General features: G+C 42.9%; 1 protein-coding gene across 2 annotated transcripts; it reads left to right on the plus strand.

Moving 5' to 3' along the window:
* Positions 1–31,983: 31,983 nt before the first annotated feature.
* On the plus strand, positions 31,984–216,966 carry MMRN1 (multimerin 1). Of its 2 annotated transcripts, XM_077476554.1 has the most exons (9): positions 31,984–32,577; positions 150,488–150,607; positions 154,769–154,875; positions 180,021–180,104; positions 187,493–187,594; positions 188,669–188,845; positions 189,643–191,607; positions 196,640–196,786; positions 213,745–216,966. In XM_077476554.1, exons 1-9 carry the CDS (start codon positions 32,102–32,104, stop codon positions 214,164–214,166), a joined length of 3,600 nt encoding a protein of 1,199 aa, XP_077332680.1. In that variant the 5' UTR covers positions 31,984–32,101; the 3' UTR covers positions 214,167–216,966. The 2 variants fall into 2 exon arrangements, with proteins under 2 accessions (XP_077332680.1, XP_077332681.1); XM_077476555.1 differs by lacking the exon at positions 180,021–180,104.
* The last annotated feature ends 71,392 nt before the right edge of the window (positions 216,967–288,358 follow it).

The raw sequence follows: 288,358 nt of genomic DNA on the forward strand, positions 1-288,358 counted from the left end.
GAAATAAATCTAAAATATATATATATATATATATATATATATATATATATATATATATATATATATATATATATATATATATATATATATATTTTTTATTCAATTTTATATAGTTATACAATGTAAAGATTTTTAATTATTTTCTGAAATTAATGAGGGTTGTGCGTCCAACTCACGTCTGCATCCGCGCATCAATAGAGAGGCATTGAGGATCACCAAAATACCTCAAGCAATGCCACCGGTCACCACAACGGCCAGCAGGGGCGATGACAACCGTCGCAGGTGCATCCAAAGTGGGTAAGTGCAAGCACAAAAAATAAATTAACTTATGTTGCTTAACCACTTCAGCCCCAGAAGATTTGGATGCTCAATGACCAGGCCATTTTTTTCAATATGGCACTGTGTCGCTTTAACTGACATTTGCGCTTTCGTGCAACTCTTTACCCAAACAAGCACATTTTCCCCACAAATAGAGCTTTCTTTTGATGATATTTGATCATCTCTGCGGTTTTTATTTTTTGAGCTATAAACAAAAGAAGAGCGACAATTTTGAAAAAAAAAACATGATGGGGTCGATTTACTAAAACTGGAGAGTGCAAAATCTGGTGCATTTGTATATGCTAGCCAATCAGCTTCTAGCGTCAGCTTGTTCAATTAACCTATGACAAAACGGAAGCTGATTGGTTTCTATGTAGAGCTGCACCAGATTTTGTACTCGCCAGGTTTAGTAAATCTACCCCGATATATTTTACTTTTTGCTGTAATAAATATCTCACATTTTTTTCTCCAAAAATAATTTTTTCATCAGTTTAGGCCAATATGTATTCTTCTACATATTTTTGGTAAAAAAAATTGAAATAAGCGTATATTGATTGGTTTGCACAAAAGTTATAGCGTCTACAAAGTAGGGGATAGATTTATGGCATTTTTATTATTTTTTTTCTTTACTAGTAATGGCGGCGATTTGTGATTTTTATCGGGACTGTGATATAGCAGTGGACAAATTGGACACTTTTGACACACTTTTGGGACCATTGAAATGCATGATTACTGTATAAATGTAACTGGCAGGGAAGGGGTTAACACTAGGGGGCAATCAAGAGGTTAATTGTTTTCTCTAGTGTGTGTTCTAACTGTAGGGGATGGGACTGACTAGGAGGAGACAGAGATCGGTGTTCATACGTAGTATGAACACACAATCTGTCTCCCCTCCCCTGAAAGAACTGGGATCTGTGTTTACTCACACAGATCCCTGTTCTCACTCTGTCACGAGTGATCGCAGGTGCCAGGCGGTCATCGCGCCCACCGGGCACTCGCATCGGCTATGGGCGCGTGCCCCTAGTGGCCAAAAGGCGAAGCAATGTAAGCTAACGTTGATTTGCCCAGCCGAGCCAACCTGCCGCAGTAAGACTGCGGTGGCTGGTCCGGAAGTGGTTAAAGATTAAAGCAGTTGTAAACCGCTGGATTTTTTATTTTTTGTTTTTTATCCTGCAAGGTAAAGCCATAATGTGCTGTGCTATGCCCTTAATGATCTGCTGAACCTGCAGCAAAAACCCCAAAAACTAAATTGTTAATTAAAGTGATGTGCCTATAAGTCAAATCCCAGAATATAATAATAACTTATAAGCGACTAAAGTCGTCATTCAGCTTACAGCATCATATAGCATGAATATACACACATTTCATGAAATATAAATATTCATAAAAAAGTGATCCATAAAGTACTCAAGTACATATGAGTCTGTGATACTCTGACCTTCCAGGATCAGTTTTCAGTGTTCTTCATACAGCAATAATAAACGTGACTTGATAAGTGACTGTGAATATAGCGATCTGCAGCAGGATCCCCCTTGATGAAGATAAGATATTTCCCTTGTATCGACATGCGTAGTGGAGTAGACTGGACGGCACAGGAGACAGCTGGTCTACCTTATGGAGTAGGAGCACACAATCTCACCCATGGCTTGGCGCTATTAAGGCATGCTATAGAGCGGTGCACTAACGCACCAGACCCATGTGAGTACCCTGTAATATAGGGCTTTGTTTGCAGTAGATAAAATCTTTTAAAATGGTATCACACTATGGAGTTTATTTTTGATATTTATATGTGAGGAGGCTACATCTTTCAGCGGTGTGTGGACCTTGCAACCTGACCTGGAATCTGTTTTGATGATTCAAAAGTGTGTATTGACCAAACTTAATTGTGAGGTCACACGCTCTGAGGTGAGCGGCCATTACCTTGGGGTGGAGAGCACCTGAGTGTAATCACTGCTGCAGATCACTATATTCACAGTCACCTATCAAGTCAAATTTATTATTGCTGTATTAAGGACACTGAAAACTGATCCTGTGTGGTAGTATCACGGACTTATATGCACTCGACCACTTTATGGATCACTTTTGTATCAATATTTCCTGGCCCGGCCTCATGTCAGCACACAATGGGTTAACCCCTCTCTCCAGACTCTCAGGACCATCTTCTCCTAGCTGATAAAAAGGAGCCCTTCCTCCCCCGCCCTTGTTCTCTTTTTTTCTGGTTGGACTCCAGGCCACCATGCTTGTGGAATAGACTACACCCCCCTACCAAACCAATAGAATAGGAGCTTTTTTCTTATTTTAAAACCCTATCTTTTTATTGGGCAGTATGAGCTCACCACAGTCTCAAAGTGCACGAAGATCATCAGAAAGGTAATACGGGTCTACGGGGGCCACAAACAAAAGAGTGCAATACACCAGGCTAATAAGGTGTTTTGTCTTTATAGGAGCAGAAGCCCTAAAAAAGACATTTGCGTGGGGGAAAAGTCCCGCCACCGCTCAAAATCTCCGCAGGCATCTGGGTCACGCTCAAAAACAAACTAAAACTCACGCTTAGTGGAAATATGCTATATGTTAGTACTTTATTCCACTAGCGCTGATATTATCTATATATAGACCCCAAGCAATGACCAGCCCAGGCCCCAAGACTGTTTAGACCTCTATAGTGGCAGAACAAAGTGGCTATCCCGCTGAAGGCCTCTGCTGGGCTTATTCAGCACCATCCGCCCCTGAAAAGCTCTTGTGCGCAGAATGCATAATAGATGTAGCCACAGATAGAGAAACAGAGGCGCTAAGGATAAAGGGATATAATTATGAGGCGGTGACTGGGAGTATGCAGTTGGTCTCAGTCGCAAGTACTTCCGAGACTAAGCCTAGAGTCAAGAGCGCATTTAAGCAGAAGCGAGACTCACCATCGATGCTGGAAATATCTTCAGGAGATTCGTCAGACTCTGATGAACCATCAGAATTTTTATTCGACTTCCAGCTCATGGAGCCTTACATTGTAGCAGTGAAGGAGGCCATAGACTGGGAACAAGACATTCAACCACCAGAAAAGGATAAGAGATATTTCCCTGACCTGAAGAAGCAGGGGTAACCTTCCCGTTCATAACGGAGATTCGCTAATTATTTGAGGAGGAATGGGAAAAAACAAAAAGGAAGGCAAAAGTACAAAATTGCTTTTATTAGATTATACCCATTTAAGACCCCTGAGGCTGCCTTTTGGGAATCAGCTCCAAGGGTAGATTTAGCTTTTCAGCACCTAGAAAAAGGAGGTGTCCCTGCCTTTTGTAGGATTATACAAACTTCTGAGACCCAATGGACAGGCGCACAGACACAGATCTAAAGAAGATCTAAAGAAGATCTATTCAACGGCTGGAGCAGCCTGCCACCCGGCCATGGTCCTAACCTCGATCTCCAGGGCTCTAAAGGTCTGGATCACAAATGTGGAGATTAATTCCCCCTAAGTAGGTGGGATTTTAAATGACCATCAACACCAGACAAAATTCACCGAAATATACAAAATTTTATTAATAGTTACAAAAATTACATAGTACAACCAGAGGGGCATCTAAACTAAAACATGTCCCCATGGTGTGTTAACAAGTGGACAATTACATAAGCAAAACAGAAATGTAATTAATGAATAATTAAAACACGTTTCCTATATCACCCACACCGGACGCGTTTTCAGTTGCTGGTATCTCAGAACCTTCATCAGGGGTGAAAATACTTGATGATATATTGATACAATAATCTACAATTTAAAGAACCAATTTTAAAAAAACACATAAAATTCAATTCATGTACCAGGCAGAGAAAAAACAAAACAAAAAAAAACACAACTGGCTAAGCAGACAGCCCATCTGAAATCATTACCTAATGAAATGTATGCTCGAAGATCAGGGTACATATCACTTTCGAATATGGATATGTCTGCAGGCTGGTTTAAATAGGAGTAAAATGTCATGCAAATGCATAGTATCCTGCATATTCCTTCCAGATGCGTTTTACCTAAAATGGTGGACAGAACGATATATAGGGTTCTAGATTACTTTTTATACCCAATTCTAAACCTTTCTATAGACATGTACTCCTATATAAGATAGGAAATGTACAGACAGGTGCTCGGATGTGAAAAGGTATCACCGTAGTCCAAAAGGGTGGAAATAAAAAGTGTATGAAAGGGTACAATAACTACCGTGAATACAGTATCACCTCCACGCATCAGAGGAAAAAGCCAAAGACATGGAAAAACCACCAGTAACCTTTTTATTGAGAACCATAGCCAAAATATAACATGGCCTATATGATGACACTGTAGGTGTCTATCAACCTACAGTGCCATTAATATCAAGTGTGTGTGAAAGATAAGAGCATATGGTCCCATACTTACTAACCACCCAACGGGGAGGGGAGTTTTTGTTTGGTCCTTAAACGGGAAACATGATAGCTGCCCGGGTGTCTCAAGTCTGCTTGTATATGTATATAAGGCTAAATTAGCACATGTGTGACTTGCACCTAGAGTTGCCTTATCCCATACCGGGATTTTTTTTTTCAGATCCTGGTACATGAATTGAATTTTATGTGTTTTTTAAAATTGGTTCTTTATTTTGTAGATTATTGTATCAATATATCATCAAGTATTTTCACCCCTGATGAAGGTTCTGAGATACCAGCAACTGGAAACGCGTTGGGTGTGGGTGATATAGGAAACGTGTTTTAATTATTCATTAATTACATTTCTGTTTTGCTTATGTAATTGTCCACTTTTTAACACACCATGGGGACATGTTTTAGTTTAGATGCCCCTCTGGTGGTACTATGTAATTTTTGTAACTATTAATAAAAGTTTGTATATTTCTGTGAATTTTTGTCTGGTGTTGATGGTCATTTAAAATCCCACCTACTTAGGGGGAATTTTTCTTTGTAAAGTTCAATAGGGATGGGACCACTTCACCGGAATTTGACCCATTGGTAGTTCCCTTCTCTGTTTATACAAATGTGGAGATGGCCCTGAAGTCTGACGCAGAGAGGGCCAGAATCATTTTGGCGATGGAGGAACTTCATCTCTCAGCCGCAGAAGCAAAAGCCTCTATAGACCTAGTAAAACCAATCGCAAGGCTTATGACTTTTTCAGTGACAGCGAAAAGGGCCCTATGGTTGTGCCATTGGATGGCGGACAGTACCTCGAAACAGGCACTTTATAACATTCCATAGAATGGCTGGATGCTATTCGGGGACACTCTGGAGGTCCCACTGGTACCTCTGATAATGAAAGCCCTATTAAAAATTGTGAGGGAGAACGTCCATGCAATTGCAATCCTACACTTCTGGCTACGAAGGCCATGGTTCCCACTGCTCCTGCAGCTGGCGGCAGTTCCCCCAATATGGCTGCCGCTGAAGAGGGACCTTCTACAGCAGGACCTATGATATCACCCCAACCCGGGCAGATTGCACCTGAAAGCATGGCTGTTGAATCAGCCAGACTGCAGTCTCAGGACATCTAATAAAAAGTAATCTCGACACTATTGAAGTCAAGAAGGGCCACAACTAATGCCACATACACCAGAATTTGGAGGAAGTTTACAACATTCACTTTACAACAGAATTTCTCCCCATTGTCCGCAAATATTGCACAGGTGCTAGAATTTTTTCATTCTTTTACATTAAGTATGGGCTTAGCATGCAACACCATAAAGGTGCTTTAAGTGGGCAGACGAGCCGCTAATAAAGCAATTTCTTAGAGCGGCCATAAGAATAAGACAATCAAGGAAGTCCCTGTTCCCAGCCTGGGACTTGGACACAGTTCTAAAAGCTTTGCTCCAACATCCATTTGTGCCTGCGGAGACATGCCCACTATGGTTCCTGACAATCAAGCTGATTTTCCTCACAGCCATAAGATCAGCAAGGAGAGTTTCAGAGCTGGCAGCTCTATCTTGCAAAGATTCTTTTTGCATAATTTTCCCAGACAAAGTGATCCTTAGGCCCTCGCCTGCCTTAACCACTAAGGTGGTTTCCAAGTTCCATGTAAATTGGGAGGCGGTCCTACCCAGCTTCACGCAACTGCCGAGACAAGAGGAGGAACTAGATCTCAGACCATTGGACCTGGTCAAATTATTTTCAACTTACTTACACCGCTCTCTGCAGTTGCGCAAAACTGATACCTTGTTCATCCTGCCATCAGGACCTAGAAGAGGAGAAGTGGCATCAGCTAGAATCACACTATATGAGCTAAATTAAATCCCACTGTGTACTGACGTGAGGCTGGCCAGGAAAACGGAAAATTGTTACCAATACTTACTGTAATTTACTGTAATTTTCCTTTCCTGGCCTGTCCTCACGTCAGCACAAACTTTTTTCCCTCCCTACAAGCCTGTCCTCTGCTAGTTAGTGGAACAAGGGTGGGGGAGAAGGTGGTCCTGAGAGACTGGAGAGAGGGGTTAACCCATTGTGTGCTGATGTGAGGACAAGCAAGGAAAGGAAAATTACAGTAAGTAATTGGTATTGGTAACAAATTTCTGTTTTTTATATTTTATGAAATGTGCGTATATTCAAGCTATATGATGTTGTAAGCTGAATGAATACTTTAGTCACTTATATATTATATATTATTATTATATTCTTGGATTTGATTTATAGGCACATCACTTTAATTAACAATTTTGTTTTTTAGGTTTTTGCTGCAGGTTCAGCAGATCATTAAAGGGACAGCGCAGCACATGGTTTATTTATTTATCTGTGATTCTCACACATTAGTATGGGATGTGATTGGTGCTAGCAGCTGCCATTATACTATTATAAGATAGGGGAACTTTGATGTGGTAGCTCGCAAGACCTTCACTATATTTTAAAGCCATAATGTGCTAGTACGCATTGCATACTAACACATTATGTTAAACTTACCTTAAAATAAGGCTCTTCCGCACTGAGATACAGAGGCGGCTCTAGGTTTTGTGAGGCATAACTTAGACATGAGGACCCACTCATGTTCATAAGGGATAAAATGATTTAAGCAATAAAAATTAATTGTATAAATTGCATATATTAAGAATACTGGTATTAGTGTCATCATTGTTGCTCTCAGTAACCTCTCTCTATCAGTGCTGGTGTCAGTATACTGTCTCTCTAAGGTCGCGTACACACGGGCGGACTGTCTGTCCAACTTAGTCCGCTGAAACGTGTTTCAGCGGACAATCCGCTCGTGTGTGGGCTTCAGCGGACATTTTATTAGCGGACAGTCTGGCGGACTAAGTCTTTCGGAATTTCCGTAATTTTGTCCGTCCAAACTTGGTTTCAGCGGACAGTCCGCTCGTGTGTAGGCAAGTTGGACGGACTAAGTATGGCGCATGCTCAGAAAGGATTTACACGCCGAAGGTTGCAATGCAGTGTATTGGACGTCGTATTTCTAGTCCCGTCGTACGTGCTGTACACGTCATCGCGCAAGCTTTCAGCGGACTGTCTGTTCATCGTGTGTGGTCAAGTCCGTTCATTCAAAAGTTGGACGGACTGTCTGTCGGATTGTCTGACGAACTTAGTTGGGCAGACAATCCGCCCGTGTGTACGTGGCCTTAGTGCTGGCATCAGTGCTCTGTCTTTCTTAGTGCTGGTGTCAGTACTCTGACTCTTTCACTGCTGGTGTCAGTGCTCTGTCTCTCTCAGTGCTGGCATCAGTGCTCTGTCTCTCTTAGTGCTGGTGTCAGTACTCTGACTCTTTAACTGCTGGTGTCAGTGCTCTGTCTCTCTCAGTGCTGGTGTCAGTATTCTGTCTATCTCAGTGCTGGCGTCAGTGCTCTGTCTATCTCAGTGCTGGCGTCAGTGCTCTGTCTATCTCAGTGCTGGCGTCAGTGCTCTGTCTTTCTTGGTGCCTCAGTGCTGGTATCAGTGTTCTGTATCTCTTGGCGCTGGCGTCAGTGCTCTGTCTATCTCAGTGCTGGCATCAGTGCTCTGTCTATCTCAGTGCTGGCATCAGTGCTCTATCTATCTCAGTGCTGGCGTCAGTGCTCTGTCTATCTCAGTGCTGGCGTCAGTGCTCTGTCTTTCTTGGTGCCTACGTCAGTGATGTGTCTCTCTCGGTGCTGGCGTCAGTGCTCTGTCTCTCTCGGTGCCGGTGTCAGTATTCTGTCTCTCTCAAAGTTGGCGTCAGTGATCTTTCTCTCTCAGTGCTGGCATCACTGCTCTGTCTCTCTCGGTGCTGGGGTCAGTGCTCTGTCTCTCTTGGTGCTGGGGTCAGTGCTCTGTCTCTCTCAGTGCTGGTGTCAGTGCTCTGTCTCTCTCAGTTCTGGTGTCAGTGCTCTGTCTCTCTCAGTGCTGGTGTCAGTGCTCTGTCTCTCACAGTGCTAGTGTCAGTGCACACACCCCCAGTCACATGTACCACCCAGTCACATGTAAACTCCCCCCAGTCACATGCGCACCCCCCAGTCACATGTGCACCCCCCCAGTCACATGCACACCCCCCAGTCACATGTACCTCCCTCAGCCACATGCACACACCCCCAGTCACATTTACCCCCTTCAGTCACATGCACACACCCCGTCTCATGTACACCCCAGTCACATGCACACATCCCCAGTCGCATGCACAGCCCCCGTCACATGTGTACCCCCCAATCACATGCGTAGCTCCCCAGTCACATGCACACCCCCCAGTCACATGTATCCCCGAGTAACATGCAGCCCCAGTCACATACGTACCCCCCAGTCACATGCACACCCGCCAGTCACATGTACTGCACCCATGCCCATGTACCGCACACACAGCAAGACTTTGTGTCTTCACAGCTCAGTCAGTGCATCCTCAGCTTAGCAGTCACATGGCTGCACACAGACAGCGAACTTGAATTGGCTCTGCCCCCAACACAGAAGCTCCTCCCTGGAAGAAGGGTGTATTTGGCGATCCTGCTGGGGTGCTAGCTGTGTCTTTGCACAAGCTTTTGGCTCAAACGTTGGACAGGATTTGCCGGTGGGACAGGGCAGTCTTTGGTCTCTATGTGTGTCTCTGCCAGCTGTTCCAGTGGAGTTTAATGACAGGAGTGAAGACTGGGCAGTGCCCTGGGGGGACGTAGTGTTGCAGACCAGAGAGAAGAAGGACTGACTGTACACAGAACGAGGTGGCACAAACCTCTGCTGACTGTACTGGGACTGATGAAGAGCTCTGGTGGCTCATTTGGCAAACTAGGCAGCCGCAAGGCCCTTGTGAGTGCGAGGCCTCAGGCAACCGCCTAATTTGGCTAATTATAGAGCTCCCTCTGCCGAAATGTCAGAGCTGGAGGCCGCTTCCATCTTCACCCATCTTGCTTCCAGGTTTGCGGACTTCAGATCTGTGCCTGGCCGAAGCCGCCATCACGTCACTCCAGCACATGCATGCAGGAGCTGCTGTTTATGGCACAGGGCTCCGAAGGAACAGTGTGGCCATTCCTTCAGAGCGCATGAGCCAGTGATGTCACCGGCTGCATGTAAAGTAAATATCTCCTAAACGGTACACGTTCAGGAGATATTTACACTACCTATAGGTAAAAGTCAGTGATGGAAGTTAACTTCCACTTTAAATCAAGTAAAACATTTGACACTCATGATAACATAACATCACCTCAATGTAGCCGCACACTGGAAAAAGACTTGAAATCCCATCTTTAATTGAACCAATGTGGGTCACATCAAACAAAATAAAAAAATCCACAGCAAAAGAATAACAGGGTACAGAAAACTGATGTGTTTCGCACCGTAATCAGTGCTTACTCATAGATGGGATAGGAGACAGAGCTTCAGTCCTCGAGGATTACTTTGGAGCGGTGGTTTATCCTTTCTATCACCTCAATGTAGTTTCTGTGTAGAAAAGAAATGTATGGTGTTATTCATTTTCAAACATGCTTAAACATGTATAAACCTTTAAATATTATAGACTACTTTTGGTCACTTTTATATCTCAGCTTACAATAACTCAGCAAGGAGTAGGCAATCGATGTAGAATGGCGTCCAATTAGAAGTATAAATGAGCCAATGTAGGCAAATACACCTTGCTGAATATTTGAGGAAATGCGCTTGAAATTAAGAGTAAATGCATGCACAAGTAATCAAGTTGTATATTTATAGCTTTGTTCTAATTAATAATTATATACTGTAAGTATGTATTTCACTATATAGAAGCACAGGGCTTATACAGATATAAGGGAGGTCCACTTTAAAATATTCTTCTATAAAATCGACAGGCTTACATTTAACTAAGTAAAAAATGAAACGTGTGTTTGCCTTTAGTCAGTAGTGATGGACGAACTTCCGACGGGACGTTTCGCGAAAGCGAAATGCGAACGGACCCAAACGTTCGCGAAACCGAACGTTCGCCGCGGGCCCCATTGACTTCAATGGGAGGCGAACTTTGCAAACCTTCATGTCGAATTTGCGGCCACGTGGTAATTATTAGGGGGTAAAACGTAGTCCCACCATCTGGACAATGACATAATACATGTATGAGGTGAATTTGGGATCGATAACTACAAGCATTTTTATTTTATTTGGGAAATTGTTCTAACAATTCAGGACTATGGAGCTAATGAAGGCAATGGAGGAGAGGGAAGGTCAGGGACCAGGGTAGGCAAAGAAGAGGGTGCAGGAGATGATCACCAGCAGCGTGACATACCGGAATGACACATGCACCGTGATAGAGGCATCTGACAGCAGCACCGTAATACAGAGCACTGACAGCAGCACCGTGACATACAGCGCTGACAGCAGCACCGTGACATACAGCGCTGACAGCAGCACCGTGACATACAGCGCTGACAGCAGCACCGTGACATACAGCGCTGACAGCAGCACCGTGACATACAGCGCTGACAGCAGCACCGTGACATACAGCGCTGACAGCAGCACCGTGACATACAGCACTGACAGCAGCACCGTAAGCAGCCCCAGGAGGAAGTCAGCACAGCACAGGGATGGTGTGATCCCCTCATAATAAGAACCCCCAGGAGGAAGTCAGCACAGCACAGGGATAGTGTGATCCCTTCATAATAAGAACCCCCAGGAGGAAGTCAGCACAGCACAGGGATATCATAAGCAGCCCCAGTAGAAATATGACACCGCTCAACCTCTTCAAAGAGGAGGGTAGGGGCATATAGTACGGTGTGCTTTTTTGGGTCAAGGAAGTGAGCAGACTGTACGTCAGTCCCTATACCGCTGAAGGACTGCTGCAGTATAGGGCAGCGGTCAGCAGTGGTGCACGTCAACCCTATCTATTGTGGACCGATAGCGGTCCTTACAGAACAGCAGACTGTACCGCACTCAAGCCTATGTACCGTAGCACCCTATACCAAGTTACCAGTCCTTATAAGAACTTTTGTGGAACAAGTGAGTTGTGAATGTTTAGCAGACTGCAGCAGAAGGGCAGCAGTCAAGTATAATATCCTTTCTATATTTGGAAGAAAGAATATTATACATGTACAAGCCTATTACTGTACCACTGATACCAGTCCTGAAAAGAACCTTTGTGGAACTAATAATAACAGCAAGTCTTTAAAATTACCCTCACTGCCTGACAACACTGCTTCCTTCCTGTCCCTATACAAATTGGCAAAAAAAGAGAACGATTAGTGGTTACTGGAACAGCTCTTTTGTGGACCTTGATAGTAACAGCTAATGATGATGATGATGATGATGATGATGAAAGACTAATCTGGCTGTCCCTGTAGCATACACCGTCCTTTCCCTTTCTCTAAACTAACAAAAGACACTCAGGCTGCTGCAAGAATCAGCAGCACAGCAAACCTATCAACACCTAACACCTATACCAGTCCTGAAAAGAACTTTTGTGTACCAAATAGCTAGTGGTTTATCTCTCCCTACTCCACACAGGAACCTGTCCCTATCGTAACAGAAGAAAGAATGTAAAATGGCCACCGGATCGGGTGTATTTATAGGTTAGGGGGAATGTCCAAGTGTCCATGTGCTGTCATGTCTCAATTGGCTGTCCTGTATCACATGATAAACGTGTCACCAAAGGTTAAAGTTCTTGTATACATTAAACACGTAAGTCCGCCGCGGCGAACGACGGAAAAAGGCTTTCGAACGTGCGGACCGCGAATGTCGGAAATTCGCCGCGAAACGACCGCCGGGCGAAACGTTCGTCCATCACTATTAGTCAGAACTGTTAAATTTCTATTACTAAAGACTAACTGGTGTCTTCAAACAATAACATTTGGCAAAGTACAGAATTTTTGCTGCATATACCTCAAGCATCAATATGATTGAGCAAATATTGATTTTGCTGCTGACTGTAGGCCCTGCAACTTCAAACACAGAAACATCTGAGGATCACTGGGTTGTATGTAGGAATATTTTATAAAAACAGATGAGCACATTCTTATTTTTTTCTAGCACATGTTTTTCTTATTATTATTCCATATCAAATACACATATATTCAGAAAACATAGAGTTATTGCATTTTGGGAGAGATAATGCCAGTATAGAAAAGGGAAGCACGTCAATAGCTCAAAATCTTTTGTTTTTCACATATTGTACAAAGTTTTGGACCTCACCCTTTATCAGGTGTTATTTATTGTGGTTTTGCACATTTTCTAAAAATAAAGCAAAGCATTTAAAGCTCTCTGTGAAAAAAAAAAAAATATCTCTATATACAAAAACAGTTTGAATCTCCAGGCTATCTGGGACTGGTAAATACAGAACACTCAAACTCATGTAAACTTTTGCAGACTTTTTGGGGATTCTGGCTGGAAATGTAGTGCAAGAGGTTGCTAAGAATAACAAAAGGAAGAGGCCTCGGAACACCACAGAACACAGAACACCATGTAGAGATTTATGGTCCCAAAACACCATCCACCAGGAGTACGTAAACTTTTATTTTGACATGGAGTGTACCTTTAGTCTTGTCTCAAACTTGTCCATCTGCACATTTCATACATTTTTGTGGCATATTTTTGATGTTTTTTTGATATTTATGATGTTCCTATGTTTTTGTTTTGGCAAATGACAAGCAATATCTCCTGTCTGTTTAGGGAAGAACACTGTCAAGAGTCAAAAGCGCATCTAAAACATATGTACAATATCTCACAAAAGTGAGTACACCCCTCACATTTTTGTAAATATTTTATTATATCTTTTCATGTGACAACACTGAAGAATTGACACGTTGCTACAATGTAAAGTAGTGAGTGTACAGTTTGTATAACTGTCTAAATTTGCTGTCCCCTCAAAATAACTCAACACACAGCCATTATTGTCTAAACCACTGGCAACAAAAGTGAGAACACACCTAAGTGAAAATGTCCAAACTGGGCCCAATTAGCCATTTTCCCTCCCAGGTGTCATGTGACTTGTTATTGTTACTCAGGTGTGAATGGGGAACAGGTGTGTTCAATTTGGTGTTATTGCTCTCACTCTCTCATACTGGTCACTGGAAGTTCAACATGGCACCTCATGGCAAAGAACTATCTGAGGATCTGAAAAAAAGAATTGATGCTTTACATAAAGATGGCCTTGCTGTGGACGACCAAAGAAGCTGAGTGCACGTGCTCAGCGTCATGTCCAGAGGTTGTCTTAAGGAAATAGATGTATGAGTGCTGCCAGCGTTGCTGCATAGGTTGAAGGGGTGGGGGGTCAGCCTGTCAGTTCTCAGACCATACACCGCACGCTGAATCAAATTGGTCTGCATGGCTGTCGTCCTAGAAGCCTCTTCTAAAGATGATGCACAAGAAAGCCTGCAAACAGTTTTCTGAAGACAAGCAAACTAAGGACATGGTTTACTGGAACCATGTCCTGTGGTCTGACGAGACCAAGATAAACTTCTTTGGTTCAGATGTGTCAAGCATGTGTGGCGGCAACCAGGTAAGGAGTACAAAGATAAGTGTGTCTTGCCTACAGTCAAGCATGGTGGTGGGAGGTAGTGACTGGGCCACAGGGCAGTATTCCAACTTGACCAACTTGGCAGTATTCCAACGACCCCAAATACACCTCCAAGACGACCACTGCCTTGATAAGAAGTTGATGGTAAAGGTGATGGACTGGTCAAGCATGTCTCCAGACCTAAACCTTATTGAGCATCTGTGGGGTATCCTCAAATGGAAAGTGGAGGAGTGCAAGGTCTCTAACATCCACCAGCTCCGTGATGTCCTCAGAGGAGTGGAAGAGGACTCCAGTGGCAACCTGTGAAGCTCTGGTGAACTCCATGCCCAAGAGGGTTAAGGCAGTGCTGGAAAATATTGGTGGCCACACAAAATATTGACACTTTGTGCCCAATTTGGACATTTTTACTTAGGGGTGTACTTACTTTTGTTGCCAGCGGTTTAGACATTAATGGCTGTGTGCTGAATTATTTTGACGGGACAGCAAATTTACACGGTTATACAAGCTGTACTACTTTACATTGTAGAAAAGTGTAACCTTTTCAGTGTTGTCACATGAAAAGATATAATAAAAAATGTACAAAAATGTGAGGGGCGTACTCACTTTTGTGAGATATTGTTTATGTGTTTTTAATACAATTCCACTAAAGTCCATTGGTACCAAAGTAACACCAAATGAGGACATGCAGCATTTTCAAAAACAGACAAAGTCAAAATTGCAGAAGTCTGTCAAGCAAAATAGGTGAGTTGGAAGCTTTGGTGCACAAGTAGAACTATGATCTAATTGATATTGCTGAATCTTTGCTTCATTCTTCTCATGACTGGGCTAAAAATATTCCTGGCTATGCTCTCTTTTGGAAAGAGTGGTTAAAACAGAGGAGTGGTTGTGTCTGTCTATATGTGAGAAGTGATCTCAAAGCGAGTGTGAAAGAGGACCTAGTTCATGGAGAGTGTGATGAGTCTGAAGCATTATGGGTGGAACTGTACATGGCTGCTCCCACCCTGTCCTCCCCTTCACCTGGCTACATCCACCCTTTCTTCCCCTCCACCTGGCTGCATCCACACTTTCTTCTCCTCCACCTGCATACTGCACACCTGGCTGCTCCCACTCTGTCCTCCCCTCCACCTGGCTGCATCCACCCTGTCCTCCCCTCCACCTGGCTGCTCTCACCCTGTCCTCCCCTTCACCTGGCTACATCCACCTTTTCCTCCCCTCCACCTGGATGCATCCACGCTTTCCTCCCCTGCACCTAGCTACATCTACCCCTTCCTCCCCTCCACCTGGCTGCTCCCACCCTGCCCTCCCCTCCACCTGGCTGCTCCCACCCTGCCTGTCCTCCCCTCCACCTGGCTGCAGCCACCCTGTCCTCCCCTCCACCTGGCTGCATTCACCCTGTCCACCCCTCCACCTGGCTGCATCCACCCTCCCCCCCCCCACCTGGCTGCTCCACCCTTTCCTCCCCTCCACCTGGCTGCATCCACCCTTTCCTCCCCTCCACCTGGCTGCTACTACCCTACCCCCTTCCACCTGGCTGCTCCCACCCTGTCCTTCACTCCACCTGGCTGCATCCACCCTTTCCTTCCCTCCACCTGGCTGCTCCCAGCCTATCCTCTCCATCTGGCTACACCCACCCTATCCTCCCCTCCACCTGGCTGCATCCACCCTTTCCTCCCCTCCACCTGGCTGCTCCCATCCTGTCATCCCCTCCACCTGGCTACATCCACTCTGTCCTCCCATCCACCTGGCTGCATCCACCCTTTGCTCCCCACCCCCTGGCTGCTCCCACCCTGTCCTCTTCCCCACCTGGCTGAATCCAGCCTTTCCTTCCCTCCACCTGGCTGCATCTACCCTGTTCTCCCCTGTATCTGGCTGCTCCCACTCTGTCCTCCCCTCCACCTGGCTGCTCTGACCCTGTCCTCTCCAGCTGGCTACACCAACCCTGTCCTCCCCTCCACCTAGCTGCTCCCAACCTGTCGTCGTCCCCCCCCCCCCACCTGGCTACATCCACCCTGTCCTCCCCTCCACCTGGCTGCTCCCACTCTGTCCTCCCCTCCACCTGCCTGCAACCACCAATACTTTTTCAAGACACTTTGTATTTATATGTGTGTGTGTTTGTTTGTGTGTGTGTGTCTGTGTATATAATTGCATTTTATAGTTGCCCCCCTACTTTTGTCCCTGTCCCCCCATGTGCCTTCCCTAAATATGAAAGTTGGAGATCGCCACATTTCAGCATCTAAAAGACTGCCATTACTGTTCAGGCCTCACTCTGAGACAACAGGGACACTGTCACTGGCCACTGGCAGTGACAATCTGCTTCTGATAACAGGCGATTTAGCAAGTGACAAGCCCTATCTGAAGGCAGGTGACGGTGGCAAGTGACAAACTCAGGGCTCCCACTGATTCTGCATTATGGTGAGTTGCACTATTTCATTTTCTATTACAATGGAATAAGAGAAATAATGTGCTTCAATCATCCTGACACCATATTAACCATGGTGCCATGATGATTGAACCGCCAACACCAGCCCTTTCCCCTACAAATTGGCGGCAAAAATTTTGACAGTGCCCCTCCCGAGATTAGACTTTGGATCTGCCCCTGCTGGGTACTAACATTTATAGGTAAAGTTGATCCAGGGAAAATCCGATTGCCTCTCGGGGGATAACAAAGGAATGTTTTCCCCTGCTGTAGCAAATTGGAGCATGCTTTTCTGGGGTTTTTAACCTTCCACTGGATCTACTGCGGATGAAGGATTGTATGATTTTTGATTTTTTTTTTTGGTTGAACTAGATGGACTTGTGTCTTTTTTCAACCTGACTAACTATGTAACTATCATTTGAACAGGCACCATATGTGATGGTGGATGACAGACAAACAAAAATCTAGAATAAATAAAATCAATGTTGAAACAAGGGAATTAAGTGTACTGAAGTGGTAATGTTATAAGGTGACATGGAGGGTTAAGTGAACCTTAGGGAAGTGACCCCCCTCTGTACCTAGAGAACCAACAATGGTGAACCCCATTCCCCAAAAGCTAATGTACTAAATACTCCTAGAGGCTATTAGGAGCACTTTTGAAGAATGGAAGTGCTCTTTATCACTCACAGCGATATTCCAACTCTCTGAGAATGTTGGACAGGAAGACATCTGCTTGTCATTTGTACAAGTGAGTGAAGTCAGAAGCATGAATGAATTAAAGAACAAACATTTTAAATTAAAAACAATTATAATATATATATATATATATATATATATATATATATAGGGCCGTCTTTAATACTGATTGGACCCCGGGCAAAAAATGTCTTGGGGCCCCACCCCCCATGCAGTTTTGCTCTCCACCTGCTTTGAGACACACAATAAATAGCAGCTAGACTCAAAATCAGTTACTGTATCAGATCAGGCAGCAATTGCGATTGGTTACCAGCAGTTATTCTGCAGCATATCATTACTGCTTAACCACCTTCAGACCGGACCATTTTGCTGGTAAATGACCAGAGGTCTTTTTACAATTTGGCACTGCGCTGCTTTAACTGGTAATTGCGCGGTCATGCAATGTTGTACCCAAACAAAATTTGCGTCCTTTTCTTCCCACAAATAGAGCTTTCTTTTGATGGTATTTGATTGCCTCTGCGATTTTTATTTTTTGCGATATAAACGTAAAAAGACCGCAAATTTTGAAAAAAAATGATATTTTCTACTTTTTGTTATTAGAAAAATCCAATAAACTCAATTTTAGTCATACATTTAGGCCAAAATGTATTCAGCCACATGTCTTTGGTAAAAAAAAAGTCAAAAATTGTATATTTATTGGTTTGCGCAAAAGTTGTCACATCTACAAACTAAGGTACGTTTTCTGGAATTTACGCAGCTTTTAGTTTACGACTGCCTATCTCATTTCTTGAGGTGCTAAAATGGCAGGGCAGTACAAAACCCCCCCAAATGACCCCATTTTGGAAAGTAGACACCCTAAGGAAATTGATAAGTGGCATGTTGAGCCCATTGAATATTTTATTTTTTTGCCTCAAGCGATTGAATAATGACAAAAAATATATTTTTTTTTTTTTACACAAAGTTGTCACTAAATGATATATTGCTCACACATGCTATGGGCATATGTGAAATGACACCCCAAAATAAATTCTGCTGCTTCTCCTGAGTACGGGGATACCACATATGTGGGACTTTTTGGGAGCCTAGCCGCGTACGGGGCCCCGAAAACCAAGCACCGCCTTCAGGCTTTCTAAGGGCGTAAATTTTTGATTTCACTTCTCACTACCTATTACAGTTTTGAAGGCCATAAAATGCCAAGATGGCACAAAACCCCCACATATATAGTAGAAAGTGCTAATGCGCTTCACCTCACTCAAAAAAATGTCAAATAAAAGGGTGTGTGATAACAAATCTAAATAAACTAAAAGACCTTTTTTTTGTATATGTGTAAAAAAATTACCAAATATACTAGAAAAGTGGAAGCAGCCAAGCAATAAATAGTAATCTCAGTACTACATAGAAAATAAGTGTTAATAATGAATGCAGCGCTGCCAGCAACCTATACTATAATAATAAAGACACTAAATAAATAACCAGTGAAAAAAGTGAATCCACCTCACAAAGTGTTTCAATGTGCAATAAGAGCAATAAACTAGAAAACACTAAAAATAGTGCGTGTATAAAACAATCATGACAAAATAAATAAATAAAAAAATAATCAAAAAAATTAGAACGTGACTAAAAATAAAAAGTGCACATAAATGCAATGAACAATGTAACGTGCCGACTTAATTATAAGTCCATAAAATTGCTTCGTGAGTATACAATCAAGTCCATGCAAGAAACGTGATTTCCAAATCAGTGATATTCCAGCAAACAACTTCAGTGCCAAACAGGTGCACCAAACCGTTTCCCCCAGCCTCTCACCTCAAAAGCTTAGTAAGCAGACTCTGAATAAAGCCCAAAGGCTATTCCTTTCTCTTCCATCCAGCAGATAGTAAATAGTTGCACATTCCTTTCCCAGACTCTTCCGTTATCTCCCAGTACAATGTACGGTACGTAGAGTATGAAATAAAGGACAGGGGGGGCTCTCATGTGTAGTAATTCACAAAAAAGATTTAATGAAATAACTGATCACTTACATGAAGGCTAAGAATAGCAGATAGCGTCGAATCATTCGAACTTCCGGTCTCGGCCGCGACCGGAAGTGACACGTGTAACACCACAGCTCCTTCCCTGACGCGTTGCGTCACTCCCTCGTGACTTTCTCAAAGGGTTATGGGAGTTGTGGTGTTAGATGGAGCTTATATGTGGTCAGCGCCGTCGCCATGGTAACCACGACGGCGCCGCCACAAATACACAATAAATGCGGACTGTAACATTCAATAGCGGTAGTCATGGTATACATATACCATACCAGGCATGTAGAAAGTCATACAAATATAGCCTATAACTTTTACACACAGATGTTAGTGTATATAAATAAATATAGAACATCTAATACATATATATACATATAGAGCGACATCTAGTGGTAAATTACCAAATGACTTCCTCTAATGCAATTCAACCTTCAAAGTAATAGGTAAATAAAAAATATCTAAACATCATTAAAAAAGTGTAAAATAAATACAAACAGGTATCCTTTTAATATGAAATGCAAAAAAAAATATTAAAATACATGAAAAACCTTAAAAATAAAAATGGAAGAAATAGTTGAAGCTAGATCTGAAAAGGATCTAAAAAAAGGGAACGAGATATTTTCTAATGTCTTCCCCCATTTACACTACCATCTACACTAAAACTCATGTAGACCTATACAGTACCAAATATAAAAAAATATAAAATATCTAAACATCATTAAAAAAGATCTGAAATCTAAAATAATATAGTATGGATGCGGTGCCAATAAAAAATGTGAATACATATCTACCGCAAAATTTAAAACTCACATAAATATAAAATTTAAAAAAAATTATTTTAAAATTTTAAAAATTAAAAATTCGAGATGAAACAATTAAGATCAAATTCGACATTGTGGCCTAAAGGTGTCAAAGTGCGAAGTTCGTGTATCCAGCGAGATTCAGCCTGGCTAATTTTGATCACCTTATTGTCACCCCTCCAGTGTGGCTTGTACTTCTGAATGCCACAAATAATTAATGATGAAGGATCTTTTTGATGAAATTTGGCATAATGTCTGGACAAGCTATGTTTGTCGAAACCCTTTTTGATATTCTGAACGTGTTCCCTAAGTCTTTTCCATAGCTGTCTTTTTGTCCTTCCCACATACTGAATATGGCATGGACATTCTAAAACATAAATCACCCCTTCACTGTAACAGGTGATAAGATCATCAATTAAATATTCTTTTTTAGTTACTGTAGATATGAAAGACTTCTTTTTATTTTTTTCTTTTATATGTCTACATGCATAGCACCTCTTGCATGGAAAGAAACCTTTTCCTTCAAAAAACGAAACCGGTTTTTTAGGAGGATCTAGGACATTTTTGGCCAAGCTGTCCCTCAAAGTGGGGGATCTCCTATAAACAAACTTCGGTATCTCTGGTAAAATGTCTCGAAGATGACGATCCATTTTAATAATACCCCAATGTTTTTTTATAATCTTTTCTATCTGTTTATATTGTATGTTATAGTCCATAATGATGGATATCCTATCCTGTTTTTCTACAATAGTGGTATTATCCTGTATTAATTTCTCCCTATCTAGTAGTGCCACGTTTTTTATTTGTTCTTCAATAAAGTCAGTGTGATACCCTTTCTGGACAAATCTCTCACCAATTCGTTTGGCTTGTTCAAGAAACATTGACTCATTAGAGCAATTGCGTCTTAATCTAATCATCTGTCCCCTGGGTATATTATCAAGCCATCTATGATGAGGGCAACTATCTAGAGGCAGGTAACTATTTCTGTCCACTGTTTTAAAATGGGTAAAAGTATTCAATATTTTCCCTTCTTTTTCAATCACAAGATCTAAAAAGTTAATTTTTTCTTCATTGATATCCCATACTAGCTTAATATTTTTCTCATTCATATTAAGATTAAAACAGAAGTCGTTAAGACTATCTCTATCGCCTGACCAGATAAGGATAATATCATCAATGTATCTTTTATACAATGTAACTTGTTTGGGTAAGTTTTTGTATAGCACTTCCTCTTCCCACTGTGCCATATACAGGTTCGCTACGCTGGGTGCATATTTCGCTCCCATAGCGATACCACATATTTGTTTAAAGTAGTAATTATCAAACCAAAAATAGTTCGATTCTAAACCAAAACGTAAACAGTCAGTGATAAACTTTCTTTGTTTACATTTAAGGCTACTTAGATTTCTTAGGCCCCATTTAGTAGCTTCTATTGCCTCCTCATGATTAATAATAGTGTATAACGAGGTCACATCGGCAGTGACTAAGTAGATGGGGCCATTATCCAATCTGATATCCCTTAATAGTTGAAGGAAATGTTTAGTATCTCTTAGGAACGATTTAGTCTCTTTTACAATGGGTTGCAGAAAGAAATCTATATATTCCCCTAATCTAGAGCACACAGAGTTAATACCATTCACTATAGGCCGACCAGGTGGTTTTGTCTCATTTTTGTGTATTTTAGGGATGGTATATATAACCGGCACCCTGCAAGTATTTGGCACTAAATATTTCGCTTCTTTTTTATTTAATAATCCTTTATCAAGGCCTTTCTGTATCAATTTGGATAATTCTTTCTTATATCGTAGGGTGGGGTTATTGAGTAACTTTAGATATGTGGTATCGTCTCTTAGCTGTCTATTTAACTCCTCATTATAGTCATCTTTGGACTGTATCACAATGGCACCTCCTTTATCAGCCTGCCTTATAACGATGTCTTTTCTAGTTTCAAGTTGTCTTATACCCTTTCGAATATCCACCGGATCATATATCTTCTTCATTTTCAATTCTTGTATATCATTTAAAACCATTCTTTTAAATACTTCAATGTGACCGTCATTTGTCACTGATGGATTAAAGAGGGATTTATTTCGTAGATTTGTATATTGTATACCGTTCTGTTCTGGGAGTTTTGTTCCTCTTCCGATTCCTGAATCGGTTAGCATGTATTTCTTAATATTCATGCTCCTTATGAATTTATTGATATCCACATATGTATTAAACTTATTCCAATTTCTTTTCGGGGCAAATTTAAGCCCTTTATCTAATACTTTTATTTCCTCCTTTGTCAGAACGGCTCCACTTAAATTTATAATCCCCTCTCCTATCTTTCTCTTTTTCTTTTGTTTTTTGACTAAAGTCAAAAAACAAAAGAAAAAGAGAAAGATAGGAGAGGGGATTATAAATTTAAGTGGAGCCGTTCTGACAAAGGAGGAAATAAAAGTATTAGATAAAGGGCTTAAATTTGCCCCGAAAAGAAATTGGAATAAGTTTAATACATATGTGGATATCAATAAATTCATAAGGAGCATGAATATTAAGAAATACATGCTAACCGATTCAGGAATCGGAAGAGGAACAAAACTCCCAGAACAGAACGGTATACAATATACAAATCTACGAAATAAATCCCTCTTTAATCCATCAGTGACAAATGACGGTCACATTGAAGTATTTAAAAGAATGGTTTTAAATTATATACAAGAATTGAAAATGAAGAAGATATATGATCCGGTGGATATTCTAAAGGGTATAAGACAACTTGAAACTAGAAAAGACATCGTTATAAGGCAGGCTGATAAAGGAGGTGCCATTGTGATACAGTCCAAAGATGACTATAATGAGGAGTTAAATAGACAGCTAAGAGACGATACCACATATCTAAAGTTACTCAATAACCCCACCCTACGATATAAGAAAGAATTATCCAAATTGATACAGAAAGGCCTTGATAAAGGATTATTAAATAAAAAAGAAGCAAAATATTTAGTGCCAAATACTTGCAGGGTGCCGGTTATATATACCATCCCTAAAATACACAAAAATGAGACAAAACCACCTGGTCGGCATATAGTGAATGGTATTAACTCTGTGTGCTCTAGATTATGGGAATATATAGATTTCTTTCTGCAACCCATTGTAAAAGAGACTAAATCGTTCCTAAGAGATACTAAACATTTCCTTCAACTATTAAGGGATATCAGATTGGATAATGGCCCCATCTACTTAGTCACTGCCGATGTGACCTCGTTATACACTATTATTAATCATGAGGAGGCAATAGAAGCTACTAAATGGGGCCTAAGAAATCTAAGTAGCCTTAAATGTAAACAAAGAAAGTTTATCACTGACTGTTTACGTTTTGGTTTAGAATCGAACTATTTTTGGTTTGATAATTGCTACTTTAAACAAATATGTGGTATCGCTATGGGAGCGAAATATGCACCCAGCGTAGCGAACCTGTATATGGCACAGTGGGAAGAGGAAGTGCTATACAAAAACTTACCCAAACAAGTTACATTGTATAAAAGATACATTGATGATATTATCCTTATCTGGTCAGGCGATAGAGATAGTCTTAACGACTTCTGTTTTAATCTTAATATGAATGAGAAAAATATTAAGCTAGTATGGGATATCAATGAAGAAAAAATTAACTTTTTAGATCTTGTGATTGAAAAAGAAGGGAAAATATTGAATACTTTTACCCATTTTAAAACAGTGGACAGAAATAGTTACCTGCCTCTAGATAGTTGCCCTCATCATAGATGGCTTGATAATATACCCAGGGGACAGATGATTAGATTAAGACGCAATTGCTCTAATGAGTCAATGTTTCTTGAACAAGCCAAACGAATTGGTGAGAGATTTGTCCAGAAAGGGTATCACACTGACTTTATTGAAGAACAAATAAAAAACGTGGCACTACTAGATAGGGAGAAATTAATACAGGATAATACCACTATTGTAGAAAAACAGGATAGGATATCCATCATTATGGACTATAACATACAATATAAACAGATAGAAAAGATTATAAAAAAACATTGGGGTATTATTAAAATGGATCGTCATCTTCGAGACATTTTACCAGAGATACCGAAGTTTGTTTATAGGAGATCCCCCACTTTGAGGGACAGCTTGGCCAAAAATGTCCTAGATCCTCCTAAAAAAACGGTTTCGTTTTTTGAAGGAAAAGGTTTCTTTCCATGCAAGAGGTGCTATGCATGTAGACATATAAAATAAAAAAATAAAAAGAAGTCTTTCATATCTACAGTAACTAAAAAAGAATATTTAATTGATGATCTTATCACCTGTTACAGTGAAGGGGTGATTTATGTTTTAGAATGTCCATGCCATATTCAGTATGTGGGAAGGACAAAAAGACAGCTATGGAAAAGACTTAGGGAACACGTTCAGAATATCAAAAAGGGTTTCGACAAACATAGCTTGTCCAGACATTATGCCAAATTTCATCAAAAAGATCCTTCATCATTAATTATTTGTGGCATTCAGAAGTACAAGCCACACTGGAGGGGTGACAATAAGGTGATCAAAATTAGCCAGGCTGAATCTCGCTGGATACACGAACTTCGCACTTTGACACCTTTAGGCCACAATGTCGAATTTGATCTTAATTGTTTCATCTCGAATTTTTAATTTTTAAAATTTTAAAATAATTTTTTTTAAATTTTATATTTATGTGAGTTTTAAATTTTGCGGTAGATATGTATTCACATTTTTTATTGGCACCGCATCCATACTATATTATTTTAGATTTCAGATCTTTTTTAATGATGTTTAGATATTTTATATTTTTTTATATTTGGTACTGTATAGGTCTACATGAGTTTTAGTGTAGATGGTAGTGTAAATGGGGGAAGACATTAGAAAATATCTCGTTCCCTTTTTTTAGATCCTTTTCAGATCTAGCTTCAACTATTTCTTCCATTTTTATTTTTAAGGTTTTTCATGTATTTTAATATTTTTTTTGCATTTCATATTAAAAGGATACCTGTTTGTATTTATTTTACACTTTTTTAATGATGTTTAGATATTTTTTATTTACCTATTACTTTGAAGGTTGAATTGCATTAGAGGAAGTCATTTGGTAATTTACCACTAGATGTCGCTCTATATGTATATATATGTATTAGATGTTCTATATTTATTTATATACACTAACATCTGTGTGTAAAAGTTATAGGCTATATTTGTATGACTTTCTACATGCCTGGTATGGTATATGTATACCATGACTACCGCTATTGAATGTTACAGTCCGCATTTATTGTGTATTTGTGGCGGCGCCGTCGTGGTTACCATGGCGACGGCGCTGACCACATATAAGCTCCATCTAACACCACAACTCCCATAACCCTTTGAGAAAGTCACGAGGGAGTGACGCAACGCGTCAGGGAAGGAGCTGTGGTGTTACACGTGTCACTTCCGGTCGTGGCCGAGACCGGAAGTTCGAATGATTCGACGCTATCTGCTATTCTTAGCCTTCATGTAAGTGATCAGTTATTTCATTAAATCTTTTTTGTGAATTACTACACATGAGAGCCCCCCCTGTCCTTTATTTCATACTCTACGTACCGTACATTGTACTGGGAGATAACGGAAGAGTCTGGGAAAGGAATGTGCAACTATTTACTATCTGCTGGATGGAAGAGAAAGGAATAGCCTTTGGGCTTTATTCAGAGTCTGCTTACTAAGCTTTTGAGGTGAGAGGCTGGGGGAAACGGTTTGGTGCACCTGTTGGCACTGAAGTTGTTTGCTGGAATATCACTGATTTGGAAATCACGTTTCTTGCATGGACTTGATTGTATACTCACGAAGCAATTTTATGGACTTATAATTAAGTCGGCACGTTACATTGTTCATTGCATTTATGTGCACTTTTTATTTTTAGTCACGTTCTAATTTTTTTGATTATTTATTTATTTATTTATTTTGTCATGATTGTTTTATACACGCACTATTTTTAGTGTTTTCTAGTTTATTGCTCTTATTGCACATTGAAACACTTTGTGAGGTGGATTCACTTTTTTCACTGGTTATTTATTTAGTGTCTTTATTATTATAGTATAGGTTGCTGGCAGCGCCGCATTCATTATTAACACAAAACCCCCACAAATGACCCCATTTTAGAAAGTAGACACCCCAAGCTATTTGCTGAGAGGCATTTTGAGTCCATGGAATATTTTATATTTTGCCACAAGTTGCGGGAAAATTACAAACTTTAATTTTTTTTTATTTTTTTTTCACAAAGTTGTCACTAAATGATATATTGCTCACACATGCTATGGGCATATGTGAAATGACACCCCAAAATAAATTCTGCTGCTTCTCCTGAGTACGGGGATACCACATATGTGGGACTTTTTGGGAGCCTAGCCGCGTACGGGGCCCCGAAAACCAAGAACCGCCTTCAGGTTTTCTAAGGGCGTAAATATTTGACTTCACTCCTCACTACCTATTACAGTTTTGAAGGCCATAAAATGCTAAGATGGCACAAAACCCCCACAAATGACCCCATTTTAGAAAGTAGACACCCCAAGCTATTTGCTGAGAGGCATGTTGAGTCCATGGAATATTTTATATTTTGCCACAAGTTGCGGGAAAATTACAAACTTTTTTTTTTTTTTTTTTTTTCACAAAGTTGTCACTAAATGATATATTGCTCACGCATGCCATGGGCATATGTGAAATGACACCCCAAAATAAATTCTGCTGCTTCTCCTGAGTACGGGGATACCACATATGTGGGACTTTTTGGGAGCCTAGCCGCGTACGGGGCCCCGAAAACCAAGCACCGCCTTCAGGCTTTCTAAGGGCGTTACAGTTTTGAAGGCCATAAAATGCCAAGATGGCACAAACCCCCCCAAATGACCCCATTTTGGAAAGTAGACACCCCTAAATTTAGGGGTACACTAGTGAGACTAGGTAATAAATGGCGGGTGCCCTGAAACTATAAAAAAAATAACTAACCAACCAGCGTCACCTGTAACAGTTATATGGTGATCACTGGTGAAAGGGTTAACTAGGGGGCAATCAGGGGGCTTTATGCGGTAGTATATGGGGGTCCCTGGCGCTATAAAAAGCTGCGGTGAACCTAAATACCTACCTGCCTAACTAGCGTCACCTGTGACACTAATACAGTGATCAGAAAAACGATCGCTTATTAGGCTGGGTTCACACTGGAGCGATGTGGGAACGCCACGAATGCGCGGCGGGTTCCCGCATCACATGCCTCCCGGCGGCAGTTCACACTGCCCTATGCGAACTGCTGGGAGTGTCAGTGAAATGTTAATGACACCCCCAGATCAGTTCGCATATCGCAGTGCGATCTGCAAACTCGGATCGCATGGTGTGAACACCCATGCGATCTGATTCTGCTGCGGACCAAAAAAAGGGTCCCGTGCGAGTTTGCGGCGGGTGCGACACAAATTCAGCCATACTATCTGTATGGCTGAACTCGAATCGCACAGAGATCGGATGTGATTTGCACTGCAGTGCGGTGCGAATCACATCCGTTCTCATAAACCGCTGCAATGTGAACCCAGCCTTAGTGACACTGGCGACGGGGGGTGATCACGTGGTTAAACCTTTATTGGGGGGGTTAGGGGGGGTACCTTAGAACTAAAGGGGGCTAACCCTAACTGCCCTAACAGTTATTACAGTAACAAATGACACCCGCCGGGTGATCAGGGGGTTAAACCTTTATTAGGTAATAAATGGCGGGTGCCCTGAAACTATAAAAAAATAACTAACCAACCAGCGTCACCTGTAACAGTTATATGGTGATCACTGGTGAAAGGGTTAACTAGGGGGAAATCAGGGGGCTTTATGCGGTAGTATATGGGGGTCCCTGGCGCTATAAAAAGCTGCGGCGAACCTAAATACCTACCTGCCTAACTAGCGTCACCTGTGACACTAATACAGCGATCAGAAAAATGATCGCTTATTAGGCTGGGTTCACACTGGAGCGATGCGGGAACGCCATGAATCCGCGGCGGGTTCCCGCATTGCATGCCTCCCGGCGGCAGTTCACACTGCCCTATGCGAACTGCTGGGAGTGTCAGTGAAATGTTAATGACACCCCCAGATCAGTTCGCATATCGCAGTGCGATCTGCAAACTCGGATCGCATGGTGTGAACACCCATGCGATCCGATTCTGCTGCGGGCCAAAAAAAGGGTCCCGTGCGAATTTGCGGCGGGTGCGGCGGGTGCGACACGAATTCAGCCATACTATCTGTATGGCTGAACTCGAATCGCACAGAGATCAGATGTGATTTGCACTGCAGTGCGGTGCGAATCACATTCGTTCTCATAAACCGCTGCAATGTGAACCCAGCCTTAGTGACACTGGCGAGGGGGGGTGATTACGGGGTTAAACCTTTATTGGGGGGGTTAGGGGGGCACATTAGAACTAAAGGGGGCTAACCCTAACTGCCCTAACAGTTATTACAGTCACAAATGACACCAATGCAAAAAAAAAAAAGCAATTGGTGTCACTGTGACAGGGGGGGGGGGGGGCAGGGGTAATTGGGGGGTGATCGGGGGGTAAAGGGGGGGTGTGAGTGTGCCTGGCATGTTCTACTGTGTAGTGTAGTGCTTGTGCAACTCACCGATGCTCTCTCCTCGGTGCCGGAATGAAAAATACCGACACGGAGGAGAGAATACATCACTTCCTCTCCTGTGTTTACATTACAGGAGAGGAAGTGATGTCACGGGACATTTTCATTCGTCGGGAGCGATCGCGAGGGGGTGGCCATGAATGAATGGCCGTCCCCTCGTCCGGGATCGCTCCCGAACGAATACCGACCGCCGCAGGCACCGGGCGGGGGGCCGATCGGGCCCCCGACCCGCGGGCAGGCAAGGACGTACATGTAAGCCCTTATGCCTGCCCGTGCCATTCTGTCGACGTACATCGTCGTGCGGCGGTCGGCAAGTGGTTAATGACTGGTTGCTAGAGGTTACAGCACACATTATGGCTCACTGATTAGTTGCTTGAGGTTACAGCAAATGATTTCTGCTTGTTAATTGGTTACTAGAGATTACTGTAAAGTAATACTGCTCAATGATTGGTTGCTGGAGGTTACAACACATCATCTCCTCACTGCAGGGGAGCATGATATACATATGAATGCCACCTTTATTTACATATCAATGCTGCCGGCCGCATCTATTTACTTAGTAATGCCACCACTATTTACATATCAATGCCGGTTATTTACATGTAAACACAGGTCTGCAGGTAAGTCATCTGTACACAACAATAGGGCAGAGCTGGGCAGCATTAGTATCATCACTTCACACTGAGATTAAACTGGGACTAAAACTTCAAGGGACAAGGGAATTTACACTGGGATAGTTGGCAAGTATGAGGCAGCTGCTTTGGGCCCCACAACAATGACAGGGCCCAGGGCAGCTGCCCCTTTTGCCCTGCCTTAAAGACGGCCCTGTATATATATTTATATATATATACATATATATATATATATATATATATATATATATATATATATATATATATATATATATATATATATATATATATACATATATACACATATATACACAGTATCTCACAAAAGTGAGTACACCCGTCACATTTTTTAAAATATTTTGTTATATCTTTTCATGTGACAACACTGAACAAATGACGCTTTGCTACAATGTAAAGTAGTGAGTGTACAGCTTGTATAACAGTGTAAATTTGCTGTCTCCTCAAAATAACTCCACACAACCATTAATGTCTAAACCACTGGCAACAAAAATGAGTACACCCATAAGTGAAATGTCCAAATTAGCCCAATTAGCCATTTTCTTCCCCAGTGCCATGTGACTTGTTAGTGTTACAAGGTCTCAGGTGTGAATGGGGAGCAGGTGTGTTAAATTTGGTGTTATCGCCCTCAATCTCTCATACTGGTCACTGGAAGTTCAACATGGCACCTCAAGGCAAAGAACTCTCTGAGGATCTGAAAAAAAGAATTAATGCTCTACATAAAGATGGCCTAGGCTATAAGAAGATTGCCAAGACCCTGAAACTGAGCTGCAGCATGGTCACCAAGACCATACAGCAGTTTAACAGGACAGGTTCCACTCAGAACAGGCCTCACCATGGTTGACCAAAGAATTTGAGTGCACGTGTTCAGCATCATATGCAGAGGTTGTCTTAAGGAAATAGATGTATGAGTGCTGCCATCATTGCTGCAGAGGTTGAAAGGGTGGGGGGTCAGCCTGTCAATTCTCAGACCATACGCCGCACATTGCATCAAATTGGTCTGCATGGCTATCGTCCCCGAAGGAAGCCTCTTCTAAAGATGATGCACAACAAAGCCCGCAAACAGTTTGCTGAAGACAAGCAGCTAAGGAAGGGCATGTATTACTGGAACCATGTCCTGTGGTCTGATGAGACCAAGATAAACTTATTTGGTTTGGATGGTGTCAAGCGTGTGTGGCGGTAAACAGGGGAGGCATACAAAGACAACTGTGTCTTGCCGACAGTCAAGCATGGTGGTGGGAGTGTCATGGTCTGGGGCTGCATAAGTGCTGCTGTCACTAGGGAGCTACAGTTCATTGAGGGAAACATCAATGCCAACAAGTACTGTGACATACTTAAGCAGAGCATGATCCCCTATCTTCAGAGACTGGGCCACAGGGCAGTATTCCAACATGATAACGATCCCCAAACACACCTCCAAGATGACCACTGCCTTGCTAAAGAAGCTGAGGGTAAAGGTGATGGACTGACCAAGCATGTCTCCAGACATAAACCCTATTGAGCATCTGTGTGACATCCTCAAACGAAAGGTAGAGGAGCGCAAGGTCTCTAACATCCACCAGCTCTGTTATGTCGTCATGGAGGAGTGGAAGAGGACTCCAGTGGCAACCTGTGAAGCACTGGGGAGCTCCTTGCCCAAGGGGGTTGAGGCAGTGCTGGAAAATAATGGTGGCCACACAAAATATCAACACTTTGGGCCCAATTTGGACATTTTCACTTAGGGGTGTACTCACCTTTGTCGCCAGCGGTTTAGACATTAATGGCTGTGTTGAGTTATTTTGAGGGAACAGCAAATTTACACTGTTATACAAGCTGTACACTCACTACTTTACATTGTTACAAAGTGTCATTTCTTCAGTGTTGTCACATGAAAAGATATAATAAAATATTTACAGAAATGTGAGGGGTGTACTCACTTTTGTGAAATACTGTATATATATACATATATGGGGCAGACTTGATGATGGACCACTTAGTCTTTTTATGCCATCACTCTTATATGTGTATACATGAATGCTAGAAAATACTAAGTGGCTTAAAAGGGATTCCAATGATATGGACCTCTGTATACCACTGTGTCAGCTGAGTAAATGCATTGAGCTGTAATAGAGGCTCATCCTTGATACTCCAGAAATGTGTCTAGATTATTGATGATAATCGCAAATTTGGTACACCAATTTCTAGTAGCAATTGGACATTCCAGAGAAATGTCACAAAGTTAGGAGTCAAAAACTGATATCTTTTCCTTACAGGGTAATATTATGTAAATAAAAATGAAGCTTGCATTATGCACTGGATTTGCAGTGCTTACCCTCTGTATCTTCAGCTATTTTTTATCTTATAGCTTAGATTTTTCTAGTAGTAAATTCTGTTTGCAGGTGGTGGTTGTTGTGACAGCTTTTCATACAAAGGCCAATAATGTTCCACTTTCTCTTCTGTCATTATTTCCTTTTCCAGTCATCTTTCATGCCTTCCATGTAGCTATAATCACAGGGGCGAAGGGTCCAGGGGATTTCACAGTAACAGGAAGTTAAACTTCCTCAATCCCGTAAATGACAAGTTACAACCTGTTTCCTTTTTATCCTGAACGTTAACTGGCATGCAAATTTCAAGCAGGGTGAGAAAGCGAACTAGAGCAATGAGAACAAACATACAAGCAGAACCAGAGGCAAAGTAGGAACTCTAACTGTCTAATCCACAAGATGAAATTATTATTGCTCTTGGGTATTTTTCTGCATATTGATGAATGCAAAACAAGAGAATTCATGGATTCCATAGATGTTACTGAGGACCCATGGACAGAACCAGAGGACACCAATGTAAGGAGGTTACTTTCTGAGCTTAATCCAGAAATATCCATCCCTAAAAGCCATGACATACAATTTCAAGAAGGGATCACGACTCTACAAACTTCAACTACTACACCTGCTAGTTTACCAAAAGTCAAGAGAAAAGAATATAAAATTTTTGAAAAGACTATAAGAATGCCACTAAGAGCACCACCACCCACAGAGGCTACAAGAGAAGAAGCCACTAAGGCTATTGATGAACAGCTAGATACCACAAAGAAGACACCACCACAATCAGAGAATGTCCAATCAGGAACCAACCGCTCACCAAGGCAGAATTACAACAACAATAACAGACAGAAATCCAGCTTTGAAACAGCAAGAGGAAAGTAAGAGCAGATGTTTTTTTTTTTAATACCTAGTAAAAGATCTTCTGGTCATACAGTGGTATTTGCATTTGACATATGAGACAGGAACGTATGACTAAGTAATTCACACTGCAGCATTTCATAGTCTAAGAAATTGCTTTGCTTTATTCAAGAGCCAGCTTTATGAAATTGAAACTGCTTAAATGAAATTCCTTTGCAAAGTTTTAGATCCTTTACCATATAAACAGGGGTTGTCTATGTGATGAAAGGCTTTACTGTATATTTATATCGGACAGGAGATGTGAAAAGGAGAGAATGGCTCGCACCATTTATTTTTATTGATGCAATATGTAAAAAGCAACAGAAAAGGGCTAGTATATGTTTATGCAGCATTGATTTATTTGTATAAAGTGACTGCACTCTGGTTATTGTTGTATGATCTTATATAGCATTGACAATTTATGCAGCACTTTAATTATTGTACATTGTACATTCAAATGAATCCCTGCCACTAAGGAGTTTGCAATCTAAGAAGCCTACATCACATGCAATATAGACAAGATCCAACAAACCTGCCAACAAATCTTTTGGAATTTCAGAGTACCTGGGGGAAACCCACGCAAGCACAGGGTTAACATGCAAACCCCATAACGGTATTGTCTAGGTGGGGATATAATCCAAGGACCCCAATGTTGCCAGGCAAAAGTACTTACCACTAAGCCGGCCATAGGCAGAGCAATTTTCTTTCCTGCAAGCACAGGTTGCAGGAAAAAAAAATGCTTGATTCAACCATCAACACAGTAAGTATTTATGGGGGAATCCCTCCTGCTGAGCCATTGTGTTCTCCTGGTGGGGGGCAGGGAATCTGTCCCTGCCAGGAGAACACGGTGAGTAATCACATGTAAAATCTGACAGGCTCGATCGATCAACTTGAGTACACTCAGCCTGCCCATACATGGTTCGAATCTTATTTGGTTCCTGCTGAACTGGCCAAGATTTGAACCATCTATGGCTGGCTTAAAGAGGAAGTAAAGGCAGTTTTTAAAAAAAAAATCCAACCTGCAAGGCAAAGGCATAATGAGCTAGTATGCATAGCATACTAGCTCATTATGAATAACTTACCTGAGAACGAAGCCCCCGAAGTGGTCCTCCGTCTTTATGTTCGCCGCTGCCATGTATCTCGGAGTGACTTCCGGGTCTCGCTGCTCCGGCACTGTGATTCGCTGGAGCCACGATGACGTCACTCCCGCACATGTGCATGGGAGCCGACAGGAGCGCATATCGCCGCGATCTGCGGCCTGCCCAGTGCGCCTGCGTGCCGTAGACAGCGGTGGCTGTCTTTTTGTAAATATCTCCTAAACCGTATAGGTTTAGGAGATATTTCTTGGACCTACAGGTAAGCCTTAATCTAGGCTTACCTGTAGGTCAAAGTGGTTTGTAAGGGTTTACAACCACTTTAAGCCACTGCACTGTTCAATCATCACAACTAGAACTAATATACTGGGGGTGTTTATAACCAGAATGTGTATACGTCTTGCTATCCCTGTTTAAAATAAGAGTATGCAGGGGTTCCCAATTGCAGTCATTGTGAGATTAAAGCCCAACTGTAAGTATCCTCATTATGAACATTTACCCTCACTTCCTGTCCCAATGACACCAGGACAAGAAATTAAAGGGAGCAGGTTTTTCTTAAGCCTAGCACATACTATTATTTTTTTTCTGTTGAACTAAAAGTAAAAACTGACAGCTCTGGTTGGAGCCGATGTACTAACAATCCAATGTTAGTACAGAGATCTCCCATGCTGTTCTATTGTGTTCTGACAGGGGGACACCCATCTGCCAGAGCACTCCAGCCATTGGCTGAGAGCACTGATCGGGAGCCAGTCGGCTGCATGTTTTCCAGCATGCTCATCCGACAGAAGATGGCCGAATGGCCAGCTTCTCTCAGATCAACTTCCATACACACTGGCTGAATGTCAGTCGTTTTTTACTGGACTGGCCAACATACGGCCCGTGTGTACTAGACTTAAGACAGGAAGACTAAAGTCCCATACACACTATCAGTTTTTCTGATGAGTTTTTCCTTCAGATTTACCAAAACCATGTAGTAGAAGGGCCTGCCTGGTTGCATGCAAATTGAAACTCCTAAGGTTTGACCTCATATTATATGGTTTTGGTAAATCTGAAGGAAAAACTCAGCAGAAAAATTGATAGTGTGTATGGGGCAAAACAGTAATAAAAATCCTGTAAAAAATTTTAATAATTTCCCACTGTGCTAAATAAATGTGCTTTGCTGCTGTCCCTATCAGAAAAATACTTGATTAACTCTTGCTCCAGTATAGAAAATGACCCCCAAAATGGACAAAGACAGCAATAACCACCCGAGAGAAGTTTTAAGCCTTCCCTACTAAGTACAACAATTTTTGTGTGGAGTTCAGTTTTAATACTGACCATTTTTTTTATTTTTTTTTACAATAACATTATAATATTACCATATTAGGGCATACATTAAATATTTCATCATGATAAAAGCAGACCTGTAATCAGATTTAATGTGGTAAAGCTTTGCTGTTATGGAACATAGCTGTCCTGTCCAGGTGTCCACATGTCACTTTAACTTAGTGGGAGGTAGAAGGTAGCTATCCTTCATAGGAAGTGGTCAGAATTTGTATGCTAGAAGATTAAAACCACAGATGATTTAAACATACAGCATTTTCTTCCACTGCAGAAAAGTTTGGCACCATAACAGTAATGGTCTTATTTTCCATAATAGGTATTATTTTCTAAGTTGTTTTCATCTGCTTAAAATACTTGGGAACCACATTCATAAGAAATCTGTCTTAAAGTGGTTGTAAACCTCAGACACGAATGATGAACAAAGCATATCCCTCTATAATGTGTACTTGTCTCAATTAAAGCACTAAAGCCAGCCATAGATAGAGCTACTTTCTTTCATGATTGAAGGAAAGAAGATGTCTCAATTCCCTCCTGTGAAACTATTATGTTCTCCCAGCAGGAGTGGTGGCGGGGGGGGGGGGGGGGGGGGCTGATCTGACCAGAGAACACACAGTGATTATTGCCAAGGACTATATGAAGAATCCGGCAGGATGGTTGTCCCCAAGTTGGTTGGGTCCAAGTCCCTGCTGAACTGAACAGGACTCAAACTGCTTTGGCCGGTTCAGGTGTAATTTCGGCATGCTGTTTTGTTCCTCTGCTATCAGCTATCAAACTTTCCTGACACCAAGAGAAAAGAGGTGACAGAGGGGAGGAACCTCCAGCTGATTGACAGCCTCAGCTCTGTTCCTAAGTGCTGTTTGAAGGGGGGTGTGCCTTTTTCCTCCAATCAGCCCTCAGAGCTCCCCTCACTGAGCTCCGCAGAGTATCATTTCAACAATCCGCCCCCTTTTCCCGACAGCTCAGACAAGATTTAACAGCAGTAGAAGAGAGATTACTGCAAATAAACTTGTGAAGGAGGATTTGTTTCATCTCTGTGTATCACCTGAGGTTAGTCACTTCACTGGGCATATGGAAGTGTTTACAACTACTTTAACCACATCCTGCCTGGCCTATAGCAACATGATGGCCAGGCGGTGGTTTCATTATTCTGACTGGGCATCATATGACGTCCAGCAGGATAAACCGCTCGTGCATGCCTCAGAGAGTGTGCAGCACGACGTTCGGTAGTGTAGCATGTCTCTCTGACACATCCAGGGCCGTTTTTAAGGCAGGGCAAAAGGGGCAGCTGCCCTGGGCCCTGTCATTGTTGTGGGACCCAAAGCAGCTGCCTCATACTTGCCAACTATCCTGGTTTAAATTCCCTCGTCCCTTGAGGTTTTAGTCCTGTGCTGTGTCCCGATATTTCAGTGTGAAGTGCTGCTACTAATGCTGCCCATCTCTGCCCTATTGTTATGTACAGATGACTCACCACCAGACTCTGTGTTTACATGTAATTTACCGGCATTTATATGTAAATAGCGGCGGCCAACAGCATTCATATGTATATCATGTCCCCCTGAGGTCATATCCACAGTAATCTCTAGCAACCAATCAGCAAGCAAAAATCATGTGCTGTAACCTCTAGCAACTAACCAGTGAACCGTAATGTGTGCCGTAACCTCTAGCAACCAGTCAGTAAGCGGTCATAATACACTGTAACCTCTGGTAAACAATCGTCATAGCTGTATGTCTCGGCAGGTGGAGAGCAAAACTGCATGGGGGGGGGGCCCCAAGAAAAGTTTTGCCCAGGGTCCAATCAATATTAAAGACGGCCCTGGACACATCACATCTAAAATCTTGGTAATGAGCCTACGACATAGGCTATTAAGTAGGCTCTTTACCATGTGATGAGCTGTGTCCAATCACAATCGATTACATCATAACCTTTTTCATGGCTTTAGGCATTCATTTATTAGCATTAAATAATAGAAACATAGAACTTACCTATTTTATGTGAAACTTGTGCTGTTTTCTTTCTGCACAGGTGCTCAATTCTGGGTTTAACTTGAGATAAGTGGTATACAGAGGATAGTAGGGCAGAGCAGAGGAGGCCAGGACACAATACGTGGTCGGAGGGGGGGGGGGGGGGCAGCAGGGCACATGATAAGGGGCACATCAGTGTACATCATTGCACAGGCATATCAGGGTAGGGACACATCAGGGCACAGGGTACTGGACACAACAGGGCAAAGGGTATGGGCACATCAGGGTACAGGGTATGGGGCACATCAGGGTACAGGGCACAGAAGTGTATGGGCACATCAGGGTACAGGCACATCAGGACACAGGGTATGGGGCACCACGCCTCCAAAATACAAAAAGTGGTGATTCTGCCACACCTATCTCCTCCATCCCCTCCTCTTCTTCTTCCTCTATGGCGTCTTCCTGTGCAGATTTGGCACCAACCTACTCTCCACCCTCCGACAGGGACACTTCACCCATGTGCCGTGTTTGGCTCACATCCTTAATTTGGTGGTGCAGCAGTTTTTGTGCAGGTACCCAGGCTTACAGGATATCCTGAGGCAGGCCAGGAAAGTCTGTGGGCATTTCCCCCGGTCATATAATGCCAGTGCTCGGCTGGCTGACCTTCAAAAAGAATGCAAACTGCCCAAGAACCACCTCATCTGTGACATGCCCATCGGGTGGAACTCAACATTGGCAATGCCGCAGAGGCTGCACATGCAGCAGAGGACCATCAATGAGTACCTGTGTGAGTATGGCACTAGGACAGGGTCAGGGGAGCTTGTCTTTTTTTCGCCACGCCAGTGGCTCATGATCAAGGATGTATGCAATGTCCTGTCACCATTCGAGGAGGCCACGAGGATGGTGAGCAGTGACAGTGCATGCATCAGTAATACTGTCCCTCTTGTCTACCTGTTGGAGCACACGCTGTGTAGAATAATGGACAGGGCACTAGAGGCAGAACAGAGGGAGGAAGAGGAGGACTTCCTTACCTCTCAAAGCCCCCTTTATCCAGGCATTATTCCTGCGGGCCCGCTGATCTCACAGGAAGAGGAGGAGGAGGATGAGGATTGTGTCAGCATGGAGGTGGATCCTAGCACTCAGCATCAGCAGCAGTCTTCAAGGGATCGTTTACAGTCCCCAGAAACCCATGGACTTGAACGTGGCTGGGAGGAGGTTGCTGTGGATCAGGTCGTCCTTAGTGACCCAGAGGACTCTTGATCGAATGCCTCCGGAAACCAACACTGCATGGCCTCCCTGATCCTGCAAAGCCTGCAAAAGGACCCTCGGATTCATGTGATCAAGGAGAGGGATCACTACTGGCTGGCAACCCTTCTTGATCCACGTTACAAGGGTAATGTTGCGGAACTTATCCAGCCGTTGCAGAGGGAGCAGGATGAAACATCTTCGGGAGATCTTGCAGAAAGGTTAGTGGAATGCGTTTCCAGAGCCTGGGAGGTTACAAATTCCTGGTCCTGGATAACGTATTGCTGAGGCTTCGGTCAGTCACAGAAGGAGCAAGGGAGAAGGTGGCCATCTGACTGATGTGTTCAGACAATTTTTTAGTCTGCAGCCACAAGTTGTGATCGGTTCCAGCAACCATCGCCAGTGTCTGTTGTACATGGTGCAGGAATACCTAGGGGAAAGATTAGACTTGGAGACCTTTCCAACCGAAAATCCACTGAGTTACTGGGTCTCGAGGATGGATCACTGGCCAGAGCTTGCACAGTTTGCAATTGAGCTGCTGGCTTGTCCTGCATCCATCGTTCTTTTAGAATGCACATTCAGTGCCCCTGGAGGCCTTGTAACCGATCACAGAGTGAGCCTGTACATCGACTCGGTTGATCGGCTCACCTTCATAAAAATGAATCAGTCTTGGATCACCAGCTACCAAGCACCTTATGCTGATGTAACAAAATATTTTTTTTTTATGAATGTGAGATCCCTTGAGGACTGCCTATGCTGATGCTGACTGACTATCCTGTTATGCCGAGTAACTATCCTATTCCTCCTCAATGTTCATGTTGATAGCTTCTAAGAACATTTTTGGTTCTGGGCACAAGCACCAGTGCCTAAAGCCCAATTTTTCTGCTCCTGCTTAACAGGGGCGTGTAATTACAATTTTTTTTCTGTAGTATTTCGCAGCAGGGCTCATTCCTGAACTCAACTAGAGTATCTGTGAGGAGTTGCAGTGTTGTGGCACCATCACCAATGCCTAAAGCCCAATTTTTCTGCTCCTGTTTAACAGGGGCGTGTAATTACAATTTGTGCTGCAATATTTTGCAGCAGGGCTTGTTCCTGCACTCAACTAGAGTATCTGTGAGGGTTTGCAGTGTTGTGGCACCAGCACCAGTGCCTAAAGCCCAATTTTTCTGACCCTGTTCAACAGGGGCATGTAATTATAATTCTTGATATAATATTTCACAGCAGGGCCCATTCCAGTGCCCACCAAGAGTAACTGTGAGGGCTTACAGTGTTGTAGCAACACCATCACACCACCACCTATGGCCCAATTTTTCTGACCCAATCAACAGGGGCATGTAATTACAATTTTAAATATAATATTTCACAGCAGGGCCCGTTCCAGCACCCAGCAAGAGTAACTGTGAGGGCTTACAGTGTTCTGGTACCACCAACACCTAAGGCCCAATTTTCTGCAGAGTATATAGGGCAGGCCCCTACTTACAAACGACTCCTTCTTACAAAGGAGGGAGACAACAGGAAGTGAGAGGAAACCTACCCCTAGAAAGGGTAATTCTCTCCTGTAAGATTTAATATGGGAACAAGGTGTCTCCTCCACTGATTTATCACCAATCCTTGTTTCCCTTAACAACCCCACATTTTCAAAATCCAATTGTCATTGGCACAGAAAGTGAGGTGAAATCTTCTGAACAGGGACACAGACAGCAAAACAAATGTTACAGGGGTGATAACCCTTCCCTATGTTTTCCAAAAAGCTTTAAAATAGATTTTTTGGCTGGTGCTACACTTACAAAATGTACCTGTTCCAAATTACAAACAGATTCTACATAAGAACAAACCTACAGTCCCTGTCTTGTTTATTGTTTGCACCGCCTGTATACTGCTGTTCAGAGTATATAGGGCGTTGGGGTCCAGCACCTTTTTTTTTTATTTGGGTGCGGGGTTCCTCTTAATATCCATACAAGACCTAAAGGGCCTTGTAATGGACTGTGGGGGGGGGGGGGGTATCCATGCCATTTGTCTCACTGATTTTCATCCATATTGCCGGGACCCAACATTACATTAAAGCCACTAGCAGTTTTAAATTACTTATATTCCTTTAAAAATTTCATTTTGTGCAGGGACTGTTCTAAGCACGGGAAACACGTGCCACTTTACAGGCATACTATAGACACCCCCCCAGGTATGATATTTAAAGGAATATTTCACTTTTATTTTTTCACTTTAAGCATCATTAAAATCACTGCTCCTGGAAAAACTGCTGGGGCAGGACCCGGGTCCCCAAGCCCTTTTTAGGACAATAACTTACATATTAGCCTTTAAAATTTGTACTTTTGATTTCTCACGTTCGAGTCCCATAGACTTTAATGGTGTTTGAATTTGCGCAAACTTTCATTTCATTGTTCTGGATCCGAACCGAACAGGGGGGGTGTTCGGCCGATCCCTAGTCACCAGTATGGTATTTGTATATTGAAATCATATCCCCTCTCAAGAGTCTCTTCTGCAGAGAGAATAAGTTCAGTGTTCACAGCCTTTTTTCATAACTAATATCCTCCAGACCCTTTATTAGCTTTGTTGCCCTTCTTTGTACTCGCTCTGTTTCCAGTAAATCCTTCCTGAGGACTTCTTGAATATTAAACTGCATTAACTTGTGTTTCAAAATGAGTCAGTAAACCACAGGCAGAAGATAGCAAGGCAATATTAGCCGCAACAATTGAAAAAAAGCAGATACACCCTGAAAAGATTGTGGGTGGGTTTTTCAACTCTAATGCAATTGAGGATGATCTTACAGGAACCTCGGTAAAAGGGGAAGGGATTAAAAAATCTAGTTTCTTTTTATTCATTTTTTTCACCACTAAAACTGCTTTCATAAACATAAATAAAATGATTACAGTGAAAAAATATGCTTGTTCAACAAAATAAAAATAGTTCAAGTATTACCAAGAAATGGTAGCCTGTACCAATACCCAATTTCAGCTGGTAACTCAAAAAGGTTATATAGCCAGAGCTTGGAAGTCCCCTCATTATTACCCTCTGCAGAAGTCAAGCACTCAGTTTCTCAGGTCATGTTTAATTTTTTTTTTAAAAGGCTATACAGAATGACACTATGAAAATATTCCAAATGATCTGGGAACTTTGGGTCACATCCTACCTTCCTTCTACCTTGCATGATAATTCTCTGACACTCTGAAACTAGAATACCTAGGCATTGCATTGAGATTGAAATTTTGCATAACTCTACTAACTCTGCCCAACACTGCCCCCCCCCCCCCCCCATTCTACCTTACCCATCCTCCCTCCTGAATGTCCTCTTACTCCCCTTCCCTTTGTTGAGTACAGAATTTTTTGGTAATTTATAGCTCTATATCAGTGATCTCCAAACTGCAGCCTGGGGGCTGGATGTGGCCCTTTGCTCACTTTTAGCTGGCCCTTGGGGCACTATTTAATTTACTTACACCAACAATGGGACACAATTCCTTGCAATGACAGCAACAATGGGGCCAAAGATGATAATGACTGGGCACAATTCCTCCCAGTGACACCAATGATAAGCATCATTTGTCCCAATAACACCAAGGATGGAGCACAATTCCTGCCAATGACACCAACTACAGGGCCCAATGATAGGACACAATTCTTACCAATGACATCAAAGATGGGGCATTGTTAACTCCAACTAATGCTGGGACATTTTTTTTTCCCAATGGTCACAGTTTGGCCCCCAAAGTCAGAAGGACAGTAATCTGGCCCTTATTTTAAAAGTCTAATGATACTCGCACAACCTCTACCCACCCTGGGTTGGGACAAGATTTTTTGTTCTGCTGACTAGGCATTTTTCTGTTTCATATTTATCTAAATGTTGTACCTAACCTTGGCTAAGCTGTCTTCAACTTCACTCAAATTAATCTTACATGGTCTTGTACTAGATTGTTTAATTTTTTTGGGGAAAAAAATAAAAATGTATTAAAAAAATCAGAAATCATAAGATGCATTAATCTGACTTTAGAAAACTACATACAATAAGATGCTTATGGGCTGTGATACATTAGCATTGGAATTTTATAAAACCTTACTAACAGTCAAAAGGAATTTGTAGTGGGCTTTATTTTCCTTTGTTTGAACATCTCATTACTACATTTAGAAATACTTTAGAGTGGTGCCCTCTAGCTCACCTTAGATGAAACTATTTTTATGGAAAGGTACTCTCTTTTATCTTTATATCTCAGCTGCAATTGTTCAAGGCTGTGTGCTTAGACCTGTCCAGAAATAGGCACTTGGAAAAAAAATGATAAAAAACAAACAAACAGCACTCATGCCAGGAAAGTGGGGGGACACAATGGGACATCTGGGAATGAGGCAGATACAAGGCAGCTTTTGTCTATGTTGATGTGTGATCTCACATTGGAAAGGTTTTCAGTTACTATAAGCATATATATAAATCATTCAAAACTGTGAATTAGCCAGTACATTATAGAAAAACCAGTCAAGCTGTTTAGTGTACGTACAATAGAATGCAGATTTTTTTTTTTTTTTTGTTATATTGGCGATTATAGTGGTGAGCCAGTGTGAGTGAATTGATTTGCTGAATCAGAGAATTATGGGATGTCAGACTGATTTATTACTGGTAGATATACATGAATGATAATGACAGCACCAATGTATGCAGGCAGTTATGTACATCTTTATCACTTTCAGACCTTTGCAGAGAGACCACTGTTTGCACACAAAGGAGTAACAGGCTTAATGAAAGCTGCTTTTTAACTCTCCTGGACTCTTTGTTCTAGGCAGTACACAAATAATAAGCACATACACTAATAAACAGAACACTAGATAAAATAAGCTAAACTACCCTAAATGGCCCTGTAAAAAAATTGAAATAAAGCAAAAAAAAAAAAAGCTAGTTTTGTCCACATATTGACATTTGTATGGAAATGTGATCACATATATAATGCTTTCAGATCCGCACTCCACTAGAGGTGTATTGTACCATGGAATCCTGGCTGTAGCGAAGGTGATTTAAACGAAATCAACTGTACTTAGTGCCCAAATCATTAAAGCCTTTGTTACCCCAACACTTCCTATTCCTGATATGTGCCTGCTATACCATGTACTTGTATGAGAAAGTATCCTGTTCTTTTTGTATTGCTTCCTTCGTGTGAAATCCCTGGTGCTCCTGGCAGTCCCTCTGCTTTCTTATTAAAAACTGACCACACTAAGCAGAAGAACACACTGTGGTAAGTTCTTTAGCTGTACTGAGAACTCAGCCTTGTCTCCTCCAATGATCAGACTTACAAGCCCACTATAAAGGTCAACCAATATAAGAGGTGCATCTAAAAAGTTTGGTGAATATATATATATATATATATAATATATAAATTGTTAATTTTTTTAAAAAAGCGCCCCGTCCCCCCATGTTCACATACAAAAACGACCACGCATGTTGCATCCGCACGTGAGAAAACAGCTATTATCCCACACATATAAGATATGTGAGATCATGGGCAGTAGCCCTCCTGTGTAAATCGAAAGTGGTAACCTGTAAAGGCTTTTAAAGTGGTTGTATGCTCAATTTTTTAACTTTTACCTACAGGAAAGCCTATAATAAGGCTTACCTGTAGGTAAAAAAAATATCTCCTAAACCTGTACGGTTTAGGAGATATTCCCCTCGGTATGCGCCGCTGACTGCAGCGGCGCATGCGCACAAGGGGGTTCTCGCCGTGAAAATCTGGCAGCGGCCGGACTGAAATCTCCCGTTCGCATGCGCGGGAGTGACGATATCGCGGCTCTGGCCACTCACAGCGTCGGAGCAGCGATACCCGGAAGAAACGCAGAGGGAGCATGTCAGCTCCCTCGGCGTGGATCGGGCCAGATGTCGGGGCCTCGTTCTAAGGTAAGTATTTCATAATGAGCTAGTATGCGGTGCATACTAGCTCATTATGCCTTTTGCTTTGCAGGTTTAAAAAAAAAATAATAATTTGCGGGTTTACTACCGCTTTAAAGCATCCTCTATAGATAGTAAAATGTATACAGTTTGTTGCCAAACGGTGTGCGCAATTTTAGAGCATGACATGTTTGGAATCTATTTACTCGGTGTAACATCATCTTTTAAAGTTTACAAAAATAATGGGCTATGTATTCTATTTTTTTTTTTTTTTGCATAAAAATAAAAAAAAAATGTGAATTATTTTCTGAAAATCTGCATTTGAAAACCCCTTTGCGCGAATGTGCCCTTGTGACATAAAACATTGCAGAACTTACCAATGTATTCTCTAGTGCCTCTGCTTTAAAAAAACATATATAATGTTTGGGGGTTCTAAGACGTTTTCTAGCAAAAAAATATTGATTGTTACATGTAAACAAAAAGGGCCAGAAATGGCCTGGAACTAACGTGGTTAATAAAAGTGATGAAATTATTGGAGAAAGGGACTGCTTGGATGTAATACAACAGTTGGTAGTAAGATTGGTCTCTCAGAAGGTGTTTTGCTTCTTGTATATAATCATCCTTTCCATATTTGTTATGAAAATATTAGAGCAGTTTATTTTCTTTTTTTGATCTCAAGTCTTGAAACAAGTCATAAGTAGGGTCTGAACCAGGGTTAGAAGTTGCCTTTGTATTGGGCGGGATTAACCTCACTTAGGCCAGCCATTAGGGATAGACCGAACACCCCGACAACCCAGCAGAATAGACCGACAACCCAGCAGAACTCCCAAACAGGTGAAAAGTTCTAACCTGAACAGCGAACCCCATTGATGTCTATGGGAGGCGATCAGGAAAAATAAAAAGTGCCCATTTTGAAGGCTTACAGTATATGCAAGTAATTGGCCATAAAAGGGGTATGGGGGTCTGGGTACTACCCTGGGGAACATGTATCAATATAAATATATATTTTTTTAAAACAATTGTTTTTTTCAGGAGCAGTGATTTTAATGATGCTTAAAGTGCAACAATGAAAATAAAAAGTTCCATTAAACATCGTGCCTGGGGGGCACCTCTTTATGTGCTTGTAAAGTGGCGCATTTGTAGCATATACAGAACATGCTACAGCAAAACTGACATTTCTAAAAAGAAAAAATCCCATTTAAAATGACTTGTGGTTACAATTGCTGGCACCCAGCTATTAAAAAATAGAAAAAAAAGGGCATGGGTCCACCCCCAGTCCATACCAGGCCTTTTCAGTCTGGTATGGATTTTAAGGGGAATCCCACACCAAAATTAAAAAAAAATAGGCATGGATTCCCCCAGAAAAAAACACACCAGACCTGAGCACGTAACCTGGCAGGACAGGAAAAGATGCCCCCCTTCTGAACCATACTTGGCCACATGTCCTCAATATAGGGGGGGTGCTTTGGGGCAGAGGAGGGGCTCTGAGCCCCCCACCCCAAAGCACCTTGGCTCCATGTTGATGGGGACAAGGACCTCTTCCTGACAACCCTGGCCTGTGGTTGTCGAGGTCTGCAGGTGGGGGCTTATCGGAATCTGGAAGCTCAGATCCCGCCCCCCCCCCCCCCCATGTGAATGGGTATCGGGTACATCTTACCCTACCCATTTATCAAAATAGTGTCAGAAAGTAAAAAAAACAGGAGATTGGAGACTTTTTTATAATACAAAGGATTTGTCAAAAACTAAGTGTATTGCATTAATCATGATGCCCGACAGACCCAAAAAATAGAGAAGAAATAAAATGCTTCCTCCTTCTGGGAGGCCTCCCGTTGACTGCTCGCCCTGCACTTTGACAGCTCTTATATAGAGCACTGCACAATTCTGATGACACGTATATAAGAGCTGTCAAAGTGCAGGGTGAGCAGTCGGTGGGAGGCCTCCCAGAAGACGGAAGCATTTTGTTCTCTCTCTACTTTTCGGGGTCAATTGGGCATCATGATTGATGGTGGATTTACACTTTTTTTCTATTTTAATAAAGGATTTAAGGTCGCTTCCAGATTCTGATAAGCCCCCCACCCACATACCCTGACAACCACAGGCCAGAGTTTTGGCGTGGGATTTCCCTTTAAAATCCATAGCAGACCCGAAGGGCCTGGTATGGACTGGGGGAGGGGGGAATCCAAAGCCATTTTTTCTTTACGTTTTAATAGCCAGGTGCTGGCAATTGTAACCACAAGTCATTTTAAATGGGATTTTTTTTTTTTTTAGAAATGTCAGTTTTGCTGTAGCATGTTCTGTAAATTTGTTTGATTTCCCCATCAACACAGACAGTGTTGATGTGGAAATCCTTCCTGCTGGGCCATAGGGGGCAGGGACTGAGGAATCCACCCCCACCGGGAGAATACAGTGATTATTGCTAGCTGCCATAGGAGCTGCTAACGATAATTGCAAGAGAATCCGGCAGGCTGGTTGTACCCAAGTTGATCAATCAACTTGGTAAATTCAGTCTGCCTAATAATGGTCCGAATCTCGGCCTGCTGAACTGGCCGAGATTCAAATTGTGTATGGCCGGCCTTAGTAAAAATACAATTATTTTACAATCAATTATCCCCTTTCAACCCATTTAATTTCATTCTGATTTCTTTTATCACTATATATCCTTTTATCACTTTTGGCATGTCATATCTACGTCTTCTAACTCAGTGTTTCTCAACTCCAGTCCTCAAGGTGCCCCAACAGGTCATGTTTTCAGGATTTCCCTCAGGTAAAATGTCTGTGGTAATTACTAAGATAGTGAAACTGATCAAATCCCTTGAGGATTGGAGTTGAGAAACATTGTTCTAACTAACAATAATCTAACCTCTTCTAATAAAAATAATATTTTTAACAATTAGGCCGCGTACACACGGGCGGACTGTATGGCCTACTTAGTCCGTCGAAACACATTTCAGTGGACAGTCCGCTCGTGTGTGGGCTTCAGCGGACTTTTTCAGCGTGCAGTCTGGCGTACTAAGTATTTTGGATTTTTCGAAATTCTGTCCGTCATACTTTGGTTTCAGCGGACAATCCGCTCGTCAGTAGGCTAGTTCGACGGACTAAGAATGGCGCATGCTCAGAAAGGATTTACACGGCGGAAGGTTGCATTGCTGTGTATTGGACTTCCTATTTCTAGTCCCGTCGTACGTGCTGTACACGTCATCGCGCAAGCTTTCGACGGACTGTTTGTGCATCCGTGTGTGGTCAAGTCCGTTCATTCGAAAGTATGACGGACTGTCCGTCGGATTGTATGACGGACTAAGTAGCCCATACAGTCCGCTCGTGTGTACGCGGCCTAAGGATCAGTTCACACTGCCCACACACTGTAATAAAATCTATACTGTCACTCCACCACTTCACCTTTTTATTCCCACCAACCTTTCTTTACATCTTATATTTTATAGTCACATTTTCAAAATGATAAATAGATCAAAGTGCTTTTATACCATTGCTATTATGATTCTCAATATTTTTATACTCTTATGCAGCGTACACGCGATCGGAATTCCGTCTTAAAAACCATCATAGCTTTTTACGCCGGAATTCCGCTCAAACTTGGCTTGCATGCATACAGTCACACAAAAGTTCTCTGAACTTTCGACCGCCAAGAATGCGGTGACGTACAACACTACGACGAGCCGAGAAAATGAATTTCAATGCTTCTGAGCATGCGTTGAATTGCTTCCGAGCATGCGTAGGAATTTTGCGCTTCGGAATTGCTACAGACAATTGGGATTTCCGATGAAAATTTTTTTTGTTGGAAAAATTGAGAACCTGCTCTCAAATTTTTGCTGGTGGGAATTTGGCAGCAAAATTCAGATGGAGAATACATACAATCGCATTTTCTGATGAAAAGCTCTCATCAGTCTTTTGCTGGCCGAATTTTTGATCGTGTGTACGCGGCATTATATATGACTGTTAGTTTTAGGTTATAGACACATATTATATTATTTTTGTTATATGGGATATACTGTATATTATAAACAGAACCCCCCCCCCTTTAATATTTCTAATGTAGCATCATGTGTGTCCATGCATTACACACACACATATATATATATATATATATATATATATATATATATATATATATATATATATACCTGAGGAAATGTAGTTGAACCTTTGTACTCTAGGCAGAAATAACAGTTCATATCCTCTCTACAGGTATGTGGTAAAATGCTATGCATCAGATAGGGCATAGCAGGAAAGGTGAAAGTGACGCTGAAGGTACTAATGCCAGAAGGTCATAACAGTCATCCAATGTGCATCTCCGGAAATAGGTCATCAATAGCAACCCGCCTCACATTTTTGTGTTTATTTGTCTTGGCGAGTTTACTTTTCTATATTGAAAGACTGAGTGTACTATGGAGGGTTGCTTTCACTCATCAGCTTCTGCATGCACATTGTTTTCAACAAAATACCTTCCTTTTCATAAAATTTCGGTAAAGAAAAAAAAAAAGTGACATGTGAAACTTAATAAGGACATTTTGTTCACTCAAAGCCTATACTAGGAAAATCCACAAACACACAATGGGGTTGATTTTCTAAAGGCAAATTCACTTTGCACTACAAGTGCAGTCGCTGTAGATCTGGGGGGAAGATCTAAAATGAGGGGAAGCTCTGCTGATCTTATTATCCAATCATGTGCAAGCTAAAATTCTGTTTTTTATTTTCCTTGCATGTTCCCCTCTGATCTACAGCAACTGCACTTCCATGTGGACTTTCAGTGCAAAGTGGATTTGCCTTTAGTAATTAAACCCCATTCAGTGCAAATTGGACTAATTTTCCTTGGCTCATCTTGCAAGCCAACATTGAAAATTCCCTGCATCACAGCAGTAAGAGCACAGAAATTTATATACTGTACATTTAGGCCGCTATGAAATACACATACTGTATGTAATAGTTTCACCTGTCAAAGTTAATAGTTCAGTGAAGCAAATTGATATGATTTGCATGACTGCACCATGGAGCATAGGCAAGCAGGTGACACACTTAAAGTGGTATTAAGCCCAAAACCAAAAATGTAAAATATTGCTGCTTTCTCTGTTTTCACCTGGTGATTTGGCCACTAGGGATGGCCGAACGGTTCACCCGGCGGTCGTTTCGCGGCGAATTTCGGCTGTTCGCAGTCCACTCGATCGGCGGACTATTGGCGCCGTTCGCCCGGTGGACTTCCGTGTTTACTATGTAAAAGAACTTTGACCTATGATGACACATCCATCATGGGGTACAGGATAGCCAGTTGAGACATTACAGCACATGGACACTTGGACATTCCCCCTAACTTATAAATACACCTGATCCGGCGGCCATTTTACATTCTTTCTTCTGTCACTATAGGGAGAGGTTGCTGTGTGGAGCAGGGAGAGATTGCAGTGACCCAAATCGCTAGCTATTTGGTACACAAAAGTTCTTTTCAGAACTGGTATAGGTGTTAGGTGTAGTTCAGGATATAGGTTTGCTGTGCTACTGATTGTTGCAGCAGCCTGAGTGTCTTTTGTCAGTTTAGAGAAAGGGACAGGACGGTGTGTGCTGCAGGGACAGTCAGTTTAGTCATTAGCTGTTACTATCAGGTCCACAAAAGTGCTATTCCAGTTATTGTTCCAGTAGCCTCTGTTTTGTCAGTTTATATAGGGACAGGCAGGAAGCTGTGTGTGAGGCAGTGAGGGTCAGTTTAATCAGTAGCTGTTACTATATTAGGTCCACAAAGGTTCTTTTCAGGACTGGTATCAGTGGTATGGTAATAGGCTTGTACACGTATAATATTCTTTCTTCCAAACATAGAAAGAATATTATACTTGACTGCTGCCCTTCTGCTGCAGTCTGCTAATCAGTCACACACAACCTACTTGTTCCACAAAGGTCCTTATAAGGACTGGTAATAACCTGGTGTAGGGTGCTATAGTACATAGGGTTGAGTGAGGTACAGTCTGCTATTCTATAAGGACTGGTATAGGTCCACAATACATAGGGTTGAAGTGCGCTACTGCTGACCGCTGCCCTATACTGCAGCAGTCCTTTATCAGTATAGGGACTGACGTACAGTCTGCTAATCAGTCACACACAACCTACTTGTTCCACAAAGGTCCTTATAAGGATTGGTAACCTGGTGTAGGGTGCTATAGTACATAGGGTTGAGTGAGGTACAGTCTGCTATTCTTTAAGGACTGGTATAGGTCCACAATACATAGGGTTGAGGTGCACTACTGCTGAATGCTGCCCTATACTGCAGCAGTCCTTCATCGGTATAGGGACTGACGTACAGTCTGCTAATCAGTCACACACAACCTACTTGTTCCACAAAGGTCCTTATAAGGACTGGTAATAACCTGGTGTAGGGTGCTATAGTACATATGGTTGAGTGAGGTACAGTCTGCTATTCTATAAGGACTGGTATAGGTCCACAATACATAGGGTTGAGGTGCACTACTGCTGACCGCTGCCCTATACTGCAGCAGTCCTTCATCGGTATAGGGACCGAGAGTTTTGTCACAGGGTCATTTAAAAAATGACAGGCAGAGGAAGAGGCAGGCCCTTCCGCAGGGGTGGTAGGGGTAGGGCAGGAGCAACAGTCTTGAGCCAAAGTGGGAAGTTGCAGAAGGTGCGTTCAATTACTTTAAAGGAGGCACCAGACTTGGTTGAGTGGCTCACTCAGCCTTACTCTTCTGCACCCTCCTCATCCTCTCGATCTGCACCCTCTTCTTCACTCTCTGCTATGTGCACCCCCAAAGACACTACCACCAACAACACCACCACCACCACCACCACATACCTTCTGCTTGAGTCACAGGAATTATTTTCCGATCCATATCAAGACATTTCTGATGCGCAGCCACTCTTGGTATTGGATCAGGAAGAGGAGGTAGCAACAACCGCTACCCAGCAGTCTGGCGACAGTACCCAGATCAGCCCAAGGGGGAGGTTGGTCCCCGGTGTTGCTGCCTACTCCGAGATCTCTACTTATAGCGGTGGGGAAGGTGACGTCGATGATGATGTGTCTAGTGATGTCACGTGGGTGCCCACAAGACAGGAAGAGGAGGGGAGTTCAGAGGGAGATATGGACCAGCAGATAGGGAGGAGAAGCAGGAATAACTTACATTGCACAGGAGGGACAAAGCAGACTGCAAATGTATCAGGAGCGAGTCATCGACCATGTATGGTCACATCTGGCGCTCCCAGGACACCGACACATGGCTCTGCAGTGTGGGCTTTTTTTAACGTGTCCGCTGCGGACAATAGCGTTGCCATCTACAATCTTTGTAGTCAACGCATTAGTCGCGGTAAGCCCAACACTCACCTAGGGATGACCGCCTTAAGAAGGCACATGGGCTGCCATCACCGAGTCCAGTGGGAGCAATGGAACACACAAAGCCACACTCCAGGCTCTCACCGTCCAGCCTCGTCTTCTACTTCTCCTTCTCCTCTCTCCTCACAATTGTCCTCCACTCCACCTTCCATCACGCCAAGCTCACGTTTATCTGCAAAAACGCAGGCTTCCGTGGGCCTAATGTTCGAGCGTAAAAAAATGATGACGCCGGATAACCCTCTTGCCCAACGGTTGACGGCTGGCTTGTCAGAACTCATAGCCCGCCAACTACTGCCATATAAACTGGTGGACTCGGAGGCCTTTCGAAAATTTGTGGCCATTGGAACACCACAATGGAAGGTCCCAGGAAGGAAGTATTTCTCAGAGAAGGGCATCCCAGAGCTATATGGCCATGTTCAGCGGCAAGTGAATGTATCTCTGGCACACAGTGTCGGTGCCAAGATACATCTGACCACAGACACGTGGTCTAGCAAACACGGGCAGGGAAGGTATATCACTCTTACTGAACAAATATGTGCCTTTGCTTAGGATAACCTCCGCCCGTTAACCACGCAAATAAAAGGCGCTTAGCATTAAAGAATATGCTTTCTACCTGGGAGTTGTGGAATTTTAAGCAGCTGTTCTAAAAGGTATTAAATCAATAAAACCACTAAAAAACATTAAACAAAAATCTGCAAGGTGGATGGATAAATCAATTCACCCGTAGAAAAAACAGCGCATAATACTCAATAGAAAAAAAGAAATTATATGCAAATTGTGCTAGTGCAACCTATTGTTCTATGGAAAGAATATTTCTATCTTCCCAAATGTAGCCATACAATCACAATATTGTCCATGAACACTGTCCATATATCTAAATTGTACTGAGTACGTAGGATAGTTACAGGGAACAAGTTGAAACAGGATATCTATTTCAGTCCATCAACAGACCATAAAATTAAAGGCTAAAACTAAAACAAAATGTCCTGGTATAAATTCAGAGGAGTGTACGATGCAATCCTTCCTTAACATGAAAAAACAGTGATCCCGAATTTGCTGGGGTACAATCTCAAGACTGAAGTGACCCCCCCTTAGTAATGCTCTTACCAGATATGCCTGGTTACATAGGCTCTTCGAAAATACTCCTCATCCGCTCGATTTCATCCGGTTCATCTGTGCTAGGTAATACACGGTCGGATGTGCTTGGTTACACGGGCTCTCAGATGTTACTCATCAGCTGGATCCCATCCACTGCATACACGGTCGGATGTGCTTGGTTACACGGGCTCTCGGATTTTACTCATCGGCTGGATCCCATCCACTGCATAAGTGCCAGGTGATTCAAGATCTCCGAAAGAAGCAATTACGGAAAACAAACATAGCGTAATACTGTCTTATAAAAACACGATTTATTTAAGTAAAAATGTTGCACTCACACAAAGTTAATTCTTTAAAGCATTGGTTCACTCAACGTTCATAGTTCTTAGTAACAGTCTCAGGGGAAATAACAGCATCAGCCGCTAATGGCCGTCACCACTTAGTAGCTCACGGTTAAAGCTGTGCGTCTCTTCCTCCCTCCTGTCAGTTCCTCTATGCTGCGAACGTGTGCTACCACCCTGACGCGTTTCGTCGTATTGACATACTTTGAGTATTCCAGCTTCCAGTGAAGGAAATGCCATATGCATTCTGACTGATCTCATCAAAAAAGTTGTTTAATTCTTCAACTGAACCTCTCCATATGATGATGATATTGTCTATATACCTGCGGTACATCTTTAAATGTTGTCTTGGTACGCTATAGATCTGTTCCTCTTCCCATCTATTGAGGAAAAGGTTTGCTACACTGGGAGCAAACTTTGCTCCCATGGTTATTCCTTTAATTTGAGTGTAGTACGTACCCTGGTACCAAAAGTAGTTATGTGACATTGCCAATTCCAATCCTTCTACTATAAAGCTAATTTGTTCTTGTTTGAGATCCGTTAATCTTTGTAACGCCCATTATGTGCTACTCAATGCATGTTCCTGTTTAATGTTGGTATACAGCGAGTTAACATCAATCGTAACAAGTATATCCACCTCTGCTAATACTTTTTAGTTCGGTGAGTAGCCGTTTACTGTCCTTTAAGTACGATTTACCTTCTGACACCAGAGGTTGTAAAAAGCCATCGATGTATTCACCTAATCTTGAAAACAAAGAGTCAATACCACTGATTATGGTTCTGCCTGGAGGGTTTTTTTCATCTTTATGTACTTTTGGCACATAATAGATCACAGGAGTTTTTGCTGCCTTCAGGGTTAAATATTTTGCTTCCTTTTTATTTAGTATTCCCTTGCTTTCTCCCTTTTTGACAAATTTCCTGAGTCGCTTTTCATAATCATTCTTTGGGTCGTTCTTTAACTTTTTTTTTAATTGTTTATTTATAGCAGGAAATGGGTCCACATAGACCAACAGGTTACATACTTTCCACATATCCTACAGAGAGAAAGGCAGTGCAGGTAATACATCATCAATTCTCTGCTAGCCTTATCCTCAAGAGTAAAAAGAAAAAACATCAGCATGTGGAGACGTGAATTCTCGTCATCTCGTGGTCTCACTTCCCAGTTTCTTTTTAACTAACTTAGTATCTACATTGGAACCACTTCCAATATATGGAGGGGGAGATGAAGCATAGGAGTGGGAAAGACAGAGGGGAAAAGAAAAAAGGGGGGGTGAATCAGGTATGGGGAGGTACAGGGAGCGAGGTGGGGGGGCAGCAAGGTGTGTTACTCGATCATGGAGTGCTCAGATAACCAGTCGGAGTTGCAGTTACGGGGCCTCTATCTATGGCCACCATACTCAACAAGTCTTTGTCCCTGCCTGCGGCATTATGTGTCCGTGTCAGATCCTCTCAGGGCCTGGCCCTCAGCCGAGTATATAAACCCATTCCAGCCCTGCCAGGTTTTAGTGAAGGTCTCCTCTCTATTTTGTGCTGTGAGGATAAGGTCCTCCATTTTCCTGATGTCCTCCACCTTACGAAGCCAGAGGTCAATGGTCGGCGGAAGGGGTGATTTCCACTGGAGTGGTATGCAGGCCTTAGCGGCATCAAGTAGGTGGTGAATCACTGATTTCTTGTAGTTCCTGTCAGGGATATAAGAGGCGTGTAAGAGAAAGAATGCTGGGTCGTCTGTGAGGGGCCGGGCCGTGAATTGTTGTACTGTCTCACATACCACTTTCCAGAAGTGTGTAAGTTTAGGGCAAGACCAAAAAATATGTAGCATGGTCCCTTTGTCAGTGTGACATCTCCAACATAGGTCTGATGTATTCGGGTAGAGCTGGTGGAGTAGCGAAGGGGTCCTATACCACCATGAGAGAATTTTGTAATTTGTTTCTTGGATCTTGGCACAGATAGAGGATTTATGTGTAAATCGGAGAATACGCTGTCTCTTGGTGTCATTGAATTGGCAGGCTAACTCTTTTTCCCAGTTGAGTAGTCCCGGGGGAATAAAGTCTGCTGAGGGAGCATTTAAAAGGTTGTAGGTCAGTGAAAGTGTGTGTGGAAGGGCACCCGCGACAGTGCATAGCACCTCCAGGGCTGTGAGCGTCTGAGCGTCTTCCTTGGGGGGTGGGATCGTAGAGAGGAAATGTGTTAGTTGGAGTGTCCTCAGAAAGTCTAGACGGAATAGGCCCGTAGGATCTAGGAAATTCGCCATTGTTTTCCAGCGCCCACCAGAACTAAAGTGTGAGGCTTGATGTAGGCCCCAGACCCCGAAGACCTCCATCATACAGACCCCGGAGTAAATAAGGGGTTGCCTATAATAGGGTAAAGGGGTGAGTTCGAGGAGGTGAGGGACGCTTGCGAAATCATTCGAGCGCAGACCCTCGCCGGGTTTCCAATCAGTGGGTGGCGTTTTATCTCCGCTGGCAGTGCTGGGTAGCACCATGGCGCCCCCCTGAGCGGGATCACACTTTGGGATTGTTCCAGCCTGGCCCATAGCTTGGTTCCCTGAGGACACCCGGTCTCCTATTGCGTGCAGCTCTGTTTTCACCTCTTGGATGTCCCTGCTGTGTGCCTCTTCTATCCGCAGGATTAGGGCTTCAATGTCCGCCCTCGTGGGGAGGGCCTCAATGTCCGCCCTCGTAGGTAGGGCCCGCAGCATTCTGCGAAGGTCATCATCCAGGTTTCCCTGGTCGGAGGTAGAGCCGGCTATCTCAGACCGTGACGCAGTTGGAACCCCTGAGAAGGGGTCCGAGGCAGGTGCAGCGGAAGAGGTCCGAGTCTCAGGGGGGGCTGTTTCTGTGTGTGACCCCCGAGGCGTGGTGGCAGTAGTACCAGGGGAGGTGCACGAGCTCCCTCTGAAAAAACGCTGGATACCGGGCTGTGAGGGTCTACTGTGGGTCCCACGGGTAGCTGATCGTGTCCTGTATCGTTTGGGAGTGTTCATGCCGATTTCACATCTGGTGGAGTTGTGTTGTGGCCTGTATGGTCCGGGTCAGGCAGGGGGCCCCCCAACGGATTATCTTCACCCAGCCATCCTCAAATCGCAGCCACCAGAGCAGGGTAATATCATGTTAAGGGCAGCAGGGGCTTCTCTGTGGGCACCCCTCCCCCCCACCCCTGGTCCAGAGAAGCTGCTGAGGGGCAGACAGAAACGTCCCTAGGGTCTCACAAATCAGCCTCCCACAAAGGCAGTGCCCCCTGCAGCCTCACAGATCCCTTACTGGTAGGCAGAGAGAAGCTTGGCAATGTGGCTGGGAAGCTGGGCTTTTAATAGTGGAGTGAGTCCAGTGTACAAAGATATAAGCCACAGACTACAAAATCCCTAAGTCACAGGCTGTGGTGACACCTCAGGCTGGGGCTAGGGCCAGGAAGTCTGACTGGGCAGGTGTGGAGAGGCGGCCTGTGCCAGGCCGATTGCGGCGTCCTCCGGGGGGGACGCCACTCCAGGAAACAGCGGGGATGTGCAGGCTGCACTAGGCCGCACTAGGCCGCACTAGGCCGGAATGGGCCGCCGCGTCTCCGGAACCCAGCGAGGCCTCTAGGCCGTGTCCCGCAGGTCTCCGCACAAGGATGGGGGTATTTCAGAGTCCCCTACCTCTGCTTCCGGGGTGATGTCTCAGGTAGGCCTCCGAGCGGCAAGATGGCGGCGGCCGTGGAGTAGCAAGATGGCGGCGGCCGCGGAGGGCCAGGAGACAAACCGCTTTGTGTGTTTCCCTCAATCCTGGGCGATAACAACTCGGGGCACCTCCGGGGAGCCCGGGGAAGTGTGGAGGAGGATGTTTGTGCTTGATTAAGGCACGGATGGTGGTGGATTAACAGCGGCGATCGCGAGCTCCCTGTAAAGACGTCCGCCGTCGCCCACGTCCGGACACGCCCCCTCGTTCTTTAACTTTTTATATGTATCCTTCTCAGCCAATAGTTTATCCCTTTCCTTTTTGTAATCTTCTTTATTTAATATCACTAAGCCTCCTCCCTTGTCCGCCGGACGTATTACTATATTCTTTTTCTTCTCCAATTGTTTAATGGTTTTCCATAAACCCCTTCCTTTTTTTTTCTGGATCTTAATTTCTTTCAGGTCCTTTTCAACCAATTTCTTGAACACCGTAATGCTATCATTTTGTTGCACATTAGGGTTAAAAGTAGAATTGTTTTTAAGATTAGAGTGTTTATAAACACTGTTTTGACCCGGATTTACGTAAACATTGTTCTCATCATTTCCCTGTTTCTGTTCTTTTTTGGCAAACATTTTTTTAATATTTAACTTTCTTATAAATTTCTGTAGGTCTATATCGGCCTCAAACGTGTCAAGTTGTTTATCTGGGGCATATTTGAGGCCTAAATCTAAAACTTGACGAAGAACATATATCCCTATCACCAGCTGTCACCATCCAAAATGGATAAATAACATCCTAAAGGGCCAATTGATGCGAATATACAGGAATTGCAGCAACCAGATTGATTACGATAAGCAGGCTGACCAAATTATAGATAGATTTGTCTCCAAAGGATATAAGAAAAAAGAGTTATGTGACCTTAAAGAAAAAGTACGCCAAATGAAAAGGGATAAGCTAATTGATGACGTACCCAAAAGGAATCGAAGAAGTAACAACAAAAAGATGAAAACAGCATTCCTGACGGGATATAACCGACAATATAAAGGGTTAGAAGAGATCTTTAGAAAGCATTGGCCCATTCTACATACAGACGAAACATTAAAAACTTTATTGCCAAAAAAGCCATTGTTTATATATAGGAAAGCTTCTACACTGAGAAATAGATTAGCAAAGAATACCATTGATCCACCAAAAAACATAAAAAAAAATTTGAAAACCTGAAAGGTTTTTTTAAATGTGGAAGATGCCTCCCTTGTAAAACCAGCTCAAAAACCACTGAGAAAAAAAGAACTAAGTTTGTATCCTCTTCAAATGTGAAGGAATACAAAATCAACGAGCTTATCACATGTAGCAGTACTCATGTCACTTACGTAATTGAGTGTCCGTGCCAAAAACAATATATCGGCAAGACCACACGACAACTGTACATAAGAATTAGAGAACACATAAAAAATATCAAAAAAGGATACCATAATCACAGTGTCTCTAGACATTTTAGAGACTACCACAACCGAGACCCCAATCTTATGACATTTTACGGCATTGATAAAATAAAGGGACATTGGAAGGGAGAAGATAGGAGAATAAAAATCTCACAAAATGAGACAAAATGGATATTCCTCTTAGACACGCTACAACTGGCAGGCCTAAACATAGACCTGGACCTAAATTGTTTCCTAACCAACTACTAGTTTTTCCAATACACCCCCTCCTTCCTATTTTGGTCAAACCCTCCCCCCCTTTCTTCCTAAACCTTTTTTCCCAATTTTCCCATTTTTTCCATTCTTTGGCATGATCGAAGATAATACATTCAACTAGGTCGAATGTAGTATATTACACCAATGGGGCATGATTATCTAAAAAAACAGGACACAAATAATTACAAGAATCATATCATATCAACAACTTTGATATTTTAACTATACACTACATTAGTGATTTAAATACATTATTCCCCTTTCTTTATATTTAATGAATTTTCATATGCCTATTTTTCATATGCCTTGTGTTGCCTATTCTGAACAAATAATATTGATTAAGTTACAATTTGCAGACACACATATAGGTGCACAGGGTAACGGTATGATTATAAGAATAATAATAAAGTATAAAGTAGTAATAATAGGAATATGTACATTATTAATAATAAGATATTGATTGGGTTTTAAAAAAATCCCTTCGATGGTCCCCTCCATATACAAGAAATAAATATTGTAACATGAGAGGTTTTGATTAGCGGTATATTTCCACAACCTTGTCTATATAGCAATTTATATTGATTCAGGTACAAGGGATTTCCATTTAGTTATACTAGGGGGCACTCTCATCTAGTAGAGGGTATTTTTATGCATGCATATATTTCCCCATAAGGGTTCAACATTTTAATATGCATTCAATCTTATTTCATCCATCTCTGTTTTTAATCATCATGTATTTTTTGCTTTTTTTATACAAAGGACATTATCTAATTGCGCCCATTTTTATTTTTATTTTTATTTTCATTTCTTTTTTCATTTTTATTTCTATATTATTTTCCATTTAATTAATAATGGGGTTTGTCATTTTAATTCTATTGTTTAATTGTTTTATTTACATTGCAATTTTGTCTTCACCACTGCCGCATACCTAAAATATGAAGCCGCTCATTTTCAGAATAATGACACAACCGCTGTCTGTGTATTTTTCCTTCTCTTCCTTTCTAGTGTAAATAGCAGAGTCTGTGGTTTTGCGCAAGCGCCACATGAACTTTAGCCCATAACAAATAGGTGTGTCTATTCAACACCTCATTCCAGCAGGTAAAATGGCATTCTTGCGCTCGCGCATGCGCCGTACAAACAGTACACCCTATATAAAGAGAGTGGAGCACCAAGATGGCCGCTCCAGACGACGTCCAATGACGAAACGTGTAGGGCGTGGCCTAAGGTGTACACTCTCTCACAACGGCGGCGGCGACTGTGAATTCAAATGCTGTGATCAGCATATATACTGAGGCGCTTTTTTATCCTTCATTTTTGTGAGTAGCATTTCATGCACCTAATAAAATTGGTTTTAAACTGGATTACACTATGTATGCTTCATTTCATTTTTAATGAGGAAAATTACTGGATGGTAACCGGAGCAGCTCTATATAGCGACACAGGGGCTCACACTGTGGAGGCGCATTAACCCCTTAAGGGGCAGGGGAGCTGGTGAGTGCAGAATATTGTCTTTATGCACAGAAATCGCACCGGTTGCAATCCAGGAACCCACTAAGCACTGAAGCACACTGTCACTTTTGCTCCAGAGGGACTTTCTGATATTACTTTTCTGCTGTTGGACTTGTGTATTAACTTATATTTGCATTCTTCTATTTAGCGACTTTTACAAAGTGTAAAGTACTGTATTTACATATTGCGGCACCCATAGAAGCACGTAGCACTTTTTACAGTATATATTGAAATTGTGGCACCTTTATAAGCACTTAGCACTTTTTTCATTATGGGATTTGCATAAATGCACACATGCACTTTTTAATATAGTAGAAAGTGCATTGAAGTTTTTGCACTAATACATAGCATTTTTGTGATAAGGTAAACCAGGATTTCTGTAACACCTTCATGCACGTTTCATATTGTCATCTGTTAGATATATATATATTGCACATGTGGAATTTTTATCTTTATTTTTATTTTTATATGTTAATTTTTATTTATGTGCAAAATTACCATTAAGTAATTTGGTAATAAGAATTCACTTTAGTTACACAGTTTGACCCTAAATAGATCCCTGCAGGGACTAGGTACAATTAATAGCAGGTGAGTTCCCTGCAGATACTAGGTAAAATCAACAGCAGGTGAGCGCTGTAGCTATCCCCTTATGCCCCGTACACACGATCCGAAAATCGTACGGAAAATACCGCTTTCGAAGCGATCGTACGATAATCGGATCGTTAGTACAGAGCTTTCGAGAGCCGATTAGGACAGTTCATCTGATATTATTCTATCGGACATGCACGGAAATTTTTTCCGTACGTTGCCAGATCGTACGATTTTCGTTTAATCAGTACAGCTATCATTCGAAAATGCAATACAAATGCATTACAACACATGACATCACTTCCGAATTTTTTTTCTGTCGTGCTGGAATTTTCGTGACTTTAGTAAACTCATCAGATTCGATCTGAGATTAGCATGCAATAAAAAACGGACGATCATTCGTCCGATAATCTCATCGTGTGTATGGGGCATTAGTATTTGTCTACGTCTTTTCAACCTTTCGGGTTGAATATGTAAGGTAGTGGCAGCCCCTCCTCTCACCACTAATCGTTTTTGTTTACATGTTTTCACATTTTGGTTTCACTTTTTGTATGTTTTTTTTTTTTATTTAAAAAAAAAAAATTGTTGCAATAATTTAGTGTCCATAGCGCACCTTAACCCCCTTCTCTAAATAAAATGTTTAGCTTACAGTCCTGTTTACACCGTGCTTTTGCTTTGCTTCAAAAATTATACCCCATGTAGCTTTAGTGGTGATTGAAAGAGTATTCAAAGCCTCCATAGAGGTCTATGGCAAAACTTGCTTGAAGCCCCACCAAAGCCGCATTGAAGCCCCACAAAGCATCACCAAAGCTCTACCAAAGGCTCATTGAAGCCCCATCAGAACTCCACCAAAACCTCATCGAAGCCCCACCGAAGCCTCATCGAAGCACCAAGGTGTAAACAGGACTGTAAGCTAACCATTTTATTTAGTGACAGGACCTTTGACTGACGTTCAGAGAGCTTTAACAAAGCCTGTTCGAAGCTATGTTTCGAAGCAAGTATAAATGAGCCCTTATATTAATTTTCATCCATTGACTTTAAAAGATTATTACCCTAGAGGACATTGTGGTTTCTGGAGATGGATGTACTATCAAACAATCTAATATTGTACTAGCATTAACAAAATGATTACTTGTTTTTACATTCATATCACAGAATGTATTAGCTGACCCTGATTATTATTTGCTGGGTATCTGATGATATGCTGCAGCTCAATGCTACTATGTGAATGTTATTGTTATACTACAATGATAGTTAATTCAGTTTCCATGGTGACAAGGCTCTAAGGAGACACAAAGCAGAGGTTTGCTGCTGACAGTCATTTAGATTATAAATGTACTCTGCTGAGAATGTAACTTGCTGTGTTCTCACCCTTTTTTGTGCATTAAAGTTCATACTGTCTGCCTCCTGCTAACACGGATCTTCACTACACATGCAGCAGATTTAATGTTTGCCTTGCCTTAAGAAATACGCATTGAACTCCCAGCATGCACACATGAAGCAATACATTGAACAATGTCCGCATCAGTACCTCTAACCTATCAGTCTGAATGCTACACTGGATGTTACCGAGTGCAGCATGCACAAAAAGAGCTTTTCATTTACAAACTATAGTTCTAACCCTAAATCAGAACTCCAGGATTTAGTTGTATTACATACTTACATGGGTCTAGTTTGGCACAATGCAAACATGCAATTTAGACATGTGCAGAATGTAAAAAAATGTGTTTCGTTTCACTTCGGCTAGATTTGTTATGTTACTACATTTGTTTCGTTGATTCGTTTCAGAATTTGTTTGGTTTAGTTAAATTTTGTTTAATTTAACAATTTTTTAACAAGTTAAAAGTTTTCAGAACAATGTGAAGAAGAGCTGATTGTTAAGGAGCAAGTCGGGAAGCCGGCTGCCACGTCCTTAACAACTGATGCCTCATGAGCTGTCAGCTGGCTTCCCCGCTGAGAGCTAAAATGTAAACAAAAGAATCCCGGCAATAGAAAAGTCCGAAAAATAACAGTGTGGGGTCCCCCTCCCAATCCATACTAGGCTTTTCGGGTCTAGTATGGATTCTAAGGGGAACCCCATGGCAAAAAAAATAAAACACCTCGGGGTCCCCTAAAATCCATACCAGACCCTCATCCAAGCATGCAACCCGGGAGACCAGGAAAGAAGGGGAGGAGCGAGTGCCCCTCCCCCCTCTCCTGAACCATACATGCCACATGCCCTCAACATAAGGGGGTGCTTTGAGAGTTGTTGTTGGGGACAAGGGCCTCTTCCCCACAACCCTATGTGGTGGTTGTGGGGGTCTGCGGGTGGGGGCTTATCAAAATCTGGAAGCTCCCTTTAATGGGGGCCCCCATATCTCGCCCCCCCCATGTGAATGAGTATGGTGTACATAGTACCCTTACCCATTCACTAAAAAAGTATAACAAGTGAATAAAGACACAATACAAGTTTTCAACAATTTCTTTATATTTTTTTAATAAGACATTTTTGAAAACCTGCCCCAAAGCACCCCCCATGTTTAGGGCATGTGGTCTGGAATGGTTCAGGAGGGGGGAGGGGTGCTGTTTTTTTTGTAACTTTTCTATTGCCAGCATTTATTTGTGTACATTTCAACTCTCAGCGGGGAAGCCCACAGACAGCTGATGTGTCATTGGTTGTTAAAGACACTGCAGCTAGCTTTCTGGCCTGCTTTTTAATAAACAACTATTCTTCACACAGAATTTGAATCGTTTAGAAAATTTGGAATTTGTTAGAAAACTAATAGATGAAATGATTTTCAACTAAATGTGTTACTATTTCATTCGTAGATCTGGATAGATCCAAATCTCTGAATAACCAAAAATGTGTCTGAAATTAAATTTGGACCAAAACTAATTGCACATGTCTAGCATGCATATCTCATACGTGATGGACCTCTGGGGAGGATAGAAATCACTGCAGTGGTCAGGGCTACTACCGTGAGAGAGAGAGTGGAGCGGTGCCACTCTGAGTGCAGTATGTCAGTAAAATTTCAATTTAAATTAAAAGTAAGATCAACTCACATTTTGGTGAGATATAATGTGCATGGCATAAGTAGGTTGAGCTCCTGTAGTTCAGCTAGGCAGTGGTGGTGGTCGAGCTTGCGTTCGGAGCATGCATGCTCCTTCATCAGGCATATGGAGTAGCCATCTTATGTGTGAGTTTTTATGGGGTTGGAGAGGGGCGGAACTTGTGCCTGCAACTCACAGCTGACCGATGTCAGTGCTGGATCTTCTGCTGGTCACTTGTTGCCAGGATGCAGATAATTGGGTAATAGTGCTAGCATTAATGGCGATGTTACACGCTGTTAGCATGTTTGAGTTCATTAGTAGGATAATTGTATTGGGATCAAATTGAGGATTATAAAAGGCGAAAAATGTATATAATAAAATCAACTAGAAAATGAATGAATTGGTTGAAAAATTTAACTTATGGATTATTATCAACATGATTGCTAGTATCATTTTGTCCACTGTGGTATACTTACAAACAGAGTTTGCAGAAACATGACAATCACTAATGACCGTAAGGGCCGGTTCACACTGCGACGCGAGGCGAGGCGACACGGCTCGCCTCGCCTCGCTCCCGCAAGTCGCCCCCATTCAGTGCTATGGAACCGTTCTGAGAGGAGCGACTCGAGTCGCTCCGACTCAGAAAAAAGGTTCCTGTACTACTTCGGGGCGACTTCGGGGGCGACTTGCATTGACTTCTATGCAGAAGTCCTCTGCAAGTCGCCGCTGAGGTCCGTGCAGGTCGCGGCGAGGCAAGTCGGAGACGCCTCGCCGCGCATCGCTGTGTGAACCGGCCCTTAGGACCTGTAGAAAAATATATGTAAAGGATATATATAATACAATTATCTATAAAAATATCCATAAAAAACTCATGAATTATCCATAAACAGGTTTATAAATTGTAGTTGCCTACATATATCTACACATACAGTATCTCACAAAAGTGAGTACATCCCTCACATTTTTGTCAATATTTTATTATATCTTTTCATATGACAACACTGAAGAAATTACACTTTGCTAAAATGTAAAGTAGTGAGTATACAGCTGTTATAATGGTGTAAATTTGCTGTCCCTTCAAAATAACTCAACACACAGCCATTAATGTCTAAACCATTGGCAACAAAATTGAGTACATCCCTAAGTAAAAATGCCCAAATTGGACTCAAAGTGTCAATATTTTGTGTGGCCACCATTATTTTCCAGCACTGCCTTAACCCTCTTGGGCATGGAGTTCACCAGAGCTTCACAGGTTGCCACTGGAGTCCTCTTCCACTCCTCCATAATGACATCACAGAGCTGGTAGATGTTAGAAACTTTGTGCACACGAACACCGTTAAAGTCTATGGGACACGAACATGAATAATCAAAAGTGCTAATTTTAATTTTAAAGGCGTATATGCAAGTTATTTTCATAAAAAGTGTTTGGGGACCCGGGTCCTGCTACAGGGGACATGTATCAATGCAAAAAAAGTTTTTTTTTAAAACGCAGTTTTTTCGGGAGCAGTTATTTTTTTAATGCTTAAAGTGAAACAATACAAATGAAATATTCCTTTAAATACCATGCCTAGGGGGTGTCTATAGTATGCCTGTAAAGTGGCACTTTTTCCCCGTGTTTTTCCTATGTTTAGAACACAGTAAAATTACATTTCTATAGGAAAAATTGTCATTTAGATCTACTTACCACTAACACAGTAGATGTAGCATCTAGGGGCTAGAAAGGGGGTGGGATGGAGGTAATATGTTATGGATTTCTAATTAAAAACTTTGGATGAGGTATAATCATCAACATCTCTTTTCATCTTATTTACTTTGACCTGGACTAAAGAGTCCTCATATTTTTTTGTTTTCTACTACAGTCATATCTGCAATCTTCTGGGCCCTGCTGATGTTCTGTGTGACCCACGTCTCCTCTGCACACTGACCTCAGGGGGATGCTCACTCAGCACCGCTGTCATTCCTAAAAAGGTTTGAATTTTGTTTAATGAATACAAGGCAGTCGTCGATTGAATAAAGTGGAGAGGAAGTGCTGTGACATCAAAATGTCCACGTCACCCAATCAGAGAACTCCTTGAATTCCTTAGAGAGCTCTCTTTATAATTTGGAAACTAAGATTTTTTTCCCTTATTTAGAAAAACGAATCTGTTACATGCTCACAAACTTTTATCATAGAAAGATTTCAGGATCCCGTCTATTATTTGCTAGGAGCCAAATGTGTCACTTAGCTATAAGTAACTTCATTATTTGCTGGGCATTTGAGTAGCAAATGCAATATAAAAAAAATATTTAACGAGCAATTCCAGGCACGGACATTTACATGTATACATGGGAGCTCCACCCTCAACGGGAATAGGGATGAGCCAAAGCCCCCCCACCACCCCCCCCCCCCGTTCGGTTTGCGCCAGAATTTGCGAACACTTGAACACCATTAAAATATTTGGGATAAGAACATGAAAAATCAAAAGTGCTAATTTTAAAGGCTGTATATGCATGTTATTGCCATAAAAAGTGTTTGGGGATCCGGGTCCTGCCCCAGTGGACATGTATCAATGTAGAAAAAAGTTTTAAAACTGCATGTTTTTTTCGGGAGCAGTGATTTTAATAATGCTTAAAGTGAAACAATAAAAATGAAATATTCCTTTAAATATCGTGCTTGGGGTGTCTCCTTAGTCTGCCTGTAAAGTAGTACATCTTTCCCATGTTTATAACAGTATCACAGCAAAATTACATTTCTAAAGGAAAAAATGTCATTCCAAACTGCTCACGGCAGTAATGTATTGTCTGATAATGCAGCGTAAGTTTGCAGAGGCATTCGATTCTGAGTCCTCTGGGTCACTGAGGATCACATTATCCATAACTACCTCCTCTCAGCCACTTGCAACTACTTGGGTTTCTGGGGACTGAAAGCCATCCCTTGAAGACTGCTGCTGAGTGTTATCCTCTACATCCATGCTGACACAATCCGCCTCCTCCTCTTCTTCCTGTGTGTTTGGCAGGCCCACAGGAATGCTGTCTGGATAAGGGGGCCTTGAGAGGAAAGGAAGTCCACCTCTTCCTTCCACTGTTCTGCCTCAAGTGCCCTGTCCATGATTCCACAAAGCGTGTGCTCCAGCAGGAAGACTAGAGGGACAGTGTCACTGATGCATGCATTATCGCTGCTCACCATCCGTGTAGCCTCCTCAAATGGTGACAGGACAGTGCATGCATCCTTGATCAGTAGCAACTGGCATGGCGAAAAGAAGCCAAGCTCCCCTTACCCTGTCCTGGTGCCATGCTCACACAGGTACTCATTGATGGCCCTCTGCTGTGTGTGCTGCTGCTGCTGCTGCATTGCCAAGATTGAGTTCCACCTGGTGGGCATGTCACAAATTAGGCGGTTGGTGGGCAGATTGTATTCCCTTTGAATGTCAGCCAGCCGAGCACTGGCATTGTATGACTGGCGGAAATTACCACAGACTTTTCTGGTCTGCCTCAGGAGATCTTGTAAGCCTAGGTACCTGCTCAAGAACCGCTACATCACCAAATTCAGGATATGTGCCAAACAAGGAACATAGGCCAGGTGTCCCTTTCGGAGGGCAGAGAGAAGGTTGGTGCCATTGTTGCACACAACCATTTCTGGTTGAAGCTGGCGTGGTGTCAACCACCTCTGAGCCTTCCCCTACAGAGCTGACAGAATCTCTGCCCCAGTGTCCCCTGAAAGACGTCATCTTTGACGAAACGGCGTAGGGAAGAGCGACATGCTGACATCACCGCATACCGCGCTGGTCCTGGAAGACACAGGCATCAATCGAGAGCCGGCCGGCTCGACATTTTGATGGGCTTTTTGAATTAAGAAGATTTTGTAAGTGCATTATTTATGTTTTAAAATAAAGAGTTTTTTTAAGAGTTACACTATGGAGGCCCTCTTTTCTCTTGCATGGGGGTGAGCTTTGCCTAAAATCTATTGTCACCACTGGAAACGGCATAGCAGAGACCACTCTCCTAGTCCTATATAGAAACCCTGGCTGGGGAAAGAGCCACAAGCTTTTGGAGATCTCCCTAAAAAGAGATCTTTAAATCTGGTCTTTAAATCTGGTAAGCAGTGTTATCAGTGGTGGAGGACTTTTCTATCAGAACCTGTCACTGCTTCTTGGGTGCTACTGTGTGATGTCACTAGCAAATAGAGCATAAAGGATTCATTTGCATCTGGTGGAATATTGAATTTGGACTTTTTTTGGACTTTATTATTCATTTTCTCTTTTCAGGTCATGTCATTATATTGGTTGTATTGAATGGTTCACTCGCATTTAACCATAATAATTTTTATTTTTAGTTGTTATCACATATTTGTAATTTTTCAGCGCAGCTAATACATTTTTTTTTTTTAATTGTTTTATTTGGTGTGTGTATCTCACATATTTTAGTTGCAGCAGATATATTTTATTTGCTTTTTGGGTTTCTTTACCTTAGCACATCTTTTGGGATAGCGCAGTATTATACACTTTACAATTTGACACCTATTGCTATACCTTAATTCCTCTCAGTGCAGATTTTTGAGAGGACTGTAGGTATAGTTGGGTTGGAGATCCCAGATGAGGAGCAAGGAGAAGTCTGCCTTTTTCTATGATGTGGATCTTTAAAGTGCTGTTGACAACAGACTGCATGGCAGGTCGTCATATGTCTGGTCAAGCATGTGGTGCCCAAGCAGCTGCTGTTCTGGCCATACTTGATCCGCTTCAGACATAGGTTGCAAACAGAAATGGTGCGATCTGCTGCACACGTGTTGAAAAAGGCCTACACCAAGGAACTTTTAAAAGCCAGCGTGGAGTCAGCAGCGCCCTGCACCTGTGGAGCTCTGTGGTGTGATGCAATAGGGTGGCTGCCATTAAGCTGCCCCTCAGAGGACATTCTGCTTCATTGGAGTTGTGCCTCCTCCTCCTCCCCTTTTTATTTTCCTCCTCTTTTCTCTCAGGCACCCAAGTACATTCAGTGACTTCATCATCCCCTCCCTCCCCGTCACTGGAGCAAACTTGGCAGTATGCTGTAGCTGGGGGAACATGACTGCCAGTTTCTTGTCCTTCTGTGGCACCCCCTCTCTCTAGGCTCACGTTACTCCCTTGCTCAACCCGTGAACCAACATTGGAGCCTTCAAATCACTGCGCATCCTCCACACAGCATATAACCGACACTGTGCTCGAATAATTCTGGGGACTCCTCCGTGCATGAATGTGGGGCTATGGAAGGAGTGACTGTGGACAAGGAGCCAGTGGGATAGGCAGCTTTGGCAGCTGTGTTGGAAGGCAAACTACTCTGAGCCTGGGTGACAGAAGATGAGGAGGATGAGGACGGCTTTGTTATCTACTCCACCAATTCTTCTGCATGTTGTGGCTCAATAACACGGCCAGCAGCAGAAAAAAAGGACAAGCGTTTCCCACAGCCACCTGCAGAGGATGCACCATGTCCACAGCCACCACTGTTGACTGTAGACACAAAGGCTGCCTTCACTCTTTTAGTAGATACTGTGTATACCGCCTGAAGTGTATTAGAAAGTGTATTAGAAAGTTTACAATTGCTGCACTGTATTGTATACTGTGTGTGAAACTGTACACACTGTATTAGATACTGTGTACACCACCTGAAGTGTATTAGAAAGTATACACCACTGAATGCACTGTATATGTAGGTTACACTGAATGCAGAGTATATATATATTATTACATCACCTGAAGCACATTAGAAATTGTACTGTACACACTGTATTAGAAACTGAACAATGGCTGTAATGTATTGTATACTGTGTACACCACCAGAAGTGTAGCAGAAAATGTACACACTGTATTATATACTGTGTACACTGCCTGCACTGTATTAGAGACTGTACAATAGCTGCACTGTATTGTATACTGTGTACACCACCAGAAGTGTAGTAGAAACTGTACACACTGTATTAGATACTGTGTGCACCACTTGCACTGTATTAGAAAGTGTACAATGGCTGCACTGTATTGTATACTGTGTACACCTCCAGATGTGTAGTGGAAACTGTACACACTGTATTAGATACTGTGTACACCGACTGCACTGTATTAGAAACTAAAAAGATAAAGTGCCCCCCAGGAAGAGTACGCAGAAAAAAACAGATGTTTTTTCAAAAGCAGTGATTTTAATAATGCTTAAAGTAAAACAATACAAATTAAATATTAATTTAAATATTGCGCCTGGGGGGGTATCTATAGTATGCCTGTAAAGTGGCACAGTTTATAGCAATACCACAGCAAAATTACATTTCTAAAGGAAAAAAATAATTTAAAACTGATTGCGGCTGTAATGAATTGTCGGGCTTTGGCAATATAGATAAAACTCATTAAAAAAACAATAGGGAGAGGTGGGGAAAAACACTGCGCTAAAAAAAATAAAGAGATGAGCAACTAACACTCAAGCAAACAAAGCCAAGCAAAAAAGTAAATAATTACGGTAGCTCTAGGTGTTGTATAAACAAATACGTGAAGGTGTAATTAAACACATAGTATGGATAGAAACATACAATATAATGTGATACACAAAGAAAAAAGGTGCAAAGCCCAAAACAAAAAAAACTGGGTAGGTATAGTTCAAAATTGAGGGAACTCAATCCAATGTGTCCCATGGCTATAATAGTCCACATAAACACAAATGTGCAAAAAATAAATATTCCTGTGACATGATGCCAAAACACGTATTTAATCTGAATATGGCACTGAAAACCTGGAACCGGTTGTCTGAAGACACATCTACACCGACCATTCAAAGATGGAAAATATATGGAAAAAGAACACCTTTATAAACCTATTATTCTTTGTTTGATCTGTACCATTTGGAGCCCCCTTTCAGTTCTTTTCCATATATTTTCCATCTTGAGCATTGGAGGAGAAAGAGAGCCAGTCCTGGACACGTCTATGGTTTAAGTGTCAGCTCCTTTGGAGTCCTGAGACGGAGAAGTGAGGACCCCCCACCAGGATCCATCTAATCACCGTCCACATACAGCACCAGACTGAGACTCTAAGCCTTTATGACAAACTGTCGTATGGCATGTGTGTCCAACTATACCGTTAAGAGCACCCATCTTTTCATCTTTGTAGACGTGTCTTCAGACAACTGGTTCCAGGTTTTCAGTGCCATATTCAGATTGAATCCGTGTTTTGCATCATGTCACAGGAATTCACATTCAGTGTAGTCTATATTTACCATGCATTCCATAGTGTACTGTTCTAATACACTCAGGCTGTGTACACAGTATCTAATACAATGTGTATGTATGTATATATATATATATATATATATATATATATATATATATATCAAATACACTAACTGAAATCTGCTTAATCTAACTAAAGCTATCTCTCTGTCCACACCAACAACGCTACACACGGTTGCTCTGTAAGCAGCCTTATATAGTGTGGGGCATGGACTTAGTCCCCCTGAGCCATGATTGGCCAAAGGCACCCTGCCTTTGGCCAATTAATGCTCTCTCAGCATATCAGCAGAGCGCGCTGTGATTGGCCAAAGCATGCAGGTCAGGGGCATGCTTTGATCAGTCATCATACAGCAATGCACTGCGATCTCGGCACTCAAAGCCTCATAATGTTCGCTGTTCAATGAACAGGGGAACACCCGAACACCCGATTTTCAGGTCAAACTTATGTTCGACCTGGACATCAAGCTCATCCCTAAACAGGAAACACAATCGCACAAACAGTTAAAATGTGCTCCTTCTGACTTTTTTTATTGTGTTTCTAAAGCTTAAGGAATTCGCATCATAACGTTTTTAGTTTTCCTAGGTGGGTGATTGTAGTAACTTGCCGCTCTCAGTTGAACAGGTTTGCCGCTCTCAGGTGTCCTTGCCCCCTCCCCTCCTTGCCTGAGAGTAATTCATTTTGTTGCTGGATCTCACTCTTCAGTCATGGTGTGGATCAACTCCAGCTGCCTCTCTGCAGGGGTATCTGGACAATAGTCCCATGTGGTGTGGAGTCCTAAGATGATACCTGAACATTGCTTCTGTCAGTGAGGGCATTGAATCTCAGCTGTAGGCCCTTATGTACCTCTGAGAGCTACATGCACAGGATGCCTCAGCAGAAGGGGAGGAGACAGCATGGGCTAATGAATGGGACTGTCCCACAGGGAAAGCCGGTAGAGCCTCTGCTGACACTATTCCTTTTTCATCTGAATTAAGAAGGCATGGACTGTTAAAAAGTCCTTATTTTTCTGTTTACCATTTTGGCATGGTTTGGGTATGTCTCCATAGGCTAATCCAGCAGAGCAGCCTGTAAGCCTAATGCCTCGTACACGCGATCAAACAATCTGGTGGAAAAATCCTGCCGTGTGTAGGCTCCGGCTGACTTTTTTTACCCAAAAGTCAGTCGGACTAAGAAACTATTTTTGCACTCCAATCTGTCCGCCAGACTCGCATTTCGGCGGACAATCTGGCCGTGTGTGTGCTAGTCCGCCGTACTTTTGAAATGAACTGACTTTTTCCGCCCAGAGAAAAGTCAGCTCATTTTGAGCGCGTCTCCAGGTAGCCGGGGCCAGCGAAGGAGGCGTCGCTGGCCCCGTCACCTGGTATGGACTTAAAGGGGAATCCTTACGCCGAAAAATCGGCGTGGGGGTCCCCCCAGGTCCATATCAGACCCTTATCCGAGCGCGCTACCCGGCCGGCCAGGAAAGGTGGTGGGGACAAGCGAGCACCCCCCCTCCTGAGCCGTACCAGGCCACGTGCCCTCAACATAGGGGGTTGCCTTGGGGAAGGGAGGGGTGCGCGCCCCCCCACCCCAAAGCACCTTGTCCCCATGTTGACGAGGACAAGGGCCTCTTCCCGACAACCCTGGCCGTTGGTTGTCGGGGTCTGCGGGCGGGGGGCTTATCGGAATCCGGGAGCTCCCTTTAATAAGGGGGACCCCGGATACCGACCCCCCACCCTATGAGAATGAGTATGGAGTACAATGTACCCCTACCCATTCACCTGTGAAAAAAAGTAAAAAAAAAAAAAAACACAACACACAAGGGTTAAAATAGTTTGTTGCACAGCTCTGGGGGTCAGGGTTGTCAGGAAGAGGCCCTTGTCCTCATCAACATGGGGACAAGCCACCCCCCCCATGTTGAGGCCACACGGCCTTGTACAGCTCAGGAGGGGGGGGGGCGCTTGCTCGTCCCCACCCCCTTTCCTGGCCGGCCGGGTAGCGTATACAGATAAGGGTGTGATATGGACCTGGGGGGGCACCCCCATGCCGATTTTTCGGCATAGGGGTTACCCTTTAAGTCCATACCAGGTGACGGGGCCAGCGACGCCTCCTTCACTGGCCCCGGCTACCTGGAGACGCGCTCAAAATGAGCGGGCTTTCCTCCGCGTGTGTGGGCGAGTCCGTTCATTTCATAGGTACGGCGGACTTAGTACGCCGTATTAGTCCGCTGAAAAAGTGCCGTGTGTGGGCAAGTAGCTCATTCGGAAAGTCCGGCAGACAGTCCGGCGAGAAGTCCGCCAGACTAAGTCCGCCGGATAGTCGGCTACGTGTGTACGCGGCATAAGAAGAGATGAGGAAACTGTAGCACCAAGCTTATACCAAAATTTTGTATGAAATATGTATTTTGTTAGTTGCAGGACCAGAGTCTGCTTTTTTGATGAAGGAATTCTATATGGGGTGAGATGGTCTTTACCTTTCGCTCTTTTAGGTCAGCTATTTTAGACCTTCAATTTGCACCCTCCTCACCCCAGAGGACCTAGTCCCCTGGTTGTTCCTGCTTTGGATTTACAAACCTTAAGTTCAGATTGAGTTCAGAAGATGAAAAGGGAGTATAAGGTTATCCTTATAGTTTCCTTTTTCCTGTGATAGAAGATGTAGATGTAGTGACATGTTGAAAGCCATATATGCACCAGAACAAATAGGAGGATGCACAGCCCGTTCAGTCAGCTCAGGACATTATGTACACATGCATAAATAATTGAGAGACGTGATTTTGAAGGAATAGAAAGATCCTGAGAGGAAATTATTTCCAGAGCTCACAAGCATAGGTTTCTTTTTAGTTTAGAAAAGGAAATATTTTTTAAATGTCCTAAATTAGATGTTCTCATATCACAAGTTTCTAAGGACACTGATCTCTCTTTTGGGAACTCAGGGATGATTAAGGGCCAGATGGATAGGAAGGCTGAATACCTAATAAGGAGAGCTTGGGATGTTTCTGCTTTTTCCTTGGACCCGGCTTTGGCATCTACCTGCTAGGAATATAAGAGTAGGTAATCTTCTTTCATCTGATACCCGTTTGGACCAGATTCAGGAGTCTTTGCCTTTGGTGGCACAGTCAGTGGCATTTATAGCTGATGCGTAGTTGCATAGTTATTGTACATAGTTAGACAGGTTGAAAAAAGGCATACATCCATCTAGTTCAATAAAAAAAAAATAGAAAATCATACAATCCCATATACACAATCCTTCACCCACAGTTGATCCAGAGGAAGGCAAAAAAAAAAAAACCCAGCAAACATGTTCCAATTTGCTACAGCAGGGGAAAAAAAACTCCTTCCTGATCCCCTGAGAGGTAATCATATTTTCCCTGGATCAACTTTACCTATAAACGTTAGTAACCAGTTATATTATGTGCATTTAGGAAAGAATCCAGACCTTTTTAAAGCAATCTACTGAGCTTGCCAGAACCACCTCTGGAGGCAGTCTATTCCACATTTTCACAGCTCTTACCGTGAAGAAACCTTTTCGTATTTGGAGATTAAATCTTTTTTCCTCTAGATGTAAAGAGTGCCTCCTTGTCCTCTGTGATGACGTTAAAGTGAATAACTCAACACCAAGTTCACTAGATGGACCTAATCTCCTCTTCTCAGGAGATAATAAATTCAGCTCTTCTAATCTTTCCTCATAGCTCCTCCATGCCTCTTTTAAGTTTGGTTGCCCTTCTCTGCACTTTCTTCAGTTCCCCGGTATCCTTTTTGAGAACTGGTGCCCAAATGGAACCGTATATATTAGATGAGGTCTTACTAATGATTCGTACAGAGGCAAAATGATCTCTTTCTCTCTCTGGAGTCCATACCTCTCTTAATCGATGCAGAGTCTTTCCATTTTTTTTCTCATGTGTCATTTTTACTTTTTTGACACTTTTTTTGGTGAATGGGTAGGGGTACAATGTACCCCATACCCATTCACATGGGCTTCCAGATTCTCATAAGCCTCCCCACCCACAAACCCCCACATCCACCGGGCCAGGGTTGTGGGGAAGAGGCCCGTGTCCCCATCAACATGGGGACAAGGTGTTTGGGGGGACCCCAAAGCACCCTCCCCCTGTTGAGAGCATGTGGCCAGGTACAGTTCAGGAGGAGGTGCGCTCTCTTGTCCCCCTTTTCCTGTGGCCTGTCAGGTTGCATGCTCAGATAAGGGTATGGTATGGTTTTTGGGGGGGACCCCACAGCACTTTTTTTTCATTTTGGTACCCCTTAAAATCCATTCCAGACCTGAAGGGCCTGGTAATGGACCAGGGGGGAACTAAGTAATTTTTTCAATGATTTTTATCTATATTGCTGATATCCAGCAATACATTACAGCCGCAAGCAGTTTTGATTACATTTTTTCCTTTAGAAATGTAATTTTGCTGCTCTCATTCATTACACTTTGTATCGCCACTATGTAAGCAACCTTAGATAGTGTGGGGCGTGGACTTAGCCCCCTGACTTTGGCCAATCATGGCTCTCACAGCAATCAACAGTCGTCAATGCATTGTGATCTGCTATTCATTATGGGGCATTCTGCGGGCGCTAAAATTTCCCGCGAATGCCCCATAATGTTCTAAATTCGGCGAACACACAATGTTTGAGTCAAACTTACATTCGACTTGAACATTGGGCAAAACCCTATTGGGAAGAATATTCCATAGCATCAGTTTGGTCTATTAACCAGTTGCCGACCGCCGCACGACGATGTACGTCGACAGCATGGCACGGGCAGGCATATTGGCGTACATGTACGTCCCTTGCCTCCCGCGGGTCGGGGGCCCGATCGGGCCCCTGCCCGGTGCCTGCGGCGGTCGGTTTTCGTCCGGGAGTGATCCGGGACGAGGGGGCAGCCATTCATTCATGGCCACCCCCACGCGATCGCTCCCGATGAATAGGAATCCCCCGTGACATCACTTCCTCTCCTGTAATGTAAACACAGGAGAGGAAGTGATGTATTCTCTCCTCCGTGTCGGTATTTTTCGTTCCGACACGGAGGAGAGCGGATCGGTGAGTTGCACCAACACTCTACACACACAGTAGAACATGCCAGGCACACTCACACCCCCCCTTTACCCCCCCGATCACCCCCCCAATTACCCCTGCCCCCCAGTCACAGTGACACCAATGTCATTTTTTTTTTATTTTTATTTTTTTTGCATTGGTGTCATTTGTGACTGTAATAACTGTTAGGGCAGTTAGGGTTAGCCCCCTTTAGTTCTAATGTACCCCCCTAACCCCCCCAATAAAGGTTTAACCCCGTGATCACCCCCCGTCGCCAGTGTCACTAAGGCTGGGTTCACATTGCAGCGGTTTATGAGAACGAATGTGATTCGCACCGCACTGCAGTGCAAATCACATCCGATCTCTGTGCGATTCGAGTTCAGCCATTCGCCGCACCCGCCGCACCCGCCGCAAATTCGCACGGGACCCTTTTTTTGGCCCGCAGCAGAATCGGATCGCATGGGTGTTCACACCATGCGATCCGAGTTTGCAGATCGCACTGCGATATGCGAACTGATCTGGGGGTGTCAGTAACATTTCACTGACACTCCCAGCAGTCCGCATAGGGCAGTGTGAACTGCCGCCGGGAGGCATGCGATGCGGGAACCCGCCGCGGATTCGCGGCGTTTCCGCATCGCTCCAGTGTGAACCCAGCCTAATAAGCGATCATTTTTCTGATCGCCGTATTAGTGTCACAGGTGACGCTAGTTAGGCAGGTAGGTATTTAGGTTCGCCGCAGCTTTTTATAGCGCCAGGGACCCCCATATACTACCGCATAAAGCCCCCTGATTGCCCCCTAGTTAACCCTTTCACCAGTGATCACCATATAACTGTTACAGGTGACGCTGGTTGGTTAGTTATTTTTTTATAGTTTCAGGGCACCCGCCATTTATTACCTAATAAAGGTTTAACCCCCTGATCACCCGGCGGGTGTCATTTGTGACTAATAACTGTTAGGGCAGTTAGGGTTAGCCCCCTTTAGTTCTAAGGTACCCCCCTAACCCCCCCAATAAAGGTTTAACCCCGTGATCACCCCCCGTCGCCAGTGTCACTAAGGCTGGGTTCACATTGCAGCGGTTTATGAGAACGGATGTGATTCGCACCGCACTGCAGTGCAAATCACATCCGATCTCTGTGCGATTCGAGTTCAGCTATACAGATAGTATGGCTGAATTCGTGTCGCACCCGCCGCACCCGCCGCAAACTCGCACGGGACCCTTTTTTTGGTCCGCAGCAGAATCGGATCGCATGGGTGTTCACACCATGCGATCCAAGTTTGCAGATCGCACTGCGATATGCGAACTGATCTGGGGGTGTCATTAACATTTCACTGACACTCCCAGCAGTTCGCATAGGGCAGTGTGAACTGCCGCCGGGAGGCATGCGATGCGGGAACCCGCCGCGCATTCGTGGCGTTCCCGCATCGCTCCAGTGTGAACCCAGCCTAATAAGCGATCGTTTTTCTGATCGCTGTATTAGTGTCACAGGTGACGCTAGTTAGGCAGGTAGGTATTTAGGTTCGCCGCAGCTTTTTATAGCGCCAGGGACCCCCATATACTACCGCATAAAGCCCCCTGATTGCCCCCTAGTTAACCCTTTCACCAGTGATCACCATATAACTGTTACAGGTGACGCTGGTTGGTTAGTTATTTTTTTATAGTTTCAGGGCACCCGCCATTTATTACCTAGTCTCACTAGTGTACCCCTAAATTTAGGGGTGTCTACTTTCCAAAATAGGGTCATTTGGGGGGGGTTTGTGCCATCTTGGCATTTTATGGCCTTCAAAACTGTAACGCCCTTAGAAAGCCTGAAGGCGGTGCTTGGTTTTCGGGGCCCCGTACGCGGCTAGGCTCCCAAAAAGTCCCACATATGTGTTATCCCCGTACTCAGGAGAAGCAGCAGAATTTATTTTGGGGTGTCATTTCACATATGCCCATGGCATGCGTGAGCAATATATCATTTAGTGACAACTTTGTGAAAAAAAAAAAAAAAAAAAAAAAGTTTGTAATTTTCCCGCAACTTGTGGCAAAATATAAAATATTCCATGGACTCAACATGCCTCTCAGCAAATAGCTTGGGGTGTCTACTTTCTAAAATGGGGTAATTTGTGGGGATTTTGTGCCATCTTGGCATTTTATGGCCTTCAAAACTGTAATAGGTAGTGAGAAGTGAACTCAAAAATTTACGCCCTTAGAAAGCCTGAAGGCGGTGCTTGGTTTTCGGGGCCCCGTACGCGGCTAGGCTCCCAAAAAGTCCCACATATGTGGTATCCCCGTACTCAGGAGAAGCAGCAGAATTTATTTTGGGGTGTCATTTCACATATGCCCATGGCATGCATGAGCAATATATCATTTAGTGACAACTTTGTGAAAAAAAAAAAAAAAAAAAAAAGTTTGTAATTTTCCCGCAACTTGTGGCAAAATATAAAATATTCCATGAACTCAACATGCCTCTCAGCAAATAGCTTGGGGTGTCTACTTTCTAAAATGGGGTCATTTGTGGGGGTTTTGTGCCATCTTGGCATTTTATGGCCTTCAAAACTGTAATAGGTAGTGAGAAGTGAACTCAAAAATTTACGCCCTTAGAAAGCCTGAAGGCGGTGCTTGGTTTTCGGGGCCCCGTACGCGGCTAGGCTCCCAAAAAGTCCCACATATGTGGTATCCCCGTACTCAGGAGAAGCAGCAGAATTTATTTTGGGGTGTCATTTCACATATGCCCATAGCATGTGTGAGCAATATATCATTTAGTGACAACTTTGTGTAAAAAAAAAAAAAATATTTTTTTTTTGTCATTATTCAATCGCTTGAGGCAAAAAAATAAAATATTCAATGGGCTCAACATGCCTCTTATCAATTTCCTTAGGGGGTCTACTTTCCAAAATGGGGTCATTTGGGGGGGTTTTGTACTGCCCTGCCAATTTAGCACCTCAAGAAATGAGATAGGCAGTCGTAAACTAAAAGCTGTGTAAATTCCAGAAAACGTACCTTAGTTTGTAGATGTGACAACTTTTGCGCAAACCAATAAATATACAATTATTGACTTTTTTTTTACCAAAGACATGTGGCTGAATACATTTTGGCCTAAATGTATGATTAAAATTGAGTTTATTGGATTTTTCTAATAACAAAAAGTAGAAAATATCATTTTTTTTCAAAATTTGCGGTCTTTTTACGTTTATATCGCAAAAAATAAAAATCGCAGAGGCAATCAAATACCATCAAAAGAAAGCTCTATTTGTGGAAAGAAAAGGACGCAAATTTTGTTTGGGTACAACATTGCATGACCGCGCAATTACCAGTTAAAGCAGCGCAGTGCCAAAGTGTAAAAAGACCTCTGGTCATTTACCAGCAAAATGGTCCGGTCTGAAAGTGGTTAATCATGTTTTTATCAAACATTAACGTGTGGAACTGCTATCCAGCCAGGATTTAGCCTTTGGGGAAAAGAACATTCTGCAAGAAGTTGTCACTCCCTAAGGAATGTGTATTCCATGTTTTTCCTGTCATGTAGATGTCCTGGAAGACAAATTTTGTGGAATTGTGTTTCCTGTAGAGGATAAAGCCATTCATCTGTCATGCAGCTGTCCTTGAAGACTCCTGAATATATTGTTTCCATTAAGTCTAACTGTGGTTTTATACATAGTTGCAATGATCCCGCTTGGACCAATGTAACTATATATATATATATATATATATATATATATATATATATATATATATATACCATACCTGGCTGATGTCCCTGGAAGCTGAAAATCACTGAAGTAGATACTACTACTCCAGTAATCTCCCCTTCCTTCCGAGTCCCATGCTAAGCAGCTAGCCTTCTGCATTCTGAACACAGGAGGTCAGCCACTTGTCACAGGGCCTGGAAGCAAGTGGATATCATTGGAGTAGTGATGTCCAACTTTAGTGATTTCCAGTTTCCAGGGGCTTCGGCCTGGTAGGGCATATACATAGTTCCAGTGGTCCAAGCTGGACCAATGTAACTATATATGAAATATCCATACCTGGAATTCACCTTTGGCTGAGATGCATAGATAGAATTTAGCATGTGCTATAAATTGGTACAGTACAAATTGTAGGAGGAATCCAGACAGAATGTTTTTCGCCTCTCTAAAACGTACATGGCATTTTGCCACTGGTATTCTGGTTAAAGTGGATCTAAATCCATAGCTCTCAACTGTCCCTGATTTTGAGGGACTGTCCCTTATTTGGAGCAATGTCCCTCTGTCCCTCATTCCTCCTCATTTGTCCCTCGTTTTGGTCTGATCTATATAGTTGTACATAAACTGCACTTTTTATTTTTCAAAAAGTGTTTCCCAGTTCTAAACCTTTCATCCAAATTCTACATGCTGCATTTGTACATTTTAAAAACCAATATAAAGGAATAGTAGTGTGTTAAAAAAAGTCCTTGTGCATTTAATTAACTTTTTTTGGGGGGTCAATTCTCTTTTAAGAGGGTGTGGCAGGGGGCATGTCCCATGCCTACATATGTCTGATAGTAGGTGTCCCTCATTCCCATCTCAAAATGTTGGCAGGTATGTAAATCTAATCACTAAGACTTCATGTGAGCTGTAAAGAGTTAATGTAAGTTCTTTTTAATGATTTTAAATCTGCAGGTTAGATAAAAAGAAAAACTAGTGATCATGCAATGGAGGATTTGTTTAGGCATTTTCTATTATAGGGTGACGACAACTCTGTTTAGATTGTGCTCCTGTGTTATCACCCTGTCACATGTACCCCTGCGGAACACTGCAGGCAGCTATGGCAACACACATTACACAGACATAGTCCACGGTTATCATTATATAGAAGCTGATGGCGTTTTGTGAAAAAAAAAGCAATGGTATATTATATAACATGTCTTAACAAACTAAATGTCACTCAGTAAGGGTTTAGATCTACTTTAAGTGATAAAAGAAACTGAACCAAACACACAAGCTATAATAGTCATTGATCATCATTATCTAAAGCTATCATTACTCAAATTGGATTTTTATTACCAAATTACGTTCTGTAAAAACATAATCTCCTATTTTGCCAGTTTATTTGCTATTCTGAAGGCATACAGTATTATGAAAACCACCCCACATAGGTATGCTTGCCCTGGTGCACTTTTTGCAGCTGGCTCAGGCTCTTAGTGGCACACTGAGAGGCTCAGCCAGCCTAGTCTGAAATCTGAGTGAATCCCAACATTATTGTTGGGATACTCTCAGAGACCAGAGCGAGTCTGTGATGTCAGCTGGCAGTTGACTTTAGCCCACTGTTGGCTGATTCTGGGTCCCAGGAGTGCAAAAGTAAGTGCACTTCTGTGACCCACATAAGAAGTATGCCCAAACAAGCTTTGGGCATACTTCTCTTTTAAATGTGAACACTAGGGACAAATGGCACACATTATTGCAGCTGTGTGTTTATTATATCCTTAAAGAATATGTCAACCTAGCATTCCATATTCTTAATATGTGTCTGCTGTACAATGTACTTGTATAAAAAAAAAGTATCCTGTTCTCTTTATATTGCTTCCGTTGTGTGAAATACCCAAGGTTCCTGCCAGCCCTCTGATTTATTTTTAAAAACTGACCACACTAGGCAGGAAAACAAAAACAAAACAAAGAGCTCCTTATGCAGCTGAGAACAGAGGGTATGTGGTATTTATAATTTTACACTGAATGGATTGTTTTACAAGGTAAGGGTTCACATATACTTTGAGTGTTTTTCATTGTTCAGTCACAGGCTGAGAGTGAGGAGGAAACCTGTACATTTACTACACTACAGCAGAAAAAAATAGGTCTCCTCCCCTGCCAAAAAGGGTCATGTGGTATGGCAGAGCTGTGTAAACTTCGGAACTGGATAGACAAACTCAAATCCTTTTCTCCTATCTATTCATCTATTTTCCTGGACTTTAGCTGTAACTAGTTGTAAAGAAAGTGTTATTGGTTATGGAAAGATGGATGGATGGATGGATGGATGGAGTACTGCAGGGATAAATGCAATACATAAGAGATATTGTGCAAAGCCAAAATATTGGTAACTATCGGTGTTAGGGTTGTTGAAAGCGCTAGTGAGCAAACTGGTCTACAGTTTAGTCTCTTTGGAGAGATTTCCTCTTCTTGTTGTATCTACACAATGTAAAGGGTTAAGATGTACAACAAAACACAGATAGAATACAAACTGATATAGGTCTTAATATTCCCTAAACCAGTGGTCTCCAACCTTTTTGGCACAGAGGATCGGCGTTGTGGAATAAAAGTGTGCCAATTTGTCAGGGAAATGGCTGGTGTTAGCGTTTCAATCATCACAGCACCATGGCTGATATGGTGTCGGGATGATTGAAGCTCATTATTTCTGTCATTACATTGTAATATAAAATGAAATGCTTCAACTCACCATAATGCAGAATCTGCCATCAGATGCAGAGTGTTACTTGCCACCTTGCCTGCCACCAGATTTGGTTTTACACTTTCCACATCGCCTGCCTCCAAATGCTGTTTGTCACTTGCCATGTCACCTGCCACCAGATGTGGATTTCCACCTGCCACCAGATGTGGTTTGTCACTTGCCATGTCACCTGCTACCAGATGTGAATTGACGCTTGCCACATCGCCTGCCACCAGATGTGGATTGCCACCTGCCACCAGATATGGTTTGCCACCTGCCATCAGATGTAGTTTGTCACTTGCCACGTCACCTGCCACCAGATGTGGATTGACACTTGCCACGTCACCTGCCACCAGATGTTGATTGCCTCCTACCACCAGATGTGGTTTATCACTTGCCACGTCAACTGCCACCAGATGTGGATTGACGCTTGCCATGTCGCCTGCCACCAGATGTGGATTGCCACCTGCCACCAGATATGGTTTGCCACCTGCCATCAGATGTAGTTTGTCACTTACCACGTCACCTTCCACCTGATGTGGATTGTTGCTTACCACATCGCCTGCCACCAGATTTGGTTTGCCTCCTGCCACTAGATTTGGTTTGCCTCCTGCCACCAGATTTGGTTTGTCACCTGGCACTAGATTTGGTTTGCCACCTGCCATCAGATTTGGTTTTCCATCTGCCACCAAATGTGGTTTGCCACCTGCCACCGGAAGTGGTTTGTCAAACCTGCAACCAAATTAGGTTTGTCACCTGCTGTGGTGGCAGCACATGCCAGTAAGAGAGAACAGTGGTAATGCAGGGCTGGCGGTGAGAGATGAGCTCATCTCTCTGCTGTCCTGCCTCACCCCCAGCAGTGTAGCGGCCCCACTCTGAGGGCGGAATAGCAATGATCTCGGCAGGCTGTGAGAGATGATCTCATCTATCTGCTCCTCTGCCCCACCAGAAGGAAGCGCCCCACCTGCTAGGGTGGAAGAGCAGTGATCCGAGTGAGTGGTGAGAGATGATCTCATCTCTCTGCTCCCCCGCCTTACCACAGTGTAGCGGTCCCGCTGTGTGGGTCGGAAGTGCAGTGTTCTGGGCAGGCAGTGAGAGATGTCATCTCTCTGCTTGCCCGCTGTTGCACGTCAGATAGTGCAGCCTTCGCTGCCCGGGTGCAAACAAGCCACAGCCCGGCAGTGGGTTGCAGCCCGGGGGTTGGGGAACCCTGCCCTAAACTATCTAAAAGGAAAAAAAAAATGATTTGGCTTTAGATATATTTTATGGAAGCTATACCTTCCTGGGATACCATATGTAAGAGGTAACACCTCTGATTTTAGATCTGTGTTAGGTTTTGGTTTTTAAAAACCAAATATGAAACCTTTCGCTCATCAGATTTGTAAATTTCTCTACATAGCCCATTTCACCATTTAAATGATTATGTGCTTATATATAAATAGATGTATACTCAGTTTTTATCATTTTGGTCAGTACAAAATCATAATTGGGAACATACAAGAGATACCTGGTAAAAAAGTGCCATGACACAATGAGGATACAAGTAGGAATTGCATAGAAATAACTCATAAACCTTCAATAGAGTTTTTTCCATATCTGTCACATTCCCAATTACAACTTGTCTTTGGATAAATCTGTGCTCGAAAGATACTCACTGTTTCATTTTACAAGAATGAATATGGTATCTCAGGTGACAGTTTCATAATCATTATCTATGCTTGTACCTGGAACAAAAGGAGAAGAATAGAGCATCGAAAAGGCAAAGCATGAAAGGAAAAAAGAAAAAGTGAAAGAACATAAAAGTAAAAGACTAAAGGGGTAGAGAGAAGTGTAAAAAAGGGTAAGCAGTAGTAAGAAGTAATAGTGACCCTCTCAAATTTCTTCATACCCCATGAGAATCCATCCCAATCCTGCCTAAAACTTGATCCAGATAAGTAGGAAGGAAACTGTGCGGATGACTTAAAGTAGTCATCTCAATCCTCTATTGCCGGTATAGTTTCTGCTTGGCAATGCCTTGCTATAATGGTGCAGGATGCGGATAGCATATGACAGAAAATATCTTTTATTGTATAATATTTTATAAATTTTTCTGAATTATTTAGTTCTCTTTTATGACTAGTATTACACTTTATCTACAAAATAAGGCTGTATATAACACAACCTTCTACATTACAGTTAAATCTAAGATAAATATGCTACTTTTTTTTAGATTGTTTATGTTATTGGTGCAAAGGGAATTTTTATTTCTAATGCAGTACCCATTACTTTACAAAGAGTCATGAGAACATTTCCTTAAAAAAATGAAAAATAATTCTGCCAGCATTAAATATTCTAGAAATTCTGAATCTTGTTAAGCAGTTTCAGGGCAGTTTTTACTGCTTAACGGTCTCATTACAAAACCTCCTGAAGCTCAGTTCAATTTAGCTGTATTAAATTTAGCAGCATCACTCGTACTGAGAGTTCATCTTTGTTTGCAGTTAAAGGAAAGTACATACTGTAGTTATGATTTTCAAGGGTAATGTTGTACGCAGCTGTTGCCTTAGTCATAAAAATATGCAACACCTATTTAAAATTTTAAGGCAATTCAGCAGAGATGGTTCCAAGTTATTTTTCATATTTTGATAGTGGTAATCTCATTAGAAGAATGAGCAAATTTAATTTACCTTCAAAAAATATTTTTTTCTGAAATACTTTATTTCATATCTCAATGGGATATGTAATTCTGGCAAAATGAAAAGCCATAATAAAAATAGCATAAACTTGTCTTTACCTGTGCAAAGCATCTGATACCAATACTACATATAATACCAGTACTACATATACAGAATATAAACAGGACAACTCCAAGTAGATACAATATTGAGACTTTTTTGGAAACCGGACCTGTGTCACAAAACATGGAGACTTGACACAGTATAAGACTGTGATGCATCTAATAGTTTTGAGGTAGCAAAAACCAAAGGCAGCAATTGCAACAAGTGACACTGAACAGTGAAGCACTAATGTTTTCCTAAATGCAACTGGAAACCTGCATTTAGAATTTACTTTAAATTCTTTGCGACACCCTTCATCCACAGCAAAAAAAACAGATCACCCTGAAGAGGATGTAGCGAGGCAGTAGGAGTAAATGTCCTAAAGCTGTTAAAAAAAGAGTAGTATAACTCATCCTCTCCTGGCTTCTTGATTCGCCAATTGCAATTAATAACTCAAGGAAAAATTTAAGTATATGTAATTGTCAAACCTTTTTTTTTTTTTTTAAGATTGGAGTAGGACAGAGCTAGACCTCTGTAAAGTCAGTATTGTTGTCCATGTCCCCATTGGGGAGGTGTGAAAAAAAGCAGGGAGTGAGGAAATAAAAATGTAAGGCCCCATTCACATGTCCATCCAGCACTGTAAACTGTCCAGATTAGCATATTTCGGTGGTGGTTACAGCCTGGTATGATCATCTGCAAACAGGAAGCCTGTACAAATCATGATATGTGGATACTCACTGCAGTTTTCCATGGGTGTTCACTTGTAATCATGTGTATGGGGCCACATGTATGGTACACAACCCAAGGAATCAGCACACTTAAGGGTCCAAGGCCATTTGTGTAGTTGAGTGCAAATCCCAATATTACACTTCAAATTGCAGATTACAAATGTAAATGGCATTTTTTTTTTCTGTGATTGTACAGTATGCGCTTTTATTATTGGTTTGTAAACTTGGCCACTATATTGAAAAAATGTCACTGAGGCTGCCGCAACCAACTCTACTTTCAAAGGTATGAGGATCAGAGGCATGTTGAACATTAGAGGGGATACTGCCTCTGGACTGTTATCTGTTAGCATTGTTCCCTGTTATATTTGCGGACTACAAAAAAACCTTTCCCTATTATGTTATATAGAAGACCTTCCTATATTTTGGAGAAGAGAGGGAGGTGTTATGTAGACCTAACACAGTCCCTGTCCTAGGGTGACAACACTGCCCAGTGCAGGTGTCACCCTATGACAGAAAGTGAATTAATGGAAGGCTTACCAGGTTAACATAAAGAAATGAATGCTGCCACAACATCTAAGGAGCAGTAAAGCTGCAATGCTATACATTTTTGTTCTCTGCTCCATTAAACAGCTGACATGGTTATTGTGTAATTATTGAGCCCCCAAGCAGCTGCATGAGCTGTCATGGCTATAGTTATATCTGAATAGCTGACTATAGCTGAATACTTCATGGAAGCTGGACTGGTCTTGTCCATACCAACTCAATTGAAACACACAGATAACTTTAGGTGCTGTTTCTCTGCAGTCAGTATTTTTATTCAGAGCATCCAGGATCAATGCTGAACAGGAGGAACCTTTGACAAGGAGTTTTCCAACATACTAGCTGGCAAATAGTAATGGTAGCGATGTTATTTGCTCCATGCATAAATTATTTGTGAAAATGTTCTACTTGTCATATGGGTCTGGTGAAAACAGGAAGAACCAGGCTGTCTACAAAGTGGACTAGGAAGCACTGTAGCTTGAAATGCCCACTATCAATTGCTCTACATATCACCAAAGAGGAGGCCATTCCGTGCCAAAATTAATGTACTTCATTTCAGCCCTTGTATCATTCTGCTGTACCCAGACTTGCACAGTACTGGCAGGGCTCGAGTCCTGCGGGAAAGCGTGGGAACAACATCCCTGCACTTTTTTCACAGCAGTAATGCCGTTCCCTTTGCAGGACTAGAGCTGCCCGTGCCGAATGAGATGTATACAGAGTAGCGCAGGAAGAGCCTGTCTGTAATAGGTTCTCTCTCTTGTCACTCAGCGCTGTTCGCTCCCTGGCGGCCCCTCCTCTCTTCTCTTTGGTCCCTATTGGCTTGTGACATCATCTGGGATAGATGAAAAGAGAGGAGGGGCCACCGGGGAGCGAACATCACTGAGTGACAAGAGAGAGAACCTATTACAGACAGGCACTGCGTGATATGAGAGAGAGAACTTACTACAGACAGGCGCTTCCTGCGCTACTCTGCATACTGGCAAGTAAGATCCCCTCATGTGCCCTGTAATGTGCCCCCTGATGTGCCCCATGCCCTGAGTGCTATGTGCCCCATGCCCTAATGTGCCCCATGCCCTGATGTGCTATGTGCCCCACAATGTGCCCTGATGTGCTATGTGCCCCATGCCCTGATGTTCTATGTGCCCTGATTTGCCATGTGCCCTGATGTGCCCCTGTGCCCTTATGTGCTATGTGTCCTGATGTGCTATGTGCCCCATAATGTGCCCTGATGTGCCCCATAATGTGCCATAATGTACCCCGATGTGCCATGTGCCCCGTGCCCTGATGTGCCATGTGCCCTAATGTGCCCCATGCCCTGATGTGCTATGTACCCCATAATATGCCCTGATGTGCTATGTGCCCCATAATATGCCCTGATGTGCTATGTGCCCCATAATGTGCCCTGAAGTGCCCCATGTCCTGATGTGCTATGTGCCCCATGCCCTGATGTACTATGTACCCCAATGTGCCCCATAATATGCCCTGATGTGCTATATGCCCATAATGTGCCCTGATGTGCCCCGCGCACTGATGTGCCATGTGCCTTGATGTGTTATGTGCCCTAATGTGCCATGTGGCCTGATGTGCCCCACGCCCTTATGTGTCCTGTGCCCTTATGTGCTATGCGCCCCATAATGTGCCCTGATGTGCCATAATGTGCCCTGATGTGCCATAATGTGCCCCGTGCCCTGATGTGCAATGTGCCCTAATGTGCCCCATGCCCCGATGGGCTATGTGCCCCATAATGTGCCCTAATGTGCTATGTGCCTGAATGGGCCCCATGATGTGCCATAATGTGCCTTGATGTGCCCCGATGTGCCCTGTGCCCTGATGTGCCCCATGCCCTTATGTGCCCCGTGCCCTTATGTGCTATGTGCCCCATAATGTGCCCTGATGTGCCATAATGTGCTCCGATGTGCCATGTGCCCCGTGCCCTGATGTGCTATGTGGCCTGATGTGCCCCATGCCCTGAAGTGCCCCGTGCCCTGATGTGCCCCAATGTCCAATTTTTTTTGGGGGTTGGGGAGTGGATCTTGGGTGGGAGATCCCACACTTTTTTCCCCAGGACTTGACCCCTGAGTACTGGTAAACATCATCTCTGACCACCCAATGAACCTCAAACTCTCTGCACCACTCCTGAAATTTGATGATTAGAAAGATGGACAACCTCCCCACCACCTAGGGTTGCCAACTCATCCCTTTAAACACGGACACCTTTGAATTACACAGGTTCTAAGGCTAATTTAATGCAGATAAGACACCAAGTTTAATTTCCACCTTAATCAGCTACACAACCTGTGTAATTAATATGTGTTTGGTTTTAAAGGCATGCAATGGCAACCCTACGCACCACCGCCACCAATCCATCTGCGTTACATATAACAAATGTGAGGATATTTACAGCACTGGTTCAGTTTAGAATAAAAAGGGTCACTTTATATGTTACTGAGATTAAACTAAAATTGTAGGCATCCTTATAAAGTGAACATAATTGTTATGTCTGATACAATACAATCAAGTTCTTATCACCCAATAATTTGGTAATTAAGTTGAAATCGGATTTTCATTTGTGAAAAGCTGCCTTCAGTCTTAAATTAGAATGTTGATTTGAGAACTTGCTGCTACAGTGATATGTTGCCATCTTGTGGATAGCAAGAAAACATCAGGCAAAGTTTAATTTAATGAACATAATTCATAATAAACATCGTACAAACCTAACAAGGCAATTTTATTTTATTTTTTATGAAAAGGAAATGGTAAAGTTTTATGTAATCCCAATCACTAAAATCTTGCATAATCTTTAAAATATTGATGCCATTTCAACAGTAGTTTTCAATCAAAACTTTAATTGAAATTGTGCACAATGATTTTCTGTGCAGGCACCTCCCGTTACAGGACGAAAACATCCCACCCTGAGAAATTCTATATAGCTATTACTGGAGTGAGTGCATGTTGCTGCAAAGAGGTAGCAGGAGATGAGCAGCACTGAGATGCAACAAAAGAAAAAAAAGGTTAAAGCAACAGTCGTACAGTATTTAAGAAATGGCAATTTTTTATGGTGCACAGTTCCTTAGGTGCGCACCCCAAAGCTCAAACACATGTGTGTGTGAATATATATATATATATATATATATATATATATATATATATATATATATATATACACACACACACTCACACTCTTATAAATAAATGTAAACAAACATTTTAAAATGTATCATAACATTTTAAATGAAACACTTATCAATGTGTACATACACTTTATTTTTTTAAATGAATTAAAACATTTAACTGCCAATTGCTTTTTCATGCAATCCTGTACTCAAATTAAATTTATATAATTTTTTCCACACAAATAGAGCTTTATTTTGGTGGTATTTGACCACCATTAGGTTTTTTATTATATAAACAAAAAAAAGAAAAAAGAAAAAAAAAATATTTTCTACTTTGTTATAAAACATATTCAATAAAATCAAATTTCTTCATTTATTTCAGCAAAAATGTATTCTACTACATGTCAAAAGTGTTGGCAGTAATTGGGTCTGATCTTGTTAACACTGCATTTTTGGGGACACTCGTATAGTTCTGATCATGATCAAGATACTGATCTGTACAGACACTATAATATTAATGGTGGTGATCAGCGACTTATAGTGTGGCTGTGATAGTGTGGTAGACAATCTGGCGTTGACTGGCACTGACTGGGAGGGACACTAACTGACTGACACCCACATTGCTAGTGAAACTGATAAAGTGATCAGTGATAAAACTGTACACTGTACTAATGACACTGGCTGGGTGACAGGAGTGATAAGGAGGCAATCTAGGGGTTCACATTGTGCCTAACAAGCGTATGCAAATGTATGTGTGCTGTTATTACTTACAGATTATCTAGCTGAGTCTCTCCTTGCATTTAGTTCTGAACAGTAACTGACAGCAGGGAGAAATTAAGCCAGATCTGTGTGTTGTGTTTACCAACACACAGATCTCTGTGCTGTGATTGGATCAGCAGGTATACAGCCAAAATGATTGGGTGTAATCTGCTGACAAACTCCAGCTGTGTCCAATCACATCACAAATCAGCAAGGGGCGCGCTCAGGACCACCTCTAAACAAAGAACCACATCGCAACAAATGTCATGGTGCATGGGGCTGCCGCCCACCAGCAGTAAATGTACTGCTGGTGGTCAGCAAGCGGTTAACCCCTTAGTCACTAAGGGTAAAACAAATGTTAATGCCTGAACAGAATTTTGCAACTTTGATATGTGTTAGTAAAACTGTATATCATTGCAACTACCTTGTGTGTGTGCTAGTCCACCATACTTTTGAAATGAACGAACTTTTCCTGCACAGAGAAAAGTCTGTTCATTTTGAGCGCGGCTCCAGGTAGCTGGGACCAGCGAATGAAGCGTTGCTGGACCCGTCACCTGGTATAGACTTAAAGGGGAAGCCCTACGCCGAAAAAGGTCCATATAAGACCCTTATCCGAGCACGCTACCCGGCCGGTCAGGAAAGGGGGTGGGGACGAGCAACGCCCCCCCTCCTGAGCCATACCAGGCCACGTGCCCTCACCATGGGCTGCGCGGCCCCCCTTCCCCAAAGCACCCCTCTGTTGAGGGCACGCGGCCTGGTACAGCCCCGGGAGAGGGGGTTTTGCTCGCTCGTCCCCACCCCCTTTCCTGACCGGCCGGGTAGCGTGCTCAGATAAGGGTCTGATATGGACCCCCACACCGTTTTTTCGGCGTAGGGCTTCCCCTTTAACTCCATACCAGCTGACGGGGCCAGCGACGCTTCCTTCGCTAGTCCCGGCCACCTGGAGCCACGCTAAAAATGAACGCACTTTCTTCCGTGTGTGTGGGCAAGTCCGTTCATTTCAAAAGTACGGCGGATAATCTGGCGGACTATGTCCACCGGAAAAGTCACGTGTGTGGGCAAGTCTGCTCATTCGGACAGTCCGGCGGACTTTACGGTGGTTTGTCCGCCAGATAGTCTGATCGTGTGTATGCAGCATAAGGCCGCGTACACACGGGCGGACTGTTCGCCCAACTAAGTTCGTCAAACAATCCGACAAACAGTCCGTTCAAAATTAGCATGAACGGACTTGACCACACACGATGAACGAACAGTCCGCTGAAAACGTGCATGATGACGTGTACAGCACGTACGACGGGACTAGAAAAACGACGTCCTATACACTGGAATGCAACCTTCGGCCGTGTAAACCCTTTCTGAGCATGCGCGATACTTAGTCCGTCCAACTTGCCTACACACGAGCAGACTGTCCGCTGAAACCAAGTTTGGACGGACAAAACCAAGTTTGAACGGACTGTCTTACGGAAATTCCGTAAGACTTTGTTCGTCAGACTGTCCGCTGAAACAGTCCGCTGAAGCCCACACACGAGCGGACTGTCCGCTGAAACACTGTTCAGCGGACTAAGTTGGGCGAACAGTCCGCCCGTGTGTACGCGGCCTAAGAGTTACTGGAATGAACAATTAAGAGAAATATTTTAAAAAATGAAACATTTGCTGGTTCCTAAATAAAAAAAACGTGACAAACTACAAAGTTTTCTCCAGAGGCTTTACGAAATTGCAGTGTAATAAACCAGTGTATTCTTTAAAGAATTTAATTAGGTCCCATGAAGATTAAATTTGACATATTAAACTATATTATTTTACAATGGTATACATATTGTTTTGTTTCTAGAAACAAAGGCATTTGCATTGTACATCTTCTCTTAAACAAACATATATATGGAATTACTTTGTGAGTGTCTTTAGAAAAGATACATACTAATTTAAATAGTGCCTAAAGCCTAGCCATTTTTTAGAGTAAGGCATGGTTAAAACAGGGTTCCCCAAAGTGGTCAGTAATGACCTCCAAGCATATGTCTGGGTGTCAATATGTGGTTCATAAATGATGGCAGCTCCATTGGGGTCAGTCGCTCCCTGTCAAACTTCATGCCAGTCCCTAGTCTTGAAGGTAATAAGTGGCAGGAAAATGTTTTTCAGGGTTAGATTGTCAGCAGCCAGTAAGAGCAGCTTTGATTTCTTGGATGAACAGCTTGTAGCAAGAGCTTTTAAATGTATTTTCAAAATGTGCGTGGACTTGTCAAGGCAACTGTCATTTTTCTGGTGGAAGTGATCACTTCCACAACCCTTGAGAGAGCTGGCCTTCTCTGCTATTTAGCCCTGAGGTAGAACTGTTGTCAGGTTTTATTGCTGTGTCCCTACTAGGGAGATGCATCACCTGGTGGTCAACTGTCACTGGAACAGAAACTGATTGTCAATTCAAAATGTTCTCACTGGAACAAGGATAGAGGGGAATTTTTCCAGTTGTTACAGTGACAGCTGTCAAAAGTAAATTTTCCCTCACTATGGAGGGATGTCCTTAACTCCTGTTGTGTCTTGGTGATACAAAAAACCCCCCCAAAAAAACAAACAAGTGTCTTAACAAATAATTACCCTTTTCCAAAACTATAAAAATGTCATGCTTTTAATATATATTAGGATAGTCACACATGTAACACTAAGATTGGAAATCACTGTGCAGTATTTTCTTGATTTATTAACTTTGTGCATGACTACGTAGTTCAAGGGCCTTCCTATAGCCCAAGTTCAAAATAAAATTGTGATTTAATCTCTCCAATAGGGATACAGACAGCAATAAAAACAGAGACAATTATAGAAAAATGTCATAGCCAAAAATGGTTTGGCCAAAATTTCCTTTTAAAATCCTTTTAAAATCCATAAATAGTGAGGTCAGGTTCATGCTGTTGCCATAGCATGCAAGAACACGTTATGCGCATTGGTGTGTTGTGGTGCCATTTATTCTTAATGGTACGCCAAATGACCTTACCAACATCTGCACCACAATACACGGTAACGCACTACTGTGCAATGCCTTTAAAAAAAAAAAAAAGTACATGCAATTTGCTTGTTGAATTTTGGTGCATTAGGTACCCTATTCATCTTAACACAATACACATTTACATACCTCAACAGTGTGAATCCAATCTTAAATTTTTTTTTGTTTTTTTTTTTAAGACCTGTCAATACCCCTAGTGATCCATTCATTTTCCACTTCCTGTAACAGGTCAAGCTGTCCAAAATTAGTGACAGTTACAAAGTTAAAGTGGAAGTAAACCCTCCTATAATTTTCAGGCAAGGAAGCTGCCATCTTGACCTCTGTTTAATCTTCAACTGCCATGTTGTGGCACATGTGATCAGTTATGACACCAGCCATTGGATGGTTTAACAGTTTGGTTGAGAGCACAACCAATGTGAGAGTTACATTCCTGGCATGCTGGGAATGTAACTGTTTTTTGAAACTGTTAATTTAATGGGTTTACTTCCACTTTCAGGAAAATCATATAACACTGCCAGGGTGCTACTGATCAGCTTTTATTCATATGGCTTAAACTTTTTAAATCAAACTTACATTTTTTTTGTTGGAACTTCTGCTACCTAGTTGGCATTTACCTCTGTCAAATGGTGCCTCCTGCTCTCCAAACCTTTCCAGCAGGCCGGTAGCTAATACCAGCCCTTTACCCCAAGCATCATATGCAGACAACATGTTGAGCTAAAACCAAAAGAATAATTGTTTATTGAAACCCAGACACATACTTTATACCCCCAGTAGGACATTCCCCTCTTAGGGAATATTGGCATAGATAAGATAAGATGTACAGCCAGTAAAAAACATGACAATGCAACCTTTAAACATTAATCTAATTAACAGCTAGGCACTTAGACAAGTCTCATCAGTATAGCTAGTAGTAACAGGAATTCCCTACCCTGCCTCCCTTGTCTGTGAAACATGTCCTCAATAAGTCTTGATTAGCCAGGGAATGCCCACCATAATGCTCATAAACCATCCCACAGCCCTGTATTTATAAAGTGCATTACACAACTTGTTTCTAAATGTCCTACCCTAGATCCAGCTCGGATCTAGCTTACCAAGCGGGACATCTTTGGCAGAACGTTAATAAAGTTGCTACTAGCTGGAGCAAATGCTGCATTTTGCAGCTCTTGAGGACCAGCCGGGGCAAGATAAGAAATATGCCCAAGAAGAGTTCCATATTCCTGGCTGATGAAGGTACATATGCACAATCTGTTCAACACAATGTTCATGCAGACGCACCACTGTTCTAGGGACTTCCTGGCCACATAATCACAGCAGATACTCCCAGCCAGTGAAAAGGTTTCAGGACCCAGCTCTCCTTCATGCTCTTACTGTGGGAAGCAGACAAAATCCCGGGTCTCCTCCATGGGCCGAAATTAGTGGGTAGAGGTTTAGCCCATACACCCTTCTAAAAGCCCCTGCCCTGTTGGGTCTGTCACATTGTCCATCTAAGACAGTGCTGCTGTGCCATTTTACTTCAGAAATAACAGCATTCTCATCCTGTTACAGTAAGTAAAAGAATAATGGATCTACTAGCAGGAGCAACAAAACTATTATGGGGGACCAAGAAAAACAAAACTGCTTTGTTAATGCTATTGATAGACTACAACATCTATAAAAAGTTTTATTTTCCCCATTTACACTTCAGACATTGGTTTCAAAATACTTTAGCGAGGTGCACAGTGGTATGCCAGGCGTTGTTTTTTTATGATACTGAAAAGGTTAAAAAGCCCACCAGAGATGGTGACACATACAGGACTTTTCTAGAATGTGAAGCCTAGTGGATTTATAAGTTTAACACCAGAACACCAAGTGGTAAAAGTGGTATGAATTTGAAATGTGATTTTAATTTGTTTCTAAACTTAATTTTATTTCTACCATTTGGTGATTTGGCTGTTACTCTATTTTTTTTTTTTTTCTTCTCAGTTCTAATTTTCTCTGCTTGGAATCTCTCTTAGGGTTGACACAAATCTACTGTTTTTAACTATTTATGTTGTTTGAATATTGATTTTATTGTTGTCATTATAGGTTTTGTAATGTTTGCATTGTTTGCCTTGCAAGGCCCCTTTCACATGGGGCAGACTTTGCCAGCTCAGTAGGGAATCTGTCCGGTGTTTCCTACTGAGCAGAGCGGACACAGCCCACTGTCCTCTATGGGAGCTCGGTTGTAAACGGACCGCCTGTCTGTTTGCACCCAATGACCATCCAATCTGCTAGATGGATAAGGAACTGATGCATCCATTTGTTTTTAGCCGATAGGATCGAATTGGATGTTGGTGGGTGCTAAGAAGGGCAATGGATGGCCAATTGGGTCCTCCTAAAAAACTGACTGGTGGACCCAATGGATTCCACCTTTAGAGGGTAGGTTTTATATATGATAAAGGCAACCAGCTCAGCTTGTTATGAGTAATGCCATTCATGGCTGAAACATGTCAGCACTGTTGTATCTGTGACTTTTACCCGGGTGTTAAATAAAGAAGGCTTACAAACACAGTACGAGTGTCGACATTTACTCTTCTTCTAATAGAGTTTACTATCTGTAGAGATGCGGAGTCAAAGGGGCAAAGTTTTCACCGTCACTTGTCAATGCTTTCATGGGCTGGATGAAGGAGCTTTGCATCTTTGCAGATGAGAACCTCTTCTCAGCTGACATATTTTGGTATGGTTGCTATACTGACTAAAAAAAGGGACCAATTAGTGGGATTCTTTCGGTACATAAATAATAACAGCTATTTTAAATATTAATATTCAAGATTGTTTTCAGTACAAGGAAACCTTGTTTTTGATTTATAAAAAATGTACATAATAGTGCACTATTATATAATTGTATAAAATGGTATGCAAGGATACCACCTCTCAGGCCCAGCTAAACCTATACTGTAAAGGTTACCCACTTAAGGACTAGCCGCCGCAGTTGTACTGTGGCAGGTTGGCTCCCCTGCGTGAATCTCTGTCATTGTACGTCGGCTCGAGCAGCCTCAGTTGCGGGCATCCGCAGCAGGAGCATTTTATCCTCTTAATTAAATTAACTTTTAATCTCTGCACTGAGCTGGTGCTTCCTTCTCTCCCCCTTCACATTCCTAATATAGAATTGGTCAGGATGCACAATGGGGAGTGTCTGCAAAAGTATCCACCAACAATCACTATATTAACAACTTGATGATTGATGATGATTTGGAGGGGCTTCCCTGACAAAATTCCTGCATCTCTGAAATACATGATATGACTGTAACCATACGGCATGCGCCGTAGACAGCGTTGCCTGTCTTTCGGTAAATATCTCCTAAACCATGTAGGTTTAGGAGATATTTCTTAGACCTACAGGTAAGCCTTAATCTAGGCTTACATGTAGGTCAAAGTGGTTTGTAAGGGTTTACAACCACTTTAAAATACACTAAAAATACAAGAGGATTAACAGGGCCCTTGCCACAATCGGGAGCGAGGCCGAGATGCTGAGAGGGCTCCCCTTGCGGCCGAGTGCAGCACAACCCTGAAGATGACACAGGGATGCAGTGCCCACAGTAGCACAGGTTGCCAGGTAGCAGCAGCAGAAGACGGGGGCTGAGTAAACAAGTCCCGGGGGACAACCGTGCTAGGAAGTCCAAGAGAGGAATAACAGAAGTCCAGTAGCAGAGTCAAGGCCAAGCTGAGGTTCAAGCACAGAAGATCAGTCCTAGGATCAGAGTAACGGGTCCTGAGCTGAAGACCGGAGAGCAGGAATCTGAGCCAAGCCGGGATCGGGTGCAGGGAGCAGACAAGGAATGTCGGGAACAAGCCAGAGGTAAGAGCCAGGAGAACAACAGGAACAGGTCGAACAAGCCGGGTCGGTACACAGGAGATCAGACAGCAGGAATCACGGACACAGGTACACAGGAGAGCTGACAATAATCCAGCGATGCAGCACTGTCAGGCGAACGTTTAAATAGGCAAGGTGCCTAGGTCACGTCGTGAGCGCGTCAAGGCGTTCGTACGGCTAAGTCGAGTACGTTATGCGTTCGTATCATCACCGCGTACGCACGCTTGATCAGACGTAGCGTCGGGCGTTCGTCTTGGAACTACATTGCGCCTCCGTGTGCGCTGACGCGCATTAACACGAACGTACCTCGTGAGGTTGCGCCTATTTCCCTGACAGTGCCTCCCCCCAAGGGGCAGCCTCCGGATGCCTAAACAAGCCCATTTTTCAGGATAACGGCTGCGAAACCTGTGTATAAGCCTAGGAGCATGTACATAACTTGCAGGTTCCCAAGAATTCTCTTCAGCAGAATACCCCTTCCATTTAATTAGAAACTGGGTTGTCCTACCTCTCCGAGGACAGTCAAGGATAGACTCAACTTCGAATTCAGTTTCATCACCAACCTGAACTGGAGGCGGGGGCACTTCTTTTCTTCCTGAAAAAGGACTGAAGATAACACGTTTAAGAAGAGAAACATGAAATACTGGATGGATTCTAAAAGATTCAGGCAAAACAAGTTCAAATGCTACGGGATTAATCTCCCGTTTAATCTCGAAAGGACCCAGGAATTTAGGTCCCAATTTCCGGGATGGACATGGCAGTTTAAGATTTGCTGCTGAGAGCCACACTTTGTCCCCTGTCTTAAAGGTAGGGTTAACTCTCTTCCTTTTGTCGTAATGTCTCTTTTACTCTTCCTGAGCCCTCTTCATGGTATCTTGGAGCATTTGGTAGTTTGCTTGAATGAGGTTTACTCTATCTTGAACTGCCGGGACAGAGGATTCAGGGATGGTATTAGGCAGAAATGAGGGATGGAATCCGTAATTTGCCCAGAAAGGTGATTGGTTGGTAGAGGCGTGCACTGAGTTGTTATAGGCAAATTCTGCACAAGGTAGCAAGGAAACCCAATCATCCTGGGAAAAAGAACAGAAGCATCGCAGGTATTGTTCCAACGTCTGGTTGGTTCTTTCAGTTTGGCCGTTACTCTGTGGGTGATAGGCCGAGGACAAACATATTCCAATTGAAAGTAATTTACAGAGTTCTCTCCAAAACCTGGAGGTAAATTGTACCCCTCTATCCGATACGATGCTGTCAGGTACCCCGTGTAATCGAACAATTTCCTTTATAAAGATTTTTGCTGTATCCAAGGCAGAGGGAGTCCCTTTCATCTGCAAAAAGTGCGCCATCTTGGACAGATGGTCTACCACCACCAAGATGGTCGTAAACCCTTCTGAGAGAGGTAATTCTACAATAAAATCCATGGAAATTTCTTTCCACGGTTTCTCCGGGACTGGTAGCGGCCTTAACAGGCCCCAGGGTCTGGCGTTAGATCCCTTGTTACGTTGGCAGGTAGTACAGGAGTCAACGTATTCTTTACAGTCTGCTCTTAAGGTAGGCCACCATAAGGACCGCTGCACAAGGTCAATCGTCTTCCGGACTCCAAAGTGGCCTGCTAGTTGATGGTCATGAAAAGTTTTTAAAACAAGTAACCTGGCTTGCTGGGGAACAAAAATCTTATCTCAATGCCATAGAAGCCCTCCTTGGCTTCTCAGGGAAGAAACTTCAGTTTCTGTACACTGGCTAGAGGCCTGCTCGATTGAAGATCTTAGATCCGGTTGAATCAGTAAGAAATTTTGGGGGGACAAAATTGTACTGGGTGGAACTCCTTCCGGGGTATCAGGGAACATACGGGACAAAGCATCTGCTTTGCTATTCTTAGATCCTGGGCAATAGGTTATGTGGAAATTAAACCTTGAAAAGAATAAAGCCCATCGGGCCTGTCGGGGTCTCAAACGTTTGGCCGTGCGGAGGTACTCTAGGTTTTTATGATCTGTAAAGATTAGGATGGGGTGAGCGGCCCCTTCCAAGAGATACCTCCATTCTTCGAGAGCGGTTTTAATCGCTAGAAGTTCCCGATCCCCCACATCGTAGTTCCTCTCTGGGGAACTCATTTTTCGTGAGAAAAAGGCTACGGGATGCAGTAATGCCTTGGAACCTTGACGTTGGGATAGAATCGCCCCTGTGGCCACCTCTGAGGCGTCAACTTCCAGCACGTAGGGCAAGGCGGGATCTGGATGCTGCAGGATTGGCGCGGTGGTAAAGAGGGTCTTGAGCTGGTCAAAGGCGGACTGCGCTGCTGGGGACCAATGGAACTTGGTGTGTTGATGAGTGGTCTGAGTAATGGGTGCTACAATGGTGGATAAGTTCCTTATGAATCTTCGGTAGAAGTTTGCAAACCCAATGAATCTCTGAACACCTTTTTTGTCAGAAGGGGCGGGCCAGTCCAGAATAGACTTCACCTTTTGGGGGTCCATGGCAATTCCACCTGTGGTGATGATGAGTCCCAAGAATTGAATGGATTCTTTTTCGAAATCACACTTCTCGGCCTTAACATATAATCCATGTGTTCTAAGAATACATAGTACTTTCTTAACATGCACTCTGTGAAGTTCCAGAGAGGTTGAAAAAATAAGAATGTCGTCAAGATAGGCGACAACAAAGTGGTCTAAATGCTCCCGGAAGATGTCATTAATGAAATGCTGAAAGGTTGCTGGGGCATTACATAGTCCGAATGGCATGACTAGGTACTCGAAATGCCCGAATCTCGTTCTGAATGCCGTCTTCCACTCGCCCCCCTCCCGGATACGGACAAGGTTGTAAGCTCCACGTAGATAAAGTTTGGTGAAGATACGTGAGGTGTGGAATCTTTGGAAGAGTTCGGGGATGAGCGGAAGGGGGTAACGGTTTTTAAGGGTGATGCTATTTAATTCCCTGTAGTCCACACATGGTCTTAAAGTCTTGTCCTTTTTTTCCACGAAAAAGATGCCTGCACCGGCAGGGGATGAAGAGGGACGAATGAATCCCTTGGCCAGGTTCTCATCTATATATTGTCTCAGGGCCTCAAGTTCAGTCTCAGAAAGGGGAAATATCCGGCCAAAGGGAATGGGAGCCCCTGGTAATAATTCGATGGGGCAATCATAGGGGCGGTGTGGAGGTAGGGTATCGGCTTTCTTCTTGTCGAACACATCTTTAAATTCCTGGTAAACTGCTGGTATGTGAGGAACTGGACTGGGTCCGGGTTGTACGGTCAGACAACTGGACAAGTCTCTCGATTCGGAATCCAGACAATGTTGCTGGCAATAGGCAGATGTGAAGGATATCTCCTTCTTGAGCCAATCAATCCGGGGGTTGTGTGCCTGCAGCCATGGAATTCCTAGGATAACGGGGAACATCGGAGAACTGAGAACATCGAATTTAAGGAATTCCCGATGACCTGAATCGGCGATTGTCAGAATGGGTATCGTTTCCCTGGTGACATGGCCAGAGCTAGGTAAGGAGCCATCGGCCAGATGGACAGTCTATCTCTGTTTCTTGAGATTAAGTGGAAGAGCCAGACTCTTAGCCAGGGTTAAATCCAGAAAATAGCTACAGGCCCCAGAGTCAAGTATTGCCTGTAGAAGAACTCTTTTGCCTGCCACCATCAACGTGACAGGAAGGGTGATATGGGCTGAAGCCGACTTCGTTACCTGAAGGTGAAATGGAGTACAGAGGACTGGTTTACTTGGACTTGTGGGGCAGTTGTTTATGAAATGTCCTGATTCCCCACAATAGAAACAAAGGTGTGCCTGTCGGCGATGAAGTCTCTCTTCAGAGGTTAAGGCGGGACGGAACATGCCATCCGGAACAGAAGTTGCCACTGGGCAAACCAAAGGTGGAGCCTGGATAGAACAAGGAATCCGAGCGCGTTCAGACTGGCCTTCCCGTAGACGCCTGTCGAGCTGGATAGTGAGTTGGAAAAGATCCTCAAGAGTAGAGGGAACCTCTAATCTGGCTAGCTCGTCCTTGAGGGCTTCAGACAACCCCACCCGATATTGATATCTTAGTGCTGCTTCATTCCAGCCGGAATCAGTACACCATGTGTGGAATTCCACTGTATAGTCCTCTGCAGGTCGCTCACCCTGGCGCAGGGCGTACAAGGTTGCTTCAGCTGTTGCTGTCCGAAAGGGGTCATCATATAGGCGTGCCATAGCTTTGAAGAACTTATCCAAAGTATTCACAGAAGGGCTGCATTGCTCCAGCAGGCCATGGGCCCACGTCTGGAGATCGTCCCTTAATAGTGAAATGGTGAAACCCACTTTGGTCGTTTCAGAAGAAAAAGTCTGAGGTTGCAGGGAGAAGTATAGATAACACGAGTTCTTGAAGGATCTGAATTTTCTTCGGTCCCCATAAAAGCGCTCTGGAGCTGGAACTCGTGGTTCAGGAGAGGTCGAAATTACAGGAGCAGAAACTTGACCGGAGGAGATGGGCGGCTCAGGAGAGTGCTGCAGATGTTCCTTCAGCCAGAGGTATCTTTCTTGGAGTTCCTGAATAGCTGGAGTAAGGGCCATGATTTCTTGTAGAATGGCCTCCATTGGGGAGTCACCTCTGTCGGCCTCCGGCATGGCTGGATTATACTGTCACAATCGGGAGCGAGGCCGAGATGCTGAGAGGGATCCCCTTGCGGCCGAGTGCAGCACAACCCTGAAGATGACACAGGGATGCAGTGCCCACAGTAGCACAGGTTGCCAGGTAGCAGCAGCAGAAGACGGGGGCTGAGTAAACAAGTCCCAGGGGACAACCGTGCTAGGAAGTCCAAGAGAGGAATAACAGAAGTCCAGTAGCAGAGTCAAGGCCAAGCCGAGGTTCAAGCACAGAAGATCAGTCCTAGGATCAGAGCAACGGGTCCTGAGCTGAAGACCGGAGAGCAGGAATCTGAGCCAAGCCGGGATCGGGTGCAGGGAGCAGACAAGGAACGTCAAGAACAAGCCAGAGGTAAGAGCCAGGAGAACAACAGAAACAGGTCGAACAAGCCGGGTCGGTACACAGGAGATCAGACAGCAGGAATCACGGACACAGGTACACAGGAGAGCTGAAGATAATCCAGCGATGCAGCACTGTCAGGCGAACGTTTAAATAGGCAAGGTGCCTAGGTCACGTCGTGAGCGCGTCAAGGCGTTCGTACTGCTAAGTCGAGTATCTTATGCGTTCGTATCATCACCGTGTACGCACGCTTGATCAGATGTAGCGTCGGGCGTTCGTCTTGGAACTACATTGCGCCTCCGTGTGCGCTGACGCGCATTAACACGAACGTACCTCGCGAGGTTGCGCCTATTTCCCTGACAGCCCTGCTCAGAAGAGCTTACAATCTAATAAGGTGGGGCAGGTGGTACAAAAGGTTGTAACTGTGGGGAATGAGCTGATGGAAGTGGTAGGAAATTAGTTGCAGACGCGATAGGCTTTCCTGAAGAGATGAGTTTCAGGGATCGCCTGAAGGTAGCAAGAGTAGGGGATAGCCGGACAGGTTGAGGTAGTGAGTTCCAGAGGATAGGAGAGGCTCTGAAGAAATCCTGGAGATGAGCATGGGAGGAGGAGACGAGAGAGCTTGAGAGCAGTAGGTCTTGAGAAGAGTGGAGAGGACAATTTGGGAGAGATTTGGAGACAAGATTGATGGTGTACAGTAGCTCGGGGCAGAGTTGCGAATGGCTTTGTTTGTTGTGGTTAGTATTTTGAATTTAATTAAGGTGTATAAGGTGTATAAGTCTGGCAGCAGCATTCATGATAAACTTAAGAGGGGATAGCCTATGGAGAGGTAGGCCAATGAGAAGGGAGTTGCAATAGTCAAGGCGAGAGATAACGAGGGAGTTAATTGAGGAGCTGGGTGGTTTCATTTGTTAAAAAGGGGCGAATTTTAGAAATGTTACAGAGGTGAATTCTACAAACTTTTGACAATGATTGGATTTGAGGCTGAAATGACAAGTCAGAGTCTAGGATTACACCTAGTACCCTGGCATGAGGGGAGGGACTGATGGTTGCATTGTTGATTTTGATGGAAAAGTCATGGAGGGGGCATGGGCAGGGGGGATATTAATAGATCAGTTTTAGAGAGATTTAGTTTAAGGAAGTGGTGTGACATCCATGCCAAAATAGAAAAAGCTAGAAACTAGATGGTTGGACTTTAAAGGCACACAGGTAAACAGTCTAAAATTAGCAACATTGTTTTTTGCACATAAAGGTACGCTTCTTCAGGAGCATAGAATTCATATAGTCTACAAGAGCAGAGATAGTAATATACTAAAGTGCTGGTAAGCAAGCGGATATCTTTGCATCCAAAGAGGAGTAGGCACTGACACAGGGCTGAATATTCAACAGGTGCTGATGATAATTAACAGCACATGTATATTCAGAGAGTCTGTATATTGCAGGAAGACACACGGCTAAGAGTTCTCAGAGGTTAATACCTAGTTAAGGTTTAAAGCCGGAGTGTATAGCGTCAGTGAAGCTCACAGTATCCAAATAGAGTCTGCTACTTACCAGCACTTTAGTATATCACTATCTCTGCTTTTGTAGACTATATGAATTCTATGCTCCTGAAGAAGCGTACCTTTGACGCGCAACATGTTGAGCAACTAAACAAACATCTTGCACCCGGACACCCTGACCCACAGCTTTTTCATAACTACATAGTTATTTGGAGATCACTTATAGGAATTTCAGTTCATCTGTCTTTTGGTGTGGTTATATCATTTGATATTATGCAACATGGTGTCAGAATTGTTTGTGCACATGCTGTATTATAACTACTAGCTTCATTGAGTATTTTATATATATTCATATGTACTATGTTTTTTACTTACGCTTAAACTAAATAAAATGTTTTGCTACTTTTAGACTGTTTACCCATGTGCCTTTAAAGTCCAACCATCTAGTTTCTAGCTTTTTCTATGTCCATTATTGGGATGTTGGCACACCAATACCTGTGTACTCACAGTGTCACCCTGTAAGATCCTCAAATTTGTTTCATTCATGCTGATATGTCAGTTAGTAAGTTAGTAAGTTAGTAATGCGAGAGTAGACTGAAGGAGTGAGGTGAGGTGAGGTGAGGAGTAAACAGATAGATTTGGGTGTTATCAGCGTATGCGTATATTGGAAGCCGTGGGCGGTTATCAAGTGACCAAGGGAGGAGGTGTAGATACAATTTTCCTTTAGATTTACCAAAACCATATCATATGAGATCAAACATAAACACTTTCAATTTGTATGCAATCAGGCTGGTCCTTACATTACATAGTTGAATATAAATCTAAAGGAAATTGAATAGGAAAATTGTATAATGTATGGCCAGCTATAGAAGACTATTTGTATGATCAACAACAGGAAAAGTATTCCCTCTACGCAACTGTGTCAGTAATGGGACTAAGAATATTGTCTATGTGATTACACTCTTTAAATGCAATATACAATATTTTGGCACAATACATTTAAAAGACACAATTGAGGAATGTTTTAATGGTACTCAAACATTCAGTGTGGTACACATAAGTAACACATTTTTGTATACACTGGATTGATTTTACCAGGTGTTTTATGATGAGCTATGTGTATATATGAAGGCGGTTGGTAAGGATATATAAGAACTTGTTTAGTGTGCAGTATTATGCTATGGCTAAAGCCATGTAGGGCAGAAACTTATTATGGACTTTATAGAAATAAAGAGATATTTGGAGGCGTTTTCATGAGTTCTGGTGTATTATTATACATGTTGTGTTTCCATTGAAGAGTGACTAAGGCTTTGCACCATAGTGGTTAAATGTGGAGTTAAATGAAAGGTTTTGAGCAGTGTTCTTGAATCCTAGAATAAGGAACCATCCTTTTTATGTAAGGTCCTCTTTAAAGCGGAGTTCCACACAAAAATGGAAAAATAAAATATGCAGCGCTATCCCCCATCCTCCTAGACTAGACTTGATCATTGAACTGTGAGTGTATATTGTTTAATAAAATACTTTGTTGTTACGTTCTACACATGGGAGCCCCCCTCTTGTGTTTTTTTATATCTGGTATTTGGCTGATGAATCAGCTACTCTGACGGGCTGTGATCACGAGGAGGAGAGAAAATAGCCAGAGTGTTACCTGTATCATAATTGATTGGGCCATTAATGGTCTCTATTGGAGGTGAGAGGCTGGGGGAAATAGGTGCTCCACAAGTATAGCACTATATGAATGGTGGTTTGTCACTGGATTTGGAGCATTGTTTATATTCCACTGCATGGACTGTTTTGAAGATCACAGCATTGAAACTGGAATTCACACTGCACTGACTGTTTATGTGATAGATCAATTAGTTTGCACTTTCCGTTTTTTATACACTACTGTCATGTGCTGACTGCACTGCACTGATCATTTGTGTGGACTTTATGGACTTTATCACACATTTTTTTTTTAATTTATATTCTAATGCATTTGCACTTTATTAATTGTATGTTATTTGCACAGTAGTTATTTATTCTTGCTTTTTTTGTTGCAATAAATTGTTTTCACATATTGGTTGTCACTTTTGCATTTTTATTTATATTTAGTGACATTATCAGTCTAGAAGGAAGGGGGATAGCGCCGCATATTTTCTTTTTCTATTTCTTTTTAGGTGTTGAGATCACTTTTTATGCTGGCTGCTTCCCTTTATTTATTTATTGACATTGTATTTACAATTTTTTTAAAAAAATTTTTAAATTTTTTTTTTATATTTTTTGAGTAGTTTTCATTAGATTAGTAGGTAAGTGGAGCACACTAGTACCCTTTCTTATAACACAAAAATGGAACTTCCGCTTTTTGGAACCCTCCCCCCCTCCGGTGTCACATTTGGCACCTTTCAGGGGGAAGCAGATACCGGTCTAATACAGGTATCTTTCTCCCACTTCCAGGTATAGATACCCACCCCACCCACGGGAATCTCCACCAGTTCCCGCCCCCGCTGTCTTCTGGGAGACACACAGGTCCCATGAGACAGCAGGGACCAGTGGGAACACACAGCGCGAGTCGCGCATGCGCAGTAGGGAACCAGGAAGTGAAGCCGCAAGGCTTCACTTCCTGATTCCCTTACCGAAGATGGCGACGGCAGCACCCGAGAGCCGAGGGACAGATTGGTTTCGGGTGCCGACATCGTGGGTGCCCTGGACAGGTAAGTGTCCATATTTTAAAAGTCAGCAGCTGCAGTATTTGTTTAAAAAAAAAAAAAAAAACGGTGGAACTCCGCTTTAAAGTATGTTGGCATACTTGAATTAAATACAATTTATTTTAAGTTCTGCTTTTATTCAAAAATGAGCATCCACAATTTATTAGAATGCATGTTAATACTTTGCAATTTTAAAGTGTATGTAAATGTGAATAATTAACTTTTAATATTTGTACCTTTTCATTGAAAATGTTTTGTAATATATCTGTTAAATGAGTGTAAAGATGCCTGTTGCTATCTCAAGAAATGTTATAAGCCCTGCCCAGTTAACCTCTGTGAACCACAAAACATCTCCCCCACTTTGTTTTAGAGAAGAGGGTTGGGGGGGAGGGCGGGGGGTGTAATCATAACATACTTGCCGTTCTAGGGTGACAACACTTCTCTTCCATAGATACAGTACAGTGAGTGAACATTGTCATCCTAGGACATTAAAGAAGAACTCCAGGTTTTCACACAATAGCCAGCTTCGGCCAAACAAACTATGTACCTCACTAACCTGTGAAGCCGCTGGATGCATGGTATAAACGGTTTGAAGCTGCGGCTACATGCAGGATACCACACTGTTTCGGGTACTAGCGGAAACTTCCTGTCTCATACCTGGAACACATGAGAGTCTACAGCAGTGGCACTCAGCCATTCATAGGGAGAAATATATTCTATCAATGAATACAAAGCTTCCTCTGATTGGCTGAGTCAGAGAGGTGGAATAATGATGCCCCCCAAATAGAGAGAACTTTGTATTCATTGATAGAATACTGTATATTGTTCCCTCTGAGAGTCTAGCTGCTGTAGACTCTTCTATGTTCCGGGTATTAGACAGGAAGTCTCTGCTCGCACACAGAACACATGTACCTCAGCTACATACAGTTTATACCACACATCCAGTGGCCTTACAGGTTTGTGAGGGTCAATAATACAATACACGTTTCTCCCCCCTTCTCACATCTAATCTTACTATCAAACAAAGGAACATGATCACTGTCCCTTTAAATTCTTAGGATGGGCAGCACCATCACCATCAAACTACCATCATAAAGGACAGATAGTTGCCGATCCATCACCAATCAGATGAAGCTACGCTACTTTCTATAGCGAAACGCATTGACTTCACCAGCATCATGTGGCGCCATACACTGGAAGCCCCACGGTAACCAGGACTGGGAGCTGAGCTGAGTTAAGGCGATGATTTCCGCTACACGGAGGTAATGGATACAACGATCCTACCTATCATCTATCCTTATCAACAGGAGTTTGGTGACACTGCACCATACGTCTGGGGACTGTACCAACAGGAATCTCGGAAAGTGCCTAGCCCACGGCAGTGGTAAAGTACCCTCTGACCTTATATTCAGGCTGACATCTATGAGTGAGTCCTTACACTGCTACCCAGCATGGGAGAATAGGACATATCCAATAGGAGTCATATCCTCTGTTTTCTCCAGCAGACTGTCAGCATAGCCTGACAAGATGATCACATACAGTAAACACTGTTAACATAAGTATCGCTGCTTTTGTCCTCAGATCCATTACTGACCTGTGGGAAATTCATCTCTTAAGGAATTGTACTTTTCACCAGAATAATTTAGCCCATAGGAAGTAACTTTCCAACAGACTTGGAGTTCTACTATTGTAAGACCCCCCGTTTTCAGATATAATAGCATCATTGCTTTCCATACAGATCTTTTTTTTCAATATTGAAGTTACAGGTTATCTGAACTGGAGGACTTGCATGCATTTCTGCATATGACCATCTAAATTGAATTTTAATCTCCTGGTTGACATTGGTCAGATTACCATCTACCCATACCCCAAACAGCATTAAACAGGATTACTTACCAGCCCCCCACCCTGGGGCCATACGCAGACTGGATATCATTACTTCCGTCTAGGAAGATTGCATAGGAAGTTATTTCTCAAGCAAATTAGTCGCATGACATTGCATCTGCATATTGCCACGTGGTGTCCGGACACCCAATTTTATGTTGTTTCATGTTGTCAAGTTCCCTGTTTGTCTCTGTCTGTTACCAACATTGTTATGTACCCCATTGAGGGGGAAATGTGGAAACCAGCGTTTCTGTGAAGCTGTTATCCAATTGGTTAGCAGTATTGTAACCCATTTTTAAGATCTGCTTGTAATCAATAAATTATTATATTTTTACTTTCAAAGATTTTATTGAGTTTACAAAGCATGAAAACAAAACAAATACCTTGATACAAGCGTTGGAGACATAAAACATAGCCGCCATTCACATAAAGGTATACTCAGAGCGCAACATAAAATTAAAAGCTTAATACTCTTAACTGTCCCCTCCAGTTCCACTTATACCCCTTATATTCAGACTTTCAATGTCTATCACCTACTGGGCCTCACCTGCACCCCAGCTGGGATCACACTGTGCAGGGTGAGAGCCTCCCAGTGTCCTAGCCCCCTCCATTTGGGTTGAGGTCATCAAATACGATGTGGAAGGTGGAATATATCGGGAGTATTCACTACTCTCCAACTCCTCAGCCCTTCAAGTCTAACAGGTTAAGTGAATAGGATCTGGGAGAGATCCTGGAGGTTGAGGGAACAAATATAGACTTGGGAAGATAGACAAGGGGTTGGGGGGCGGGGGAAGGTGGAGGAGGGAAGAAGGGGGGGGAGCATGTCAACGGGCAAGCAGCATCCAAACCCGAATCAAACCCAGGGAGCTATGGCCGAACTCCCGGGATAAGGGATATACCCATGTACTGAGCCCAAGGCTCCCATGTAGCTTTGAATTGGGCCGTGGAGTCTAGTAGGATGCCAGTAAGCTTCTCTTGTAACATTATCCAAGAGATTTTCTTAATGGCCGCTTTAAGAGAGACTCTTTGGCAATTGTCATTTTAGCTCCCAGGAAAATAAATTGAATCAGTTTACGAGTATGTTTCGGAACCTTAGGGAGATTAGCATTAAGGAGGGCGATGGCAGGGCTTCTCGGAAGAGGGAGGTGTGTGATTTTCCTTATTAAGGCAAAACATTTTTTCCAGAAAGGCCTTATTCTGGGGCATTCCCACCAGATGTGAGCCATGGAGCCTACTAATTGGCAACCTCGGAAGCATCTGTTATCTGCAGCGGGGTACATTAAGGAGAGTCTCAAAGGGGTCAAGTACCACCTGGTGAGGACCTTTAAATTGGCCTCTATCAGTGAGACATTTCTAATGCCTTTGAAGGCTCTGGAAAAGGAGGCCTGCCATTGCTCTACGGACATGCCAATTGAAATTATTATATTTTTATACAACACTCTTTAAGATCCTTGTGTCACTTACAGTAATCCCTTTGCTACCCTGGTATCCTTACCAGGGGTCTTTTTGTTTTTGTTTTGTATGGCTTGTTTTGGTTACAGTGACAATGCCCGAATCGGTGAGTGATCTATGAGTGTACACTCATAGTATTGTGGACTTGTTTCTTTTGAACCCGTTTCTTGCCCTTATTTTTGTAGTGAGGGACATAGTTTGTTTGGGCTAACTTCTGATTTGTGTGAAAACCTAAAGTTGTTCTTTAAGTGTAAAACTGACAGAATCACTAGGTGAAGGTAAAATAAAAAAAATTAAGAAATGCAGGCAACACATCTAAGGACTGGCACACTGCAATCTAATATATTTTTGTTTATGGACTCAGATACAATTCAGGGGTTTATACCTCTTCTTACTTGTTTGAGTCAAGCTTCTTGCGACTGTGCCCATTGTTAGGGCCACAAATTAGTTCTAGAGAAGGCATGTCATAGTCAGTGAAGCTAGACAGGAGCCAAGGGCCCTAAATTGTATTACTAAGTGTTACTAAGGTTATTTGACTTATGCAGGTAAGTAAAAAGGTGACAGTATAATTTAAACTTCTCTTTAAAAGTAAGTTCTTAACTAGTGTGACAAGTGGCAGGTACATTGAAGACAAAGAACTGTCTTGATTCCCAGTGATATAGGACGTACCAGTAACATGATTTGTTATTAATGAATGTAATGATATTGTCTACCAAGTGATAAGACAGAATGCCAAATTAGAGTGAAATTATTATATCAAGGGATTTGATGATGCCCTCTTGAATAATTTAACAGAGTTAATGGAATTAATTTTACAAAGCCTTAGGGTATCTTTGTAACAGAGACCATTCGCAAGAAGAAAATTACTTTCATACTTGAATTTAGATTTCTTTCCGTTGAAACTTTTTGTAGTTCATTTGTCTATGTGTCATGATAATGGTTGCACTTCTGTTCCGCTTCTACCTTTCATCTGCTGCAAAGTGTCTAAATGCCAAGTGTAGGAGCATCTCTTTAGAGAGATCACATTGAAGAATCATGGTGACTCAACGGCATTGCTACTACAAAGCTAAAGTGAAGGTTTTCTGTTAGAGAACCAGGTTATTTTTGGGAAGTTCTTAGAATCTCAAACGTATGTTAGCATATTTATTAACATTTTCCAGAAAAAGCTTGATAGACGACTTGAATATATTATATGAATTATTCCATAATGTTTTCACTAAAAAAAGAGAAAATATGTGATAACGTTTTTGTGAAACACTGAGAGAAAAGCCAGAAAGTTAACCTTTTGCACATCAAGCATAACTGTAGGATCAATTGTGTTGAAAGCATTCAACAGAGCATTTTGCAACAAATATCTCCCCGTTTCCTACACTTTGACCTTCAGGGGGAATTATTGTCATTATCAAAAGTGCACAGGACCCTTTTCAAAACTGCTCCACGGCCGTCCCGGACATGTGTGAACTGGCTCCATTGAAACCCAGTCACATCCACATGTTATGCGACTTGGATGCGCCAGCTGGAGTTTGTAATGATACACATAATGTGCGGATGCTGATGTGAATTCACGCCCTGTCATGCATTGTTACACAGTGTTTTTTTTTTTTTAATGTATTAAATGCTTCATTAAAATCTATGCACAACAGACCACGGGATCAGGCTGATGCAGTCTGCAACACTTTTTGTGTGTTGCACTGCAGTAAATACCTACCTTTTTTCCTTTATGTACACCAACACAATAGTTTAGGCCAGCCATAGACCAAGCAAGCAGGGACCATCCTGAGATTCAAATCATCTATGGAGAGGCTGATTGTACAACCAGCATGTTGGATTTTATGCAATTATTCACTGTGTGTTCACCCAGTAGGGATGGCTCCTTGTACCCCCTCCTTACTGGGAGAACATAATAGCACTCCATGTTGAGGGGAAAAAAAATTGCACCTTCTATGGCCAGCTTTAGAGTGAATAAGTGAAAAAGACAGCGATTGATTTTGCTGTGTCCTGGCATTGAAACTGCATTAAATCAACTTTAGATTAAGGCAGATCAATACACCTTATGTGATTAAGCCCTGTTTTTAGGCCTCATTCACATGGGCTTTATGACCTTTTTAGCAGGAGAACCGTTAACATTGATATCCTGCACAGATAAGAACAAAAGTGGATGTCACATATATGACATCCATTTCCATTCCATTTTTACTCCATTTCCTGACAGAGGAAAAGTGCATCTATCTTCACTTGCACAAAAAAAAAGGCATTTTGATGTATGTAAATCCATCAACATCTGTTTACTTAGAGTAGTCACATTAAGGAACGCAGAAGTTCTTTAGTTACCGTATGTGCTAATAGGGGTAGACAAAGTTTGTTATTTTTGGGCTTCATTGTAATCAGTGAATTTGGTGGTTACAGGCTATTCTGGGTTCTGCAGCTGCAGGCTTGCCTGTTTCCCTTGTATTCCAGTAAGTTCTGGAAAAAAAGTGGGCTGGAAGTGGCAGACACTTAGCTGATTATTCATACAGCCTCAGACAATCCCTAGAGGTGGGTATAAATGGTCTGCAGTAAGTTCTGTGGGGTCCTATCTCAGGGAGAGCTGGAGGCCCGACTACAAAAGCTGTAGGAACAGTTTGGAGAAAAGTCTCTTGAGGATTTGACCAGGATTTGGCCAAGAAGCTCACAATACAGGGTCTGGCTGATACTGGAAAGAAGCATCCATATATACAGGGGCACAGTGAATGGAGGTCCGAGAGTTTCTGGAGAGAGACTGTTGCACAATTGTGCTCTTTTGTGAAGAGACTGTTTCAGATTCGCTGGCCAGGGCTATTTCCAGTTTAGGATCCCCCTAAGCTATCTATTCACATTCTTCTTCTCTGAAGGTCTTATTAAAGAAGATAACTGTTGCTAAATAGTGTCCTCACACAAAGTGTTCATTATTTCTGGGTATCCTAAGGCTCACCCTAATCCCTATCGCAATTATTTACACAATAAAACCACAAAAAGATACAATATGCTTGGTTACTGTGTGGGGAGACTGAGAAAATACTATGTGCCCGGCTGCTATGCACAAAAGAGGGAACAGAACTTGGCACAAACAGCAGGACCAGTATGGGGTCTGCGCTACAAAACAAACATTTTAACTTTTAACATTTTAGATGTCTTACTGCCTGTGTGCATCCTTGAAAAGCCTTACCCGCTCTTCTCTCTGGCTTTTCAGCTCACATTGTGGTGATTGTGGTCGCCTAACGGTTTGGCCAATTGGGAAACAGGTCTCACAGACCTGCCTCCTGATTGGCAGGGAGGAACTTTAGTGTGATAATAGGAAAAATGTATTCACTATGGTCACACAACTGGGTGGGTTCACCCTTTTTTGAAGCCTATTAGAGTCTCTGGCACAAATCAGGTTCTTCAAAAAAAAACATCCCGCCACATTGGAATCCATGGTCCATCTCCATGGTCTGGAGCAATGGTCCGGGGCAGCACAGTGTTGTAGTGAGTAGCACTCTTGCCTAGCAGTAAAAAGGGTCACTGGTTCAAATCCCAACCACGACACTACCTGCCTTTAGTTTGCATGTTCTCCCTGTGCCTACGTGGGTTTCCTCCAGGTACTCCGGTTTCCTCCCACACTCCAAAGACATACTGGTAGGTTAATTGGCTCCTGTCCAAAATTGGCCCTAGTATATGAATGTGAGTTGGAGACCTTGGATTGTGGGCTCCTTGAGGGTAGGGTTTGATGTATGTGTGGAGCGCTGCGTAAATTGAAGGCGCTATAGGGTTACCTTAAATAAATAATAATATAATAGATGAGCATCTTAATGAGACACAATGTACAGGGATAGGGACAATTGTAGATACATCCACACTCAAGTTGGACTGGTATCTTTATTAAACCTTGCTAACTATGTAACTAAATGTAGATCAGGGGACCGGATGCATGGATAGGGGAAACTGCGTCTGTGCGCCCTCTATGGACAGGCCTCCACTGGCATCCAGGCCTCCCATCATGCTATTTACCAGCTCATATGCTTTTATGGAAAAGTATTTTCTCAAGATGTCTTCTCCTTTGAGTTTATATACTGTACTTTTAAAACCAGGGGCGCCACAATGTACAATACAATTATATATGGTGCGACCTGACACAACCTATTAGTAGCAGCAGCAGGCCTCCAACCCTAATATGTGTTCAACATTCGAAAAAAGAGGGAAATGGGACTTTAAATGAGGCGTGTCGCTGAATGAATACTTTGATTAAAATTGTTTATTAAGTGTAAATCATATCATAAAAAGTGTCAATCTGGGATACAGGACACGATATACTATAGTACACTTCTTTAAATACATTTGTTTAGATATACAGTCATTTTACAGAATATAATACAACATCATTAACAATGCAAATGCATAGACATACTCATCCACGTAAGCAATTGCCCATAGTAAGCCAAAATGGTCTGGGCATCAGTTGGATATATACTCGACGCACATTTCATGGCTCTTGCCAATCATCAGGAGTAAAAATGCTCTGAAATTAAATCAAGAATATCTATAAATATGCGATAACCTTTAAACGGAGAACCATCTCTCAAGAAAAGGGGAGGGGAAGTTATAACCTATTGTCTGGCCCAAAGGTGATGCCAAACATCTGTCCAGGGGATGCAGAGAACAGGAATATCGATCTCCCCTGAGGTGAGGAATCGCATCCAAATCGAGGATAGCAGCTGGGTAAAGCCCAGGTGACCATGTCACAACCATAGTGTATGATGTATGCTTACCATGCCGTACTGTTCCGCAGGAATATAGAGATAAAACCTCGCCACAATGTGCAATACAACTTAAAACATGCAACAGTCAAGACAATTGAATGTAAAACATAGCCTATACTCTAGAGGGAAATATTCAGATCATTATAGTGTAGAGTGCAATATGTGTATAGAGCACATGGCCAAGATAATGTAATGTACAACACATTTGACAGTTTGATCAGCCATGGACCCGGCTGACGTGCCGCTTCCTGCAGTCGATCCTTTGCAGGGCATAGTTTGGAGACTTGAAACCCAGGAATCTAATCAGACTCAGGTGATTCGATTCCTTCAAGATCTGGCTTCCCGCATCGAGCAGCTACAGGCTTCCTTGGGGACCCCGAACCTGCAGCCTCGAGTAAGTCTGCGACTGCAGCTATCGCACCAGTCGCATCCACGCATTCATTAGTACTGCCAGCTCCGTCCCATTTCTCTGGGGACTCCAAGGCCTGCAGGGGTTTCCTCAGCCAATGCACCATTCATTTTGAGCTCCAGCCTCAAAACGTTCTGTCTGATCGGGCAAAGGTAGCCTATATAATTTCCCTCCTCTCCGGTGAAGCTTTAGCCTGGGCTGCTCCCCTGTGGGAGAAAATGGATCCAGTGGTTTCCAGCCTGTCCAACTTCTTGAAGCTCTTTCGTAATATCTTCGAGGAGCCAGCTCGGGTTTCTTCTGCGGCTAGTGCCCTTTTACGCCTTCGCCAAGAATCTTGTTCAGTGGGACAATATGCACTTCAGTTCCGTATCCTTACAGCGGAATTGTGCTGGAACAATGAGGCCCTGGTCGCAACCTTTTTACATGGCCTCTCTGACCGAGTGAAGGACAAATTAGCAGGAAGAGCTATCCCCGCCGGTCTGGACGATGTAATTTCCTTATGCAATCAGATTGACATTCGTTTCCAGGAGAGGTCCTTAGAAAAAAGACGCCAGCACCCCCTAGGTCTTAGTCAGCCTGAGCTTTTTTCCCGTTGCCCTGTGGAGCATCCTCTGTCTGCTGAGGATCCCATGCAGCTGGGCCGGACCAGACTAACCCCCGAAGAACGTGCTAGACGCAGAACTCTGGGCTTGTGCCTTTATTGTGGCGGCAAGGGTCATTTTCGTGACTCCTGCTCGCTTCGTCCGGGAAACGCTCGGGTCTAATACATTTGGAAGGTGGAGTATTGGACCCAGAAACATCACCTTCTCGTCTTCTTCTTCCGGTGTTCCTCCATGTAGGCACTTCTCCCCAATCGGTCCTAGCATATCTGGACTCCGGGGCTGCCGGCAATTTTATGGACTGGTGAACTGCTTCTTCTATGAAGCTTACCCTTTCTCCCCTCGCTACTCCACTGGTAGTCTCGGCAATTGATGACACTGTGCTCCCAGGGGGCCCTATCCGTTTCCAGACGCTACCTATTAGGATGTCGGTAGGGATACTCCACCAGGAGTGGATCTCCTTCCTTATCCTACTCAAGGCTTCTACCCCCATTGTATTGGGCCTTCCTTGGCTACAGCTCCACTCGCCACATGTGTACTGGGTCTCTGGTCAGATCCTGGCTTGGGGTCCTTCGTGTTTCTCATCCTGTCTTCCCAAGGTGACCCCCAAGAGGAAACTTCCCATTGCTACCACATCTGTATCGTCTGATCTTCCTGCGGCATACAGCGATTTCCGGGATGTGTTCTGCAAGAAGTCTGCTGAGGTGCTTCCTACCCACAGATCTTTTGACTGTGCTATTGACCTTGTCCCTGGAGCAACCCTGCCCAGGGGTCGTACCTACCCTTTGTCCATTCCAGAGACCCAGGCCATGTCTGAGTATGTCGCCGAGAATCTGGAGAGAGGTTTCATCCGGAAATTCTCATCACCTGCAGGAGCAGGGTTCTTTTTTGTTGCCAAAAAGGATGGTACCCTCAGACCCTGCATCGACTATAGAGGTTTAAATGCTGTGACTATTAAAAACCGATACCCCTTACCTCTAATATCTGAGCTATTTGACAGGTTGAAGGGGGCTTCCATTTTCACTAAGTTGGATCTCAGAGGTGCATACAATCTCATTCGAATACGGGAAGGTGACCAATGGAAGACCGCGTTTAACACTAGGGACGGGCATTACGAATACCTGGTTATGCCTTTTGGTTTGTGTAATGCTCCAGCTGTGTTCCAGAACTTTGTCAATGAAATATTCAGGGATCTACTGTACCAGTTTGTTGTCATCTATCTGGATGATATTCTCATCTTTTCCGAAAATCTGCCTGCTCACAGAAACCATGTACGCACCGTACTTCAGCGCCTTAAAGAAAACAATCTCTATGCCAAGATGGAGAAATGTTCCTTTGAATGTTCAGAGGTCCTGTTTCTGGGATGTTTTGTTTCTAGAGCGGGTCTTCGCATGGATCCCGGAAAGGTCTCAGCCATTACCAACTGGCCCCTTCCCGCTAGCCTCAAGGCCACACAGCGCTTTCTTGGCTTCACAAATTATTATAGGCAGTTCATAAGGAATTACTCTTCCATTGCCGCGCCAAAAACAGGATCTGAAACAGGCCTTTGTCTCTGGACCTCTCTTGAGGAGACCAAATCCTGAGGACCCTTTTTTTATTGAAGTAGACACTTCTTCGATGGGGGTGGGAGCTATGCTTCTTCAGGACTTTGAGGCCAGGTGGAGTCTCTTCTTTTCCCGTTTTAAATTCACGATTACGTACAAACCTGGTTCCTGCAACGGTCGAGCTGATGCGCTCTCTAGGTCATTTGACACTTTGAAAGAGGAGTCCAACCCTGATCCTGAGCCATTCCTACCTACCTGCATTGTTGCCCATTCTACCACCCTGGAGTCAAAAATTCCTCCTCGTAAGACCTTTGTTCCCACGGAGCTAAGAACTAAGATCCTTCGTTGGGGACATGATTCCAAGGTGGCAGGTCATGCTGGGTTCCTCCAATCCTTCCTGCTCATCAGTCTTCACTACTGGTGGCCTAATCTCCGCTCGGATGTTAAAAACTATGTTAAGGCTTGTCACGTCTGTGCTCAGTCTAAATCTTCCACTCAAGCCCCTGCTGGTCTTCTCATGCCCTTGCCCATTCCTAAGGAGCCCTGGTCTCATATCGCCATGGATTTTATTACTGATCTTCCACTGTCGGAGAATAATATGGCCATTTGGGTAGTAATCGATCGGTTCTCCAAGATGGCTCATTTTGTTCCTCTTCCTGGTCTCCCTTCTGCCCCTGCCTTGGTTCCCATTTTTGTACGAGAGATTTTCCGCCTTCATGGTGTTCCTTCTCATGTCGTTTCGGACAGGGGTATGCAGTTTACTTCTCGTTTTTGGAGAGCCTTTTGCAAATCCCTCGACATTACCTCTTCTTATCATCCCCAATCCACTGGCCAGACTGAGAGAGTTAATCAGGAGTTGGAGGTCTTTCTCCGTACCTTGGTCCCTGCCCATCATGATGATTGGGCATCACTATTACCGTGGGCTGAGTTCTCCCACAATAATCATGTCAACGTCAGTTCTCAGAAAACACCCTTTGTCACTGTTTATGGAAGACATCCTCAGCTTCCTCTTCCTATGACTTGTTCTTCTGACATTCCAGCTTTGGCTACTGTTCAGGAATCATTCAATTCCATGTGGGCTGACGTTCATGATTCCCTCCAGAAAGCTGCCAACAAATTCAAGAGTTTTGCTGACCGTTGCAGGCGTAAGCCACCTTCTCTTCAGCCAGGAGACAAAGTCTGGCTCTCCACCAGGAACATCAAACTCCGGGTTCCTTCTCTCAAATTTGCCCCAAGATTCATTGGTCCGTACACCATAATTTCTAAACTGAATCCAGTTTGTTTCAAGCTCCAGATTCCCAAAAGCCTCAAAATCTCTAACTCCTTCCATGTTGCCCTTCTGAAGCCTTTAGTCCTCAATAAGTTCTCTTGTCCTCTCTCTACCATAGCACTGGTCTCTGAGGATGCTCAGGAGTACGAGGTTAGCCAAATTTTGGATTCCTGACTCTGTAGAGGCATTCTCCAGTACCTTGTGCACTGGAAAGGTTTTGGTCCTGAGGAGAGGTCGTGGATGTCGGCTTCCGAGGTCTTTGCACCTCGTCTGTTGAGGAAGTTTCATTTGAAGTTCCCCTCTAAACCTGGTCCCAGGCTGGGAATGGGGAGGCCTCGTAAGAGGGGGGTACTGTCATGGTTATGCAATAGAGTTCGTCTGCTTACCTGTCTCCATGTGTTCATTTATAGAGACCAGCCGACCCTCACCTGACTGCTTTTATAATCCATCCTCTGGCATGGCTCCACCCTAGCTCCTATCAGAGAACTCTATATTAACCTGTGCACTGCTAGCCAACCCTGCTGATCAACCTTTGTGTGTTAGCTTCCTGTTACCTGCCGTGTGCTCTTCTATTGTTTTCCGTTACCGACTTTGGCGTGTCCTTGACTATCCCTGTTTGCCTGTGATCCTGACCTTTTGGCGTGGCCCCGACTTTTCCTGTCTGCTTGTGGCCCCAACCTTGGCTTTGTCCCTCACCATCCCTATCCTCCTGTTGCCTACTGTGGGTGTGAGCGGGGGGACCCTGGGGGTGGCGACCTGGAGCCAGTTGCAGCCAAGTCCATCCTCGCCACTCTAGGCTCTGGTGAACACCTGCTGGCTCTTAGACTCCGCGCCCCAGGGAATCTTACGCTCTAACCCCGGTGGGATCCATCTTGGTGTTCTGGCGGCCCTGTCTTCCTATCACCTTGACCCCTGTCCACAGCAGTCAGCAGTAGGGTCCACAACCTTGCGGTGCACTCCTAATCCCTACGGTGTGCATCTGTCACCTGGCCTCAAGGTGACCTGACAACCCAGAGTGCAGGGATCTGGAGTGTGTAATACAGAGTGCGGAGGTCAGAGTGCATAATGCACAGATTTCAAAGGTCAGGTGCAAGTAACTTTCAAAGTGCTGGGGTCAGGAGTAAATAATTCACAAAGTACAGGGCTCAAGAGTAAAAAAGCAAGTAATGCAAATAGTGCATTAAGTCAAATATTCATAACAAAGGTCAGAAGTAACACAGAGAGCAGTAGTAGTAATACACAAAGTGAAGGGGTCAGGGTAAGTACCTCACAAAGAGCAAAGGCCTGGAGGAAGTAACACAGAGGGTAAAAAGGTCAAGAGTAAGTAACAGAGTGCAGAGGTCAGGTGAAAGTAATGCATGGAAAAATTGGGGTGAAACAAAGAATGAAGCAGAGGTCAGGAGTGCTGTAAGTAACACATGGAGAGATGGTGTTTAGGACAATAGCGCATAGACTGCAGGGGTCAGAAATAAGCAGAGAGATTAAGGGTCAGGAGTTAGAAAGCAGGAATCTGAAGTAAATATGCCACAGAGCAGGGTCGGGAGTAAATAAAGGAGCGAGAACAGAGGTAAGAAGTACATAATGGACCGAGAGCAGAGGTGAGGAGTGGTAATGTAAGGTGAGCATGGGTCAGAGTAAGTAATGCACAGAAAGCAGGGGTCAGGAATAAGTAATGCACCAAAAAGAAGAACAGAGGTTATGGATAAGTAACAGAGTGAATGGGTCAGGAGTAAGTAATGCACAGAGAGCAAAGGTCAGGAGTAGGGTTGAGTTCAAGGTTCTGTCCAGATATAGTCAATAACATCACCACAAAGACCCCATCCCCTTGTATATAACCACTATCCTCCACTAGACTAGTCATTCAGCCAGTCACCAGCAAACGCATTGGCTCTCGACGGCAGTATTTCTTTTTTCCAGGGTCTCAGCTGGCTTTCCAGGGAGGTCCATTGCATTTATTTTATTTTATGTGAGACCCACCCTTAAAATCCATATCAAAACCAAATAGTCTAGTATGGATTTCCTAGGCAGCCTCACTTTTGTTTGGGGTACCCCTTAAAATCAATATAAAACTCAAAGGGTCTGGTATGCATTTGGGAGGAACTCTATGCAACTTTTGTTTAATTCTTGCTGCTGCAATAAAATTACTTTTACAAAGAAAAATTATAGTTTAAATTGTCAGCAAATTACATTTCATTTCTGGCTTCTTAAAAAATAAACCAGACCCCTCCAAATGCCTCAGAAGTTCAGAGAAGTGTGTGCTGTCTTTTTAAAAACAAGAAAGCTGTCAAAAACGTAATTTGCTGGCAATGTTAAACACTTTTCTTTTTTTTAAATGTCATTGCTGCTGCAGCACTTTCTGTACATGACAGAGATGTGCCCCTTCACTGGCATGATTAGGACACTCGCAGGCATGTTATTTGAAGAAATTGGGCATTTTTAATGTTCCACTTTAACCATTATTAAAATTGTTGCTCCTGGTCGAAATTAAAGTGTTTTTCCCCCAATGATGCCTGTTTTACCAAGAGAGTAACTCCCCCCCCCCCCCCATGCTATTTTGTCGTACCCTCTCTTGGCTATTAGCCCAAAACAGACAGATTCAGTGCCTATTGATGGGGTTCAGATTCAGTATCCATTTGCCAAACCCTTCTTGAAATTAACCAAGGGCATTTTGAGTGCAAATTTCAGCAGTAAATAATGCACAGAGAGCAGGGATAAGTAAAATACGTATAGTAGAGGTCAGGAGTTAGCACATAGAGCAGGGGTCAGTAGTAAACACAGAGAGCAGAAATCAAGAGTGACAATAAAAAAGAGAACAATTGCAAAATGTTCTTCGTGTTTTTCAGGTAATGCAGTGTTGCAGTGGAGCAGCTTGTCACAAACCAATGCAGAAGATCTGACATTGCTCTGTGACCAGTAGATAGGCTGCATGGGGAGTGAATTCCATGCTGGTTACTTGAGAAAACAGAGTCTGAGGCATGTCCTCAGCTATGAAGCAGTGTAGTTTAAACAATACACTGTATAAGCCCCTTGGCCACCCCAAATTGTCAATTTTGGGACTCTATAGCCAAAAGCTGGAAAAAGAGATCCACCACATGAGTATTCTCATGGATGCACGATTGGCTACAGAGTCCATCAGGGCCGTTATGAAATGGCTAAGGTGCCTGCTCAGTGTAATTGTTACACTGCACTGCTTCATGGCTAGGGACATCCCAGGGATGTTTGTTTCTTGGGGATGAATGGTAACCTTAGTGCAATGTGTTCTCTTCTATGACAGAATTTCAGTTCCAGAAGACTTGGTTGAGCAGGAATGGGCATGGCAACACTTCATTAAACTCTGTCAGCTAGGGGAACCACCGTAATAAACAGTGGCTGTGGGCAGCAACAGAATGGGTAGGAACGCAACCCACATGAAAGCAAGAGAACCCATATGCATCCCCACGTTTCTGCTGCAACATAGTAAGCAGGAAAAGTTGACTAAAAAGTTGAGCTTTGATCCTGCACAGTCCAAGATGGCACCCACAGCTTCACACGGAGGGGAGGCTGAGAAAAGCTCCCAAACTGTTCAGCAGAACATCTAATCTGAGGAGGAATACGTATCAGGATCTAATCCTAGAAATTAGAGCACATGAAAAACACTGATACTTCTAAAGGTTATATGAAAAAATGGATAAACATTTTTTACCATTATTTCAAAAGGGTATATGGAAACATTTCCATCAATAAGATTAAGATTGAGGATGAGATAGCTGATTTAAAACAAGATTTGCCCTCAATATATCATACTATCACTAAACTTAAACACGACCCCAAAACACTGCAAAACACATTTAATAAAGCATATTCAGCAACAAAATAAATTGTTAATACGGTATTTAGAGTTGGATTAAGGATTGACAGATCCTGAACTAACTCTTGCCTTAATGTAAATCTTCAACTCTTTATTTGCAAAAGAAGAATCAAAGGTAATAAAAAAAAGAGAGTGCTTAATACCTCTATGAGCCTAGAGGTCTGGCACCAGATAAACCACAAAATATAATTTACAACTTTCTCAAATACCCAGTTAAAGAAGAAATAGTGAAAAATAGATCCCCCACTTTGGACACCATCATTCTTGGTGTTACAGAAATATTCATATTTCAGGACCTTTTCAGCTTGATAGATGCAGACACAGTCTGCCTTTTACAAACATACTGGGAGAGATATGATTGGAAAACAACACACCATACTTACATCACAGTATTTAATTTAGAATTATTGTATTATTATACAGGATTTATATAGTGCCAACAGTTTATGCAGCGCTCAACAAAATGAAGGCAGACATTACAGTTACATTACAATTTGGTACAGGAGGAATCAGAGCTTACAATCTAAAATAAAACAAACACATTCTCTTTCTTGGGGCATTCAATCCCAAGACAGTTTTTCTACCTTGCTGATAAAAAGCTAATGGGATACCAGGTAATTCAGGAATAAAAATAACCTAAGACCCAGTTCACTCCTACTGTTATGTCTAGGTGCATTTTAAATGCATTTTTGGTGCATTACTTTTAAGTCCTCTATATTGTGCGTTTTAATCAAGAAGTATGAAAGTCGCAGTAAATAGGATATCTCAAATGCACTGCACCTGCAGCACAGATAAAATGCACAGGTGTTAACAGGTGTTAAAAGACATCTTCCACCTAAAATGAACTCAATGATATAGCTGATAAAAGTTCCTGTTTTATTCTAACTAGTTCTGGTCTTGACCTGAACTTGTTCAAACTACTTACTTTGTAATAGCATAGATTTCTTCCATCCTCTAAAAATAAATATTCTAAAAAATAAACTTTTTATCTATTCATTTACATTTAACTTCCCTTTCAATGCACCTAAAAAGCATTTCTAAGAAGTGACCACTAGAGGCCCTCAAAACATACAAGATTATTTTTATTCTCATCTTCTTTGCCTGAAAAAACTTCAGATAGTCTCTACCCAGAGAAAACTATGAGAATCTTAAATTCAAAGACCCTGAAAAGAATATTGTTAACTTTATCCATTTTCCTTCTTGTATATACTGTACATATTTAATGTTAAGAAATGTTCCTAGAATACCTTTTTTTTTAACTCATTGACAAAAATATCAGGTATACACAATAATCTTGTATAAATGGTGCTAACTGGCTGGTATCAGTCTAGTCCATTATTTACCATGTTATTGTTTTGGTTTATTATGCCATTTCTTCCTCTTTTAAATGTTCCTATGGGATTTTGCCTAACAATTTACTGGCATGAATATTGTTTCATATAACAAGAGAAGTTTAATTACTCTGAAAAAGTGGTCAAGCTTGATCACTGATCATTTGATCAATGAGTGGTCAACCACTCATTGCTATTTATTCTTGATATTTCTTTCACTATGGATGTCGGATGTTTACAATGCCCAATGTGGAACATAAATGAGATTCTTGCACTGCTGTAAAATTCATGTCGCAGTTCTGCTGCTACACGTTTCTTGAAAGTGGACCTTTATTTTGAATGTCTATTTTGTTGATTGATAACATTTTATAAATAAACAATTAAGAAAGGATAAAGCAGTCAATAATACTAAATGACTGTAGGAAAAAGTTAACACAATTTATCTCCAAGAAACACATTTTAGGACAACATACACAACACAACCCCCCCCCCCACACACACACACCATCACCGCCACCACCAAAAAAACACTGTAATATATGGTTTAATGGTACCAAGAGACACATTCATAGACTTTCAGAAGAACACCCATATTAATACCCCATATATGTAGATAAAATTAGAAGGTGTGTGCTTCTAAGAGGGAAAGTAAAAATCATCATATATCTGTTTGCTAACATACAGTATATCCTCATAAAGAACTTAAGATCCTTATCGAAGTAGAACAAAATATATCCACTTTTACAGAAGAGATACAAATAATAGGAGACAATTCTGTCAGAAACCATGAATCAGACCGAGACAGAAGTACAATTAAATCACACTTGTTTATTAAATAAAAATAAAAAGGTAAATAGAAAAAGCATAGTCAAAGCATAGCCAGAGTCCAGTAACTGAATAGAGTAATCATCCAGGCCAGAGTTCAATAACCAGATTGGGTAATCAGCCAGGCCAGAGGTCAGGGATCCAAGTAGCGCAAAAGCAAGCAGGATAAGAAGCCAGAAGGGATGTCAGCAATCCAGTCTTTAACAGAACCGCAGGAGATGGTTTCTTGTGATGTGACCAAGGCGAAGGCAGAGGTGAACTGAGCTGGACAGCTTTAAGTAGGCAGGCCAGGCGAGCATGATCAGGAACAGCTGGTAACTGTGGAGAGAGATTAGAGCTGGCAATCAGCCGACAGCTGAGCAGCCAGCCCAGAGAAGGAAGGGCTAAGCCAGCCCTGACAAATTCTGACTGTGCCTTGAATCATCTTCAGGACTCTTCATTGCAACCTATCTCTGTTTTATTTAGGGCTCCAAAGATGATTAAATCTCACAAGCCTTTATTGAAATAATTGCAGAAATTTAAATAGGCCAGTTCACCCTAACAGACTGTACACCAATTTACTTGGAAATCTATTGCAATAAGGGAAAATGCTTAACATACAAGTGGCAATTGAATGAAACTTTATTAGAAAAAAATAAAATAAAGAATGGAAATGAAATAAGATTAAAAATATTAGACTTCTTCAATTTCAATAAAGACTGTGTTCTTCCCATCCATTTTATGGGAGGCTCAAACTGCTTTTTTTTTTTTTTGTGAGGCAAGCTAATAGAAATAGTATCCAGAACAAAAAACAAACAAAATTAAAATTAAATGAATTCGCTGCTAAAAGAAGTAGCGAAAATGGAACAAGTACATGACAGGCCGCTCTCCACTGAAACACGTACAATTTCTTACCCTGAGATCTACATGTAAAGATATACTTTATGCTTGAATAAATATATGTATTATACAAAAGAAAAAAAAAACTATGCACGTACTATTTACGTGAAGGAAACTTTAACCAGAATAGCAAAAAATAGATCCCAAACTTTCATCCCTCAAATAAAAGACAAAAAAGGTGTTATTAAAAATTCCAAACACTTCTTTCCCTCTCGTCTTCCTCCTCTTCTTTTTTAAACATTTTATGGCCTACTATCTCCCTGGAGTATTCCACAAGCTCTGTCAGTTTCCCCATCAATCTACATTAGATATAACTTTGAATTCTCATTATACTCATAGCATCACATATTTCTAAGATACTTTTTGGATTTTTTTATAGTTTCACAATGTATGTAAGATATCTTCACTTTAACATGTATAAAGGTGACCATAGATTTATTGATATATGATCAGTTCAACAGGGACTGCTGAATTTTGATTCATATGTGGTCACTGCAGTTGAACAGAAGTTGATCTACCAATCGACTTCTGTTCAACCGTCCTATCGGATAAAAGCCACTTGATCAGCTGCTGCAACCAATGGTTGTAGCACTGATCTGTGTGTTTTCACAGCGGGGAAAATAATACAGTAACCCAGCAGGGAAAATTCCTCCATCCACCTCGAATGTGTGGATGGGAGAATCAGTTTGGAGTTTGGTTTTATTTGTTTAGCCTGCTGGTCGAAGGAAAAAACTGAACCACATATGGCCAGCTTAACTGTTTCTGGATGTGTCACGTTGGGGCTTTTCCCTCTTTTTTATTTATTTGGATCGATAACCTTTAATATACAATTAAACAAGAAAATACAAAATAGAAGAAATCCAAAAAGGTTTTGTAAAATGTTACAAAGACATAATTATAATAAGATAGCCTCAGCAGAGCAAAAAAATAAATCAAGAAATTAAACAGTATTTCAGTACTGTTAACTCCCAACTTACCTCCTCTCAAAAGCAAAAATTGGAAGAAGCTATCACATTACTAGTAGAGCTGGGCCGAACACCCCCCAGTTAGGTTCCCATCAGAACTCCTGAATATGGAAAAAGGTTGGACTTGAGCCTCAAAGTCTATTAAAGTCTATGAGACTCGAACTTGAAGAATCAAAAGTTCCCATTGTGCAGGGGGCGTGGCATCTGAGTTCCAAGATGGACGCTTAATCTTGGAGCTCCGCCAGACTGCAGGGGGAAAATCCCCACCATCGGAGCCATACCACCCCTAAAGTAGCCTCACACAGGCATAGAAAAAGAAGGGCCCGCTGATTCAGCTTGGAAAGCTGACCAGGTTCTTCCCCTCACCGCCAAGACCACAACAAATATTTTACATACTTCTGCCCCAGACACCATACATACTCTCGCATTGACATGTTCTTATCCGATAAGCTTTTCCAATTCTCTAATACTTGAGCTAGGAGTCCCACCTGAAACCAAACAAAGCCTCTAAAAACAATTGCCATTTATGTGGAACTCCCAAGGAGTACCGTACCTAGGTATCATCCTAACAGTCTCTTGCGATTACTTAATACAAGCCAATTATACACCCCTGATCCAAAAACTCAAAAGCTAGCTGCAGAAAATGTCCCATCAGGAACTCTCCTGGGTGGGTAGGCTAGCAGCTTTTAAAATTATAATTCTACCCCAGTTGCTTTATCACTTTAGAGTATTCCCCATTAACGTACCACCATCACATCTCAAATGCCTACTTAACAACTTTATGTGGAAAGATAAATACCAAGATGTGCCTGCTCTAACCTAATCAAACACAAATCTACAGAGGGCATGGGGAGGATCGATATCCATGATTACTATTGGGTGGCGCTGCTAGGTCAACTGAAATATTGGTTTAGAAACAAGGAAGGGCTTCTACTTCTTTACTTCCTGGCTAGGAAAAGTCAAAGAAATATATAGAATTGAAGGACTTGGAGTAGAGGAGGAGAGGGTGGAAAATTTTTAAACAATCTAGGATTTATAGCGAGGTAATGGGTCTATAGGGGGGGGGGGGGGGGGAGGAGAGGAGACGTCTTGGAAGAAATGGAGAAGCAAAGGGAGAAAAATAGGATAATGTGAAATATGAAGGGTATGAATGTATTTTGGATCTTATGTTCTCCTTTATCATTTGGTTTTGTTTTACACTTAAAATGTTTGTTTTGTACTTAAAATAAGTGGAAAATTGAAATAAAGAAAAAAACAAAAAGAAACAAGGAATGGCCACTATGGCTGGATATTGAAACAGCCATGTCACCCTCACCTGACCTCACTTCTCTGCTGATAATTGACATCTAGAGGCCATGGGATACCTCCTCCCTACCACCCCCTATGGCAGCGTCCTTATGTGCATGACGGACCCTACTCAAACAACCCAACCAAACCACACAGATAGAAGCGTCCATACTTCCTATGCAGACATTAGAAGCCTTGATCCCATTTATGTACACAAAATTGCTTCAAATAAGTGGCTTGAACAATATATTAGCCCAACTGGTGTTGCTTATACACGGTCGGACAAAGTTGTTGGAAAATCCGATCGTTCGTAACGTGATGACGTTATTTCGTTACGACGGGACTACGTTCAGGCTAGTAGCCAATAGCTTTGGTCTAGGAATTTGATTTGAGCATGCGTGGCACTTTGTCCGATCGGAATTCTCTACAAACGAATGGACAAAGTCCGATCAGATCATGTTGTTGCAAAATTTTATAGCCCAGCTCTAAAACTTTCTCGGGCGAATATTCAGACGGAAACAGTCCAATGGAACCCACACACGGTCGGATTATCCGACAACACGGTCCGATCGGACATTTTCCATCGGAATGTCCGACCGTGTGTACAAGGGCTAAGACTTCCTGTTTGAGTCCAAGCTTAAAAGCTGGGAACGCTTAAAAGAAGAAGTACAATACAAGCATGGAAATTTCTATACTCACACATATCCCCAAGGAAAGGTATCTCCCTTTTTTACAACCTACTACATAATAAAAAATCAATCCAAAAACTTCCACCACTACAAAAATGGGAAAAAGATATAGATACAGTATATCACAAAAGTGAGTACACCCCTCACATTTTTGTAAATATTTTATTATATATTTTCATATCACCTTTACCTCAGCTTCTTTAGCAAGGCAGTGGTCACCTTGGAGGTGTGTTTGGGGTCGTTATCATGTTGGAATACTGCTCTGCAGCCCAGTCTCCAAAGGGAGGGGATCATGCTCTGCTTCAATATGCCACAGTACATGTTGGCATTCGTGATTCCCTCAATAAACTGTAGCTCCCCAGTGCCGGCAGCACTCATGTAGCCCCAGACCATGACACTCCCACCACCATGCTTGACTGTAGGCAACACACGTGTCTTTGTACTCCTCACCTGGTTACCACCACGCACGCTTGATCCCATCTGAACCAAATAGATTTATCTGTGTCTCATTAGACCACAGGACATGGTTCCAGTAATCCATGTCCTCAGTCTGCTTGTCTTCAGCAAACTGTTTGCGGGCTTTTCTTCTGCATCATCTTTAGAAGAGGCTTTCTTCTGGGCAGTGGCGGCTGGTGAAGTTTTAGGATGGGGGGTGCCAGACCCCGCCCTTCCTTTTTTACCCCTCCCACTTGGCAAAATGGGTGTGGTCTGGTGGTGGGTGGTGTGGTTAGCGTCTGAGATGAGCGAAGGATGGAGGGAGAGGGAGAGAGGGATGGAGGGACAGCAGGCCCAGATCCTACAGAACAATAGAAATATGTGTATTCTAGAAAGTTTAACAGCAGATAAAGATACTCCAAACACCTGGTGTTAGCACTTCAATCATCCCGCCACGCAATGTAAGAGAGAAAACAGGAAGGGACATCTATTTGACATGTCATTCAAACCACCCGGCCATAGTAATAGATACTACGAGCGCTGGGCGGAAACTACTCGGCGCTTCAGAAAGCACCACAAGGCGGGATAAAAGCCTGCAAATTAAGCGCCATGATTGCATAGACATGGCACTTCCCATAGTTCACTGTGTCCAGCGTCCAAACACAGTGCACTTAAGAACTTTTTTTGTATTTTTTTTAAAGGGCCAGTTTTAAAGAATGTATTTATTTATTTATTTTCTGAGACTGCCTGGAGGGGGGGCGGCACCCATGCGTCCCCTATGGACGGGCCGCCACTGCTTCTGGGACAGCAGCCATGCATACCTATTTGATGCAGTGTACGGCGTATGGTCTGAGCATTGACAGGCTGACCACTGACCCCTTCAACCTCTGCAGCAATGCTGACAGCACTCATTCGCCTATTTCCCAAAGTCAACCTCTGGATATAACACTGAGCACGTGCACTCAACTTCTTTGGTCGACCATGGCAAGGTCTATTCTAAGTGGGGCCTGTCCTGTTAAACCGTTGTATGGTCTTGGCCACCGTGCTGATGCTCAGTTCCAGGGTCCAGGTTTTATGTAAAGCAACAAGTCTTTTTTTCAGATCCTCAGAGAGTTCTTTGCCCTGAGGTGCCATGTTGAACTTCCAGTGACCAGTATGAGAGAGAGAGTGATAACAGCAAATTTAGCACACCTACTCAGTGGCGTAGCGTGCGTTGTCAGTGCCCAGGGAAAGGTAAGTAATTTGCGACCACCATACTACACTACACTGACCACCATACTACACTACACTGACCACCATACTACACTACACTGATGACCATACTACGAACATCGGCAGAATGGCACGGGCAGGCATATTGGCGTACAGGTACGTCCATTTTAATATGCCGCCCTGCCATTGCGCGCGCGCCCCCCGTGAGTCCGGTCATGAGTTCCGTGGACTCGATCGTCTCGGGGATACCCGCGATCATCTCACGGGGTGGCTGAACGGGGAGATGCCATTGTAAACAGCATCTCCCCGTTCTGCCTAGCAACGACAATGATCTCTGCTCCCTGTGATTGGAGCAGAGATCAGTGTTCACTAACACAAAGCCTAGCCCCCCACAGTTAGTAACATGCCCCTAGGAACACTTAACCCCTACACTGCCACCCCCTGTTTAACCCCTTCACTGCCAGTATCATTTACACAGGAATCAGTGCATTTGTATAGCACTGATTGCTTTATAAATGACAATGGTCCCAAAAATGTGTCAAAAATGTCCGATGTGTTTGCCATAATGTCGCAGTCACAATAAAAATCGATGATCGCCACCATTACTAGTAAGAAAAAAAATTATTAATAAAAATGCCATAAAACTATCCCCTGTAAACGCTATAACTTTTGCGCAAACCAATCAATAATCACTTATTCCGATTGTTTCTTACCAAAAATATGTAGAAGAATACGTATCGGCCTAAACTGAGGGAAAAAAATGTTTTTTTATAAATTTTTGGGGGATATTTATTATAGCAAAAAGTAAAAAATAATGCGTTTTTTTCAAAATTGACGCTCTATTTTTATTTATAGCGGAAAAAAATAAATTTGTGGGAAAAAAATTTTGTTTGGGAGCCACGTCGCACGATCGCGCAATTGTCAGTTAAAGCGACGCAGTGCCGAATCTCAAAAAGTGGTCTGGTCTTAAGCCAGCAAAATGGTCCGGTTTGAAAGTGGTTAAATGCTGCCAGTTTGCCCATCAAATACTGCCACTGTGCCCATCAAGTGCTGCCAGTGTGCCCGTCAAATGCTGCCAGTGCGCCTGTCAAATGCTGCCAGTGTGCCCATTAAATGCTGCCACTGTGCCATTAAATGCTGCCACTGTGCCATTAAATGTTGCCAGTGTGCTCATTAAATGCTTCTACTGTGCCATTAAATGCTGACAGTGTGCCCATTAAATGCTGCCGGTGTGCCCATCAAATGCTGCCAGTGTGCCCATTAAATGCTGCCACTGTACTATTGAATGCAGCCAATGTGTGACCTTGCTTGTCGTCTGCCCAACACTTACCCTGTCTTTGTGGGGCAGCGGGTGACGGCGGAGAGCGGATCCTTCAAGCCAGCATCTCCTGCCGTCCTCATCTCCCGACTCCCGTCCTCTCCTCCTGATAGGCTTCCAATAGTGGAACCTGTCATTTCAGCCAATCAGGTGACAGGTAACAGACCTGAACATATGATAGGCGGTTCATTCTTAGAAAAGCGAAGATTAATTTGCTTTCCTAACACTATGCCTATGGCTCTTATCAGGTACTTTGAAAACACCCCCCACCACTGTAATTCAGGTGCCCGAAAAGGGGCCAGACGCCTGAACGGTGGTTGACAGCAGTGGCCATGGATAGATTCATGCAATAAAGGGAATCTATCCATAGTGCACAGAGGGGTTTGCAGGAGAGAGGGAGCGGCACCCGTGCGCCCTTAATGCATGGGCCACCACTGGTCATTCACTTGTTATAAGTAAGTTAAATGCTCAGTCCTTTGCTTGTGATAGCGATTGATACCTATGTTGTTCCTGATCAAGCTCCCTGTCTGTCTGCCCTGCTTTACTAGTTTGAGTTTCCCTGTGTATGACTTCGTACCGGATTATTGGACTATTCCATGAGCCTGCCTTTTACCTGGGCTGTCATTTTTTTAATTTTTTTATTCTTCGTTTAATTTTATAGTCTTACATCGTACAGAAGTAAACATCAAACATAGATTTCTGACTTCATTTTGACCCTCCCCTCCTACCTGGACTGTCATTGAACCCTGCTACCAGTCTACTAATTGCAAGTATCTCTTGGCTTTGCTCAGTTCACCTCTGCCTAGTGTGGTGACCAAGGCACTATAGCATTGTGTATAAGTCCTGGGGGCTACCAAATTCCAGTAGGCCTGCTTGCCTTAAGGGACAGGGGGCTACTATAGGTGAGGCACACAGTAACTAGCTAGTGTGTCTGACCACCTGCATTGGGGTAGATGTGACAGTGTCAAAAATAAATAAAAACACACAGCTTTTGACAATTCCTTTATTAAAAATTAAAAAAAACAATGTTCACCGATGAATATCCATCACCGCTGCTACCGCTGGACCAGAAAAAAACAAACAAAATCTCTGCCCCATGAGACGTCACTGATTGGTGCATGCTGGGTCAGTGATGTCACATGGGGCGGAGCCACCTGCCAACATTACTTACCTGTTTAAGGACTGTCAAGCAGTGGAGCAGGCAGTCGATGGTTAGCCTTTGTCGCAGGCGGAGCTTTTTTTCTTTTTCGGGGTTCGGTGGTGGCAGTGGGTGTTGTGATTGATGATGGATTTAAATTGGGGGTAATTTTTTTTTTTTAATAAAGGAATTGTCAAAAACTGTGTGTGTGTTTTTATATATTTTTGACAACAAAGGGCCTGCTAGAGGATTGGGGGAACTCCCACACAATTTTTTATTTTTTTTTCTATTGCCAGCAAATTTTTTTTTTTTCATTCAGCTGTCAGCGGGGAAGCAAGTTGACAGCTGATGACTCATCTGTTGTTAAGGATACAGCAGCCAGCTTCTCAGTCTGCTCCCTAACAAGCAACGTTACATTATGCCCTGACTGGGCAAAGCTTTACTTAATCAGGGCTTAGAATGCACTGTGCAGCACACATCCTGAACATCCCTCCGAGAGCTCTGCAATTTAGGTTGTTCGTCAAACGGGCGATGTTCGGGCCAAACATATACTCGATCCCAACAGCTCGCCCAACACTAATTTTTAGTAAATAAAACAACAAATAGCACTGCCCCATCTGGGAAACCTCCTGAACCTGATGGGAGTTCAATAGGATACTATAAAAAAAAAGTTTTGCATTACTGCAAAAATTATCTACTTCAATTATTTCTTTCAATATATAGCTCTTCCTAAATAACCCCTCAAACTCATATATCCATAATTCCCAAAGAAGGGTCCTAATTAATAAACAAATTATAGGCCAATTTCCTTATTAAAGAATAATATCAAATTGTATGCAAAATACCAACAAATAGGACAGCACCTCTTTTACCACCCATTATTAAAACCAGTCAAGCAGGTTCATTAAATTAGAAAATCAAAGACACTGTAACTAAAACCCTAAATATACATTGGGCAAAAAACTGAAAAACAGAAACACTACTGCTAACCACAGATGCAGCAAAAAGCATTTGATCATATAAATTGGACATTTAAAAATAAATAATTCTCAAACAATTAGATTTCCCCAGTATTTTAATTGAATTAATGGCCCTTTGCATCCACCCAAGTGCCAAGAGTTAAAATAAATAGATCCCTTTCCAAATCTTTTCAGATTTAAAATTGAACTTGCCAAGGCTTTCCACTTTGCCCAAACATCTTTATTCTTACAATAGAAACTCTTTCACACAAACTAAGAACTAATGAAAACATTGTAGACTCAACCAGTGGCTGTAAAGCATGTAAAATATAAGCATTTCCTGATAACCTTCTGATGTTTGTCATAAAAAACTTTGATTTCTCTTCTGAATATTGTGCAAGAAAGTACATTTTTAGTAAAGTGTCAGACTTCAAGGTTAATTATTCAAAGTAAACGTTTTAAATAATAATATTACTAAGGAGAATGTAATTTTCTAACTTTGTACTTCCAATTTAAACATAACAAAAAAGCATAAAACATCTAGGAATCAGGATCTCTAATTATATAAAATATATATTTAACCTAAATTATAAACCCTTACTTAACCACTTGCCCACTGGGCACTTCCTAACAAGGCCATTTTTCAGCTTTCAGCACTCTGAGGCCGCGTACACACGGGCGGACTGTTCGTCCAACTTTGTCCGCTGAACAGTGTTTGGGCGGACAGTCCGCTCGTGTGTGGGCTTTCAGCGGACAGTTTCAGCGGACAGTTGGACGGACAAGGTTTTTCGGAAATTCCGTAAAACTGTCCGCTGAAACCTTGTTTCAGCGAACAGTCCGCTCGTGTGTAGGCTTGTTCGTCAAACAAAGTTGCGCGCATGCTCAGAAAGGATTTTCACGCCGAAAGCTATAATGCAGTGTATAGGACGTCGTATTTTTCGTCCCGTCGTACGTGCCGTTCACGTCATCGCGCACGGTTTCAGCAAACTGTTCGTCCGTCGTGTGTGGCCATGTCCGTCCATGCTAAGTTTGAGCGGACTGTTTGCCGAAACTGTTGGACGGACAAAGTTGGGCGAACAGTCCGCGCGTGTGTACGCGGCCTCACACTTTGAATGGCAATTACTCAGTCATGCAACACAGTACACATATTAAATTTATGTACAAATATAGCTTTCATTTGGTGGTATTTAATCACCACTGAGTTTTTTATTTTTTGTGTTATAAATTAAAGAAGACAGAATATATATTGTAAAAAATATAATTTGTCTTCATTTTGGTTATAACATTTAGCAAATTAGTCATTTTTATTTATACATTTTGGTCAAAAGTTATACTGCTACATATCTTTGGTAAAAAATAACCCAAATAAGTATATGCTGCATCTGTGGTTAGCAGTAATGTTTCTGTTTTTCAGTTTTTTGCCCAATGTATATTTAGGGTTTTAGTTACATTGTCTTTGATTTTTCTATTTGAATGAATCCTGCTTGACCGGTTTTAATAATGGATGGTAAAAGAGGTGCTGTCTTTGTGAAAGTTATAGAGTCTACAAGCTATGGTGGCAATCATTGAAAATGTATCTCATTTCTTGAGACACTAACAAACCAGGACAGTAAAAATACCCCCCGAATTACCCCTTTTTGGGAAGTATACATGCCAAGGTATTTAGTAGGAGGCATGGTGAGTTTTTCGAAGTTGTAATTTTTTCCCACATTTCTTTGCAAATTCCACAAAAATGTCATATTACCAAGTAATTTCTTACATACAGTATGGTAATACTACATGTGGGAGACATTTACACAGCCTGGCCACATAGAGAGGCCCAACATGCAAGTAGCACCTCCAGGCATTCTAGGAGCATACATTACGTGTATAATTTCCTGAAAACCTGAAAAACTGAAAAAAGGCCCACAAAATGACCCCATTTTTGAAAACAAACACCCCAATGTATATTCTATGAAGCATTATGAGTCATTTGAACATGTAATTTTTTTCCACAAGTTTTTGGAAAATATGGAAAGAAAATGAAAACGCATTTTTTTTTACACAAAGTTGTCCATTTATAAGATATTTCTAACACACAGCATGTAATAACACAAATTACACTACAAAATATATTCTGATACTCCTCCTGAGTATGGTGTTACCACATGTGTGAGACTTTTACAAAGCCTGGCTGCATACAGAGGCCCAAGATTCAAGGAGCACCGTTAGGTGCTCTAGGGACATAAAATTACAAATCTAATTTTCTGACTACCAATTACACTTTTGTGAGGCACTGTAGGGCACTGATAAGCACTGTAGTGGCATTGATGTGGCATGGATGAGCACTAATGTGGCACATATGGGCACGGATGGGGCATGGATGTGTCATAAATAACCATGAATGAAGCATGGATGAGGGCAAATGAGGCACGGATGAGGCATGGATGTGGCATGGATGAGCACTGATGTGGCATGGATGGGCATGGATAAGGCACAGGTGGGCATGAAGGAGGCACAGATGAGGCATGGATAAGGCACAGCTGGGCATGAATGAGACACAGATGGGCATGAATGACCAGTGTTGGTCATCTTACTTTAAAAAAGTAATTAGTTAAGTTACAAACTACTTCTCCCAAAAAGTAATTGCGTTAGTAACTCAATTACTACATTGGAAAAGTAATTAGTTACTCAGCAAAGTAACTGTGACTTTTTTAAATATTCTATAATGCAATTACATTCTATAACATCTTTAATATCAAAGATGTTTATATTAACTGAAGAATAAAAACACTATATACAGTATTTTAGAGCATTTGGTATTTATTTGAACCCAAATGTTGAGGGGGGTGGCAGCAGTGGTACACAAGGGGTGGCAGCAGTGGTACTTGAGGGGGTGGCAGTGGTGATGCATGAGGGGGTGGCAGCAGTGGTACTTGAGGGAGTGGCAGCGGTGGTACTTGAGGGAGTGGCAGTGGTGGTGGTGTACTGGGGGGTGGCAGTGGTGTTACTTGAACGCCTCCAGGGATGCCTTTCCTCATGGGGAGAGAGAGAGAGACCCTCCCCTTAACTCGATTGGTGTCAGCTGGTTAGCTGACTTCATTTTTCAGTGTCCGCCCCACCTCACTACATTCTCTCTTTGGATAGGCAGGCGGGATGGGGCGGTCCAGACAGTCTCTCTGAGTCTCAGCCTCTTCTCAGCTCAGAGGGTGAAAGCCCCCCTCCCTGTGGCGGAACGAACGGCCAGGCAGCGCAGCCGCAGTGGGGCCTCCTGGGCGGTAGATGTAATTGAGGTAACACCGCCCAAGTAATGGGAACTGAGTTACCATGAGGGGAAGCGTAATCAGTTAGATTACTTGTTACCCTCTAAAGTAACTGCGTTACGTAACTCTGTTTATTTTAACTGAGTTACTTACATCACTGTGAATGATGCACAGATTAGGCACATATGGGCATGAATGAGGAACAGATAGGCATGAATGAGGAACATATGGGCATGAATGAGGCACAGATGGGCATGAATGAGGCACAGATGGGCATGGATGGGGCACATGGCGGCATGAATGGGGCACAAATGAGGCATGAATGAGGCACACATCAGGCATCGATGAGGCAGGGGTGAGTGCTAAGTAATAGGGTGGCTGGACTCAAAGTGGTACACTATGATTGTTAGATTTGTAGGTGATAAAATGGAGGCGGAACCGTTGCTCCTTTTTTTTCGGTCCCTCGGGTCGTGTGATTTTACATCGCTTGGGACTTGTCACAAGCTGTCTCTTGTCTTTTTTACAAATTTTGACACTTTTTTGTGAAATGATAAGGGTACAATGTACCCTGTTACCATCTCACATGGGGGGGCTGGGATCTGGGAGTCCCCTTGTTAAAGGGGGCTTCCAAATTCCGATAAGCCCACCGTCCGCATAACCCCACAATCACCAAGTGTTGTGGGGGTGAGGCCCTTGTCCCCATCAACATGATGGGTCAGACCCCAAAGCACCCTCCCTATGTTGAGGGCATGTGGCTTGGCACCGTTCAGGGGGGGGCGCTCTCTCACCCCCCCTCTTTTCCTGCGGTCTGCCAGGTTGCCAGCTCGGATAAGGGTCTGGTGTGGATTTTGGGGGACCCCTACGCCATTTTAAAAAAAACATTGGTGCAGGTTCCCCTTAATTTCCATATCAGACCTGAAGGGCCAGGTATGGATTTTTGGGGGGCCCCACCTAATTTTTTTAAAATTTTGGTTTAGGGTTCCCCTTAATATTCATACCACACCCAAGGGGCCTGGTAATGGACTGGGGGGGACCCATGCCCTTTTTGTCAATGAGTTTTATCTATATTGCCGAGACCCAACAATTTATTACAGCCGCGATCAGTTTTAAGTGAGAATTTTTGCTTTAGAAATGTAATTTTGCTGTGGTACTGTTCTAAACACAGGAAAATGTGCCACTTTACAGGCATACTATAGACACCCCCCCCCCATGCATGATATTTAAAGGAATATTACATTTTTATTGTTTCAGTTTAAGCATTAAAAAAATCACTGCTCCCGAAAAAAGACTTTAACAGTGTTTATGTGTTCTTCCGAATTTTTTGCCTGTTCGGTATGTTCTGGTGCAAACCGAACCGGGGTGTTCGGCTCATCCCTACTCATTTAAAGTCCCCTAGACCTATGCTTCTTTTTCGATATACAATTGGAATGGAGGTCTATCATATATGGTGCTACTGACCACCCCCCCCCTTCTCTAGTTCTCAATGAACTAGCACGGCGCTGTTGAGCACTCTAGTAGTTGATTGAGCCTACCCATATCAAAAGTATGGGCAGACAGCTACACAGACAGTCTGCTAACCGTGGCATTACACCCGTGATCTGCTGATCGTGGGAGCAATGCTTTAAAGGGTGAACTTATCCTTCAACTGCTTCCAAATAAACCTACATCATAATTATTTTTCGGAATAACTTGTACTCCTGCAGAATCATTGTTTACTGGACCATATCTGCCCCTAATAAATTGATTAGTGCTGAGACTTGAGTGACAATTTCAGTTTCTAATTTTAATTGCATAGGTAACCTCCCTTTAAAAGAGGAGAATTTACCTCCTAATTACATTTTCTCTTTTTAAGTGCAAAGTTTTGAATATCAAAAATGTTTAAAGAGCTCTTGCCAATTAAGCACCATGTGAACTTTTATCTTAAATTAAACATGGCATTCCTGTTAAAGGTCATCCATAAAAATGCATCAGTTTTACCACGATTAAAAAACATTTTCAACATAACTGATCACATTGTTTATAATCCTATTAAGGCTGCACATTACACAATTTTATTTTTAAAAGGAACAAAAAGGAAACTATAGCTTTCAGGAATGCATAGATCAGTATATTACTTGCAATCTTAAATCTCACCCTGTGCATTCCTTATTTTAAGAAATAACAATAGGGGGGGTGAGTGGACATGTGTAGCTGCAACTCCATGATACGTTGTGAGATAGCTTTAGTTTCTATGACCAGGCAGGTTTCATTACCCTTCCTCCTTCTTTGGCAATATAAATATTTGGGCCAGAGCAAAAATATTCTGTTATTCCTTGTTTAGCTGTACATTATATTAACCCTTTAAAGTCCATATATTTCAATGAGTTAGTGTGACTCAAAATGTGCTCTACCATTTTTTCATACTTTAGCTATTTCCCACGTTTTAGAGTCTACTAACTCTGATCCATATCTGACCATAAGGCCCCTTTTACACAGGTACCTCAACTTAACGGATCCGCTTGCTTAGCAGGGGATGGCTCCGCTGATCCCTGCTGAGCACAGCGGAGCAGACACGGACACAGTCCTGCTCTCCTCTATGGAGAAATCAGATGGAAACAGACCACCTGTCTGCTTCTATCCAATCCACTAGACATCTGCTTTTTTTATTAGTGTAACCCTGTGTCCACGTTGTTTTTTAATCCTGATACTCATAATAAAACAGACCGTTCTTTGGTAACCCTGTTACCTATTGTGTATCCCTATCTACATTTCTGTTTAGCAAGTGACAATTACAACATATACAAGAAAAAACACCATTTAAGTCTTCTTTCCCTTTTTCCAAAAAGCCTGTCACATGTACAATGTAGGTAATACTGAATACTTGAAACAAATGTATCATTGGGCCTACCATGCCAGCCGATTGTCAGGAGTTTCTCGAGTGGGCCTGGTTTTAGAACCTCAGGATATTATTGCCCTTTTCTGCTGACTTGCCAAGTTTCTATTGTATAATTTAGTTCTTCGCAAATTTTTTTTAAAGTGTTGATTAGTAGCTTCTAATTGCTCTTATCAGTATTGCTGCAGCAAATGAACAGACACAAACATACTGTACACTGGACACATTTCCAAAATTGTTCTAAAGTTATTATGGCGCATTTGGATTTTGTTATCATGCAATAAAACCATAACAAAAACACATACTTATATAAAAAGGAAACAATGTCAAAAACATACTTTGAGACACCATTCACACTTGGCAATTTGGAATCATGGGCGATTCTGCTCGCAATTCCAAATCAGGTGGCGAATGCTGCAAAACATGTGATGCGCATTTGAGTGCCATTCAATCTAAATTGGAGAATCACAGTGCAATCAAGGCAAAATGTGCCTTTAAAAGTCAGGTGAAGCTTGTCGGCCAAAAAACGAGCTTCTTTTGGCTGACAAAGGCGCATAAGGCAGCCCATTGAAGTGAATAGGCTGCCCTATGTGGGACACGCAGAATCACGTGAAAATCACCCACACAAAATTGCAAGCAGGAAAGCGAGTTACCACTATGCAAAGTGTAAATGGGACCTAAAGATAAAACAGAGTAAAGTTGCAAACAAGCAATACAATACATTACATACAATACATACAATAGATGGGCCAATTCCAGGAAAGAAAGTAGAAATGTAAGCTCCTGGTAGTGACGGATGTGAATGTAAAATATATGTGTAAAGCGCTCTGTAAATTTACGGCGCTATATAAGTACCTCCAGTATAATAAATAAATGTGCGGAATTGCATTCATATAAATATATGTATTCATATATATATATAAAGACCATTAGTATAGGGTAAAATATACAAAATAGTTGTAAGCTATATAAATATATACCAAATGTGAAGGTTTAAAATTTCTCACAAACACTAAATATCTATTAACTGTTAGGAGCCAGTTAAAATGATAATTAAAGACTGCTTGCATGTCCTGTTACATTTCTATAGTGTTCCAAGCTACCCAAATACACCAAACGCCTTCATTGTTGCAGATTATGTGGTGTTCTGATAAAACCATACTTCTGTCTGCTCCATTGAGCAGCCCAGGTGTTCCCCAATAACTAAGTGTCAGTGAAGGTCACTGCTAGCTGTGTCATTGCATTGACGCATTGTATGTTATATATCAATAAAACATAAAATATTAATTATACATGGCATCCATAAATTTACCCTTCTAGAGTGCCATTACTTTTAAAGACTACAAAAAAAAAAGAAACCTTGGGAAATAAGTGCAAAATGATAAATCTTGCACAAAATAAAAATATTATAAAAACTGTCACATCGTAATAATAAATCAACATAAAATTTTAAATAAAAAGATTGGTACATATTTCATGATATATTCATCATAAATACTTCCCCACAAGTCCCACTATTTACATAAAATATGATCTTGAATATAATCAAAGTTATACGATTTGGATCATGGATGGTAAGAATATCTAGAATTAAAACAATATTTATGATTATTATGAATATGTATCATCAACCGAAAAAGTAATTTCATTAGGTAGATTCATTCAAGTAACCCAGGCTATTTAATTAAAATTATTCATATCATTCATGTATGTAAAACATTTCCAGGAGGAGAAGCACACAGAGGATGCCATAGACACTATGCTCCAACCCTGTGGATATTATAACAGTAATCACCATTAAGGATAATATAGCCATCCCAAAGAAATCATAGTAACCTCTCAGGCTGGGTTCACACTATCTTCGTATGCAGCTCACAGCAGGGGTCCGATGCATCCCTGTTCACCTATTCAGGCCCGAATTCAGCCCTGAAATGGACCAAAAGAGGACTCCTGTGCAAATTTGCAGCGGAGATATGTGAACTGGCTCCATAGAGAGCCAGTCAAAATCTCCTGCTATTGCAAATTGGAAGCGGGGAACTTGCAATAGTGTGAAGCCAAAGCTTGAATATTCACTGTGTGTGCTCTTCATAAACTAAGGTGAGATTTGTGAAATTCTCCTCATACACAGGGGTGAGATTTTTGGCTCCTCGTACATCAGGATTAGATTATTTTTTTTAGAATACAATAGAATTATTGAAGTTCTACCCATGTATGGCTATTTGGGAGGCTACTTGTATTTCTTTGGGATGGCTATATTATCCTGAATATACTGATGATTACTGGTATAATATTCACAGGAATGGAGCATACTTTGAGGAATGGAGCATACTTTCTGTGGGCTTCCCATCTTGAAAATTAGGGATGAGCTGAACACCCCCTCAGTTCAGTTTGCAGCAGAACATGCGAACAGGCAAAGAATTTGTGTGAACGCGTGAACACCGTTAAAATCTATGGGACGCGAACACGAAAAATCAAAAGTGCTCATTTTAAAGGCTTATATGCAAGTTATTGCCATGAAAAGTGGTTGAGGACCCGAGTCCTGCCCCAGGGGACATGTATCAATGCAAAAAAAAGTTTTAAAAACAACCTTTTTTGGGAGCAGTGATTTTATTAATGCTTAAAGTGAAACAAAATAAAAATATTCCTTTATATATCATGCCTAGGGGGTGTCCTTAGTATGCCTGTAAAGTAGCGCATCTATCCCATGTTTATAACAGTACCATAGCAAAATGACATTTCTAAAGGAAAAAAAATACCAAAAAAAATTGGCGTGGATGTCCCCCCCAAAAAGGCCATTCAGGTCTCGTATGGATATTAGGGAAATCCTGCACCAAATTTTTAAAAAAATGTTCTGGGGGTCCCCCAGGGCCCCAAGCACTATATACTCTGAACAGTAGTATATATACTATACGGCCTGCCCTATATACTCTGCAGAAAAATTGGGCCTTTGATTTTGGTGCCGCCAGCACACTGTAACCCCTCATGCCCCGCACACACGATAGGACTTTCCGCATACACACGGTCACACAAATGTTGGCCAACAATTACGAACGTGGGAACGCGGTGAGCTACAAGACGTACGACAAGCAGAGAAAAAGGAAGTTCAATAGCTCCTTTTGTGGCTCCTTTTGCTTGATTCTGAGCTTGCGTGAACTTTGGTGCGACGGACTTGTGTACACACGATCAACTTTCCGACAACAAAGTTTTGTCTCCCTTGTCCCCATGTTGATGGGGACAAGGGTCTCATCCCCACAACCCTCGCCCGGTGGTTTTGGGGATCTGCGGACCCCCAGATCCCTGCCTCCCCCCAGTAACCGAGTGACCCCGCCCCCTCTGATGCTACGGGAAAGCCATAGGGATGTCCTTGTGCGTCCGAGGGGGCGGGGTCACACTGACATCACCATGTGGCCCCGCCCTCAGTTATAAAAGAACTGTCACCTGAGAGGCCAGCCATTATGGCAGGTGCTTCCCATGGAGGCAGTTCGGTGGTGACGTGCGGCTTTTTTTTCTTTTTCGGTCCATTGGAGAGAGAGAAGAAGATGAATGGAAATCGTGGGACACTTTTATTTTTTTATTTTTTAATAAAGGACTTGTCCCAAGCCGTGTCTTTTTACCGTTTTCACGCATTTTTTGTGAAATTTTGTGAAATGGTAGGGGTACATTTGTACCCCGTTACCATTTCACACGAGGGGCAGGTCCCCTTGTTAAAGGGGGCTTCCAGATTCCAATAAGCCCCCCGTCCGCAAACCCACACAACCATCGGGCAAGGTTTGTGGGGATGAGGTCCTTGTCCCCATCAACATGGGGACAAGGGGCCTTGGGGGTCTGCTACCCCAAAGCACCCTCCCCATGTTGAGGGCATGCGGCCTGGTATGGTTCAGGAGGGGGGGCCGCTCTCTCATCCCCCTTCTGCCAGGTTGCGTGGCCGGATAAGGGTCTGGTATGGATTTTGAGGGGGATACCATGCTATTTTGTTTTTATTTTGCCACCAGGTTCCCCTTAATATCTATACCAGACCTGAAGGGCCTGGTATGGAATTTGGGGGGACCCCTACAATGACACTTTTCAATGACTTTTATGTGTATTGCCTGGACCGACAATTCATTATAGCCACCAGTACTTTTAAATGACTTTTATTCCTTTAGAAATATCATTTTGCTCTCGGACTGTTCTAAACATGGGAAACATGCGCCAATTTACAGGCATACTATAGACACCCCCCAGGTACAAAATTTAAAGGAATATTTCACTGTTATTGTTTCACTTTAAGCATTATTAAAATCACTGCTCCTGAAAAAACTGCCATTTTAAAACTTTTTTTGCATTGATACATGTCCCCGGGGGCAGGACCCAGGTCCCCAAACACTTTTTATGACAATACCATGCATATACGCCTTTAAAATTAGCAATTTTGATTTCTCCCATAGACTTTTAAAGGGTGTCCCGCGGCTTTTCAATTTGCTGCGAACACCCCAAATTGTTCGCTATACGGCGAACAGGTGAACACCCAATGTTCGAGTCAAACATCGGACTCATCCCTATTCAGGATGTGTGCAAAACATGGAACATGGGTCAAGTGTTCCTGTCAGAGGGCGCAGAGAAAGTTGGTGCCATTGTCGCATACAACCATTCCTGGATGAAGCTGGTGTGGTGTCAACCACCTCTGAGCCAGGCCCTGCAGAGCTGACAGAATCTCTGCCCCAGTGTGGCTCCTGTCCAAAACCACCACTAGCATATTGGTGGCGTGATGGCAGAACAAGCTCCAACAACATTGAACCCTGTCTTGCATCCTTCCCAGCTGCCAGCAGAGTTACCCAGTGCACCGTGAAGGAAAGGTAATGTCCCTATCCATGCCTGCTGGACCATGAGTCAGCGGTAATATGAACGTTACTGCAGACCGCCAGTCCAACGAGGCCAAAACATTGCCTTTCACCTGCTGATAGAGAGCCGAAATGGCTTTCTGTGAGAAGAAATGGGTTTTGGAACAGCACATTCCACAAATTCATGAAAGGGGGCAGAGTTTACAAGCTGAAAAGGCAGCAGTTGCAGTGCTAGCAATTTGGCCAAGCTAGCATTTAGGCGCTGAGCATGTGAATGGCTGGGACCGAATTTCTTTTTATGGTTCAGCAACTGCAGGTTGCTGAAATTTGTCTGCTAAAATCAATTGGTGGTGTACTGCTAGCAGATTGGCTGCAAGTACTTGGGACACCAAGTACTTGCTATACCTTCATTCCTCTCAGTGCAGGTTTTTGAGAGGACTGTTGCCAATGTACTGCATGGCAGGTCGTCATATGTCTGGTCAAGCATGTGGTGCCCAAGAGGCTGCTGTTTTGGACATGCTTGATCTGCTTCAGACATAGGTTGCAAACAGTAACTGTGCAAACTGCTGCACAGGTGTTGAAAATGACCCACACCAAGGAACTTTTAAAAGTCAGCGGGGAGTCAGCAGCACGCTACACCTGCGGAACTCTGCAGTGTGATGCAACAGGATGGCTGCCCTTAAGCTGCCCCCTAGAGGACATCCTACCTTGTTGGAGTTGTGCCTCCTCCTCCTCTCGTCTCTCAGGCACCCAAGTAAAGTCAATGGCCTCATCATCACCTTCCTCCTCGTCGCCGGAGCAAACTTGGCAGTATGCTGCAGCTGGGGGCACTTGACTGCCAATTTCTTGTCCTTCTATGGCACCCCCTCTCTCTAGGCTCACGTTACTCCCTTCCTGAACCCGGGAACCAACATTGGAGCCTTCAAATCACTGCGCATCCTCCAGCAGCATGTAACCGACACTGTGGTCAAATAATTTTGGGGACTCCTCCATGCATGATGGTGGGGCTACGGAAGGAGTGAATATGGACAAGGAGCCGGTGGAATAGACTGCTTTGGCAGCTGCGTTGGAAGGCAAACTACTCTGAACCTGGGTGACAGAGGATGAGGAGGATGAGGACGGCTTCATTATCCACTCCACCAACTCTTCTGCATGTTGTGGCTCAATAACACGGTCAGCAGCAGCAAAAAAGAACAAGCGTGCCCCATGGCCACCTGCAGAGGATGCACCATGTCCACGACCACCACTGTTGACTGTAGACACAGAGGCTGCTTGCCCTCTTTTAGTGGCCTGTGAGAGTCTGCCTCTCCTTGGCGGCCTTCCAGACATGATATATTTTTTGTTTTGCAACACCACACTACACTGTATTAGATAATGTGTTCACTGCCTGAAGTGTATAAGAAACTGTACACACTGTATTAGATACTGTGTACACAACCAGAAAAGTAGTACAAACTGTACACACTGCATTAGATACTGTGTACACCGCTTGCACTGTATTAGAAGCTGTAAAATGGCTGCACTGTATTGTATACTGTGTACACCACCAGAAGTGTAGTAGAAACTGTACACACTGTATTAAATACTGTGTACACCACCAGAAGTTTAGTAGAAATTTTTACTATGGCTGCACTGTATTGTATACTGTGTACACCACCAGAAGTGTAGTAGAAACTGTACACACTGTATTAGATACTGTGTACACAACCTGAAGTATATTAGAAACTGTACACACTGTATTAGATACTGTGTACACTGCCTGCACTGTATTAGAAACTGTACTATGGCTGCACTGTATTGTATACTGTGTACACCACCAAAATAGTAGTAGAAACTGTACACACTGTATTAGATACTCTTGTGAGATACTGTATATATATATATATATATATATATATATATATATATATATATATATATATACACATATATTTTTTATATTTATATAGTCTGTATAGCCTATATTCATATTAATATTACTGTAGTTTCATCATATAATAATATATTTATAAACTGTGTAACTTTGATTATAATTTAGATCATATTTTATGGTGTGGCTTGTGTGGAGGTATTAATGTTATGGAGTGTACAATGAAGTATGTACATCCTTTTTATATAAGGGTTTATGATAATTTTTTATTAAAATGTGAACGTTTTAATACTATTTTTTACTTTTGGGAGATTAAAAATTCAACAAAATATATTTGTTTTAAAGTTAGTTTTAAGAATTAGTTTTTTTGGATAATTGAGAAGGGTCTAAAAGGTGTATTGCTTCTAATTTGTAGACGTATACATTTTGCATAGCAACTCTTTAATGAGGATTACATCCAGTGTAAGATTCTGTCCGGCAAAGCATTTTTGCCTAGAGATAAAAGAACTGAGTAGCTCTGATAACAGACATTAAGCAGTTGTATTGACATATGAATAATAAACACAATGATTTATGAGGGTAAACAACTGCCAATCAATGCAGATTTCCACTTGTTTAATTCATCATGACTTTGGAAAAGTTAAATATTTGGCTAACAAAAAAAAAAAAAAAACTGAAACATGTCAGTGTTTTAACACATGCAGTAACTGAAGGCTCAGGAAGCAAACTGTACACTGGCATATTTGGTGGTCTTCGTATTCATAGTAATACATATACAGTATATATTCACTACACTATTTATAATTATATCTACAGAATATTATAGTTCATACATTATGTATAAACACTGATGTTCTTTATATATTAAGCAATTTCATAAAAAAAAAAAAATTCTAACCAACTCAGGAGTTGGTAGTCCTGGGAGAACCTGGGATTCAATCATATGACTGGGATTTCAGGTAAGTAATTATAGCTTTTTGAATACTTATTTTTTAATAAAAACGAAAAGTTAGGTACAGGAAGTGATACACAGAGATCAGCTTTAGGGCCCACACTGGGGCGATGCGGGTGTCAACGGTAAAGCAGCGCTATTTTTAGCGGCGCTTTACTGTCGTTTTAGCAGCGGTATTCGGGGCTGTTTTACCCCCACTAGCAGCTGAAAAAGGGTTAAAACCGCTCGCAAAGCACCGCTGCAGCGGCGCTTTGCTAGCGGTATAGCCACGCTTCCCCATTGATTTCAATGGGTAGGAGCGGTTTAGGAACTGTGAATACACCGCTCCTTCACCGCTCCAAAGATGCGGCTAGCAGGACTTTTTTACCGTCCTGTCAGCGCACCGCTCCAGTGTGAAAGCCCTCCGGATTTCACACTGGAGTGAATGGAGCCGCTTTTTTCAGGCACTATACAGGTGCTATTTTTAGTGCTGTAGCGCCTGAAAAATGCCTCAGTGTGAAAGGGGCATTAGAGTATGCTTCCACATTTGCAGTCAAATTTGGAAAAATCACACTATATGTTTTTTTTTTTTATATTTCTTACCTTTTAGATGTTTCTTAAGTGTCATGGCAGCCTGCAAGCATTTCTAAACTAGTTCAGAGTGAGAATAGAAACACTTAGGATAGACTTAGTTTCTCCCAGTAACATACAATGCATGAATGCAGCTTCTAAATCTCTAAGCTTTTGTTAGGACATACAGGGGGTTATTTACAAAAGGCAAATCCACTTTGCATTGAAAGTGCACTTGCTCTAAATCTGAGGGGTAGCTCTGCTGATTTTATCATCCAATCATGTGCAAGCTAAAATGCTGTTTTTTATTTTCCTTGCATGTCCCCCTTGGATTTACAGCTAGGGTTGCCACCTGTACGGGAGTCACCCGGACAGTCCGGGTTCTGAATCATCTGCCCGGTTTTCAGACTGCCTGAAGCCCGGACAGACCATTCTGGCACAGGGGAGCTTCATTAGCATACATGCCACTGTGGAGACAGTCACAGCAGCAGTATCATTTTGTCTCAATAAATACACACACTGTGCTTTTGTGTGTGTGTATTGGGAATCTGAAGCTCCTTTCTGTCTCCCCCCCTCCAGGCTCCTGCAGGATCTCCATTATTTCTGCCCCCCCCTCTGCAATCACTAGTGCCGTGGTCTGGGAGAAGGGGGAGGCGGAGCGGAGGAGATCACTGGAGCTGCTGTCGGACTGCCCGCTGTTCATCAAGAGGTGAGCCGACTTTTTATTATACTAAGCAAAGTTCCAGGAGCCTTTTTTTTGTGAAGGTTTAAGATAAGCAGAATCGGAAGAGACAGCAGTGAGTGTGTGTGTGTGTGTGTGTGGGGGGGGGGGGGGGGGGAGGGAAGAGTCTGCAGTCCCATCACAGGATCTCCCAAGCAGCTCACTTATCTATGTACACTAACTTCCCTCATCCTGTCCAGATTATGTGATGTCATTTATGACCATTCACTTAACCCCTTGTGTATGTGGTGAGTTTACACCCCTGATAGTCCAGACTCAGAGCCTGGATAACACAGGATATATGAATGGTCATACATTACCTTCACATCATCTGTACATACAGAGTGCAGCATCTTATAACACATTGTTTTCATTGAATAGTATTGTTGTATATTTTAGTAGATGACCACAATAACTTTTTTTTTTTAAATTATAGACATCCCTATCTGACCACTTCTCAGCCCCCAACTCCCCCCAGCTTATATCACCCCCAGACCACTTCATACAGACATCACTCCGAGCAGCTTCCTACCCCGCAGCTGAGGGACTTCATTCTATTAAATACTGCCCCCATCATACCCTCCACACTCCTCTCCTGTAAATACTGCTCCCATCATACCCTCCAAACTCCTCTCCTGTACATACTGCACCCATCACCCCCTCTGCACTCCTCTCCTGTACATACTGCCCCATCATACCCTCCTCACTACTCTCCTGTACATACTGCACCCATCATAGCACTCCTCTATTGTACATACTGCACCCATCATGCCCTCCACATTCCTATCCTGTAAATACTGCCCCCATCATACCCTCCGCACTCCTCTCCTGTACATACTGCCCCATCATACCCTCCGCACTCCTCTCCTGTACATACTGCCTCCATCATAACCTCTGCACCCCTCTCCTGTACATACTGCCCCCATCATACCTCCTGCACTCCTCTCCTGTACGTACTGCCCCCATCATACCTTCCGCACTCCTCTTCTGTACATACTGCCCCCATCATACCCTCCGCACTCCTCTCCTGTACATACTGCCCCCAATCATACCCTCCGCACTCCTCTCCTGTACATACTGCCCCCATCATACCCTCTGCACTCCTCTCCTGTACATACAGCTCCATCATACCCTCCTCACCACTCTCCTGTACATACTGCACCCATCATACCCTCCTCACTACTCTCCTGTACATACTGCACCCATCATACCCTCCTCACTACTCTCCTGTACATACTAAACCCATCATAGCACTCCTCTCCTTTACATACTGCACCCATCATAGCACTCCTCTCCTGTACATAATGCACCCATCATACCCTCCACACTCCTCTCCTGTACATACTGCACCCATCGTACCCTCCACACTCCTCTCCTGTACATACTGCACCCATCGTACCCTCCACACTCCTCTCCTGTACATACTGCCCCATCATACCCTCCACACTCATCTCCAGTACATACTGCCCCCATCATACCCTCCACACTCATCTCCTGTACATACTGCACCCATCATACCCTCCACGCTCCTCTCCTGTACATACTGCACCCATCACCCCCTCCACACTCCTCTCCTGTACATACTGCCCAATCATACCCTCCTCACTCCTCTCCTGTACATACTGCACCCATCATAGCACTCCTCTCCTGTACATAATGCACCCATCATACCCTCCACACTCCTCTCCTGTATATACTGCACCCACCATACCCTCCACACTCCTCTCCTGTACATACTGCCCCCATCATACCCTCCACACTCCTCTCCTGTACATACTGCACCCATCATACCCTCCACACTCCTCTCCTGTACATACTGCACCCATCATACCCTCCAGAAATGTTATTTAATCACAAAACTATATGTATAGTGTATACAACATAAACAAATGCTGTGCATTACAATGTACAGTGGTAATGAATTTAATGTACTACAAAAAAAATAAATATTTGCCGGCGCTGCTAAAGTGTTCGGGTTTGGCTTGAAGAAAAGGTGGCAACCCTATTTACAGCGACTGCACTTCCAGGGTCACTTGCAGTGCACTTGTAGTGCAAAGTGGATTTGTAAATTTAGTAAATAACCTCCACAGTGTTCAAATGATAATTAAATCTGCCAGCACAGATAGACAAGGGTTAATTATGGCAAATATAACTCCTCAGCCTCTGCTAATCGTGGGCGCAATACTTTGCAGGCACCTAAAGAAAAAATAATAAATGCACATTTTTTAACTGCAAAACGATATTATTATATAGTAGAAATAAATGAATAGCTCGAAAAACAAATAATGTTAGTTACAACATTATTTTCATATTCATGTTTTGGTGTGTGTGCCTCTCCTATCAACAATATTCTTTACTGTGTATTTTCCTTTTATTTTTTACCAATTACAATCACCAATTACAATCTTGGCAATTTGGCATCTATGCATATAGTACATACAGTAGGTGTCATATGTATATTGCATATCAAAGCACAAATTTATCCACAATGACCAAAGCATTCCTGAGACTATATATATATATATGTGTGTGTGTATGTATGTATGTATGTATATATATATATATATATATATATATATATATATATTTATATGTATATATATAGTGTGTGTGTGTGTGTGTGTATTATATACAGAGAGATCTAGAGAGATAGATTTTTTTTTTTACCTGGTGCTGTAGGGACATTGTACAAAACTGCAGGGTCGGGGGATGGCTGTGAATGATACAATATGCTCATGAGTGGTACAATAAGCTCTATGGTAAATATTCTACAGTAGCTATTAATATGAATTACTTCAATCAAAAAGCATATTTGATGTCATATACATTTTATTTTGTTACAGGAATTGGTGTGCATATGTCCATACGAGGCTCCTTCCAACTGTTGTTATGGAAAATGTGGAAACACATGTGTCTGCAGGAACAAATCCTTGTACATGGAGCATTGGAGCCTGTTCATCGAGGTCTGTACTTCTAAATGTGTGAGCCGTTTTATTTTTTATTTTTATTTCCCAGGCATTCCAGTTTACAGTAGGTTTACTGTGCTTTAAGCACAAACTGTATACAAAGCAATGACATCTATGATTAGTATGCTGAACAGAAAAAAATGCATTGTCTCTACTATGAACAATTGCTTCAGACAGGTAAAGTCATGAACCATTAAACTGGATGTCCTGGGTCTATTTATAAGGAGCTACAGACTGTCCTTTCACACGGGGCGGATCAGTTCTGATCCGCCCCGTGGATATCCGTTTGCTCAGCGGGGATCACTCCGCCGATCCCCGCTGAGCAGGGAGATGACAGGTCAGTCTCTGCACACTGCGCAGGGACGGATCTGTCACAGCGCCGCTCTCCCCTATGGGAGATCGGATGACGACGGACCGCAGTGCCCGTCGTCATCCGATCCGATCCGCAGACGGATGGAAAAATAGCTTTTTCCTCCGTTACACTTTTTCGGATCGGAGCGGGTCGGATGTCAGCGGACATGTCACCGCTGACATCCGACGCTCCATAGAGCTCTATGGAGCACCCGTTCAGGTCCGCCTGAAAAACTGACAGGCGGGCCTGAACGGGACGTTAGTGTGAAAGAGGCCTAAGGTGTTTTTTTTTTTCAAGTAGCTTAATATGCAGATAAAGATTAGTGAACACAGCATAGCTCTCAGAATTATAGTTCTAGTTAGATATCATAGAAATGATGATCATATAATTCACTGTTACATTTTATTTATAATAATAAATTAAATGCGCTGTGAGTCTTTAGATATTATGTACTGTATGTAGGATGGCAAACCTATTTTAGGCCCCTTTCACACTGACGTTCCGTTCAGGCCCGCCTGTCAGTTTTTCAGGCGGACCTGAACGGGTGCTCCATAGAGGTCTATGGAGCGTCGGATGTCAGCGGTGACATGTCCGCTGACATCCGACCCGCTCCGATCCGAAAAAGTGTGACGGAGGAAAAAGCTATTTTTCCATCCGTCTGCGGATCGGATCGGGTGACGACGGGCACTGCGGTCCGTCGTCATCCGATCTCCCATAGGGGAGAGCGGCGCTGTGACAGGTCCGTCCCTGCGCAGTGTGCAGAGACGGAGCTGTCATCTCCCTGCTCAGCGGGGATCGGCGGAGTGATCCCCGCTGAGCAAACGGACATCCACGGGGCGGATCAGAACTGATCCGCCCCGTGTGAAAGGACCCTAAAGTTGATCCACATACAACGTATTTTGTAGGTAAAGTGGCCAGTTGCATGTGTCCCTTTATATTTCATATACCAACTGTTTATTTTTATTTTTTATTTAGTTTAATATAACTGCATAACCAAGTCTGGGCAGTGTGTATTATAACTACAGAAACTTTGTTTTTCTTTCTTAGGGCTCATGCACACAGGACGTTTCAAATATGGCAGCTCTGCAGCAGCACTAAAAAAGCATTAGTCATTTTTACATTAGCAGTTTTGCGTGTTTTCCCGAGTGTTTTTTGACGTTAGCGTTTTTGGGTGTTTTTTCACTCCCTATAAATGTAAAAATGTAAAAAAGCTTAAAAGCACCAAACACGGCTAAACAAGTTTTTTTAGCATTTTTCATTTTTAGATCTCGTTTTTACTACTCCTGGAAGCACAGGCTGTCTATTTTTTCTACTGCCCCTAAACGCTTATGCCTCCAAAACGACAGTTTATGTGTGCATGGACACATAGGAGGTTATTTACGAAAGGCAAATCCACTTTGCACTGCAAGTGAAAACTACATGTGCAAAGTGCACTTGAAATTGCACTGAAAGTGCACTTGGAAGTGCAGTCACGGTAAATCTGAGGGGTGGATCTGAAATGAGGGGAAGCTCTGTTGATTTTATCATCCAATCATGTGCAAGCTAAAATGCTGTTTTTTATTTTCCTTGCATGTCCCCCTCGGATCTACAGCGACTGCACTTCCAAGTGCACTTTCAGTGCAATTTCAAGTGCACTTTGCACTTGTAGCTTGCACTTGTAGTGCAAAGTGGATTTGCCTTTAGTAAATAATCCCCATAGGCTAACATGGAGGGGCTTTTAGAGGCAGTTAAACGCACCTAAAAACTGCTGTAAAAACGTCCTGTGTGCATGAGCCCTTACTGATAAATAAGTATTTGGCTTTGAATGTTTAGCTGTGCATAAATGAGAATATATGCTCAAGCAATATTAGATAAATCAGTATGAATATGTAGCAGGGACGGTTACAAGGTTTATTTCTACAAATTAGTTAAATGCCAATTTTGATAAAATGGTGTCAACTTTCTAACTCTGAAACATCAAATTTTTTACTTTTGCAAGTAGAAACACACATTTCAAGCTCTGAAAATTGTAACTTCTATGAATGTAAATCTTAAATTTAAAGTGATTGTTAAAGTCTTAGTTTTGTTTAAAAGACTAACATGTTATACTTACCTGCTCTGTACAATGGTATTGCACAGTGTAGAGAGACATAAACCGGTAACTCAAACGTGGCAGAAACGTGGTAACATCTGTTGGACCCTGCTATTGCTGTAGTACAAAAATAAACTTTTTCATTAAAGAGGAGGTCCAGCCTGGGTGAAAAAAATAAATAAAAGTCAGCAGCTACAAATACTGTAGTTGCTGACTTTTAATATTAGGGCACTTATTATGTCCAGGGATTCTGCGATGTCAGCACCCCAGCTGATCTTCGGATCGACTGCTGCTGCCATTCCTGGTAAGGGAACCAGGCAGGCTTTCGGCTTCACTCCTGGTTGCCTACTGCACATGCATGAAGTGTACCGAGCTTTCTAATTGGCCCAACGGGGGAAGGAGGAGGGGCGCTGAACCTCTGGGAGATCGGGCCGCAGGTATTCTCCAGAAGTGGGGAAAGGGGCCTGTCAAAAACAGGTCCCCCTGTCCCCCCCCTCCCCCCTGAAAGGTGCCAAATGTGGGGGGAGGAAGCATATAAGCGAGAGTTCCACTTTTGGGTGGAACTCCACTTCAAAAAGTTACAAAGTTGCTGGCCTATGTCTCTTATGGTTCTGCAGTGAATGCAACAGCCAGAGCACCGCCACTGTGCTTATACACTCTTCAACATAGCGCTAGAGCTTGGGTGAATCTTTGTGGCCTTCTATTGCACAGAGTAACCCTGATCCTCCCTATCTGGGATCCCCCGCTGGTGTTCTAGCCTGCTCCTCTTCTTGGTGCGCCCCCCATAGGAATGGAAATCTGTGAGCAGGGGAGGCTTATCAAAATATGGAAGCCCCCTTTAACAAGATGGGGACCCCGGATCTCCCCCCCGCCTTATGTGAATGAATATGGGGACACGTATATATATATATGATCAATGATGTCACCTGGTGATCTCACCCCATTATGAATTAATTGACTCCATAAACATTCACATAAAAGGAGGCAGGATCTGGGAGGCACCTTATTGTTAAAGGGGGCTTCCAGATTCTGATAAACCCCCCAGAGACCTCTACAACCACTGGGCCAGAGTTGTTAAGAAGAGGTCCTTGTCCTCATCAGCATGAAGATAAGGTAATTTGCCAAGGGGATCCCCCCTGGCAAGGTAATCTCTAATCTCTTCCATGCTGTTGATAGCATGTCGCCTGTTATGCTTTCAGAAGGGCTTTCCTGACTTAAGACCTGGTATGGATTTGGGGGGCACACTTTGTTTTTAAAGTGAGGTCCCTCTTAAAATCTAGATCAGATCTGAAGGGCCTGGCATGGATTTGGAGTGTACCCCACACCATTTTATTTTTTTATTTTTCATTGGTTGTTAGGACACTGGCATGGATGAGTCAAAATGCAGTAGTATCAAAAACACATCAAAACACAATCAATTGCACTGCATAATCATATTGAAAATGGGATCAAATCACAGCTGTACTAAGTTGAACCTAGCCTTAAGAAATCCTGCTTTCTATGTAGAAAACGTTAGATGATTTATACATGAACAAAATACTCAATATTGTTCTAAGCTAACCCCTATGTTCACAACTGTTAGATATATGGTCACAAACTGCTTGTAAATATGACAGTGCATCACCAGTCATAAATTATGCTGCATGGCAGTTATGGTCTACCTCACTTGTGCTATTAATCTAGAACACATAAAAAGAATTCATTATTGTTGTCATATGTGCTTGCCATCCTCCAGGAGTCGTATTATCACTCAACCAGTTTACAGAATGAAGCATAAAATAGTGACATCTTTGGAATGGAAGTGCTGCCCAGGATACAGTGGAGAACAGTGCGTGGTCTCAGGTTTGTTTCCAGATCTCTCCAGATTTGTATTTTTACTTGTTACCATCTCCTCTACTATTCAAAACTAGAGATGAGCTGCCAGTTCAGACCACATTTTGCTTGTATGGTGGTTTTGCAAATGGCCAAACTAAACAGATTTTCAAATATGTTTCTTTCCATGGCAGCAAAAGTTATTTATTTAGCAGTGATAGTACTATCGCTAAATGTGACTGCTTCTGCTAAGGATAGTTAGGAAGCCACAAGCTGCCAAAATCTTAACCACCTTTATGATTCCTCGCCCAGCCAAGCCAGCTGAGGATTTCAAAGGGACGTTACTAACCAAATATGGTCATGTGCATAATTGGTCAAAAACATTACCCAGGAGACTCCACCCCTTTTGTTTACATTAGTCGTGGGGACTAGGACATTGGGTTTGTCAATTGGCCAGTGGATTTTTTTCCTTTGGCAGGTCTGTGAATGTCATTTGCAGAGATCTACATGATTTTACATTGCTGGACAAAGTACGTGATTGTGGCTTTACATAATAGGACTCCACACGTGTTTTATTTTGTTTTTTTTATCACTTGGGAATGAGCAGGGGTACCCTTTATCCCCTATAATCATCTGCCATCCATACTAGACCATCATCAAGGATAAAGGTTATATATTGTTAGGAGTAACCCCACACTTTTTTTTCCAGGTTTATGGAATGGTAAAGATTAGTGGTTCTTAACCTTAGTCCTCAAGTACCCCCAATGGGCTATGTTTTCAGGTTTTCTTTTACTTTGCACAGCTTCTTTAAATCAATATCAATGACATGGTATAGCTATTTTATCTAAGTGAAGTTCCCAAAACATGGTCTCTTGGGGGGTACTTGACGAGTGAGGTTAAGAACCACTGGTATAGATGAAGGGAATCCCATAGAGTTTTTCACCAACACAAGTATAACAGCCAAAGCTGTTATTTGCTGGCAATCAGAAGTATTTTTCTTTGTAATTATGAGCTTTGCTGCAGTAGGTTGTTTACAGATGCAAAACTTCATAAGCAAGACACACACTCCCATCAACTGTAATTTTTTTTTTTTTAACAGTTTGTTTTCCTTTGGTGCATGTTCCTCAGTTCTAAATGCTATTTTGTTCCACAACGCCCTGCCTATTAGGAATGGCCATTACTGTATTTTAACATTTGCCTCCTATTGACTTCAATTGTGTTCAGATTCAGTGCCAGAAATGTAGGCATGCTCTGCACGCTTGCCTCAAACCAAACCCAGGTACGTTCAGCTCCTCCCTACTCAAAACAAAATGTATATTTGTAGTGCTTATCCAAAGCAATGTGCTCTCTTTTGCTGATCCTTATAATATACATTGTTAAAGTGGAACTTCAGGTTAGATCTAACCAAGCTTAAAACTGCTCCCACCCCTTCTAACTCCTAATCTAACCACCCTGTAGAAGAAAGTTGCTTATATTTACCTATCCCCAGGGTGCTATGGTCTAGTCACATGATTTCTCCAGCGGCTGGCTTTCAGGGAGAGGAGAGGAGAGTGCCAACAATGACTGGAATGTCCGGTCAGTAGTGTCAGACATTGGCTTACTATGGGCCATCTGTCGTCTACACTAAAGGCAGCACTGGGACCTAATCACATGGCCGGACTGGAGCGCCCTGAGAATAGATAAGTATAAGAATCTTACTTCTACAGGATAGCTAGAATAGACATTAGGAGGGTGTGGAAGCAATTTTAAGCTTAGTGCAATCTAGCCTTGACTGCAACTTTAAGTCATGTGCTTCACACATAGCAGGTGAAAACATTTTTATCATGTGCCCAATGAAGGCAAAGTGGTCTATATTATGTTTTAATCCAAGGTTTACACAATGTTTGATCAAGATTAACACATTTTTTTTTAAATTGATTCCATTACAAAAGTGTAAATCCTAGCTGAAAGTTTTGAGAAATTGTTTATAAATAGACCCCAAAGTGCCAGTGGCTAGGCACAGGGTTATACACACACATTTATTAGTTTGAGGCACTGACAGTATAATAAAGGAATATTATAAAGAAAAAGAGACAGAACAGTAGCATTAGAATAAGATATCCTTTATTGTCATACAACAAAATGTATCTGGATACGCTCTACAACAGCAATAAACAGCAAAAAAAATCAAATTCCACATAGTATTCCTAAAATGCTGTACCTGGTGGGGTTATGGACAATTCAGCCCTAGGGGAAAAAAACATACTTTAAGCAATTAGTGTGCGTTTTAATTGTCCTATATCTTTTCTCTATTGGCAATGCGACAAACACACTATAACCTGGGTGGGTTGGATCACTACTAATAGCTTTTGCCTGCTTTTTTATTTGGTTGGCATATGCTGTGTCCAAATTTGGTAGCTCTGCTCCTATGATCCGTTGCACTGTTTTTACCACATGAGACAGGCACTTCTTATCCTCCACCCTGTAGCTGGCATACCATACTACAGCGCAGTGGAGAAGAATACTCTCAATGGTACAATGATAGAAATTGACCAGAAGCCTTAAAAGGGTTGTAAAGTTAAGTGGTTTTTAGGATACATAGGATGCATTAAGGTGAAATGCCAGCCCCCCCATTTTACTTACCCGACCCCTCAAACTTGTCCCATGGGGACGCGCTGTCTCTCTGTCTTGGGTTCTCAGCTTTTGCGTGGATAGATTGATTGCAGTGCAGCCATTGGCTCCTGCTGCTGTCAATCAAATCCAATGACGTGACCGCCGGGGGGGGTGGGGCCGAGTCCTATATTTGGCGTCTATTGGAAGCAGAATGCTAGACTCAGGAGCGCACCAGGAAGGTAACCCCCCCGAGAGAGCAGTTCTCCCAGGGGGTTATCTAAAGTGGGGAGGAGCCAAGAGAGCCACCGAGAGAACCCCAGAAGAGCAGGTTCAGGGCCACTCTGTGCAAAACGAGCTGCACAGTGGAGGTAAGTATGATATGTTTGTTATTTTAAAAAGAAAAATTGAACTTTAGTGTCACTTTAAGAGCTATCCAGCCTGATTCAGTCTCTGAAGGAAAAAAATAGTCTCTGCTGCGCTTTTTTGACTAGAAAAACGTATTGAGACCATGACAACTTAAAATATGCACTCCTGAAAATGTAATTGTGTTCACCCTTTCAAACCTCCTCACCACCTATATATATACAGGGCCATGATTTATCTTTCTTGATCTCCTATTATCCACTATTATTTCTTTAGTTTTTGCAGTATTAGGTATTAAATCATTTTCTCTACACCACTCAACCAAATGTTGAATTTCCTGCCTATAGGCTGTCTCATCATTATCTTGTATGAGTCCCACTTAATTGGTATCGACAGCAAACTTCACTATAGTGTTATGCCGCGTACACATGTAGCCAACTATCCGGCGGACTTAGTCTGACCGACTTCCCGCCGGACTGTCCGCCGGACTTTCCGAACGGGCTACTTGCCCACACACGGCACTTTTTCAGCGGACTATTATGGCGTACTAAGTGCCGAACTATCCGCCATACTTTTGAAATGAACGGACTCGCCCACACACGCGGAGGAAAGTCCGCTCATTTTGAGTGCGTCTCCAGGTAGCCAGGGCCAGCCACCTGGTATGGACTTAAAAGGGAATCCCTACGCCGGCGTGGGGGTCCCCCCTAGGTCCACATCAGAACCTTATCCGAGCACGCTACCCGGCCGGCCAGGAAAGGGGGTGGGGAAGGGGGCCCCCGGGTTTCCCGGCCCCCCACCCTATGTGAATGAGTATGGGGTACAATGTACCCCTACCCATTCACCTGTGGAAAAAAGTAAAAATAAAACACAACACACAAGGGTTAAAATAGTTTATTACACAGCTCCGGGGGTCTTCCGTCTTCGGGGGTCTTCTCGCCGGACTCCTCCGCTATCTTCTGCTATCTCTTTTGCTAGCGGAGGAGCCCGGCTTTCTTCTTCGCCGCCGCCACCCTCTTCTTCCGACTTCGGGGGTCTTGTCCCCCTCTTCGGTTCTTCTTTCCGGGCCACCGCACCTTCTTCTAGCTCTTTTACAGGCGGTGGCCCAGTCTTCTGTCGCCACTGTCGCCGTCTTCTGTTCTTCTCTTCTTATCTTCAAATGTTGCTTCGTCGCATCCTCCACTCACAATGGCAGGGACGCTGTGCGCGGCGACTTATATAGGTACATCACTGGATGATGTCCCCGCCCTTTTATGATGTCACAGTCCCAGGCGGGAAAAGTCAGTTCATTTCAAATGTACGGTGGACTGGCACACACACGGCCGGATTGTCCGCCGAAATGCGAGTCCGGCGGTAAGATTGGAGGGCAAAACTACTAAGTCCGCCGTACTTTTGGCTAAAAAAAGTCCGCCGGAGGCTACACACGGGGGGATTGTCCGACGGACTTGAGTTTGCCGGACTTTTCCACCGGATACTTTTGAAATGAACGGACTCGCCCACACACGCGGAGGAAAGTCCGCTCATTTTGAGTGCGTCTCCAGGTAGCCAGGGCCAGCCACCTGGTATGGACTTAAAAGGGAAACCCTACGGCGGCGTGGGGGTCCCCCCTAGGTCCACATCAGAACCTTATCCGAGCACGCTACCCGGCCGGCCAGGAAAGGGGGTGGGGAAGGGGGCCCCCGGGTTTCCCGGCCCTCCACCCTATGTGAATGAGTATGGGGTACAATGTACCCCTACCCATTCACCTGTGGAAAAAAATAAAACACAACACACAAGGGTTAAAATAGTTTATTACACAGCTCCGGGGGTCTTCCGTCTTCGGGGGTCTTCTCGCCGGACTCCTCCGCTATCTTCTGCTAGCTCTTTTGCTAGCGGAGGAGCCCGGCTTTCTTCTTCGCCGCTGTCACCCTCTTCTTCCGACTTCGGGGGTCTTGTCCCCCTCTTCGGTTCTTCTTTCCGGGCCACCGCACCTTCTTCTAGCTCTTTTACAGGCGGTGGCCCAGTCTTCTGTCGCCGCTGTCGCCGTCTTCTGTTCTTCTCTTCTTATCTTCAAATGTTGCTTCGTCGCATCCTCCACTCACAATGGCAGGGACGCTGTGCGCGGCGACTTATATAGGGACATCACTGGATGATGTCCCCGCCTATTATGATGTCACAGTCCCAGGCGGGAAAAGTCAGTTCATTTCAAAAGTACGGTGGACTGGCACACACACGGATGGATTGTCCGCCGAAATGCGAGTCCGGCGGTAAGATTGGAGGGCAAAACTACTAAGTCCGCCGTACTTTTGGGTAAAAAAAGTCCGCCGGAGGCTACACACGGGGGGATTGTCCGGCGGACTTGAGTTTGCCGGACTTTTCCACCGGATTGTTTGATCGTGTGTACGCGGCATTAGACGCATGTATGGGAGTATAATCGTGAGTAAACAGGGCTGGACTTAATCCACATCCCTGTAGTACCCCTGTATTCAAAATAATAGTGTTAGATACTTGATCTCCTATTCTTACAATTTGGCCTGTTGTTAGGAAATCCATAATCCATGTGCACAGCAATGGACATAGGCGCAAAGCTTTTAACTTTTCCACAAATTTTTAGGGACTACTTTGTTAAATGCGGAGCTAAAATCAATGAATAACATCCTAACATATGTGTTTGAGATATGTCAAGGCAGCATGCAATGCAATAGCAATTGCATCATCTGTGCTTCTATTTGCACAATAGGAAAACTGATATTTATCCAGATCAACAGGAATGCTTGCCTTAAAGTGATTGTAAATTCTCGTTTTTTTTAAACAACAAACATGTTATATTTACTTCATCTGCGCAGTTAGTTTTGCACAGAGCAGCCCGGATCCTCCTCTTCTTGGGTCCCCCCTCACTGCTCCTGGCCCCTCCTTCCTGTTGAGTGCCCCTACAGCAAGCAGCTTGCTATGGGGGCACCTGAGCCGAGTCACAGCTCCGTATGTCCATCCAGACACATGGAGCCCAAACCTAGCCTCGCCCTCTCTCCCCTGATTGTCTAACTGACTTGACTTGATTGACAGATGTGGGAGCCAATGGCGCTGCTGCTATGTCTCAGCCCATCGGGAGCAGAGTCCTGGATGGCTAAGACACTTGTGGACATCGCTGGAGAGAGATGAGGCTTAGGTAAGTAATTAGAAGGTGCTGGGGAGGCTGCTACACACAAAAGGTTTTTTATCTTAATGCATAGAATACATTAAGATATAGGCACATGGGGGCGGAGCCTGACTGAGCAGACATGACAGCTTAGAGCTCTGCTCCTGAAAGGATGTTTTTGCTGTATCATACAGTGTTCCGGCTCAGCTTCACCCGGTAAATATTGTTACTCGGTCTGCTGATAACCCAAGCCACTTCTTGTAATGGTTTTTGGGAGTTCTTGCCTGAAAATGAAGCCAAAAAACAACAAAGAAGTGCTGTGTCAGTCTTCAGTCAGAATGGCACTAGCGGCATCCCCTCCCCCTGGTATCTCACACTCAGTGAATACCCCTCAGTGCTCTAAAGTATCTGTGGCAACATGACTCAGATTCATCTATAAAAACTTCACAAATGACCGTATTTATCGGCGTATAACATGCCCTTTTTTTACCCTGAAAATGGAGGGTAAATCGTGCCTGCATGTTATACGTCGATATCTGTATTTTTACAGCAGGGGGTGGGTATTAGGCGGTCCTCCCCGAGTGCCACCTATTGGGAGGGTGTCGGACCGGCCACCCCACCTCTCCTGGCTGTGGAACAGCGCTGTCAGTAAAGGTCAGAAAATACCACTGCAGTGCCAGCCCCCCTGTGACACACCGCTCCCCCTATGTAACCCAATGTAAGAGAGGAGAGCAGTCACATGACCGGGGCCACGAGAGAGAGTGGCTCAGCAGCGTTAAGGGAGTTATGTGAGTGACACAGGAGAAGGGGCTGACAGTGTAAAGTTCTCTCAACTCCACAGTATGCCCACAGCGCTGTCCCTGTCCCAGCGCTCGGAGTGCAGGGGGGTCTTTATAATGAAAGGAGGCTGTTTGTGTTGTACTGGGGCTGTTTGTTGTACAAGGGCCCGTGTACTATGCAGGGGGGCTGTGTAAAGTTTTTTCCTGAAACTTCCCTCTTAAAGTTAAGGTGCGTGTTATACGACGGAGCGTGTTATACACTTATAAATACGGTACATCTTTTACAGACCCTGCTCATTTGTCTGTTCTGAGGCAATTTGAAAAAAATGCTTCACAAAGCTCTTAAACAGACCTCAGATCATATAGCAAACAGTCTTGTTAGGGGAATCAGAGAACTGGGCCACAGAACTGCAAATCTTGAAATGCAGGTTGATGAACTTGAAAATAACACCCAGGCTTATGCAGTTGAATTTAAAAACCTCAAAGAGGAAAACGTAGTCCTTCAATCTCTTTTAGAAGATTACAAAAATAGAGCCCAGCGTTTCAACATCCTTATACGTGGAATATCTGAATCTGTCACTGATTTGCCAGCCACTATGCTATCCCTATTTCAAGAACTACAGCCTTCCATACCAGTGGAACAAATGGAGATGGGCAGGGCTCATAGAGCCTCGCAAAGCTCATGGACCACTGCAAGATATTATCGCCAAATTTCACTATTTCCGTACCAAGGAACAACTTCTAGCTGCAGCTAGAGCAAAATATTTACTGATTTTCCAGTGACATACCTATCAACTTTTTACTGATCTATCACTACGTCTAAGCGTTGGGTTTTGAAGCCACTTCTCCAAGTTTTACAGCAACATCAAACCCCCTATCAATGGGGCTTCCATTTTCAATTCGCTTCACTTACCAAGGATCTAAATATGTCTGCCATTCTGCTGAAGAACTCCAATCTTCTTTACAAAACATCCAGCTTCTAGAGTGCCCTCTCAATCAAAGCAATGCACAAAATTGAATGGTTACCTGTTCCCTGCAAAAATCAGCTGGTACTGAAGGAAATAAAAGTTGCCAGGGGTAACGTTTGGTAAACTTTCCTTTCTTTTTGTCATACCAGTTTAGAACTCACTCGAGGCAAACTTTTTTCTATTTTTTTTTTTACTGATAGCAGAGAGTTGCTATATTTGTTTACATAGCCTTGAGCTATTATTCATTTTTAATGTTTTCTGTGATGTTTTTTGTTACTTGTATACACCTTACCCCATCCTATCCATCCCTCTTCATATGCTTTCTCATGACACATTGATGGGCACATTGATGAGACAATGGTATAATTTCTATTTATGTATTACTTTTCATTGTTGGCAGTGTTCCCTTTGGTGGTATCTTTGCGCCTTCAGTTTTCTACCCTAAGATCCCCATTATTATGTGGGCTTCTGACAGTAGCTCTTTGGCCTCTGGTGGACCACTTGTCACTCCCCCAGTATGCCGTTCTGTTGAACTATTAGCTATCTTTATTATTTTACAAATCTTAGTAATATCTGCTCGACGAGAGACATTTCGTTTCCTTTTCTTCCAGCCTTTAATTTTTCCTACCCCCTATGCTGAATAGTATGCAATCCTACTGTCAGAACTTAATGATTTTATTATGAAATGCCTTATATTACTAATATGGCCCCCTTAAACATTTTGACCCTAAATGTCCAAGGTCTTAATATACCACAAAAATGCACTAAAGCATTCCTTTCATTTGCCGCAGCAAAAATTCACATTATTTACCTACAGAAGACCAATTTTGCTGAACAATCTACTCCTAAGTTTTTCAGCTCCTCTTATCCATAGGTACTGCAGCTACTAAACAACTAGGTGTTCTTATAACTGTTCACCATACAACCCAATTTGTACTTTCATCTGAAATTAAAGATCCTGAAGGCCACTACCTCATTGTTATTGGGCACATTTCTGATGTTGCTGTAACCATTGTATCATATTATGCTCCTAATAAGCATCCATTATAATTTTTTCCCATCTTTTGCATGTAATTGATTCACACAAGTTAGGTACAGTATGTAAACAAGGCGGATCCCTGTTCTGACAGGGGACAACATGGAGATCTGCTGTTCCTAGTGATCAGGGACAGTGATCTCTGTGTTGTCCCAGTGAGCCCACTGCCAACACAGTTAGAGCACACCCAGGGAACACAGGAAACCCCTTAATCGCCCCCTATTGTTAACCCCTTCCCTGCCAGTGTCATTTATAAATTGATCAGTAAATTTTTTAGCACTGATCACTGTAATAATGTTACTGGTCCCCAAAAAGTATCATTTGGGGTCAGATTTGTCCGCCGCAATGTCGCAGTCCCACTAAAAATCGCAGATCACCGCCATTACCAGTAAAAACAATAAAAAAATAAATAAAAGACCGTAAATCTATCCGCTATTTTGTAGATGCGATAATTTTTGCACAAACCAATCAATATACGCATATTGTGATTTTTTTTTTTAACCAAAAATATGTAGAAGAATGCATATTGATCTAAAATGATAAATACATTTATCATACATGGGTTTGTATATATATATATATATATATATATATATATATATATATATATATATATATATATATAAGTATTTTTTTATATGTATTATAGCAGAAAGTAAAATATATAGCTTTTTTCTTTTTGCAAAATAGTTTTTTTTTTAGTGCAAAAAATTAAAAACACAGAGGTGATCAAATACCACCAAAAGAAAGCTCTACTGTATTTCTGGGGAAAAAAAGCACATCAATTTTGTTTGGGCACAATGTTGCGTGCCTGCGAAATTGTCAATTAAAGCAATGCGGTGCCGTATCGCAAAAAATGGCCTGGTCATCAAGGGGTTCTTGCGGTTTTTAAGTGATTAAATATATGAGTAAATAGACAAATGTAGATAACATAAATTATTTCTAGATAATTGATTGAAGCCAGCAAATTTGTTTTAATTTATAACCAGATATTTTAAATCAGCCTATTTTTTGGTAATAGAAAGCCTTATACCCTGTATCCCAATTAAATGAAATCCTCCCTCTGGTGAGAACTGTTAATTTTTGCTAATATCCAGCATTTCATCTTATATATTTGGCATATTATAATTAAAAATAATTTCTATTTGGTTACAATATGCTGTAATTTGTCATAATCTATTACCAGAAAAATGGCATTACAGTTCAATAAATTTTGCTTTGCATCTATCACAGACAGTTACCCAAGTCTAGCTGAAGGTAAGCAGAAGGTTTTCAAGGTAATATATCAGCAGCTTATCTAAGTTAATTGTGCATATTAAAACAGCTGGATCCCCTTAAGGATGCTCACGTAAAGGCCTCATATAATTCACTTCTAAAATCTGATTTATGGTGTTATTCCTATATTAGTGCCTTTATCAAAAGTTTAACAAAATGATAAAAGTAGCTAGAGTTAGTGGTGTATGTGTTTACATACGTTATGACTTATAGCAAATATACCGGACATGGAAATATATTTTAAACAAAATGTTGAGCATACTGTATAAGGGGTCCTGAGTTGTGTTTATTATGTCTTCATGCTAATTGTAGAATAAAAGAGGAACAATGTAAGTTAAAGATGAATGTAATTGTAATACACTTTTTTTTCACAAAATTGATTATCCCTATTTTTTCTGTGGAAAGATAATACAAATCTAAACACCACGTCTGTGGCCTTGATTGTTTGAGCTCAATTACACTTAAAGAGATCCTGTCTCCAGGCAATTTATTTGAACAACAATTTTCACATAAAATATTATAAAAATCTAATGTACATTTATTGTGTTTTTAATTATTTTTACCTGTGAAAGCCTTCCTTAGGTAGACCTTCAAAAACCCTAAAGGCCAGTACACATGGGCTGAAATTCAGCTGGTTTATCAGGAACCAGCTGACTTTTAGTCCATGAGCATAGTTGAACAGAAGCTGGTCTAAAGACTGGCTTCTTTCGAATGGGGATATTGGAAAACCAACATTTGATCAGTGCTTGCAGCTAATGGCTGCTAGCACTCATCAGTGTATTCTGGGGTATGGGGGAGTCCCACTGTCAGAATACAATGTCTCAGCAGGAGAGATCCCTGCATCAGCATTGCTTGTGTTGCAGGGATTTGTCCGTTTTTTTCTCCTTCAACCCACTGGATGAACGAAAAAAAAAAGGGGAATAACAGTTTAACCAGTTTTGCTCTCATACCTGTACATCCCCTGGGGACCAGAGCAATACATTTCATTGATGGTCCTGTGACATTTTGTTATAAGATAATATATATATATATATATATATATATATATATATATATATATATATATATATATATATATATATATATATATATATATATATATATATATATATATATATATATACACAGTTAGGTCCATATATATTTGAATACAGGCACAATTTTCATACTTTTGGCTCTGTATGCCACCAGAATAAAATTAAAACGAAGCAATCCAAATTAATTTGAAGTGTAGACTTTCAGCTTTTTTTTTTTATTATTAATTTTTATTGATATTTATCATAACAAATAGGAAAAAAGAAAAAGACAGTTATACATTCATATCCATTATTAATCTTATGCATAGTGAATCACCTTACATGTACCACTCCATATATTTTGATTCCAAACAAAATAAACAAAATAATAAATATAAAAAAACAAAAAAAAAAAAAAAAAAAATAAAAGGAGAAAAAGAGGATGGGAGAACGTTCTCTCTTTCTCCTACTACTCCATGATAACATAAATCATCTATGTAGTATAAGGGTTAAAAGGGATAGAGAAAAAAAAAAGTTATTTTTACATGTAACCAAAACCTACACCCTAAATGATCAACCATGATTATATGTGCATGGTATATACTCTATATCCAAGATGTAAGAAAAAAAGACAATTTCTATGTCCAATGTGCTTGAACACAACCATGCCCTGCACACAGCTTCCCATATTCTGAATATCATAATGTGTAAAGGGCATCTAGAGGGAACTTTAAACTTTATCCCCAGATGCTTAGTAATGGTGATTTTATATATATATATATATATATATATATATATATATATAAACTACAGGCACAATTTTCATACTTTTGGCTCTGTATGCCACCAGAATAAAATTAAAGCGGTAGTAAACCCGCTGAAATTTTTTTTTTCAGACCTGTAAGGGAAAAGGTATAATGAGGTAGTATGCACCGCATACTAGCTCATTATTAAATACTTACCTTAGAACGAGGCCCCGACATCTCACCCGATACACACCGAGGGAGCTGGCATGTTCCCTCAGCATATCTTCCAGATATCGCGGCTCCGGCGCTGTGAGTGGCTGGAGCAGCGATATCGTCACTCCCGCGCATGCATGCAGGAAATTTCTTTCCAGCAGGGTCTGGCATCCACTGCAGACAGTGGCTCATTGCGAGGGGAATATCTCCTAAGCAGGTTTAAGAGTTTTTTTTTTTTTAAGTAAAAAAAAAAAAGACTATACAACCGCTTTAAAATGAAACAAAATGCAGACTTTGAGCTTTAATTCAAGGGGTTGAACATAAATATCAAATACAAATTTTAGGAACTGCATTATATTTATACACAGTCTTCCCATTTTCAGGGACTCAAATGTAATTGGACAAATTAATATAATCATAAATAAAATGTCCATTTTTAATATTTTGTTGAGAATCCTTTGCTGGCAATGACTGCCTGAAGTCTGGAACCCATGGACATTGCCAAAGACTGGGTTTCCTCCTTTCTGATGCTTTACCAGACTAACTGCAGCTGTCTTCAGTTGTTCTTTGTTTGTGGGTCTTTTTGCCTTCAGCACTTGAAATGCATGCTCAAATGGGTTGAGATCAGGTGATTGACTTGGCCATTGAAGAATATTCCACTTATTTTCCTCCAAAAGCTTCTAGGTTGCTTTTGCAGTGTGTTTTGGATCATTGCCCATCTGTACTGTGAAGCGCCGTCCAATCAACTTTGCTACATTTGGCTGAATCTGGGCTGACAGTATATCTCTAAACATTACTGAATTCATCCAGCTGCTTCTGTCTTCTGTCACATTATCAATAAACACCAATCACCCAGTGCCACTGAAAGCCATGCATACCCATGCCATCACACTGCCTCCACCATGTTTTACAAATGATGTTGTGTGCTTTGGATCATGAGCTGTTCCAAGCCTTCTCCACACTTCTTTCCTCTCGTTATTCTGGTACAGATTAATCTTAGTTTCATCCGTTCAAGAATGCTTTTCCAGAGCTGATCTGATCTGGCTTTTTTAGATTTTTTTTGGCAAAGTCTAATCTGGATTTTCTATTCTTTAGGCTTATGAATGGTTTGCACCTTGTAGTGAACCCTCTGTTGATTGTAGACTTTGACAATGATATGCCAACCTCCTGGAGAGTGTCATTTGTCTGGATGTTGTAAATGGCTTTTTCTTTACCATAGAGAGGATCCTGCAAGTATCCACCACCATTGTCTTCTGTGAACGTCCAGGTCTTTTTACATTGCTGAGCTCCCCAGTGTGTTCTTCTTCCCTCAGAATGTACCAAACTATTGATTTGGCCACCCCTAATGTTGCTACTATCTCCCTGATGCATTTGTTTATTTTTAAAGCCTTACGGTGGTTTTACTTGATGACATGATGAGAAAATACCAAAAGGAGTAGCCCGCACCTGGTCATGAAACAGCTTTTCATTTAATTGTCTAATTGCTTTTGGTCCCTTGAAAAAGGGGGGTGGCTACTTTTAAGAGCTGTAATTCCTAAACCCTTCCTCCGATTTGGATGTACATACCCTCAAGAGTGAGAGTGCGAACTTTCAGCCCATATCCATTATATAACTAAAGCTTGAATATGTTTTGGTAAATACCTGAAAAATACTAAAATTGTCCCTGTGTCCAAATATATATTATTATTATGGACTTAAATGTATATTGGTTTTATTACAAACGGTGCTTTCCTTTAGTGACATTATCTTATAAAAAAATATTTACATTTTTATGCAATCCATAAAAAATTAACACAAAACACCTTTTACCTGTGGTAATAAAAAATATAGTTTCTATAGATAAAAAGTATCACTAAGACACTAATATGATGATTCTGGAACAAAGTACTACAAGGTTTTTTTTTACAAATAAAGAGTTTTTGTTTTTCAATTTTGCACTTTTTTAATGTGACACTAAAGACATTAACAAAGAAAAGGAATATAAATGAAAAGATATTATTGGTTAGGAAAATATTAATAAAGAATCATCAGGAAAATAATGTTTAACCTCTAGAGATCCGCGCTATAGCCGAATGACGGCTACAGCGCGGACCTGCTTTGCCGGGACGACTACAGCGCGGACCTGCTTTGCCGGGACGACGTCTACTGACTGGCGCGCGCGGCGCACTCTGTGATCAGTGAGTCTATGAGACTCGCCTGATCACAGATCGGAGCAAGGGGTTGATCCCGACCCCTTACCACGTGATCAGCTGTCAGCCAATGACAGCTGATCATGTGACACAACAGAGCCGGTAATCGGCTATTTTTCCTCCTCGCGCTGACAGAGCGAGGAGAAAAAAAAAAGGCGATCACCGGCAGCCGTGATCGGGACATCAGTCCCGATCACGGCCAGTGTATCAGTGCCCACCTGCCCCCTGACAGTGCCACCTAATATAATAAAAAAGTGCCCCCCATCAGTGCCACCCATCAGTGCCCACAGTGCCACCCATCAGTACCCACAGTGCCACCTATCAGTGCCCACAATCTGCCTCAACAACAGTGCTGGACCCCAGTGCCACATATCCGTGCCCATCAGTGCCATCTAGTGTAAATAGATAAATACATAAATACTCCTCTAATAACAGCTTTGTGGTAGTTCTACACTACTATTGGGTCAGATACTGATTCTGAGTTGATAGAGAAGAAATCTTCTAAATGTTGTTTGAGGGAGTCTGAGTAGTAAGAGGTTTGGAGAAGGAAATTATCAGTTCACCATAAGCGTGAGTTAGGCTGAGAGGATTTGGCAGCTATGGTGATACTGATGGGGGCATGATCTGACCAGGTAATAGTGTGAATCCTTGAGGCCGACACATTTTGAAGCAACCATTTGTCAGAAAGGAAGAGGTCAATTCGCGAGTAGGTGTCTCTCTCCATACGTCAAATAAATCATTGGAGTTGATGAATTTGTTCAATGTGAATTCTTAGGATCGGCTGTTAAGTCCATTTTGCAGTCTGGAACAAGATTAAAGTCTCCACACATCAGCAGGTGGCCCTGTTGGAGTTTTTTGCTGTGTTTAGCGTTCTTTTGAAGAAGGACATTTGACATTGATTCAGAGCATATAGGGCAGGGGTGCCCAACCTTTTGAAGAGTGAGGGCAACTTAAGTGACTTGGTAACAGGTTGCGGGCCACAATTAGTGGAGCGGGTGGATGGCATGTCTGTGTCCACTCTGCATTTGCAGAGCGGATGCAGACGCAGCCCACAATACTTTTAGTGGATCGTATTGGAGGTGGAACACAAGTCAGTTTATGTCTGCCACTACTTAGAGGTGAATGAAGGGTCCAATTGGTCAGACTGTCGGACTGACCATGTGAAAGGGGTCCAAGGCTGCTTTCACACTGATGGGCTGCGGTTTACCAGCATCATGTGTGCAATGCAGTGTACCTTTAGCTTTCCTGCAGTTTGCAAGAGACTTCTATTATATTCTGCAGGTTTGGTGCACTTTCAGAAAGCTCACCAAACTCGCAGGTAATAATAGAAGTCTATGGCTCAGCGCAGGTAACCCGCAGATAAACTGCTCTGCACCTGCGGATCAGTTTGAAAGCAGCCCAGTAACCACTGCAGAAAAGATATGCCCATATATACACAGTGATTTTAGTAATAAACTGACCTTTAATAACTTCTTTCTAATCTATACCAGAGCAGGAGGTCACAAGCTACATCAGAGGGCTCTGCGGGCGACATGTGGCCCCTGGGCCACTGATTGGGTACCCCTGATATAGGGAGACCAAAGTGTACTGAGCGGTATTTATTAAGCAGTGCAAGATAATATAGTGACCTTCCGGATCATTAATGCACTTTTGGAGTTGGAAGGAAACAGTGTTTCGCATGGCAGTTAACACTCCTCTTCGTTTCCGTGTATAGCATAACTTAAATACATGGGGAAAAAGGCACTGAGGGGATGAATCTTGAGCAAAATGGGTTTCTTGTACACAAAGCACATCGCTATTTAGTGATAAAGCTGTTTTCCACATGGAAGAATGTTTAGCCTTGTGGTTCAGGCCTTTCGCATTCAGGGAAAGTATAGTGATGGACATGTTGTTGTATGGTGGTGCATTGTCTGGCAAGAAGTGACTTACGATTTGAAGGAGTTGTTCAAAGGTTCCTCAGGAAGGTGCTGACTACCACGGGCGGGATTCTTCTCTTTATGGCTCCGAGTGTGACAGAGAAGGTGTTAGGTTGTCAAGGCTTCTATTAAACAATGAATGGCACGTGAAATTTTGATGCTTAAAGTTCAACAGATAAAAAGGAGAAAAGTAAAATAAAACAGTCAAACAAACACGTCAGCAAAATGTAACTTTAGCGAGGTACTGACTAAACTTGGGGGAAAGTTCAAAATCTGTACTTGTTTGAGCAGAAAGCCAGACCAGACTTTGTGTTATAGCAAATAGTGTAAGGGCAATGTTGCTCAATTGAATTTTCATTTGTGGTTCCCACAGTTATTCCCTTGTGGAGAGGAGTTGGGTTTTCTTGTGGCGTCATATCCATTGCATGGGAGTTCTGGGATTATGCCCCATGAATGGAGGAGCTTCATTCCTCCTTCGATTGTAGATATAGTGTGACGACCAAGATAGTGGCTGAGTGACGCCATTTATAGGTTAGCCATCTTGTGCACCTGCAAGCCAAGCCAAACTGCAGCTCCACCAGGTTGAGTATATATGTCAGGCAAAGCACATGTATGATTTTTCCTAGTCAAAGAGCAGCCTGTTGCCCTACACCACCATCCAGGGCAGAAGATAGGAAGGAGCCAGCCAACTCTTGGTCTGGGACTGGAGAGCTTCCAGCAGCTCTTAACCAGTGTGGCTCCTGTCCTCCAGGCATAGAAACTGCAACACAGCATGGCAGCCTTTAGTCTGGGATGTTGTCCTACACCTTTCCCAACCACCAGAAGATTCAATCAATGTCCCGTACAGGTTATGTAGAATCCCTGCTAATGTTTCATGGCTCATAGTCAAGTGACACAGGCACATTGGGGTTTATTTACAAAAGGCAAATAGGCTGCTCACATTGCAAGAGAATTTTCCCTTAGCTTAGTGAATGTGGTGAATATTCACTTTGAAAAGAATACCAAATCACTGTCAAGGAAAATGAAAATAAATTGTATTTTTGCTTTCACATGATTGGATAATGGAAGTTAGCAGAACCTAATTGCCTTTAGTAAATCAACCCCATTGCATTTCACATAATTTTGGAGGGCATGGATAGCTTTGTGGGCAAAATAATGTTGGCTTGCTACTTGCCACTGTGGTGTAGCAAAGGGCATAAAATTATAGTATGAGCTGGAATGGGAGCAACTGGAAAGCCAGGAGTTTTAGAAAGGTAGGATTAGAACACTGGGAATGCGGGTGATTTGAAGACATTTTTTCTTCTGCTCCAAATGAGACACCTGACTTGAAAACAATGCTGGCAGGGTGGATGTAGAAGAATTCTACAGAGATTTAAGCCTTTTCTTAACCCTCCTCAGCATAGCCCCATGACCCACTTCCCCACTTGATGTGGCATATAAGCCCTTTAAACCCCCTGTGAGACTTTCATTCCTGTCACTCCAGGCTGCAGAGGTTTCTGACAGATGCAGCAAGAGCATGTTGGGGGAGGGGTGTGTGGACAGTGAGTAAAAAGTAGTCGGGCATTTGTTGCTGGCATTGAGTAGCTGCTTCCTCTGAGGTCTGTGGTGCAGTTGTGCATGTGGTACCCAAATAGATTGTACTTTCACTTTCTGATATGCTGCAGGCAGACCACAATGGTGCTGTCAGCAGCAGATATGTTGAAAATTCCTACACTGCAGTGTTCTGTGGATGGGCTCTGAGGATAGCAGTGACCTGTACGACCACACTGCGATCCGCAGAGTTAGCTCACCTTATAGCAACTATCTCTCCGGCTCTCTCCAAACTACTCCAACACACAATGATGAATAGCTGCTGGGAAACCTTTTATAGTGATGGGGTGGCACATAAAAAAGCCTCCATTATTGGCAATTGTAACCCGGCTGACCATAGTTGAATGATCACACATGGGATTATGGGTCCTAAAATTTGGCCCTGAATGGACACATTTCACCAGTTGATTAATGCTAATTTTCCCAGCATTCATCCTGATGGCTTCCCTGACAGATATGCAACACCCTCTAGTGTGCTAAAAGTAGTTTGGCTAGGGTTTTGTGAGAATTTGTAAATTTCCAGGCTTGGTTGGCAGTCAGGCCTAGCTGTGTTTTGATCTTGGTTGCGAGTAACTCAGGGCAGAGCTGGGTGACTCACAGGCAGCATCATCAAGACCTCCCACTTCTTTCCAGAATGTTCTCATATCTTCTGGATGATAGGTGGAGAGGAGAGGTGGAGCTGCCTGGGGTATTCTGAGGAGCCTTGACCAACCCCCAACTTGGATTGGCAGGGGGGTAGGTCTCCTTAAATACCCAGGGTCAACCCAGCTGGGGGAAAGTTGTAATCAGGTGGAAGATGGAGTGTTAGGCTGTCTGGGTCTTTGATGGAGCTCCCCAGTCTAGGTGACTGATCTTGGGCCTGGGCTCGGGTGTGGATGGAACCCTCCAGCAACCCACAGATGTCCTGACCAGGAGGCACAGGAGGAGCAAGAGAGGACAGCAGGAGAACACTGCCGGGTAGGTCTCCAGGAGTTCCACAGAGACAGCCAAGAGGGCTGGTGAGTGTTCACACAGTCAAAAAGACTGGGGAGGCACACCTGAGAGGACTAGGAGAGTGCAGTCTGGGATGGGTGCAGAGCCAGTGGAGTAGACTGTGGTGGCACTGTCAGTGGAAACAGGTAGCTGCAGCCTGGAGGGCTAGCAGGTTCAGAAGATGTGGTACTGGGCTCAGTATCCATGTGGACCGCTAGCACTAGGACTTCTACTATTTTGTCTGCTACACCAGAGAAACCCATGGTCCCTGCCTGCAAAGGGCATTTGTGTTGGGCCTGGCTGAGCCAGTGTCAGCCAAAAAAGAGGGTATCCCAATGAGAGTCATTGGGGAAGCATAGTGGTTACTATTGGCAACAAAAGGGCAGTGCTAGAGTGATATCCAAACAAAATGTATTTTATTAGCAAACAGTAAAAGCAACAATATTATGCTACAATCTGTACATTAAGGTGCTTCATCAGGAACAACAGACACGGACAGACATGTAACATAACGACATATATACATATAAACACAATACTTCCGGGCGCCTATTTTATTATCTGAATTTGTAAGAGAGCCAAATGCAAGCTGGTTATTGGCATATCCCAGAACAAAGGGAATGTACCCGTGTAACAAATGCCAGGTCTGCCCCTTTGTAGATCAAACTAATGTATTTATGGATGCTTTAGAACAAAAAAGTTATGAAATTAGAGATCTAATCAACTGCTCCACCACACAGGTGATTTATACGATCACATGTCCAAGATCTATATAAGCAAAATGAAAATACCTCTGAAAGTCAGAATAGGTGAACACCTTAGGGAATTTAATGAGAAAGACCCAGAGAAACCTCTGGAAATCATTTTTCGGCATACCACAATGGTAACCCTGAAGGCATGAAGGTGAAAGGAATTTATACCCTTAAATTACCATCAAGAAGAGGGGCCTTCAGCCGTATATTGCTCCAAAGAGAAAAATGGCGGATATACAGGTTGAAGTCCATTACGCCTGTTGGACTTAACACAGAACTGAATCTCCAGGTCTTCCTGGAAAACTGAAATGCTAGGTTTACTATGCTTTCCTTTTTTCCTCCTCTTCATCCACCCTAGCTCTCTCTTTCTTTTTCTCCTTATGTATATGTATGTATATAAACTGTTAAATTTCTAGGACGGTCCTTTGATCTACCCTAGGCTTTGCAATTAAACTAGTTTTAAGCATATTAATTTTTAACTTACCAAAAATATTATGTTTCTCCCAAAAGAATCATCCTCTCCCTCTCTCTCTATATATATATATATTCATTCTATCTGGTATAACAAATAAAAATTAAAATAAATGTATGAGTAATTCTTCAAAAAGACAATGGAGACAACCAACAATGGATGACGGACAACATGTTCAACATCCCTTTAAAGTTTCCTAGTTGGGTGGCACCACCAGAAAAGGATTACTAATTATAAGGGCCGGGTTTGCCAACCCATTAATGTCCAGATGAAGCTATGCTACTTCCTGAGCGAAATAATTGATGTTATCAATGCCTGTGATGCCACCTGTAACATCCCCATTTGTCTTGGTGGACAACGAACAGGAGGAAGTGTACACTGAGCCGCACTGCAAGTGACTTAGCAGGAGCCGTTAGATCCCTGCAGCACCGATTTTTTTCCACACTGCATGACAGGAAAGCAAAACTGTAGAGTTGCCACTATATGCAGCATCAAGTGCAGAGAGGAAATGGAAATGAAGACAGCAAGGAGGGAAGTGTCTACCGTGGTAAAGTACCCAAGTCATACTTTGAATTCCATGCATTATTATCCAGTCATCTACTTCTTTTCCCTAATAGCTCTCTATAGTCCTTCGCTGGCTGACCTATTGTTCCCTCTGATGCGGCGGATGCTGCCTGCATCAACTAACTCATTTGCACTGATAGTGACAAATAACAGCAAGTGCACAAGTTGTCTGTGACGTATTCTCTCTATCAAAGGATGTACTAACGGTTGACCTTGTGGTTATGGGAAAGTGACTAATGTCTGCCATTGATTCAATGGGCAAATTATATTTTATCATTGTATCAGGATGCACTAGTGATCCCAGTGAAATCTACAATGTGTTTCATTACTGTTATTACCAGTAGGGATGGGCAGAACACCCCCCCCCCCCCTCACAGTTCACACCAGAACATGCAAACAGGCAAATAATTTGTGCGAACATGCGAACCCTAATAAAGTCTATGGGACATGAACATGAAAAATCAAAAGTGCTAATTTTAAAGTCTTATATGCAAGTTATTGCCATAAAACGTGTATGGGGACCCGAGTACTGCCCAGGGGGCATGTATCAATGCAAAAAAAGTTTTTAAAACAACCGTGTATTCAGGAGAATTGTGTCTTTAATAATGCTTAAAGTGAAACAATAAAAATGAAATATTGCTTTAAATATCATGCGGGGGGGGGGGGCCTTAGTCTGCCTGTAAAGTGGGGCATCTGTGTGATGTGTTTTACAGTGCCGAGGCAAAATGAAATTTCTAAAAGAAAACAATGTCATTTAAAATTGCTTGTGGCTGTTATGTATTGCCGACTCCTGGCAATATAGATAAAAATTAAGGAAAAAATTGGCGTGGGGTTCCCCTCCAGTCCATACCATGCCCTTTTGGGTCTATTATGGATTTTAAGGGGAACTCCACGCCAAAATGTAAAAAAAAAAAAAAAAAAACAGCATGGGGTCCCCTCACAATCCATACCAGGCCCTTATCCAAGCAAGCAGCCTGGCAGGACAGGAAGGGGGGGGGAGCGAGCACTCCCCTCCTGAACCATACCAGGCAACATGCCCTCAACATGGGGAGGGTGCTTTGGGGAGCACCCCCCCCCCCTTCCTGGCCTGCCAGGCTGCTTGCTCAGATAAGGGTCTGGTATGGATTTTGGGGGGATCCCATGCCAAAATGTAAAAAAAAAGTTTCCCTTAAAATATATGCCAGACCCAAAGGGCTTGGTATGGATTTGGGGGGGACCCCACGCTGTGTTTTTTTTACATTTTGGAGTGCAGTTCCCCTTAAAATCTATACCAGACCCAAAGGGCCTGGTATGGGTGGGAGAGGGGGGGACCCATGCTGTTTTTTTCTTAATTCTGTCATAGGGTTCCCCTTAACCTCTTCAATACACTGCATTATATACTGTACACTGCCTACACTGTATATATATTCTACACTGACTGCGAATTGCCCATATTGTTCGCTATTCTGCGAATGGTAGAAACACCTGATGTTTGAGTCAAACTTACGTTGGGTGAACATCAGGCCCATCCCTAATTACCAGTGGCATGCATACATAGTGAGGCATACATGCAGGTACAACTCTGATGTATAGATGAAGAAAACCACTTTTAAAACTTCTACACACCTTCCCACTATATGCAACATAAGATATCACCACAATTTATTAAACATAGGAGACAGAGAGGTCACAGCACCTGCCCAACGTTCCTGGGGTAATGCACAGACCTGATGTCACACTCTCACACACACTTTCTTATATCAAATTATTCCCACATGCGATAATTATCTATTGACATCTGGCCTGTGCATTAAAATAGGTGTCCGGACGTTTTGTGTTTATCTGTATATATGTTGTTATGTTATATGTCTGTCTGTGTCTGTTTTCCTTGATGAAGCACCTTATATATAGGTACTGTTCTTTTATTAGGGTGACACTGTGAAGCTGTAATTTACAGCAGAGTGTAGCATAATATTGATGCTTTTACTGTTTGCTAATAAAATACTTTTTATTTAGATATCACTCTAGCACTGCTGTTTTGTTATAGTAAATGCTATGCTTTCCCAATGACTCTCATTGGGATACCATCTTTTTTGTCTACAGTTTTTTTTGGTTACCTGCTGCTAACAAAGCAAACAGAATATTGGCATGCATTAAAAAGGGGATTAATTCCAGAGATAAAATGATAATTCTCCCGCTATACAAGAATCGGGTCCGGCCGCACCTAGAGTATGCTGTCCAGTTCTGGGCACTAGTCCTCAGGAAGGGTGTACTGGAAATGGAGTGAGTACAAAGAAGGGCAACAAAGCTAATAAAGGGCCTGGAGGATATTAGTTATGAAGAAAGGTTGAGAGCACTGAACTTATTCTCTCTGCAGAAGAGACGCTTGAGAGGGGATATGATTTCAATATACAAATACCATACTGGTGACCCCACAATAGGGATAAAACTTTTTGGCGGAAAGGAGCTTAACAAGACTCGTGGCCACTCATTAAAATTAGATGAAAAGAGGTTTTTGCTGCAGTTTGCATGCAGCCATGGAGGCAAAGGCCCCTTGAAGAGTGGGGGTGGTTTTGAGGGCCTCAGAAGCCTCCCGAACCAGCTTGAGTGCTGACTCCCCCACGTCCCTCCCCTTCCTGGGCCTTTTGGTTGGAAGGCGGAGGGGAGGGACCAGGGATTCTGTTAGACTCCTAGACCTGCCCACCTCCTGGCTGCCACTAACCCCTGCCTCCTCCTGGCTGCCACATTCCACAGCCACCTTCCATGGCCTCCCCATGACTGAGGTCTTCCTGTATATGAAAAAGGGACATTGTTTTATTTTTGGTTCATCAATCACACACAATTTTCAGCTCATGACTGTTGCAAATTGAATTTTAACAAATAGAAAAGACTATTATTCTGAGCCCAGCATTTTTCATTCTTGTCCCAATTCTTTTTGGCTACTATTGTCTAGTTAACATCATTTATTTTTACAAAAAAATATGTAGAACAATACTATACCTGGCTCAAGCTTGGCTCCTCCACTTCTTCCTGGTTGGAAGTCCCAGGGTGGGCGTCGGAAGCCTCAGCTGGGGTGGAAGGAAGCGTGGAAGGAAGGGTTGAGAGGGATTCCCTGACTTCAGTCTGGTCTAACAGAAAATGCAGTCTGTGATAGTACCACAGCCTGAGGACATAAATGTCATCTGCTGCAGCTCCTGACCTCTGGGAATCCTGGACCTTCTTGAACTCCCTAAGATATGTGCTCCTCAGGCAACCAATTTTGGCTTTTAAACTGGGGATGTTTCACCAACTCCAGCAGTTTCTCCAGCACTGTCTCCCTCTTTAATTTGTTATTATAATGGGGGTGTTTGACCTGCCACAGACGGGGCAGCTCCCTGTACTTGTCAATGAAGATTGGGAGGAAGCTGTGGTCTTTAAACCCATCCATTTTCTCTGCAAGACACAACACAAGACAAACCCTAATGTCAGGCTAAACTCCCCTAATCTTGTTCCAATATAGGCCTCAATCTAAAAGCAGTATAGGCCACTAACCACTTATGCCCCAAGTTAAAATTGTAACTTTGTTTGTACGATCGGTGCTTACGATACTCCATCCTCCGCCCACAGATCGTATGTTCGAGGCACGCATGTTATGCTTTATATACACTGCTCATGCATGAAACTCTGCCCCTGACCTTCTTTATAGTGTATTCCCTGCACCTTCTCTTTTGGCGCAGTGGGAGAGCACATGGCAGAGAGACAGTAGGTGTATGCAGAGAGCAGCAACAAGGAAGAAAGCCCAGAGCAAGGCAATTCCAGATCCAGGACGAAATATAAGGCCTCAAATATGTCCTTTGTAGAAATGGTGGAGATGGTCGACATCTTGAAGAGGGCCGACTATGATGGGAAGTATGGACCGTACCCAAACCCAAATGTGAGAACTTTAGATCATGACTAAAGTTGTGAGAAGTCTGCACAGGAAATTTGGTGTATGATCCAAGGAGCAATTGAGGAAATGCTGGTCAGACCTGAAATTGAGGGAGCATGATCAGTACAGAAGAATCAGGAAACTGCTTCTAAAAAGTAAGTATTTGTCATGTGTTCCTATTATTATTATTATTACTTTAGTGCTGCTCCATGTGCTTTTCTTTACTGTTGTACAGTTTAAAATGGGAAGTTTGAGGTTCATGGGCACAGTAGTGGTTCGTATTAAACATCATTCATTCGACCACTAATACAACGTTTTTGGCAGATGCAGGTTAACTACATTTGTTCATGCCTATTTAGATTAAAAGACGTTTAGTACATTGTTGTCTAGATGTGTTTGTAACTATAATGAAATGCAAACTTGATTCAGTGTAAGGAGAGGACACTCAGCAGCTGTTTACACATCTGGACGGAGGAGCACTAGTGTGGAACACCCGAACAACCTTTTTATGGTGTCCCACACAAGTGCTCCAGTGGATACTAGGGGTTTCTCCATGTGTGAAACTTTAACAAAACAGGTAAGTATTCCAGCTTTGGAAATGGAAAAAATCATGCCTTCAGCTTGGAACTGGGCCAAAATAGACAATTGGACAACACTTTCAAGTAATGTTTCATGTAACTATTTCTCGCCCCAAATATCTGTGTGCTAAGTATACCTTTTTTGTATTCACGTAGGGGAGAAAAGAATCGGGACATCTGAGGACACCACGAATCCCACATCTCCTGAAGAAGGGGAAACAGGGCGTTCCCTGTTGGCAGGTATATGGTGGTTGCTTTGGGCTGATCCTTGTGTGGGCTGCTCTGGGCTCAGTCTGCGCTCATTGTTCCTTAGTGGATAAACAGTGACAAAGTTTCTCTAAAGTTTTTTTAAAAGAAACTTTTTGAGGGACCAATCTATGCATATATATTCTACACAAGTTCAGCATTGGTATTTATGTATTGTATTTTTTTTTGTCTAGAATGTCCTTGTTAAGATCATTTCTACCCCTTTTTTTTCAGAATATATTTATACTCTCCCAAAAACACCTCTGAAGAAGGGATTATATCCTGAAACATGTCAGGCTATTGGAGGATTGTGTGTATTCATATTAATTTGTGAATTTGTCCAAAAATGGATTGTATGTAAAGGAATTTTCATGCATGGAATGTATTTTATACATATATTTTTAATATATTTCTTAAATAAATTACATTTTAATATTTCTTGATTTAATTTACATTTTAATAAATACAATTTTTTTTTTGCCTGTAAAGTCCCGCGGGGGGGGGGGGGGGGGGTACTTGTGTCTCTCTTTTGAGGGTCTTTATAGAATCAATTTTGGGATGTTGGCAACACAGACTCTTCAACTGGCCAAAGACGGGTAGTTTAAAAGCTAATCCTCTATCCACGCAAAGCATGGTGGATGGAAGAATCTCTTCTCTGCCACTATCAGAGTACAGTGATCAGCGTCTGCAGCCACAGATTGTCACATTTTTCCAATATCTCCCTTGGACAGAGGTAACGCAAGTTACCGACTTCTGTCACACAGCCAGGCCAGGCATTGATTGGAATTCAGTCAGTCCCAGTTGAACCAGACAAATTTCACACTGTCTATTGCAAACTTTACTTAGGGGGCTATACATTATCCAATTTTGCTCATCTCTGATAGCCAGTATGATGCTTGTGACAAAAGCAAAAAAAAGTTCTAGCTGCCAGAATGCTCAATTTTTGGGGAAAATATAGTGTTGATTCTTGACTTTTGTCACCAAGTATAAGAGTGTTAACCACATGTTTACTACTGTTTAGTAACACAAGAAATCATAGAGAATGGGCAACATGTTCCCATTCATTGTCCACCAGGAAACATCTAGCCATTTAAAGTCAGCATTTCCTTTAGCCCAGTTTTGTCTTTTTTTGTTATCAGTCCAGCACATGATTATAACAATTGTGGTTTGAGCGTCAAAGACAAGCCCCATATATATAAAGCAATGACTGATTCTTCGCACTCCATTTCCATTACTTGCAATTTTCTCACTCCTGACAACCTATTTTAGATCCATCACATTTATAAAGGACATTAATCACCCACATCCACCCATTTGTTCCCATTTACAATAATGTGGCAATTGATGTATTTCCTCCCACCAATCATTTTGAAAACATTCTCCATTTTGAATGCCGAGTCCTAGATTTGTATGGGGACCCATGACCCTGGATTGCTCTCTTATACCTTTACACACTTGTTTTACATTCTAAAAATCTAGAGATTTTATCCTTATTTTGTGAAGACTAGTGATGGATGAACTTCCAATGGGACATTTCATGAACGCGAACCGCGGCCAAAAGTTTGCGAACCCCAAGGTTTGCGGCGGGCCCCATTGACTTTAATGGCAGGCGAACCTTAAAAACCTCCAGGTAATATTTTCAGCCACAAAATACTTACTAGCTGTGCATTCTTTTTTTATCTGTGAAATTTTGACAATTCAGGAGTGCATGAAGGCCATGGAGGAGAGGCAAGGTCAGGGCAGGCTATGAAGGGGTGCAGGAGATGATCAGTGCCACAGTCAGGGCAGTGCAGTTTTGTGCCAGTGTCCCAGTGTGCCAATCTGTGCTTGAGCCCTTCCCTCTGCCCGGCCCTTACCCCCACCTATGCAGGGCTCCACTGCGGTGGTCCGGAGGTGCCAGTCCAGTGCTAATCCTCAGCCATGGTGCTGGCACTGCCTGCTGATTGGCTTCTCCGCTGCTATCTCCTTCACTGTCTAAAACCAGCACCGTGATAGAGAGCACTGAAACCAGCACCGTGATAGAGAGCACTGAGACAAAACCAGCACAGAGATAGAGAGCACTGACACCACACCAACACCGAGATAGAGAGAGAGCACTGACACCAGCACTGAGATAGAGAAAGAGCACTGACACCAGCACCGTGATAGAGAGCAATGACACCAGCACCGAGATAGAGAGCACTGACAGCACACCAGCACCATGATAGAGAGCACTGACACCAGCACAGTGATAGAGAGAGAGCACTGACACCAGCACCGTGATAGAGAGCACTGACACCAGCACTGAGATAGAGGGCAGGACACCAGCACCGTGATAGAGAGCACTGACACCAGCACCGTGATAGAGAGCACTGACACCAGCACCAAGATAGAGAGCACTGACACCAGCACCGAGATAGAGAGCACTGACACCAGCACCGTGATAGAGAGACCACTGACACCAGCACCATGATAGAGAGCACTGACACCAGCACCGAGATAGAGAGAGAGCACTGACACCAGCACCAAGATAGAGATCAATGACACCAGCACTGATACCAGCAACTCGCTGCGGGACCCAAAAATATGACACCGCTCAACCTTTTCAGGAGGGTACGGGCATATAGTACGGTGTGCTTTTTTTGAACAAGGAAGTGAGCCAAAGGTAGAAAAAAGGTCTGTGTGCTCGATTAAATAAATAGAGTTATGCATATACATGGTCTACTGGTCACATGTGTTGAATTCCTCCGAGATCCATGCCTCATTCATTTTTAGAAATGTGAGGTAGTCAACACTGTCGTGAGCTAGGCGAGTGCACTTATCGGTCACAATCCCCCTGCTGCGCTGAACGTCCTTTCGGACAGGACACTGGACGAGGGGCAAGCCAATAGTTCCATTGCAAATTGGGCAAGCTCTGGCCAGAGGTTAAGCTTGCCCACCCAGTAGTCCAGGGGTTCATCACTTCTCAGAGCGTCCACATCGGCCATTAACCCGATGTAGTCAGACACCTGTCGGTCTAGGCATTCCCTGGTGCTGGATCTGGATGAGACCTGTCGATGGGTTGGCTGAAAGAATGACCTCATATCAGAAGTCACCAACACATCTTCAAACCGCACTCTTCTTGTAGGCGCTGTTGGATTGGTACCCGCAACTCTTTCTCTGGAAGTGGGAATTCCTCCTCTGCCAGCGCACGCAAAAGCAGAATGCAGCATTTCTCGAAGCAAGGCCTGCAACTGCTCCATTCTGACAGACCTTTGTGATGGTGGTATCATTTCCGGCCATTTTGTGTTTGTCCCGTGGGTATAAGTACGTTGCCACCCAGTACTGTTCCTTGACCTTTATGCTTTTTATACGGGGTCCCTGTTAAAACACTGGAGTATTAAGGCCCCCATTTGCACTAAACTGGAAGCGGTGTGGTGGCCTGCTCATCATCCAGGATAATGTCGTCCTCCTCATTCTCCTCTTCCCATCCACGGACAACAACAAGGATCCCAGAAAGGTTTAAAGCATGCCCTTCTTGCTCCTCCTCATCCGCCCCGGCACCATCCTCCTCTGACTCCTCTTCAGACTCCTGTTGTTGACTTGTCTCAGATAGAGTAGCCCCCCCCTGGGAATTCATCCAGCATTCCTCATTTTCCTGCTCCTCCATGGCTTGATCAATGACACAATGCAATGCACGCTCCATAAAGAAGGCATAAGGTACAATGTCACTGAGGGCGCCATGGCTGCGACTGACCAGTTTGGTGAGCTCATCAAATGGCCGCAGAAGTCTGCATGCGTCGCGCATTAACAGCCACTGGCAAGGTGAAAAAAAACCAAGCTCCCCAGAACCTATTCTGCCGCAGAGTTCGTACAGGTAGTCGTTAAATGCACGTTTCTGCTGGAGCAGCCTATCAAGCATATAGAAGGTTGAGTTCCATCACATCAGGCAATCGCAAATAAGACGTCTGACCGGCAGATTGTGTCGCCGCTGAATGTTAGCAAGGCGAGCCATGGCCGTGTAAGATCTTCTGAAATGGGCCGAGATTTTCCTTGCCTTCCGCAAGATGTCCTGGGCCACAGGGTATTTGACAACAAATCGCTGCACGACCAAGTTTAAGATGTGTGCCATGCATGGCACGTGTGTAATTTTGCCCTGTTTTAATGCGCTAAGCAGATTGGCACCGTTGTCACACAACACTTTACCAACTGTCAAATTGAGCGGTGTTAGCCACTGATCTGCCTGTGAAGGCAAAGCTGAAAGGAGTGCAGGGCCAGTGTGGCTCTTGGCTTTCAGGCACAACAGACGCAGCACAGCATGGCAACGTCTCACCTGGCATGTCGAATAGGTTTTGGGGAGCTTGGGTGGCCCAGCGGAAGAGACGCTAGCAGCGGAAAAGGAGGAGTCAGCCGAGAAGGAGAGGGAGGAGGATGGAGTCAGAGGAGGAGAAGAAGACGCAGGCCTGCAAGCAATCCGTGGCAGTAAAACCAAATCTACACGGATGCCATGGGTTACATGCTTGACGGCCGTCAGAAGGTTCACCAAGTGGGCAGTAAAAGTTATATACCTTCCCTGCCCGTGTTTGCTAGACCACGTGTCTGTGGTCAGATGTATCTTGGCACCGACACTGTGTGCCAGAGATACATTCACTTGCCACTGAACATGGCCATATAGCTCTGGGATGCCCTTCTGTGAGAAATACTTCCTTCCTGGGAACTTCCATTGTGGTGTTCCAATGGCCACAAATTTTCAAAAGGCCTCCGAGTCCACCAGTTTATATGGCAGTAGTTGGTAGGCTATCAATTCTGACAAGCCAGCTGGCAACCATTGGGCAAGAGGGTTATCCGGCGTCATCATTTATTTACGCTCAAACATTTGGCCGATGAAAGCCTGCCTTTTTGCAGAAAAATGTGAGGATGGCATGATGGAAGGTGGAGTGGAGGACAATTGTGAGGAGAGAGGAGAAAGAGAAGTAGAAGACGAGGCTGGACGGTGAGAGCCTGGAGTGTGGCTTTGTGGGTTCCATTGCTCCCACTGGGCTCGGTGAAGGCAGCTCATGTGCCTTCTTAAGGCGGTCGTCCCTAGGTGAGTGTTGGGCTTACTGTGACTTATGCGCTGACTGCAAAGGCTGCAGATGGCAACACTATTGTCAGCAGCGGACACGTTAAAAAAAGCCCACACTGCGGAGCCATGTGCCGGCGTCCTGGGCTGGGAGCACCAGATGTGACCGTACATGGTTGATGCCTCGCTCCTGATACATTAGCAGTCTGCTTTGTCCCTCCTGTGCAATCTAAATTCTGCCTGCTTCTCCTCCCTATCTGATGGTCCATATCTCCCTCTGAACTCCCCTCCTCTTCCTCTCTTGTGGGCACCCACGTGACATCACTAGACACGTCATCATCGCCGTCACCTTCCCCACGGCTATAATTAGAGATCTCGGAGTAGGCAGCAACACCGGAAACCAACCTCCCCCTTGGGCTGATCTGGGTACTGTCGTCAGACCGCTGAGTGGCGGTTGTTGCTACCTCCTCTTCCTGATCCAATGCCAAGAGTGGCTGTGCATCAGCAATGTCTTGTGATGGATCGGAAAATAATTCCTGTGACTCAAGCAGAGGGTATATGGTGGTGGTGGTGGTGTTGGTGGTAGTGTCTTTGGGGGTGCACACAGCAGCGAGTGAAGAAGAGGCTGCAGATCGAGAGGATGAGGAGGGTGCAGAAGAGTAAGGCTGAGTGAACCACTCAATCAAGTCTGGTGCGTCCACTGACATAATCAAATGCACCTTCTGCTATTTGCCACTTTGGCTCAAGCCTGTTGCTCCTGCCCTACCCCTACCACCCCTGCAGAAGGGCCTGCCTCTTCCTCTGCCTGTCATTTTTTAAATGACCCTGTGACAAAAGTCTCTAGAGAAGTGCAGTGTGTATGTGGAAGAAGGTATATAAAACCCCGCTTCAATCTGTCGTTTTGGGAGCCACCGGTCTATCACACCAGTTATAATACTTTTTTTTTATTGCGTTTGTCACTCTTTGTAGTATCGCTGCAGAACCGCTCAGCAGTCAATGTTGCACAGTGGAAATGCACTATACTATGCTTTATATATGTGCAAGGATTTTATACATGTATTACACCCCTATATACTGTACACCAAATAGAACACCTATACCAGTCCTTAAAATGACCTGTGTGGACCTAATAGTAGCTAGCTAGTAGCTAGTGAATTTCAGACTGTCCCTGCTCCAAACACCAAACTGTCCCTCAGTCCCTACACTGATAAAAGACAGCTGCACAATCGGTCAGCACTCAGCTGAGCAGCACAGCAGTCAAGTATAATATGCTTTCTATATTTGAAAGAAAGTATATTATATGTGTACAACCCTATATACTGTACACCTATACCAGTCCTTAAAAGGACCTTTGTGCACCTAGTAGCTAGTGATTTGCGGACTGTCCCAGCTCCAAACACCAAACTGTCCCTCAGTCCCTACACTGATAAAAGACAGCTGCAGAATCGGTCAGCACTCAGCTCAGCAGCACAGCAGTCAAGTATAGTATGCTTTCTATTTTTGAAAGAAAGTATATTATACGTGTACAACCCTTTATACTGTACACCTATACCAGTCCTTAAAAGGACCTTTGTGGACCTAGTAGCTAGTGATTTGCAGACTGTCCCTGCTCCAAACACCAAACTGTCCCTCCCTACACTGATAAAAGACAGGTGCAGAATTGGTCAGCAAGCACACTCAGCAGCACAGCAGTCAGCAGTGCACCATAATATACTTTCTATATTTGAAAGAAAGTATATTATAGGTGTATTACAACCCTATATACTATACACCTATACCAGTCCTTAAAAGGACTTTTGTGGACCTAATAGTAATAGCTAATTAGCTAGCTAGTGATTAGACTGACTGTCCCTGCTCCACACAGCGTCCTTTCCCTACACTGACAAAAGACAGAGTGTAAAATTGCCGCCAGATCAGGTCTATTTATAAGGTAGGGGGTATGTCCATGTGCTGAAATGTCTCAATTGGCTGTCCTGTACCCCATGATGGATGTGTCATGGGTCAAAGTTCTTCACAATGTAAACAAATATGGCCACCGCGAACAGCGCCAGAAGTGCGCAGGTTTGGCAAAACACGAACAAGCAAAATTTGCCGCGAACTGACCGCCGGGCGAACCGCAAGTCCATCTCTAGTGAAGTCTATTAACACTCTCCATCCACCTCCAAAGCACATTATAAGTAACTTAAATCAAAGGGTAAATTGCAAAACAAATTCCTGTAAATATATTTTAATAAAATGCCAGAGGAAATCTTTTACCATGACTTTATACACTTTTTACAGATTATTGAAAAAGATATTCTGTATAAAAATCAAAACTTGAATCAAGGTTAATGTAGTGATGTTTTGCTTTTTTGCATTTCAGCTCAACAGCTTCCACGGAAGATACATGAAAGCCAGGCGGAGAGCAGCTTATCAGTTAATACAGTTGATTCTGTAGACAGAAAGGCAGCAACGTATGACCAAGGTTAGTCATCTCTTAATAGCTTTAATGGTAACAATAGTAAGGGTAAAGATGCCAGGGGCATAATCGCATGATATGAGTACTTCTAATTTATTTTGCTTGAAAGGAAGCTGAAGGAGTATATAACTGGAGGTTCTTCACAAATAAGTGCATGTTCCTAATGAATGGCTACAAGTGGTTATGACCACATGAAAGCAATATCTGGTAGCAGAAAGGCAGTATGTCTTGTTATAGGCCAAGCATTTTGAACAGCATTATTGTTTCGTCTAAACTGCATAAATAAATGTAAAGTATAGTAAATCACCTTTCACATAACATTATTGATTGCGGATCTTTGTTTCCCGTCTGTAAATGTCCTGTGACTTTTTTTTTAAACATTTGGGGAAATGAAGTGTAAGGTGTAATTTATACTTGCCTCCCTGGCTGCATTGAAGAGCTTTGGTATTTTCAGAATGAAACCTCCGGCAGCACTTTAAATCACATCATACTTCCCAAAACCCTGCCCTGTAGCATGCTGATCATAGTAGTTGGCCCCATAAACTTCCCAAGGTGGTCTCCCCATCAATGAAGCACTTCAGTGTCTGGTAATGTGATGGGAGAAAGATAACTGAAAGAAAGGCAAATTGCCAAGGGCCTCAGTCGAACAACTGTAGTAAGTGCATATGTTTAAATTCCAACTCAAGTGCTGTAAAGAACTTTAAAGTTCTATGTAAAAATTATGAATATGAACTGTAGCCTGACAGAACAACAGGCTATTTACATTTTTTTTTTTTTTTTTTATGTACCGGTACATTTTTAGTGTTTACATCATTGTCAGTGTTTCCATCATCACTTCATTAACTATAATGCCCCTTATAAATATAATAATTGTACTTTCTTAGCAATATCCCATTATTGATGACATATACATCTGCAAAACAGAGTCTTCCACACAGAGAAACAAAGATACAGACAAATAATTATCAATGATTCTTTAGGAGTACCTTGATCTATCAACCCAGACTATTTTATCTATATTGAGCTGTTATACCCTTAATAAAGACTCCATTTTTTTTTTCACACAATGCCAATATGAAGCACTGCAGCAAAAACTGACAGATCAGATTTACAGCCAAGAAATGAAGCTGACTCTTCTTCATCGAAATGTGGAGAATATTTCCTCTAGTCTGAACACCATGCACAGAACACTGTATTCCCTGGAAGAGAAGATCAATGATGCTGATAAAGGGACAAATCTGCAATCACTCCTTAAAGGTAAAGATATACTACGTTTAAGATGCTGGCCTGTGTCCTAGAAGGCATTTATGTGCACTTTGAACCTGTTGGCAGAGGTGCATGTAAAAGCATCTATTTAAGTGTTTAGGCGCATGTAAAAGAGGTACATGTACCAAGTGATTAGGCATGAGATCTGGCCATTTTCAGTGAGCGATCCACAAGGCTACCAGCCAACCGTTGTCCATCTAAATAAAGTTTACCCACTACTAACAGCTTATCAAGTGAGCTGGCTGTGATCTTTTAGTGTGAAAATAACAATAAGCTCTGTGATCCATTTCAGTCATCAAACAATTTAAATTTCTACTCCAAGATACTTCCATAACTGTTAAACTGCACATTCCTGTAGCTCCTGTAAGTGTCATCCCCACAGTCTGTGTGTCCCTATAAGTTTGAGGAATCAGCAATGTCCAGCCAGATAAAGAATTAAGCCACGGCTTAGACTAATTAATTTGAGAATGATCAGAATCTATATCAAGTCCTGACATTATATAGTGCAACATAATTTCCTTCTCTCTTGACCCTTTTTAGTAGGACCATAAATAAATAGAACATGAATGTAAATATCGTTTAGATTTTAGTAAGGATTTGTAATGTCTAAACACAATTAGGGATTGCACTAACAGGTTTAGCTGAAAGTGAATTATAACTACACATATAAAAAGGGAAGGCCTTGTTACTACAACAAACTGGGCTTTTAAGGTAATACCATAAAATCATCTACTGTATATCTGTCTCAGAAAATGCATAATATTTCACATTATATCTTTTCATTTCAGATCCAATGGCCAAAAGCCTTACGGAGCTCATCAAAAATATTGTTAAAGATCAGTTTGCCATTTTGCAAATGGACATGAAAGAAACTATTGCCCAGATCTACAAAAGTATGTCTGAAACATCTCTTGAAGTTGAAAAAATCAAGGAATCTGTAAAACATTTAAATAACACAATAACTTCTGCCCATCAAAAGTGTGCAGAAGAAGAGGAAAACAGGGCAAGCAATGAAGATGTATTGGAACTAAAGAATAGAATAGAGCATTTAAAAAATACTGCTTTTGTTTGCACCTCCTCCTTTAAAGAGATGGAAGAAAAGCATACTGCTATGGAAGAAGACTTAAACCATGAGAAAATTAGGAACAGAGATTATTTTGAAACTCTCAACAATACACTGAGCAAAATGAAGGAAATTCATGATCAGTTATTGACTGAAGAACATGCTAAAGAACAAAGCGTACTGCCACCAAATAAGTCCAATGATGATAATGTAACAGAATATATTTTGGCTCTACAAGAGAGGATGAAAAAGCAGAATATAATGATGCTTCAACTCTATGATGATATTTATGCACAAGACAGCAAAATCAATAACCTTACCATTACTTTAGATCTTCAGAAACAATCAATCGAAAAAGCATGTGAAGACAAATTTTCAACCTGTAAAAATGCCCTTCAGAAACAGTTAAAGGACACTGAAGACAATATGCATGTCCTAAACAAAACGGTCTCTGATGTTGTCATTCCCTTGGATAATAAAATTGATAAGATGAATGAGCAGATTAACGATCTATGTTATGACATGGAAACACTTCAACCTTTGATTGAAAAAGGGGCTCCGTTTAGCATGACAACTGATTATGAACACAAAAAAGATGTAAGTGAAGTTAATAAGCAGATTCAAAACATTACAGAGTTTCTGAATACCCTGAATTCAGTAGTACACAATCTTACGAAAGGTCAAGAAGAACTTCAAATCAAAGCTGAATACCACAAAGAACTCTTTGAAATGCGCTTTAACGAATGCATCATGGAAGTTGAAGATGGCCTTAATAATACCATGGACATAATGAATGATGCTTTTGACTCTATCCATGATGAATTTGTGACAAAGTCAGAGATTTCTGATATACAAAGTAAAGCTGAACTTTCCACTAATGCTACTATTGAGAAACTTGAACGTGCTGTGTTAGCCATCTCAATGCTGAATGAAACTCTGCAAAACCTGACCGCTGCACCTAAAATCCATAAAGATGACAACACATCTGTAAATGATAATGTTGTATCAAGTCAAGATGATGGCAGCCTGTCTCCTTATTTTCTTGAGCTGTCACAGAAGATAAATAATTTACAGTCTAGATTGCTTCAGTGTCAAATAAACATTACTCATATCGAGGAAAAGGTAGACATTTCTATTACTAATGTGCAGAGCTGTGAATCTCGGGTACAAACTATAGAATCCCAAGTAAATATGATCCTGGCTAATCCTACCACTTTACCAAAAGCAAAAACTTTTGAAGTTCTTACCAATCAAAAAAATGTCCAGCAGGAAGTATATTCTAGAATTAAAGCTCTTGAATTTAAATCCGTCCGGCTTTCAACAAGCATACCACAGCTGAATAAAACTGCAAATGAGGCAAAAGTCCTATGTCAAACTGTATTCCTCACGGTTAAAAAAGTCAATGAAAGTGTGCCGAAACTAGTTAAAGCAGCTCAGCCAAACATAACAAGTTTACAGAAAGGCTTTGAGGAGCTCATAAATTCATTAATACAAATGAAGATGTCGACTGTTTTGTCAAACCTAACGGATTATGTAGGTAAATCCCTAACTGATATCACAACCAATATTGCCAAACTTCAAAAACAGATGAAGGCTCCTGTGAAGAAAGCACCTATCCCAAAGAAGCCTATCAATGCCACAATTTCTGTTATTGGGCGAAGCCAACGAAATTCTGATATTACAGATCAAGGTGAGTTTTCTTGTTAACAGCATTAGCTGTGATTTTGTAGATCTAAGCCCTTGTACACATGGTCGGACATTCCGACAACCAAATCCGACGGATTTTGTCCGAAACTGTTGCATACACACAGTCGGAACAAAGTTGTCAGAAAATCGGATCGTACTTAACGTGATGGCGTTATTTCGTTAGGACGGGACTACATTCAGGCTAGTAGCCAATAGCTTTTGTCTAGGAATATGATCCGAGCATGTGTGGCACTTTGTCCGATCGGGATTCTCTACACATGATCGGACAAAGTCCGATCGGATCATGTTGTAGAAATTTTTTATAGCCCAGCTGGAAAACTTGGTCCGTCGGATACTACGACGGAAACAGTCCGATGGAGCCCACACACTGTCGGATTATCCGACAACACGGTCCGATCGGACATTGTCCATCGGAATATCCAACCATGTGTACAAGGGCTAAGAGAGAAGTAGACAGTTATTTAAGTGGAGAATTCATTTATAAATTAAAACTAATTGTAAATAAATGGAAACTAATGTCTTAATTGATGTTTCCCCAAAAAGCAACATATTTTTTGATATGCACAGAGCTATGAATCACTGAAGAATAAGTACTTCAGGCTTACATGATCTACTAATATTATGAGGAAAAAAGTCTTGGAGCTTCCATTGCCAACAAATAGAAAAAAATGTGCTCACTAGAGCAGAGGCCTCAAACTGGCAGCCCTCCAGCTGTTGCAAAACTACAAGTCCCATGCCAATAAATAAATAAAAATTGCTCACTAGAGCAGGAGTTTCAAACTGTCAGCCCTCCAGGTGTTGGGAAACTACAAGTCCCATGAGGCATTGCAAGGTTGACAGTTACAAGCATGACTCCCACAGGCAGAGGCATGATGGGACATGTAGTTTCACAACAGCTGGAGGGCCACCAGTTTGAGACCCCTGCACTAGAGGCTTTTAAACCTAACTTTGCAGTTGATCTAAATATGCCTGTATGTAATCCAATAACATGAAGCAAGGCAGAAGCTCCTCATAAATGTGGCTCTCCACACTACTTTTCAAGCTGTTTCCCCCAGCATGACACATAATCAGACTGTTGTCTTTATTCTTTCTGTAGGTAACAGTGTGCAGCTCAAGAATACATAGCAATGAAACAGAATGTGTCTCTTCTTATAATCTGCGCTTAATGCATAGGCATTACAACTTTTTTTTCCAAGGTTCAAAATACTGCTTCAAGCTGTTTTTTTGTTGTTTTTAACTTTTTAGCGTTTGAATAGTTTTACACTATTAAAGAGGAGTTTCCCTTAAAAAAAAAGAAATTAAAAGTCAGCAGCTACAAATACTGCAGCTGCTGACTTTTAATAATCGGACACTTACCTGTTCCAGGGTCCAGCAATGCGGGGGAATGATGCCCTGCTCGTCCTCCCCTCCTCGCGGCGGCTCCGGCATTGCAACTGTGGGCACCTGGCTGTGGCTTCACAGTCAGGCACCCACTGCACATGCGTGAGCAGCGCCGCGCGCCGTGATTGGCCGCGCAGTCATCTGGGACCTGTCGCGTGTCCCAGATGACTGACAGGAGGGAGGGGGCGGAGCTGAGCCCTTCCTGCACTGAGGGGAAGTGACATCAGGAGTCCAGGCACTGAAGGAGGCAGACTATGAGGACCCCCTAGCAACAGGCATTTAGAGGTGAGTTAAAAAAAAATCCACATTTTTTTTTTTTTAGCAATTTTAAGCATTTTTGTTTTTGTGTGGAACACCACTTTAAAGTCTCTCTCCTATGTAGTTTGATGGACCACGTTACCTTATCAGTAAGGTATGGTTGTCTGTGCATGAGCTGCAGGTGAAAAGAGCTCAATTGTCTGTCAGTTAATTGATCCATCAACATAGGTACAACCAGCTTGCCGGATTCTCTTGTGATTATCGCCAGCGGCTGCTATAGCCACTAGCGATAATCGCGGTCTTCTCCTGGCGGGGGCAGCTTTCCCCACCTGCCCCCAGTGATTATCGCTAGCGGCTATAGCAACCACTAGCGATAATCACCAGAGAATCCAGCAGGCTGGTTGTACTCAAGTTGATGGCTCAATTAACTTGGGTACATTCAGCCTGCCCATTAATGGGTTCCTGCTAAACTGGCTGAGATTCAAACCGTGTATGACTGGCCTAAGACTGGCCCTACATTATACAATTTTCTTATTTAATTTCCAAGATGTATCTTTAATTATGTAGAGCAAGGGCCTGCCTGATGGCATACAAATTAAAAGTGTTTAGGTTTGACGTCTTATTATATGGTTTTGGTAAATCTAAAAGAAAATTGTACAAGACAGTTGTATGATGTATGGCCAGCCTACAGTTTGCTGAGAGCACAGGGATAACCTTATCAATGAGCTGCTGCTCCTTTACTATCAAGTCATAGGCTGTTGAGGGTCTTTGTCCATGGTGTATTGCTTTAACTGCAGTGGAAAAAAGTCAGGGACATGTTTCTGCAATGTGGCAGAGGTGTCTGAATTAAACATTTCCCGAACATAATTTGATCTTTTGCTCAATAAAAATTCACACACTTAGGGATCTATTTATAAACGTTTTTACACAATATTTATACAACTTTCACCCATGATTCACACAATTTGAAAAGGTGTGAATTTTGGATAAAGGTTGTGTGAATTTTGTGTGAAAACATTTATAAATAAATCTCCTAAAATTGAACTTGCTTGCCTGCAGTTATGTTTTAATGCTTTTGTTTATAGTTCATATTAATAATGCAGTAGACAATGCAAATTCATTGTATCACTTTCTCAATGTATTATTATACTAAGTCACATTCTCAAGACGACTTAATACTTTAAAAAAAATAAAAAAACATAGGTGAAACCATGCTTAAGGATAAGTTCACCTTTAAAAAAATAAAAAAAATAAATGCACTATCTTTTGCATTTTTTCTTTCTTTTAATAATAGCCTGTAAAGCATTACACCCATGATTAGCAGATTGCAGGTGCAATCATAGGCTCCTGCAGACTGTCAGTCTAGCTATCTGACCGTGTGACGTTTTTTTTGAAAGTTTGACAGCGTGTGTGGGGAGAATTTCCCTGTCCCACTGTCACAATGGGGGCTGGGGGCGGAGAGGACCCTGCTCAGTTAGTAACATGATGCACCTTAAATATGGGTGGAACATGTTACAAAAGGTAAATAACCTTTAAAGATGTCACCAGAAAAAGAGGTTGAGGGGGGGAAAAAATATTTAAATGGGTTCCAAGTATAAGGTTTGGACTAAAGATGAATTCAGTTCAAACTTTGACTGTTCAGCAAATTGGCAGATTTTGACTAACCCACCTGCCTACCAAGTTGAACTTCTAGCTACAGTGGGGGGCGATACATTTAACAGTAGTATTACTACTGTTGCAAAATGTGACAGACATTTAGCTGTCAGCTAGAGATTCCAAGATGACAGCTTATTGTAAACAATGGAGTGGGTATAGTAACTAACATCACTGGTCATTTGGCCATAATTGTTCAGTAACATCAGCCTCCATATCCACCCCATTGCTTGAAAACCAGCTGTTAGCCAAGAGTGTGTCATTTGGTGAGGAGTAGTGTTGGGAGCAGATATATACAGTAAGTGTATCAGCGTTTTCGGGTCATAGGCATTATTCATTATGATTGACGAGAATCTGCATTACCTGAACTAAGTGAATGACATTGGAAGGGAATTGGGATTTATACTGTGTGACTTTTTTTTAACAGTCAATGAGTGTGGTGTATTAATTTACAGTTTACATTTTTTTGTGGCTGAGCAGGGATTCCATGTACCCCTTTATGCATTCATATAAGGGGTTGATTTTCTTAAAAGGAGGCTGCAGGTCCCTACAACCATTGGGCAGAGGTGTAGGGAACAGATCCCTGTCCTAATCAACATGTGGACAAGGTGCTTTGCTAGGAGGCTCTCCCTGGCAAGGTACCCTTCCCATGTTGAGAGTATGTGGCCTAGTATTGTTAAGGGGGTTTGCTCATCCCAACCTTTTCTGGCCAGCCAGGTTTCATAATGAGTTTGGTATGGATTTTAGGGGGCACCCTATGCAATTATTTTGTAATTCAGATGTGCATAACAGATACTCATCAAGGATAAGGGTTCTGACAAGAATTTTGGGGGGACACCATCATTTTTTGTATTTTATGCTGTAGGATGTACTATAGCAAAAATGATATGTTAGAAAGAAGAAACATTTGATGGCAATTTAGCTTTTCCTGTCAGCTTTTATTTTTTTAGGAAATAGTATGGGGACTTCCCAAAGGTCCCCCAAAAAGACATACTAGACTCTTACTGTATTTTGGAGGGCAGGGGCTATGCTGTTTTTTGTTTTTGTTTTACAAATAAAACCAAGCTGACAGAAAAATATCCTTTACCGGCAATTTAAATGGTATGAGTTTTTTTTTCTTCATGTACATTTTACTGCACATTAGTGCATGTCTTCCAGGGCAGTGTTTAGCCCCAAATGTCATTTGTTTCACAAACCCTTACTTATTAGTCCTAAAAATGGTCATGATTCATTATGGTCATTATTCATTCTGGTGACAACTGTCTAAGGACCAACATCAATGTATTTGGTATGCAAACACCTGCATTTGACATAAGTTTGACATACTTCTGAAATTGTATAAAATGTGCTGACAGGTGCACTTGACCTGCAGTTGACCTCTTCCTTACCTATATTTCACCTATTTCAAACTGATTTTGAAATTCCATAGATTTGTATGGAGGGACAAGCGGTCCTTATGTGAACAAAAGCCAACAACACAGACCCCAGTAGGAAAATTCCCCACACTTTGTTGATAGTTCCTACATTTTTTTGTTGGGTCCCCAGGATAAAGTGTGAAGGAAAATCTCCCAAACAAAACACAGACAAATATAAATTGCAGGTTTAAAGACTTCTCTATCCAACACTTTAAAAAGGGTTGGCTATACATACACAAACAGTTTACTGTATGCAGTGCAGCCCAAGCTGTAGTTTAAAACTAATTATGATGGTGTCTTTCTTGACAGATGACTACTCCAGCTGCAGCAGCTCTCCTTGCTTTAATGGTGGTACTTGCATCAATGACCTGAAAGGTTTTGTATGTGCCTGCCGTCACCCTTTTGGAGGACTGAACTGTAGCACAAAGATGACAGATGACAACACTGCATCACTAGGCAAGTAATTTTGTGTGTTTTGTCAACTATGTACCTCAATTAACTAAAACTAGAATACTTTATGTGACTATATATATATTACATTTGATCTTTGCAAAAGGCATAATGGCACATAATACAGGGCACAAGTAGGAATTAAGTTAAAGTTGTACTGTCCTAAGCCCTGTAAGCATGGTGAAAAATATTATTTTTGTAGTCTCTTATGCCGCGTACACACGACCGGAGTTTCCGGCAGACTAGGTCTGACGGGATCAGTCAATCGGACAATCCGATCGTGTGTGGCTAGTCCGATAATTTTTTGGGAAAAAAAAAATCAGACGGAACTAGAAATAAAACACGTTTCAAATCTTTCCGACGGACTCGAGTCTGGTCGAAAAATACGTTTGTCTGTATGCTAGTGCGATGGACCAAATACGACGCAAGGATAGCTATTAGCTATTTAACTTTCTTGTTTAGTTGCATCTTTCATCATCACGTTCAAACTAGGGATGCACCGATGCCACTTTTTGACACCCAGTACGAGTACCTATACTTGACATCATGTACTCGCCGATACCAATTACCGATGTTGTTTGGGAGCTGGGTGATGGCAGGGTGGGAGGGGAGGGGTAAGTGAGGGCAAAGTAGTTGAGGGTGGGGTGGAATAGGGATTGTGGGGTGGGAGAGTTTAGATGGAAAAGACTGTGATCGCTGGGGGGGGGGGGGGGGGGATTAGAAGATTATTGGGAGACATGGGGGCAGAGGTGACAGCTGGTAGAGGGAAGGAGGAGACAACAGGCAGAAGTGACTGCAGGCATGTTACTGGAGACAGTCAGACTGCAGGCATGTTACAGGAGACAGTCAGAGACTGCAGGCATGGTACAGGAAACAGTCAGAGACTGCAAACATGGTACAGGAGACAGTCAGGCACTGAAGACACGGTACAGGAGACAGTCAGGGACTAAAGGCATGGTACAGGAGACAGACAGAGACTGCAGGCATGGTATAGGAGACAGTCAGGGACTAAAGGCATGGTACAGGAGACAGCCAGAGACTGCGGGTAAGGTATAGGAGACAGCCAGAGACTGCAGGCATCGTGCATCAAGGAAACAATGCTTGTGAGCTGTTAGGATGGGCGGGCTAGCACCTAGCGATACAGAAAACAAAAAGCAGCGCACTATGGTAATCGCATGAAAACGTATTAGTCTTTAAGTAACATAACATATTTATTGCACTAAGAGTCAAATATAAAAAGCTGCAGCAACAGTCAATAGTAATATAAATACTTGCAGATGGTTGCAGAACAGTCATAAAAGCATACAGCTAAATAAGATACTGATATTAAATAATGAACGATACCACTGCTGAGTCGGCTTCAAGATGGACCATAGGGAGAGCTGTCACAATTCTAGATAAATGGTATGAAAATCTCAGTATGACAGGGGGGAGGATGGTGTCTCAAATCCTGTCCGGAGGGGAGGAGGAGGTGGGGAAGACACTGCCCGGAGGGGAGGAGGAGGCAGTCCGCTCCCAAGCTACGTCACTTTTGGTATCGGGTTCCAATATCGGAGCATTTTAGCGAGTACCAATACTTGTGAAAATGGCTAGTATCGGCGCCGATACCGATACTAGTATCAGTGCATCCCTAGTTCAAACCGAACTGACTTTGGAACGGACTTTATCCATTCGTGTGTGGCAAAGTTCGGTCGTGTGTGTACGCACCATTAGATTCAGAAAAAAATCGGTTTGCTCCCTTACCTAACAACTGGAAACTGGGAGCAGGATGAATACAATAATTAGCCCATTTGATATCTTTCAGGTAGCACCAATAATACAGATAGATCTGAAGCAAAATTTAGAATAATACATTAAGTGCCGGTAGCTAAAAGGTAAATTGGCAAATAAGCAGGTTAAAGAGAGGTCATTTCCTGGTTGGTTGACTGTGAGCTGGCTAGGAGAGGTTCTATGGGTGGTCTGTAGGGAGGGGTGAGGTGAGTGCAGAGAGATCTTTGGACATCTGCTTGTTTCCTAGAAAAGCAAACATCATGAGTGAGTAAAAGCATATTTTAATATAGATTTGGGTGGCTGCTGAAACCAACAGGACAGATTGGTTACAGAGGCAGGTGTCCTCTTTAATGCTTAGATGCAGTGGGTTTGACATGGTCCTCCATGTTTCAGCTAATGTACTTACAGTGTTTTAATGAGAAAAATACAGGGTCTCCATCCCTTTAGAAGAAGTGATTAACTCCTGAGAGATCTCAGGTGTGACATTTTAGTTCAGTAGGAAATAAATAATGGCGCTGCTGTAGTCAGAATGCAGCGGGATTGATGTAAGGGATGAAAAGTGGGATACATTGTTAAAAAGATCAACATTTGGAGGGAAGAGGCAGTTTCCTAATTAAGGTGCTGAGCCAGCCTAGTGTGTGAAAACAGAAAAAAGCAGGGGGAACCTCTATATGAGCGTGGAGTGTTGGAAACAGCTGTTTGGTAGTAATAAATAGCACTCACATTTGATGGAGAAAATATCGGCTTGTTACCTGTGGAAGTCTTAACATCTCTAGCAGAGATCAGCAGGCAAGCGGCTGGTGTTATGCAGAGATCGGCCAAGGAGTGGGTGTTGAGAAGGAAGCGCTGAGGAATGGAGAAGCCAGCAGTATGGTGTGCATCGGCATCTGGATGTACTTGACTTGCTTGACACTCTTTTGAAATGCAGAGTTTAGTCAGAAAGCGGCTGAGCAGAAACAGAGCGGAGCGATGTGGCTGGGGAAACTTAAGAGTGTGTGACACTGTAGAGCGGCAGCTTCTCTGTGTCCTCAGCTTGCTTTGCATTCTCCACTGGGATGAGGTGATGACGTCACTCCATAAGGGGGCTCGGTTACGCATTTCTGAGCTCTACCCCTTTACCAAACCGTTTGTCAATCCTTGGGTATTCCTCTGTGTCGTCCACATCTTTTGATCTAATTATCAGATAGGTTTGGCACTACTTCCAAGGCTCCTGTCAGGGCTGGGCTCAGCCCTTCCTTCTCTGAGCTGGCCACTCAGATCCTGCTTGCTGTTTTACTACACTCATCTCTGGCTTCCTGACTTTTGGGTTGTCTTACTATCCGTTCCTGAACTCTGGCTATGTTTTTACTACGTTTGTTCTATTTATTTATTTAAGTGTGATTTAACTGTACTTCTGCCTCGGTCTGATTTCATGGTTTCTGACAGTAGGCAAAGGCCATGAATTCAGAAGATGCAGTCAATCCACTTGTTGGTAATATTTTTTCCAGATTGGATGAGCAAGATCACTGCATGGATCAGTTTGCCATGGTGTCACACGGCTCACCTGGAATCTCCAACTGTGGCTGCTCCGGTACAACCTGTGTTGCAGGCCGTCCCTGCTGCTGCGCCAGTTCTGTGCAGGCACCCGCTTCGTGTATTACCTCTATAAAAGTTATGTCTGGTTTTGCTCCGCTTCCCCATCGATTTGGGGGCAATCCAGTCCAATTCAGTGGGTTTCTCATCCAGGTTGATATATACTTTAAGATGCTGCCCCAGGCGTTTCCCATGGACAGAAGCAAAGTAGGTTTCATGATATCTTTGATTTCTGAGAAAGCCTTGGCCTGGGCAAACCCTCTATGGGAGATGCAAAAACCTGTTGTCTTGAGTTACCCTGAGTTTGTGGCCTCCTTTAAAAGGGTATTTGACGTTCCCACACATTCCGCTTTTGCTGCCAAGTGCCTCATGTCCATCAGAGTACGAGAACTGTTGCCAACTACGCCATTGAATTCCATAGTCTGGCAGCAGAGGTTTCTTGGAACAATGAGGCCCTCGTGGCTGCTTTTTCTCATGGTCTCTCAGATTCCATCAAGGATGAGATAGCAGCCCGAGATATACTCACTGAGCTGGAGAAGTTGATCATGTTTGCCATTTGACTCTTTTAAGGCGCACTTGCAGAAGCCTCCTGTATGTTTGCCCTGAGCTTTGCAGTCCCACCCATGCCTCCCTCACCTCCCATGTCTCCTGGTACCGAGTCGGTCAGTGAAGATGAGCTTATGCACTTGGGTTTCACGTGTCTCTCTGTGGATGAGAGAACCTTTATGAAGAGGGAGAGATTGTGCCTTTATTGTGGCCAGGCAGGTCACTTTTTGAAGTCTTGTCCTACCCGTCCAGGGAACCACAGATCTGTCAGGTCCTGTCACGGACAGACCTTAGGTGGCGTTGTTTCATCCCCAGTTATCCAGAAAGATAAGCCCCTGGTTTAGGTCACCGTTTCTTGGGCTGAGTCATCTGTCGAGATACAGGCTCTAATTGACTCTGGGGCTGCAGGCCTGTTCATTGATGCTCGATGGGAGACCCCTACAGCCTGCCCATGTGACTCATGAGACTGTTCCATTGTACATGACCGTAGGGGCTCTTCACCATGAGATAATCCAATTCCAACTTCTGCTGGTTATTGGTTATCCTTGGTTACAGAGGCACAACCCCTCTTTTTTTGTATCAATAGTTTTTATTCAAGAAATTTTTATAATTAACAACAACATAGGGTTACAGAATGAGTGTTACACATTGCATAGAAAATGATAAGGAGAAGGACAACAAAAGCACAATTGACAATCTTGATGACCTATAAGGACAATGCCGATTGTAGAGTAAAAGCATATGTAAACTCAGATCTTATACTGTGTTACTTCCTGTAGTTACTGATTACATTACCTTATTTGCTAATACACATAGTTCCTCTCACCCAGGGGCGCCCCAACTGGGAACTAGCTGCGCCCATGTGGTGAGAAGATCCGGTTTCCAGTTATTCGCAAGTCAGAAGATTCAGATTGACTAGTAGTTCCATAAAGAGAACCATTCAATAATACGGTAACCCAAAAACAAACAAATAAAAGTAACAGGGATGGGAAAAGGAATAGGGGTTGGAGCTGTCAAAGGACTCGAGGGGAGGGGAGGTCTGTCCTGCGAGAATAGCTAAGCAGAAAAAGCATGCATAGATTATTCTTTAGAACAAATTGTGAGAGTTATACCAATCTACCCAAGGTTTCCAATCTTCCAAGAAAGCTGCTCTTTTCCCTAAGTTAGTTGCTATAGCCAGCTCATATGTGTAGTGAATAGACAGGAGTCGCAGAGCCTCCCGCAAATTCGGGAGGTCCGGCGACTTCCAGACTCTAAGAATAGTAAGTTTAGCTGCTAAGAACAAATGGGTTGTGAATTGTCTAAACGGTGGAGGAATATCCTCGATGCCTACGTTCAATAATACCAGGGAGGAGGGATGGATCAATGTCATACCAGTTACCTGATGAAATATCTGAAGTGCCTCTGTCCAAAATCCAGCCAACTTACTGCAGTCCCATAGAACATGTATCAAAGTGCCAGCCTGGGAACACTGTCTCCAGCAAAGGGGTGAGGCCGAAGGGCTAAATTTAGCAATACGATGCGGGGTTAGGTACCATCTATGTATGATTTTGTGTGAAAGTTCCCATAAGGAAGTGCATTTTGTAGCTGAGTGTGTGTATTGAATAGCTTTGCTCCATTGTGAATTGGAAATGGGGATGCCTAAGTCTCTCTCCCATGCTAGCATGGATTTGGTTTTTTGGAAAACTGTTTTATCCTGTAGGCTATTATAGAATAATGAGATACCACCCCTAGACTTTTCATCAGTAGTTAAATATTTCTTAACTTTCCAATGTATTTCATAGGGTGAGATGGTGGTATTATTGAGGAGTGACTGGATTCGTACATATGAGAAGAATTCAGTTTGTGGTAAATCGTATTCCCCCTGCAGAGCTGCAAAAGATTTAATCGTATTGCTGTTGTATAGGTCATGTACCCATATTATTCCTGATGCGAGCCATCTGTCTAGGGATAAGTCTGGAATCAAAAGGGTAAGAACCCTGAGAGGAATATGCATAACCGAGGCCAACCCTTCTAGTGGTTTATGGGAAGTTAAATACGTCCAGGCCTGTAAAGAGGCTACCACAGGAAGTGGCACCTCTCTCGGGGTCTACGACATATATGGGAAAGCCATAGCGTAGGTAGAAAGATTACCCCCCGGTATAGATGACTGCTCCAGTTCTCCCCACAGCGAGGAGGGATGGACAGCCATCCACTCCTTGATCTGTGCAAGGACAGCTGATCTGTAATAATCCGCTATCACTGGTAGACTCACACCTCCTGCTTTCCTAGATTTAATCAAGGTGCCAAATGCGCACCTTGCTCTCCTACCTTCCCAGAGGAACTTCAATAAAAGTGATTGCAGTCTCGCAAAGAAAGATTTACTAGCCGGTACTGGGACAGTGCGAAATATATATAGCAACTGTGGTAAAATCTGCATTTTAAATGCCGCTAGGCGACCCGACCATGAGAGAAAATGCTTTTTCAAGGTCTGAAAACCCATCCGCAGCTTGTTTTCTAATGGTAGATAATTAGCTTTAAAAAGTTGGCCGGGGCACGAGGTAAGCGTAATCCCTAGATATGAAATCCCAGAGTCCTGCCAGATAAAGGGGTAAGTATTTTGTATGTAGCTTTTCTCCTGTGTGGACGTACCTAAGTCTAGGATATTAAGATTTAGTGCTATTGACCTTATAGTATGAGATTTTGCCATATTGAGTCAGAAGAGCTGTTGCATGGAGTAGGGAATTCCTTGGGTGTGTAAGCATAAGCATCACGTCGTCAGCGAACAGACTTATGACGTGCTTACGGCCTCTTACATCAAATCCCTGTATATTGGGATCTTGCCTGAATTTCGCTGCTAAAGGTTCCATAAGCATATTAAAAATTAAAGGGGACATTGGACACCCTTGACGGGTGCCGTTCGTGATGCTAAAGGGCTTTGATAATATCCCGGAGGTATATACCCTGGCGGAAGGTGAAGTGTAGAGTGCAAGTATGGATGTGAGGATATGGCCCTCAAAGCCAAACTTTTCCAATACCCTGGCCAGGTAGACCCAGTGGACCCTGTCGAACGCCTTCTCTGCATCCAACGCTAGGAGCAGAGAAGGCGTTCGCTGTCTCTTTGCTAGACTAATGACATCAATAACTCGTCTGGTGGCGTCTGAGGTCTGTCTACCCTTTGTAAACCCTGACTGATCTGGATCTATCAAGGTAGGTAAAATTGACACCAGTCTGAAAGCTAACACTTTGGCATACAGTTTCAAGTCGTTATTCAATAATGATATAGGCCTAAAGTTCTGTGGCACATCCGGGGTTTTACCGGGTTTAGGCAGTGTCACTATAAGAGCCTCCAGCATTTCTGAAGGGAAGAGAGATGAGGCAGCGGCATCCCGGAAGACCCCAAGCAAATGGGGCCCCAAGATAGGCATGAATGCTTTGTAGTATTCCCCAGTCAGCCCATCGGGACCAGGGGATTTGTTATTCGGTAACGATATAATAGCTTTAAATATCTCATCCACTGTAAAGGGTAGGTTTAGCTCATCTAACTGAGAGGGACTCAGCTTAGGAAGATTCACTGTCGACAAAAAGTTATCAATATCATCTCTAGAGGGTTGCGGGGTGGACTCGTCATCAACTAGATTATATAAAGACGCGTAGTAATCGCTAAAGAGTCAACCAGATAGGGAATTTTAGATTTAAAGCGCTGGCCCCGCAATCTACGGGCCAAGGCCTTGCCAGCCCTGTTACCGGTAGAGTAAAAGGACAGCTTCAGCCTTCTTTCCTGTTGTTCAAATTTTTGCAACAAGAAAAGTCTAAGAGAATGACGTAAATTAGTAAGTTTGACATGGAGATCAGGAGAAGGCTGTGTTTTGTGTAGGCCCTCTATATGTTCAATTTTCCTCAATAGCTCCTCTAGTTGCCGCTGCCCCTGTCTCTTCGCTCTAGCCCCTAGTTGAATGAAAATACCACGAATATATGCCTTATGAGCGTTCCACAACGTAGATGGTGTGACGTCAGGAGTGGCGTTGATATTAAAAAATTCGGAGAGGTGGCTTTCCAATATAGATTTAGTATGAGGGTCTTGAATTATATGAGCATTCGCTCTCCACAAATAAGTGGAGGGTGAGAGGTTGTTATCTGCGATCTGGATCAGGACAGACGCATGATCTGACCATGATATCGCATTAATTTTGGATTTGGAAATTTTTTGCAGAGGCCACCTGTCCGCCAAAAACAAGTCAATTCTACTATAAGAGCGATGCCTGTGAGAGTAGAAAGAATAGTCCCTCTCGCAGGCATGTCTACAACGCCAAACATCATACAATTCATTAGATCTCAAGAAATTAGCTAAAGACAGCGCTTGTTTGGAGGAAGTAGCAGTAGAATCCACTGTCGGGTCTGGGGTAATATTAAAGTCCCCACATAGCAGCAATGCTCCATCTTTCACCTTGCGAATTTTCTTCATAAGAATATTTAAAAAATTTACCTGACGAGCATTGGGGACATATACATTAACTAATGTGTAGCGATGGTTATTAATGTCACAAATCAATATGAGAAATCGCCCATTAGGGTCTATGATTTGCTGATGTAGCTGGAAGGAGACCGAGTCTCTGATGGCAATCATGACCCCTCTTTTCTTCTCCTGTGCATTTGCAAAATAATAGTGTTGAAATCCTCTGGACGTACATTTAGGAGGTGCGTCAATAGGGAAGTGCGTCTCTTGAACACAAAGAATGTCACAGTGTGATGACTGGGCTTCAGACCATAGAGAAAACCGCTTAGCTGGATGATTAAGCCCATGGGCGTTTATTGACAATATGGTGATTGGCATGATCTGTAGGAATGTCAAAGCTCAGAAGTAGTACTCGGGTGTACTCACGTATCCCTGCGGCCTGAGGCCTCCTTGACAATGAACAGAGTTCTGAAGCAGCCCGGTAGCGACATATCTTCTGTGATTCCCTGGCCAGGGATAGTGCACGACATAGGACGATGATATTTCTGGAAAGCAGCAAGTACATCAACAGCTCCTGGAACAAGAAAGGGAGGGAAAGGGAAAACAAAACCAATAGTGTTGAGAAAACAGTTAAAAAGAGGGTCATCATAACCCGTGTGCAGAATGGATCCGCTCAAGAAAACGGGGTAATTGGACCAGCATGAGGCTCCTAGGAGCGGGGCCTATTGGATAGGCTGTGCCTTACAGCGACCAGGTCACTAGATGAGCAACAGGTAGCTGGCGACAGGCGGGCATCATTCATGAGGTAAATTCGTTGACATGTCAGGCATAGGTGAGTTTAACGAGTCTTCCAGAAGGATCTTCCATGATTTGAGGAGTTGAAGTCCTTTGGAGGGAGAGGAGATTATATAGTTAGTCCCTTCCTTGTGCACAATTAGTTTAGTGGGAAACCCCCATTTATAGCTAATGCGGTGGTTTCGCAAAACTTTGGTGATATTGTTGAGGTTTTTGCGAAGTTGCAGGGTGTGCTGCGAAAGATCCGCATAGAACTGGAGGCCGGAAAATTCGGTATTGTGGTGTTCCCCCTTCCTCGTCATCTGCATAAGACGGTCTTTGGTTTGATAAAAATGCATACGGAGCAAAACATCTCTAGGTACAGGGGCTGGAATGAAGGCTGGCTTTGGGATGCGGTATATCCGATCCATAGAAATCTCAATAGGCGTGAGATCTGGCATGAGGGTGGATAGCATTTTTGAAACATAGGCGCGCAGGTCTGCATCTGCAACTGTTTCAGGGATACCCCTCAGCTTAACATTATTTCTCCTGGCCCTGTCTTCTAAGTCTGCTAATTTTGTTCTTCTTCCACTGTGTCATGTGCATCGATCAGATCATTAATCGTAGAGGCATATTCCCCCATTTTAGTCTCTATATGGTCCACTCTTTGTCCCATATCTTTTAAATCTGTGCCAAAACTTCTCATGCAGGCCATCATGTCAGTATGTAAAGAGCTGCGCAAAGAAATAAGCATGTCTTTGAGAGTAGTATCGAGGACAGGTTGATTAGTAGTTGGAAAAGTCATAATGGAGTCAGGGAGTTCCCTGGTATCCTCCTGTGAGTCAATAGGAGAGCTCACCTCTGCGTGTCGTGGTATCTCCTCTCCTTCCCTCTTGCTCCTTGCCTTGGCCGGGCTTCCACTCGACGGAGTGGAAGCCTGAGAGTCCGAGTACCGTCACTCAGGGTCCCGGATCAGCCCGCCGCTGCGCTCCGGGGATGTGGTGGCAAGGCGCGGAGTGGAGGACGCGCCGGCGCCATCTTGGGCCTGCCGGCCTGGTGGCTGTGAAAAGTAAGCCGTCAGTTTCCTGGGCCTTTTGTCCGCTCTCTTCCGCCTGGACATGGTCGGTAAGTATCCTGGACCTGGTTCGCCGCTCAGGGGGAGATTAAAACCGCCTCTGAGCTCCGTGAGCCGCTCCGTTGTCCCGCTGTGTGTCGGAGCTCCCGCGCTACACGTCCATCTTGGCTGAGATCAAGCCACGCCCCCGCACAACCCCTCTTTTGATTGGCTCCGTGTTTAGGCTCTCTCCTGGTCACCACAATGCAGAAAGACATGCTTCCAGAAGGTAGCCAAGGTTCTGTGCACCACTTCAATCTCCTCCCTGTCGGAGAAGTACCGCAATTTTAGTGATGTCTTTGACAAAGGTCAAGCCGGTAGTTTGCCTCCATACCGGCCATATGATTGCGCAATTGACCTTGAACCTGGTGTCATACCCCCTTGTGGCCGGGTTTATCCTTTGTCGGTCTTGGAGGATAAGGCCATGGAGGAGTATGTTGCAGACGCACTTTTTTGAGGTTTCATCCGCAAATCCTCATCCCTGCTGGTGCTGGTTTCTTTTTCACGAAGAAGAAGAGTGGTGAACTGAAACCTTGTATTGAGTATAGGGGTGTCAATCATTTCACGATTAAGAACGCCTATCCGATTCTGTTGATTTCGGAGTTATTTGACCGCTTCAAGGGAGCAACGGTTTTCACAAAGCTTGATTTGAGAGGGGCATACAATCTTGTGACGATTAAGGAGGGTGACAAGTGGAAAACTGCATTTAATACCAGAACAGGCCATTATGAGTACCTCGTAATGCCTTTTGGCCTTTGTAACGCCCCAGCAGTTAACCATGTCCTCCGAGATTTGTTGCAGTTATGTGTGGTGGTTTATCTCGGTGAAATTATCATATTTTCCAAGTCCCTGGAAAGCCACCACAAAGATGTCTGTCGTATGTTTCAGAAATTAAGAGAGAAGCATCTCTATTGTAAATTGAAGAAATTAGAAATTCCTGGGTTATGTAATTTCCACTGCTGGTTTTTCGATGGACCCAGAGAAACTTTCAGCATCCTCTGCAGCGTTTCCTGGGCTTTGCCAACTATTATCAGAAGTTTATTTGTAAATTCTCATCTCTGGTCAAGCCCCTGACTGATATGATCAGAAAGGACGGTAACCCACAGAGTTAATGGTTCGTAGTCCATTAAGGCCTTTGAGAGTCTCAAGGCTGCCTTTGTTTCTGCTCCTGGGTTGGCACATCCTGACCCTATGTTACCTTTTATCCTTGAGGTTAATGCTTCTGAGACTGGTGTTGGTGCCCTTCTGTCTCAGCATTATACTTCTGAGAACGCTATGCATCCTGGCAGCTACTTTTCCAAGAAATTGTCACCTGTGGAGTGCAATTACGAGATTGGTGACAGAGAGCTGTTGGAGATCATTTTAGCCCCGAAAGAATGGAGACATCTCCTCGAAGGTACCACTGTGCCAGTTCTCATTCTTACTGACCATAAGAATCTCACATTCTTGTCTGTGGCTAAACACCTCTCTCTCAGAAGGGCGCGATGGTCTCTTGTCTTGTCAAGTTTCAATTACATTGTCTCATTCTTACCCAGTAATAAGAATGTATGGGCTGACGCCTTGTCACAACAATTTTCCTCCACTTCCAAGTTGGAGTTGGTTCCGGTTCCCGTGATTCCTCCTGACCATATTCTGGCTACAGTTCGCACCAGTCCCACTTCTCATTTAGGTGACAAAATTCTTGCTGCTCAGGTCTATGCTCCTCCTGAGAAACCTTGTGAGCGCTACTTTGTCCCAGAGAGTCTCCGTAATGCCATGCTCCAGACTTACCATTCTCCCAAGGCTGCTGGCCACCCTGGGAAGAATCAACTCTTTTGGGCCATTTCCCAACAATTCTGGTGGCCTAGTCTATGTGCTGATGTAACCGCCTTTGTAGCTGCCTGTTCCGTGTGTGCTTAGAGTAAAACTCCACGACACCTTCCAGTGGGACTCCTACAACCCATACCCAATGGAGAGAGGCCCTGGACCAACCTGTCTATGGATTTCATTGAGGCATTACCCAACTTCCAGGGCAACACAGTTATCCTTAGCCCACGTACACACGGTCGGATAATCTGTCAGAATGAGTCTTATTGGACCGTGTCGTCAGATAATCCGACTGTGTGTGGTATGCATCGGACTGATTCCGTCCGAATCTCCGTCCGACCAAATTTTCCAACATGTTGGAAATATTTCCCGACCAACTGGGCCAGACGGACCTAATCCGATCATGTGTAGAGCATTTTGATCGGACCAAGTGCCACGCATGCTCAGATCAAATTCCTACATCAAAGCTATTGGCTACTAGCCTGAATGTAGTCCCATCGTAACGAAATTACGTCATCACGTTCTGAAAGATTGGATTTTTCGCCAACTTGGCCCAACCGTGTGTATGCAACAGTTTCGGACACAATCCGTCCGACTAAATCCGACGGGCAAAATCCGACGGATTTGGTTGGCAAAATCTCCGACCGTGTGTACGTGGGCTTATAGTGGTTGACTGGTTCTCAAAGATGTGTCATTGTATTCCACTAAAGAAGCTGCCCACTTCTAAGGAACTGGCTTCCATTTTTGCTCGGGAGATCTTTGGCTTACACGGGCTACCCAAGGTGATTGTCTCGGACAGGGGTAGTCAGTTTGTGTCCCAGTTCTGGCAAACTTTTTGTGCACAGTTGGGAGTTCAGCTTGCTTCCTACTCTGCGTATCACCCGCAGTCTAATGCAGAACGAGCCAATCAGTTCTTGGAGCAATTCCTAAGTTGTTATATCTCTGACCATAATAACAACTGGTCAGACCTATTACCGTGGGCAGAGTTTGCCCACAATAATGCCTTGAATTCTGCTTCCTGATTGTCCCCATTTATGACGAATTATGGTTTCCAACTTTCCATGTTGCCTGACTCGTTTGTTCCGCAGAGTATTCCTGAGTTAGAGGAGCATCTCCGTGGTCTTCGTTCCACTTGGGCACAAGTCCAGGAGGCTTTGCGACATGCTAATGACAGGTACAGACTCCACGCTGACTGCAGATGCTTGCCTGCGCCTTTATACCAGGTTGGGGACAGGGTCTGGCTGTCTTTTCGCAACCTCCGACCTCGTGTTCCCTCAATGAAATTTGCATCTTGGTTTATTGGGCCTTTGCGTATTCTTCTCAGGATTAACCCAGTAGCTTAAGCATTAGATCTTCCTTCTAATATGCATATTTTGAATGTATTTCATGTCTCCTTATTAAAACCTTTGGTCTGAAACCGATTTACCACCTCGGTGCCACCTCCTCACCCTGTACAGGTTGAGCATCATGAGGAGTATGAAGTACAGCCTATTATTTACTCCCGCAGGTTCCATGGGCGCATACAGTACCTGGTGCATTGGAAAAGGTACGTACATGCCCCTGTCCTCCTCCGTGATTTCCATAGACATTTTACCCTCAAGCCTGGTGGTCCTCTGAAGGGGAGGGGTCATTGAGGAAAGGGTACTGTCAGGGCTGGGATCAAGCCTTCCTACTCTAAGCTGGCCGCTCGGCTGTCAGCTAATTGCCAGCTCCTATCTCTCCACGGTGACTTGATGATATCATGCTCGTCAGTCCGGCCTACTTAAGCTGTCCAGCCCAGATTATCTCTACCATCGCCTTGGTCACATCTCTGGAGAGACTCTGTGTTCTTGTTAAAGACTTGCTTGGCTGACATTCCTTCTGGCTCCAGATCCTGCTTGCTGTTGTACTACGCTCAACTCTAGCTATGTTTTCACTACGTTTACTCCGTTTACCTTTTTTTATTATTATTTTTATTATTATTAACAAGTGTGATTTAACTTTTACTTCTGTCTCAGTCTGATTCATGGTTTCTGACAGGTGTATACTCAACTTTGCATGGTATCTTGCATCACTTCCGGATTTGGAAGTGATACGAGATACCTACACATTGCGTCATGCCCTGCACATTGCATCATGCCCACGTGATTTCATTAGTCCCCTGATGAAGTCATGTGGGTTTGACGCAAACACGTAGGGCTCCGAAACTGGAAGTGATGCTAAAAAAGCTAAAAAAGCTAAAAAAAGCTAAAAAAAAAAACCTTCTGTTTTTATAATTTGGGGGGGGGGGTAACATATTCTTAAGTTTAAAGCATTTCTGTTACCTATTTTTGTTTATCTGAGGGATGTACACTGTCATACTGCACATCTTTCAAATGATTGTAAAGCTTCGTTTTTTTTAAATAACAAACGTATCATACTTACCTCCACTATGCAGTTCGTTTTGCACAGAGTGGCCCCAATCCTTGACTTCTGGGGTCCCCCAGTGGCGCTGGTAGCTCCTCCCCACATTGTATAATCCCCTAGAAGCACTCTCCCGGGAGGCTATCTTGCAGGCATGCTCCCGAGTCCAGCATTCGCATCCATAGACACAGAATGCCGGTCTCGGCCCTGCCCTCCAGCGCCCGCGTCTTTGGATTTGATTGAAAGCAGCGGGAGCCAATGGCTACACTGTTATCAATCTATTCAATCAAGAGCCGAGACAACAGGCACAAGGGAAGAGCGCATTTCTGGCACGGGGATTACGGAACGGCGTGAGTAAAACAGGGAACAGAGTGACAGAAGTTTTTTCACCTTAATGCATAGAATGCATTAAGGTGAATAAACACAAGGGCTTACAACCCCTTTCAGTTTTATACGACCATCCCACTAGCTGCAGGTGGTGTTATACATAAACAAAAATATTGATGACTTCAGACTATCAATGATGAATGGCTAATCAGTGTTCTGCCAATACATTTGATTAGGTATTTGTCAAACAGTACTACACAGAACATTTGTTCTAAATGTTTCCCTATGCTTTGCAAACAGATTCCAACAGGGGAATAGTTTTTAGATACAGATACTGCTTTGTGGTCAGTGTGCTCTGTCTGCTAGACAGGCAATCATAGATTTAATTATGATAGTATCTATTCTTTCATAGCTTTGACAGTTCTGGTCAGCACTTTTCACAGGATTTTGAACTTAATCTAATATAAGGTGTCTGAAAAACAGGAGGATTAGATAGCTGCTTATTCAAGGTCACACATAAGGTTTATAAAGAACATCCATTGAGCTCTGAATATAGGATATCCTTGCATTTATTCTATACATTTTAGTGTAGAAAAAGGTGTATTTACATTGCATTAATAACATTTGTTATAGTTCACAAACAGTATTTTAGATATTCGTTACTTCACAGCAGATTATGCAGTAGCAGAAGCATAATGATTGACATCTTTAATCACTTCAGTCCCAGGAGATTTGGCTGTTCAGTGACCAGGTCATTTTTTGCGATATGGCAACTGGCAATTGCGCGGTCATGCAACGCTGTACCCAAACTTACATTGATATCCTTTTTCCCACAAATAGAGATTTCTTTTATTGGTATTTGATCATCTCTGCGATTTTTATTTTTTGCGCTATAAACAAAAAAAGAGACCATTTTGAAAAAAAATATTTTGTACTTTTTACTATAATAAATATCCCCATTTTTTTTTTTTTTTAAAGCAAATTTTTTCCTCAGTTTAGGCCGATATGTATTCTTCTGCATATTTTTAGTAATAAAAATCGCAATAAGCATATATTGATTGGTTTGCACAAAAGTTATAGCTTCTACAAAATAGGGGAAAGATTTATGGCATTTTTATTATTATTTTTTTACTAGTAATGGTGGTGATACATTTTTCATTGGGACTGCGACATTATGGCAGACAGATCGGAAGCTTTTGACAAATTTTTGTGACTGTTGACAACTATACAGCGACCACTGCTATAAAAATTTACTGATTACTGTGTAAATGTCAATGGCAGGGAAGGGGTTAACACTAGGGGGCGATCAAGGGGTTAACCGTGTTCCCTAGTGTGTGTTCTAACTATAGGGGGATGCAAAGTGTGGCAGCAACATTCAGAACAGTGATGGTGGAGTTACAGTATAGTTACATAGTTGGCAGGGTTGAATAAAGTTAATCCAGTTCAACCTGAGAATGTCTGTGTATGTGTGTGACAGATCCCTCAGTAGAGAAACTCCCCAGTACAGACACCATCACCATTACCCATTACAGACCCCTCACTACAGACACCCCCCCCCCAAGTATAGGCCCCTAAGTACAGACACGTCCCCCCAGTATAGGCCCCTAAGTACAGACACGTCCCCCCAGTATAGACCCCTCATCATAGACACCTACAACCCTTGTAGTAGAGATCCCTAAGTATAGACACCCCTCTCCAGTACAGACGTACAAACGCCTCAGTACACATACCATCACCCCCTTCTAGTACCAAAACCTCAGTACAGACACCATCACTCCCTCCAATACAGACACCCCCCCCCCCCCCCCCAGTACAGAACTCCCCCCTTCCTAAACTCATTTACCAGTCAAGATGCAGCAGCAGCAGTTCATGGTGAGTGGAAATGATCTTTAAGTTTATCATATGACGGGAGCAGGAAAGGAGCTTTCCCATGGTTCTGAACTGCTGCTGTCAGGGGAGCAGCAGGTGCCGACTATCTGGGGGTGCTGCGGTCACCTGATTTTGCTTGTGTGAAAAATGTCGGGAGGCCGAATACCCCCAGAAAGTCAGCACTTGACGTGGACTACGCTCCCCCATCCCCCCAAGTGCGCCACTATGAAATGATATACACTGTAGATAGGTAGTTGTATAAGTCGCTAAAATATTAATATACTGTATGATTAGAAATACATACATGATATAACTTCTTAAAACAGTGACTTTAAGGCTGATTATCTTTTTTCCTTTGTTTTACTGCAGATTTTTCCAAAGGATCTTACCGATACGCACCAATGGTGGCCTTTTCTGTCTCTCACACATATGGAATGACATCTCCTGGACCAATCCGATTTAACAATCTATATGTAAACTATGGCTCTTCCTATACTCCCAGCACAGGAAAATTTAATGTGCCCTATCTGGGGGTATATGTGTTTAAGTTTACCATTGAGTCCTATAGCCCTCGAATCTCTGGCTATTTAGTGGTTGATGGAACAGATAAAATTGCATTCCAGTCTGAAAACATTAACAACAGCATGTACAGTGACAGGATGGTGACAGGGGATGCTTTGCTTGAACTAAACTATGGCCAACAAGTCTGGATCAGGTTAGCTTCTGGGTCAATCCCTGCACAATATCCACCTGTCACAACATTTAGTGGCTACTTGTTATATCGGACATAATATATACAGTGTTATATACACACACTATGTTATATATTTCTGTGTACAGATAATCAAGCATCAGAGCTCCTAATATATTTAAGTAATTGTAAATCCCAAGGTCAATGTTACATTAGGGATCTTATCCATGGAAAAAAAAAAAGGCCAGCAGTATGACCGCAATGCAAGACACGACAGGGAATATAAATACTTACCTGCTTGTATGTATCATTGCCTCACCAGCTGGATGAGAAAGTTATCACTCTTTCTTCTGCAGAAGTTTTGTCAATGACTGAGCAACGTCTCTGTGGCATTTCACACAAGAAATCGCACAGGAATGTGCTGCACGTTCCCTTGTGATTCAAATTCATGCAAGTTCATGCGATTTGAGCCAATTCATTTTGAAATAGCTGAATCGCACTGGACCACAGCAAAAGTAAAAAACAATAAAATCGCACTGCAACTGGATTACATGGTATTTCTTTACCATGTGACCCAGTGCAGACGAACACGCTGCATTTGTGACCTGCGTTTGGGATGTGGTTAACCTAACATTGATATACCTGCGGCAGATCACAACTACAGTGCACCGGTTGGTTAGTAGCACTTACCCCATCACTTTACCGATGGCTTCCCCTGCTCGGCGGTGACATCCCGTTCCCCTGCTCTCCACGGCTCAACACGGCAGCGGCCACCCCCTATATTATACATATAGGAGGTGTCGTGGATAGAGGGAGTGGCGCCCGGGTGCCCTTAATGGATGGGCCACCACTGCCAACAACATGATCACTGGTCACTAGAGTGACATCGGCCTGACTGAACTCATTTAGTTTGCTTAAGCACCCTGTATCAAATTTATTTTAAAAAAGGATTAAAAAGAAGAAACTTGATTTCAGATTTTTCATCCTTTGTTGCATGTCACTGCTGCTAATGTCCTGTAGCCTCTTTGTAGCCATTCCCTGTCTACATTCATGTGCTGCAAAGATGGCTGAATGGCATGTGTCAGGAGGGTAAACAACAGTGGACCTTGCCTCAGTGCATCATCACAGCCATTTATAATCTCTATTGGGAGAACTCATATCAGGGTGACAACATAGGAGAATTGTTGGGACACCAGGACAGCACCTTGTCACCCTATAACAGGAAAAGCCTGAACAAAGATCTTCATAGCAAAATCACAAGGTAGTTAAAGACACCTAAAGTGGAACTTCAGTCTGCCTCCCAAGCGTCTCCATTCCCTCAAGTGTCATCATTATGATGCAAGTGCAGATATACCCAAGGACTCTGCCCAGCCTTCGGGTCCTGGCAGAGCTCGTTGACACATCTGCCCACACTCAGGGGATTTTCGGCACATGCACAAAAACAGGGGAGGTTTTGGAATTGAAACTCTGCTTGTGTGCAGATGGCAGTGGAAACCGACACATGCACAGATATACAGAAGGCTGTCTCAGAACTCGATCCCTGCGGCGAAAGTACAGGGGGTGGTGGGAAAGTCTCAGTTAGAAATGCAGAAGTTACAGCTACTGACTGTTATATTTTATATATTATGCATATAAATAGTATGCTTGTAGACATTTACAGATAAAAATATTTTTAAAAAGTTGCAACCTAAACGCAACATTTTCTGCTGTGCTCTAAAAACACTGTCAGATAATGTTACCTACTAGCCTACAGTGTTATAAAACATGATTTTCTACAAAATTCACGAGAGCTGTTGTTAAAAGGTATTGTACAGAATGTACATTAAAATCAAGTGCATATTATCAGAATGGGAAAAAAAAAAGCTTAAGCATATGAAAAACATCAGCATAGGTGTGCACACAGAGTATGCCAGGTGTGCCTGGGCACGCCCTAATCACCCAGTGTGGCGCATATTCCCCCTGTTTAGACCCCTGATATTTCACCAAAGCCCCCTAACGGAGCTCATAAAAAAACGTAAAAAAAGTAATAAAAAAAAAAACTGCCCTAATGTCACCAATCTCTTTGGGGTGCACACCCTATAGCAATAGGCTGTGCACACCTATGCACATCAGCATATCTTTGTGTATAGTTTAATGATCGATCAAAAGTCCAATCGAACGTTTAACTTCTGTTGAGCATGTTGAGCAGGGACAGCCACATACTGATACTGATCAAAATTAAGCTGAAATTCACTGTGGCTCACATGCAGTGCAGTATTACACTCCAACTCTTTTGCCAGCATGTGTACAATTGAGCTGGAGGTCAAGGTCATGATTGGATTTTATCATCCAATCATGTGCAAGCAAAAATGCTGTTTTTTTATTTTCCTTGCATGTCCCCCTCAGATCTACAGCGACTGCATTTCCAAGTGTACTTGTAGTGCAAAATGGATTTACCTTTAGTAAATAACCCTTTATGCCTTAACATTGCAGGGAGAATGTTTCTTTTCCCTTATTTGACGTTTACTACCACTTTAACTCTTGCTTTGCTATGGCAGTCTGTTAAGTAAAAGACTAGTAAGATGGAAAAGCAAGAGAAAGGGGACATTTATTATCATTTGCAGTTTATACTTCATAGCATCAACTATTTTTTTGTTCATTGTGTGTTTAAGTATTTTATACAACTATGTTATGCTGAATGAGAAAAACATTTCGAATTGCCAAGGAAAAATCATTACAGTCAATACTTCAAAAATCAATGTATAGCAATGATTTTAAGGCAACTTTACAGTTTAAACATTTACCATTTACACTTATTTGCATAGCTATATTAAATAAATCATTAAATGTTTTGAAACATATTTATCATTGTTCTTGTTATTTTGTTTATTTTGAAACCTAAATAAAATTTAATAATGTGATTATTTTCTATTGTATACCATGTTTTATAATCGTAATGTCTATGTCATGTTACTTGATGAAGTCTACATGGCCTCCTGCAATCTAAAATGTTAAAATATTATTATTTCTAGATTTAATTCCCACAAATATGTTTTAATATCCTCTTTCTAAGGGGTCACTTTGTTAAGCCTGTTTAGTTGAGTGTACAATGCTTTGTGTACAAAGCACATTAATATACTGTATACAGTGCCAGTAGGTGGCAGCATTTGCTGCTTTGATAGGATTGATAGGGAATGACTGTAAATGAGGAATGCTCTGCCCAGGAAATGGTGAGAATTCTTTTCAGAAAAGTTAAGAATTAACTACTACAGAGTTTATTTAAAAAAAAAAAGATTTTTCCTTTTTTTTTAAAGCTGACTCCAAATAAGAAGCTACATACATTATACTTGCCAAAGTATTTATATTCCTGTCCATCTAGTTTTGCGATTTACACAGCTCTAACGCACAGCACAGCCCTGTCTGGCAGGGCAGGGAACCTGTTTTTTTTTTTTTACTTACAGCATTCTCCATCATGTGAATGGACAATGAATGAAGTAGCAACACACCGATGAGCACATCCCTCTCTACACCTATCAGCATGCTCCTTGCACTACGGCCCACCTTATCTCTCCTTCTCATTCCCCCTCTCTAAGCGCTTCTGTACACAGTAGACTGCAAGCTAAATTTAACTACTTACACTACTTGCATTAAAAAAAAAATACATTTTAAAATGTACATATTAATAAATACATGGATAATTTTTTTTTTGTGTCTATTTTTTTTATATGGCTGGAGTTGAGCTTTAGTGGAAAGTAGCATTTCTAGAACATGCAGTGGCACAGTCAGCATTCTTTTAGTCAAGCATGATTAGTTTTCATAATGAAATGTAATAAATATCCCTGTGCTACCCTAACGCAAATATAATACACTATATTACCAAAAGTAGGGTTCAATATTGAGTTGGAGCAGCTATAACAGCTTCAACTTTTCTAGGAAGGCTGTCCACAAAGTTTAGGAGTGTGTCTATGGGAATGTTTGACCATTATTCCAAAAGCGCATTTGTTAGGTCAGGCACCGATGTTGGATGAGAAGGCCTGGCTTGCAGTCTCCGCTTTAATTCATCCAAAAGGTGTTCTATCGGGTCAAGGTCAGGACTCTGTGAAGGGCAGTCAAGTTCCTCCACCCCAAAACTCGCTCATCCATGTCTTTATGGACCTTGCTTTGTGCACAGTCATGTTGAAAAAGGAAGGGGCCATCTCCAAACTGTTCCCACAAAGTTGGGAGCATAAAATGGTCCAAAATGTCTTGGTATGTTGATGCCATAATCGTTCCCTTCACTAGATCTAAGGAGATAAGCCCAACCCCTGAAAAAAAACCCACACCATAATCCACTCCTCCACCAAATGATTTGAATCAGCGCACAAAGCAAGGTCCATAAAGACATGGATGAGCAAGTTTGGGGTGGAGGAACTTGACTGGTCTGCACAGAGTCCTGAACTCAACCCTATAGAACTCTTTTGGGATGAAGAGCGGAGACTGTGAGCCAGGCCTTCTCATTCATCAGTGCCTGACCTCACAAATGAGCTTCTGGAAGAATGGTCAAACATTCCCATAGACACACTCCTAAGCCTGTCGGCCAGCATTCCCAGAAGAGTTGAAGCTGTTATAGCTGTAAGGGTTGGGCCAACTCAATATTGAACCCTACGGACTAAGACTGGGATGCCATCAAGGTCCATGTAAAGGCAGGCGTCACAATACTTTTGGTAATATAGTGTATATAGAAAAACTTTTTTTGAGGATTTATTCTTCATACTTGTTGTAATTGTATACAAATTAAATCTATTCATCATATAAACTCTTAGTCATCCTGCTTCAGAGGCTATAGTAATGGTTAGAGATGGGCCGAATGGACCCCTGTTCGGTTCACACCAGAACTTTTGAACACTACAAAAGTTCAGACCCGAATATCGAACCCTATTAAAGTCAATGGGACCCAAATGTCAAAAATCAAAAGTGCCCATTTTGAAGGCTTATATGCAAGTAATTGGGCATACAATAAAAAAAAAAGTTTGTGAAAACGTTATTTTTAAATGAGCAGTGATTTTTTGATTTTTAAAGTGAAACCATAAAAATGAAAAATTCCTTCCAATATAGTGCCTGGGGGGTCCCCTTAGTCTACCTGCAAAGTGGCAGATTTGCATGTCTAGAATCTGCTGCAGCAATAATTGCATTTATAAAGCCAAAAAAAAGACATTTTCCCTGCAAGCTGCCTTTATTTTGCTCAGCAACAGCTGGGGAGCCACTGTGTATGATGAGGCCACAATGTAGTGCACTGGGGACAAGATTAGAGATTTTTTGGATACATTCTGGTGTCACTTTGACTTTGGATCAAAGTAACGTGTGCGTAAAAATTGGTCTTTGGGTGTCGGTGGCGCCTTCCCACCGTAACCCTATAGAGGTAATCCTGATGAAATCAAGAATCGGCCTGGATGTAAAAAATTGCAATGATATGCACCTGTAAAACAGGTCCAGAAAAATGTGTCTTTGGGTGTCGGTTGCAGCTTCCCAATGTAACCCTATAGAGGTAATCTTGATGAAAGAAAGAATTGTCCTTGCTGTAGAAAATTGCAATGATATGCACCTAACAAACAGGTGCATAAAATTGGTCTTTGGGTGTCGGTGGCACCTTCCCACCATAACCCTATAGAGGTACACTTGATAAAAGCAAGAATTGGCCTTGCTGTAAAAACTTGCAATGATATGCACCTGTCAAAAAGTTGCAGAGAAATGTCTCTTTTGGTGTCGGGGCCTTCTCATTGTGACCCTATAGAGGTGCTCTTGATGCACCTGTTTGTGCTGAAAATTGGCCTTTGGATGTTAATTGTGCCCATGAAACCTACACCAAAAACATTCTCTGTCCAGATGAAATGATTGAACACCCTCAAAGCTAGGCAGCCTCGAAGTCCTGCAGAGATTCCACATCCCAAAAAGATTTAATCAATGACATCGGCATCAGGGGCTTCATAGCTGGTAATCCAGGACTGATTCATTTTGATAAAAGTCAAATGGTCCACGGAGTCTGTGGACAGACGCGTTCTATGCTCAGTAACAAAACCTCCTGCAGCACTGAATGCCCATTCTGAAAGCACGCTGGATGCAGGGCAGCCTATAGATACTATAACCAATAATTGTGTTTATTGTGTCATGTCAGAAAGGAATAGTGTGAATTATTTCTGTGGTTACGGAATCACACTGTCACCTTCAGGAATTATCCAGATTAGATCTCGCCCTAGCTAGAGGGTGCTTTATATTGGGGGGAGGGAGGGAGTCCCCCACTGTATGATTTATTTCCTCTTTATGAGAAGAGAAGTATTAGACCATCTGTCATACAGTTTTTGGGGAATTGGATGACCATTGGCGAATTATTCCCTGTACAAGGGATTCTCCTTTTGGATTTTTATAAGGGATTATAGGATATCGTTGGTGGTGTCCTTTGTATTTTTGCTCTTTTATAGCAAATAAAATATATGTAGTTTAACTCTTTAGGGTGTGTGTTTATATCTTATTTGTTTATTGTTTTTTCTAGGCTTTAGTCAGTATTTTGTTGATTACACCCCTCGTAATATATCCAGTGAATGCTACTCTGCAGCAGGATTCCCTAGCTGTTCATATAATTTGTGGATAAAGTGGTCCTTGAGAGGAAAGGAAGTCCTCTTCTTCCTCTGACTACGCTGCCTCCAGTGCCCTGTCCATAATGCCACGCAGTCTTCTCCAGCAGTAACACAACAGGGATTGTGTTACTTATGTATGCACTGTCACGACTCACCATCCCATTGGTGTGGGGAAAAAAGCCCAGGTGGCCTGAGCCTGTCATCGTGCCTACTTGCACAGCTACTAGTTGACGGCCCTGTGCTGAATGTATAGCCGCTGCAGCATTGCCAAAGTCAAGTTCCACCTGGTGGGCATGTCACAAATCAGGTGGTTTACGGGCAGGTGAAATCCCTGTTGATTTTCAGCCAACCGAGCACTGGCTGTGTATGACCGCCTGAATCTGTACTTCGGAAGTAGACAGGAGACGTTGCTGGAAGTGGCAGCAGAGGAGCATATAACGTGGCACGCTATACCAACAAAGGAACAGGGGACCCCCAGGACCACAGCAGAGAAAAGCCAGAGAGCAACACAGTGGCTTATACTGTGGAGGCAATTACATTAGCAGTCACCGAGCACTGGGAGCAGCAGTTGCAGTCACCCCCCCCCCCCCCCCCTTTTTGTAAAAGACACTCACAGAAGATTTTTTCCACCGTTTATTATATTATTATTTTTAAATCAATTTTTATCATATATTTCTAATTTTTCACTTTTTTATGTGTCATTCATTATTAATTTTTATAAATTTTCAGTCTGCTCACCCTTTTCATTTTTAATTTTTATTTTTATTTTTATTTATTTTCTCACGGGCCATTAGTCACATGGTATTTAATTGTGTCACTTAGTACACTGATTTGTTCACTAATTGATATATGACATGCAAAATTGTTAATCTACCATATATTTATTTTATTTGAATCTGTGCATTTTAATATTTAAATTCCGCACATGTGTTTTTTTCACTGGCACTTGCACTTTAATACCTAAGTATAGGAATCGCATGTTTATTTATGGTTTGTTAGCACTTTATAAAGAAGCATATATATATATGGATTCCGGCGGCCTGACGTTTCTTATATACGGAGGGCGGGGCCACCCGTCACCTGACCCCCGCCCCCCTCTGACGCAAGGGGAAACCCGGGGTTCCCTGTGACGTATGGGTGACCCCGCACCCCTCTGATGTAACACAGGCAGGTTTCCGTTACATCAGAGGGGGCGGGGTCACCCATACGTCACAGGGAACCCCGGGTTTCCCCTTGCGTCAGAGGGGGGCGGGGTCAGGTGACGGGTGGCCCCGCCCTCCGTATATAAGAAACGTCAGGCCGCCGGAATCCTTGCAGTGTCTCCTCTGCGGGGACAGAAGAAGGATGTATTCGCTGCGCTGGATGAGATGAGCCATCGCTGGAGAGATGACCGTCCGTCGCTGGATAGCAAGAGTGGATTACCACCGCTGGAATCTTTTTTTTATTTTTTTTATTTTTAATAAAGGAATTTTTCAAAAGTGTGTTTGTCTTATTTAACTATTTTTTACACTTTCTTTGTGAAATGGTAGGGGTACTTTTGTACCCCCTTACCATTTCAAACAGGGGGGGCGGGATCTGGGGGTCCCCTTGTTAAAGGGGGCTTCCAGATTCTGATAAGCCCCCCGCCCGCAGACCTCCACAACCACCGGCCAGGGTTGTGGGGATGAGGCCCTTGTCCTCATCAACATGGGGACAAGGTGCTTTGAGGGGTCACAGACCCCCAAAGCATCCTCCCAATGTTGAGGGCATGTGGCCTGGTACGGTTCAGGAGGGAGGGGGGGCCGCTCTCTCGTCCTCCCCTCTTTTCCTGCGGCCTGCCAGGTTGCGTGCTCAGATAAAGGGTCTGGTATGGATTTTTAGGGGGACCCCCACGTCAATTTTTTTTAAAATTTGATGCGGGGTTCCCCTTAATATCCATACCAGACCTGAAGGGTCTGGTTATGGATATTTAGGGGGAACCCCACATCAAATTTTTTCTTAAATTTGAGGCAGGGTTCCCCTTAATATCCATACCAGACCTGAAGGGCCTGGTAATTGAATTTGGGAGACCCCCACGCTTTTTTATTTATTTATTTATTTTTTTTTTTTATCAATGACTTTCAATGAGTGTTCTCTGTATTACGGAGCCGACAATTCATAATAGCTGCGAGTGATTTTAAAGGACTTTTTTTCCTGCATAAATGACACTTTGTGCAGGGACAGTTCTAAGCATCAGAAACATGAGCCCCTTCACAGGCATACTATAAACAACCCCCCCCCCTACGAAATTTAAAGGAATATTACACTTTTATTGTTTCACTTTAATCATTATTAAAATCACTGCTCCTGAAAAAACGGCCGTTTTTAAAACTTTTTTTTGCATTGATACATGTCCCCTGGGGCAGGACCCGGGTCCCCAAACACTTTTTAGGACAGTAACTTGCAAATTAGTCTTGAAAATTAGCACTTTAGATTTTGAATGTTGGAGTCCCATAGACTTTAACAGGGGTTCTAAAGTATGCTATATCCCTTTCATGACTAAGCCTATTTTTGGAATTTGGTGACTGTTTACAAGTTAAAATCCATATTTTTTGCTAGAAAATTACTTGGAACCCCTAAACATTATATATATTTTTTTAGCAGAGACTCTAGAGAATAAAACGGCGATTGTTGCAATATTTTATGTCATACGGTATTTGCGCAGTGGTGTTTTAAACGCAACTTTTTGGGAAAAGGGACACTTTCATGAATAAAAAAAAACAAAATAGTAAAATTAGCCCAATTGTTTTGCGTAATGTGAAAGATAATGTTACGCCGAGTAAATAGATACCATACATGTCACACTTTATAATTGCGCGCACTTGTAGATTGACGACAAAGTACGGTACCTAAAAATCTCAATAGGCGACGCTTTAAACATTTTTTACGGTTACCAGGTTAGCGTTACAGAGGAGGTCTAGTGCTAGAATTATTGCTCTCGCTCTAACGATCGCGGTGATACCTCACATGTGTGATTTGAACACCGTTTACATACACGGGCGCGACTTCCGTATGCGTTTTCTTTGCTTCACGAGCTCGCGGGGACGGTGGGCGCTTTAAAAAAAATTTTTTTATTTTTTTATTTATTTTATTTATTTTAAAATAACTAAATTGTTTTAAAAAAAATAAATAAAATTGATCACTTTTATTGCTGTCACAAGGAATGTAAACATCCCTTGTGACAGTAATAGGTGGTGACAGGTCCTCTTTATGGAGGGATCGGGGGTCTAAAAGACCCCCCACCCCTCCTTTACACTTCAATGTATTCAGATCGCCAAAAACGGCGATTCTGAATACCGGATATTTTTTTAAAACCGGCGCCATTGGCAGCCGAGTAAACGGGAAGTGACGTCATGACGTCGCTTCCGTGTTTACGATGAGGAGACTGGAAAGAAGCCGATTACGGCTTCGTTCCAGTTCCTCCGCAGCAGTCGGAGGCATCGGACACGGAATCGGTGCTCCCGATCGAACGGGAGCACCGGTAGCAGCGGCGAGAGGCGGCGGGAGGGGGGGACGTCCCCTCCCGCTCCTCCGGCATAACAGCCGAGCGGCTTTTAGCCGCATCGGTTGTTATACCTGGATAGCCAATCGCCTGCTGAAAAGAACGATATAAGGATGATGCCTGCAGGTGCGGGCATCATCCCGGTATAACCCCCGGAAGCCGAGTACGCATATCTGCGTACGCTCGGCGGGAAAGGGATATACTAGCTCCGTCGAATCCTCTTTATACATTCGAAAGACACCATAAGCCTTCAAAGACAGATTCGACCGTAATTCATGTGGATTTTCGGACGAATGCAATTTTTGAACGAAAAACGAAATAAATAAAAACGAATTTCTGGAGTAACTAAATAAATTAAGTTTTCGGACGAAAACGAAATTCCGGAACGAAATATTTTACTCTGCACATGTCTAGCAAACAATAAACATGAGAATGTATGAGAATCAAAACTAAATGGCAAAATGCCTAAGGGTTGGTTCACACTATCGTGACTTGGGATCCAACTTGTGAGACCCCCAAGTCAGGTGACTTGTGAAATCACATTTTAGTCAATGAGAGCTATCCTAATTAGCACTACTGAAGTCACGCCGACTTTAGAAAAGGTTCCTGTACTACTTCAAGGCGACTTCTATTCGACTTGTGCCCATAGATTTTAATGGAAGTTACCTCCAACTCGAATCCTCAACTTAATTGATGAGATTTGTATCAGACATTACAGGAAGATTGCACAGGCATTCCCTGATGTTACTTCAAAGTTAAGCCAGAGTCGCGGCAGTTTAAACCCAACCTAACCAGCAGCCAAAACCAAAACTAACAATATATACTATATACACAAATTAAATACACACAAGGCAGGGTAAAACTGTGAGAGCAAGGCAGCAGGGTACAGGGTGCAGGGTGGGAAAAAGAGCAAGGTCAAACATGAATGGCAACAGAGTCAGATGGCAATCAGAGTACAAAGCAGCCATAACACTGAGGCAACGTGTGCTAGAAATTATATGTTCTGCTTGCAGCTGAAACCTTTTGGAACTGATTACCTCGACCTGCTAGCCTCTAGGAGACACCTGCCGATGGACAGATTGACTGCAGCAATCAGCCCAGAGCACCACAGTGCCACCAGAAGGCAAACTCGGTCCTAACAGCAAGGCAGGAGTGCTAACCACTAAGGCACTGTGCTGGCCATACTTAACATACACACACAGACTACAGGGTATACACAAAGTATCTACTAACATGTGAGGATTTTTTTGTGAATGCAAGTACCAGAGACCAAACCTACACCAACTAAGCATGCCTACCAAAAGAGTTGATTTTCACTAATGTTTTTGCCTCTAGTAAATCACGGTTAGCATTTGTAAATTTGATACTCATGTAGGATCAAAACTGCATCAGGTGTGCATGGCTTTCGCTGTACGTCACTATGTACTGTGTATATTGCTGTACACATGTACAGAAGTTCAAATTTTAGCCAGCATATGAAATCCCATTGTAGCCAGCATATGACATTCCATATTTTCCCTATTGCTTAAAATACAGATTCTAATGAAAAATGTGTGTTCATACACTTTTTTTTATTATTGACAGCATACCCTATAGGGATTTTTGACATACCATTTAGTATGGTGCATTTTTTTGCTTAGCGAGTTGGTCACTTAAGATTTTTCTTTTTTCCTAATTACATTTTTTGTATAAAAATTTAAGTATTTTTTGTATGCCTTATAGGAACAGAAGGTACAAAATAAGCATTATTTAGGCCCAGCAAACTAGGATAGCAACATATGCATTGAACATCAGTGTATGATGTGCAAGACAGGTTCTAGGATTGTGATTCCTACGCACGCAGGAATCTGCAGGTGCATGCATGTTTACAAAGAAACAGTACCATAATGATTTATCCCTGCTCTGGCTCATTTGTTTTAGTAGATTAGGCCCACTGTTTTATGAAGCTTTTTATGAAGTATATTAATTAGAGAAGACAACAAAATGTCTGGCCAAGAGCTATTTCACACATACCCAGCATGTATGCTCAAAGAAGTTGGATCATTGAATTGTCCCAACAATGTATGCTGAGTAAATGAGAAACGGCTCTTGACAGGCAATATTTTTGTCTTCCTCGTGTATTTTCTAGTGGTATTACCATTGAAGTAAATTGATACCTTATAAAAGATAAAAGAGAGTACAGGACCAGTTTTCTTTAATATTGTGTGCACAGCGTATGTAGATCATTGGCTGCTATTAACACGTTAGAAAGTGTGTAAATCCCAGAAATGTCACGCCTGCCAATTTGCACTATTTTGGAAAAGAACGTAGCTTTACCCAGTTTTATGTATTTATTTTTTATTTATTTTTTACCCATTATACTAACAATTAGATTTGTAACACCCTGGCTATCAGATTCATTTCCTTTCAATGGTAGAGCTTAAAAAGCCAATATCTTGTCTGTGTACTTTGCACTGTATAGTATGTCTGCTTCATTTGCTATATGTTGTACATCTAATTACAATGTAATTACTGCTCAGCAGTTTCTATAGTAATAAAAGTCCTTAAAATGCAATTTCTTCTTTTTTACCTGATTTGATCCAGACTCTCCCACTGTGTGTAAATTCTTCAGATCTCTTCTACTTAATTAAGCAATCACTAGAGTCAATGCCAGCTGATGTACAAACAGTCTGTGCGTAATTCTGCAAATAGAAAGGCATTTAATAATATGAAGAGCACTCATTTAAAAACAAAAAAAACAAAAAAAAACTCGCTTAATGTCTTGGCCAACTTGAGGTTGGAGGGTTCACCATCCACAGTCTAGGAATCTGCTTAAAATTAATAACGTGTTAAACCATGAAAACCATTAACCTTAAATTACAGAGCGTCTCGTATAAAAGGAAAAAAAACAGAATTCATTTAAATTTCATTCACAGCAACATCATTGTTTTCTCCATAATTTTTTTAATCAGCCAGCTCTATTGCAGTGAAAAGCCATCATACAAGAACAGAATACTTAAAGAAATGGTTTAATATTTTTGGGTTTGACTTGACAACTTTAAACTTATTAGAGCGAAATGCCAATTTTGTTGAGAACAAAAAAAAACGTTCTGTTTTAAATGCCGGTTAATACAATGACATACCTCCCTAGACCCAGTCTGTACAGACAATATGGCCAGAATCCACAGGCAGCTCTTCAATAAGACAAAGAGGTCAAATTCAACATCATTTTTTTTCCCATGTTTATTGCAACAAGATAAAAAACAAAAACAAAGCTGCAATTAATAGGTAAGTTTCCATACCATTGTAGGTGCAAAAATTGTAAATCTGACAAGATCTTTAGAGAACATTACATAAGAAAAAATGATTGAGTGAATTTTTAGTGGAACTACACTTCATTTGATTACCACAAAACAAAAAATGCTATTTCATTCATTTAAAATTTTTCAAAGCAAACTCACCTATACATCCATGTCTCTATGCTTTATTTTGTTAAGAAATCACTTTGAAAAATACCCCCTAGCAATTCTGACCGTGGCCATCTTCTGTAAGTGGCATTTACTTCCCGAAATCTACCTGTCCTTAGCTCAGGCATGCAAGCAGGATTGGGTGTACTTAGCTGAGAAAGCTGCCCCTCTACTACTGAAGACTCCTGGGCTATATGACATAATTTGCCTAGGCATGGAAACCAGGAAGTAACTGAAGGAATGTAAAAAAAAAAATTAAAACAAGCAAATATGATATGAAAAGGAAGGAAGTTCCTGCGAGCCTCAATCAACCCAATGCGTGATTGACACCACTACTCAGCTACAGGCGTTAAACACGTCTCATAAACTTGTGCAAATAGTAGAAAATAGTAAGTTATACGCTGCGCTTAAATGTGCTGCACAATAGAGGTATATACCAATGTGGGTATTTAAAAAATAAATACACACATATAGTATTATTGTGACATAAGTGCCACAAAAATATATGTAATGTGATAATGACAATATATACATGTAAATCAGAAAAATATTAACAATAAAGTGCTCATGTGTATACAAGTGGTCTGTAATACTAATAATGTCCAGTGGGCTATAAAGGACATTGATAATCCCACTTTAAATAAATTCCAAAAAGTGCTTCTGTGCCAAACAGATCTTATTCAGAAAACGTTTGCCAAACCACTTGCTTACTGGGCACTTAAACTCCCCTCCTGTCCAGACCAATTTTCAGCTTTCAGCGCTGTCACACTTTGAATGACAATTGCGGTCATATAACGCTGTACCCAAATTACATTTTTATAATTTTTTTCCCACAAATAGAGCTTTCTTTTGGTGGTATTTAATCACCTCTGTAGTTTTATTTTTTGTAAAAAAAATGTTTAAAAAGACAGAATTTTGTTATAAAATTTTAAAACAGGTAATTTTTCTCCTTCATTGATGTACGTTGATGAGGCAGCACTGATGGGCACCGATAGGTGGCAGTGATGGGCACTGATGGGTGGCAATGATGGGCACTGATGGGTGGCAATAATGGACACTGATCGGTTACACTGATAGGCAAAACTGCTAGGTGGCACTGATTGATACCACTGGTGGGCATTGATAGGTGGCACTTGTGGGCATTGATAGGTGGCACTCATGGGTATTGATAGGTGGCACTGTGGGCACTGGCAGGTGGAAATTGCAGATGGCACTGGCAGAGAGTACTAGTGTGCACAGATGAGGCATAATTGCCTCTTCCTCTTTGGGACCGATGTCCCTTGCAGATTAGCCGGTGATCGGCTTTTTTTTTAAAACGATTACCGAGCTTTTGTTTACAACATGTGATCAGCTGTCATTGGCTGATAGCTGATCACATGGTAAGGGGATGGGATCGGTGATCACCCGAGTCTCAGTGACTCAATGATCACAACGCGCTCCACGTGCGCCCTGTAGGGCGCATGCAGGGAGCATGCACAGGGGACACTGGAAATTAAGGTCCGCCCTGTGGCCATCATTTGGCTATAGTGTGGATGTCAAGTGGTTAAAAACCAATAATGTGACCGTCCTGCTGAACAATGTGCTAAAGTGCATATGCGTGATATCCAGTTATAACACTGGTGACATGCTTATACATCCATGCGTGCTGTGGATCGTGCATTGGAGCTCCGCTGACCCCCTAGGTATTGAATGCTTACCTTGGAGCGTGTTACTTAGCAATTATGCTCAGTCAGTACACGCTTTTGAACCACCCCTGGGTTCTATACTGGTAACGAGATACTGGGCTTTCAATGCAGTATCATGGAAATATATGGGGAATAAAAAACCTTGATGGTGTGATATTGTTTAAGAAGTTTTATTAAACAATTAAATACACTCCCCCAATGGGGTATTCACATATGCCAGGTGTGCCAGTGCATCTCTCTATGTGAAGCACGTTTTTCAGCAGGACTGTGACATTATTGGTTTTTAAACAAACATTCTTTGAATAAGATCTATTTGGCACAGAAGCACCTTTTGCAATTTATTTAAAGTGGACTTATCAATGTCCTTCATAGCCCACTGGACGTTATCAGTATTACAGACCACTTGCATGCACAGGAGCACTTTATTGTTAATATTGTTTTGATTTACATGTATATATTGTCATTATCACATTACATATATTTTTATGGCACTTATGTCACAATAATACTATATGTGTCTATTTATTTTTTAAATAAGCACTTTGGTATATACCTCTATTGTGCAGCACATTTAAGCACAGCGTATAACTTACTATTTTAAGCAAATATGATATACTTTCCTATTTATTTACTAATCCTAGCAACAAAAGGATTACAAATAGTCAATGACATGGACAATGGGGGACAGGTTTAGACTTTTTATGAGGCCATATTTAACTATGCCCCCATCCCTATGCAATAGAAGAAAGGGGGGAAAAATTGAACTTTATATGAGGCGAGGCATGTATCCAATAGGTAAATAGAGTACCAACATATTGGTGTAACCATAAATAACAAGAAGTAACTACATAATGACAATGTTTTTATTAAAATAGTACATTTATTTCCAGCCAAAAATGATAGTAGAAATAGAAAAGACTGATCACATAATTGCATACAGCAGCAATGTGTTAAACCCCACAGTATTCATGATGTAATATATTGATATAGATTGTAGAACCACTAAAAAAAATATTGAAAAGAAGAATTAGCTAATAGATGGATTAGGCTTGATGACCAATAGTATATGGTAACTGTATGATTCCATAATTCCATAAAGTTTTGTGACAATATTCACTTCCTCAAGAGCAGGGGCAATCCATAAATCTATAGAGAATATATATATATTTATATGTATATATATATATATATATATATATATATATATATATATATATTAGGGCTGTGGAAATTAAAGATGAATTCCTCGATTAATCAATTAATTTTTTTGATCGTTCAAAATTCTTTTAATCGGCACTCACCTCTCGGCCAACTTCCGGGTCTTCAGGGAGTTCCGTCGGAGATCCGGTGACGTCACGTACATCAACTTCACTGGACTCCTCCCCCCTTCCCCAAGTGCCTCTGTCTGCTACCGGATGGAAGGGTTGACGTTGAAGTTCTGATTGAACTTAACACGTACGGGGGAGGAGCTATGCATGACGTCATCTGCTGCTGCCCTATGGAACTAACGCCATTGTCGGCTTTACATGCTGTGTTTTTATCATCTTTATGTGAGTAGTTTGTGTTTGTAGTTGGATCTGTATGTGCGTTATAATTAATCAAAATTAGTCGATTAATCGTTTAAAAAAAAAAATCAATGAATCAAACACGAAAATTTGAATCAGTAACAGCCCTAGTATGTATATATATATATATATATATATATAGTCAAGTATAAACAATAATATAACAGAATGATCATCAATTTGCATTCAAAACAAAAAAAATAAAATGTTTAAAGAAATTCTATTATTGAATACTGCTAATAAAAGCAGAAAAAATGGCTCCACTGCGATGGTCCGGAGGTGCCAGTCCAGTGCTGATCCTCAGCCAGGGTGCTGGCCTTGCCTGCTGATATCTCCCTCACTGACACCTCACTGAGATAGAACAATGACACCAGCACGCGATAGAGACTGAGCACTGACACCAGCACTGAGATAGAGAGAACTGACACCAGCACTATTATAGAGAGCACTGACACCAGCACCGTGATAGAGAGCACTGACACCAGCACCGAGATAGAGAGAGCACTGACACCACACCAGCACCGAAATAGAGAGATAGCACTGACAACAGCACTGAGAGAGAGAGCACTGACACCACACCAGCACCGAGATAGAGAGCACTGACACCAGCACCGTGATAGAGAGCACTGACACCAGCACTGAGATAGAGAGCACTGACACCAGCACCGTGATAGAGAGCACTGACACCAGCACTGAGATAGAGAGCACTGACACCACACCAGCACTGAGATAGAGAGAGAGCACTGACACCAGCACCGTGATAGAGAGCACTGACACCAGCACCGAGATAGAGAGCACTGACACCAGCACCAAGATAGAGAGCACTGGCACCAGCACCGAGATAGAGAGCACTGACAGCAGCACTGATATCAGCAACTCGCTGCGGGACCCAAAAATATGACACCGCTCAACCTCTTCAAACAGAAGGGTACGGGCATATAGTACGGTGTGCTTTTTTTTGTACAAGGAAGTGAGCCAAAGGTGGAAAAAAAGTCTGTGTGCTCGATTAAATAAATAGTTTATAGAGCTATGCATATACATGGTCTACTGGTCACATGTGTTGAATTCCTCCGAGATCCATGCCTCATTCATTTTTATAAATGTGAGGTAGTCAACACTGTCATGAGCTAGGCGAGTGCGCTTATCGGTCATGATCCCCCCTGCTGCACTGAACTTCCTTTCGGACAGGACACTGGACGAGGGGCAAGCCAACAGTGCCATTGCAAATTGGGCAAGCACTGGCCAGAGGTCAAGCCTGCCCACCCAGTAGTCCAGGGGTTCATCACTTCTCAGAGAGTCCACATCGGCCGTTAACCCGATGTAGTCGGACACCTGTCGGTCTAGGCGTTCCCTGATGCTGGATCCGGATGAGACCTGTCGATGGGTCAGCTGAAAGAATTACCTCATATCAGAAGTCACCAACACATCTTCAAACCGGCCTCTTCTTGCAAGCGCTGTTGAATTGGTACCCGCAACTCTTTCTCTGGGAGTGGGAATTCCTCCTCTGCCAGCGCACGCAAAAGCAGAATGCAGCATTTCTCGAAGTAAGGCCTGGAAGTGCTCCATTCTGACAGCCCTCTGTGACGGTGGTAACATTTCCACCATTTTGTGTTTGTACCGGGGGTCTAAGTACGTTGCCACCCAGTACTGGTCCTTGACCTTTATGCTTTTTATACGGGGGTCCCTGTTAAAACACTGGAGCATGAAGGCCCCCATTTGCACTAAACTGGAAGCGGTGTGGTGGCCTGGCTCCTGCTCATCATCCAGGATAATGTCGTCCTCCTCGTTCTCCTCTCCCCATCCACGCACAACAACAGGGATCCCAGAAAGGTTTAAAGCATGCTCTTCTTGCTCCTCCTCATCTGCCCCGGCACCATCCTCCTCTGACTCCTCTTCAGACTCCTGTTGTTGACTTGTCTCAGATAGAGTAGCCCCCCCCCCCCGGGAATTCATCCAGCATTGCGACTTCCACATCTTCCTGCTCCTCCACAGCTTGATCAATAACACGACCCAATGCACACTCCATAAAGAAGGCATAAGGTACCATGTCACTGATGGCGCCATGGCTGCAACTGACCAGCTTGGTGATCTCATCAAATGGCCGCAGAAGTCTGCATGCGTCACGCATGAGCAGCCACTGGCGTGGTGTAAAAAAACCAAGCTCCCCAGAACCTGTTCTGCCGCAGAGTTCGTACAGGTAGCCATTAACTGCACATTTCTGCTGGAGCAGCCTATCAAGCATATAGAAGGTGGAGTTCCATTGCGTCGGGCAATCGCAAATAAGACGTCTGACCGGCAGATTGTGTCGCCGCTGAATGTCAGCAAGGCGAGCCATGGCCGTGTAAGATCTTCTGAAATGGGCGGAGATTTTCCTTGCCTGCCGTAAGATGTCCTGAACCCCAGGGTATTTGACAACAAATCGCTACACGACCAAGTTTAAGACGTGTGCTATGCATGGCACATGTGTAATTTTGCCCTGTTTCAATGCGCTAAGCATATTGGCACCATTGTCACACACCACTTTACCAACTGTCAAATTGAGCGGTGTTAGCCACTGATCTGCCTGTGAACGCAAAGCTGAAAGGAGTGCAGGGCCAGTGTGGCTCTTGGCTTCCAGGCAAAACAGACGCAGCACAGCATGGCAACGTCTCACCTGGCATGTCGAATAGGTTCCGGGAATCTTGGGTGGCACAGCAGAAGAGATGCTAGCAGCGGAAAAGGAAGGGTCAGCCGAGGAGGAGAGGGAGGAGGATGGAGTAGGTGAAGGAGAAGAAGAGGCAAGCCTGCATGCAATCCGTGGCGGTAAAACCAAATCTACACGGGTGCCACGGGTTACATGCTTGACAGCCGTCAGAAGGTTCACCCAGTGGGCAGTAAAAGTTAGATACCTTCCCTGTCCGTGTTTGCTAGACCACGTGTCTGTGGTCAGATGTATCTTGGCACCGACACTGTGTGCCAGAGATACATTCACTTGCCGGTGAACATGACCATATAGCTCTGGGATGCCCTTCTGTGAGAAATACTTCCTTCCTGGGACCTTCCATTGTGGTGTTCCAATGGCCACAAATTTTCTAAAGGCCTCCGAGTCCACCAGTTTATATGGCAGTAGTTGGCGGGCTATCAGTTCTGACAAGCCAGCCGTCAACCGCTGGGCAAGAGGGTTATCCGGCGTCATCATTTTTTTACGCTCGAACATTTGGCCCACGGAAGCCTGCCTTTTTCCAGAAAAACGTGAGGACAGCATGATGGAAGGTGGAGTGGAGGACAATTGTAAGGAGAGAGGAGAAGGAGAAGTAGAAGACAAGCCTGGACGGTGAGAGCCTGGAGTGTGGCTTTGTGGGTTCCGTTGCTTCCACTGGGCTCGGTGATGGCAGCTCATGTGCCTTCTTAAGGCGGTCATCCCTAGGTGAGTGTTGGGCTTCCTGCGACTTATGCATTGACTGCAAAGATTTCAGATGGCATCACCATTGTCAGCAGCGGACACGTTAAAAAAAGCCCACACTGCGGAGCTATGTGCCGGTGTCCTGGGAGAGCCAGATGTGACCGTACATGGTTGATGCCTTGCTCCTGATACATTAGCAGTCTAGTTTGTCCCTCCTGTGCAATGTAAGTTTTGCCTGCTTCTCCTCCTAGAGAAGTGCAGTATATGTGGAATAAGGTATATAACACCCTGCTTCAATCTGTAATGTTGGGGGGCCACTGGTCTATCACACCAGTTATAATACTTTTTTCGAATTGCGTTTGTCACCCTTTGTAGTATCGCTGCAGAACCGCTCAGCAGTCACAATGCTTCACAGTGGAAATGCACTATACTATGCTTTCTATATTTGAAAGTATTTTATACGTGTATTACACCCCTATATACTGCACACCAAATTGTACACCTATACCAGTCCTTAAAAGGACCTTTGTGGACCTAATAGTAGCTAGCTAGTAGCTAGTGAATTGCAGACTGTCCCTGCTCCAAACACCAAACTGTCCCTACACTGAGAAACGACAGCTGCAGAATCGGTCAGCAGCACTGCAGTGCACTATAATATGCTTTCTATATTGGAAAGAAAGTAAATTATAAGTGTATTACAACCCTATATACTGTACACCTATACCAGTCCTTAAAAGGACCTTTGTGGACCTAATAGTAGCTAGCTAGTAGATAGTGAATTGCAGACTGTCCCTGCTCCAAACACCAAACTGTCCCTACACTGAGAAAAGACAGCTGCAGAATTGGTCAGCACTGCAGTGCACTATAATATGCTTTCTATATTTGAAAGAAAGTATATTATAAGTGTATTAAAACCCTATATACTGTACACCTATACCAGTCCTTAAAAGGACTTTTGTGGACCTAATAGTAACAGACTGACTGTCCCTGCTCCACACAGCGTCCTTTCCCTACACTGACAAAAGACAGAATGTAAAATGGCCGCCAGATCAGTTCTAATTAAAAGGTAGGGGGTATGTCCATGTGCTGAAATGTCTCAATTGGCGAATCACGAAAGAGCAAAGTACGCCGTGAACCGACCCCCGGGCGAACCGCAAGGCCATCTCTAAGCCCTTGTACACACAGTCGGAGATTCCGACAACCAAATCCGTCAGAGTAATTCCGACTGATTAATTCCGGAAGAGGTCCAAAACTGATGTTGCATACACACGGTCGGACTAAGTTGTTGGAAAATCCGATTGTACATAACGTGATGACGTTATTTCGTTACGACGGGACTACGTTCAGGCTAGTAGCCAATAGCTTTGGTCTAGGAATTTGATCTGAGTATGCGTGGCACTTTGTCCGTCGGAGTAGGCTACACATGATCGGAGTATGTCCGATCGGAGCATTTTGTCGGAAAAGTTGTACTGCGGCAGAATGGCATGGCTTGGCAAAATGACGTTATGTAATGTTGCCTTCGCCTTGTGGCCCCCCGCTCGCTTCCCAAGCCGATGCGAGTGCCCCGCAGTCTAGATCACCACTGGGCTCCCGCGATTGCTCGGGGCACATGGAGAACCTGGAACTGTATGTGTAAACACACAGTTTCTGGTTCTCTGAGCGGAGAACTGACAGATCGTCTGTTCATTCAGAGTATAAACAGCGATCTGTTAGTTTCCCTGCACAGTTCCCATCCCCCTTCAGTTAGAGCACAAACTAGGACACACATTAACCCCTTCACTGCCCCTAGTGTTAAGCCCTTTACTGCCAATTACATTTTTACAGTAATCAATGCATTTTTAATCGCACTGATCGCTGTATTAATGTCAACGGTCCAATAAATGTGTCAAAATTGTCCAAAGTGTTTGCCATAATGTCGCAGCCACGAAAAAAAAAAAAAACGCTGATCGCCGCCATTACTAGTAAAACCAGTGCTCATCAATGCAGCCTACTAGCACCCATTAATGAATGTTTGCTTGCTGCCATTCATACGGGAGTCGGGACACAGACACAGACCTCCGTCGCCACCGTGCCTCTGACACTATGTGCAAATGGAGTGGCGGCTGCCTGCTGATGCTGAGACTTGGTGCTTGCTGCAGAGAGAAGAGAGTAGGAACACCAGTGGCCGGGCGCCCTAGGAAGCAGTGCACCCTAGGCGGGGTTGTGTTTAGGAGGGCAGATTTAAATACACTAACAAATTGATTTAAGCTCACACTTTATAAGCTGTTACAGCAAACATGTTTGCCTTTAGGAAAAAGGTTTTACATTAATCAATAAAAGCCGTTCATTACAAGCCCCCCTGTTAGTTTTAAATTGTTTGTCTCATTCATGTAAACTGATACACATTCTACAGCAGAATGTGTGCTTTTGAAAAACAACAAACTTTCTGGCTGGATCACCAGATAAAAAATTGAAGAAAGAAAGCCTAAAAAAGAAAATAAATGCAGCCATCACATCCAAGAATTGGTAAGCTGCACTATATTAAATGTTTGCTTTTGTGTTTATGCCTGCTCTCACATTGCTTAATTGCAAAAATGTGGTAAAAACGCATATGCATTTTTGCCACATTTTCAGTTTGTTTTGCACCTGTGAAAAAAGGACATGTGACTCAAAGCCTGCACCAAAAACACGGGTGCATTTTTGATGCTTTTTTGCCTCATTGTGGTGTGTTTTTCATTCATTTAAATTTCGAGGCGCATGGTATTGGGTGCGTTTTTTTATACTGCACAAAACATGCATCAAAAACTGGAAGAAAAACTGATCATTGTGAAAGGGCCTGTTTTAATAATTTTTATTGTGCCTTTTATATGTGTATGTTAGAAACGCATTCAAATGCTTTCTAATTCATAGTGTGTATCCATGAAATTTACTGTATATTAGGTACCCAAGTAGTTCACTGACAAGCATTTGAAATTAAAGTCCAAAATTTGGTCCCATCATGTAGTTTGATTTAAATTTAAATTAAACAGTTCACGTTAAAAACAGGGGTTTTGTTTACAACACATTTGTAAATACATGCGAAAGTTGCAGGGGCTGCGACAAGGCACCCAGTTTTATCTGCAGTTCTATACATTTTGAGAGCCTCCATAGTAGGAGCACATATATAATAATTGATAGATTGAGGGCAGGCATGCCTGAAGGGAGCCCACTTCTCCTTAAAGGCACAGGGGCACACTGAACACCCAGCAAATAGCACAATGGCAGTGAAGATGTCCAGTGCACCCCCTCAACAAATAACCAACGGTACAAACAAATGGCAACTGCCCCAACCTATAACTGGCCTAAGCAGCAAGGAGGACATGAAAGGGTGACGCATGTCAAACGAAAAAAAAAATTCCAGCTCAACTTGCCAGCCAGCCTGCAACAAACCAAATTCTCCTGTCTAAGCCCTTGTACACACGGTCGGAGATTCCGACAACCAAATCCGTCGGATTTTGTCAGACGGATTTTGTCCAAAACTGTTGCATACACACGGTCGGACAAAGTTGTCGGAAAATCCAACGTGATTATGTTATTTCGTTACGACGGGACTACGTTCACGCTTGTAGTCAATAGCTTTGGTGTAGGAATTTGATCTGAGCATGCGTGGCACTATGTCCGATCGGAATTCTCTACACATGATCGGAGTATGTCCGATCGGAGCATTTTGTTGGAAAATTTTACCAACAAGTTGGAAAACTTGGTCCGTCGGATACTCCGACTGAAACAGGCCGATGTAGACCACACACAGTCGGAATATCCGACAAAACAGTCCGATCGGACACATTCCGTAGGAATCTCCGACCGTGTGTACAAGGGCTAAGGCTTCATGTACATGGGACATTTTTCAACCTCTCCTGAACGATTTAACTTGACAGATAGAAACCGGCGTTTACATGGCCCGTTTAGCCGAGTTTAGCCACGTTTGCGTCTAGAAATATTGAAAAAAAATGTTTTAATTTTTTTACAAAATAGGCAAAAATGACAAATGCCTGTAAACAAAATGCGGCTAAATGCAAGTTACCGCATTTACCGACGTTTAGCGTTTGAAATGCCTCTAAACACAGCTTCTAAGTGCATTTTTTGGGTTTCCAAAAAAAAGGCTCTAAACACAACTGCCTAGAAATGACTATAAACTAACCTGTGTATATGTACTGATAAGATTGATAAGATCTAAATTGCAGCCCCCTCCCCTCATTCTAAAATAACCAAGTCTAAAATAAAGTCCAGTTCTGGACATTTTGCCTAGATGAGGGATGACATTCATCAACGTTTTTGTTGGATCTTGGAAAAGACAAGGATGCCATATCTCACAAAAAGGTGCACCTGCACAGGACAAGAGCAACGTCTCATGAGATTTGGAATCCTTAGCTTTCCTAGGATCCTGGGAGCAGAGGCGGCTCTAGACTTTCTGAGGCCTTAGGCAAAACTTAGACATGAGGCCCCACTCACGCCCATAATGGGAAAAATATTATAAAAATGATAAAAATTAACTGTATGAATGCATATATTAACTTAATTCCTATGAACTATGAATTCACCGTTTCTATAAATTTCTCTAGCCAATTATTCTTTAATCAAATATCATTAAACATAGGGTGGGTGGGTATATATGTTACACGCACACAGATATAGATCAAATTGTGCAGCTGCCTACTCATTATCCTTTGTGCTGTCTCATAAATGTGAAATTAATTTGTCAACAAAGTATAAAACAAAAAAAAAAGTAATTTTACAACATATTCTAAAACATAACCTGTTTAATGCAACAAGTCCAATCCAGCTAAGGAGCAGTCCCAGCTGAGGGATATAGTCATAGTCCAACCCAGCTGATAGACATAGTCCGACCCATCCAATCCAGCTAAGGGACAGTCCCAGATAAGAGACAGCCCAGCTAAGAGACAGTCCAATCCAGCTAAAGGACAGTCACCGACCTCACATCCATGATACAAGAGATGGTCAGAGACTGTGTACGGGCAATAATACAGGAGATGGTCAGAGACTGTGTGTGGACAATGATACAGGAGATGGTCAGAGACTGTGTGTGGACAATGATACAGGAGATGGTCAGAGTCTATGCAGACAATTATACAGGAGACGGTCAGAGACTGTGCAGACAATGATACAGGCAAGGGTCAGAGACTGTGGACAATGATACAGGAGATGGTTTTATTATGGTAATGACAAGCAAACTCTTACCTGGCTAACATGGTATCAAACGTTGGAGCCACTGACAGGGTGCTGACAGACAATCATGCAGGAGATGGTCATAGACTGCGGAAAATTATACAGGAGATGGTCAGAGACTGTGTGTGGACAATGAATCAGGAGATGGTCAGAGACTGTGTGTGGACAATGAATAAGGAGATGGCCAGAGACTGTGTGTGGACAATGATACAGGAGACGGTCAGAGACTGTGTGTGGACAATGATACAGGAGACGGTCAGAGACTGTGTGTGGACAATGATACAGGAGACGGTCAGAGACTGTGTGTGGACAATGATACAGGAGACGGTCAGAGACTGTGTGTGGACAAGGATACAGGAGACGGTCAGAGACTGTGTGTGGACAAGGATACAGGAGACGGTCAGAGACTTGCAGAGACAATGATACAGGAGACGGTTTTATTATGGTAATAACAAGCAAACTCTTACCTGGCTAACACGGTATGAAAAGTTGGAGCCACTGACAGGGTGCTGACAGACAATCATGCCACAAAGATGCAGGAGATGGTCAGATACTGTGCGCAGATAATGATACAGGAAATGGTCAGAGACTGTGGGCGGACAATGATACAGGAGCCACTGTGCCATCAAAAGCAGCCACCGTGCCAGTAATCGCAGCCACTGTGTCATCAAACACAGCCACTGTGTCATCAAACGCAGCCACTGTGCCCTCAAACGCAGCCACTGTGCCAAAACGCAGCCACTGTGCCCATCAATTGCAGCCACTGTGCCCATCAAACTCAGCCACTGTGCCCATCAAATGCAGCCACTGCGCCATCAAACGCAGCCACTGTGCCATCAAACGCAACCACTGTGCCATCAAACGCAGCCACTGTGCCCTCAAACGCAGCCACTGTGCCCTCAAACGCAGCGACTGTGCCCTCAAACGCAGCCACTGTGCTCATCAATTGCAGCCACTGTGCCCATCAAATGCAGCCACTGCGCCATCAAACACAGCCACTGTGCCATCAAACGCATCCACTGTGCCATCAAACGCAGCCACTGTGCCCATCAAACGCAGCCACTGCGACATCAAACGCAGCCACCGTGCCAACAAAAGCAGCACCGTGCCATCAAACACAGCCACTGTGCCCATCAATTGCAGCCACTGTGCCATCAAACTCAGCCACTGTGCCCATCAAATGCAGCCACCGTGCCCATCAAATGCAGCCACTGCGCCATCAATTGCAGCCACCGTGCCATCAAACTCAGCCACTGTGCCCATCAAATGCAGTCACTGCGCCATCAAACGTAGCCACTGTGCCCATCAAACGCAGCCACTGTGCCATCAAATGCAGCCACTGTGCCATCAAACGCAGCCACTGTGCCATCAAACACAGCCACCGTGCCCATCAAATGCAGCCACTGTGCCCATCAATTGCAGCCACCGTGCCCATCAATTGCAGCCACCGTGCCATCAAACTCAGCCACTGTGCCCATCAATTGCAGCCACCGTGCCATCAAACTCAGCCACTGTGCCCATCAATTGCAGCCACCGTGCCATCAAACTCAGCCACTGTACCCATCAAATGCAGTCATTGCGCCATCAAACGCAGCCACTGTGCCATCAAACGCCGCCACTGTGCCATCAAACGCAGCCACTGTGCCCATCAATTGCAGCCACTGTGCCATCAAACACAGCCACCGTGCCCATCAAATGCAGCCACCGTGTCATCAAACTCAGCCACTGTGCCCATCAAATGCAGCCACTGTGCCATCAATTGCAGCCACCGTGCCATCAAACTCAGCCACTGTGCCCATCAAATGCAGTCACTGCGCCATCAAATGCAGCCACTGTGCCAGCAAACGCAGCCACTGTGCCCATCAAACGCAGCCACTGTGCCATCAAACGCAGCCACTGTGCCCATCAAACTCAGCCACTGTGCCATCAAACGCAGCCACTGTGCCATCAAACACAGCCACCGTGCCCATCAAATGCAGCCACTGTGCCATCAAACGCAGCCACTGTGCTCAATAATTGCAGCCACTGTGCCATTAAACCCAGCCACTGTGCCATCAATTGCAGCCACCATGCCATCAAACACAGCCACTGTAAAGCATCCTCAGTAAAGCAGATGAAAAGTTATTTTTAGAATGTGTGAAAATAAAACTGTCTTGTCAATGCAGAGTTAATATGGCCTTTGGACTCTTAGATTTGGTGGGGGTGCATTGTTGTTAGGTTTTTCATATATATATATATATATATATATATATATATATATATATATATATATATATATATATATATATATATATATATATATATATATATATATATATATATATATGAAAAACCTATATATAAACTGTACCTGATGATCCTGCTCCTCGCCTTGGTGACAAATTGGTAAAGGCAGCAGGACTCAGTTGGAGAAGCAACACATGATGTTCTAGCTCTGCCCTGCAGTGCAATCTGGGAGTTGTAGTCTCTGCAGAGCACAGGCACCAGACGGCCATGTTAAAGTCTATGTGCCTGTGCTCTGTGGGAGAACTACAATTCCCGGCATGCAATGGGGCCGCCGTTAGGGGAAGGAAGGGCTAGGACTCGGAGGACAGCGCTGCTGCTATTGGACACACAGGCAGCCTAAGCCATGCATATTAGACAGTCGGACATACTCTTATCACCCCCCTCATCCACCGCCGCGGAGCTCACTCTGTCTGCAGCTGTGTGCAGCGCGCCCGCCGCTCGCTCACCCCGCCGTTTGAGAGACACTCCACACAGCAGCAGACAGTGCAGCACAACACCTCAGAGACAAATTAGGCAATCGCTCGATGGCGAGGCCCTTCCTGTGGGCGAGGCCTAAGGCAATCGCCTAATTTGCCTAATTAAAGAGCCGCCTCTGCCTGGGAGAATGCTGAGTGATATCAAAGGATCCAGAAGTCTTGGTCAAAAGTAGGTATTTTTCTTCTTTGTTTTTCTAGGCCTAGCAAATTAGTGTGGAAAGGAGTGGGGTCTACAATAATGAGGTTAGTTAGTTACTATGGACTGTAAGGTCCACCATAAATTTTCATTTTGCACATGAAGTATTGACAATTATTATGCCCTGACGTGTTTTTATTCTCATCATGCTTTTGTAGTTTTGTGCATTGGCCACATGGATATTTTCCTCACATTACAAAACCAGACTTAATATTCAGAAATAGACTACGCAAGGAAGCAGTTGTAAATAATCAGGGATCTGGATTACAGGCTGCTAATCCATTTGATTTAGCACGCTGTGGTAAAACGTAGGGTCACAGAGAGGACATGGTCTCTTGTTTTACGAAACACGTATGTTGTATCACACATCAGTGATTACATTTTTAAAGCGAGAATCCTTTTTATGACAGGTGATAGAGAATTATAACAAGTTGTAAGTGCTTTATACAGCTGAATAATTTAAAAATCCTATATTATTTATTAAATCTGCGCTATGTAGAATGATGTAATGTGGTTGAATTATTTATTGAATGAAATAAAATCATAGAAATGTAAATAATTGTTCTGTGTATTTAGCTGATCTGGAGATAACATTGGAAAGAATATCATCAATGAAACACAAGCCAGCTGAGTCTGATAAACACTATTTAGGGATTTTATGTTCCCATTTAAGTCTCTGAAAAATAGTATGATTAATTTTTATTTCAAAGTGTATTCAAATCCAACTACAAACAAGATCATATTACAGTCTACCAGTCCTTAGATGTGGGTTCTGCATTTGTTTTGTTTTTTTCAGAACATTTTCAGCGAGTAAAAATCATACCCGTTGATCTTGTGTGTTGTATATTGGGTAGAGACAGAATGTATACATCTACTTTGGCTTTCATGGAAAAAAACAATATGAAGAATTTAGGAAGGATACCTGTTGATTTTGCCAGAAATGGAAAATCCCGACCCATATGACAACCATGGCGGCCTCTATAGATATGATGGAAAACTTAGTGTAGACCCAAAGTGACAGGATATGTGTTATTTGCAGAATTACCAGGTGAAAATAAACGAATAAAAGCCTGAAAACAGAAATCTAATGCAGCTACTAAATCTAAGGACTGATAAGCTGCAATATATTACACATTTGTTTTTGGTTTAGATAAACATTAACCACTTTTTGTCTAACAAGTGGTTAAATCAAGCTTAACTGTGAGACTAGTCGTTGGCTTTAAGAGCCGGCCAAGGTTACGATAGAAGTGATTGGGTAGCTCTAGAGCCAGCTGATCACAGCTGATCACTTTTACATGGCTCTCAAGGGAGCGCCCACCCCAAAGCCCCAACGCTCCATCGACAGTTCTTGTAATCTTTCATTTCCACCTTCCCTGGTGAAAGCAGGGAGAATGTTTGGAACCTCAGTTCCCCGATCCCTCCTGCAACCACTGACCCTAAAAACATGTATTACATCACTTCCAGGATCACAGCTATCATTCCTTGGCAAAAGTAGCTGAGAATTCAGCAATTCAAACACTGTCTGTGTTTGAATAGCTGCATTGGAGGGCAAGGGGGACTTTGGGGGGTCTTGTATACCCCCGATATCTCCATAAAGAGCACCTATTACCTGCTTATGCCATTACATATGGGGCTTGTTATCCCGTTTTGACTAGGAACAGGTTTAAAAAAAAATTTTTTAATTATGTATGCTTTTTTTGTATACAGAATATAGGCATAACACTAACACATAAGGCAATTATCACAAATGATAGGATCCCAAAACAAATTTCTGATAGCTGATATTGCACACATATTTATCCCTCCTATTATTGGTTCTCTGTGGTGGCTCATGCTCCCCTCCTGTTTTTATCCATTTAACACTGATGGTCAGTTGACCGCCCCTCTAATAAAAGCCCTGTGTACATTGGAGATAGTCAGTGCAATTACCCCTATTATATTGGTAATCAGTTTAAATAATTCATTTCCATTGCTGGTCAGTGTAGTGCTCCCACTACACTTATGTTCAATGTACACGCCCCTATTATAGTCAGTCAGTGTAAATGGCCTATTATATTGGTGGTCAGTGATCAAAAAAGTGTGGGCCATACATTGGCTCTATGTGCTGTCTCTTTCTCCCCCAGTTTGGGCTCTGCTGTAGAGGGGTTTGCAAGAGGTTGATGTAAAGCCAAATTGATACTTATACTGATTGCATTAAAAAACAAAACAAAATAAAAAACACATTAAGGGTATATAAATGAATACAGCCCTGCATCCATTTGTGTCATTATATCTGCATTGAGCTATTCATTAAAGCTACAGTTATCTAAGTTGCTTTGTTATGATCTTTGATTGGATACAATATATAGTATATGTCCCTTTATATTCGGTAAATAGCTTATTCAAAGATAAAGGAAAGTGTAAAGATTTTATAAGGCTGAGCCACAAGCAAACAGCTAGAAAAAATACTTCACATACATATACAGTACATGTGAAATGTCTTACCTACTAAATAAATTTAGATCTTACTAGCTGGTCTAGTAATCCCACCCCAACTGTCAGATTGCATAGCCGGGTTCATGACCTTCAGTGCAGTTGAGCAATAAAGCTTGGTCAAGGACTGGCCCCACCTTTCTGATTGGACAGGAAAGGAGCAGTAGCACACTGAGTAGATCATACGCAATCTCCCCCATCCTGTGTGTATTTCCATTATGGTAGAATGACAGCACAGTACAGGGTAGTACAAGAAACTAATATAAAGATGTATTAATGCCATTCACTTGTATTAGCTAATTCTAATAGTGCATAATTTTTATGAATAATAGCTGAAAACATTATATATGTTATGTCTGCCTGGAGTTCAGTTTAATACTTTTCAGTTAATGAACAAGTCAAAAGAATAAAAACAGCCTTTTTTCAACCTGGGTGCCTTTAGGTTTCTACAAGGGTGCCTTGGCAAAATGCCAACGAATTGCCAAAATAATGTATACAAGCATCGAGAATTTTGGTTGCAAAAAGATTTTCATTATGCACCATTAAATCCTTCCAGCTACAAGAGTCTTAAGGACCAATGATGTCATTGGTTGAGAAAGAGAATGTCGGACACCTGCAGAGCTACCTTGTTTGTCCTTTCCCTGCCCTTCTCCATCAGCACTGGGGTCACATTAGCTGAGTGAGGAGAAGAGAAACTGAGGGAGAAGAGAAACATTGAAATACTGGTCAGTACTAGTATGCAAAGGTGTATTTCCTTTGGAAGGATAAATCACCTCGAACGCTTGGTGTCTAACATACAATGCCTTGAAAAAGTATTCACACTCCTTGAAATTTTCCACATTTTGTCATGTTACAACCATAAACGTAATTGTATTTTATTGGGATTTTATGTAATAGACCAACACAAAGTGGCACATAATTGTGAAGTGTAAGCAAAATGATAAATGGTTTTCAAAATGTTTTACATTTGAACATCTGAAAGTGTGTCGTACATTTATATACAGACCCTTTTACTCTGATACCCCTAACTAAGCTCTAGTGGGACCAATTGCCTTCAGAAGTCACCTAATTAGTATATACAGTCAACTTGTGTGTAATTTAATTTTAGCATAAATACTGCTGTTCTGTGAAGCCCTCAGAGGTTTGTTAGAGATCATTAGTGAACAAACAGCATCCTGAAGGCCAAGGAACACAACAGTCATGTCATGGATAAAGTAATGGAGAAGTTTTAAGCAGGATTAGGTTAAAAATAAATATCCCAAGATTTGAACATCTCACGGAGCACTGTAATCCATCATTTGAAAATGGAAAGAGTATGGCACAACTGCAAACCTACCAAGACATGGCCGTCCACCTAAACTGACAGGCCAGGCAAGGAGAGCATCAGAGTGTCCGAACATCAGAGAAGCAGCCAAGAGGCCTATAGTAACTCTGGAGGAGCTGCAGAGATCCACAACTCAGGTGGGAGAATCTGTCCACAGGACAACCATTAGTTGTGCACTCCACAAATCTGGGAGAGTGACAAGAAAAAGCCATTGTTGAAAGAAAGCCATAAGAAGTCCCATTTGCAATTTGAGAGAAGCCATGTGGGGGACACAGCAAACATGTGGAAGAAGGTGCTCTGGTCAGATGAGACCGAAATTGAACTTTTTGGCCTAAAAGCAAAACGCTATGTGTGGTTGAAAACTAACACTGCACACACCATCCCCACATTGAAACATGGTGGTGGCAGCATCATCACCTAAATCCAAATGAGAATCTGTGACAAGACTTGAAAATTGCTGTTCACAGATGCTCTGCATCCAATCTGACAGAGCTTCAGCTATTTTGCAAAGAAGAATGAGCAAAAATGTCACTCTCTAGGTGTGCAAAGCTGGTAGAGACATCCCCAAAAAGACTTGCAGCTGTAATTGCAGTGAAAGATGGTTCTACAAAGTATTGACTCGGGGGGGGGGGGGGGGGGCTGAATACAAATGCACGCTACACTTTTCACATATTTATTTGTAAAAATTGCAGAAAACCATTTATCATTTTCTTTCCACTTCACAATTATGTGCCACTTTGTGATGGTCTATCACATAAAACCCCAATAAAACACATTTACATCTTTGGCTGTAAAATGACAAAACGTGAAAATTTTTAAAGGTCGTGAATACCTTTTCAAGGTACTATAGATGCTTCTGTGTTATGTGAAACTACAACATATTAGTTTAATTTTTACATTTTAAAATTTTGTGCCTCAAGATTCTGCATAATTTTAAAGGGTGCCACGACTGAAAATATTAAAAAATATTATAAAAATAAATGTAGACCCATCACATCTTCATTCTCATCTTTTTTCAGTAAGGCATACAAATGATTGCTTCAATTGTATTTTTTGCTTCTTACCTATTCATAAGTATGCACTATCACATATTTGTTTCTGGGGCTGATAAATGCAAGCAGCGCCGCATCACTTGCATCAATTAGACTATATAAGGTTTATCTAAACAATATGCGTTTCCTGGAGAGAGCTCTTGTCGTCTGCAAAAAAATGTTGACATGCTAGAATACAATATTTGTGTGGGACTTTTCAATATTGTTTGGAGGGAAAAAAAATGAACTTTTTAGTGAGTATGCATTACATGTTGTCATTTGAAAGCAGTGAAGATTGTAGTTATTTCAATAGTATAGCAATTCCAGCAAGCATGGACAGAAATCTCAAAACCTGCAGGCAAATATCTGCAAACCTTTTTACAGCCTATGTCTAGGACAGCCCTGGTGATGACATCTGTTTGCTACGGAGATATTTAACTGCTCATTGGCTTTCAACTTGTGTGCAGAACACTGAAATCAACGTGTAGCTAATGAGATCCCTACTAATGAGTTGTTATATCTCTCAGAAGCAAATTGATTAAAAAAGAAACCCAAGGTAAACAGTTAAATATATAATATGGAGCCATTTTACCCGCAAAGGGTTTTCAAATCAAGCATTCCTGTCATTTCCATAGCTCTGCCACACAGCATAGCCAGGCCAGAGACCTTATTTTCACTATTGCAGTTAAAGTACAACTAAATACTTTTGTAAGACAGGCTTAACATATATCAAACATCATTACTATTTGATACGAACACAATATATAGTAAATTACAAATGCCTGTATCTCTGTGTGTCTCACGTGCTGCTCTGACCATACACTTTAGCGCAGAGTGGGAGGGTTTCAACACAGGCAATTCTATCAATCCAATAAAAAAAAAACACAGTACAATATGCTGGTGAACAACAAGTCCCAGAAAGATGAAAAGATGACTCCTCTGGTGAAGATCAGCAATATCAAATGAATGGTGACAGGTTTGAAACCCTCAAATTTAAGTTCTATGCTCACCTCACAGCATGGACCCCTGAGCTAACAGGTAGCCATGCAAGCAGGTCTCACACAAAAGGCAGGTAGCAAAACAGGTCAGTTTAAACTTCTCCAGATCGATAACATCAGTGGGAGATCTAAGTGCTCACTGTGCAACCAATAACAATTTTAGGGATGAGCCGAACACCCCCCGGTTCGGTTCGCACCAGAACTTGCGAACGGCCCCCACGTTCGTTACGAACGTTAGAACCCCATTGAAGTCTATGGGACTCGAACGTTCGAAATGGAAAGTGCTAATTTTAACGGCTAATATGCAAGATACTGTCCTAAAAAGGGTTTGGGGACCTGACTCCTGCCTCAGGGGACATGGGTCAATGCAAAAAAAAGTTTTAAAAACGGCCGTTTTGGCGGGAGCACTGATTTTACTGACGATTAAAGTGAAAAAAAAAAGTGAAATATTACTTTAAATATGGTGCCTGGGGAGTGTCTGTAGTATGCCTGTGAAGTGCCACGTGTTTCCCGTGTTTAGAACAGTCCCTGCACAAAATGACATTTAACGGAAATAACACCATTTAAAACTGCTTGCGGTTTTAATGTTATATCTGGTTCCTGCAATATGGTTGAAAATCATTCAGAAAAATGGCATGGGTAGCCCTCCCTGCCCATTACCAGCCTATTTGGGTCTTGTACGCATATTAAGGGGAACCCTGTACCCATATTAAAAAAAGGAAATGCGTGTGGCCCCCGGGCCCTCTATACTCAGAACAGCAGTATACTGGCGGTGCAAACAAGACAGGGACTGTGTAGGTTTGTTGTGTTAAGTTGAATCTGTTTGTAATTTTCAACTGGTACATTTTTAAAGTGTAGCTCCAGTCAAAAAAACTATTTTTAAGCTTTTTGGAAAACATAGGGAAGGGTTATCACCCCTGTATAATTTGTTTTGCCATCCGTCTTTTTTCATCTCACTTGCTGCTGTCTCCTTGCGTTTGCAAGTTGGATGTTTGAAAGTAGGGGCCTGCCCTATATTATAGCGGTATGTACTGGGTACAGAGCACGCAGACAGCACGCACTATCTCCTAACACTACTGACTGCAAGCTCTATTATTAACCACTTGACCACTGGGAACTTAAACACCCTTAATAACCAGACCAATTTTCAGCTTTTGGTGCTCTCACATTTTGAATGACAATTACTCAGTCATGCAACACTGGACCTATATGAAATGTTTGTCCTTTTTTTCACACAAATAGAGCTTTCTTTTGGTGGTATTTAATCACCTCTCAGTTTTTTTTATTTTTTGTGCTATAAAAGAAAAAAGACCGGAAATTCTGCGAAAAAATGAATTTTCTTTGTTTCTGTTATAAAATTTAGCAGATTAGTAATTTTTTCTTCATAAATTTTTTTTTACTGGTTACATGTTTTGAGTTGCAGAGGAGGTCTAGGACTAGAATTATTGCTCTTGCTCTAACGTTCTCGGCGATACCTCACATGTGTGGTTTGAACACCGTTTTCATATGTGGGCGGGGCTTACGCATGCGTTCGCTTCTGCATGCGAGCACATGGGGACATGGGCGCTTTAATTTTTTATTTTTTTTTATTGTTCATTTTACTTTATTTATTTTAGTTTGACATTTTTTTCCCCAAAAATATATTTTTGATCACTTTTATTCCTATTACAAGGAATGTAATAGGAATATGGGGTGACAGGTCCTCTTTACAGTGAAATCTGGGGGTCAATATGACCCCACATCTCACCTCTAGGCTGGGAAGCCTGAAATAAAAAATAAAAAAAAGATTCTGGCTTTGATCGTACTGGCGAGTTGGTAGAAGCATCGGAGGGCGGTGAGGGGTGGGGGGCGTCTATGGCTGGGTATTTCAGGGTATCACCGAGTATGGCTGGGTATCTCCGAGTATGGCTGGGTATGGCAATTTATGGCAGGGTATTGCAGAGTATTGGCGGGGTACTACAGAGTAATAGCAGGGTACTGCAGAGTATTGGGGAGTACTACAGAGTAATGGCAGGGTACTGCAGAGTAAAGGCAGGGTACTGCAGAGTAATGGGGGGTACTGCAGAGTAATGGCAGGGTACTGCAGAGTATGCACTGGTATTGCAGAGTATTGGCGGGGTATTGGTGGGGTACTACAGAGTAATAGCAGGGTACTGCAGAGTATTGGGGAGTACTACAGAGTAATGGCAGGGTACTGCAGAGTAAAGGCAGGGTACTGCAGAGTAATGGGGGGTACTGAAGAGTAATGGCAGGGTACTGCAGAGTATGCACTGGTATTGCAGAGTATTGGCGGGGTATTGGCGGGGTACTACAGAGTAATAGCAGGGTACTGCAGAGTATTGGGGAGTACTACAGAGTAATGGCAGGGTACTGCAGAGTAAAGGCAGGGTACTGCAGAGTAATGGGGGGTACTGCAGAGTAATGGCAGGGTACTGCAGAGTATGCACTGGTATTGCAGAGTATTGGCGGGGTATTGGCGGGGTACTACAGAGTAATAGCAGGGTACTGCAGAGTATTGGGGAGTACTACAGAGTAATGGCAGGGTACTGCAGAGTAAAGGCAGGGTACTGCAGAGTAATGGCAGGGTAGTGCAGAGTAATGGCAGGGTACTGCACTGCAGAGTAATGGCGGGGTACTGCAGAGTAATGGCAGGGTACTGCACTGCAGAGTAATGGCGGGGTACTGCAGAGTAATGGCGGGTACTGCAGAGTATTGGGGGGTACTGCAGAGTAATGGCAGGGTACTGCAGAGTAATGGGGGTTACTGCAGAGTAATGGGGGGTACTGCAGAGTAAAGGCAGGGTACTGCAGAGTAATGGCAGGGTACTGCAGAGTATGCACTGGTATTGCAGAGTATTGGCAGGGAATTGAGGGGTTAAATTCAGTGAGCAGCGATGTGGGCACTGCAGATGCAGCCCACATCGCTGCTGACACCGATCTCTTTCCCCTCCGCTGTACCGATCGGTACAGAGAGGGGAGGGAGGAACCGGCGTCATAACATGACGCCGGTTTGTTTACAAGTGATCACTCCGTCATTTGACGGAGCGATCACGTGGTAAACGGCCGTGACGAGCTGTCCTGTGGACCCGGCGGTCACGGATGCTCTTGAGTGCGCGCCCCAGGGGGCGCGCGAGAGCAGAATTCTGGGAGGCCGTTAATTAACGGCCTCTCAGAGTTAAACAACCGCCCTGAAGCCATTAATCGGCAATGGGCGGTTGTTAAGTGGTTAAAGATAGATCACTAGCTAGCTATATAGGTGAGGTGAATATAGTGTAGTGGTGTATACTGCGGTCAGGGCACAGACAATAACCACTACACAAGAGCAAGATAGGAAATCAGCCAAAAACGATTGGTGTGTAACTGTGTTGAAGGTACACAGAACACCCACTGCTTCAGATGCCAACACACTACACGAGGCCGCCTCAAAGGCGGCCTTATATAGTGTGGGGCGTGCACTACACAGCCTGAGCTATGATTGGCCACAGGCAGGATGCCTGTGGCCAATCATGGCTCTCCTCGCTGCTGGCGCTGCGATTGGCCAAGCATGCAGGGTCACAGTGCATGCTTGGCCAATCATGAGCCAGCAATGCACTGCGCCATCGCAGTGCATTGTGGTCCGCGCGCGCCATACGAATTTTGACGCGAACGGACCAAGAGTTCGGATTTCGCCGAACGCCCGAACAGCCTAAGTTCGAGTCGAACGTACGTTCGACTCGAACACGAAGCTCATCCCTAAACAATTTATTTAGGGCCAATACAGACTGCTCACATGTATTGAATCAAATACAGGCAAATAGCAAAACAGTGTGCTGAAAGTTTCCAAGGATGGCAGCGGGTGACGTCATCCGTGTGTGGCTCCTCCTCATGCGCATTATGTTCATCAGAAGCTTTTATAAAGTACTCCGCTGTCATGCCAACAAACAACACAAATGAGCGCCAATGAATGAGGCTTGTGATTAAACATAGACTAGCGATTAAATAAAAAACATATAAAGAAGAAATAAAGATAAAGAAAAATAGTATTTATAAATTCATTCACAGTCAGACCACCGCCCCCAATGGGCGATTAGCATATCTCACCTGATTAAATACACATACTATATTTATAAAACCTCACCCGATGCCATCCTTTAACATGATCACAAAAAATCATAAACGTTATTTCAAATTCATAAACATTGTAAAAATATTCATTATTTAAAAAATATATATTTATCAGATATAAAACATATATAGATATATAAAATCATGCCCCATAACTACGTCAAACCTGTGACGAAGCGCATCGGGATGAACGATGTACTAACGTCACCGCACCCTATGTCCCATTGTTTAGCATGGGCGTGTGTACTGCAGCTGGTCAGCCGCAATTTTTTACCTATTTGAAGTATCTTGTTTTTATACGCCTAGGGCATTCTGTTTTACAATAAATACCCAGCAGGTTCCACCTATGGCCATTTTTGTTTGTTTCCTTTTCTCTGAGCCACAATATATCACCGATTTGTGTAACACTAATGGTGGTAGTGGAAGGATCTTGAATACGGCTCCATCCTTATAAATCTCTAAATCAAGGAACACTATTTTTTGGGTAGCCATGTTCCAGGAGAGGGAAATATTTTTGGTATTATTATTATACTTCAGCATAAATGCTTCAAGGCTAGCCATGTCACCCTCCCAAATCATGAAGAGATCATTAATGTATCATCTGTAGCACTTTAATTGGTTGGGGTGTTCCTGAAACATACTTTCCTCCTCCCATAAGGCCGTAAACAAATTTGCCACAATGGGCCAAATTTAGCCCCCATGGGATCACCCATGATTTGAAGGTAAAAATTTCTAGTAAGTAAGTCTTGTTTAGGCAGAATTCTAAACATTGTAACTAGAAATATCAGATTTTAACAAAGCCCATTTAACAGAAAGAATAGCATCAGAATGACTAATAATAGTATATAGGGAACTGACATCTACAGTAATCAGTATACTATTACTCCTCCAGGGAACTTCTTTCAATATATGAATAAACTGGTTGGCGTCTCTAAGATAAGCCTTGGTTTCTGAGACAATAGGCTTAAGGGAATGATCAATATATTGGCCTAAACGTGCCAATACTGATTCTATGCCATTTACTATAGGTCTCCCTGCTATATGTGTAGCATCCTTATGGACCTTCGGTAAAAAATATATGATTGGAGTCTTACAGGCACTAGAATCCAAGTAATTGGCTTCCTTTTTAGTAAGAATGTTTTATTTCAGGCCCTTCTGGACTAAAAATCCCAAATCCTCTTTAAACTCAAAAATAGGATCACTTCTCAGTAATCTATATGTGTTAGTGTCTCCCAATAAGCAACCCATTTCCCCCTTGTAAAATTTCTTGCTCATCACTACTAAACCTCCCCCTTATCAGCTCAGTGAATCACCACCTCTTTTTTAGACTCTAAAGAAGTGATTCCCTTTTTATGAATAATCTCTCTAACTTTCATTGAATGCAGATCATTTAACACCATGTTTTTAAATACTTCAGTGTGTCCACATTCGGTGGATTAAACACTGATTTGTTCTTCAGATTGAAATGAGTCTCAACTGAAGCAAAAAAGGACCTTTCAGCGGTTTGGACAATATTTTTTAATATTAGGTGTGCTTACAAATTTCTGTAGATTAACATACGTCTGGAATTTGTTAAAATGCCGAACTGGGGCAAATTTAAGTCCTTTATCAAGAACTCTTAATTTGTCATCCAAAAGATTAGTACAACTAATGTTGTAAATACCAGTACCTAATGGGATCTTATCTTTTTTAATTGTTCTCCTTCCTGCTCTCCTTCCTCGCGTTCTCTTCTTTTTCCCCCATTCTGTTTCCAGTGGGTGTTTGCGTAGGAGGTTCCCATCATTGGGAGTTGGGGTTCCCTACTGAACGAAATGGTTAAATCCCTCTCGACATGTGAATAATTACAGAGGTCAACACAACAGTACACAATGAATAGCTATGAATGAAAACCATTCATTGTGTCATGTGATCTGCTGTGGTTGGTCACAGCAATCACATGGCACTGGCAGCGGCCCGATATACTGATTTGTATCAGGTGACTGATCAGGATGCACACAAGGCCATCTTGGAAGGATGTCATCTGACGTCCACATAGGGTGGCAGTGCTCCAACTTGATCATCATTGTACTATAGGCAGGGAGGGAAGCAGTTAAAAATGCACAGTTACGGCTTGTTCAACCCCAATTTCAGCATTTCAGATGCATTTTTGCATATGCAGTACAGTGTGTTTTTCCCCTATTTTTCATTTTGACACTTGAAAAACCTTTACTTTCATTAGGACAATGTGCATTCTGGTGCAGTCCGATGTGGTTACACGTTTTGATGCGTTCCAGACACAGAAACATGCAACAGGTTGTAATATTGTCAAAAGCACTGGAACAGACCACACCAATTTGAACTAGGGACTTTGGGATACATGGCAAACACTGTGCATGCAGTCAGGTAGTGGTTTAAAACCTACCGAGAAAGCATTTGGTGTGAACCAGCCCTTAAAGATTTCTTAATAGAAAGCTGTATGAATTGTTGCTTTTTTCTGCCTGGAGCACTCCTTTAACTACCCTAACAGCCCTACCATAGCCCATAATGGTGTGACTTTACCGAAAGCAAATAGACTGTGCACTCTGCAAGTGCAGTTGCTCTCATTTTCCCAACAGCTTAGTAAATGCGATAAAATTCTACTGAATGGCATTATCCAAACATGTGCAAACAGTGTGTTAACATTTTATTTGTACCGATTGAGTATTCTTTACAAACTGAAGCTTTACCACATTACAATTACTAAGAGAATTTGTCTTTAGTAAATCAACCCCAATAATCGTTTTTTTATTTGTTTAAAAATAGCAAATGTTATACTTACCTGCTCTGTACAGTGGTTTTACACAGAGAAGCCCAACTCCTCCTCTTCTCAGATCCCTCTTTGGTGCTCCTGGCCCCTCCCTTGTGTTGAGTACCCCCACAGCAAGCAGCTTGCTATGGGGGCACCCAAGCTGAGCCGCAGCTCTGTGGGTTCATGCAGACATGGAACGGCGGCACAGCCCTGCTCCCCCTCCCTCTCTCTCTCTCTCCTCATTGGCTCACTGACTTTGGCTGACAGTCAGGGCCAGCTTAACATAGGGGCTATTGGAGCTGCAGATCCAGGCCCCTTTCTCAAGATAGGCCCATTTGCCCAAAAAAAAAAAAAAAGACAGACTTTGAGGATTGTAACTCGGTGATCAGGAGTCACAGAGACCCCACTGGTTAAAATATGGGACTGCTATCATTTATAGTTCCGGAGATACAGGGCTGTTTGTGCAGCCTGTCAGAAGCTACATACAGAGCGGCAGTATAAATACAAGCTGGAACACTCTGCAGCAGACTGAGAGGATGACCTCACAGTGCTTATAATAATTATTTGTATATTACTTATGATAATTAACCCCTTGCCACCCAGGCCCATTCTGAGACTTTTCTCCTACATGTAAAAATCATCTTTTTTTTTTATGCTAGAAAATTACTCAGAACCCTCAAGCATTATATATTGTTTTAGCAGACACCCTATGGAATAAAATGGTGGTCTTTTTATGTTACACGATATTTGCGCAGCAATTTTTCAAACTTCTTTTTGGAAAGAAACTGTTTCATTCATTAAAAAAAACACTAAAGTTAGCATGATTTTTTTGTTGAGTACTTTGCATTTTTTTACAGGTTACATAGTTACAGAGGAGGTCTAGTCCTAGAATTATTGTTCTCACTCTAACGTTCGTGGCGTATGTAACCTGTGTGTATCTGGCTCTGATACTAACCAATGCCTACCAGTGCCAGGACAAGATCATCTAGAGCCCAGGGCAAACATGCCAAACTGGGGCCCCCCTCGCCCCCAAGGTGTATGAACATTATGTGTCATAAAAAATCCCCCCCCCCAAAAAAAAACTGAGCACTAATCATTTTCACCCTCTAAGCATAAATTCCCCCTCCTCCCAGTACAAATGTGTTCCCCTGCTAAAATCCCCCACCCCCCAAATCACCCCCAATTCAAGTACCTCCCCCCAAAAAAATCACTCCTCCTAGCACAAATTATCTACCTCTAAAATTGCCCCTCCCAATAACCCCACTGCAAACCCCCCCCCCCTTCTAGCACAAAGCACCCCAGGCATCCCTCCTAGCACAAATCTTCTTCCCCCATTCCTCCTGTCCCTAAATTTTAGCATACCCCCAAATTTCCGCTCCTAGAACAATACTCCCTGCTGCCCCCCAAATCCATCTTTCTAACACAAATCACCTCCCCCAATCTCTTTGTGGTGCCCCCCCACCTCACATGATATCACAGTGCCCAGGGCAGCCGCCCATCCTGCCCACCCCTTGTCCTGGCCCTGGTGCCTACCCAGGGACTGACTAGTATCTCTCCCCAGCCTGTCCCCACACACCCTCTCACCTGCTGACCTATTTATGGGGCAATCACTCCCGCAGTGTTATTGTGTTCTGACAGTGAATACAATGATTAGTGTTGCTAACTATAGCTAGCAGCACTGATTGTTTTAGGGAAAACCTGACAGGCTGGTTGTACATAAGTTGTTTAATAGGTTAACTTGTGTAAAACCAGCTAGCCCATACATAGATCAACTATGGCTGGTCTCTGCTTAATTGGTGTAATTTCAACCCATGTATGGCCCGCTTAACCACTACACAGTCCTTAAACATCCTTCCACAAACCTTTACATTTTTCCTTCCCAGATTACTTCATCCTCCTCTCCTATACATAGTGCCCACTGTCATACTCTCCACACTTCTCTCCTATACATAGTGCCCACTGTCATACTCTCCACACTTCTCTCCTGTACATACTGCTCACTGTCATACCCGCCACACTTCTCTCCTATACATTACGCCCGCTGTCATATCCTACACACTCCTCTCCTGTACATAGTGCCCGCTGTCATACACTTCTCTCCTATACATAGTGCCCACTGTCATACCCTCCACACTCCTCTCCTGTAATTACTGCTTACTGTCCTACTCTCCACACTTCTCTCCTGTACATAGTGCCCACTGTCATACCCTCCGCACTCCTGTACATATTGCTCACTGTCATACCATCCACACTCTTCTCTTATACATAGTGCCCAATGTCATACCCTCTACACTCCTCTGCTGTGCATACTGCCCACTGTCATACCCTTCACACTCCTTTCCTTAACATAGTGCCTTCTGCCATACCCCCTGCACTCCTCTCATGTACATAGTGCCCACTATTAGACCCTCCACATTCCTCTCCCTCACCTGCACATACTTCCCATTTTTATACCATCCATACTCCTCCCCTATGCCTCTTAACCACAAAAACTGTTCTTTAAAATTATACTGAATATCCTCAATGTTACCAGCTCTAGAATGGGCACACTTTTGTTAGTTCAACTAAAGGAAATCTCACAGTCCTCATATTTGTTCTGCCCCATTATTATTACTTATTTAATTTTGTAATTACTATTGTGATGTATAGAGGAACACGGGGGATGTCAGCTACTCTAAATATAGCGCTTGTAAAAAAAGCATCCCTGAAAATATTTTTTAAATGTTGACAACTATGTACTTAGGCACTGCCCAAGGGCCACATGGTCTGTAGGGGGCCCCATGAGAGGCTCCTGTGATATTAAAGCGGTAGTAAACTTTTTTAACATTACTACTTTTTAGATGCCCTGGGGTAGGTTATGCCATAAAGTATGCCCAGCATATTAGCACATTAAGGTACACTTAAATTGTCAGACTGAGCCCTCCAGTGCTGTGCTGTGATCAATCCGGCGGGGCCCGGGCACTTCCATCTTCACTCGGTCTTCCTTCTGGGTTCTGTGCCTTCGGTCACTTGCTTGGCCAGGCTGCATTGATGTCATTCCCACACATCCTCATGTGCATCCTCTTTCTCTCACCCCCCCCCTTTATCTCTCATCCTCCCTCCCTTACCCCTCACACCTCTTTCATCCCCTTTCTCTCTCTCTTTCTCTCTCTCTCATCCTCCCTCTTTCTCTTTAATTTAATTTGTTATAACAAAAAATTGTTTGCATTTTTATTTATTTATTGTTTATAAAAGGCCCCACCAAAATCCCATGGTGTTCTTAATCTGGCCCTGCTGACAGTAGCAGGAAACAATGGAGCTTCACTCAACCAATAAGGAGGGAGAGCCCCGGACAGCCAAATCTCTCATGCAACATCGCTGGTTCGAAATGGGGCTCAAGTAAGCATTAGGGGTGCCGAGGGAGTCTGCTGCACACAGAAGGCTTTTTATCTTAATGCATAGAATGTATTAAGATAAAAACACCTTCTGCCTTTACAATCACTTTAAAGTAACACTTCAGAGATTTATTCTAACCATACATAAGCTAGAATGACACATGTTTATATCTTTATGCATCTGTAACTTTTTCGTATAAAAACTACTATTTTGACAAAACTCTACTCACTATTGCTTCATTTTCCATTGGTCAATAAACAATGTTATGACAAGGTCAAACAAAGACAATGTTGTTGACTTCCACAAACATCATCTGCAGGGGTTGATTTGCATTTGGCCATATGTGACAAATAGAAAAGCTCATAAAAACCTTGGGGGTTGTAATTACAGATCATGCAGAATTCAGGCTGAATGTCTTTCAAGGTTGCTGGAGTTAAGTAGTCATAATCACAAGCTGTGGAGTTTGAGTGTTACAAGTGACTTGTTTACCAGAAGAATTCCAACAATGCTAACATGCTTCATACGGATTACAGGAATGTAAATGCATTCATGGTAAAAGCTTACTTTTGCTGAACAAAAACTATTGTCTTCTATCAACTAGCATGTAGTATTTATAGAAAAGAACACACTTGCAATATTTTAACATTTAACCAATGTTTTCCCTACTTCTCATTTCCTCCTCTCTGTTCCCTGCTTTCCATTTAGCGGTTGTTTCATTTTCATGACCTGTAACTTATAGATTCAATCCTCTATCCTACCATGGTATACTTACAGTTTTGTTGTTGTTTTTTCTTTCTTAAGTTTAGATATTTTTAAAAAGTAATTTTCCATTTTTTTCCCTCATATGTATACAAATACAATTTTTGTTTTATAAATAATTGCATACATGAGAAAGGATTCCCAGAGCACAGAGGTTATCTAAAGAGACAGAATAGGAATAACTGCTTGCTTTGTGGCTACCTTTATTAAAGTGAAATTTCTGATTCAGACGTTGGATAAGGGATGCGTCACCACTGTTGAGTCTTTCAAACTTTATTATTAACTTTAGGTTGATAAACAACAATATCTGATATTATTGTTTGTTTTTTTCTTAAAGTGGGGTACCCCCTAAAAAAAAAAATTAAAAATCAGCAGCTACAAATACTGCAGCTGCTGACTTTTAATAATCGGACACTTACCTGTCCCAGGGTCCAGCGATGCATGGGAACAAAGCCCCCCCTTGTTCCCCGCTCCGCTCATGGCGCTGTCATTCGTACTGTGGGCACCCGGCTGTGGCTTCACAGCCGGGCACCCACTGCACATGCGTGAGTGGCGCAGGGCGCCGTGATACGCCCCACAGTCATCTGGGACATGTGACAGGTCCCAGGTGACTGTGCGGCGCGAGGGGAAGTGATGTCACCAGTCCGGGCAATGAAGAAGGCAGCCTACGAGGGACCCCCTAGCAACAGGCATTTAGAGGTGAGTAATTTTTTTTTTCCAATAATTTTTTTTTTTTTTTTTAAGAATTTTAAACATTTTTATATTTTTTGGTGGCAACACCACTTTAAGTTTATATATTTTTAAAAGGTAATTTCCTATTTTTTCCCCATGTGTATAAAAATACCTTTATTTAATTGAAATTTCTGACTCAGACGTTGGATAAGGGATGAGTTACCACTGTTGAGTCTTTCAAAACGTTAGGTCTGTAATCAACAGTATCTGGTATTGTAAATCTTAAATATAAACATATTTTCCATGCAGCATATATAGCTCCATGGTCAAACCACAATACCAGTTTTACCTGCAAATGTGCTACGGGGAAAATAAGATGGTGGCCTATTCCCACCAAACAATAGAGGAGAGCTGTGGGGGAGTTTACTGGGAAGTAGAGAATAAGTTTACACCTGCAAATGTACCAACAGAGGTATGTTTTGTGTTTACAGAACTCCTTCTTTGAAGGCACAAGATACATTTTCTTCAATATAAATGATTTACTTCTCATAGCTTGCATGCGTAATAAAAAATACATTCTACCCTGAGGGATATAAAAAAGAATATGCTTCTGGTGCTAAAGAAAGGGGCTATATTGTATAAATACCTTGATAGTAAGAACTAAAAAAAAAAGAAAAAGGCTGACAACTTTACAGTGTGTTACTTGGAGAAAATGCTGTATTCACGTAAATCATTTTTGATTTTATACATATAATTACAGTGGTTGTACACCTCAGTCATGGAATTTGAGCAAAGCCCATACACTCACCAGCCACTTTACTAGGTACACCTTGCTAGTGACCAGTTGGACCCCATTTTACCTTCAGAACTGCCTTAATTCTTCATGGCATTCATTCAACAAGGTGTTGGAAACATTCCTCAGAGATTCAAAGGTGCTCTATTGGATTGAGATATGGTGACTATGGAGGTCATTGGAGTACAGTGACCTCATTGTCGTGTTCAAGAAAAAAGTTTGAGATGTTTTGAGCTTTGTGACATGATGCATTGTCCTACTGGAAGTAGCCATCAGAAGATGCATACACTGTAGTCATAAAAGGACGGAATACTCAGGTAGGTCCTGGCATTTAAAAGATGCTCAATTGGAACTAAGGGGCCCAAAGTGTGCCAAGAAAATATCCCCCACACTATTACACCACCACTATCAGCCTAAACCGTTGATACAAGGCTGGATGGATCCATGCTTTTTTATGTTGTCTCCACCAATTTCTGACCCTACCATCTGAATGTTGCAGCTGAAATCCAGACTCATCAGACCAGGCATCGTTTTTCCAATTTTCCATTGTCCAATTCTAGTGAGCCTGTGTAAATTGTAGCCTCAGTTTCCTGTTTTTAGCTGACAGGAGTGGCACCTAGTGTGGCTTCTGCTGCTGTAGCCCATCAGCTTCAAGGTTTGATGTGTTGTAACGAGTTGTTATTTGAGTTACTTTTGCCTTTCTATCATCTCAAACCAGTCTGCCTATTCTCCTCTGACCTCTGATATCAACAAGGCATTTTCCTCCACAAAATTGCATCTCACTGGATAGTTTCTCTTTTTTGGACCATTCTCTGTAAACCCTAGCAACGGTTGTGTGTGAAAATTCCAGTAGATCAGCAGTTTTTGAAATACTCAGACCAGCCTATCTGGCTCCAACAACCATGCCATGTTCAAAGTCCCTTAAATCCCCTTTCTTCCCCTTTCTGATACTCGGTTTGAACTTCAGCAAGTTGTCTTCACTACGTCTAAATGCATTGAGTTGCTGCCATGTGATTGGCTGATTAGCAATTTGTGTTACCAAGCAATTGAACAGGTGTACTTAATAAAGTGGCTGGTGAATGTACACTTGCAGTGCATACTTATCTATCTCCAAAGTTCTAAGCATGGTTTCTCTCTGGTGCTTTGTTCCTCTGTTATTAGCATGAGTCACTTCTGAGAAGTTTTCCCGACACATGAGATCAATTTATGTTGGGGGGGAGGAAGAGCTTAGAATGGAGCTGGTCTATTCAGAACACAGTTCTTCTGCTGTGTGAAGGAGGTGTATTCCTTTCCTCCAATCAGCTCTCACACACTGTTACTGTAGTCTCTCTGCCCCCTCCTCTGTGCTGCTGACAGGTGAAGAAGTATTTATAACATTGTATACACTTTTCAAGGGGTGTAGAGAAAAGATTGGAGGCTTTGTTTAAAACGGTTGTATACTGCTGGACATTTTTTTTCTTCTTCCTGCAAGGTAAAGTCATAATCTGCTAGCATGCATTGCATACTAGCACATTATGTGAAACTTACCTGAAAACAAAGTTGTTCAAGCACCGCAATGTCAGCGCTGTACCTGCTTCAATTTTCACCCTTACTTATGGGTTTGCAGGCTCCAGCTCTGTGATTGGCCAGAGCCGTGGTGACATCACTCCCACGCACTCAGGAACTAGCCACCGTTCATGGCATGGGCTCGGAAAGCAAGGACACCTGTGGCTGTTCCTTCGGAGCACATACGCCGGGTGATGTCACTGTCTGCATGTAATGTAAATATCTACTACATGGTGGAATTTTAGGGGATTTTTACATTACCTATATGTAAGCCTTATTATAGGTAAATGTTATCAGAGGAAGTTAACTTTCTCTTTAATCTCTGTGTATCATCTGAGGCTGTGCACTTCACTAGGTATATGTGAGAGCTTACAACCACTTTAATGCATGGTATTTCTTGCTGATAATTTGTTTAATATTTTATTTGTGAATTGTTTGTTATTTTTTGCTTTCATTTATACATGTTACATTACATCTTCTTCTAAACAAATGAAACAGTTGGATAATAATTTAAAATAATACATAAATAAAATGAAGTTGTGTTTATATGCATTGGGCTACAGAATGGAAAGGAGTGCTGGAAGGAATGCAGCAGGAAGCTTATTTCACAATATGCTATTTTTGTGGTTTCTTGAGTTGTTTGTTTTTGCTTTCTTCCTTATAATAGAGATGGGCAGATGGCAAGGCACATTTGGCAAACAATAGCTTTGTGAGCAGAATGAACCCATCACTGAGGGGCACAAAAATTACCAATTAACTTTCATCTTGTTCATAGCCCAAGTCATTAAAAATATTAATAAGTGTTTTATATTCATAATTTCAATTCCAGCATGTACATTAAATATAAATAGGGGACATGCATACAAAAACAAGAAAACTATACTCTACTGACTTCATGATTTACAGTCACTAAAATAACAGACACTACAATTAAAGAATACCAAAAATGCACTTATTTAAAACAGATTTTGTTATGTAAAACAATATTCTGAATTAGAATTCACAAAGACTTACACCATAGAAGTCTCAATGCTTAATGCCCCAATATATATGTTATTTTCTAATAAATTCAGTTATACCAGCTGACCAATTCCTGTCACCAACCTGGCTTGGCTGTCAGACAGGGCAGTGTAAATCTTAGGACTGGGAGTACAAAAAAACAAATCATTTGCGAGGTAAAGCAGCTTATATTTAGGCATGTCAGCTTAATTGTAAGCTGTTTGCCTGGAGTTTGACTTTAATGTACAACTGGAGATCAGGGCCACCAAGATAGCAGGGGAAGGTGCATAAGATACAGGGATCACTGTCATGGTGAACAAGTAGCACCCTGAATGTTAAATTGGTAGATGAGCAGCATTCTGGGAACTCAATAGAAACTGGGGGGGGGGGGGGCTCAGTAGACGTAGTACTGAAATAAAAGGTGCCAATCGCTTTAACTACCTAAACTCAAAACTTGATATTGAAATAGGAGCACAGGGTAAGGGTGATCCAGGCATTTCCAAAACCACTTCACTCTTAGGGCTCTTTCACATGGGGCGGATCAGTGATGATCCGCCCTGTGGACATCCGCTTGCTCTGTGGGGATCGCTCCATCGATCACCGCTGAGCAGGAAGATGACAGGTCCGTCTCTGCACACTATGCAGGGACGGACCTGTCAGAGTGCTGCTCTCCCCTATGGGGGATCGGGTGAAGACGGACCGCAGAGTACGTCGTCACCCGATCCGATTCGCAGACGGATGGAAAAGTAGGTTTTTCCTCTGTCACACTTTTTCCGATTGTAGCGGGTCAGATGTCCGCAGACATTGCATCATGCTGACATCCAACGCTCCATAGAGGTTTATGGAGCATCCGTTCAGGTCCACCTAAAAATCTGACAGGTGGACCTGAACGGATCAGTTCTGTGAAAGAGCCCTTAAGCCTTATACACATGATTGGATTGTTGACCAACAAAACTGTGGAATTTTGCCTGAAGGGCGTTGGCCTAAACTTGCCTTGCATACACACGGCCACACAATGACGTACTATGTTGTGTTTCAGCTCTTTAGCGCCACCCTTTGGGCTCCTTCTGCTAATTTCATGTTAGTAGAAGTTTAGTGAGTATTGATTCGCACTTTTCATTTTGCACTTTTCACTTCGTGCTATTTATTATTGGCCTTGGAGATATTGCTTATTTTTTTGGTTGAATAATGATTTGATTTGGTATATTTTCTATATTTTTGGATGGACAGAATGCACTGTTTGGTTAAGTTCTATTGGCAGATAGCATGTCTAATTTTATTTGTTTTCTTTTTTTAATGCACAATGAAAAAATTGTGGAGAATAATACTTGTCTATGTGTTTTACTTCAAATGACATTTTGGGAGTAGGCAGTTACAGTTAACCACTTGACCACTGGGCACTTAAACACCCTTAATAACCAGACCAATTTTCAGCTTTCGGTGCTCTCACATTTTGAATGACAATTACTCAGTCATGCAACACTGGACCTATATGAAATTTTTGTCCTTTTTTTCACACAAATGGAGCTTTCTTTTGGTGATATTTAATCACCACTGGGTTTTTTATTTTTTGTGCTATAAAAGAAAAAATACAGAAAATTCTGTAAAAAAATGAATTTTTCTTCGTTTCTGTTATAAAATTTAGCAGATTAGTAATTTTTTCTTCATAAATTTTGGCCAAAATTTATACCACTACATATCTTTGGTAAAAATAAGTACAAATTGGTGGATATGATTTGGTCTTTGTGAAAGTTATAGAGTCCACAAGCTATGGTGCCAATATCTGAAAATTGATCACACCTGAAGTACTGACGGCCTATTTCAATTCTTGAGACCCTAACATGCCAGAAAAGTACAAGTACCCCCCAAATGACCCCTTTTTGGAAAGAAGACATTCCAAGGTATTTAGTAAGAGGCATGTAGAGTTTTTTGAAGTTGTCATTTTTTCCCACAATTCTTTGCAAAATCAAGATTTTTTTTACTTTTTTGTTTTTTTTTCACAAAATTGTCATATTATCAGTTTATTTCTCACACAGCATATGCATACCACAAATGACACCCCAAAACACATTCTGCTATTACTCCCGAGTACGGTGATACCACATGTGTGAGACTTTTACAAAGCGTGGCCGCATACAGAGGCCCAACATGCAGGGAGCGCCATCAGGCGTTCTGGAGCACCCAGGACTATTCTGACATTTCTCTCCTACATGTAAAAATCATCATTTATTTGCTAGAAAATTACATCGAATCCCAAAACATTATATATGTTTTTTTAGCAAACACCCTGGAGAATACAATGGTGGTCGTTGCAACTTTTTATCTCGCACGGTATTTGCGCAGCAATTTTTCGAATGCTTTTTTTTGGAAAAAAAACAGTTTTGTGCTTAAAAAAAAAAAAAAACACAGTAAAGTTAGCCCAATTTTTGCATAATGTGAAAGATGAAGTTACACCGAGTAAATCGATACCTAACATGTCACTCTTCAAAATTGCACAGGCTCGTGGAATGGCGCCAAACGTCGCTACTTAAAAATCCCCATAGGCGACGAATTTTTTTTTTTTTACTGGTTATATGTTTTGAGTTACAGAGGAGGTCTAGGGCTAGAATTATTGCTCTCGCTCTAACGTTCGCAGCGATACCTCACATGTGTGGTTTGAACACCGTTTTCATATGTGGGCGGGACTTACGTATGCGTTCGCTTCTGCATGCGAGCACATGGGGACAGGGGCGCTTTAAAAAAAAAAAAAAAATGTTATTGTTCATTTTACTTTATTTATTTTAGTTTGACATTTTTTTCCCCCAAAATAATTTTTTGCTCACTTTTATTCCTATTACAAGGAATGTAAACATCCCTTGTAATAGGAATATGGCATGACAGATCCTCTTTACAGTGAGATATGGGGTCAATAAGACCCCGCATCTCATCTCTAAGCTGGGAAGCCTGAAAAAAAAAAAAAAAGATTCTGGATTTGATCGTATTGGCGAGTCGGTAGAAGCACCGGAGGGCGGCGGGAGGGGGGGGGGTGTCTATGGCTGGGTATTGCAGGGTATCACCGACTATGGCTGGGTATCTCAGAGTATGGCTGGGTATCTGAGTATGGCGTTGCAGAGTATTGCGTTGCAGAGCATTGCAGGATATTGGAGGGTGTTGCAGAGCATTGCAGAGTGTTGCACGGTATTGGCGGGTGTTGCAGAGCATTGCAGAGTGTTGCAGGGTATTGGTGGGTGTTGCAGAGCATTGCAGAGTGTTGCAGAGCATTGCAGAGTGTTGCAGGGTATTGGCGGGTGTTGCAGAGCGTTGCAGAGTGTTGCAGAGTATTGCAGGGTATTGCAGGGCAATGCAGAGTAATGCAGAGTATTGCAGTGTAATGCAGAGTATTGCAGTGTAATGCAGTGTAATGCAGAGTATTGCAGAGTATTGCAGAGTAATGCAGAGTATTGCAGTGTATTGCAGAGTATTGCAGGGTATTGCAGTGTAATGCAGAGTATTGCAGAGTATTGCAGGGTATTGCAGGGTATTGCAGGGTATTGCAGAGTATTTCAGGGTATTGCAGAGTATTGCAGTGTATTGCAGTGTATTGCAGTGTAATGCAGTGTAATGCAGAGTATTGCAGAGTATTGCAGAGTATTGCAGGGTATTGCAGAGTAATGCAGAGTATTGCAGAGTATTGCAGAGTATTGCAGTGTAATGCAGTGTAATGCAGAGTATTGCAGAGTATTGCAGAGTATTGCAGTGTATTGCAGTGTAATGCAGTGTATTGCAGTGTAATGCAGTGTAATGCAGAGTATTGCAGGGTATTGCAGAGTATTGCAGAGTATTGCAGGGTATTGCAGAGTAATGCAGAGTATTGCAGAGTATTGCAGAGTATTGCAGTGTAATGCAGTGTAATGCAGAGTAATGCAGAGTATTGCAGAGTATTGCAGAGTATTGCAGGGTATTGCAGGGTATTGCAGGGTATTGCAGAGTATTGCAGGGTATTGCAGAGTAATGGCAGGGTATTGCAGAGTATTTGCAGGGAATTGAGGGGTTAATTTTCAGTGAGCAGCGATGTGGGCACTGCAGATGCAGCACACATCGCTGCTGACACTGATCTCTCCCCCCCCCCCCCCGCTGTTCCGATCGGTACAGAGAGGGGGAGGGAGGAACCGGCATCATAACATGGCGCCGGTTTGTTTACAAGTGATCACTCCGTCATTTGACGGAGTGATCACGTGGTAAACGGCCGCTATGAGCGGCCGTTTACCGTGATCCGTGATGCGCCGGGTCCTGTGGACCCGGCGGTCACGGATGCTCTCGAGTGCGCGCCCCAGGGGGCGCGCGAGAGCGGAATTCTGGGAGGACGTCATATGACGGCCTCCCAGAGTTAAGAAACCGCCCTGTAGCCATCATTCGACTATAGGGTGGTTATTAAGTGGTTAAAAAAAATACAATGTAAAATTAACAAGGGATCGCAACAGAGTTGTATCTTTGATCTTAAAAACTACGGGATAATGGTGTTGTGGTAACTTGCCCAAATAAAAATAAAAAAAGCATAATAATATTATTCTTGGTATCACTAGAAAAAAAAAAGCCTTTGAAAATTTGTTTGTAAATCAGTATCACCAGCAAAGCAGCTTCATTATTATCTCAGAGAAGAAGAGAATGTGCGCTGCATTTCGAGATTTCATAGTTTTCCACGTCACAAATGTTAATTCTTCATTTCGAATGCTAGTTTACAAGACCGACTGCTTTTGGCACATCCTTGCTTCTGAGTAGGGATGAGCCGTACATCCCCCGGTTCGGTTTGCACCAGAACCTTCGAACAGACCGAAAATTCGTACGAACTTTAGAACCTTATTAAAGTCTATGGGACTTGAGCGTTCAAAATCAAAAGTGCTAATTTTAAAGGCTAATATGCCAGGTATTGTCCTAAAAAGGGTTTGGACTCCTGCCCCAGGGGACATGGATCAATGCAAAAAAATTTTTTTAAACTGACGTTTTTTCGGGAGCACCGATTTTAATGACGCTTAAAGTGAAAAAAAAGTGAAATATTCCTTTAAATATCATGCCTGGGGGGGTCTATAGTGTGCCTGTGAAGTGGCATGTGTTTCCCGTGTTTAGAACAGTCCCTGCACAAAATTACATTTAACAGAAAAAAGTCATTTAAAACTGCTTGCGGTTTTAATGTAATGTCCGGTTCCGGCAATATAGATGAAAATCATTGAGAAAAATGGCATGGGTAGCCCCCTGCCCATTACCAGCCCCTTTGGGTCTTGTACCGATATTAAGGGGAACCCCATACCCAAATAAAAAAAAAAAAGAAAAGGCATGGGGCCCCCAAGCCCTATATACTCAGAACAGTAGTATACAGGCGGTACAAACAAGATAGGGACTGTGTAGGTTTGTTGTGTTAAGTTGAATCTGTTTGTAATTTTGCATTTTTAAAGTGTAGCTCCAGTCAAAAAATAAATTTGTAAGCTTTTTGGAAAACATAGGGAAGGGTTATCCCCCCTGTATAATTTTTTTTGCCATCCATCTTTTTTAATCTCACTTCCTGTTGTCTCCTTCCATTTGCTAGTAGGAAACGTTTGTAAGTTGGATGTTTGAAAGTAGGGGCCTGCCCTATATGCTCTGCAGAAATTTGGGCCTAAGGTGTTGGTGTTGCCACAACACTGTAAGCCCTCAAAGTGACTCTTGGTGGGCACTGGAATGCCCTGCTGTGAACTATTATATCAAGAATTGTAATTACATGCCATTGTTATACAGTGGTAGAAAAATTGGGTCTGTGGTGGTTGTGGTGGTGATGGTGGTGGTGGTGCTGGTGCCACAACACTGTAAGTCCTCACAGTTACTCTCGGTGGGCGTTGGAACGTGCCCTGCTGTGAAATATTATATCAAGAATTGTAATTACAGCTGTTGAAAATTGGGCCTTAGGCATTGGTGTCACAACACTGCAACCACTCACAGATACTCTAGTGGAATAGCAGGAATGAGCCCTGCTGCAAGCATTGCATAAAAAATTGTAATTACATGCCCCTGTAAAACAGGGGCTGAAAAATTGGGCCTTAGCCACTGTTGGCGACGCACAGAACCAAAAATGTTCTTCTAAGCTATCAGCAGGATCATTGAGTAGGAAGAGGATAGTCAGTCAACATAACAGGATAGTCACTCAGCATCAGCATAGGCAGTCTTGAAGGGATGTGACATTTCCAAAAAAAATTATTTGGTTACATCAGCTTCAGGTGCTTGGTAGCTGGTGGTGATCAAAGACTGATTCATCTTTATGAAGGTCTGTCGATCAACCGATTCAGTGGACAGGCACACCCTGTGATTGGTTACAAAGCCACCAGCAGCACTGAATGTGCGTTCCAAAAGAACGCTGGATGCAGGACAGGCCAGTAGCTCAATTGCATACTGTGCAAGCTCTGGCCAGTGATCCATCCTCAAGACCCAGTAAGCCAGAGGATTTTCGGAGGGAAAAGTGTCCAAGTCTGACCTTGCCCCTAGGTATTCCTGCACCATGTAAATCAGACGCTGGCGATGGTTGCTGGAATCGATCATACCTTGGGGCTGAGGACTAAAAAATTGTTTGAATGCATCGATCAGATGGCCACCTTCTCCATCGCTCCTTCTGTGACTGACCGAAGCCTCAGCAACACGTTGTCCAGGACCAGGAGTTTGTAACCTCCCAGTCTCTGGGAACGCGTTGCACAGACCTTTCTGCAAGGCCCCCCAGAGATGTCTTATCATCTGCTCCCTCTGTGACGGCAAGATAAGGTCTGCAACCTTACCCTTGTACCATAGATCAAGGAGAGTTGCCAGCCAGTAATGATCCCTCTCCTTGATCCAAAGATTACGAGGATCCTTCTGCAGGCTTTGTAGGATCAGGGAGGCCATGCAGTGTAGGTTAGTTGAGGCATTCGGTCTGGAGTCCTCTGGGTCACTAAGGACGACATGATCCGCAGCCACCTCCTCCCAGCTACGTACAAGTCCGTGGGTTTCTTGGGACTGTAAATCATCCCTAAAAGACTGCTGCTGCTGCTGAGTGCCAGGCTCCACCTCCATGCTGACACTATCCTCCTCCTCCTCTTCCTGTGTGATCGGCGGGACAGCAGGAACACTGTCTGGATAAAGGGGGCCTTGAGAGGCTGTGACAGAACCAATCCCACACTCCGATTGAGTGCTTCCGTCAGTATATCCCGCTTCCTCCAATCTGACTCCAATATGATATTCCAACCACTTCCAAGCCCAAAACAAGACGACACTTGCTTAGCTGCTCAACATGGACTCATTTATTAGAACCAAAATGCCAAGTATTTATAGTACAGTAGAAGACTAAAACCTAACCTAATTAGCATGAGCTAATTATATAAATCAACACTCAGACTAGTTGACTGAGGGATACGACTTTTCGGCTCCTAGCTCACTAACAATTCAATTGCAGGTTAATTAGCACAAATAACAAAACAACAATAGGTGAAATACTCTTTAGAATCTGTATCAAGCCAGACTAGACTCATTTACTTTATACAAGACAGACAGGTGGCTGGAGGTGATGATATTAGCATCTAAGAGTTTGTGTCCCAATAGTGTGATTCAGTCTATTCCTAACATAGCATTTACATATCCAGAGTCGGTGTGTCTTCGGGGGGGGGGGGCACGGACCTGAATCCAAGTAACACCACCTCAGGGGTCCCCAGGCATACAGCTCACAAAGAGCACCGTTCCCCCAAATGCGAGGGCCCATAATCACAAGGTAATAGGCTCGCATTCAGTCCCCTCCAAGAACCTCAGTCCCAGCTAGGTCTGTCACAGAGGCAATGAAATCCTCCTCTTCCTGCCTCTGTTCTGCCTCAAGTGCCCTGTCCATTATTCCGCGCAGCGTATGCTGCGTGGAATAAGGTGGACAAGAAGTACGGTGTCACTGATGCATGCGCTGTCACTGCTCACCATCCTCGTGGTCTCCTCAAATGGTGACAGGACAGTGCATGCATCCCCGATCATGCCCCACTGGCGTGGTGAAAAAAACAGAGCTCCCCTGACCCTGTTCTGGTGCCATAGTCGCACAGGTACTCATTGATGGCCCTCTGATGCATGTACAGCCACTGCAGCATGGCCAATGTAGAGTTCCACCTGGTGGGCATGTCACAGATAAGGCGGTTCTTGGGCAGGTTCAATTCCTTTTGGAGCTCAGCCAGCCGAGCACTGGCATTATATGACCGGCGGAAATGAACACAGACTTTCCTGGCCTGCCTCAGGACATCCTGTAAGCCCGGGTACCTGCCCAAAAACCGCTGCACCACCAAGTTAAGGACGTAAGCCACACATGGTTGATCAGTTGTCCCTGTCGGAGGGCAGAGAGGAGGTTGGTGCCATTGCTCCACCATTCCTGGCTTAAGCTGACATGGCGTCAACCACCTCTCAGCCTGCCCCTGCAGAGCTGACAAAGTATCTGCCCCAGTGTGGCTTCTGTCCCCCAAGCACACCAGCTCAAGCACACCAGCATGCCTCCAAAATGCTACTACTGGTTGTGACACACCTCTCTCCTCCACCCCCTCCTCTTCTTCTTCCTCCATGGCCTATTCCTGTGCTTTGTCCTCGGAACCACGGCATCGCATCTTTTTGTCTGCGTACTTGCGTAGCCCCTTAAATGCCTATGGCGCACCGCTGGTTCCAAGGACAAAGCACAGGAATAGGCCATGGAGGAAGAAGAAGAGGAGGGGGTGGAGGAGAGAGGTGTGTCACAACCAGTAGTAGCATTTTGGAGGCGTGGTGGTGGAACAACCTCCAACACTACTGCACCTTGTCCTGCTGCCAGGAGAGTGACCCAATGCGCCATGAAAGATAGGTAACGTCCCTGTCCATGCCTGCTGGACCATGAGTCAGCGGTAATATGCACCTTACCACTGACCGCCCTGTCCAGCGAGGCATGGACATTGCCTTCCACAGTAGAGAGCCAGATTTGCCTTCCGTGAGAAAAAGTGGCGTTTGGGAACCTGCCACTGAGGAACCGCACATTGCACAAACTCACGGAAGGGGGCAGAGTCTACCAACTGAAAAGGCAGCAGTTGAAGTGCTATCAATTTAGCCAAGCTAGCATTCAACCGTTGGGCATGTGGATGGCTGGGAGTGAACTTCTTTCAATGGTCCAGCACCTGGGGCAGGGAAATTTGCCTGGTACAATCGGACGTTGGTGTACTGCTAGCAGAGTGCCCGCAAGTACTTGGCTGTGACACACCTAATTCTACACCTTCATTCCTCTCAGTGTAGGTTTCAGAGAGGACTGAAGGTATAGTGGGTTTGGTGATCCCAGCTGATGAGGAGCAAGGAGACATCCGCTTTGTTCTTTGGTATGGGTCTTTAAGGTACGCTTGCCAACGAGCTGCATGGCAGAACAACATATGTCTGGTCAAGCATGTGTTGCCCAAGCGGCTAAATGTTTTGGCCATGCGAGATACGCTTGAGACATATGTTGCAAATAGCAGCAGTGTGATCTGATGCACTCATCTCAAAAAAGGCCCACACCAAAGAACTTTTGGAATAACACGCAGAAGCAGCACCCTGCACAGGCGGAGCTCTGTGGTGTGATTGTTGGTGTGCTGCCCTTAAGCTGGCCCCCGGAGGGCGTCCTGCCTCGTTGGAGAAGTGCCTCCTCCTCCTCCTCTCTTCTATCAGACACCGATGTGGAGTCAGTGACCTCATCATCCCCTCCCTTTTCATCACTGGAGCAATCCTGGCAGTATGCTGCAGCTGGTGGAACATGACTGCCAGATTGCTGTCCTTCTTGAGCATCCCCTCTCTCTGGGCTCATGATACTGCCTTCCTCTATCTGGGTATCATCTCCAGAGACTTCAAAACGCTGGGCATCCTCCTGGAGCACATACCCAACACTGTGCTCAAACAGTTCGGGGGACTCCTCAGGGGGACATGGTGGGTCTAGGGAAGGAGTGACTGATGCCATTGAGACGAGGGAAGAGGCCACGTTGGCAACTGCTTTGCCAGTACCCTGAGCCTGGGTGAGAGAGGATGAGGAGGGCTTGGTCATCCACTCTACCAAGTCTTCGGCATGTTGCGGCTCAACACATCCAGCTGCCGAATATAAGGACAAGCGTGTCCCATGGCCAGGTGCCGATGACGATGCACTGCGTCCACGACCAGCACTGTTGCCTCTAGACACAGAGCCTGCTTGTCCTCTTTTATTGGCTCATGACTATCTGCCTCTCCTTTTTGGCCTTTCAGACATACGAATGGCCTGCTGGGAGATGAGAACACCAGCAATTGGGGGTAGCTTCAGGTGTATACTGTGCAGGTGGCACAATACACTGACTGTAACTGCTCCAGATGCCTGTTGTATAGAAACTGAACAACACCAGCAATTGGGGGTAGCTTCAGGTGTATACTGTGCAGGAGGCACAATACACCCACTGTAACTGCTGCAGATGCCTGTGGTATAGGAACAGAGAAACACTAGTAATTAGGAGTAGCTTCAGCTGTATACGGTACAGGAGGCCCAATACACCCACTGTAACTGCTGCAGATGCCTGTGATATAGAAACAGAACAACACCAGCAATTGGGAGTAGCTTCAGGTGTATACGGTGCAGGAGGCCCAATACACTGACTGTATCTGCTCCAGATGCCTGTGGTATAGAAACGGAACAACACCAGCAATTGGGGGTAGCTTCAGGTGTTTATTGTGCAGGTGGCACAATACACTGACTGTAACTGCTGCAGATGCCTGTGGTATAGTAACAGAACAACACCAGCAATTTGGGGTAGCTTCAAGTGTATACTGTGCAGGTGGCACAATACACCGACTGTAACTGCTCCAGATACCTGTTGTATAGAAACAGAACAACACCAGCAATTGAGGGTAGCTTCAGGTGTATACTGTGCAAGTGGCACAATTCACCGACTGTAACTGCTGCAGATGCCTGTGGTATAGAAACAGAACACCAGCAATTGGAGGCCCAATACACTGACTGTAACTGCTCCAGATGCCTGTGGTATAGAAACGGAACAACACCAACAATTGGGGGTAGCTTCAGGTGTTTATTGTGCAGGTGGTACAATACACTGACTGTAACTGCTGCAGATGCCTGTGGTATAGTAACAGAACAACACCGGCAATTTGGGGTAGCTTCAAGTGTATACTGTGCAGGTGGCACAATACACCGACTGTAACTGCTCCAGATGCCTGTTGTTTAGAAACAGAACAACACTAGCAATTGGGGGTAGCTTCAGGTGTATACTGTGCAAGTGGCACAATTCACTGACTGTAACTGCTGCAGATGCCTGTGGTATAGAAACAGAACACCAGCAATTGGGGGAACTTCAGGTGTATACTGTGCAGGAGGCACAATACACCAACTCTAACCGCTGCAGCTGCCTATGGTATAGGAATAGAGCAACACTAGCAATTGGGGGTAGCCTCAGGTGTATACGGCGCAGGAGGCCCTATACACCCACTGTAACTGCTACAGCTGGCTGTGGTATAGGAACAGAACAACACTAGCAATTGGGGGTAGCTTCAGGTGTATACTGTGCAGGTGGCACAATACACCAACTCTAACTGCTGCAGCTTGTTGTGGTATAGGAACAGAACAACACCAGCAATTGGGGGTAGCTTCAGGTGTATACGGTGCAGGAGGCCCAATACACCCACTGTAACTGCTGCAGATGCCTGTGGTATGGAAACAGAACAACACCAGCAATTGGGGGTAGGTTCAGATGTATACTGTGCAGAAGGCACAATACACCAACTCTAGCTGCTGCATCTGCCTGTGCTATAGGAACAAAACAACACTAGCAATTAAGGGTAGCTTCAGGTGTATACTGTGCAGGAGGCACAATACACCAACTGTAACTGCGCTAAGTTCAATCACAAGAAAAGAAGACACTCTCCCTGCCTATCCTATCTCTCGCAGTTGGCCTTATATAGTGTGGGGCGTGTACTAAACCCCCTGAGCTATAATTGGCCACAGGCATCCTGCCTGTGGCCAATTATGGCTCTCCTCGCTGCTGGCGCTGTGATTGACCAAGCATGGGGGTCACATTGCATGCTTGGCCAATCATCAGCCAGCAATGCACTGCAATAGGGCAGTGCATTGTGGGCCATAAGCGCCACACGAATATGATGCGAACGGCCCACAAAGTTCTGGCTTCACCGAACGGGCGAAAAGCCGGTGTTCAAGTCGAACATGCATTCGACTCGAACACCCAACTCATCCCTACTTCTGAGCATGCGTGTTTGTACTTTGGACTTTTGTCCAACAGACTTGTGTACAGACGCTAAGAAAGTACAACAATAGACATTTGTCTGCGGAAAATTTATAAACCTGCCATCCAACATTTGTCCATGAAAAGTTGATCAACAATTTTCTGATGGAGCATACACATGGTCGGTTTTTCCGCCAACAGCCTGTCATCACATATTTCCCTGATTGTGTATATGAGGCTTTATTGTTTCAGGCAGATATATGTAGCTGAAGCAGCACACTTCTTATGTCTAGCAGAAATATCTTATTGGCAGCCTTCCTTGCTCCTTGAGCATTTTATCCCCATGGGTAACACTGAAACTCATTACATTGTGTCCCCTAACTAGAGGTCGACCGATATGGGTTTTTCTCTGGCCGATGCCGATATTTAGAAATCATGGCGGCCGATAGCCGATATATGAACGCGATTTTTTTGGGCCGATATGTTAGACCGATTTTATTTTATTTATTTATTTATTTTTAATCCCCCTTGATCTAACACAAATTTCCCACTGGGGCGTTTTTTAAGGCGCTTTTGGGCTAAAAATAGCGCCTGTAAAGTGCCTGCAAAATGGCTCCCCTGCAGTCTGCGTGAAAGACAGAGTGCTTTCACACTGAGGCGATGCGCTGGCAGGATCTTAAAAAAAAAAGTCCTGCAAGCAGCATGTTTGGAGTGGTGTATACCGCTCCTCCACCACTCCTGCCCATTGATATGAATGGGCACCACTGCCGAAGCGCATGCAATGCGATTTGGCAGCGGTGCTTCATGGGCGCATTTAACCTCTTCCTTGGCCGCTAGCTGGGTTATATGTGCCCCACTAGCAGCCAAATAGCACCGCTAAAATGATGGTAAAGAGCCGCTAAAACTTGCGTTTTACCATCAACGCCTTCCCGCTCCAGTGTGAAAGCAGTCTTCATAAGTGATACAGAAAATTTCTTACACTTAAACATTTATTAAACAAAACAAATCTCCAATCAGTTTACTTGTATGTATGATTTAGATAAATAAAAAAAAAAAAACTATATATTCAATAAAAACAGGTAGTCAAAACTTTTGGACAAAAAAAAAATGGGCTAACTTTACTGTTTTTATTTTATTTTTATTTTTTAAATGGTGTATTTTTTTCCCAAAAAAATGCATTTGAAAGACCTCTGTGCAAATGCCGTGTGACATAAAATATTGCAACAACCGCTATTTTATTCCCTAGGATCTCTGCTAAAAAAATATATATCATTTTTGGGGGGTCTAAGTGATTTTCTGGCAGAAAATACAGGATTTTTACTTGTAAGCAACAAGTGTCAAAAAAGATTTAGTCTTTAAATGGTTAAACTGAGAACTTCTACACACTGAGATGACTTCATTCATTCAAGTGTAAACATTGTATCATTTTGTTCTTTTCTTGGCAGCCTGCCCAGAGAGGAGGAAAGGGTTTCTATGACGACTCAGTCAACTTGCACTGACTTCTATACAGAAGTCATTTCAAAGTCCCGCTGTAGTTCTAAATCGGCTTTTTATCAGCACAATCGGCCGATGCCGATTATTTAAAAAACGGCAAATATCGGCCGATATATCGGTCGACCTCTACCACTAACACAGAGGGGGTCGTAAAACTGTTGGATAATGAGTAAAGCCACATACACACGATCAAACAATCCGGTGGAAAAGTCCGGCGGACTCAAGTCCGCCGGACAATCCGCCCGTGTGTGGGCTCCGGCGGACTTTTTTTTACCCAAAAGTCCGGCAGACTAAGATTGTAATTTTGCACATCAATCTGTCCGCCGGACTCGCATTTCGGCGGACAATACGGCCGTGTGTGTGCTAGTCTGCCGTACTTTTGAAATGAACAGACGTTTCCCGCTCTGAGAAAAGTCCGCTCATTTTGAGCGCGGCTCCAGGTAGACCAGCGAGGGAGGCATCACTGGCCCCGCTACCTGGTATGGACTTAAAGGGGAATCCCTACGCCGAAAAAACGATGTGGGGGTCCTCCCCTGAGTCCATATCAGACCCTTATCCAAGCAAGCTACCCGGCCGGGCAGGAAAGGGGGTGGGGACGAGCGAGCAGACGGGCAGAAGGCCAGAAGACAACGGCGACGGTAGGACGGGCCACCGTTTGTAAAAGAGCTAGAAGAAGGCGCGGTGGCCCGGCAAGAAGAACTGAAGAGGGGGAAAAGACCCCCAAAGAGGGGGACAAGACCCCCGAAGTCAGAAGAAGAGGGCGGCGGCGAAGAAGAAAGCCAGGCTCCTCCGTTAGTAAAAGAGCTAGCAGAAGATAGCGGAGGAGTCCGGCGAGAAGACCCCCGAAGACAGAAGAAGACCCCCGGAGCTGTGCAATAAACTATTTTAACCCTTGTGTGTTGTGTTTTTTTTTTTTTCACAGGTGAATGGGTAGGGGTACATTGTACCCCATACTCATTCACATAGGGTGGGGGGCCGGTATCCGGGGGCCCCCTTATTAAAGGTGGCTCCCGGATTCCAATAAGCCCCCCGCCCGTAGACCCCGACAACCAAGGGCCAGGGTTGTTGGGAAGAGGCCCTTGTCCTCATCAACATGGGGACAAGGTGCTTTGGGGTGGGGGGGCGCGCCCCCCCTTCCCCAAGGCACCCCCCATGTTGAGGACACGCAGCCTGATACGGCTCAGGGGGCCACCGTTTGTAAAAGAGCTAGAAGAAGGCGCGGTGGCCCGGCAAGAAGAACTGAAGAGGGGGACAAGACCCCCAAAGAGGGGGACAAGACCCCCAAAGTCAGAAGAAGAGGGCGGCGGCGAAGAAGAAAGCCAGGCTCCTCCGTTAGTAAAAGAGCTAGCAGAAGATAGCGGAGGAGTCCGGCGAGAAGACCCCCGAAGACAGAAGAAGACCCCCGGAGCTGTGCAATAAACTATTTTAACCCTTGTGTGTTGTGGTTTTTTTTTTTTCCACAGGTGAATGGGTAGGGGTACATTGTACCCCATACTCATTCACATAGGGTGGGGGGCCGGTAATAAGCCCCCTTATTAAAGGTGGTTGTTGGGAAGAGGCCCTTGTCCTCATCAACATGGGGACAAGGTGCTTTGGGGTGGGGGGGCGCGCCCCCCCTTCCCCAAGGCACCCCCCATGTTGAGGACACGCAGCCTGATACGGCTCAGGGGGCCACCGTTTGTAAAAGAGCTAGAAGAAGGCGCGGTGGCCCGGCAAGAAGAACTGAAGAGGGGGACAAGACCCCCAAAGAGGGGGACAAGACCCCCAAAGTCAGAAGAAGAGGGCGGCGGCGAAGAAGAAAGCCAGGCTCCTCCGTTAGTAAAAGAGCTAGCAGAAGATAGCGGAGGAGTCCGGCGAGAAGACCCCCGAAGACAGAAGAAGACCCCCGGAGCTGTGCAATAAACTATTTTAACCCTTGTGTGTTGTGGTTTTTTTTTTTCCACAGGTGAATGGGTAGGGGTACATTGTACCCCATACTCATTCACATAGGGTGGGGGGCCGGTAATAAGCCCCCTTATTAAAGGTGGTTGTTGGGAAGAGGCCCTTGTCCTCATCAACATGGGGACAAGGTGCTTTGGGGTGGGGGGGGTGCGCCCCCCCTTCCCCAAAGCACCCCCCATGTTGAGGACACGCAGCCTGGTACGGCTCAGGGGGGGGGGGCGCTCGCTCGTCCCCACCCCCTTTCCTGGCCGGCCAGGTAGCATGCTCGGATAAGGGTCTGATATGGACCATTTTTCCAGCGTAGAGATTCCCCTTTAAGTCCATACCAGGTAGCGGGGCCAGTGATGCTTCCTTCGCTGGTCCCGACTTCCTGAGCGCTCAAAATGAGTCGACTTTCCTCCGTGTATGTGGGCAAGTCCGTTCATTTTAAAAGTACGCTGGATAGTCCGGCGGACTATGCGGCGGATATTCCGCCGGACCTAGTCTGCTGAAAAAGTCCACTCGTTCGGGCAGTCCGGCGGTTTATCCGCCAGACTAAGTCCGCCGGATAGTCTGATCGTGTGTACGCGGCATAAGAAAGCCTATATCTAAAATTAGGCCGTTATCTTTTGTGTCAAAGAAAAGTATTATTCTTAGTTCAAAAGTTTTTTTTCCTGGATAGTTCTGAAATTCCCTTTAAGAAAAAAAAACATTGAGGTCATCTATATTGTCGTCCGGTTGTGAAAAATTATGTCCCAAAGTTGTGCAGAACTCATCTTTTTTTATGCTCCTAAATGGTATGTCTGTGCAAATTGAACCTTGTTCCCAACATCCGTCCTATTTCACCAACATAAAATCCTGTGCTACATCTTTTACATTGGATGAGGTACATTACTGGAGGTACAGCTGTATGATCCCATGATACTGAAGGTCCCATTTGTGTGTGACACTTTTAGCAGGGTTTTCTTCCATTATTTGTGACTTCATAATCTGAATGAAGTTTCCTGCTGATTAATTTATGTCTGAAGTTAGGTGGTTGTCTAAAAGCCAGTATTGGGGGCTGTTGAATATTTTTTCAGAGATTTTTCCTGTGTTATGATGGGTTGTAAATCGTTGTTTATCTTTCTTATCCCTTCTACTGCTGGATTGTATGTGGTTACTAGAGGTACACAATTATGTGTTTTTTTCTCTTTGTAGATTTTCTTTTCCGGTTTTCAAGGTCGTGTTTATGCTGGTGTTGATGGTTTTGTATTTGTAACCTTTATTATGGAAGGAGTCTGCTAGTGTTCTGAGATGTTTATGTCTGTCTTCTGGGTCTAAACATATTGGGTGATATCTGATGGCTTGGCTGTGCATGATGGCCAGTTTAGTGTGTTGGCGGAAAACTTTTGAACTAAGAATTATATTTCTATTTCACACAAAAGATAATAGCCTAAATTTAGATATGGGTTTCCATACTCATTATCCAGCAATTTTACGATCTCCTCTGTGACTGTCACCCCCCCAGCTGATAGCTCTCCCTCTGTCTTATCTCACTAACCATGCTAGTTTTATTACCATTGCCATGTATATTTGTTTGTGTGAGTTTATTTATTTTAACCCTTCCCTCTGGACTTGTGTTTTTTTAACATTCTGCCAAGTAATCTTTCCTCAAGCATGGCTCCATCCCAGCCTCTAACAGGGAACACTATATTTACCTGTGCAATGCAGCCAAGCTTAACTGATCAATATTATGTGTTTGGCTTCCAGTGTGCTTCTTGCAGTGTGCTCCATGTCTGATTCTGTTTACCATCCTTGGCTTGTTTTTGACTATCCTTGTCTGCTTCATAGCCTGACCTTTGGCGTGTTCTTTGACTACACCTGTCTGCTCGTTGCCTGTCAGGAAGATCCTGCTGATAACAGGCAAGTTAGACCTGATGGTGTGTGATTTCAGGCGCCAATTTGCACACACGTCCCCGTGCACGCGTACGCGTGCACATTGTTGCCCGCAATCGCGCACCTACAGGTCTGCGTCTGGCAGGTTATTTAAACCTATCTGACATAGACAACATTTCTGTTTGCCCTGCAGCTCTGTGTATGTGTTCCCTGAAAATCCGATATCTGCAATTGTTTGACCCAGCTTGTTCTGAAACTGTTCCTGTTATCCACCTGCATTTGACCCTTGGCTTGTTTGACGTTTCCCTTGCCTGCTCCTCTTGTACCTCTGTTTTACAGCCTTATTACTGACCTGGCCTGCCTGATGCTCCAAGACTCTCCTCCAGTCTGCTATACTTACCAGCTGAAGCCATCCAGCTCCAGTCCCGGTTTGCCTCACCTGTCTGCTGATCCACCCAGTCTGCTGGGCTTGTTTGCTGAGCTATCTCTGTCTGCTGATCCATCCAGTCTGCTGATCCATCTAGTCTGCTAGTCCTGTCTGCTGAGCTGTCCAGTCTGCAGTGCATGTCTTCTAAACCATTCTGCCTGCTGTGCAGGCCATCTGATCCATCTGCTTTTGATCCTGCCAGGCTCTCGTACCACTCCTCACTTCAGCACCCCTGTCTTCTCTATCAGGGGCCTCGAGTCAGACGTAAGAGAGGCCATCTTCTGCAATTCGGGCTCACCCTTAGATACGTAACATTGCCCCAACCTTTTGGCTCATCTCCTGACTATCCCTTGTTGTCCCGGTTTGCTGCTTCCTCTCTATCCTCCAGTAGCCTACTATGAGCATGACCTGGGAGACTCTGGGGCCAGTTGCAGCGAAGTCCATCCCCACCACTAGGGGCTCTGGTGAACACCTGCTGGCTCTTAGACGCCACGCTATGGGGAATCTCATGCTTTAACTCCCAATGTGATCCGTTTTGGTGTTCCAGAGGACCTGCTTTCCTGAACTACCCAGATCTCCATCCGTGGCAGTCAGACATGAGGTCCACTACCTTAACGGTGCACTCCTGACCCCAACAGCAAGCATCTGTCACCTGGCCTCAGGTGACCTGACAATCAGTACTGCTGGGACCTTGAATAAGGGGACATACCCCGAAATCTTGTCCTGAAAAATTGTATGTTAGTGCAATAAAAAAAGCATTACAGACAGTACTTGTTTAACCACTTCAGGACCGCCGTATTGCCAATGTACGTCAACACAATGGCACAGGCAGGCACAATCACGTAAATGTACATGAATGCCTTCTAGCGGGTGGGGGGTCCGATCGGACCCCCTCCCGCTAGATACGGCGGTCCCTTTCGGTGCCGGAGCGATCGGCGATGAGGGGATGGCCGTTGGTTTCCGCCCATCCCCTCTCGATCGCTCCTGGCCAGTGACGAACTTCCTCCCCTGTGAAAATGTAAACACAGGAGGAGGAAGTGATGTCACACTCCTCGTGGCAGTCTTTTTGAACCGGACAGCGAGGAGTGAAGACATTCAAGTAAGTGCACCAACAGTCCACTGACACATAGGTACACACAGGCACACATTTCACCCCAGTCACCCCCCGATCACCCCCCCGATCGGCCCCCCGCCCCCCCCCCCCCCAGTCACAGTGTCACTAATGCAGTGTTCATTTATTTATTGATCACTACATTTAGTGTCAGTTGTGACTGTAAAAAGTGTCAGGGCAGCTAGTGTTAGGCCCCTTTAGGTCCAGGGTAGCCCCCTACCCCCCCCTAATAAAGGTTTAACCCCTTGATTGCCCTCCCAGTTAACCCTTTCACCCTCTTTTACCAGTGTCACTAAGCGATCGTTTTTCTGATCGCTGCAATAGTGTCACTGGTCCCGCTAGGAAGCTAGTTTTTTTTTTAGGTTCAACGCCAGGTTTTTATACCGTTAGGTACCCCGATATATAACCTAATAAAGGTTTTAACCCTTTGATTGCCCCTAGAGTTAACCCTTTCACCAGCGATCGCTGCATAAGTGTCACTGGTGACGCTGGTTAGCCAGTTAGTTATTTAGTTATTTAGGTTCCCCGTCAGCTTTTTATAAAGCTTCAGGTACCCCCATATAAATACCCAATAAAGGTTTTAACCCCTGATTGCCCTTAGTTAACCCTTTCACCAGTGATCACCGTATAAGTGTTACGGGTGACGCTGGTTAGGTAGTTCGCTTTTTATAGCATCAGGGCACCCGCCATTTATTACCTAATAAAGGTTTAACCCCCTGATCACCCGGCGGGTGATATAAATTTGGTTTTAGGGTCAGAAAGGGTCTGCGTCGCCCCAGGCAGTGCTAGGTTAGTGCCAGCACCGCTAACACACACGCGCAAAGCATACACCTCCCTTAGTGGTATAGTATCCGAACAGATCAATATCTGATCTGATCAGATCTATACTAGCGTGCCCAGCAATTTAGGGTTCTAAAAAAACGCATTGTTAGCGGGATCAGCCCAGATACCTGCTAGCACCTGCGTTTTGCCCCTCTGCCCAGCCCAGCCCAGCCCAGCCCACCCAAGTGCAGTATCGATCGATCACTGTCACTTACAAAACACAACACACATAACTGCAGCGTTCGCAGAGTCAGGCCTGATCCCTGCGATCGCTAACAGTTTTTTTTGGTAGCGTTTTATACAGTCGCTGACAGGCTAGGTGCTTTTTTACCTGTGAGTCTCACTACTGTACCCCTAAATTTAGAGCCCAAAATGGCAAAGGGAAGGTACACTAGTGAAGAGGCCTACACGTTTCTGAGCATGACAGATAGTGAAGAGGAAGACACTGATCTGTCAGATTCAGGCTCAGAATACGAACCTGTAGAGGACAGCGCCTCCATGTCAGATAGCTCTGACGACGAAGAAGAGGTCCCTGCTATTGTCAGGCGTACCCGACCCCGATTTTCTGATGTTGTTGAGGTGCAGGAACCGCAAGTCCCTCGTATGGAGTATAGAGCCAGTACTAGCGCCGCTCATCCTTTTGGTGAACTGGCAAGCACCAGCGGCCTAGTACACCCTGGACGTACATCCAGCACTGCAGTATCACGTGGTGACGTGGCGAGTCCCATAAGTGCAGTTCAAGCTGGCGAGGTGGCAAGCACAAGTAGTGTCCCGCTGCCACCAAGAAGAAGACAAAGACAGGCCCGTCGTACCCATAGTGCCCTTCCTGCAGAATTCGCCTATCCCAATTGGGTGCCCACCACTTCTGCAGAACCCGTACTTCCCCCATTCACTGCCCAACCCGGTATTCAGGTGGATACAGATGATTTTACGCCACTCGATTTTTATTCTCTGTATCTCACGGAAGATCTCTATAGATCTATTGTGGACCAAACCAATTTATATGCTGGTCAACGCATCGCCGCTAATCCCCAGTTGCCGTCTCTTGCCAGAGATTGGAAACCAGTTACGGTTTCCGAATTTAAGAAGTTTTTGGGCCTTTCCCTCAACATGGGCACACATAAATTTATGCGGATGCGGGCTTATTGGTCCACGCATCCGGCTGACCACATGCCCGTGTTCTCTAACTCCATGTCCAGGAAACGATACGAGCAGATCTTGCGGTTCTTGCACTTCAGTGACAATGAACTTTGTCGTCCACGTGGAGACCCTGAATACGATCGGCTCTACAAAATTCGGCCCCTCATAAACCACTTCAACCAACGTTTTGCAGACTTGTTTACTCCCCAAAAAGTTGTCTGCGTTGATGAGTCCCTGGTTAAGTTTACTGGTCGCTTGTCATTCAAACAGTACATTCCCAACAAGCGTACCAGATACGGGGTCAAGCTCTATAAGTGCTGTGACAGGGCCACAGGCTATGCATGGAGCTTTATGGTTTATGAGGGTAAAGATAGTTACGTAGAGCCGGAGAACTGCCCTGATTACATAGGAAGCGCTGGCAAGATAGTGTGGAAATTGGTGTCACCCTTATTCGGAAAGGGGTACCACTTGTACGTGGACAACTATTACACCAGCGTGCCACTGTTTAGTCATTTATTTGATAATCAGATTGGAGCATGTGGCACCGTGCGACCTAATCGCCGGGGCTTTCCCCAGCGGCTTGTAGATTCCCGTCTTAGGCTGGGGGAGAGAGCCTGCTATCGGTGTAATAATTTGCTCGCTATGAAGTGGAGGCATAATAAGAATGTTTTCGTTCTTACCTCCCTTCATGCAGACACGACGGTCCAAATTTCTACGGCGACTGGTATTGTGGAGAAACCCCTCTGTGTCCACGAATATAACAAAAATATGGGAGGGGTGGACCTCAATGACCGGATGTTGGCGCCGTATCTAACTTCCCGTAAGACCAGACGCTGGTACAAAAAAGTGTCTGCTTACTTATTTCAATTGGCTTTGCTGAATGCTTTTGTGCTATACAAAACTTCAGGCGGAACATTAACCTTTCTTTTCTTCCAAAGAGAGGTTGTCACAGAGCTTCTGTTTCCAGACGGTTCTGTACCTCACCATTCCCAACCAAATGCAGTAAGCCGGCTGCATGAGAGGCATTATTCTTATGTCCTCCCGAGTACCCCTACCCAACGAGCCCCCCAAAAAAGATGTCGTGTCTGTAGCAAGCGCGGATATAGGCGTGACACCCGTTCTTATTGTCCACGCTGTCCTGGCAATCCTGGTCTTTGTCAGGGTGAGTGTTTTGAACGCTACCATGAACTAGTGAAGTATTAGCGTAGGGTACAGCATTTCACAGGCTAGGCACACTTACACAGGGTCTCCCAAGATGCCATCGCATTTTGAGAGACCCGAACCGTTACAGTTACAGTTTACAGTTCAAAAAAAAGTGTATAAAAAAAAAAAAAAAAAAAGTAAAATAAAAAAACCAAAAAAAATATAAAATATAAAAACCAAAAATAGTTGTCGTTTTATTGTTCTCTCTCTCTCTCTCTCTCTCTCTTCTCTCAAATTTTTTATACTTTACTGTTTACTGTGTTATTGTTAACCATTTTTCATGTTTTCAGGTACGCCATTCAGCTGCAGCGTGGATTTATTTATCTTGACAGCAACAGCGTTTGCTCCCACGATACATAAAGCCGCGACTCCAGTGCTGTAGGAGGTGATTTCACCACCACAGTTAAAAAAGAGCATATATGCCGAAGCATGGGGGCATAAGGGGTGGAGGAGCGATTTTGCTCCTAATGCCGCGTACATACGGTCAAAATTTCCGACGGAGGGCTTGCCCGTGGAAAAGTTTGAACGTATGTACGCAGCATAACTTTTTTGCGGGAGGATGCCCCCATGCTTCGGCATATATATATTTTAGGCACAGGTTGTGTTAAAAAATGTTTTATTTTTTACTGTTTTTTTTTGGCAATTGCTTTGCAGGTATGGTATGGTAAGGTTTTACTGGGATGTTACTTTGTTTTAACGTTAACCATAATTTGCTTAGCAGGTACGCCATTCAGCTGCAGCGCGGATTTATTTATCTTGACAGCAACAGCGTTTGCTCCCACGATACATAAAGCCGTGACTCCAGTGCTGTAGGCGGTGATTTCACCACCACAGTTAAAAAAGAGCATATATGCCGAAGCATGGGGGCATAAGGGGTGGAGGAGTGATTTTGCTCCTAATGCCGCGTACATACGGTCAAAATTCCGACGGAGGGCTTGCCCGTGGAAAAGTTTGAACGTATGTACGCAGCATAACTTTTTTGCGGGAGGATGCCCCCATGCTTCGGCATATATATATTTTAGGCACAGGTTGTGTTAAAAAATGTTTTATTTTTTACAGTTTTTTTTTGGCAATTGCTTTGCAGGTATGGTATGGTAAGGTTTTACTGGGATGTTACTTTGTTTTAACGTTAACCATAATTTGCTTAGCAGGTACGCCATTCAGCTGCAGCGCGGAATTATTTATCTTGACAGCAACAGCGTTTGCTCCCACGATACATAAAGCCGTGACTCCAGTGCTGTAGGCGGTGATTTCACCACCACAGTTAAAAAAGAGCATATATGCCGAAGCATGGGGGCATAAGGGGTGGAGGAGTGATTTTGCTCCTAATGCCGCGTACATACGGTCAAAATTCCGACAGGGGGCTTGCCCATGGAAAAGTTTGAACGTATGTACGCGGCATAACTTTTTTGCGGGAGGATGCCCCCATGCTTCGGCATATATAAATGGTGCATGTATTTCCATCATTAGAAGTGGGTGGATGAAGGGAGGTATCTAATGGTGGGCATACCCACCGATCAATCTCTTTTTTTTCGTTCAGACAACATGACTCTCAGTAAATAGCTTGGGGTGTCTACTTTCCAAAATGGGGTAATTTGGGGGGGTTTTGTGCTATTTTGGCATTTTATGGCCTTTGCACCCTTAGAAATCCTGAAGGTGGTGATTGGTTTTCGGGGTGCCGTACGCGACTAGACTCCCAAAAAGTCCCACACATGTGGTATCCCCATACTCGGGAGAAGTAGCTGAATATATTTTGGGGTGCAATTCCACATATAACCATGGCATGTGTGAGCAATATATCATTTAGTGACAACTTTTTGTACATTTTTTTTTTTTTTTTTTTTAGTCATTATTCAATCCCTTAGGACAAAAAAAATAAATATTCAATGGGCTCAACATACCCATCAGCAGTTTCCTTGGGGTGTCTACTTTCCAAAATGGGGTCATTTGGGGGGGTTTTGTGCCATCTTGGCATTTTATGGCCGTCAAAACTGTGATAGGTAGTGATAGGTAGTGAGGAGTAAAATAAAAAAATTATGCCCTTAGAAATCCTGAAGGCGGTGCTTGGATTTCGGGGTCCCGTACGCGGCTAGGCTCCCAAAAAGTCCCACACATGTGGTATCCCTGTACTCAGGAGAAGCAGCAGAATGTATTTTGGGGTGTCATTTCACATATGCCCATAGCATGTGTGAGCAATATATCATTTAGTGACAACTTTGTGCAAAAAAAAAAAAGTTTGTAATATTCCCGCAACTTGTGGCAAAATATAAAATATTCCATGGACTCAACATGCCTCTCAGTAAATAGCTTGGGGTGTCTACTTTCCAAAATGGGGTCATTTTGGGGGGTTTTGTGCTATTTTGGCTTTTTATGGCCTTCGAAACTGTGATAGGTAGTGAGGGGTGAAATCAAAAATTTGCACCCTTAGAAATCCTGAAGGTGGTGATTGGTTTTCGGGATGCCGTGCGCGACTAGACTCCCAAAAAGTCCCACACATGTGGTATCCCCGTACTCGGGAGAAGTAGCGGAATATATTTTGGGGTGCAATTCCACATATAACCATGGCATGTGTGAGCAATATATCATTTAGTGACAACTTTTTGTACTTTTTTTTTTTTTTTTTGTCATTATTCAATCCCTTAGGACAAAAAAAATAAATATTCAATGGGCTCAACATACCCATCAGCAGTTTCCTTGGGGTGTCTACTTTCCAAAATGGGGTCATTTGGGGGGGTTTGTACTGCCCTGCCATTTTAGCACCTCAAGAAATGAGATAGGCAGTCATAAATTAAAAGCTGTGTAAATTCCAGAAAATGTACTCTAGTTTGTAGACGCTATAACTTTTGCGCAAACCAAAAAATATACGCTTATTGACATTTTTTTTACTAAAGACATGTGGCTGAATAAATTT

This window comes from Lithobates pipiens, unplaced genomic scaffold (genome assembly GCF_037356315.1).
Source record: "Lithobates pipiens isolate NorthernLeopardFrog02 unplaced genomic scaffold, aLitPip1_a1.2 Scaffold_13, whole genome shotgun sequence".
Classification (NCBI taxonomy): domain Eukaryota; kingdom Metazoa; phylum Chordata; class Amphibia; order Anura; family Ranidae; genus Lithobates; species Lithobates pipiens.

Coding starts and splice junctions, on each gene's coding strand:
- MMRN1 (XM_077476554.1), top strand. CDS start 32,102: ATGAAATTATTATTGCTCTTGGGTATTTTTCTGCATATTGATGAATGC. Junction 32,578..150,487: donor TTTGAAACAGCAAGAGGAAA/GTAAGAGCAGAT, acceptor ATTTTGTTACAG/GAATTGGTGTGCATATGTCC. Junction 154,876..180,020: donor AGAACAGTGCGTGGTCTCAG/GTTTGTTTCCAG, acceptor GTATTCACGTAG/GGGAGAAAAGAATCGGGACA.